General features: G+C 36.1%; 36 protein-coding genes, 1 long non-coding RNA gene, 2 other non-coding genes and 1 pseudogene across 48 annotated transcripts; 22 read left to right on the forward strand and 18 right to left on the reverse strand.

Annotated features, from left to right (window-relative positions):
• Positions 1-1,494: 1,494 nt before the first annotated feature.
• LOC103955169 (delta(14)-sterol reductase-like) lies at positions 1,495-6,572 on the reverse strand. Its single transcript, XM_009367045.3, has 13 exons — positions 6,431-6,572; positions 6,203-6,320; positions 6,013-6,083; positions 5,449-5,505; positions 4,826-4,917; positions 4,231-4,278; positions 3,721-3,841; positions 3,418-3,464; positions 2,914-2,995; positions 2,563-2,639; positions 2,345-2,464; positions 1,992-2,066; positions 1,495-1,909 (listed from the first exon to the last, which is right to left on the reverse strand). The coding sequence occupies exons 1-13, from the start codon at positions 6,476-6,478 to the stop codon at positions 1,756-1,758; spliced, it is 1,110 nt and encodes a 369-aa protein (XP_009365320.1). The 5' UTR covers positions 6,479-6,572; the 3' UTR covers positions 1,495-1,755.
• A 5,692-nt stretch (positions 6,573-12,264) lies between these two features.
• On the forward strand, positions 12,265-19,401 carry LOC125469891 (tocopherol O-methyltransferase, chloroplastic-like). The gene is made up of 4 exons (XM_048567954.1): positions 12,265-12,387; positions 12,555-12,725; positions 18,960-19,064; positions 19,366-19,401. Exons 1-4 carry the CDS (start codon positions 12,265-12,267, stop codon positions 19,399-19,401), a joined length of 435 nt encoding a protein of 144 aa, XP_048423911.1.
• On the forward strand, positions 18,955-20,455 carry LOC103955170 (probable tocopherol O-methyltransferase, chloroplastic). The gene is made up of 4 exons (XM_009367046.3): positions 18,955-19,064; positions 19,366-19,569; positions 19,761-19,863; positions 20,083-20,455. The coding sequence occupies exons 2-4, from the start codon at positions 19,414-19,416 to the stop codon at positions 20,184-20,186; spliced, it is 363 nt and encodes a 120-aa protein (XP_009365321.2). The 5' UTR covers positions 18,955-19,064; positions 19,366-19,413; the 3' UTR covers positions 20,187-20,455.
• A 4,937-nt stretch (positions 20,456-25,392) lies between these two features.
• LOC103955168 (protein CDI) lies at positions 25,393-27,532 on the forward strand. Its single transcript, XM_009367044.3, has 2 exons — positions 25,393-25,659; positions 26,430-27,532. Exon 2 carries the CDS (start codon positions 26,441-26,443, stop codon positions 27,209-27,211), a length of 771 nt encoding a protein of 256 aa, XP_009365319.1. The 5' UTR covers positions 25,393-25,659; positions 26,430-26,440; the 3' UTR covers positions 27,212-27,532.
• A 934-nt stretch (positions 27,533-28,466) lies between these two features.
• On the forward strand, positions 28,467-32,674 carry LOC103955226 (histone deacetylase HDT1). Its single transcript, XM_048567955.1, has 10 exons — positions 28,467-28,503; positions 30,280-30,347; positions 30,456-30,661; positions 30,789-30,802; positions 30,893-30,946; positions 31,045-31,157; positions 31,594-31,701; positions 31,829-31,916; positions 32,154-32,289; positions 32,385-32,674. Exons 1-10 carry the CDS (start codon positions 28,467-28,469, stop codon positions 32,446-32,448), a joined length of 888 nt encoding a protein of 295 aa, XP_048423912.1. The 3' UTR covers positions 32,449-32,674.
• Positions 32,675-34,537: 1,863 nt separating this feature from the next.
• LOC103955167 (splicing factor U2af small subunit B) lies at positions 34,538-37,579 on the reverse strand. The gene is made up of 5 exons (XM_048568154.1): positions 37,325-37,579; positions 37,125-37,211; positions 36,949-37,030; positions 35,445-35,571; positions 34,538-35,355 (listed from the first exon to the last, which is right to left on the reverse strand). Exons 1-5 carry the CDS (start codon positions 37,562-37,564, stop codon positions 34,914-34,916), a joined length of 978 nt encoding a protein of 325 aa, XP_048424111.1. The 5' UTR covers positions 37,565-37,579; the 3' UTR covers positions 34,538-34,913.
• Positions 37,580-37,721: 142 nt separating this feature from the next.
• On the forward strand, positions 37,722-37,804 carry TRNAL-UAA. The gene has a single exon. It is a non-coding gene; the product is annotated as a tRNA-Leu (tRNA).
• Positions 37,805-39,276: 1,472 nt separating this feature from the next.
• Positions 39,277-42,970, reverse strand: LOC103955166 (enolase). Its single transcript, XM_009367041.2, has 15 exons — positions 42,808-42,970; positions 42,413-42,476; positions 42,216-42,280; positions 42,058-42,105; positions 41,856-41,942; positions 41,675-41,755; positions 41,326-41,508; positions 40,992-41,066; positions 40,818-40,880; positions 40,647-40,724; positions 40,327-40,521; positions 40,148-40,198; positions 39,908-40,048; positions 39,758-39,814; positions 39,277-39,639 (listed from the first exon to the last, which is right to left on the reverse strand). Exons 1-15 carry the CDS (start codon positions 42,871-42,873, stop codon positions 39,559-39,561), a joined length of 1,335 nt encoding a protein of 444 aa, XP_009365316.2. The 5' UTR covers positions 42,874-42,970; the 3' UTR covers positions 39,277-39,558.
• Positions 42,971-44,646: 1,676 nt separating this feature from the next.
• LOC125469930 lies at positions 44,647-45,615 on the forward strand. 2 transcript variants are annotated; one of them, XR_007252265.1, is made up of 2 exons: positions 44,647-44,978; positions 45,061-45,615. It is a non-coding gene; the product is annotated as an uncharacterized LOC125469930 (long non-coding RNA). The 2 variants fall into 2 exon arrangements; XR_007252266.1 differs by having other exon boundaries at positions 44,647-44,941.
• Positions 45,616-48,284: 2,669 nt separating this feature from the next.
• On the forward strand, positions 48,285-49,262 carry LOC103955165 (peroxiredoxin-2E-2, chloroplastic). Its single transcript, XM_009367040.3, has one exon. The coding sequence runs from the start codon at positions 48,316-48,318 to the stop codon at positions 49,015-49,017; it is 702 nt and encodes a 233-aa protein (XP_009365315.1). The 5' UTR covers positions 48,285-48,315; the 3' UTR covers positions 49,018-49,262.
• A 267-nt stretch (positions 49,263-49,529) lies between these two features.
• LOC125469931 lies at positions 49,530-50,189 on the forward strand. The gene is made up of 2 exons (XM_048568175.1): positions 49,530-49,663; positions 49,742-50,189. The coding sequence occupies exons 1-2, from the start codon at positions 49,600-49,602 to the stop codon at positions 50,068-50,070; spliced, it is 393 nt and encodes a 130-aa protein (XP_048424132.1). The 5' UTR covers positions 49,530-49,599; the 3' UTR covers positions 50,071-50,189.
• On the reverse strand, positions 49,536-54,464 carry LOC103955163 (pentatricopeptide repeat-containing protein At5g12100, mitochondrial). The gene is given in 4 exon segments (XM_048568174.1): positions 49,536-50,188; positions 50,539-51,739; positions 51,742-53,489; positions 54,304-54,464. Coding segments are annotated over 2 exon segments (2,559 nt in total). The 5' UTR covers positions 53,429-53,489; positions 54,304-54,464; the 3' UTR covers positions 49,536-50,188; positions 50,539-50,867.
• A 3,716-nt stretch (positions 54,465-58,180) lies between these two features.
• LOC103955162 (glucomannan 4-beta-mannosyltransferase 9-like) lies at positions 58,181-64,033 on the reverse strand. 2 transcript variants are annotated; one of them, XM_009367038.3, is made up of 9 exons: positions 63,107-64,028; positions 62,887-62,985; positions 62,454-62,706; positions 60,603-60,713; positions 60,048-60,184; positions 59,472-59,585; positions 59,168-59,367; positions 58,865-59,062; positions 58,181-58,746 (listed from the first exon to the last, which is right to left on the reverse strand). In XM_009367038.3, exons 1-9 carry the CDS (start codon positions 63,434-63,436, stop codon positions 58,584-58,586), a joined length of 1,605 nt encoding a protein of 534 aa, XP_009365313.2. In that variant the 5' UTR covers positions 63,437-64,028; the 3' UTR covers positions 58,181-58,583. The 2 variants fall into 2 exon arrangements, with proteins under 2 accessions (XP_009365313.2, XP_018504918.2); XM_018649402.2 differs by having other exon boundaries at positions 58,865-59,367; positions 63,107-64,033.
• An 18,586-nt stretch (positions 64,034-82,619) lies between these two features.
• On the reverse strand, positions 82,620-83,568 carry LOC103955161. The gene has a single exon (XM_009367037.3). It carries the CDS (start codon positions 83,291-83,293, stop codon positions 82,829-82,831), a length of 465 nt encoding a protein of 154 aa, XP_009365312.2. The 5' UTR covers positions 83,294-83,568; the 3' UTR covers positions 82,620-82,828.
• A 3,835-nt stretch (positions 83,569-87,403) lies between these two features.
• On the forward strand, positions 87,404-91,817 carry LOC103955160. 3 transcript variants are annotated; one of them, XM_048568125.1, is made up of 3 exons: positions 87,404-87,684; positions 87,995-88,073; positions 89,094-91,817. In XM_048568125.1, exon 3 carries the CDS (start codon positions 89,207-89,209, stop codon positions 91,181-91,183), a length of 1,977 nt encoding a protein of 658 aa, XP_048424082.1. In that variant the 5' UTR covers positions 87,404-87,684; positions 87,995-88,073; positions 89,094-89,206; the 3' UTR covers positions 91,184-91,817. The 3 variants fall into 3 exon arrangements, with proteins under 3 accessions (XP_048424082.1, XP_048424081.1, XP_009365311.2); XM_048568124.1 differs by lacking the exon at positions 87,995-88,073 and adding an exon at positions 88,452-88,508; XM_009367036.3 differs by lacking the exon at positions 87,995-88,073 and having other exon boundaries at positions 87,407-87,684.
• A 1,824-nt stretch (positions 91,818-93,641) lies between these two features.
• LOC103955225 lies at positions 93,642-98,439 on the reverse strand. Its single transcript, XM_048567956.1, has 11 exons — positions 98,011-98,439; positions 97,463-97,505; positions 96,607-96,633; positions 96,395-96,484; positions 95,999-96,052; positions 95,193-95,474; positions 94,997-95,104; positions 94,581-94,700; positions 94,429-94,449; positions 94,067-94,125; positions 93,642-93,891 (listed from the first exon to the last, which is right to left on the reverse strand). The coding sequence occupies exons 1-11, from the start codon at positions 98,280-98,282 to the stop codon at positions 93,642-93,644; spliced, it is 1,326 nt and encodes a 441-aa protein (XP_048423913.1). The 5' UTR covers positions 98,283-98,439.
• A 3,361-nt stretch (positions 98,440-101,800) lies between these two features.
• Positions 101,801-104,804, reverse strand: LOC103955159 (protein PLANT CADMIUM RESISTANCE 10). Its single transcript, XM_009367035.3, has 4 exons — positions 104,647-104,804; positions 103,720-103,916; positions 102,829-103,055; positions 101,801-102,187 (listed from the first exon to the last, which is right to left on the reverse strand). Exons 2-4 carry the CDS (start codon positions 103,889-103,891, stop codon positions 102,020-102,022), a joined length of 567 nt encoding a protein of 188 aa, XP_009365310.2. The 5' UTR covers positions 103,892-103,916; positions 104,647-104,804; the 3' UTR covers positions 101,801-102,019.
• Positions 104,805-106,512: 1,708 nt separating this feature from the next.
• Positions 106,513-108,375, forward strand: LOC103955157 (chaperone protein dnaJ 72). Its single transcript, XM_018649400.2, has 3 exons — positions 106,513-106,948; positions 107,333-107,402; positions 107,964-108,375. The coding sequence occupies exons 1-3, from the start codon at positions 106,542-106,544 to the stop codon at positions 108,051-108,053; spliced, it is 567 nt and encodes a 188-aa protein (XP_018504916.2). The 5' UTR covers positions 106,513-106,541; the 3' UTR covers positions 108,054-108,375.
• Positions 108,376-109,099: 724 nt separating this feature from the next.
• On the reverse strand, positions 109,100-111,765 carry LOC103955158 (membrane steroid-binding protein 2). The gene is made up of 2 exons (XM_009367034.3): positions 111,274-111,765; positions 109,100-109,623 (listed from the first exon to the last, which is right to left on the reverse strand). The coding sequence occupies exons 1-2, from the start codon at positions 111,630-111,632 to the stop codon at positions 109,347-109,349; spliced, it is 636 nt and encodes a 211-aa protein (XP_009365309.2). The 5' UTR covers positions 111,633-111,765; the 3' UTR covers positions 109,100-109,346.
• Positions 111,766-112,920: 1,155 nt separating this feature from the next.
• Positions 112,921-116,660, forward strand: LOC103955156 (C-type lectin receptor-like tyrosine-protein kinase At1g52310). The gene is made up of 5 exons (XM_009367030.3): positions 112,921-113,249; positions 113,387-113,444; positions 114,141-114,563; positions 114,659-115,229; positions 115,901-116,660. Exons 1-5 carry the CDS (start codon positions 113,160-113,162, stop codon positions 116,424-116,426), a joined length of 1,668 nt encoding a protein of 555 aa, XP_009365305.2. The 5' UTR covers positions 112,921-113,159; the 3' UTR covers positions 116,427-116,660.
• A 1,568-nt stretch (positions 116,661-118,228) lies between these two features.
• On the forward strand, positions 118,229-123,701 carry LOC103955224 (phosphatidylinositol transfer protein 3-like). Its single transcript, XM_009367101.3, has 6 exons — positions 118,229-118,306; positions 119,750-119,878; positions 121,327-121,503; positions 121,807-121,905; positions 121,995-122,237; positions 122,969-123,701. The coding sequence occupies exons 2-6, from the start codon at positions 119,813-119,815 to the stop codon at positions 123,392-123,394; spliced, it is 1,011 nt and encodes a 336-aa protein (XP_009365376.2). The 5' UTR covers positions 118,229-118,306; positions 119,750-119,812; the 3' UTR covers positions 123,395-123,701.
• A 2,839-nt stretch (positions 123,702-126,540) lies between these two features.
• Positions 126,541-131,501, forward strand: LOC103955154. The gene is made up of 2 exons (XM_048567957.1): positions 126,541-126,867; positions 126,968-131,501. The coding sequence occupies exon 2, from the start codon at positions 127,020-127,022 to the stop codon at positions 131,499-131,501; it is 4,482 nt and encodes a 1,493-aa protein (XP_048423914.1). The 5' UTR covers positions 126,541-126,867; positions 126,968-127,019.
• Positions 131,502-133,208: 1,707 nt separating this feature from the next.
• On the forward strand, positions 133,209-145,133 carry LOC103955153 (regulation of nuclear pre-mRNA domain-containing protein 1B). The gene is made up of 8 exons (XM_009367024.3): positions 133,209-133,361; positions 134,124-134,233; positions 136,675-136,922; positions 137,370-137,525; positions 137,632-137,788; positions 141,143-141,282; positions 141,375-141,410; positions 144,267-145,133. The coding sequence occupies exons 2-8, from the start codon at positions 134,152-134,154 to the stop codon at positions 145,131-145,133; spliced, it is 1,686 nt and encodes a 561-aa protein (XP_009365299.2). The 5' UTR covers positions 133,209-133,361; positions 134,124-134,151.
• Positions 145,134-148,231: 3,098 nt separating this feature from the next.
• On the forward strand, positions 148,232-153,127 carry LOC103955152 (ELMO domain-containing protein A-like). Its single transcript, XM_009367022.3, has 10 exons — positions 148,232-148,546; positions 148,959-149,114; positions 149,225-149,327; positions 149,779-149,891; positions 150,419-150,487; positions 150,982-151,097; positions 151,218-151,272; positions 152,335-152,455; positions 152,629-152,771; positions 152,858-153,127. Exons 2-10 carry the CDS (start codon positions 148,980-148,982, stop codon positions 152,957-152,959), a joined length of 957 nt encoding a protein of 318 aa, XP_009365297.1. The 5' UTR covers positions 148,232-148,546; positions 148,959-148,979; the 3' UTR covers positions 152,960-153,127.
• Positions 153,128-153,319: 192 nt separating this feature from the next.
• On the reverse strand, positions 153,320-161,957 carry LOC103955151 (protein DETOXIFICATION 21-like). Of its 2 annotated transcripts, XM_048568182.1 has the most exons (9): positions 161,643-161,953; positions 156,375-156,688; positions 155,307-155,848; positions 155,044-155,130; positions 154,897-154,953; positions 154,470-154,708; positions 154,101-154,219; positions 153,763-153,849; positions 153,320-153,651 (listed from the first exon to the last, which is right to left on the reverse strand). In XM_048568182.1, exons 2-9 carry the CDS (start codon positions 156,654-156,656, stop codon positions 153,580-153,582), a joined length of 1,485 nt encoding a protein of 494 aa, XP_048424139.1. In that variant the 5' UTR covers positions 156,657-156,688; positions 161,643-161,953; the 3' UTR covers positions 153,320-153,579. The 2 variants fall into 2 exon arrangements, with proteins under 2 accessions (XP_048424139.1, XP_048424140.1); XM_048568183.1 differs by lacking the exon at positions 155,044-155,130 and having other exon boundaries at positions 161,643-161,957.
• A 5,401-nt stretch (positions 161,958-167,358) lies between these two features.
• Positions 167,359-170,793, reverse strand: LOC125469870 (annotated as a pseudogene).
• Positions 170,794-180,596: 9,803 nt separating this feature from the next.
• Positions 180,597-184,738, reverse strand: LOC125469925 (protein GrpE-like). Of its 2 annotated transcripts, XM_048568160.1 has the most exons (4): positions 184,382-184,738; positions 181,752-182,294; positions 181,277-181,416; positions 180,944-181,086 (listed from the first exon to the last, which is right to left on the reverse strand). In XM_048568160.1, exons 1-3 carry the CDS (start codon positions 184,649-184,651, stop codon positions 181,312-181,314), a joined length of 918 nt encoding a protein of 305 aa, XP_048424117.1. In that variant the 5' UTR covers positions 184,652-184,738; the 3' UTR covers positions 180,944-181,086; positions 181,277-181,311. The 2 variants fall into 2 exon arrangements, with proteins under 2 accessions (XP_048424116.1, XP_048424117.1); XM_048568159.1 differs by lacking the exon at positions 181,277-181,416 and having other exon boundaries at positions 180,597-181,086; positions 184,382-184,734.
• An 805-nt stretch (positions 184,739-185,543) lies between these two features.
• On the forward strand, positions 185,544-194,621 carry LOC125469917 (probable ADP-ribosylation factor GTPase-activating protein AGD14). Its single transcript, XM_048568102.1, is given in 14 exon segments — positions 185,544-185,880; positions 185,995-186,056; positions 188,794-188,881; positions 188,959-189,020; positions 189,104-189,143; positions 189,145-189,201; positions 189,855-190,301; positions 190,784-191,461; positions 191,778-191,906; positions 191,975-192,091; positions 192,194-192,280; positions 193,211-193,343; positions 193,541-193,586; positions 194,282-194,621. Coding segments are annotated over 14 exon segments (2,097 nt in total). The 5' UTR covers positions 185,544-185,784; the 3' UTR covers positions 194,337-194,621.
• Positions 194,622-195,342: 721 nt separating this feature from the next.
• On the forward strand, positions 195,343-198,724 carry LOC103939892 (F-box protein SKIP24). The gene is made up of 5 exons (XM_009349997.3): positions 195,343-195,720; positions 195,806-195,979; positions 196,720-196,882; positions 197,269-197,401; positions 198,257-198,724. Exons 1-5 carry the CDS (start codon positions 195,491-195,493, stop codon positions 198,280-198,282), a joined length of 726 nt encoding a protein of 241 aa, XP_009348272.1. The 5' UTR covers positions 195,343-195,490; the 3' UTR covers positions 198,283-198,724.
• A 1,109-nt stretch (positions 198,725-199,833) lies between these two features.
• On the forward strand, positions 199,834-201,762 carry LOC103939891 (transcription factor MYB60). 2 transcript variants are annotated; one of them, XM_048568155.1, is made up of 4 exons: positions 199,834-199,883; positions 200,040-200,214; positions 200,460-200,589; positions 200,777-201,762. In XM_048568155.1, exons 2-4 carry the CDS (start codon positions 200,082-200,084, stop codon positions 201,489-201,491), a joined length of 978 nt encoding a protein of 325 aa, XP_048424112.1. In that variant the 5' UTR covers positions 199,834-199,883; positions 200,040-200,081; the 3' UTR covers positions 201,492-201,762. The 2 variants fall into 2 exon arrangements, with proteins under 2 accessions (XP_048424112.1, XP_009348270.1); XM_009349995.3 differs by having other exon boundaries at positions 199,862-199,883; positions 200,027-200,214.
• A 5,305-nt stretch (positions 201,763-207,067) lies between these two features.
• On the reverse strand, positions 207,068-212,232 carry LOC103939888 (S-sulfo-L-cysteine synthase (O-acetyl-L-serine-dependent), chloroplastic). The gene is given in 11 exon segments (XM_009349993.3): positions 207,068-207,508; positions 208,212-208,292; positions 208,467-208,526; positions 208,964-209,013; positions 209,123-209,174; positions 209,712-209,849; positions 210,009-210,272; positions 210,470-210,527; positions 210,866-210,885; positions 210,887-210,976; positions 211,875-212,232. Coding segments are annotated over 11 exon segments (1,128 nt in total). The 5' UTR covers positions 212,100-212,232; the 3' UTR covers positions 207,068-207,418.
• Positions 212,233-213,540: 1,308 nt separating this feature from the next.
• Positions 213,541-217,964, forward strand: LOC103939890. The gene is given in 5 exon segments (XM_009349994.3): positions 213,541-214,786; positions 214,788-215,267; positions 216,054-216,419; positions 216,744-216,916; positions 217,038-217,964. Coding segments are annotated over 5 exon segments (2,772 nt in total). The 3' UTR covers positions 217,545-217,964.
• A 234-nt stretch (positions 217,965-218,198) lies between these two features.
• LOC103939887 lies at positions 218,199-221,963 on the forward strand. The gene is made up of 6 exons (XR_007252223.1): positions 218,199-218,929; positions 219,437-219,448; positions 219,707-219,758; positions 220,149-220,441; positions 220,654-220,801; positions 221,368-221,963. It is a non-coding gene; the product is annotated as a tetratricopeptide repeat domain-containing protein PYG7, chloroplastic (transcript).
• A 236-nt stretch (positions 221,964-222,199) lies between these two features.
• On the reverse strand, positions 222,200-224,674 carry LOC103939886. Its single transcript, XM_009349988.3, has 3 exons — positions 224,196-224,674; positions 223,777-223,927; positions 222,200-222,775 (listed from the first exon to the last, which is right to left on the reverse strand). Exons 1-3 carry the CDS (start codon positions 224,610-224,612, stop codon positions 222,543-222,545), a joined length of 801 nt encoding a protein of 266 aa, XP_009348263.1. The 5' UTR covers positions 224,613-224,674; the 3' UTR covers positions 222,200-222,542.
• Positions 224,675-226,190: 1,516 nt separating this feature from the next.
• LOC103939885 (probable arabinosyltransferase ARAD1) lies at positions 226,191-229,965 on the reverse strand. The gene is given in 3 exon segments (XM_009349987.3): positions 226,191-227,080; positions 228,265-229,065; positions 229,067-229,965. Coding segments are annotated over 3 exon segments (1,533 nt in total). The 5' UTR covers positions 229,244-229,965; the 3' UTR covers positions 226,191-226,525.
• A 1,471-nt stretch (positions 229,966-231,436) lies between these two features.
• LOC103939884 (NADH--cytochrome b5 reductase 1) lies at positions 231,437-235,268 on the reverse strand. The gene is made up of 9 exons (XM_009349986.3): positions 234,855-235,268; positions 233,746-233,887; positions 233,447-233,537; positions 233,240-233,317; positions 233,047-233,127; positions 232,867-232,956; positions 232,426-232,491; positions 231,892-231,978; positions 231,437-231,776 (listed from the first exon to the last, which is right to left on the reverse strand). The coding sequence occupies exons 1-9, from the start codon at positions 234,958-234,960 to the stop codon at positions 231,684-231,686; spliced, it is 834 nt and encodes a 277-aa protein (XP_009348261.1). The 5' UTR covers positions 234,961-235,268; the 3' UTR covers positions 231,437-231,683.
• A 586-nt stretch (positions 235,269-235,854) lies between these two features.
• LOC103939883 (uncharacterized protein C1450.15) lies at positions 235,855-240,623 on the forward strand. 3 transcript variants are annotated; one of them, XM_009349983.3, is made up of 9 exons: positions 235,855-236,010; positions 237,136-237,415; positions 237,543-237,608; positions 237,793-237,835; positions 238,195-238,249; positions 238,714-238,762; positions 239,159-239,226; positions 239,395-239,503; positions 240,278-240,623. In XM_009349983.3, exons 2-9 carry the CDS (start codon positions 237,233-237,235, stop codon positions 240,380-240,382), a joined length of 678 nt encoding a protein of 225 aa, XP_009348258.2. In that variant the 5' UTR covers positions 235,855-236,010; positions 237,136-237,232; the 3' UTR covers positions 240,383-240,623. The 3 variants fall into 3 exon arrangements, with proteins under 3 accessions (XP_009348258.2, XP_048424130.1, XP_009348259.2); XM_009349984.3 differs by having other exon boundaries at positions 235,925-236,010; positions 237,207-237,415; XM_048568173.1 differs by lacking the exon at positions 238,195-238,249 and having other exon boundaries at positions 239,122-239,226.
• Positions 240,624-242,701: 2,078 nt separating this feature from the next.
• LOC103939882 (probable lysophospholipase BODYGUARD 4) lies at positions 242,702-245,966 on the reverse strand. Its single transcript, XM_009349982.3, has 4 exons — positions 245,399-245,966; positions 243,848-244,200; positions 243,450-243,643; positions 242,702-243,213 (listed from the first exon to the last, which is right to left on the reverse strand). The coding sequence occupies exons 1-4, from the start codon at positions 245,892-245,894 to the stop codon at positions 242,868-242,870; spliced, it is 1,389 nt and encodes a 462-aa protein (XP_009348257.3). The 5' UTR covers positions 245,895-245,966; the 3' UTR covers positions 242,702-242,867.
• Positions 245,967-246,703: 737 nt separating this feature from the next.
• LOC103939881 (zinc finger protein VAR3, chloroplastic) lies at positions 246,704-250,673 on the reverse strand. Its single transcript, XM_009349981.3, has 5 exons — positions 250,186-250,673; positions 249,982-250,099; positions 248,729-249,012; positions 248,544-248,642; positions 246,704-248,447 (listed from the first exon to the last, which is right to left on the reverse strand). Exons 1-5 carry the CDS (start codon positions 250,656-250,658, stop codon positions 246,869-246,871), a joined length of 2,553 nt encoding a protein of 850 aa, XP_009348256.2. The 5' UTR covers positions 250,659-250,673; the 3' UTR covers positions 246,704-246,868.
• Positions 250,674-277,424: 26,751 nt separating this feature from the next.
• LOC103939879 (transcription factor MYB56) lies at positions 277,425-280,408 on the forward strand. The gene is made up of 3 exons (XM_009349980.3): positions 277,425-278,867; positions 279,024-279,488; positions 279,759-280,408. Exons 1-3 carry the CDS (start codon positions 278,408-278,410, stop codon positions 280,037-280,039), a joined length of 1,206 nt encoding a protein of 401 aa, XP_009348255.1. The 5' UTR covers positions 277,425-278,407; the 3' UTR covers positions 280,040-280,408.
• Positions 280,409-280,732: the final 324 nt, after the last annotated feature.

Raw genomic sequence — 280,732 nt, forward strand, 5'->3', positions numbered from 1 at the left:
AAATCACAGTTTGATATATATGTAGTTTTATATTATTTTTAATTTAATGAGTTTATGTATAAAAATTAAGTCGTCTAAGTTTGATTTCTATAACATTATGTTTGTAGTTATGAGATCAATAGGTGTACAAGTCATATTCTATAAGAATCAAATTCATGAGAATCATATATTATATAGGGGTGTGCTATCCACACACCCCTTTTTACTTATCTCACACCTCTTGTTAATTTCTGTCATTTGATCTTCTTTAATTCATTCAATCTGACGATCGAAAATTAAAAGAGTGTGAGAGAAGTAAAATGGGGTGTGTGAATATCACACCCTTATTATATAAAACAATTGAACTCGCCGTTACTAGATTTAAAATTTCTGACTTTCTGAGTGAATTCGATGTCAATTTATAAAAATCAAATCCAACATATATGGCCCAACATGAAAGGCTAACAAACCGTTGTTTACAGTTAAGAAAGAATGACTCATTACATATAAAAAGTCGAGTGTTGTTGTATTTTATTTGTTGTTGAGTGATAAGGATCAAGGAATAGATGTTAAAGGTGGAGATAAGGGAAACCAAAGGACGACAAAAGGGGAGCACCCACCACCACCATCACTGTAGATTTTTCAGTATACTAGAGACACGATTTGATACATTAAGTGACATAATACAAATAATTATATAAAAATTTTAACTATTTACATTATGATACTTAATGTATGACCGTTTTTTCGACACTTGAAAAATCTATCCACCACCACGCATCACCGCTCTTTAGTTATTCTCTGGCTGTGTGCGTTTGACTGTATGTGCAAAACAAAGCTTTCTCAACTACCAAGCAACCCTACATCCATTACAAAATGCCATCTCACAAGCTTTTAGTTTATGACTTTTAGGTGAGCATAATTTGGTTAGTAGCACACTTTTCCACTAGGGCATATAATATTATATCATTACTTCCCAAACGTAAAAAATAAGCATGTCTCAATTATGCATGGACTAAACATAGGGGTGTGTGAATACACTCCTTGATAATTTCTATCCGTTAATCTTCTTTAATTCATTTGATCTGACGACCGAAAATTAAAAAAGTGTGAGAAGTAAAATAGAATGTGTGGATATCATACCCTCTAAACATAACAACTATGCAGACATAAGTTAAGTCAATTTGTCATAATAATACACCCTCTTACGCCCAAATTTGAATTCTTTATGAAAATTATAAAAAAAATGCTATTCGCGCACCTATTTTTACCTACTACAGACTCTTGTTAATTTTTTTTCTCGTTGACCTTCTTCAATTTACCCAATCTAACAACCTAAAATTGATAGGAGCGGGTAAGAAGTAAAAATGAGCATGTTGATAACACTATCCAAATTATAATAATTTTGATTATCAATTTGCCAAAAAATAACACATAAAAACTATGAGCCGAACAGCCCAAGCCCAACCCACATTAGGATCTTGATGTTAACCAGTCTCTTATCGTACACATTACTTCAAAAGGAAAATGCTCACTTGATCCAACAAATGCAGGATCAAATCATGGATGGAATATCATCCGTTTTGTTTTTCTTCTTCAACTGACATTAACGACGAACATATCAGCTAGCTGTTAGTCTAGTGGTACTTGTTCGAATCCATGATAGTTAAAGGATGCACTACATTTTCTTTCTGAAATAACTCAACAGTCATGAATGAAGTAATGCATGAACTCCACACAGCTTAAACGTGATGATGTTGTGCAAGGTCCAGAAGCTTAGCAAACGTAAGGTAATATTCTCCACGGAACAAGCCGGCAGTATTCGGCCCAGATCTCTCTGTACTTCTCGGCACAACGAGCTTCATCTCTTCTTTCTCTCCATATGAGCAGAATAAGAAGATAAATTGGATAGAAGTATGGAACTGGGGAACTGCAAAACAAGTGACATTCAAAACGGATAATTACCTTGCAAGAAACATATATGAGCATTTGTAAAGAAATAGCGAAACTACCTTATCCCGCAAGGTAAGCTGAAAGACAGTGCTAGTAACAAGTCGCCGAGGTAATTACAGTGCCTCGCAATTCCCCTACACCAAAATAATCAGAACCGTGAGTAAATGTTTGTGACGAAACATTCGTTTTTTTTTTCTCCTTCAAAATAGTTCTGGAACTAAACACATATTGTTCTCATCTCTTGTTTGCTTATTACACCTTTACCTATAAAAATTTCCAAATTGCTTCAACATTGTCCAAATACTATATCTTCACATGGCGATGTACTTCCATTTACCATTTTGTTTACATTCATCAATTTTTATCCTGTAGAAATGAGAAGATGATAAGAAAGTGATAGATGGAACCTTACCAATAACCAGAAGCAAGCAACTTTCCCCCAATGACCCTCACGGGCTTACCCCATATGGGTGCTTTCGGATTCTTCTTAAAGACATGCTTTTGCTTGTTGGCTCCTCGGAATACTAGGTACCTGACCAGTATGGAAATTAAAAGTAATGTTGGCAAATGCACAAAGAGCAATAGGTTATAAAGCTTCAAATCCCAACTACAAGTTGATGGGAAGATTACCCAATCAGAAAAGTCAAGCAATTTGCTATGACAGCCGCTGTTCCTAACTCCATCTTGTTACTCAGAAGCCACCATCCCTTTAACAAAGGAAATAATCATGCAGATATTAACAACAATGAAGAATATAACAGCCAAGGGTTTCAATTTTGCATCTAAATCACGCCTGTTTCATAGAATCTATACCAAATATGCTTTATCTTTTACAGTTCTGGCAATAGACAAACTGAGTTCTCAACCAAAAGCGTATGGAAGCACAGAAATCAAGTATTTAGTGTGCACAAGAATGTTTTTGGGTGCAGAAGTAAAGAAAAAACCAGTTGAGCTATCTAAGCTCTAGTTCAGGCTACATGCCTGGATGCTGAAAGTAAACGGAATCCAGACTAGATCTCCAAATACCAGCATGAAGCCCAGTCTCTCTGCGATTATATCCCATCTGTAAAGGAAAACCAGGTAAAAATAAATCGAATATGCAAAGGCAAAACATATAATGACCTCAAATTGACAAGTTGCTCAATAAAAAAAAATATAGCGAAAGAGGAGCATGAAGAAATATAGCAGAACAAATTTAATGAATTCTTTCCTCACTATCCCAAAAAACAAAAAAAAAAAAATGAAAAGAACATACAACTCGAAGTACATAGAAACAACCAAAATAAATGGGCATAGCAAGTAATCCGGAAATGACAAAAGATACAATCAGACTTGTGTTTCAGGCGTATTTTCAGAGAGCGTGTACGAGTCAGATTCTGCCAGGGGAAGCATATTGTGAAAAGATATTTGGTAATGCAAAATAAAACAGTGACAGGATAAAACTAAATTGAATTATTCAGCTAGACGCCATGGTAATGTACTTACGTGGAGGTCATGTACTCCTCATGAACAAAGTAGTCCAAGATGTATAACTGGAAAAAATAAAAGAGAGAAAATGACAGAATTTTTAGCATACAAATACAAACATACATCTGTCCTTACATGCACGCGCACACATACACACACAGAGCAGGAAGGAGAAATGTGCAAGTGGGGGACAATGGTTGCATGCTTCATTTCCTATCATAGTATGGGCGATGATGCCCATGTGGCAATTTTGTATGCACCTCATATTAAGACGTGTAGAGAAACAAATTTATACACGTATAAAAGGAGGTCCCAGATTACCGCACAGAACAACTGATAGAGGATCATTGATTGACTAAAGGTACCATCTTGAACACTTCTGGCGAGAACCGAAAGGTTGATAAATAGCCAGCCCATCATTCCAGCTCTAACAAAGAAAAATCTACAAAAGAGATTATCATCTTTATAAGACTCATATATATATATTAATTATTAATAACAGACTAATTTTGTCCCAGTTATACAAGTAGGTATAAAATGTAATAGCAATCAGAGGAAATGGTAACATGATGAGGACTAAGGAAAAGAAGAGAAAAAGGGGAAGAAGAATAGAAAAGGAAAGGAGACAAACTCAGACCGCAGTAAGAGATACAGAACTGTTCTACAGAAGGGGAAAGGGAAATTTTCAGGTAAGGAAGAGTAATAAAGGTTTGAAATCAAAAGAAATTACTAAAACATTAACAAAAAGTGATTGTTAAGACCATAGTAGTATGCTAATTTTACGGGTGTGTGTTAGAACATGTCATCAATATTGAAGACTGAAGTACATACTTGAGGTCAATGCCCATAAACTGAGGATTAAGCTGTATTCCAAACCACCTATAAAGCAAAGTAAGAGTGTCCATATCAATTAACTGAAGGATGCATCTGACAAGGGTTTGACACAAATACAAAAAATGAACACTTCATTGCAATGTGATGAAGCAGTAAAGACAAAAATCATCGAGACTTAATTTATTTCTGTTTGTTCTAAACCACAACATACAGATTTCTTTTCATCGGTCAAAAGAATATTCAGCAAATCTGTACCATTTTAAATAATTAAAGATTAATCTTGCACATAAATGTCAGGACAGGGAGTTTTCAGGTTGTCTAATCATGCAGATGGCAGAGAGTCTAGGGTAGGAATGATAAGACAGGTTACACAGTATCAGCACTACAACCCCTCTATAACATCCTCTCCTACCATGAAAATGAAAATATTCCCATAAGGCAGGTAAGAAAAAATTTTACTAAAACCACTATATATATGTTTTGTTTATATTTATATAAACAATTTTTACAAGTTTCTATATCATATATGAATATAAACCATTTCGCCCAATGGAGATGACTTGGAATAAGTTAGACAATATGCTTAAGCTACCAGTCATCAAGAAGGTTCCCTGTGACATGAGGCTTTAGGGAAGAACCCTGGTTGGTCGACTTGCAGCCCGCAGCGTAAAGTACCAGTGTGACCTAACATAATAAGCAATTGAGAAAACAACTACATATCAATTAACATAAGCATTGATAAGAGAAGAAGGCTTAATAATGATGATCTACTACTCATCCACTAAAAATGGAAAGTATGATGGTTAAATATAAGTGAATTCAGACAAGTGATTTTCTTCTTTACCATGTGGGTCTCGTAAAAGGTAAATGAAGCATACATTACTATGAAAAATTTCTTGAGATTTTTTATCCATATATCTTTGCATGCCAGAATGGCCTAATTATTCTCCCAATCCAATTAATTTCATATCGAAGTTTTGGCTTATCTTTGGTATTTCAGAGTGAACACTGTCCCAGTTACTACGAGGTTGTGGCGGTGCCCATATGGAATCTCTTCCACACGAGAACAAACAGAAACATTGAAATGCTCAATTTTTAACTCATAATTGTCCATCTGAGTGATATTTATCTTAAACAATCATACCAAGGTTTATGCACACACTTTACCAACTGCAACGTAACTTGGAAAACTATTTCAATAGATTCCTAACTTACCAGAACACTAAACAGAAAAGTTGTTGATAACAGCTCTAGTCCTCTATCTGATATTGCCTGCAAACGGTCTTATGATGTTAATACACTGAGTCTCCAAAAATTCATTTGCACCACTCTAAAAGAGAGAGAAAGAGAGAGAGAGAGAGAGAGAGAGAGAGAGATGTAAAACTGAAAGCAGTTAAACTATGTATTATGATGGATTGATTTTGATAAGTTTAGGGAATGGATGAATTTAGATGCATGTGGAACAACTTTCTACTTTCCATATGCATCAATCCCATTTGGTTTACTTAATTTGTCTTAAATAACAGTTGATATCATTCAAATTTTAGCCAACATGTGGGTTGTTAAATCATCTTCAATTCCACAACATGATCAAATGCAGGTGTAACCTCGCAACGTATTTGAACACAAAATTGGAGGCAGGATGTAAATACGAACAGACCATTAAGTAAAACTCTCAAGAACAAAAATGAAATTGCCACACCATTAACACAAAAATAGTCAGTACATCGAAATTAACAATCCGAAAAAAACCACATTGACGTAGGAATGATCACATACATTAAGCGACACGATATCCATCTTAGCGCCAACACCAAGAAGCCCAACCAGCACCAGAAGTGATAGTAGACCTGACAAATAAAAAAAATTCAAACTATATCAAACTCTCTACACAAAATCAGACCTGCTCACACAAACCTTTACACAAACAGGTAATATGCATGAGTAAGAATGCATTCAAAAAGCACACCATTGCATCGATAATGAAGCCGAGAGCCGTCCGGTAAAGTGGCACCGGGGACAAGTTTTCCGGGCAGTATCGGTCCAGCAATGGCCAAGTAAGTGAAGAACAATGCCAGAATAGCAACCTGAATATTAAGGTTTAAGAGATTGACCAATTAATTAATTAATTAATTAATTAATTAGCGTAAGGGGGATTAAAGGAAATGTGGTGATGGATTAAGAGAGGGGTGCTTACAGAGTTCCATGAGGGAATTAGGAGATGGAGAAGATGACCCAGATCCATGACTCAAGAGAATAAGAGCTGCTCAACTACCTGAGCTCTGCTCCTTGCTGTCAATGCTTGTTAACCTGGGTTTTTATCTCAGTAAATTGTAATAATGGTCCCTTAACTTTAAATCAATTGTGGGCGATGGTCGTTCAACTAAAAATTCATTATCATTTGTCTTTCAACTTATTAAAACGTACAGTTATGGTCTCTCAACTAAAAATTCATTACCATTGGTCCCTCAACTTTAATCCAATTGGAGCAATGATCCTTTTAACCCAATTGTAGTAATGATCATTTCAACATAACTTATTTTAACAAAATTCTAACGAAGTTGACGAAAAGAACCATATGTACACCTTCTGATGAGTTGAGGGATCCCAACTATAGCAATGATCATTCCAACATAACTTATTTTGATAAAATTCTAATGAAGTTGACAAAAATAACCATAACTACACATTTTGATGAGTTGAGGGATCAATGGTAATGAATTTGTAGTTGATGGACCATTGCTCCAATTTGATTAAAGTTGAGAGATTATTACTACAATTTACTCATTATCTAATTTTAACAATTTTACAATATCTCGGATTTAGTGGTACGGAAAATGAACGCTCGGGATTAAGTTGAGAAAGTATGGTTTTTGCTTACTTTGCCAATCTAATAGATGAATATTGCTAGGGAGATCATCTATTTAAACCATATTACGTGCTTGTTGATAATTGGATTGGTACTTAAGTGATGATTAACGTGTTTATTTCTTATTGGTGACATATCACATAATTTGCAAAGAGTGCTACTAGACCCATCCGCAGTGTCCTATTTTCCCACCCACATGATAATCCACCCACCATAGAAAATTAAAAAAGTAAAATGTTATTTCCCCACCCACCATTATTCCCAAAATAACCATAATATATATTTTTTAAAATAACTCTGATATATCTTTAAATAATATTATAAATAAATAAAAATAGAAAAAATGAAAGAAAATGCAAGACCTAAGACCTAGACATTCACCATCTCCTTCACACCTAATGCCGCCTTGCAGAGACCCTGGATTTTCAAACCACTCTTCTTCCTCCTTTTTTTTGTCAAAACCGCAGATCTCACACCCAATTCTCTTTTTTCTCCATTGAAGTTTCTCGCCTTCATCTAGCACATGCACATTCCTTCCTCCAACCTTTCTATTGATTCTAATCCAAATCATTCCTAACCTCTTTTCACCAAAGATATCACACATCACCCACCATTATTTATTTATTATTTTAGTACTGAATTAAATAGGGGTTTAAGAGTCTTATTTTAAAATAATAAATATGCTATTAACATTTTCATTAAATAGTGGATGAGGAAATAAAACACTGGATGTAGAATATCACCACTCTTTGCAAATATGATCTAAAAATTTGTCTACGATAACATTTACGCTTAATAAATATAAAGTCAGACTGTTGAATACTCCAAATTATTAAAGACTTGCCTCATTTTATTGGACTTCTTATTTATTGAAACAAATGAGGTCAAGGAGGCCACATATTGGATTTTAAGAGCATTTCCACTCATTTGGTGGATTTGGGTCTTGGAGGGAACTTGTGACCGCTACTATCCTCTTAAATAGTAAATTGCTTTGACTTTTCTTTACAACTCCCCATCCAGGATAGTTACTATTCATCGAGTATTTAACGGATGAGATTAATTTAGAATATATTGCTATGATTATGCTACTCTCGATCAATTGTGACTAATAACTGCCATGAAATTAGGCTTTGGACTAGAGTTGACATGGCTGCTTCCAACTTCTAAATCTCCATTAGCCATGTCTAGAAGAAATGGATAGAGGTGAATGTCCGATTGGATTTGGGATCTAGCCATAGCTAAAAACCATGGGTGGACTTGCTCTAAAGGAGGAATTTTGATTTGACTTTCTAGATCCCATTAGGAAATGAACAATACAAGTCACTTTCTTTGATAAACGTTTTTGTTATAAGCGTTTCTGCTAGAAGAACAATATATCCTTTATTTCAAAAATTATCGTTTAAGTCATTCAGTACTATGGTATGGTAGTATTCATCTTCACTTGAAAGTGAGAGATCTTAGGTTCGAATCTCATGGATGGTGAATTCGATACCAAATTAAGTTGCCCATTAAATGATTTAGACGAACTCCCCCTCTCCTTAGTGTAAAATATCGATGTACTAAAAAAAAAGGTTGAAAATATATCCTCAATAATCATAAAACATTTATAAACAATGTTTTTTAATAATTTATTATCTATACAGTGAGGAAAAAAGGTTTTTTCACCTAATTATTTTTAATAATATTACATTTCGCAAAAAAATACTTGAAGCAAAGAGTTTTTATAACAAGAAAAAAAAAATTGAAATTGAAATCTCTCTCAACCACGAAAAAATAGATACTATCAACAAAAAAATGTTAGTTAACTGAAGAAACACAAGAGTTACAATTTCATTTAATAAGCCACAAGGGTGCATTTGCAACTTAAAATTCAATACAATTGTTACTTAGTACTACGTTCTAGTGATATTCCTCTTCATTGGTAAGTGAGAGGTCTTAGGTTCGATTCTACTACATTATTGTTAACTCATTGTGAGACTAAACTCACCTCCTCCTCCTAATGTAGATAATATCAATTGTTTTAAAAAAAAAAAATCAACACAATTGACTAGAAAAAGAAATATTATAAAAGAAAATCAATATTAAGGACTCGTTTGATAAACTACTTAACTTTTACATTATGTTTGGATGAAGAAAATAAACATGAAATTTTAGTAAAAATCAGAATTTATAAGCTAAAATACATTAATTCCTTTATTTGGATTCATAAACATAAAAAATTAGAATTTTCAAGTGAAAAAATAAACCTTGAAATTTGGGACGGACTAGGATTCTTTCCCCTCCTCTTTTCATCTCCTTCCATCCCCTCCTCTTACATTCTCTTATTTTGTCTTTCTCTTGTTATAAAAAAAATAATATAAGATAATGATGTGGCTTATCCGTGACCATTCAAATAGGAAGAAGAGAAGGAGAAGGAGAAGGAAAAAAAGAAAGAAAGAATCCTACTCCACTTGGGACATAGCTCACCATTTTTCGGGTCACAACATGCATGCTCTTGCTCGAACGTTCTCAAAAGATCAAGACGGGATAAATGGGAGCACACAGTGGCCGAGACAATTTGAGATGAGCCAAGAGAAATTGTGTTGAATGTGACCAGCCATATTCATGCACAAACCAAGGGCCGTAAGTGTGAGGTCAACTTAGGTGGCAGAATATGAAGCGTAACTTTATGGCAGGTGTAAGAATTCCACATTTTATTTGTTCTTGTGCTTTCTTTATGCTAAAGGGTGTTTCAATAGACCATTTTCTAACTCAAGACGAAATTGGAAGATCAAAACAAGAGAGATGAAGGTGAAGGAGAAGGATAAATACTCACAATTAATTCCATAACCAAGAGCCTCACAATGGGCTAAGACACACAATGGTTTAACAATAATGTTCACATTCGTTTTTGGCGAGAATCGAACCTAAGATATCTCACTTACAAGTGAAGAGGAATATCACTAGACCGTAATACTAAGTGGCACATTCACATCTTTACTTCAACACTTCATTCATCATTTCTTTCACATATTTTTCTTATATTTGTAAAAAATTAAAATTAAAAATCAAATAGTTACGTGATAATTTATTAGGATCATCATACACTCCATAAGGACTTCTGGGTTGGCTAAGCATGAGGTTATTTAAGGATGTGATGAAATGGTACCACGTTGTCATCAAAAGAGGAATAACTCATTACATGTAAGGAACGAACAATATGAGGAATAACTCATTACATGTAAGGAACGAACAATGTCATTAGTTTGATTATGTTAGAGTATCTCTAGCCAGCATATAACTAAATGTTTGGTCAATCTCAAGGCTAACACAACCAAATTGGTTGAGGAATAGGAAACTCCATGGGCCCGTGCAATATTTCCACGATATCGTTATAACCAATTTATGGGACTGGGTCAGAAAGTGTTCTTGCCTTATCATTAGCTCGGGTAGTCCCCATTTCCATTTTTTTTGCCGACTCTTTAGGGAGCTAACGGGGTTCATGCTCACGCCGTTGTGCAAGGGCAATACTCTTCTCCATCACTGTGGTAAAGAGCCACTTGCCCCATTTCCAATGTTTTAGTCACCTTTCAATGACTCCTTTAATTATGTCCAAGGAAATTCTCTTTGACATTTTTTTAGATGTATTGTGCAATTAGGTAAGGAAAATATTGTTTAAGGTACGCCAATTATGACTAAATGACACCAAAGGTTTTCTTCAAGGAGATGCCATAAGTTACATGACAACTAAGTTATTTGACTATTTTTAAGTCTTTTTTACAACAAATAAAAATGTAAAATGGAGTCAATTTCATTATTTAATGTGTGAGATGCCATAATCACCAATAAGATACAACTTTTAAACTATTTAAACTTTTTTCTCCTTTAAAACTGTATCACTGTGGCCCAATGTATAATAAACAATAATTTAACATATCTCTTAAATAAATAAATAAAATTTGACATCAACTTCAAAGGTCACATTCTTCTTAAATTAAATTTTTGACAATTCATATTTGACATCTCTATTAAGGCATTCTACAATAGAATGAAAACTGCATGTGATATCAATTATAGAAATCAATCTCATACAGGAGGCCAAAAATTTTGAGTGCTGTGAGAGTGAATTTTTTATTTTTTTTAATTTTTTATACCACTATAATTACAAGAGAGAAAATAGGTAGCCAATCATAAAATAGAGAAAAATAAAAAATGGATGGGTTCCACATTTAATATATAAACTCATTCATATCAAACTCACACCATTGTGACAAAGATAGTGTTATCCACACATCAATTTTTACTTATGACCCATCTCATGTTATTTTCTGTTATTTAATCTTCTTCATATCATTTGATCTAAATGTTGAAAATTGAGAGTGTGTGGAAAATAAAAAAGAGTATGTAAATAGCACTACTGCGTAACAAGAGTTTAATACAAATTAAATTCAAGTGCCTGGTTCTTATAGGTACCGTTTGGTACGTGGGACGGGACGGAACAGAGTGGGACAAGCCGTTCCGTTCCATGTTTGGTGCGCCTAAAACGGGTGGAACGAGCTGTTCCACGGGACGAGTTTTGGGTGAATTTTCGTTCCGCCTCACTCCCCTGGAACGACTCGTTCCACATCCGTGGAACACAAAATTATAACCTCTCCATCTCCTTCTTCTTTCTCCTTGTTTCCATCCAAGAGCATCTTTGCTCCTGCTCCGTTCTGTTCCGTCCCGTCCCGTCCCGTCTGCATACCAAACGATACCTATGTACATCACACACTCACTTAAACTACTATAAAATATCTAAAGGTGCTCTTAGAAACAACATGAAACCAACATGGGTTATTGGTTGTTAATGATCCCAACTTCTTCAAAAACCTTACGTATATTAAACCAAACCATTTGAACCGAATCGAAACCCACCAAATAATACATTTCGACGGTTTCGTTACGGGTGTCATATTACACTGTTATCCTAACACGAGTCATACGCATGCAGTATTGTTTTTCAGGAGCCACCAACTCTCCAAAGCACTCATACTCTCTCACTCAGTCACTCTCTCTCATCGAGCCTCTGCTGGTAGAGCAGTGCTGCCTTGCAGGTGCCACCATTGTACGAGTACAGTCGTGGCTGGAGCGAGCTCAGGAACAGACTGTTTAGGAGACTGAACGCGGTGGCGGAGACAGCGGCAATGGATGTAGTGGAGTTGAAGAAGGGGATTGCTGAGCTTTACGACGAGTCATCTGGCTTGTGGGAGAACATCTGGGGCGACCATATGCACCACGGCTACTACGACCCGAACGCCGACGTTTCAGTCTCCATTCCCTGACCATCGCGCCGCCCAGATTCGCATGATCGACTGAGGTCCTCCGATTCGCCGGCATTTCTGGTCTTTCTTTTTTTAATCTTTAATTAGGTGATTTCATAAATTAATTAACTTTGGGGTAATATTGTAATTTAAATTGAGATTTGTTTTTGCAGAGGAGCCCCCAATTAGAATTCCCAAGAATTTGGTGGATGTGGGATGTGGGATCGGAGGGAGCTCCAGATCTGGCCAGTAAATATGGCGCCAATGCAAAAGGCATCACCCTCAGCCCTGTGCAGGCAGAAAGGGCCAATGCTCTTGCTGCTGCTCAAGGGTTGGCCAACCAGGTATCCCCATCTTATCTCTAGGCTTAGCCGGAATCCGGTTAATTGGAATAAATGTTCGTCTGAGGCTGTTTTTGTAGGAAATCATTAAGCACTTTTGTTCATTGAGTATTAGAAGGACAATTCATTATGGAAAAGCACTTGGGAGTTGACACGCCCCAACTCCGACATCCCTAAATACTAGGGTAAGCACGTGCTGGCCGACACCCGAGGGTGAAGAAGCCATTAAAAACATGTATACCAATAAAATATTTAATTAGAAAGATATATACCGAAGCAGAATCGTATTCAAAGCATACAACCACTAAGAATAATATGGAATGAATTACTATGAAAAGTTGTGAACAAAGAAATGATACCTATACTGAGAAGACTTGAGAATATCTATGTTGTAGAGTCATGACGCGGGGATCTTGTGCCTCAATCCTAACTTCTAAAGAAGCGCAAAACCAGAAAAGGTGAGTAGACCAAAGTTTATAATAATAATACTAGTAATAGGAAAACCATTTTCTTTGTGAACATACTAACCCCCTGTTTTTTAAAACATATATAATACTACATAATAGGTTTTATAAAAATCCTAGCATGCCATGAAAAACATGTGTGAAACATCGTAAATCATATTCATGCTGTACTCAACTAGAGGTATTATAGTCACCCGAAGGCAGTACCTGTCCATTACCCGATGGTGAAGCTGTATAACATGTCCATCACCCAAAGGTGAAGCTGAATAACCTGTCCATCACCCGTAGGTGAAGCTGTATAAAATAGCATACATCCACACCGACACTAGCCGTGACTAGTGAAGCTATCCAACACCGCTTTCGGCGGTGAAGCTAGGGGTATAATATATATCATAACTCACATCCTCCATCATTTGTGTCCTATGGCCACATACATAATACCAGTGGTCATTACTAGGAAACAATTTATTAATGTTGCTATGATAATCGATAAAAACGTATATTACTGTCGGATATTAAGCAAAATCTGACAGAAAATGGATGCAGTGGTGGATATAATAAGCGGCATAATTGCCCGCATCAGGAAATGAATTTTCCGATAGAAAATACTCTAAAACCAACAGAACTTGTGTCGGATATAATTGACAGAATATATTAATAATGAATAGATAAGAGCATTCTCTATTGGATAAAACCAACAGAACTTGTGTCGGATATAACTGACAGAGAATTTATCAATAATGAATAAATAAGAGCATTCTATGTCGGATAAAACCGACAACAAATATATTAATAATAAAAAAATATAAAAAGGACAATTTAAATAAACATAAACAAAACTAATAATTGAATAAATAATACTAAAAATAAAACATATATATATATATATAAGTTCGTTAATTATGTTTATAATCTTTTACTAATTCCACAGCTTTGAGTTCTCCGTTGAGGCATTGCTCCTTGTTAATAACAAAAAAAAACATTGGTGATGCATATTTACAAAAACGAAACCTGCATGAAAGCTTTAAACAAAGACCAATTTTCAATTTATGCATAATATTTGATAAGGTATCTCAAGTCAAGATTCAAAATACAAACTCCATTTAATAACATAATCAAAATTTAAAACACAAATTGAACATAATACAAATAATTTAAAACGTACTGGGTTTTGGAATGTTGCTCCTCGAATTGTTCATCCATGGTGATTGAAGCGAGAAGGAGAAGGAAATAAGGAGAGGAGAAAAGTGGGGAAGGAAGGGGGAAGGGAGAAGGCACTGGTGCAAAGAAGAGATGGAAGGGTTTTATTTTGGAAATTTTTTTTTTACTGTCGGTTAAAACCAACAAAAACATTTTCATCGATATAAAATTTTCATTACTATCAGTTATAACAGACAGAAAAAAAAAATGGCGGCAAAAATCCCCCCAAAATTTTGTTACGAATTAAAAAAATAAAATAATAATTCTTTAGTTTAATAAATAAATAAATAATATGTATTTAAATTGAACACGTTTTAAAAAATTAAATAAATAATTGTTTGGTTTCATAGATAATGTAAAATATGCGATAAAGAAACAAAAAGATAATTGTACAATGAAAATGTCATCACACAAATTAAATATTGTCTAATCAATACTTGAAAAACATAAATAAAAATTTAGCACAAATTACTTTTCCCACTTTAAAATTTAGGCAGATTTAACAGAGATATGCATTCTACAAAACTAGTTTCAATGATCTAACTGTCAAATTTTTTTGGAGATACTACAAGATCGCATATGTAAAAAAAAAAAAAAAAAAAAAAAAACATTTAGAGATTAGGTAACGGAACAAAAGTTTTCGACGTTTATAAACCAAAAATCACAATTTAACGGTTATTGTAGCTTTGGTTTTGATGATTTTTTTTTATAGCTGCACTCCTCGACTCTATAAGAATGCAATGAATAATTTCGATCTTCAATTTAAAATATTTACACTAGTGGATACTACAAAATCTTATTTTATACTTAATGGAAGTATAATATTAACTCTTAAGTGTTTGTTTAATCTACCGTTTTGATGCGATACGCATTCTATGAAACGCTTTTCAACGATCCAACCGTCAAACTTATTTGTACACACTCCGACATTGCATATGTAAAAAATCGTAAAAAACAAACATTCAAAGATTACGAAGCAGAACAAAAGTTTTCAACGGTTATAAACGAAAAATCACAATTTAACAGTTATTTTAGCTCCGATTTTAATGATTTTTTACAGCTACATTCCTTAACCCTATAAGAATGCAATGAATAAATTTGATCATCAATTTAAAATATTTACACTAGTGGATTCCACAAAATCTTATTTTATACTTAATGGAAGTATAACATTAACTCTTAAGTGTTTACTTAATCTACCGTTTTGACGCGATACACATTCTACGAAACTTTTTTCAATGATCTAACCGTCAAACTTGTTTGTACACTCTTCGAGATCACATACATAAAAAATAACAAAAAAAAAACATTTAGAGATTAGGTAACAGAACAAAAGTTTTCGACGGTTATAAACGAAAAATCACAATTTAATGGTTAGTTTAGCTCCGATTTTGATAATTTTTTACAATGACACTCCTCGACCCTATAAGAATGCATTGAACGAATTTGATCTTCAATTTAAAATACTTACACTAGTGGATACCACAAAATCTTATTTTATACTTGATGGAGAAGTATAACATTAACTCAAAGTATTCGTTTAATCTACCGTTTTGATGCGATATGCAGTCTACGAAACATTTTTCAACGATTCAATCGTCAAACTTATTTGTACACACTCTGAGATCACATACGTAAAAATTTGAAAAAAACAAACATTCATAGATTAGGTAACGGAACAAAGTTTTCGACGGTTATAAACAAAAAATCTCAATTTAACGGTTATTTTAGCTCCGATTTTGATGAATTTTTACAGCTACACTCCTCGACCCTATAAGAATGCAATGAATGAATTCAATCTTCAATTTAAATTATTTACACTAGTGGATAAATCTTATTTTATACTTAATGGAAGTATAACATTAAATCTTAAGTGTTTGTTAAATCTATCAATTTGATAGGATATGCATTCTACGAAATTAGTTTTAATAATCCAACCGTTAAATATGTTTGTATATACTCCGAGATAGCATGTGTAAAAATTACAAAAAAAAAAACTTTCTCAGATTAGGTAACGGGATCCAAAATTTCGACAATTATAAACAATAAAATCACTATTTGTTTAATATAATATAATATTTTTAAGAAAATTTAATCAAAAGTAATGGTTTAAAAAAAATGAAAATAATATAATATTTTGACCTCTCAGTCATATGACATATATGGCACATCCTTATGGATTTGGATCCTCTCTTGAGCTAATGGAAAGGATCCTCCTGACCCATCATCGTGGGCCGTTGGATTTTTATCCAACTGCTACTTAAAGTTATAATAATTGTAACTATTGGATAAAAATCCAACAATACACTATGATGAGTTAGGAGGATCCTCTCCATTAGCTTCCAAATCCCATCCTCACTAGCTTTTATTGCGTATTAGGTTTCTTTCTTTAGCAGAATTATCACATGAGAGAGACACAGAGAAAGAGAGAGAGAGCTCACTTGCAGCTTCATCTCAAATAAACTCTCTCACTCAATAATATAATATTTTGACACAATTTGTGTCGGATATAACTGTCAAAATTAGTATAAAAAATTTGAAAAAATTTGTGTCGGTTATAACCGTCAGAGTTAGTATAAAAAATTCGAAAATAATTGACGGATTTGACACATTACTTACTCATGTCAAATATACCTGCCATAATTGGTTAAAATTATTTAAAAAATGTATCTAATGGAGTTAAGGGCCCACTTAATTATTCTTGTTGAATATAACCAACAATAATACTTTATTTTCCGACACTTTTTAAAATGTTGTCAGAAAATATTTTATCCGACAGTAACAGTATAAAACCGCCACCACTAACCGACATAATAAGCCAATTTTGTAGTAGTGGGTATGTGGATGTGCCGTATGATAACCCACTAGATAAGCACTAAAAATATATTTCAAAATCTTGTATCAAACATCAAATCTCAAAAGCTCAAACCTCATCTCATAAATTCATGGCAAATCACATTCATGAATCCATAATAAACATATACGTGAATCCATAGAATTTCATAACCAAAAATCCAATGATATAAGATTTAGTAATATATAAATCCGCTAAATTAATTATTACGTAAAAACAATTTAACTAAATCAAAAGTAGGAAAATCCGTAAAATATATTATAAATCATGTTTTGTTCATAAAATATGTAATGCATGCTAGGCTAATATTTTATAAAAATATATAAGTTATAAAGGGGTCCACTCACAAGCTTTCCATTGCCCGAAAGTTGCTCGAACTATCAAGAATGTGATCACTTCCCGCCAACGCGCCTACACACAATTAAGGACCTTTTAGTAAAACTCTACTAAAATGTTATAATTTGGGGAAAGGGATAGCTGATTCGAATTTGGCACGTCGAGAAACCTAAGGAAAGACCTCGGGTTTTTCCCCAACGATGGCAGCCCCGACCTGCCGAAAAATCCAAGATTTCCAAAAATTCCTAAATTTTATAGGAATGAAGATCTCAATGAGAGGAACAACTTTCATACATGGGCCAAAGTCCAATTCGGGCAGGAAGTGGCTTGAAAACGCCAAGAACCACCAAAATCCTTAGAAATAGGTGTTCTTAATTCGATTCCAAACAAGCTCCGACACCCCAACCAATGCATAGACTTTGTTCCCGAGGTTAAGGGGAGTCTATTGGTGGTGGTGGTGGTGGTTAGTTGAGTTTGCTTCAGGAATGGCGGATCGCCACCATGAGACCCGTCGCACCTATCGGTGCTATTCTCCAAGAATGAAACCAAATCTCGTCAGGTTTGGGGTGGAATTCATAGCAAGGATGTCGTGGTGATGTTTACAAGTGATGGTTGGCCGTGAAAAGCTAGGAAAACACCGTGAAAGGCATCGGAAAAGCTGCGGAACACCAGGTCGGAGATCGGGTCACGACATGGAAACGGGTCAGGGGTTCGATTAGCTTCCCCTTTAACTCTCTCCTTTCCCCTCCTTGCTCTCTCTTCCCATTGGTTACTCACTTCACTCTCTTCTCCCGATTGGTCTTTACTTCTCTCTTCTTTTTCCCCCTTATCTTCTCTCCCATCCGTCCATTTCTCATTTCCTTCAATTTAGGCCACACACATAGCTTTCCAGATTTTGCTCCAAAAATCTGGAGCCTTTTACAAAATATTTAAATGACTATTTTGTCCCTATTTTTACTCGCCCATAACTTCTTTGTTATAACTCCAAATCACGTTCCGTTTACACCTACGCATTCGTAGCGACGAGTATTATCCAAATACACCAAGAAAATGATTCTTATGTGACACGACAAGACGGTCAACAAAAGTCAACATCTTTGTCTCAAAGGGCATTTTTGTAAATTCATGTTAAAAAAAAAAATTCTAAAAACCTTAAATTTTGGGGCTGGGTCGTTACATGAGTGCTTTTTAAAAAAGTGCCTCAAAAAATGTTTCTGGATCGCAGAAACATTTTAAAGTTTTTTAGCCAAACATGTCACAAATACTTTTGGTTGTCAAAAAAACACTTTTAGCTCTTTCAAAAGTTACAACATCAAAAGCTTTTACCACCTACCGTTTGCGTGACTGAATTACATGAAGGGAACTTTTGTCCATCATTTGCAGGCCTCATTTCAAGTTGCAGATGCTCTGAACCAACCATTTCCTGATGGGGAATTTGATCTGGTATGGTCCATGGAGAGTGGAGAGCACATGCCTGACAAAGCCAAGGTATACCTCTTTCTCGACTAAACTGATTGATAGTAGAGCATGATTTGTATAAAAATTCTACATTGCGGTTAATTGCACTTTTTGAATGCGGACATGTTGTTGATATGTTGTCAAATATGATATCGATGTCTTTAATATTGTTGATAATGTGGATTTACAATTGTCGATGTGTTGTAAATATGACTGTTTGATATGTCGTATTTCGTAGCAAGTACAACTACAACGTTGAAATACACTATTAAAACTCTTTGTATAAATACTTGCCTTAATATTCTTTTTCGCTCTTCTTAAAACTGTGCAGTTTGTGAATGAGATGGTTCGAGTTGCTGCACCATGAGCAACAATAATAATGGTCACATGGTGCCATAGGGATCTTGGTGCTTCTGAAACAACCTTGAAGCCAGATGAGAAACGCCTCCTGGACAGGATATGTAGTTCTTTCTATCTGCCAGCCTGGTGTTCCGCTGTTGATTATCTCAAATTACTCGAGTCCCATTCGCTCGAGGTAAATTACTTGCTCAAATAGAGGAATGATTTTCGCAGATCAATATAAACAAGCGGGTGCAAGGGGAGAAAAAGGGTGTGCGGAAATCACTTCCCGCTCAAATATTGGCTGGACTAAGTCCAATCTTTTTGAGTTAACAACTTGGTGTCTTTACATCAACCTGCAATAACATCTGAAACCTTCCTTGGCAGGACATCAAGGTAGAAGATTGGTCCCCGTATGTTACCCCATTTTGGCCTGCAGTTATCCGCTCGGCATTGACATGGAAGGGTTTTACATCGCTGTTGCGCACCGGTATAAACTTAGCGTTTCTTCCAAACTTTTCAATGCCAAACTTTTCTTTAGTGGGAAAAGATGCACATTTCGTACTACATTGTTTGATTTCTACGTGTTTATGTCTCTAGTTGCAGAAACAGTCTCAGCTTTCATTTTTCAATCTATACAATTGTGTTCGTTGATTGTTTTTGGTCGAAAAACCCAGTGTAACTGTGTTTCTTGATTTGAATTGATCAGGAATAAAAACAATCAGAGGAGCATTGGTAATGCCACTAATGATCCAAGGATTCAAGAAGGATCTAATCAAGTATGCAGTGATTACGTGCCGAAAGCCGGAATAAACGCTGCCAAATGAAGGGGGTTTCGGCGCTGTGATGGCCAGAAACAGAATCAAAGGCTGCATCTAGTTCCTCCCCAATAAATTTAGCGATCATACTTTAAATATTTGTGCTCTTCTGGAAAGGCTTTAGACTTTGAAGCCTTTTGAAACAACCTTGTGAAGTGCTTGGAGTGTGTATAGCGTGTTTGGTGCGTGTGTGGAGTGTGGTTGTTGTGTGCAGGAAGAGGTTGCAGTATGGCTAGTTTGTGTTGGAATGAGTTAATTATGTGATTTGCTTTGTCAGAATTTGAATATTTTTAAGTCACATTTCATAAAAACAAATTGAGATCAACTAAATAAATTTTGAAAATTTGAGGAAAAAAAAAAAAAAACTGGTTTAAATATAGGGTGGTGCTACATCTCGTTTTATTTCTCACACATCTCTCTCAATTTTTGATCGTCAGATCGAATAAACTAAAAAAGATCTAAAGACATAAATTAACAAAGATAGTGTGTAAGGTAAAAATAAGTGTGTGTATAGCACCACCTAATTAATAGAGTGAACATTAATGGATTAAATAGTTAGTTGTTTTGAAAAAGAAGAATCGGTAGATATAGAATCTGCAGAAATGTATTAACATGGTTAATTTTTGCCACTGCAATGGTAACTAAGTCACTCAAGATTGTGGGCGGGCCAACATGGTATGGTAGGAAATGGGCAATGACACCATGGGCTACCTTCTTCTAGCAAATAGTTTCGTTTGTAACCATGTACGAAATCCATCAAAATACACCTTTTAGGAAAAAGGTTTACAGTTGCCAACTGTTATACGCGGTAACCCCCGCCCACCAAATAGCGGTGACCTTTAGAGCGAGGAGAACAACTTACATACATTTTTATCGCGACGTTTAATATCCATATTATGACAACTTAAATTTTCATATATCTTTGTATCATTATTAGGCCTGGCAAACGGGTCGTGTCTGTCGTGTTCGTGTCGTTTTCGTGTAACACCTGTTATCTTAACGGGTCGTGTCGTGTCACACCCGTTATCTTAACGGGTCCTTAACAGGTCGTGTCACTTTACCCAACGGGTAAAGTGACCCGACCCGTTATGACCCGTTATGACCCGTTAAGAAAAAAATATATTTTTTTACAATTTGCACATACCACACATTGCGACATAAATATTACTTGAAAACATTAAAACATTTCTCGTTCAAGTACTATATCTACACTCGAAAATGAAAGCCTAATAAAAAAAATAATACATACACTACTAATCTATTACAAATATTAAATGTGCAAGGATAAAGAGTTTTTGTTTTTAAGATTGTAAGTCTTTCTTAAAAGTTTACACCTCCATTTACAAAATCTTCAATTTACATCGAACATCATGAAATTATATTGGAACTTTGGCTTGATCTATTGCCTTCAAGAGTTATGTTGAAGATGTTTTCAGTAAGATTTTCCACGTCAGAACTCTCTTCTGCATAAAATTATTAAATTAATGTATATAATTATTAATATGATAGTTGATTCATACTTTTATTAAGTATATAAATTCCACTAGTATAAATATTTTAAATTGAAGATCGAATTCATTCATTGTATTCATATAGGGTCAAGGAGTGTAGTTAAAAAAAATCATCAAAATCGGAGTTAAAATAACCGTTAAATCTTGATTTTTCGTTTATAACCGTCGAAAAGCTTTGTCCCGTTACTTGATCTCTGAATGTTTTTTTTTTGTGATTTTTTACTGATGTGATCTCCAAGCATATACAAACAATTTTGACGGTTTTGATCGTTGAAATTAGTTTTGGAGAATTCGTAAAATGATTGATTGACTAACACTTAGAGTTTATTTATACTTTTATTAAGTATAACATAAGATTTTGTGGTATCCACTTGTGTAAATATTTTAAATTGAAGATCGAATTCATTCATTATATTCATATAGGGTCAAGGAGTATAGTTATAAAAAATCATCAAAATCGGAGTTAAAATAACCGTTAAATCGTGATTTTTCGTTTATAACCGTTGAAAAGCTTTGTCCTGTTACTTGATCTTTGAATGTTTTTTTTTTGTGATTTTTTGCTGATGTGATCTCCAAGCATATACAAACAATTTTGACGGTTTGGATCGTTGAAATTAGTTTTGGAGAATTCGTAAAACGATAGATTGACTAACACTTAGAGTTTATTTATACTTTTATTAAGTATAACATAAGATTTTGTGGCATCCACTTGTGTAAATATTTTAAATTGAAGATCGAATTCATTCATTATATTCATATAGGGTCAAGGAGTGTAGTTATAAAAAATCATCAAAATCGGAGTTAAAATAACCGTTAAATCGTGATTTTTCGTTTATAACCGTTGAAAAGCTTTGTCCCGTTACTTGATCTTTGAATGTTTTTTTTTTTGTGATTTTTTGCTGATGTGATCTCCAAGCATATACAAACAATTTTGACGGTTTGGATCGTTGAAATTAGTTTTGGAGAATTCGTAAAACGATAGATTGACTAACACTTAGAGTTTATTTATACTTTTATTAAGTATAACATAAGATTTGTTGTATCCACTTGTGTAAATATTTTAAATTGAAGATCGAATTCATTCATTGTATTCATATAGGGTCAAGGAGTGTAGTTATAAAAAATCATCAAAATCGGAGTTAAAATAACCGTTAAATCTTGATTTTTCGTTTATAACCGTCGAAAAGCTTTGTCCCGTTACTTGATCTCTGAATGTTTTTTTTTTGTGATTTTTTGCTGATGTGATCTCCAAGCATATACAAACAATTTTGACGGTTTTGATCGTTGAAATTAGTTTTGGAGAATTCGTAAAATGATAGATTGACTAACACTTAGAGTTTATTTATACTTTTATTAAGTATAACATAAGATTTTGTGGTATCCACTTGTGTAAATATTTTAAATTGAAGATCGAATTCATTCATTGTATTCATATAGGGTCAAGGAGTGTAGTTATAAAAAATCATCAAAATCGGAGTTAAAATAACCGTTAAATCTTGATTTTTCGTTTATAACCGTCGAAAAGCTTTGTCCCGTTACTTGATCTCTGAAAGTTTTTTTTTTGTGATTTTTTGCTGATGTGATCTCCAAGCATATACAAACAATTTTGATGGTTTTGATCGTTGAAATTAGTTTTGGAGAATTCGTAAAATGATAGATTGACTAACACTTAGAGTTTATTTATACTTTTATTAAGTATAATATAAGATTTTGTGGTATCCACTTGTGTAAATATTTTAAATTGAAGATCGAATTCATTCATTGTATTCATATAGGGTCAAGGAGTGTAGTTATAAAAAATCATCAAAATCGGAGTTAAAATAACCGTTAAATCGTGATTTTTCGTTTATAACCGTTGAAAAGCTTTGTCCCGTTACTTGATCTTTGAATGTTTTTTTTTGTGATTTTTTGCTGATGTGATCTCCAAGCATATACAAACAATTTTGACGGTTTGGATCGTTGAAATTAGTTTTGGAGAATTCGTAAAACGATAGATTGACTAACACTTAGAGTTTATTTATACTTTTATTAAGTATAACATAAGATTTTGTGGTATCCACTTGTGTAAATATTTTAAATTGAAGATCGAATTCATTCATTATATTCATATAGGGTCAAGGAGTATAGTTATAAAAAATCATCAAAATCGGAGTTAAAATAACCGTTAAATCGTGATTTTTCGTTTATAACCGTTGAAAAGCTTTGTCCCGTTACTTGATCTTTGAATGTTTTTTTTTGTGATTTTTTGCTGATGTGATCTCCAAGCATATACAAACAATTTTGACGGTTTGGATCGTTGAAATTAGTTTTGGAGAATTCGTAAAACGATAGATTGACTAACACTTAGAGTTTATTTATACTTTTATTAAGTATAACATAAGATTTTGTGGTATCCACTTGTGTAAATATTTTAAATTGAAGATCGAATTCATTCATTGTATTCATATAGGGTCAAGAAGTGTAGTTATAAAAAATTATCAAAATCGGAGTTAAAATAACCGTTAAATCGTGATTTTTCGTTTATAACCGTTGAAAAGCTTTGTCCCGTTACTTGATCTCTGAATGTTTTTTTTTTGTGATTTTTTGCTGATATGATCTCCAAGCATATACAAACAATTTTGACGGTTTGGATCGTTGAAATTAGTTTTGGAGAATTCGTATGCCATCAATCAAGTTCCGTGTGTGTGTGTGTGTGTGTGTGTATATATTTATTAAGTAGATTTAAATCTATTTATTTTGTACGTATAAATTATAATTGACTGGTACACGGAATAGTACATACATCACGTGTCACGTGTTCATTATAAAAATAGTGAGATATGTCATGACAGTCATGTGTGTGATAAAAAGTTAATAACTTAAAAAAAAAAAAAATTTCTCACCACTTCTATTAATTTTCATTTTTCCCTCTCTTTTTTGTTTCCTTTTCAACTTTTTCTTATCATTTTCACTTTTCCCTCCAACATCTTTCCCTAATTCCCTCACTTTTTTGTTTTATTTTCAACTTTTCTTAACATTTTCATTTTCCCTCCATTTTTTTTTCCAAAAAGGACGGCAAGTTGGCAAATGCATGATCATGCATATTAAATTATTAATTCATATGCATTATAATTTTTATAAAATTTAATATATATATATATATATATATAATATAATTAGTATAGATAGACTTAATATTTTGGGGGTATAATTATTATAGTATATATAATTATTATAATTATTATAAATTTTATAGTTAATTTAATATATATATATATATTTATTATAATTTTTAGGGGTATAAAATTGTAAAATTAATGTATATAATTATTACAATATTTTTTTAGGGGTTATAAAATTATAAAAATAATATTTTGCTTATCGTGTATCGTGTTTACCCACGTGTATACCCGACCCGACCCGTTATCTTAACAGGTGCTTATCGGGTTACCCGATAAGACCCGATTCGTTATCGTGTCGACCCAAACACCTGTTAATTTCGTGTCGTGTCGTGTCGGGTTATCGGGTCGTGTCAGAAATTGCCAGGCCTAATCATTATACAGAATGCGACAATAATGGTTCAGTGGTAATTTTATTAAATATTACAATATTATTATACTCGTAGCATGTAAATTATTTTCGAAGTCGATGTCAAATGGTCAACCTAATAAATGACGTGATGAAATTACCAATTTTGGAATGCCTGGCCTAGATCTCGTTATCTCTCTCTCTCTCTCTCTCTCATATGATGTAATCTCCCTCCCTATATATATGTGCACAAATCAGATTTCATCCACTCACTCCGCTGCCGCTGAATTGTCGCTTCTTCGCTCAATTCTCTCTTTCTCTGCCATTGAATTGAAAATATCTCATCCTCGCTTATACATTTTCCCGGAAAGTTCAAGAAAGGAAAAGAAAAGGAAAACCAAGCACCACCACCGCATTAACAGCAAGATCTGCGCCGATTACACTCTCTTGGTACTGCTCCTTCTCTCTCTAGTTCTGCAACTTTGTGTGTGTTTCTGGGTTTATGGTGATTACGATTTAGCTTCCGTGTTTATGTTTCTGCATTTTCTCCAAAACCCAAAAATTGGGGTTTTCTGAATTTCTTGTATGAATATCTTTGGTCGTGGATTTATGCTGATAAACTCACATTTGTTTTACATTTTTATATTACGTAGAACCCAGAATTTTGTATTTTTTTTTGTTTTTTTTGGTTTTTGGTTTAATTTAACTGAAAATGATGGCAAATTAAGGAATTAAATGCAGGATTTTTGCTAATTGAGACTCAGAAACTAGAATTGCATATTTTTGGAAATGAATAATTGACCCATTGCAGCAGAAAGTGTTAAGATCCACAATTTTCCTTCATTTTCTTGGTAACCAAACAGTGGTCTTACTAACACACTAGTGTTCTTGTTGTTTGTGATGTCTAAGATCTCGAACTAGTAAATAAGAACAACCCCTTTGTTATTGTCTTTGAATTTCAATTCAGATCTGTGAATTGTATGCCTTGGTGGCAGCTCATGTCAATTGGAATAATCTTTTCCTTGTTCAGCAATTAATCGACTAGTTAAAATTCGGTATTTGTATAAATCGGTCATTTCCCTGCTTGGATTTTAGAAAATTTGTCTTGTAAATTTGTAATCCATGGTTTATTCCTTGCCATGAAAATCCTATATCCGTCGGATAAAGGAACGATTTTCATTGTTTATTTGTAAACACATTGTCTGAATAATCCTTTGCAGTATCAGCTAAGATGGGTTCGAGTGATGGGAAGATTCATCAAGTGACTTCTAATGGCAACATTAAGGAAAATCCCCTTAAGATCTTTGTGGGTTATGATCCGCGTGAAGATCTCGCATACGAGGTCTGTCGCCATTCAATTTTGAAGCGGTCTTCAATCCCTGTTGAGATCATACCAATCAAACAATCAGAGCTGCGAAAGGAGGGCCTCTATTGGCGTGAACGAGGGCAATTTGAAAGCACCGAGTTCTCTTTTTCCCGGTTCTTGACTCCACATTTGGCGAGTTATGAAGGCTGGGCAATGTTTGTGGATTGTGATTTTCTTTACCTTGCTGACATTAAGGAGCTGCGAGACTTGATTGACGATAAGTATGCTATAATGTGTGTTCAACATGATTATACCCCAAAGGAGACAACAAAAATGGATGGAGCAGTGCAAACCGTGTATCCGAGGAAGAACTGGTCTTCCATGGTGTTGTATAACTGTGGGCATCCCAAAAACAAGGTCTTGACACCTGAGGTTGTGAATAAGGAAACGGGTGCTTTTCTTCATAGGTTTCAGTGGCTCGAGGACAATGAAATCGGGTCGATCCCATTTGTATGGAATTTTCTTGAGGGACATAACAAGGTTGTCGAAAATGATCCCCATACACAACCCAAGGCTGTACACTACACTCGTGGAGGACCGTGGTTTGAGGCTTGGAAGCATTGCGAGTTTGCAGACCTGTGGTTGAACGAGAAGGATGAGTTCGTGAAGGAATCAACGAAGAAAACAGCGACTTAGAAAGAATCGGTAGCTGTCGACTGGCGTACTCTATTTGAAGTTTGAGATTCGTTATTAAAGTTCATATTTATCCTGCTCCTCTAATTCTTTATGTGAAATGTGTTGAATGAATCCATGAAGAAGTTAAGATGATTTTACTATTTGTTGTAGCCATTAGAAATTCCTTCTACAAATTGACCTTTGTTCAAAGGATCACATTCTTGTATAATTTGCAATTTCCATTGTATTATTTTTAACCATTTTCTTCCAAAAGCTTGTACTTTATGTTTGTTTGCCTAGAAAATAAAGGTATTTACGAAATTAAAAGTTTGCTTACTTTGATGTTGAGGCATTTTTAGAATCTTTTTAGTATTGCTCACAATATTTGATAGTTGCAATTGGCCTCTAAGTCTCAAGAAACACTTACATGTGCGAAGCGTTTATATCCCTCTTTCCGTCTCACTCATCAACCAACCATGCTATGAGTGAGATAAGAGGGGATATACAGTATACACGATGTGGGGGAGTTTTTCTCCCAAGTCCTGATCGCTTGCTATTAGTCTCGCTCTTTCAAGCAAGCCACAAGGTAATTCGAACGCTCTATTGCATTCTGCATTGATCTCGTCCCCTAAATCCTTCTTATCAGAAAAGAAAAAAGTGATTTCCGCACATTTATTTTCTATATTTACACTTTTATTTATTTATTTGTGATCTCTAAATTTTAAAAAATAAATATACGATTAAGACATAAAGTAAAAATAAGAGCCAAAGCAATAAATTTGTGTGCGGAAATCATTTTTTTCGTAAATTTATTAGTGAGGCTGCCAAATATATCGGCTTGGGCTCTTGGGTTGCTTCCTGTTAGATTTTGGGCCTGATTTGTCAAATAAAAACTGGATGTCCAAAAGACACCTTCTGGGCTGCCCAACCGAGCGGGCGTGAGACTATTGACACGTGTCACTTCCTCACTGCGTCTTACTGTGGAGACTCCATATAAAATGATCCGCCTCGTTCCTCAAGATTAAAATTGTAACCAAAAAAGAAACCGAGAATTCGAAATTGAAATTCTGCAGAGCCTTCTAGAAAACCTAGCACTAGCAAGCAGTGGAGTTTTGGGGTATTCCTCTCTCTCTCTCTCTCTCTCTCTCTCTCTCTCTGTGTGTAATTTTGAAAACCCCTCTCGCTTCCTGATCGTTTGATATGTTGGGGTTTTGTTTTCTCGTTGCTGATTTTGCATTTTTATTTCTAACATTTTCGCCGTTTGGTTGCCGAGAAAATGAGGGTTCTAGTCTGGTTAAGTTTTGATGCTGTCGGTATAAGCTCGTCGGAAGTTTATTTTTTTTAAATTATATTTATTCTAGTATTTTTCTGGCTCCATATTCTTCATTTAGAAATTAATTTACTGTGCTGGTTTGCTGAGAAAATAACTGAAAATATTAGGGCCTGATATCCTATTTGAAAAAAAATTTCAAAACATTTCTTAAGAATATTTCTTAAAAACAATTTTCTTTAAGAGTTAAAAAATTAATTGGTTTGCGGTTTAAAAATTTTGAATTTTAGTATTTAAATTAGACAAAGAGATCTAAAAAGAGGAGGGGAGAAAGAGGGGAGACTAGGAAAGAGATTAAGAGATGATTGAAGAAAAGACGAAGATGAGTGAGAGAGAATGGAAAGAACGAAGAGAGCAGATTGAAGGAGAGAGAAAGGATAATAAAAAAAGAGAAGAGAGAGATTTGGAATGGGAAGGAAAGAGAGAGAAAAGAAATGAGTGTGTTTAAGTTTAAAAACTCTAAAAACTCATTTTTAGTGTTTTTAGATAATAGATTATATTTTTGAGTTAGTCTTGAGTTCAAGTTTTGAAAATAGTTCTACCAAACAGGTTTTTAAGGCATAAAACTTGAAAATTGTTTTTTACTTTAAAAAGGTGGATTCAAGTAGGGTACCAAACAAATCCTTATTTGTTTGATTGTTGATTTGTTAGGGTTTTTCTGTACGAAACATTTTTGCTGCTTGATTGCCGAGAAAACTAGGGAAAATGGAAGGACTAGTATGGTTAAATTTCCATAGGGCTTAGTCTGGTTAAATTTTCATTGTGCTTGACTTAGGCTTGGTTTGGAACTGAGATAATTCTGAAAAAAACTGGTATAAAAAAAAACTGGGAGCTGTTTTTGTGTTTGATAAACATTCAGCTTCAGTTTTTTTTCACAGTTGTGGATGAAAAAAAGCCAAAAACAAGAAGCTGCAAAACCCAGCTTTGAAAAACCGGTTTTTTTTCACATCTGTTTTACATAAAAATTTACCAAACACTATAATACTGCTTTTTTTTTTCAAAAGCACTTTTATAAAAAGGTTTACCAAACACTCTGCCGCTTATTCTCACAGCACAGCAGCTTATTCTCACAGCACAGCAGAAGTAATTTTTTTTCAAAGCACAGAAATACCAAACCAACCCTTAGGGTTTTGAGCTTTTTTTTCTTTTTAAAATGTTTTGGTAAGTATTTTTCTGGCTTCATGTTGCTTATTTAGAACTTACTTCACTCTGTTTGTTTGCTGAGAAAATAAATGGAAAATATGTTTAGTCTTGTAAATGCACGTTCGTGTTAATTCTTTGTACATGTAGATGTTATGGTAACAAAATTATAATCATTGTATTTCGTTTTGAACCAATGTAATGTGCTTGTGGTGAATACAATTGTATGTGATATATGTTAAAGATGCTTTGTTATCTGTTTAGGAATCTCGTCTGTGTTTTTTCCATAATTGTTTTTGCATTGGATTGATGTGATTCAGGAATCTTGTTTACGTTTTTTCCCTTCCATATTTAATTTTAATATATTATAAATGGGGTATTGAAAAGTACACAAGCTTGCATTTAAATGATTTTGATTTTTTCTTATTTTGGAAACTAGGCATCTTTTTCGTGTTCAGCATGCTTGTCACTAAATGATACGGTTTTCACTGTTTGAAACAGAACTTTGATGTCTTGTATTCATTCTGAAACTTGCCACATCAGTTTCCGGCCCTTTTTTATTTTCTGTGCTTTCAAATTTGCAGTTATTAATTACTACTTATTGTGACTCAATGTCCAGGTGCTGAGGTAAAAAGTGGTCAGTCTCTTGTTGTTGAACCTGGTAAAAAGCTCCTGCACCTTTCACAGGTACTCAGCGAGCCGTAAAATTTTGTGACCATTAATTTTTCATTTTTCTGTTTCTTTTGCCTTTAATATATTGCGAAAATTGGTGTAAAAATTATTTTCGTAATGCAGGGTTGTCTTGATGACCTTAAGAAAGCGAAGGGAAGCGATCCTATTTCACTCTTTGCGAAAATTGGCAATCAGAAGCTTGCCCTTGGATTTCTTTCTGCTGATAAATACCCGCAGTTAATGTTTGATATTGTGTTTGATGAGAAATTTGAGCTATCCCATAACTGGAAAAATGGGAGCGTCCACTTCACTGGATACAAGTCTTTGGGATATCCTTTTTGTTAATGTCATTTCATGTTTAAATGGTGTGTCTTACATTGTACTCAATTCTTATATTATTTTCTTGATCGTTAAATTATTTGTCATCTCCTTGACTGTATTATGTTTCCTTTTCACTAATGAGGAGTCCGGTGAGTCACTGTTATGATATTTGGTTCTATCATAGTTCTAACTTCCAAGCGCATTTGATTCTTAAGCAGTTGATATGTTTTTTTGTCTAGATTCTGAAGAGGAGGATGCACCACCTATTAGGGCACCTACTCTGGTTGATAAGGGTAAAGATTTGCTAATTCATTTTTTTATAACTGGGATTTGAGTTTTATTTTTCTTTTCAATAACTTTATATTGTGATTTGGAATGAGTTGTCTTACAGGAAAGGCAAAGGTGAATGGTACTGAGGTAGCCAAGAAACCTAGTATATCTGAGCAAAAGGAAGCTAGTAGCGATGATGATGATGAATCTGACGATGAAGAGTTTGGTGATCAGGTATTCACATCTTTCAATTCTGTTTGAATTTCCTTTTCAGCAACTGAAATATTTTACCATATGTGAATGTCTAAGGTACCTTACCTACCATGGTTAACTGATAAAAGCACATCTGAATCAAACATTTCTTTGCCCGTCATCTCTGTAGTTTAGGTATATTTAATAGTGGTGTTCCATAACAAATCTGAACAGAAAGCGCTTTATTTAGGTGTTACTTTTAGAAATATAGATCCTGGGGTTTGGAAATAATTACTTAGTTGTGACTACTAGTAGTTTGACATTTAAAACATTTAAAACATTGAATTGGCATTCATGCCATAATATTCTGTTTACAGCACTCTGGAATGATCAACTTCTTGCATTTGAAACTGATTACTGAATTATTATTCGGAGACTAGAGTACTGAATATATCTTCCTGCCTGAGTTGTTTTACAGCCCTTGGCTAAGGGAGATAGTGGTGAAGATTTTGACGAAAGTGATGATGATTCTGATAGTGACGATGAAACTGATGACAGTGATGAGGATGAAGAGACTCCGAAGAAGGTGATAGTACTCCTATTATCAACGCCTTTAGTTTTTGATGTTGGAGAGTGCTGATATCCCTTCTGTGTTGTTATCATTATCAAATTATTATTGCTAAGTAAATGTATTTGTCTTATTTGTTGTCAAGGCTGATGTTGGCAAGAAGCGACCTGCTGAGTCTACTAAAACACCTGCTAATGACAAGAAGCCAAAGTTCGTTACTCCTGAAAAGACTGGTCAGTTCTTTGTCTTCCGATGCAATTTTTTTATGCTGTTACCGTTTTAAACATTTTGATGTTTGCTGTGGAAGACACATATTACAAAGTTTTTCATAAATTTAAACGTGTAAACATGGATTTGTGGTGGAATATGCTGACGACATTTGTATCATTTCAATTGAATATGTTATATATTACCGGTTAGCGACAATTCTGAAATGGAGATGTTTAATTGACTGTTAATTGTCCGTGCAGGTAGCAAGAAAGGCAGCGTCCACACCGCAACTCCTCACCCTTCAAAGCAGACTGGGAAAAAACCAGCTACTTCCGATCAGTCAAAGCAACAGGCTCCTAAACCAAGCGGTGCCTTCCATTGCCAACCCTGCAACAGGTAATTTTGTTTTATTTTTTGAAAAAGTTCCATTCTTGATAGTTTCTGTCTCTGCGTAAACGGAATTGTAATTTCTTGTGCTGGGCTTCACGCAGGTCGTTTAACTCCGATGGTGCGTTGCAAAGCCATACGAAGGCAAAGCACAGTGCTGCAAAGTGAAGGGCAGATTAGTCTCCAGCCTCCACCATCTTGATGTTTTGGGATTCATGAGAAGAAAGAAGTAGGTTTGGTAAGATAACGGAGATATTAGCGTATTATTCGTTACTAACTTAACTGGTTCTGTTTGAACCGGCGTGGATGACAAACTTTTGCAGTTGATCTGGGAGGCATCTTGCTACAACTATTTTGAATTCTATGGTTTTCGAATTTGAGACGTTGTGAGGAACTGTTGCGCATTTTACGTAGCTGCTTGTCACTTTCGTTTCTTACCAAGAAATGGTTTTTTCGTTAGGAAGCTGTTAGGGGCCTTGGCCCATAAGCGGCTTTGCTTTTGTTAGCGCAAGTCCTCAGCTTGCTGTTATTGACGGTCCCCGGGGGTGTCGAGCTCCTCCCCGGGAAGTCAAACTTCCATTGCGGATTCACGTGTGTATGAGAAAGGACGGTTATAAATTGTCTAATTGTTGAAATGGCAGTTAATTGAAAGTTAGGAACAGTTTCAATGAAGAAGGCTACAGAAAGCAAATAGCCAAATACAAAGAAAATCGAAAAAAAGTACTCTATATGTTAAACCGTTATTCGACCGGTTTGGGATTAAATTTCCACTCAAAATGTAAACCTGGACTAAAATGCAATATGTTTGGTTTGGTTCGGTTTGATTCGGCTTATTCAGAAATCATGTTAAACCGAACTAGGTTTTTGACTTAAAATAAAATAAATTTCGAACTGCATAGAAAAATTGTTAGTTATTAATTTTTTCACTTGAAATTTTGTTGTTGGTTATCACCCCTTTACTATTATGTATCATCACATGTATTGATATCAACCTTTAACGTGATTAGATTGTTAGGATGTTAAATTTTAAGTTGATGGAATGTTGAATGTCTGTTAGAATGCTAAATAATTACAATGGCAAATGATCGCTTTTATGGAAAGCACTTCTACTCTTAAGCACTCTTACAAAAAGATATACTTACTGTACTATTTTTGAAAAGTGAGTGACACTTGGTACATTGTTTCTGAATGTAAGTGTCACTGTTAGCTTTTTCCTTCACATGTTGCTTTCGTTGTTTACCATACACTTAACTGTTTTTTCTTACAACTGCTTATTCTCACTTTTTTTTCAAAACACAGTAATACCAAACCAACACTTAATTTCGTGATACATTGTTAGAATTGTAATGGAATGTTTAGTGGATATTTTTTGCACATTTGTGTGCAATAAGGAAGATTCCGAGACTTGGAAGCCGTGGCGCACGCCTGCTGTACCAAAGGGAGTTTCTTGTTTTAGCAAGATCAAAATTGGGGGAGAGGATCCTCGCCGGACTCAAACCCACAGGATCCTCCAGATCTTCTTCTTTGAAGGCCAAGTCGGCGCCATCGGCCTTCCCGGAGTCAGCGTCGTGCTTCCTCGGAGTTGGCTGGTCTAATTTAAGCCCACAAATTGTATTATTTCTCTCTCTCTCTCTCTCTCTCTCTCTCTCTCTTCCATTGTTAAACATCTGAGAACACCAATCGAAAAAGAAAATAAAACATGGGAAGCTTGAGAAGAAGCTTGATCACGAAGCCAACTCCGGGGAAGCACGACGCCGACTCCGGGAAGGCCGACGACGCCTTCAAAGAAGGATCTAGAGGATCCGGTGGGTTTGGGTCCGGAGAGGATCCTTTCCCCAAAATTGGGAACGCCAGTCCGTACTGCCCTACACGGTCGAACACCAGTCGAACCTACAAGCGTCCGAGCTTCAAAGGATTGATGAAATCTCGAGTTTTAGGATCCGAACTTTTAACGATCGGAGTTTCATTCTCTCGGTCACAGGTTTCCAGTATCCAATCCGAAAATTCGAGTTTCCATCTTAAAATGTCGAGAATTGGAGAAAGGTTTACTCGGTACGGTTCATTAGCTAATTCGCTCCCGCCGGTGAAAAAGCTACGCAGTTTCGACAAAATTTTTACCGCGTACCGTTAAGCAAGGAGCCACATTCGCAATGACTTGGCTGGTGCTGGTAATCCTGTTTTCACAGGAACCCAGGAGTTGCTCCGGAAAACAAACTATCAGCACGCCTACCACCTACGAAAATATGAAGACAGGAACTTACGGAAATAATAGTATATTAGCACCACCCGAATTAGCAAAAGCAGCAACAAAAGATCACGCTAACGATTCTAACAACATAGGTGAAGAACTTAATAAGACATCTCAGAGAATATCTCAATTCCAGTAAACATTCATGTCTCTTACTTCCCGTACACTAGCATGTTTCCTATGATAAAAACTCACCATTGCAAGCGGCAGACTCCTAAACCAGGATCGAGAAATTACCTTACTGCCTGCAAAACGCTTCACACCGAATACTGGACATAGTTCTTGGACAACAGCCAACTTGTATACAAGTAACACGGTAAGCTGCTTGAGATAACTGAGTCTTGATCTTGGAAGCAAGTAGCTCGACTTTGTATCTATCATGCTACTACTTGTGTTGGTGCTGCTGAGGGTCGTTGAAGTATTGATCATTGTTCTCTGCAGAACCATCCCATTGATCATCATGATTGTTGCTGTTATTATTGTCATCATACTTATTTCCAGAATCCACCTGTTCCCTCTCCTTGTTCCATTGTTCGATCTTAGCCCTTCTTTCAGCACTACTTTCTCTGGCTGGAGGACTCCTCCTTCGCCCAGAGCCCACAGGGCTTCTACTTCTTCCTCTACGCCCAGGACTACGGCTTCTAGGCCTCCTGCTTTTATCATTGAAACGATGATCCCTCTCATCTTCTCCTCTTCTACCAAAACCACGACCTCCATGTGGGCGCTCCTGATAACCACCACGTTGATGCCTTTGAGGACTGCGGCTTCTGCTTCGACTGCGACTATGCCTTCGCTTGTTTCTCCCAAATAACCGCCTCCTCAACTCCCTAAAAATTGACAAAATTATGTGCTATAAACAAACAAGTCTTAATGAAAATCATGCAGTTTGCAAAACATGAGAAAAGCACCATCTCACCTGCTAATTTTCTTCAAGTGCATGAAGTTGCAGTAGCCACCTCGATTGCATACATTTTCTTCATACTGCCTACAGGTAGCTTCACGAAAATCCGTCACCGGGGAAAAGTCGACAATGATGGGACGCCCTAGAATGTTTAACATTCATCATATTACCAAAACGTTAGCAATTGCATGATAGCAGTAACCCTACTACTACCAATAGTACTATCATTGTAAAGAAAGAACAATAAAAAGATCAGGAATAATAGGAGTGGCCACCACCCCACACACCCGACCGACAAAAAATATTGAAACTCTCCTGATTCCAATATGTACAATTAAAAGTAACTCAAATTGACCGGAACCCTACCGATATAATTTTGAGGATAAAGCTTCATTACATTAACTTGCAAGTGGTTGTAATGATTAACAGTGTCACAAGTTACTGAGGAATTAAATATGTGTGCTCTCGTTTAATGGTCCAACAACTATAAGACAACCATGCGGTCATTTCTACGGATCAAGTTTTATAGTTGATGTATGAATCATCTACAAACCATTACGTAATAACAACATTCTTAACCTTTATTTCTTCTTTTTTAAAGTAAATTTTGTAATCTACTAATGGGTAAACCTTATGGCCAATGGACACTCCCCCTTTCGGCCTAGATATAAAGATGAATAAAGTATGTTTGAACCAGAAAAATAAACATAGAACTAGACACGGGTGCACATATAAGAACCAATCCGTCTCTGTAATAGATAAGCATCAATTCAAGATCAGTCCAATTAAAGGAAAAACAAGAGTACAGCCAAAATACACATATCGGTGGATAACTATGAATTACCTGAACAAAATGTAGTTCATCAAATCATAATCTAAGATGAGTAAAAGACGGACCAAAGTACAATGCTTGTAGCTCAGAAAACCTAATTCGGCCGTTCCAACCCACTTGGGCTAAATTGGACATGGTCTGAAACTTTGAATCTCAATACCTAAAGACCTGAAACCAGATTTATTAATTAATCGTATTTACGTAACTGTCATAGTTTACGATAATGCCAAGCCAGGAAATAATTATGCAACACCATTACAAATTGAAATTTGAGTAACTCACTCAAATGATTGCAAATCTATAAAATAAGTAGTCTTCTAACAACATACAAATAGAAATTTCTTATGTGAGATTGTGTGACTGCACAATTTACTTTCACCCGAAATCCAACAGTCTCAAGGCCAGCCCTGATAGACAGCATGTTTAAAATTGAAACAATCAAAAATTCGAAATAAACCCGGTCCGCTTTTATAGCTCGACTCTAAGTTGGAAGTTCAGATATAACGTGCAAACTATAAACACTGAACTGCAATGTAGCACTACATCTACCGATCATGAATCAATCAAAAGACAGGAAAGTGACTTCGGCGGAACATATTACAGCGGCAGATAAAGCCACTATACCATCACGACTATCGATCATGATATCCGTAACATATCAAGATAAGATAAAGGAGGGGAACTAACCTGCATAGAACCTCCCAGTGAGATTCTGAAGCGCAGCTTGAGCATGGTCTTCCTCCCTGAACTGAACGTACACATTACCAACCTACTCCCATAAACACATGAACACAACCAATCAGTCCAACACCAAAGATCAAAAATTCAAAAACAAAGAGACACAGAAACCCTAGATATTATACCATGTGATCAGCCAAATTGTCACAGATATTCAAGCTCTCGATCTGTCCGTACTTGCTCAGCTCCTCAAACAGATCCTCATAAAAATCCTGCATTCGAAACGAAAATCCAATTCCGATTCAAACCAAAACATATGTATAGATATTTTTTTTTTTTTTGGGGGGGGGGGGGGGGAAGAGAGAGAGAGAGAGAAATGAGTGACCTCGAAGTTGTCCTGGATCTTGCGGGGGTCGATGGCTTGGCCCTTGGGGTCGACGCCGGGGTTGGTGAGCATATCGGGGTGCTGGTACATGTTGGAGAGGAGGAGGGTGGGGCTGATGCTGGGCTTGGTGTGGAGGCGGGAGCAGCGGTCGCCATGCCGGCAAGCTCCGATCTTGAAGTAGAACGGGCAGTTGACGCGGTCCTTCTCGGTGCCGAAGATGGATGCTAAGTGCTCCGCCATGGCTGTGACCTCCCAATTGTGATTGTTTGATGCCTTTGACCTTGTTTTAGGGTTTTTAAGTTTTATGAAACGCGCAGCGGCAGCAATAACACCGCTATTGAATAATTGCCCCGTTCAAACTAATAAAGATAATATTTTGGTGAACGATTAACGTGGAGCAGGTTTGCCCGAGAGGTTAAGGGGGCAGACTTAAGATCTGCTGTACATAAGTACGCGTGGGTTCGAACCCCACAGCCTGCATTATTTTTTGTTTTATTTATTTTTTTTATTTTTTTTGAAATACCCAAATTTTGGTCTCGTCTTTATACGTTTTTGATGTGTTACTTGGTAGGATTGCTTCTTAACCAACAGGATCATCTTCGGATCCTTTTGGTGAGGATCCGTTTTTATTTAAAATTAAACACAAACAATACCTGACAAGTCTTTATACGTTTTTGATGTGTTACTTGGTAGGATTGCTTCTTAACCAACAGGATCCTCTTCGGATCCTTTTGGTGAGGATCCGTTTTTATTTAAAATTAAACACAAACAATACCTGACAAAAGATGATATGGCTAGGATCCGAATTCATTTCATAAGGGTAACTCTCGTGCTCCATGTTTTTTTTTTTTTTTAAATACCCAAATTTAGGTCTCGTCTTTATACGTTTTTGATGTGTTACTTGGTAGGACTGCTTCTTAACCAACAGGATCCTCTTCGGATCCTTTTGGTGAGGATCCGTTTTTATTTAAAATTAAACACAAACAATACTTGACAAAAGATGGTATGGCTAGGATCCGGATTCATTTCATAAGGGTAACTCTCGTGCTCCATGTTAATTTTTTTTTTTTTTAAAATACCCAAATTTAGGTCTCGTCTTTATACGTTTTTTATGTGTTACTTGGTAGGACTGCTTCTTAACCAACAGGATCCTCTTCGAATCCTTTTGGTGAGGATCCGTTTTTATTTAAAATTAAACACAAACAATACCTGACAAAAGATGATATGGCTAGGATCCGAATTCATTTCATAAGGGTAACTCTCGTGCTCCATGTTATTTTTTTTTTTTAAATACCCAAATTTAGGTCTCGTCTTTATACGTTTTTGATGTGTTACTTGGTAGGACTGCTTCTTAACCAACAGGATCCTCTTCGGATCCTTTTGGTGAGAATCCGTTTTTATTTAAAATTAAACACAAACAATACCTTACAAAAGATGATATGACTAGGATCCGGATTCATTTCTTAAGGGTAACTCTCGTGCTCCATGGGACTCTGTAAGACCAAGTAAGACCAACATACAAAAGAATCTCTGCGAGCGGTACCTTACTCGATGTCTATGACGTTTTTTCTCTATACACTGATATTCGACATTAAGGGGAGAGTGGCACTTGTGATAAGCCACACCATAGGTTAGTCATAGTACTTCAATGACTTGTCATTAATGTGAGTCGAACGTAAGACCTTTCATTTACAAAAGGAGACAATAATTATGATGTTTCTTATCAATCTCAGACCAAATCAAACTTGAAAAACATTGAAGCGTTCTTATCAATCACAATCCAAAACGAACTTTTGAAGCATATTGAACATGAACACGTTTCTCCGGATCAAAAGAAATCGAATGAAACGTTCCTTTTTCACTAAGATTGATAAAAACAATACCCAAAAGGGAGTAGAAGTAACTTTGACGTATCACTCGAAAATAGGAAACGATAATTGCACAGCGAACACTGAAGCAGAAGACGAAAACTTGTTCTTAAACACAGCACATTCACAAAACGATTACCAAAAATTAAGTAGCAGCAAACACTAGAAAAAAAACAACTCAAAACAGAGTACATAGTCGATCATGCTTACTCGAAAATTTCCAGTAGACCACTGTTTTCAAGCTCTCAGAACAAAACTTATCTGAAAATTATTGGAAAAGGGGTTTCAAGTTCCACATAACTATTCCCTATGTTGTGAAACTCCGATTTCTCACATCCCGCAAAAGCTTTGGAAGCACTTCATAATCTAATAGGGCTCAACAGGCACGCGGAACTTGGCTCCGGCATACACTGCCTCTGAACCGAGCTCCTCCTCAATTCGCAAGAGCTGCATATACAAAACAAGATATTTTCGGAAGCTAAATTAAAGAAGAATTGGACGAAGCAATGACCAAAGAAATTTAACAAAATCATACGAACACAAAGAAACTAGTGCTGGTACGAACCTGGTTGTACTTGGCAAGACGCTCCGACCTACAGGGAGCTCCTGTCTTGATTTGTCCCTGAGAAAATTTAAAAAAAAAAATCATGAGAAATCAAATGAGGGTGTTTGGAGAAAACTGAGGGATGACATAGATTTCAGATCAAATAATTACCGTGGCCAAACCCACGGAGAGATCAGCAATGAAGGTATCCTCGGTTTCTCCACTGCGGTGGCTGGCCATCACACCCCATCCAGCTTTCTTGGACATTCTAACAGCCTCAATGCTCTCAGTTACGGATCCAATTTGATTCACCTGTATTCCAAACAAGATTAAAAAGGGTTAAAATTTTCATGATGGTAAAAATACACAAGCTCTAGTATGATCGATTAAGGAGTGAGATCCCTGTCGTACCTTGAGAAGAAGAGCATTGCAAGATTTCTCCTTGATTGCCTTCTCAACCCTCTGAAAATATAAACAGGAAAAGTAGAGATGTCAATGAAGTTAGGACATCAGAAAGATACATTAAATTGATTCCCCTTTTCTCTCGGGGGAAAGAGACAAGGTAAACATCGCTTAAGAAATCAACCGACCTTGGGGTTGGTGACCAACAGATCATCTCCCACAATTTGTACTTTTTTTCCAACTTCAGCTGTCATTTTGGCATAGTGTTCCCAGTCATCTTGGTCAAATGGATCTTCAATTGAAACAATAGGGTACTCACTTGCAAATGACTTGTAGAGGTCCTTTAGAGCATTTCCTGAGATCTTTTGGGAACCATCATTTTTCTGTACAGACAGAAAAGAAGATAGAAAATTAAGTTAACAATTAATTAAGAATAAACATTTTTCGAGGTTGGATAAACAAAAAGCAGCAACACAGATTCAATGGAGGGGATTGTAAAAAGGCGAACCTCTTCCTTGAAGTTCAGATCATAGGTTTTATCTGATCCATAAAACTCAGATGCAGCAACATCCATTCCAATGACAACCTGAAGAAAACAAAATGAAATTCCGTTCATAACTGTTGCAGAGTCAAAAAAATTTCTTTGTAGTAGAACTTCGGTGATTAGAAATAAACTTACTTTGCCGGTGTATCCAGCCTTCTCAATGGCTGTCTTGAGCAATTCAAGACCTTCCTTGTTCTCCTGAATTCATGTAAAAATAATGATGATTTCAGTACACAAATGTGCAAGAAATAAAAAGGAACGAGTAAAAACTTCAATTGAATGATTAGGTTTCTTAAAACTATGGTTAACCTGGATGTTAGGAGCAAATCCACCTTCATCACCAACATTGGTTGCATCCTGACCGTACTTCTTTTTAATCACAGACTATAGAGAACACAAGACAGTGGTCAGTGAGAAATTAAGAAGCATAATTGAATCATGCAAGCATGCTCAACATATCAAGGGCGCGGATCCTGAAAATATTGGGGCAAAGTAACGGCGTGATTTAGCAGACAATTCAGGGAAGAGAAAAATTAAAATTCCCTCATCGCAATGACCCTATGATGATCTCATGAATATAGAATAAGAACAATACATTCCCAAAATACTCTAAACCCCTTCCCTCAAGGAAAGGGTAACCCACCTTAAGGTTGTGATATACTTCCACGCCCATCTTCATGGCTTCCTTGAATGAGGAAGCTCCAACAGGAAGAATCATGAACTCCTGCATTGCAAGCTTGTTTCCTGCATGCGATCCACCGTTGATGACATTGAAAGCAGGAACAGGCAAAACTAAGTTCTTGTTGCCAGCAAGATTGGCGATATGCTGCAATTTCAGAGATGGCAATATTAAAATCAGACATGTAATGAAAAAGATACAGATAAAAACGGAAAAAGCAATTCATCCAGTCCTTTAACACCTAACACTGAACAATAAATAGAAAAGAAGCGCAAAAGATATAATCTGATTCTGATCTACACGAAGCTATTACCTTGTACAGAGGAATTTTCTTGACGCTAGCGCCAGCCTTGGCGACTGCAAGAGACACGGCCAAAATGGCATTTGCACCAAGCTGAAAAACAAAAGTATATCCAAGTTAGTTTGACTGACAATTCCTACAACCAAAGATTTGCACATATAGGCCAAACGTAACAAGCACAAATATGTTATACCTTTTGTTTGCACCAACCCCACTCGTTAACAGTTCCATCGAGCTGTTGAACCATGAAGTTGTCAATAGCAGTCTGTTCACTTGGGTCCTATATAATGCAACAAGAAATCCAAGTAAAACGTTAGAACAGAAAATTTCAAGTAAAAACAATAAATCGATTAAAACGAAACATATTATGCAATAGCACGCGAAATTCAACCAACCTTGCCGATCAAAGCAGGGCCGATGATTGAGTTGACATTGTTCACAGCCTGCACACAACATAAAGGTTAGTAAACCAATCACAAATACATCAATACAATCTTCAATCTGGGTGGTATGCAAAAGCAAATTAACGGCAAAGCGATTGCCGATTGCTCACCTTCGATACACCCTTTCCGAGGTAGTCTTTACCTCCATCGCGCAACTCAAGGGCCTCGTAAACTCCTGCAAGTCAATGAAAGTCGATAAACCAGATGCATGCAAGCCAACAAACAAGAATTGCACCATACAAGTTCGAAAAATCGTAGCGTTTCGAAGAACACAAAAAACATACAGATGGATGAGAGAAATATATACCAGTGGATGCACCACTTGGAACAGCGGCTCTGGCCAAAGTGCCATCGGACAGTATGATATCGACCTGCAATGAACACACATCAATTTTTTTACTTTCCATCGCACAATTATCGATCTATTACAAAAATTAAATTCAACAAAATTACGGACTAAAAATTTGAAATTAAAAAAAAATTAAATTCGGAAAAATAAAGAACAAATGATGTTTTCTGTAATCAAACACCAATCAATCTACAGAATACTGGTAAATCTGCATGTCCTAATTAAGAACGAAACGCATCGTTTTAATCGAGTCGAATGGCAAAAGATAATTGCGATCAGTGATCGAACAAGTAGATCGGGGACCTAGAAACTATCGACGAGAGAGCAAGAGAGACAGAGAGAGAGATGCGAACCTCGACGGTGGGATTGCCACGGCTGTCGAAGATCTGCCTAGCCTTAATGCTCTGGATCGTCGCCATGGATGGATGCAGAGAGAGAGAGAAGTGAGAGAGTATGCGTCGAGAAAGTGAGATGAGAGAGAGTTGGTAAGAGCCTTGGTCGGGAGGCTGAGGAGACAGGCATATATGTAGAGCAATACAGCCGTCCGATTTAATCTTTTAGGTTTAGCTGACCGATTAAGCAACTTTTTAATTGGGGTTAGAAAATAAAAACATAAAAAGCGAGAAAATTAAATAAATATATAAATAAAAGAAAAAGGAAAAATGGGTAGGTCGTTTCTGACGTTCTAGTTGCACGTGGTATGGTACGTATGATTTTTACCTTTTATAAGTTAAAAATCACATTTTATTTTTTTTATGGTATAAAAAAAATTATAGTCATGAAATTTAATTCTCAGTTTCCTTTTTCTTGTAAATAAGGAGTTTTATTTGTTGTGCAATGCAAGACTTTTAATTATTAGGTAAGAATATAAATGTCGTCATTATTATTACTCTACTCACTTTATATATCATACATTATAAATGCAGATCATAATTTAAATTTTTAATGATTTGATACAATTGTTTACAATAAAAACTGGGACAACTAGTGGCAAATCACGATTATCCATCTTTTCCGCGGGCCGGAAAGACTCACAGAGACATTTCAGCCTCCTTTGGCCACAAGTCTAGAACGGATTTCGAACTCAAGACTTCCAGTTTTTAATTTGAAGGAAGCCTTGTAATCCACCAATTACCACTGAACCACCAACTCGTGATTGAATTAGCACTCGATTGATTATAAACATTTCCCGTACTTAGTAATTTTCAATTTGAAGAATCGTTTTATTCCTATAGATAGATGTCGTCTCGGCTTTTAACTGAGATCTTTTTAATATTATACTACATGAATCTTTCATGACTTATATTATATATCAATTGAGGACGTAAGTTTTTTTTTTCTTTTTTTTTTTCAAACATATATTTTTGGGCAAGCATGCATTTCTGTAATTAAGCAAGCTTTCGATGCGGATCTGCCAAGGCATATTCTCTCCTGCGGCATGTTACGGGTTGACAAAACTGTAACATCTCTGCACTTCAAACTCTTTTCAGTTTCTGCATCCCTCATCGAGTGATATGGACAGAGATCGTCTTCGAATTTGTGTCCTGAATCTAAAGCTTGGACAACTCAAATTGAATTTGACGATCTTTATTAATTCATTTGTTTGTCCACTTTACAAAAATTAAAGACTTCAATGTCTCTTTCATACAAACCAAGGGCCTGAATTCCCAAGCGTTTAAGCGCTAAACACTTCTAGAGGCGATTCAAATTCAAAACATATATATTGACCATAAATCTTTCTATGTGTTCGGAACGCCAGTCCATGCACCACGCTTCATAATATAAATAAGAAAAAATATATGTACAGTATTCGTTATGATACGTGATGTATGAACTTGTTTCCGAATATAATAAGTTAATTCCATCCAATAGAGTCCATTTCTAAGCTACTGGCCTTATTTATTTCAATTAATTAATAATATTGTATAATTCATCTTTGATTTGACTCCAGAAGTCTGAAGTGGTTGGTTCTCTCTAAATATTAGTGGTTTTACTCTTTCTTTTTTTAATGTATATTTCCATTCAAAAATTGGTGGCTGAATGCGCATGGGATTGCATGCTTGTATTTTGTTAAGACTTTTGTGGCATAAACTACGAACTTGAAAACTATGGACTGATAGTTACTTGGTAGATAAATTTTGTAATGAGAACCTTTGGCTCGTAGGAAAACAGAAGACTATGGATCATGAGTACACATATATATAGCAAGTAACTCTGTTTCACCCGGAAAACAGAAGACTATGGATCATGAGTACACATATATAAAGCTTTTCAAACCTTTGGCTCGTAGGAAAACAGAAGACTATGGATCCGGGTGAAAAGCTCGCGCAGGCGGTGTTGAGTGCCCACTCAGTTATTACGTCGATCAGTTTATGCGCATCAAGTTACTATCTAGTCGAATGAGAGGTTATCAGAGGCACTATTCAGTCACTTTTTTGGCCTCCATGGATCAACTAACAGAGGCGGAGCTATGAAAGGACTAGGATGGTCTAAGTCCATCTTAACATTACTTTCACGCATAAAAGTTTAGTGTTATGCTTATGATTTTCAAGATTTTCGTAGGCTCAGAGCCTCAACCTGACTTTTACTTTAATTCATTTTGTCAGATTTGATTTGAGGTTGGTGGCTCCTATGGAGTTTAGGGAATTTGTTACTTGTGAGTTTTGAGCAGGACTTTGGTTTGGGGATCAGTGAAGGGAGAGAGGAAGAAAGTCAAAGAGGCTTAGAGTTTAGGCTTAAGGAAGATGATGATTAAGATGACACCAAACTATACTTAAATGACGTTGGTCAGTTGCTCATTATATGACAGAGTAATTTTTGTAAGATTCGAGGAGGGTTTGGAATTGAGACATTTGGACCCCTCATAGGCTCAAATTATGGCTTTGCCACTAAACTAACCACTTTGAACTTTGAGGGATTCGCCATTGGCTTGAGTACTATCACCCAAGAATACGAAGCCAAAAATCATCATACTATTTAGGGTTTGTTTGAGATTGTCTATGTTTGAAGCATTTCTACTCATAAGCACTTATGTTAGAAGTGCTTTAATTAGAAACACATTGAAATTTCTATTGAGGGTCTAAGTGAAATAAAGTTCTACTTAATGAAGTGTATAACATGTAATTCTCTTGAACGTGATTATATGATTCAAAAACACTTTTAACTTTTAATGTTGATCGTGAGATAGTGCTTGTAATAATTTCACAAGCAATCTCAAACATGACTCTAAGGTAACATATTTGAATGATTAGAACCTCGAAATTGTTGTTTAGTGTTACATCATGTTGCTAGAAAGGGTCATACTTGAAGAGTTTTTTTTTTTTTTCCTCGAATGATATTATAATTGAATCTAGAGCAGGGGAGAGGGGTACAAACTTGAGTGTAGACGTAGTGGGAAAATTAAAATACTCTAACCAACTTGACCATGTGTATTTAATATTTAAGAAGTTCTAAATTTTGGATTCTCTGTTAATGTAAAAAAAAAAAGTGAGGTTAGTTTGGGATCTTATTAACACAGATCGATCATTGATTTGTTGGCCTACTATTATCTTGTGAGTTATGACTTGGACTCGAACGTTGTTTGAAGTACATCCAAGTTTCGTCTATAGACACCTGCTAATTTTATCTTATACAGCTATACTCATATACAAATTACCATAAAAGGGCTTAGTGATTTATTCATGAAAATAATTATTTTCTTTGCACACCTATAGGGTTTTAAAACAAGTAGCATGGTAACAAAGTGACTGAGGAACTCAGCAATTGTTGCATTTTACTTTACCTTGCTAATCTAAACTTCACAATGATGTCACCCTCTTCATAATTAATACAAGAAAAATAAGCGTCCAAAGAAAATGAAAAATAGGTATCCAAAAAAATTCATAAAAAGCAAAAGAGGAGTATTATTAAAAGTTTGGTAAATTATTTAAATGTGTGACAGTAATTTAAGTGTAAAAAAATAAAACATAAGTGTACACAAAACACGTAGATTAACTTTAAGTCATTCCACAAGCGGTTATTTATTATAGTGATAAAATTGTGTTAAATTTTTGCATAATAGTGTAAATTCGAACTCTAACGATGATTAATTTAATAAAAATTTATCGGTTGACATAAAAAAATAAAAAACTTTAAGTCGTTTCACTTGTAGCCCGTGGGCTTGACAAAGACATGCAACAATGCTTTCGCTTTTTTGTTCAGTAGATTGGCAACTTTTGCAGTATATCACAAGGTGTCAAGGAAAACACGTGCTGACGTAAACCTACCACGTGTGGCCTAACTTCAACTGTAGCATGACAGTACTTAAACACTACTACTACACGTGTACACCATCACTTCTTTTGGTTTGAAAGGAGAACGTAACTTTGAATGGGTTCGGATCATTTTGCGAGAATTTTAGGAATTTTTTAATTATTTTTATTTATCGTATATTGTATGATTAGAAATTATTAAAAATTATTATATTTAAAATTGAATATAAATAGTACTTAACGAAAATTAATCGTACAATATACGATAAACGAACGTAATTAAAGAATTTCTAAAATCCCTATAAAGAGATCCTAAGAGGATCCTCATTCCATAAGTTTGGACTTCCATATGGCCCTTCAAACCTGCGAGAGTGAGCCACTTGTAACACAACTATAGGCTGCTTGATAAGTATTTTCAGTTTTTTATTTTTAAAATATAAAATAAAAATTACTCTATTGAGGTTTCAATATTTAACATGAAAATTTAAAGTAAAATACCAAACAAGTTTTTCAGAAAAATAAAAAACTGTATAATGAATTGGAAACTAAAAACTATAATGAAATGGTTATCAAGAGCCAAAAACTACATAAGCCACACTTTGTCCTAAAAACATGTTCATTTTCAATAAATATCGTGTCAAAAAATGATCATTTGGATGCATCAAGGTTTAAGTTCTGCTGTCAACGATCATTGTTAGAACGCGATCTTCAAATTTTTACGTAAAATTATACCAATGACACTTGACAGTTAGGACGCCACAATTTATGCACTTACATTTGTATTTGGATATTTTCAAATTATGTGTCATTTTTTACAAAGAAAACAAGAACATTAATGCATTTGAATTATATTTTCTATTTTTCATCATAATTCTTAGCTAAAAGCATTAAAGGTTTTGCTTTTGTGTAAAAAAACTGACATATCATTCTTCAAATGAAAAGATCTAAATACAAAAGGTTCATGCAAATATTCCTAGCATTCCCCTAATACGTAATAGGACGATAATCAATCGAATTGAAATGAATTGTACTAAGGAGAACTAAAGTGCAAATTTTCACTATGAGTTTTTTTATATACTTTTAATACAACGATATTCTATTGATGAATTGTGAATTGTGTTTGTGGAGAGGACACATCCGAGTGAATATATCCAAGAACATGTCCTATATCTAGCAGGATCCTCGTCGGATCCTTTTTGTGAGAATCCTGAGAATCATCCAATCATATATGTTTATTGTAAATCGTACGGTCAGAAATTATTGTAAATTTTTTTATTTAAAATTGAATATAAACAGTACTTGACAAAAATTGACGATACGATGTACAATAAACGAATGTGATTGGAGGATTCCGGAATCCTCTTTCGTCCTATACGCGTTGATGTTTCTTATTGGGGCAGAGTTGGAGGTATATGAAAAACTCAGATGCCCACACAACAGAAGCTCCAATAAATCCCATCCATCCGACCCTTTTCACAGCCACCTCTCGGCCACCTCTCCTTATTCCCTCTGCCCAAAGCCCTAAAACCCAACAAACCCAAAGCTTACGCCTCTCTCTCTCTCTCTCTCTCTCTGACTCACTCTCTGACTCTAAAACTCAAACCACCAAACATGGCTGCCACCCTCACAATCTCAAGGCTCCTCACAGCCCCCAAATCCCTCGCTTTCTCCACCACCAGCGCCGCCGCGGCGCCCAAAACATCTCTCTTCTCATCCAAATCCTTCTCCTCCAAAATCTCCTATATCCCCCTGCACTTCAAGCACTCCCCCCGCCCAAAACCCCTCCTCCGCTTCTCCACCACCGCCTCCAAACCCATATCCGCCACCATCGCCGTCGGCGACAAGCTCCCCGAAGCCACCCTCTCCTATCTCGACGCCGCCGACGACGTCCAGACCGTGACTGTCTCCGACCTCACCAAATCCAAGAAGGCCGTCCTCTTCGCCGTCCCCGGCGCCTTCACCCCGACCTGCTCCCAGAAGCACGTCCCGGGATTCGTGGAGAAGTCGGGGGAGCTCAAGGCGAAGGGCATCGAGACCATCGCCTGCATTGCGGTCAACGACGTCTTCGTGCTCAAGGCGTGGAAGGAGAATCTCAACATCGGCGACGAGGTGCTGCTGCTGTCCGATGGGAACGGCGATTTCACGAGGGCGATCGGGGCGGAGCTCGATTTGAGCGATAAGCCGGTGGGGCTGGGCGTCAGGTCCAGAAGGTACTCGCTTTTGGCGGAGGACGGAGTTGTTAAGGTCTTGAATTTGGAGGAAGGCGGTGCCTTTACTTCCAGTGGAGCTGAGGACATTCTCAAAGTCCTCTGAATTTGCTTCTATCGGCGGCGGTGACGGCGGTGGTTAGCTATGTGAGGTTTTTCCTTCTTGGGTTTTGTTTTTAATTTATGAGTATAATACTGTGTTGCGGCCTTTGCGGGCTTGTAGATTAGTTGGTTAAGAGTAGCTTTGCAACCGAGGTCCTGAGTTCGATTTTCCGCTCCTTCAATTTCGCTTGTATAAAAATGAACTAAGAGATCTGGTCTCTGTTTAATAAATTCAGTTGGGTTTTCTGATTTGATGAATGTAGAAAGTTCTGGTTTTTGAATTTTCGTGATGAATTGTTTGTGTTTTGGCGTGGTAAAATTTGGTTTGATGGCCTGTTTGGAATTGCTTTTCCATAAAGAACTTATGCTAGAAGCGCTTCTGCGAGTCAAAAACACTTCCAAGTTTTTCTACGAAATGCAGTCAGAAGCGCTTTTGCTATGCAGAAGCAATGACAAACATGGCAGAAACGAAAGCAAACCATAAAAAAAATACCAACCAATTGTAGCTAGATGATTTTCAGCTAATGTTCAAATCAAGATTCTACCTTTCTTTGCAATTGAAGTTAGGATATTGTATGTTTTCGGAATGCTTATCGGAAAGTACACTTTGTTCCTTGCTTACATGGAAGAAGAAGAGGAGGATAAACAAGGTACGCAGCAACCATAATTCACCGTACGTACATAGAGTCCTCGAAACTTATGTCTTCAACGTATGTCTCCGTCTTCAGCCCGAGGTATCGATTTCCTTCCCGTCTTCAGCCCCAGAATCATCCTCATTAATGTTTCTCCGCATCTGAAGATGAGCATAGCTTTTTCCGAGAGCAGAAAAGTTGAAGAGAAAGGAAGGTTCATTGCCGGGTTACTGGTTCAGAATTACTTCTATACGGGTATCTATCTTGGCCAATTCTTGTGCCGTGGACTTCAAGAGCACCAAACATCTGATCCTTACACCTTTGCAACGGAAAACACATCGTCATTGGAGCTGCGAACATCCATTCCGCTGACCACCATTTCTGAGAAGACAATCCCGGGCTCTCGCAACCTCACCTCCTTTTGAAGAAAACCGTGCTCGAACATTTCCCTTCACCCCAAATATGCACCGGTGGAATCCTACAGATATCTTCTCTGGTCCTTGGAGGTTATGACCAGCAATCCAGCGCCCCTGCGAGAACGTACTGCAGGAACTGATACACAAGATTAACATGAAACAAACCTTCAAGTACGTCATCATTTGTACTAAAACTTTACCTATTAACCTATTAATTTTCACAATACACGAATCCATTTGACAAGTAACTTCACCGTGCTGAACTGCGTGCATAATCGACGATGGAAAACCAGCCGTAAGTTAGTGTGTGTGTGTGTGATGTTAGATGCATCAACGTTCTACAACATACATTCCATTTTCCAGCAAAAAGAACAGCTTTGAAACAGCTTTGAAGATTGTTACTTTTCACGCTAATCCAAAGGCTTATTCACATTGAAGACGAATAGGATAAACAAGATATACAGCACTAAAACTCACCATAAAGTTATAAAGATACCATACATTTTTTGGGGTTTTTTATGGAGATGATATGGGATGCTCGAAGCTTATTTCCACTGATAACTCTCTACCAAGTCCTCGAAACAACGAAAAGCTCCTTGCTCGCTTCCTCCAGCCAAAGTTTGCCGGATTACTTCTGAAATTATCTGACCAAGTGCTTTTTGGAGTTAACTGTGCTCCCCTTCAAGGATATGCCAGGCTGCCAGCAGAGGCGTACGCTAAGAATACTTGGTTACTGGTTGTGCAATATTCTTATATCCTGGCCAATTCTTGTGCTGAGAACTTCAAGAATGGCAAACATCTGTTCCCTATACATTGGCAACAGAAAACACATCCTCATTAGAACTGCAGTCATTCAATCCTTTGACGCTCATTTCTGAGCAGACAATCTCGGCCTCTCGCAACCTCCCCTCCTTTTGAAGGCCAGATGTAAGTTCATGGCACGTCGAGGCGTTTAGAAGAAAACCATTCTTAAACAGTTCCCTATACCAAAAATATGCACCACTGAAGTCCTTCAGTTCGCAGTGTCCCTTAACAAGTAAGTTATACGTATCAGCTTTAGGAGCCAGTCCTTGAGCCTTCATATCATTTACTAAGTCCTTTACCTCTGAAATTTTTCCTTGCTTGAAGTGCCCCAGAATCAAGCTATTATATGTCATCCTGTCAACATAAATCTTCTGGTTTACCATCTCAGAGTGCAAAGCAAGTGCCTTTTGAATGTCTCCGTGCTCTGCGTAACCGTGAATGAGTGCATTATATACAATCCGATCAGGAACCAAGCCCATCTGTAGCATTTCACTATACAGATTCTCTGCCAATGCCATATCTTCCCTGCTACATCCACTAATTAGAGGATGATATGTATACAAAGTAGGTTTCATGCCCAGACTCTTGATCGTTTCATATAATTCCAGACATTTCTGGGTGTTTCCTGCATCAGAATAACCTGAAATTAGGGAGTTGTATGTAATCACATCCGGGCTATAACAGCTACTTGTAATTTGAGAGACATAATCTTCAGCTTCCATCACCCGTCCTTTCTTGCAGAGTCCATGAATGAGTGCATTGTAGGTTACAAGTGTTGGACTTATCCCAGTTTTCGCCATCTCATCGAAGAATCTGAAAGCATCTTTCAGGTTCCCCACTGTACAGCTACCACCAATGAGCATATTATATATTGTGCATTTGGCAAAACCCCTCTGCTGACCATGTCCCTCAGTACTATCTCAGCTTCAAGAAGCCTCCCGTCTTTGCATAAACCATTTACAAGAGAACCATAGCTCACAATATTTGGCTTAATCCCCTTATTTTCCATCACTTCAAGAATCTGGAAACACTTATCAAATACGCACATCTGCCCGTAGCCATTAATAAGGATGTTATACGTCTCCAAATTTGGAATAACTCCCTTCTTTGCCATCTTCTTCACCCATTCCTCAGCCATATCCATATCCTTTGTCTCACAGAACTTGTCAATCAAAGAATTGAAGGTGATGCAATTCGGCTTCAACCCGCGAACTTCCATTTGTTCAATTGCAAAGATGGCTTTGTCTATCTCACCTCTTCGACAATAACCATTGACGATAGTATTATATACCACTACATCTGGAGTAAAACCAGTTTCCATTAGTTTCTTCAAAACGTCCTCTGCCTTCTCAATGTTTCCTTCCTTGCACAAGCCATTCAAAAAAATGCTACAAGTATAACTATTAATCCTCACACCTTTCCTGTTTGCTTCTTCAAATAAAGCCAGTGACCCCTCACCATCCCCACACCTGAAATGCCCATCAAAGAGTATACTATAAGTAAAACCATCAGGCACAAAGCCGTGAGCTTCCATCTCTTCCAAAATCCTTTTTGCGTCCTCCATTCTCTTCACCCGACAAAGTCCACTAAGCATTGTATTATATGTGACCATATTAGCTTCCACATTCTCATCCTTCATCCGCTCTCTCAATTCAAAGGCCTTCTCCAACTCACCAGCCTTACAATACCCATCAATCATCGTATTGTACGTAACCAAATTTGGGGCCACCTTTCCCTCAACCATCTCATCAAACACCTTCTGTGCGTCTCTCATTTTCTTCTCTTTACACAACCCACTGAGCAAAACATTATACACAAACACACCTGGACTCATCCGCTTTATCTTCATTGAATTCACTAGCTGACCTGCCCTTTCCAGGTCCCCTAACTTTACAGAAGCTTGTATTGCCTTCCCATACGTGAACTTATCAGGTCGAATGCCCTGACCCGACTCGAAAATCTCCGAAAACACTTCAAGGGTCTTGCCAAACTGTTTTGAAGTCACCAAACATTCAAGCATCACATTGAGAGAAGCTAAGCAAGGGCGCGTATCACTTTTCCTCATCAAACTGTACAATTCTACTGCTTCATTCGGCATCTTAGACTCTGAACAAGCTGCTAAAAGCATGTCACAGAATGTGGGTTTCATGGAGGGTGCAGAGAGAGAAAACAAGGTGTAGAGCTCAGTCGGGGAAGAGAAGGGTGAATCGGGGAGAATGAGAAACTTGATGAGCCTCCGTGCAGTTTCAGAGCGACCCTGCTGGAGGAGGACTCGGAGCTTTCGGACTTGCTCATGGCGTTGTTGCTCTTGGAGGTTGGTGGGGTTGTGGTTCTCTGTTGGGTCTTCAATCTGTCGTTTATGGGTTTGGTTGGCAAATGAGTCAGTGCAGAGATTGAAGGAGAGAGGGACTGAGATTGGATTTTGGGGTTTGTTGAGGGCATTCAATATGGATTTCCGATGAAGGTAGACATGCCTTGCCATTTTCAACTTTCGGAGTCTGTATTCTATCATGAACCCAGGGTTTAAAACTGCAGAGGGCTGAACGTCAAATCCAAATTTCATTAGCAGAAAGATTTTGTCAAACTTTCAAAAGAGTCCCCATTGTTTCTATGGCATTCCCCACCTGTTGATGACAACCAAAAAAAAGAACAAATATAGGAAAAAATTAGCACAACAACTTGTCATCGTAACTAAACGTCTGGCTAGCTCATCTTGCTAGCTCAAATTACTACTTTGGGAAATTAGAACAAATCCAACACAGTGTTAAACTACAGCATATCGTTAAAACAATTTGATCTCCTATAGATGCAAATGATATCTCAAAATATTACAAATAGATGTATGGTTAAAACTAGGACAAATACATGTATAAGCATGTGACAGTTATAATCCGTGTTATCTAACATTTTGCGATCCATCCCTTACAAACTTGGCATCAATCCCTTAGGACGTCGAAATCCCTCGACCACACATAGCCTATAGCCTACAACTATTGGTAATGAGGGGATAGAATCCAAATATACAAATCAGAAAGTCACGAATGAGAGCTACACACACCTAAATTTGACTCATCCAACACGCATTCTCGAGAAAAAGAACATACTTGGAAATTTCTTAACTTAAAACTCAATAGTCGTTCCTTCAAACCTCATAAATCCTAAACACCCACACTCACAAATTCAGTCAATCTCAATATAATTCATATTTAACTTTGTCAATTCTCCAACGCGGGATTGCGAGACAACTAAAACCCAACAAGCTTACCGTGACTGAAAGAGTGGCAGGCTTGAAGCAACTCGAGAGAGGAATGCTACTGAATTCAGTGATTCAGGTTCAAAACAATTAAAATCCCTAATTTCCCCAATTCTACAATCGCTAAACCCTAAAATTCAAGAACGAAAGACTAAAAAAAAAAAAAAAAAAAGAAACACACTTACATGAGGGAGTGAGCGCAGTCCAGTGTAGCCACCGCCTGGAGGTGGAGGAGAGGTGCAGACACAGCGGAGTGCAGAGGAGGAGGAGTTGGGACTTCGTTTGACCTTCAAATCCCTAAATCCCTAATTTTTTGATTGACCCTTCAAATTCCCTAAATCCCTAATTTTGTTTATTTATTAATTCTATCGTAAAAACCCTTCTAAAACCCTGATTAATCTTTTCTGAATAGCCCATGTGTAAAGTAGGTCGGACTCTTTCATGGGCTTTTTCATTGGCCCACTAATCGTTGTATGAGTTTCTTTTGAATTCACAAATCAAGTAAATTTGACCAAAGTCTTTTGAGTTAACGTGGTTACAGTTTTCGTCAAAATTAATCACGTAACACATACGTAAGTGCTTAATTTTAACAAAAATTCTTATAGATTTAAAGTAAAAAAATCAGTCAGTTTGTTCTTAAAAACCAGTCACAGACGATCAATACATATATGTCACTAAACCCTTTGGTTAAACCAAGCAGCATCAACAAAAAAAATGTGACATCCCACATCGCCCATGGGAGTGATCCTTATATGTATATTCTCATCCCTACCTAGCACGAGGCATTTTGGGAGCTCACTGGCTTCGGGTTCCGTAGGAACTCCGAAGTTAAGCGAGAAGGGGGCTAGAGCAATCCCATGATGGGTGACTCACTGGGAAGTTGCTCGTGAGTTCCCAAAAACAAAATCGTGAGGGAATGGTAAGCGCAAAGCGGACAATATCGTGCTACGGTAGTGAAGCGGGCTCGGGAAGTAAGCTGCCCCGGGCTGAGATGTGACATATGGTATCAAAGCCGAACCCTGGTCATGTGTGTGCCGATGAGGACGTCGGGCCCCTAAGGGGGGTGGATTGTGACATCCCACATCGCCCAGGGGAGTGATCCTTATATGTATATTCTCATCCCTACCTAGCACGAGGCCTTTTGGAAGCTCACTGGCTTCGGGTTCTATGGGAACTCCGAAGTTAAGCGAGTAGCGCACGAGAGCACTCCCAGGATGGGTGACCCATTAAGAAGTTCTCGTGTGAGTTCCTAGAAACAGAACCGTGAGGGCGTGGTCGGGGTCCAAAGCGGACAATATCGTGCTACGGTGCAGTCGGGCCTGGGAAGTGGTCCTACCCGGGCCGGGATGTGACAATATGGTATTAAGGCCAATTCCTGGCCGGAAATGTGTCGACGAGGACGTCGGGGCCTTAAGGGGGGTGGATTGTGACATCCCACATCGCCCATGGGAGTGATCCTTATATGTATATTCTCATCCCTACCTAGCACGAGGCTTTTTGAGAGCTCACTAGCTTCGGGTTCCGTAGAAACTCCCAAGTTAAGCGAGAAAGGGGCTAGAGCAATCCCATGATGGGTGACCTACTGGGAAGTTGCTCATGAGTTCCCAAAAACAAACTGTGAGGGAATGGTAAGCCCAAATAGGACAATATTGTGCTACGGTAATGGAGCGGGCCCGGGAAGTGATCCGCCGGGGGCTATGATGTGACAAAAAAGCCTTAATTTGCTGTAATATATTTCGTTTCAGCACCAAGTCTAACTCATTGCTCCTTATTTCAATTTTGTAAACACGTATTAAGGGTTGGTTTGAGATTGTGATGTTTAAAAATAAAAAAAAATTAAAAACAACAACAACAACAACTTATAAAAAAAGTCTGGAACATTGAATGTGCTTGGTAAACAAAAAAAAAGAAAAAACAAAAGTGCTTTTTGAAAAAACTTGTTGTCAATGAAACTAGAAAAACATAGAAAAATAGAAGCAAAGTCTACCATGCTTCTGAAAAAATGGTTTTTTTTTTTTTTTTTTTTCAAAGCATAGTAAGCAACGCTTATTTAATGAAATTTTCAAATGTCAAGTATTCCCCCACATGCTTTATAAAATTACAATATTTACCTCCACATTATTGTCTTTGACAATTGTTATATCACATTAAATGTCATATCATTTTTAGTCATTTAACATATTCAAAGCAATTTATTTAAAAGTTTACCAAATACTCAGATACTTTTATTTTTTATTTTTTATTTATTATTAAAAGCACTTTTACAAAACAAAAGTTTACCAAACACTTAACAATTTTATTTTACAGCTGTTTATTCTCACATCACAGTATAAGCAGTTTTTTTTTAAAAAAAAGCACAGCAATACCAAACTAGCCCTAAGGACTTGTTTGGAAGTGCCTTTAAAATGAATGAAAGTGTTTTTAATAAAAATGTTTTTGGGAGCAATCCTTAGTAAAAATACCGAGTAAATTCTGGAAAATCACTTGAAGTGCTTCATGAACTCAAAAATATTTTCAGTCAAACAAGGTCTAAGGTTAATGGAAGAAAATCAGTGACAGAGCCACATGAAGACCAGGGTAAGGCCAGGCCCATCCCGGAATTTCACAATATATACATGTTGTCTGCTGGTTTTCACCCATAAAAAGCATGTGGCTGTACAAGTTTGACAATTTTAGGGCGATTAAGGGTCCGACACTTACCGGAGCCATTAATTTTTTATTTTTTTTTAAAAGGAGGTTTAACAAAATATTCTCGATACTAGTGCACTTTAAATGAAAAATCATATTTATACATTTCACTGGTACTATTTATTATACCTTTAAAAATGACTTTTTTTTTTTTTTTATTAAAAGAGAAGTTTTTTTTTTTAGGGAAACCCAACCCACAGCCTTTTGTTTCTTAAAACCAACCCACAACCTTATAACTAAGCCTGGTTTACCATGTAAAAGTCATTTTCGTTTTGTGGTCAGTTCACATAAAACAAGATCTATACAATTTAGAAGAAGATTAAATTATGTTGAAAGAAAAATTTCATAGGAAAAGTTTTGAGTCTTGATCTTAATTTTTTGTTCGAGCCTTAATTATTTTTTATCAAAACTCGTAAACAAATCATTTCTTATAATATAATTTTCTTAATACCAGATTTTTCAAACAAATTTTAAAGATCCATCAAATTTGTTTGATTAACATTTTCATGTAAAAAAAAATTAGTTTTTCTCAAATTAATTACGTTGCTATATTTTGTCTAATTTCTTTCATATTGCTTAAAGGCCCATCCTGGAATCGATTTTTGACTCTGTAACTGGTGAAAATGGTACCATGGTACCCCAAATACTTGGTGTAAATGCTTGGTTTGGTTGGTTAGTATGTTACATCTGACAGCTTTTGTGGCTGGACCAACCAATTTTTTTGTAAATGTGAAGCCTCTCAGCTTGCATAAATCATAATTGAGAAAAAGACTTGTCTCTGTCATAAGTCTCTTAGGTGGATCTTCATAAATACAACCAAAAAAATCCTTTAGCTAAATTGTCCATACAACACAATAATTTGCATTATACTCCGAAGTATTTTATACTGATTTTTTTATCGTCAAAATCTTATATCCTTGTACCAAAAATAAAAAGTATACAATATATAATCTTTCGGAGCAAAAAAAAAAAATTTCACATTTTCCAATTCAATGTCCGATCCGTGGGACTATTTGTTATTTTCTCTGAAAGATTCGATTGCCATGATGATATATTGAAATGGAAGAATGGGTGTTGAACGTTTTGAAATTATCAATCTGCATTGTTTTCTGTACTGGACAAAGGATATTAAATCTTTTTTTATATCTGAATACAATGAAAAACTTTCGCATAAAGTATCTGATCACGTCATCTATAAAGCATTTGTGATAAAAGCAAAAAAACTTTGTAGTTTCAACTCTTTTGACCTCATGTTAGTCTCACCCATTGAGAGAGCTAACTTGATTAGGCAGCCCTACCCAGTAATGAAATTTTCTTGTACATATTTAGAGAGAGAGAGAGAGAGAGAGAGGGAGAGAGAGAGAGAGAGAGAGAGAGATCAAAATGGTGACATTCCATTTCGATGGAGTTCATTCATTTGAGCAAAATCCAACCAAAACATGGAAAACTAAAAGGATCAAAGAAAAATCTGAGAGTTACAAGCAATCTCCATACAAAAGATGTTCTCTGATTGGGGTCACAGAACTCTTTGAGTTATCTAAAAGCCATTTCTTCCTTCTGTGTTGCATTCCCATAACAACAATCTGTAAAATGTAATTTCCTTACTTTTCTTGACTATTCACAAGAGAACTAATTTTTTCGAGTCGCCTCGAAATCTTATGCTGTACCTAAAAAATGGGCCGTCATTTTTCTGCTTCTTGTTGGTCACTCTCTTTACTAGCGCGCTGGTATTCTTCGAAGAAGAGAATGATTTCGTAGTGTTTCTGCAGCAGCCGCGTTAAGAGTTGGGAACGAATGTCCCAACATACCCGAAACCAATGATAAAGAAGGCAGTTGCTTGGATGTAAAGGAACAGGTAGAAGTAGTTCTTCCCAAAGATGAAATCGTAACAGCCACAGAAGAAGAGGTACAATCCAACAGCTAGCTCTAACAAATGAAGCCTGTTAACATGTAAAAAAAAACACACACACAAATGGCAAAACCGCAATCACGTATTCTGATTTTAGTAAGTGATACATGACTAATTGAAAAGAGGAGTCCTATCGCGAGAATGCTTACCTTTCTCCGATCCTGAATCTAGGTTTTCGGGGTAATTTTGTGGCTACTTTCAAAGTCTTGAGCGCATCTCCAAGTTTCTCAGTGACGATCCATTCATTCACTCGACTAGCCTCTAGCAGACCAATAATCGTAGCCTTCGTACGGTGTAGTGACATGACGTTCTCAAATAGGATCCAGAACACCAACAAGTGGATTGACCTGCAAAATCGTAGAACATGAATTCCTAATTTAAAGGCCAACTGAATACAAGAGAAATACAAATCGAAATGGAAAAAAAACCGGAAGTTCAAAAGGAAATCAGACCTTGGAGTGCCAACTGCATTGAGAAGGGTAATCAAGGAAGGAATATAAATTCCTCCCCACTTTGGCACCACAACCTCAGGAACCAGGACAGTTGCGGGCAAGACAATGCAGTAAAATACAAACGCATTGATATGCGCTATGATCTTCCTGACGAAGAAGAAGCTGTAAATCACATGTACCTTCTTCCAGCATGTTACCTTCTGCAGTAAACATACGAAGGTACGTAGAGGGTTAGTTATTTACTCATTTACACTTCATCTCCTCCCGTTGGTTAAACTTGATACCAATTACGAAAAACGCTCACCTTGTTCCTTATAATTTCCATGACCATTTTCCTGAAAAGATTAGCTGGACCGCAAGACCACCTGTGCTGTTGGTAGCGGTAGGCTTTGAAAGTGCTTGGCAATTCATTCTTCACCTATGGAGCAAACAAATAAGGATAAGATATTTCACTCAAAATTTGTCACGTATCTTAAGTTTACGGTACATTTGAAGTCCAAATCTACCAATTTGGGAACAAAGTGCAGGCATACTCAAAAGTTGATGATGAAATGGAACTTCAAAATGCATTAAAACAATCGGTTTACACACTTTCGAAGGTCAGATAAGACTTGTATCTTATGTAATACAATGCTATATAGAATTGAAAGACAACTAAATCATCAACACTAGTACACAAGGAAATGCTAAAAGATCTCTCTCTCTAAGTTTGGTTTCACGTCCAAATGTCTTTGTCAAAAGAACTTACTTTTTCCGGCTTTCCTAAACCCTAAACCCTAAACCTTACCACAGAGCAAAACACAACATTTGGATCGATCGTTTAAACACTCAAAAATACGTTAATGCAGAAAAAGATACAAGCATAGGACAGCAATGGTACCTGTATACTACCAAGATATACAAATTTCCAGCCCTTGAGACTTGCTCGAACAGCCAGATCCATATCTTCCACTGTCGTCCGGTCCTTCCATCCTCCGGCTTCATTGATCGCAGCAATTCTCCATACACCAGCAGTCCCTATATCATCGTACCAACAAAACTCAGCAAATACATACTAAAAATATTACCTCAACCCATTTTAGCTTATAGTAAATACCATTTTCTTCCATTTTTTAACCAAATTACTGTTAAAAATACATATATTAAGACGAGTAAGGGTAATTAGACGCACTCTCTAATATAAATAGGTCTTGCATACATGAATGTTAAAAGTACTTATAGTTTGAAGAACATGCGACTTAGACGGACAAAAATGACACATTTGTTGACATAATCTTGTCTAATATAGGTGGGTCACGCATACAAAGGTAATATAGCATGATCATTTTTATCAGACAATATGTCAGTTTTATATGCCTAAGTAAAATTATTATCTTTCAAAACAGAATTAGATCTCGATCCAAGCACTTGACTGCTCAAAATTTGCTGAAATTACCATTGAATCCAAAGAAGGCATGAGTGGAGGAGCCCACTTCTTGTTCAACAGTAAAATGATAATCCAGTGACATTTCTTGCATTCTTGTCATCAAGCACTCGTTTGAATTCACTGCAAAACAAGTAAAATTAAAATTAAAATAAAAACAAAAAACAAAAAAAACAAAAAGAGAAGGTCAGAAAACACAGCTGCTGCAAATTCTGCATGAGTTTTCAATAATAATGAGATAGCAGAGAATTAGGTCAAGCGTATATAAAAGTACAGAGAGTAGAGTGTGACTAGGATTTATAGGGACTTGAGGTCTACCATTAACGATGACCACATGCTACTGCTTGCTTATCGAGAGATTTTTCAGTGCATTCGATTACACTTTAACAAAGAAAGTGTAGTCATTATATTTGGCAAAGTAAGTTAACTGAAAATGTATTTGACTATATTTGGCAGAGAAAGTTAAAAGTACTCATAGGTCATAAAAACATGCTATGAAGAAGTACCTACCAAATCATTTTCAAGAAGCACTTTCAAGTGTTTTTTCAAAAAACAATAAGATTTTAGGTAAACCTTTCAACGTGTTTATAGTAAAAACACTTTTAGCCAAAATGATTTATGAGCAAAAATACTTCTAACGTAAGCAATTCTACACAAGCTTTAAAATTAGTAAAATCCCAAATGCTTTCTAAAGAAGCATTAAAACGTTTGTCAAATCCAGAAGCACTTTTAGTTATTACTTTCAACCCATCAACATCTAATTAATTTGCATCTAAATGTGTCAAATAATTTGATAAAAATTAAAAGCTTCGGGATTGTGCATCAAGCCAGCTAGAGCTTTGCCATTTCTCCATCTGTGACTACTGACGCCCACAATCCACCAATAAAGATAAATAAATTATTAATAGCACTAGAAAATGTATGAGACAGATTAAAACAGACAAAGTGCTGAAAATAACATCTAGGGTTTCTGGTCCTCAAAATTGCATCCATTGATGGAAATAGCACCAATTTCATGTGCTTTGCTTTGGACTCTGGGTCCCAAGGAAAAAATTTGGACAATTATTTACATGTTAGTTTTTACTTCTTTATATTTGTCTCAATTTTTTGCTATTAGATCGAATAAATTAAATAAGATTAATAAACAAAAATTAACAAGTGTGTGTGGGAAGTAGAAATAGATATGTGAATAACACTATCCTTAGCTAAAATGATTCACTTTTGGATGTTTAATTGTTGAGATAATCAAAATCAAATATCGATGACATATCATGTAAGTGAAACAACCATGATATAACAATAAAATGCAAAAAAGGGATTATTTTAGCACCCAATTGTCAACAGAAACACCCTGCTATGTGTGTTGTTTTCTCACTACTATAGCATGTGTGGACGACTAGAATTAAACGTCTCTTTTAGTTATTAAAAATGAATAAAATGTACGTGTTATAATTTGAGTAAAATAATTTAATCATCAGTTGAACTCAAAGCAAAGAGGAGAGAGAAAAAGGTGAGTCACGTGGCAAGCACAACCAGGCAACCCAAGGAGGGGCCCACGTACTTCCTAGAAATCTTCTCAAACAAGCACAGACTCACCGACAGAATTTAAGTAAAGGCAGTCCTGTTTTTAGAAGTTTGACCAAAAAACTTAAAACTGCTAAAGGTTGTAAAAGTGCTGTTCGGAAAAGCACTTCCAAATATTTTTCCTCAACACACTTGAAATTTATAAATTTCAACGCGTCTCCATATAAACAATTACAATAAAAACGCTTATGAGCAAAAATGTTTTGTATGGAAAGCAGTTCCAAACAGTCACTAAAACTAATCAAAGAAGTGAGATTAATGGGGGATTAAGCAACTAACCGAACTTCCAGCGAGTCTGGACGAGTGCGAGCTCAGGGCTGTGGAGGAGGAAGGGGATCGTCCGCCACAGAAAGTCGGGCTCCGGCTGGAAATCCGCGTCAAAAATGGCCACAAAATCGCAGCTTTTGACGTAACTGCGCTTCATGCCTTCTTTGAGAGCCCCAGCTTTGTAGCCATTTCTGTTGTCTCTTATTTCGTACTTAATGTTTATCCCCTTGCTTGCCCACCTTTGGCACTCCAACTCCACCATGTCCTGCATTTCCATTTAACAATTAGCCCAAAACATACCAAAATTTAATATGGTAATAAAATTGAGTTTTTATAGACGTGAATTAAGCTAGTTAGTTAGGCGGCAAAATAAACCGAGCTCGAATTTTCTTTCTAAATATTTATGTAGTTTAGACGCATTAAAGAAAAGATTTTTGCTAGTGACCTTGATGGTTGGGTCGGTTGAATCATCAAGGACTTGGATGATGATCCTATCGGATGGCCATGAAAGCCCGCATGCAGCTCCAATTGAAAGCTGATAAACCTGCAACGACAATGAAATCACCAAAACACAAAATCAATGGTGTTAATTTAACAAATTAAGAAACAAATAAATTAAAACCGTTTCGTTTAAAAAATAATTAAGGGGTATTAAGGATGAGGACCTCTCTTTCATTGTACATTGGGATTTGGACCAGAACCATTGGATAAGCCGAGTTTCCGAGCTCCACGTCATCTTTCATGGGCTCCCATTTGTACCTTTTCTCCGGCTTCCGCCCGAAGAGCTTGATCAGAACAATGACGATCGCCATGTACAGCCGCTCGACGAAGAGCATCACCGACATGATCAGACACAGAACGACGGCGAGCCGCAGCAAAGGAACGATCAGTGGGGCTTTGATCTGGCTCCAAATCAACCCCATTTGCATGGAAATGTCGTCTCTGCCGCCAAAAAATGAATCCGGGAGCTTCGCCGCCGTCGACAGCCGCTCCATTTGGGACTTTTTTCTGTGATTTTTCGTCGCAGAAAACAGAGGAGGAGCAAACGGGAGAAGAAAAAAGTGTAAAGATTGAAACTTATTGGATTCTGAGAGAAACCCAGATGATAAAAGTGGGGTTTATTTTCTGAAAAAATAAGAAAAAAATCGGAAAAAAGTATGGAAATGGAGGAGGAGCTGAAGTTTCAGTGGCTCAACCTCCACCACATTTGAGATTTCAAGCTCAGATTCACAGAAAAACACAGAAACAATTGACCGCCTGAATATTTATTTGCATGGAAAAAAAAAAGGCTCCCTTTTTTTTTTTCTAGAAATATACAGACCTTTCTGCTTCAGAAAACAAAGAAAAAACAGAGGAAGAACAGCGCATATATATGTGTATATATACACACACACAATGTGGAAACGGAAAAAACCAGAAACAGAAAGATGTATAAGTTGAGAGAAATCTCGCAAAGCAAAGAGAGAAACTCCAAACTGCTAGCTGTAAAATGCAACGGAAACAGAAGCTCTCTAATTTCTTTGAGTTTTTACCCTCTCTCTCTCTTTCTCTCTCTCTCTCTCTTATATAAGCTTCCAGTCCCAACTGTCCACCAAGTGCTGTGTTGTTGCGGGTTTTTGGTAATAAAACTAACAACCATAAAAGGTTTAAGTGATAAATGTCTTCTTAAAAAAGAAGAGGAGAATTGCAAATGTGTCGGCGGTGGGTTTTACCGGCGGCTGATGTCGCATCACGGCAATAACCTTTTACCAATTTTGTCACCTACCACTAATAATCATTCCATTTTTGGGAGAAACTCCTATCAAAACGACTAAAAAGTTTAATTAATTTCTTCTGAAGCCTGAGGTAACCTACACATCAAAGGTAAGTATTAATCTCTGAGGTATCTTACACTCAATTTACACACATCCTCTCAACAATTTGCCGACTCCGTGCTTCAAACCCAAACTGACTTGAAATTTACTACATTTTAATTGAACCACTTGTCGTGGCTAGTAAAAAAATTTTATTTTGAGTACTATGTTAACATAGGGTCATTCGAGACCCATTAAGAGCACTATCGCAACAATGAAGAAGATGATCGCTATCCAAGTACCACCATTTATCTTGGATTTTCTACTGACAAGAAGGAACGAGCACATAATCTAAAGTACTTTCCGACCACTCAAGGTAGTTGGCAAGTCTGGCAACTTTTTGGCACGGAGTTCCAAGGACAGGTCTTCCCAGACATCAACTCCAGGTCACACGTTGGCCATCAACGAGAATCTATGAAGAAACGTAAATATTGGCAGGCCTAACACTCAACTGAAGTATTTTCCAATCACTTATGAACAAGTGTAGTGCTCGGCATTTGTCGACCTAATAAACCATGTAAATACCATGTCCATATGTCAAATGGATATTGGAGAAAGGAACTGGATCCCCTCATGAGCTTACGAGGCTGAGCCTCCTGAGCAAAGGATCCGGGCCGTTGAAATTTGATCCAACGACTACAAACAAGGGGCCCCTCTAAAAGTTATAATAATTGTAACTGTTGAATCAAATTTCAACAGCTCGTGTGATTTGCTTAGGAGGCTTAGCCTCCTAAGCTCAGGAGGGGATCCGGTTCCTTGAAGAAATAGCTTATAGGTCATTTTTACGTGTTCGGTCCACTAAATAATAAGTTGGTGAGATAATTAAGGGCATATGACTTTGTTGGGGGGAGAGGGGTGCACTGAGCAACTATATAAACAGCCTGAATACCCTTTATAAACGGTCAAATCCACGAGAAAAATATTACATTACATTTCTTAAAGCTCTCTTGTAGTCCATGTCAAGTATTTACTATATCATTACAGTGGACGTGACCCATTTTCAGGGTGAACCACTTAAATCCTTTTGTTCACAATCCAGCTTTATATTACGAGTCCATCAGGGGTTGAATATACTTAGTTTTGTTGACCTCTCAATTTTAAAGCTCTCTATAATCCACATTTAATATATATCAGATCATTGCAGTTAGCGTAACCCATTTTTAGGGTTGAACTATTCAAATCCTTTTGTTCAATATTTAACTTTCTATTCCGAATCCACAAAGGATTAACCATATTGATTTTTGATGATCTTCCAAATTTTAAGCGTTAACATAATCAATTTTAAGGTGGGATGTTTCCAACTATATTTCCATATTTCCAAATTAAGATCGATGGGTCTTTTTTTGTTTTGAGATAAACATATGGCTAAACACAATTTAATTAATGTAATTGAATTTTAAGTTTTTTGGACAACTAGGGAAAGCCGTACCCGCAATGTTGTTACGTAATATACAGAGCAATTTCAGGGTTCGGTAGATCTTGCTCTTTGCTCGGGTGCTCTATTTTTGGGAAAGAGCTAAATAAGCCGATTACGAGTTCCCAAAATTGCATCATGTCCTCCCTAATGTGCGTGCAAGTATACAGGGCGGTGGTTGTCTTACTCCCATTCATTTAGTTACACTTATTTTCTTTTTTGCCGAGGTATTTGGTATTTCACACTCCGAAAAATAGGACTAATCTCTAGTAGAGTTCGAAAATACAAAAAACATTTCAACCTACTTTTGGACACAATCAAATGACACATGTTCTTTGAAAATTTTTAACCAAAAAATCATTTGTGCTAGCTTCGTTCGAACCCAAGAACAAAGAGCATACCTGTCTTGAAGTTTTATCACCAATTTTACTGGACCACTTGTGTTTGTCGCACTCATTTTTCTAAATTTTATGTTTTGAGAGATAAATAAGTAAATCATAATAATAAGTAAAACACTGTAAATAAATAAAACGAAAATGTGAAATCAGTGAATATACAAAACTCAAAAGAGAGACAAGTGTAATTCTCTTTATACTATTTGTTCCCTTTTTATCATTTTCCTTCTTAAATAGTATCGAGGCATTTACAAAAAGGCAAATAAAAAGTAAAAAGAAGAAAAAAAAGGGAAGAAATGTAGTCGGTCCAAAAATCATGTAAAAGCATTGGTGTCGGTGTAGTCCATGTCGATGGAACAGCTCAGATGGCTGAAGGTTCTCGTGTGGGGGAAGATATTCCTTATGGATCTCTTGAAATTTAATTCAACGGTTACAATTATTATAATTTTTAAAGAGATTATCTGTTTGTAACTGTTAAATTAAGATCCGGATTCGGATCCTTAGGATTTGGTAGGAATGATCCGAAGATGATCTCTTTCCCTCGTGTGTCACTACTGTATGATGTAAAATCAACTATGTCTAAGAGTACGTACGGTCTTTCATTTGTTTACTGATGTCAAAACCTTACTTCTAAGCTTAAATGTTGTGTGTAAAGTATTATATTATTGGATGTGTGCGTATCATGTGTAATTTGAGATAACTATGTTAAAACTCAAAATTAAGAGGTTAGCCCCAGATGGGTGCGGGTTGATGCTTATCAATAATAAGGTTTGGAGGACACAATTAGGATTATTGGTATAATTAATAAACACAAAGATGTAAAGTGGTTCACCCGTAAACGGGGCTACATCCATTGTAGTCTTTATATATATATATTGATTCGGAGCAATCTATTCTATTTTTTCTCTATTTTTCCGACCCGTTCTAAGAGGCACTCATCTTTCTTATATAAGTCCTTAGCGAGCCCCAAGTCTTATGAGCTCAAGTTTTCCAGGCACCGATTTTGCATCTAATGCGCTGAATACGTAGACATGACCTGCTAGTTGTCCCTTCGTTCTTCAGTCGACAAGTGATGGCAAAATAACATCCGATCAGGTCCACTTCCTTGACTAACATAGAGTAAAATTAACAAGTTGGTCAGTAGCCTTCACTCGCCTGCAACATGGATCCCCCATTGACACCACTCGTTATAGTATAATGAATAGAAAGCTTGAAGACAAGCTTGCTTGACTAACATAGAGTATAAGCCTGCCTAATCGTGAGACCTACTGGTCGAATAGAGATGAAAGTCCGCCAGAAAAAAAAAATGCCGCTTAAAGGAGAAATGCTGCCGAAAGAAGAGGAAATAAGACTCGAGGGTGTAGTGTTCAGTTTCAGAATAGCAATTTTAACGTTTATACATCTAGAAACTTGAACATAATTAATCATATGGTTCAAACTAACATTAATTTATAAAATAGAACAAATCTAATTTCATATTGCATGCTCAAACATAAAAGTTACAAAATATTATTGCAAGTAGCATCATTCCTTTGGTATCATGTCTCACGTGTACCAAAAAAAAAAAAAAAAAATCATTTTCCAGAATGTGTCACCAGCTAGTATGGGCCCAGCTGCCATTGTTGTGTTGAATCATTATATACTAGTTACAATTTCTACCTTTTTTGGGTTATATGCCATACTTGGAGGGGCATTCGAAAAAAAAAAAAGTTCTCTACTTTTATAATGATATATAATGTACTGTCTCGTATTTCAATTACATTGAAAAATTTCTCAATTTTTTAAACATATGTTCTTTTTCTTCATTAGGGCCGGGTAGCAATATTAGCACACCGAATGAAAAAATTAACCCTGCTGAAACATAATTTTTGTCTCAGATTATCCTTTATCATCAAAGTAAGTTACCAAATTCGTTAAAATTGTCTACTTGGCACAAATAAGACTTAATATTGATGAAACGTGTGTCACACGTTCCCAAAACGTTGTAGTTAGAGTTTTCCTTTTCTTTTTGGAAAATAAAATTTGTTTTAAATATCTTATTTTATTAATATTCAGCCATATGACGTTTATGTGACACACATTTGAGCAACAATTGGTCATATTTTTTGTCACATAAACAATTTTGACAAATTTATAATGAATTTTGAAAGTCCAAGCAATGTGATAAACAAGTTGAGTTTCAAAGAGTTAAGTCGCTAAATTGAATTTTAAGAAGTTAAGCAAGATTAATTGAGTTTTTAAGCGTGTAAATGTTGTTAGAACTAAAATACAAAAGCATCGATCTCAACTAAAATCATGAAATCTTTATATTTACATAATGTTACAAATTGATGTATAATTTTGTGAAAGTCGTTGCCGTCCGATCCTCACCAATGACAGTATGTATCACACTGAGCTTCAGTTTTAGTCGGCAGGGGCCTTTACTTCTTTTATTTCACAACTAAACGCTCATTAATTTACAAATATTACAAAATCATCTATTTGTTTGTTTCTTTTAAAAGAAAGTCACAATTAATAGTCACATGTCTCTCTTTTTCATCACCTAAAAATATATGTTATTAAAAGCATATCTATTCTGCAATCAATGCCTTTAGCATCTTAGTAGAACCATTGGACTTAACTTTCAATTTTGAAATGATCTCCTTTCACATTACAACCAAAGTATAATATATTAGACTTTAGGGTACGTTTGTTGGGCTGATATGAATATGACTTGCAGTACTAGACTAGATTGGATGGGACTTCATTGGATTCATGTCCGTTGTTCGCTACTCACTAGGCCGGCTTTGGTTGTTCTTTAATAATTAAACTTTTAAAAAAAATTGGACAAGAAATCACCGGAATTTTCTTAGAAGAAGGGAGAAAACTACGTAATTTGAAGAGTTTCAAGTTTTTGAGATAGAGAGAGACAAGTTGGACTTTGTGATTGGCCTTTTCATAGGTCGGATGTTGAGAAGAAGCAGCAGCAACTTGCTTCAACAGAGAAGAAGCTCGCTGAGTCAGTGGGATTCACAACCCCGTTTGTCGAGTCGGGATTCAAATCCAATTGGATTCTGGACTCTTGTCCAAGATGGGTAACCAATTCGAGAAACACTTGCATTAACCAAACAAACGTTGTCATTCCTATCCATTTTAGTTGTTCATATCCTATTCCCAACTGGCCAACCAAACGGAGTGTATATGGTCACATTCTGGGCTCAACTTCATCGTAGCATGATATTGTCCATTTTGGGACCCGACCACGCCCTCACGGTTTTGTTTCTGGGAACTCTCGAACAACTTCCCAATGGGTCACCCATCCTGGGATTTCTCCAGCCCAATCTCACTTAACTTCAGAGTTCGTAGTGAGCTCCCAAAAGGTCTCGTGCTAGGTAGAGATGAGAATATACATATAAGGTGTATAGGATCCTCACCCCTAGGCAATATGGATCCAACATATATTGTATATGTGCTAAAGAATAAATTTAACGTGGTTATTTTCATATATCTAAATAATAATATTATTTTTAATTTGGAGGAGATGATGCTAAAAATTAGTCAAGGTTTCTTTTAGTAATTGTTCTTAAAGTGAAACCAATCAAGTGAAGTATTCGATTTTGGAATTTTTATACATATTGTGGTTAGTGCACTTTAAATCTTTTCTTTTCAAAGAGATATTCTCCATTTTGTGGGTTTCACATTATTTAGGCATGTTTTATTTATTTATTCAATTTATTTATATTTTCTCTTTTTCGGTCTGAAAATATTTATTTATTTTAAAAAAAAGTTGGTGGCCTGGAAGCCCATAGAAAATATTATAGAAGTGATATCCCATCTACCATATCTAGCAAGCTTGTTATAAAATTCTCTTTGATGTTGTTCGCTCTATGTTATTATCCAATGTGAAATGTGTCTTTGTTGAACTAGACATTATACCATACTCCACTCATCTCACACACTTTTTGAATTTGACTACTAAGTATGTCCATAATCCCCTTTCAATATATTGTGTATATTAGAAAGAAGAGAGAAAGAATGAATGAAAGGCAGAAAACAAATTCAGCGTTCGGACATTCAAAAATTATATTTTAACCTAAAACGAAATTTAAAAATTTAGCCTTGGAGTAGCCTACGTGTTAGGAAAGGACTAAGTTAGATTAATAATTCAATTTCTATTTTTCACCTTAATCACAACGGGGCTAGTGTTCCACAGCTAAATTTTATTCTTTTTCGTGACTAATTACTTATTCGGTATGAAACTAATGAAATTGTTGAACTTTGAAATTAAGCAACCAAAATGTGTACATTTTACAAGCAAAATTCCCTTTTTTATTATGAGCAATATTCTACATTAAGGAAAGGGGAAAAGTTTGAATTTTGTATTCTTCTGTGGACAAAACTTGTTATTTACGTTGCATTTTGAATTTTTTCAATAAGAAATAATTTCAGTACACTTTTTTTTATATTACTTTTATCTTCTTATTTTAGTTTGATTAATTCAATTTAAACGTCAAAAATAAATATGGTTAACCATAAAAAATTGGTCATAGAAAATAGTGGCTTAAATATCAAATTACTGCTTAACCTTTTGAGTTGATTAAATTTGAGACCTGCATTTTGGATCCCCTTAATAATTTTTTATGGCTAATCATTTCAAATATCATGTCTAAGCCAGCTGAGATTCCATTGACGAATGGAAAGCATGCTAATCATTTCCGCCATAATAGGAGATTTAGGGACATAGATCCACTTAAGTAATAAATCATTTTTATAGTTCGACAAATTATGTTATTACATGAGGAGGAATCCGTGACAACATTATTTTTACACCATTTTTATCACATGTTGAAATGGGACCATTTATATTTTAGCGATGTGAACTGTATATGTTTTAGGTATTCTTCAAAGATTATGCTTATGAAAAATCACTCCTATGTGAAACATATGATTGTTGGATTAAAGGTTTAGGGTTTCTTTGTAAAGCTGTATTCGTCTATTTTTTTCATTACAAATGAATATCTTAATAATTTTAAATTTGTCTAATTTTTTGCAATAATGTTTCTATGAATGATGTTTTAAAATATAAACGGATCGGATTGTTAAAATACATTAGTGAATTCCGTAAAAACGTGTATAAAAAATTGTGTAAAAAAGTAGTGTCATAAATTTGTCCCCATTTTATAATATTATATTTAAATTGATAGTTTGACCATATACATATTGTTTAATAAATAACAATACTTTATGGTACGATTAAAAATTATATTGATGACTCTTACATAACCCTAAGTAGTACGACATTAGACGAATACAAACATATAATTAACACATCTAACCTAGTTTAGTCTGTCAATTGTCATTAAAAGAGATAATTGGACAACGGTCCATTAACTTTAGTTTAATTGGAGCTTTGGTCCCTTAACTAAAAATTCACGAGTATTAATTCCTAAACTTATAATAATGTGGAGCAATGATCATTTTGGCAAACTCTATTAAAACTTCAATCTATCTTTTGCCCCTTTAAACTCTTCATTTAGGATGGAAATCCTAACGGAGTAATGAAAAAGTCATTGTTCCGCATTATAACAAGTTCAACAGCCAATACTCCCAAATTTTTAATTTAAAAACCAAAACTGCAATTAAGCCAAAATTCAAACACTATTACTCCAATTTTCTCGCATTTAAAAGGTTGGAACTCCCCTTTTGCTAGCAGAATAAGCTTCATATATGCAGAGCATAATTCTTTTTATCAAAGGCATGATTCGTTTCCGCAACCAGCCATCAAATCTTTCTTTCTTTAACCAAAGTTTGTGCTGTCATCCATTTTGTTCTTGTGTGGAACTAAACCTTGCATCTGGCTTTCCTAATCTTCAATAATAAGTTCAAATGATTGTACATTTTTGGCGAGACATCCACAACTGTCTCGAACACGTGTCAGTCAACGAGCAATTGAAATATCATTATGCTACTTGAATCATTTTAAACTTTTTTAGAAGATCGAAAATTCAAGTGAATAACAATGTAAAGTACGTTACTAAAAATTTGCCGAAGAATGCTAGAAAAGTCAACAAGTGAATTCGAACAACATAAAAGGCAATGCATACTATGCATCACTTTTTAACAATTTGTTTGGATAAAAAAATTTAAGATTACTAAGGAATTTTAAAATGACGTAAATTGAAATGACGGGATTTTAGTTTCATAATTTGTGAATTTTTTTGTTTGGTTAACCTATAAAAACAATGGAATTGAATACATAATTTGTTATTTTCAACTCTCTATAATAGAAATTGGGAAATGACACATATTTACATAGAATTTAAACTTGGGAATTGGAAATCCCAAATTTCAAGTTTTTTTTTTTTTTTTTCTCACGCGGAAACTCTAAATTTCTATGTTTATGAATCCAAACAAGGGTATTCGTGCATGTCAATTCATAAATTCTGTTTTTTATCCAAACTCAAGTTTATTTCTCTCATCCAAACATAGTGTAACTTTCATGTTGGACAAGTTAATGCTACGCCACCAATGAACTCTTTATGAACTTTCTACCAGCACATGTTTTTGGTATAATATTTAATAATATTGACATATGAATGGAGGTCAAAATGTGAGATGGAAGTAGGTCTATGAAGAGTCATACTCTTGAAAGTCTTCTTAGCATTTATCTTAAGAATGTTAGGCTAATCCAACGTGCATGGGAGTGATGCGATGAGTTGGGTTACCATTTGGGGTAGGTAGTTAATTTAATCAATTAATAACTAAACCTAATTAATTAGAGTTTTCATGTTTTGCTAGTTAATCTGCTTCATGTCATCATGTGTCATAAGGTTTAAGGCCTCGGCTATTGACCATGACCTCTGTCAATCGCCAATTTGGGCTCAACATTGGATTTGTAGGAGTTTAATAATGCTGATAGACTTGGGTTGGGCTAAAATTGGACTCTTATTCTGAGTTCATATTCATAGGGTAGGGACGGTTTGATCTGATGCGGTTTCGGTTGAAGCCAAAACTGAAATCACTTTTTTTTTCAGTGCAGGTCAGTAGGGTTTTCAAGCTTGAACTAAAATGGAACCAAACTATTTGGTTGCGGATTGGTTCGGTTTTCAATCGGTTTTGGTTTCAATTTCAAACCATTTGCAAACTAAATGCTTTATGTCTTTAATACAACTCAATTGAAATAAGAATTCATCATCACCATACTAAATTCAACTTGAAATAAAGTTGAACAGTCAAAATACCTTATAACATTACTTTAATACAACCCAATTAAAATAGTTACGTTTACCATATTAAAACTGAAGTTCAAACAAACTTCAACATCAAAGGTTTGGACATGCTATTCAACAAAAAGGTTTTTCGCTTCGGTCTTCAAGTTACTTACTACTTTGCATCATTTAACACTTTGTCCTTCCTTTTCCTTTTGGACATTACTCTTCGAAGGTTTAGGTGGCCTTTGAGCTTGTAGATGAGCTTGAGAAGACGATACTTGGCAAGACTTTAGATCTTGTGAAAGTGAAGCCGATGGATGAGAAGCTGTTGAATCTTGTAAATTAGAAGCTTGAGGTTGATTTGGAGCTTCTTGTCATGATTATGAATTAAGGGTAGAGAAGCAATACTTGAATTCAAATTGAACAATTTTACACATTACAAATACACAAATAATATAATTACACTTGTTATTATAAACTTTTAAAAACCTACAAAAAGTAACAAAACAAACTTACGAGCAAATCCAGGGGTCGGTAGATCATCTTGCTCTTTGCTCGGGTGCTCTATTTTTTGGAAAGAGCTAAATTAGCCGCTTACGAGTTCTCAAAATTGCATCATGTCCTCCCTAAAGTGCGTGCAAGTATATATGGTGGTGGTTGTCATACTTCCATTCATCTAGTTACACTTACCTTCATTTTTAGCCGAGGTACATGGTATTTCACACTCCAAAATTAGGAGGTCAACTCCAGATGGGGGCGGGTTTCACATTTAATGCGTTAAATACGTAAATATGATTTGGTAGTTGTCTCTCTCTTCTTTAGTCAACACATGATGGCAAAATGACATCCATTCAGGTTCACTTGCTTGACTAACATAGGGTAAAATTAACGAGTTGGAAAGTAACATTTATAAAAAGAACAAATCTAATTTTATATTGCATGCTCAAACATAAAAGTTACAAAAGATTATTGTAAGTAGCCTCATTCCTTTGGTATCATGTCTCACATGTTTGGAGAGAAAAAAAAAAAAAAAAAAAATTTCCAGAATGTGTCACCAACTAGTATGGGCCTAGCTGCCATTGTTGTGTTGAATCATTATATACTAATTTAAATTTCTGTCTTATCTTATTGTTCGTCTATTTTGATATTGCTTTTTAGTGTACTCAGAACAGGAGTATATATGTTATATATTATATAATTTCAGGAACATTTGAAAAAAAATTTCTCCACTTATATAATTACATATAGCATACCACATTGTATTTCGGTCACATTGAAAAACCTCTTCACTTTTTAAATACATGTTCTTTTTCTTCATTAGGGTCAGGTAGCAATTTTAGCACACCGAATGAAAAAAATTAACCCTACTGAAGCACAATTTTTGTCTCACTTTATCGTTTATCATCAAAGTATATTAACAAATTCGTTAAAATTATCTACGTGGCACAAATAAGACTTACTATTGATGAAATGTGTCACACGTTTCCAAAAAAAATTTGTTAGAGTTTTATTTTTCTTATTTGGAAAATAAATTTTGTTTTGAATATCATATTTTATTAATTTTAAGCCATATGACACTTATGTGGCACACATTTGAGCAACAATTGGTCATATTTTTTGTCACGTAAACAATTGATGGATTTACCAATGAATTTTGAAAACAGGAGCAATGTGATAAATGAGTTGAGTTTCAAAGAATTAAGTTACTAAGTTTGAATTTTAAGAAGTTAAGTGAATCTCGAGTTGAGTTTTTAAGTGTGTAAATATGGTTTGTTAGGACTAAAATTTATAAAAATTAAACTAAAATACAAAAGCATCGATCTTAACTAAAATCATGGAATCTTTCCAAAGAAAAAACCTAAATCATGGATTAAATAATGTTATAAATTGATTTATAATTTTGTGAAAGTCGTTGCCGTCCGATTGATAGGAGCATATTCATGCGACTTAAATGGCTTGTTCTCGTGCATTTACGTTATGTTTCTTTAGTTATTTTAGTACTTTAAGCTATTTTCGTATGTTTGTAGGTCCAAAGGGCTACAGGAGCAAAAAGATGCATTTTGGAGACTTTTGGAGCACTTTTGGGCTAAGGATGGATAGCTTATGCTTGGAGCCAAAGTGTTGGACGAAATTGAAGACCTAATTGAAGACCAAAGTGTTGGAACCTTGTTCCCTTTAGTTTTAGGACATTTAAACCTTTCCTATATCCTTAGCCGTGCATAACATTCCAACATTCCACTCCTTCATTTCAGCCACACTCTCACATATCATTACTTATCATCACCACTTATCACTTATCATAATCACATATCAAACACTTATCATCACCACTTATCACTTTATCATCACCACTTATCACCTAACACAAAACCTTGCAGCCACATCCATTCCACTTCATTGCACATGCATCTTCATAAACCATCAGCACATGCCCTCACCATTGCCGTGCATACCCTCACTCTTTAATCATTTCCAACCCACATGCACCCATAATCATTCACATAAATCAGCCACATGCATTCACTCTTCATAATTCAACCACTATGCCATGCATCCCCTCACTCTCTAATTATTTCAGCACATGCATTCACCCTTTAATCCATGGCAGCCACCAACCAACCTAGCTGTCATGTTTCCCCTTTCATCATTCCCTCACATTCTTTAATTCAGCCAACACATGCTTACACATGCATTTTCAGCACCAAAGAATCATTGCCGTGCACATTCACATTCATTTCCAGGTTGTCCCCTTGCATTGCAGCCACATATTCATTGCACATGCATTTCCAACCCACATGCATCCTTTAATCATTCAAACATGCAGCCACATTCCCTCCTAGCTGTCATGTTCCCCCCCATTTCGCCTATAAATAAGCATCCATTACACCTAAATTCACATTCATTCTTCCATACACATTTCAGTCACAAACACCAACCATTCCCTTGTGCCGTGCTCTCTCCCTAATAATCCAAACACCACACCAGAAATCATCCCATTGCCGTGGCCTCCTCCTTCCATTTTCACCACTCCCCAAACCATTCACACCATCAAACTATCCTTAGACCTTGTGCTACAACGAAGAGGAAGATAAGAGGGCCTAAACGTTCATACAATTCAAGTTTGAGTTGTTGGAATGTTTAGGTGTTTCTTTGATTTCAATATTTAATTTCAATACTCTTTGTTTTGTACGAATGAGGAATGGAAGAGAAGATGACCTAAACGTTCATACAATTCAAGTTTGAGTTGTTGAAATGTTTAGGTGTTTCTTTGATTCTCTTTGTTTTGTATCATGAGGAACTAAACCCCCCCTTGGCTAGAGGGGATTCGAAATATATGTTTATGCTTACAATATGATTTGATTACTTCTAATTACGTTTCATAAGTTGTGAATTCAATTTGTTTAACTGTTTGATTGATAACTTATTTATGTATGTTTATTGAGAGTGCACGCTTAATTTTCATGCATAAATATGACGCTAGAATATAAGTGAGTTTCACCTAATAGTTATGAACTTATATTCACAAGTAGTGGAGGTTGCTTATAAACAATCGCGTTAAATGAATTCTTGGCAAGAGTATCATGCATTCATAGTTACAATTGCCTCGTCAACACTTATAATTTTCATAGAACATAATGATCTCTCATTGTATCTCTTCTATGCATTCATGTTGAGAACCATCGGAGAATGATTTGAATTGTCGCATGCATCATCCAATTCAATAACATAAGGAAAATTTGAGAGTTAATTAGTGCATCACGGTTAACTTGGGGTGTTGAGCATCATGGTTTATTGAAAAGCAATTGAGATTCGTTTTATATGCAAGTGTAACATGTGTGGAGATGAACCCCTTAGCTAGCAATCCATCACATTCATACTTACAATCTGTTTTAATTAGAATTTGTGCAATTAGTTTAATTTCGTCCAAAACTCAATCCCCCCTTACTTTAATGTCCAAATTAGTTAGAAAGTGTTTTAGTTTGTATTTATAAGTGTTTTGATTCAATTTGTTATACAAATTCGTCCAAATTCACCAAAGTGCTCAAAACTGCCCAGAAAGTGTTTTTAAGGCAGTTTTGAGTGTTTTGGGTGATGTTTGAGTCTTTTGGTTTGTTTTAGTGTTTTATGCGTTTAGTTTCGCATTCTTTGAGTTTAGTTTAGTGTTTTAAACTTTATTTTACGTTTTTAAGTCAGTTTCCAAGAGATTTGCAATCCCTCCTAATCCCCGGTTAAGAACGATCCCTACTTATATCTATACTACAATTGTCAAAAAGAGGGTTTAATTTGTGTGCGTATAATTTTCGCATCACCGATTCTGACCAATGACAGTATGTATCGCACAGAGCTTCAGTTTGAGTCGGCTGGGGCCCTTAGTTCTTTTATTTCATAACTAAACGCTCATTAATTTACAAATATTACAAAATCATCCATTTGTTTATATCACTTTGAAAAGAAAGTCACAATTAATAGTCACATGTCTCTCTTTTTCATCACCTAAAACTATATGTTATTAAAAGCATATCTATTCTGCAATCAATGCCTTTAGCATCTTAGTAGAACCATTGGACTTAACCTTCAATTTTGAAATGACCTCCTTTCACATTACAATCAAAGTATTATATATTAGAGTTTATGGTACGTTTGATGGGCTGCTATGAATATGACTAGTAGTATTGGACTAGATTGGATGGGACTTGACTAGATTCATATCCGTTGTTTTGTACTCACTCTGCCAGCAGTGCTGGATTGAATGTGGTTTTTTTTTTTTTTTTTTTTTTTAATAATTTAACTTTAAAAAAAAATTGGACAAGAGACCGTCGGAATTTTCTTAGAAAAGGTGAGAAAATGCCGTAATTTGAAGAGTTCCAAATTTTTTAGAGAGAGACGAGTTGGTCTTTGTGATTGGCCTTTTCATAGGTCAGATGTTAAGAAGAAGAAGCAGCAGCAGCTTGCTTCAACAAATAAGAAGCTCGCCGAGTTGGTGGGATTCATAACCCGTTTGTTATGTCGGGATTCAAATCCCATTGGATTCTGGACTCATGTCCAAGATGGGTAACCAATTCGAAATACACTTTACACTAACCAAACAAAGGTTGGGATTCATATCCATTTTAATTGTCCATATCCTATTCCTAGCCGGACCACCAACCGGGGCCTATACGTGCTAAAGAATAAATTATCAACGTGATTATTATCGTATGTCTAAATAATATTATTGTTTTACCATTGAAAATCATAAATTTTCTTAATTTGGAGGACATGGTACTAAAAAATAGTCAGGGTTTCTTTTAGGAATTGTTCTTAAAGCAAAACCAATCAAGTGAAGTATTCGATTTTGGAATATTTTATACATATTGTGGTTAGTACACTTAAATCTTTTCTTTTTCAAAGAGATATATTCTCTATTTTGTGGGTTTCATACTATTTAGGCACCCTTTATTTATATTTTCTCTTTTTGGGTCTGAATTTTGTTTTTTTAGAGAGGTTGGTAGGGTTGGAAGTCCATAGGAAATATAATAGAAACTGATATCCCATCTACAATGTCCTAGCAAACTTGTTATAAAATTCTCTTTGATGTTGTTCACTCTATGTTATTATCCAATGTGAAATGTGTCTTTGTTGAACTAGACACCATACCATATTCCACTCATCTCACACCCTTTTTGAATTTGAGTACTAATTAGTATGTCCATGATTCCCTTTCAATATATTCTGCATATTAGAAGGAAGAGAGAAAGAATGAACCAATGGCGGGAAAAAAAAAAATCAGCATTATTATGATATTTAAAAACTATATGTTGGCCTAAAATGAAATTAAAATTTTTTGCCTTGGAGTTACCTACGTGTTGAGAAAGGATAGGTTTAGGTCAATCCTAATTTTTCACCTTAAATCACAACAGACTCATTGAAAAACTTGAAGCTAGTGTTCACGAAATGTAGCAATCTCAACAAGCTAATTTTTATTCTTTTTCGTGGCTAATTACTTGTTCGGTATAAGGCTAATAAAGTTGATGAACTTTGAAATTAAGCAATCAAAATGTGTACATTTTACAAGCAAAATTCCTTTTTTTTTTTATTACAAGTAATATTCTAGACTAAGGAGAGGAGGACAGTTTGAACCTGGTAAGCAATAGGTTGAAGAGGAAGACCTTAACCACCATGACAATCTATCACTTGTAGCAAACATCGTATTCTTCTTTGCACAAAACTTGTTATTTAAGTTGCATTTTGAATTTTCGTTTCATTAAGAAGTAATTTCAGCCGGCATTTTTTATATATTATTAATTATTTTTATCTTTTGATTTTAGTTAGATTAATTCAATTCAAGTATCAAAAATAAATAATAATAGACAAGAAGAGAATTTAAGTGCAGAAATCACTTCTCATTTATATTCTAAATGGTGAGCTTCATTCTAGATGGTTAACCATAAGAAATTGGCCGAAGAAGTTCGTGGCTTTTTCTTTCTCTCTCTCCCTTTTTTTTTTTTTTTTTTTAGATAATGAAGATCGTGGCTTAAATATTAAATCAGTGCATAACTTGATTAAATTTGAGATCTGCACTGTGGATCCCTTAAGCAGCTTATTTTTTCCTTTTTTTTATGTCTAATCATTTCAAATATCATTTCCAGGCCAGCTGAGATTCCATTGACGAATGGAAGCATGCTAATCATTTCTGTCCATAACAGGAGATTAAGGGACATAGAGACTAAATTTCTAAGTAAATTTTGTAACTAAATGATATAATTGTTGTTATTGATGATTGGATTATTACTTAAATGTTAATTAACGTGCTTATTTTTTATCGGTGACACATTATTTAGTTTGTTAACTTAGTTTAAAAATTTAGTTTCCCTATCATTACCCAAGTAATAAATCATATTTCTAGTTCGACAAATTATATTTTATGTAAGGAGCGAATCCGTGACACTATTTTTTTCACACAATTTTTAGCACATGTTTTAATGGAGCTCATTCTGTAATGTATTAACGATCTGAACAGTCTATATTTGAAAACATCATTCATGGATTATCCTTGCAAAAAATTAGAAAAATCCAAAATCATTGAGACCTTCATTTATCGTGAAGAAAATAGACAAATACGGTTCTACAAAGAAACTCTAAACTCTTAATCCAATGGTCATATGATTATATATTTGAGTGATTTTTGGTAAACATGATATTTGATGAAAAACCTATAAGATAGACGGTTCAGATAATTAAATTAATTACAAAGTGAGCCTCACAAAAACATATATAAAAAAAAATGATACCACAAATCTGTCTCCATTGTATAATATTATATTTAAATTGCTAGTTTGACAACCTATCATATTGTTTAATAAACAACAATACTTTGTCGTATGATTAAAAATTATGTTGGCGACTCGACATGCATGAACCCAAGTAGTACGACATTAGACGAATACAAACACATAATTAACACATCTAACCTAATCGTTAGTTTGTCAATTATCTTTAAAAATGTAAGCACCATGTGGTACGGTGGTTGGGGAATAATTTTAGACCCATATTCAGCAAGGTATAACGTTAGTGAAGTACACGATGATGATCAAAGAGAAACTAAAATGTCTCTATGAAAATTTTCGATTCCCAAAAAAAAAAATGACGTGTCTAAATCATCGAGGGTTGCCCTTTAAAAAAAAACAATTATCATTAAAAAGGTTGGAACTCCCTTTTGCTAGCAGAATAAGCTTCATATATGCAGAGAATAAATCGTTTAACCCAATACATATTCGTTTGAGCAACCAGCCATCAAATCATTCTCTCTTCAAACTTGATTCCTGTGCTGTCATCCATTTTGTTCTTGTGTGGAACAAAACCTAGCATCTGTCTTTCTTAATCTTCAATAATTGTTCAAATGATTGTACACTTTTTGGTGAGACAGCCATAACGTCTCTAACACGTGTTAGTTCACAAGTGGTCGAAAAATCATTATACTACTTCAATCATTTTAAATTTTTCTAGAATATTGAAAATTCGTGACAACAACTACCTACCATACATTGTTGAATGTTTGCGGAAGAATTTTAGAAAATTCAGTGAGAGAATTCGAGCATCACAAAAGGTAATGCATGCTATACATTGATTTCTTGTAGGATCCTGTATTTGTGTAGCAAAGTTGGTTTGCTAGTGTTTAATTGAGATAATAAAAAATAAAATAAAAAACTATTTCCGGATTACAAAAGTACTTTCAAATTAATGTGCAGGAAATTTGGCTTTTCAATGAGATCTGGTGTTTGAAGGTCAATGACTATTCACTAAGTTTGGCATTAACCAATTTAGTCTCCATTTTACTGAAGGATTATGAGTTCAAATATCACAAAAACAAAATGCCGAGACGATGATGTGTGAAAACACTTAATCCATAAGTTTAGTAGATGGAAAATAATGTATAAAAAGATTATAGTAGTGTGACATCACTCCTTAACTTTCATGTTGAACAAGTTAATGTTACACCAACAACCTACTAAATTAATCCAGTAGATGGTCACAAGTTAATTCCTGAGTTAATGTTGGACAAGAACGTTGGAATTATCCAACGTTCATGGGAGTGAATCGGAATGGCAGTTTCTTGCATAATTTGTTAACCTGACACGAAAATAACAGATTTCGAGTCAACCTGTTAACGAGTTAGGTTGTTATCAGGTTAATGGATCATTATCGGATCACTCATTAAAAACCTGATACAATATCATTTGCTATCTCTAAAACAAACCAATTAACTTGACACGAAATGGCACTATAGGTTAACGAATTAGGTCTCGAATCACTTGTTAAAAATCTATTAAGATAACAAGTTTGACACAACACGACACAACCTGTTAAGATAACAAGTATAACACGAAAACGATACAAACATGACAAACACGACCAAATTCCTAGGCCTTGGAATGACGTGATGATTTATGTCACCATTTGGGTAGGTAGTTAATATAATCAATTAATAAGTTACACTAATTAATTGGAGTATTCAAATTTTGCTAGTTAGTTTGCTTCATGTGATTGTTGGTGCGCTTGGCTTATAATAATATTCCTCATCAAACTTTAGCTTGATATATTACTTGTAAGAAATTAGTTTGCTTCATATCATGTTGCATGACTGATTAGGATTAAGGCCTCAGCTATTTTAAATGATCTATGTTAATCACCAATTTGTGCTCAACAATAGGATTCGTACGAGTTTAATTATGATATTAGACTTGGGTTGGGCTCAAATTGAACTGTTCCTCCTACTTGCCCAAAAAAATCGCTTTTGTCATGTTCGTGTTTTTTTATATTTAATTCTGTGAAATTTTTCGTCAAAATTAAGACACATATAATGTAGACGTATGGTTGAAAGGATTAAGACACATACAATGTAGACGCATGGTTGAAAGGGTTGAAGAGCAGCTAGACAAGTCTCAACGTTACGTTACAAAGCCACAACCAAATAATTACACACAAGTCACAACATTTTAATTTTAGTAAGCTGTCTAGTACGTACAACGTTAGGTTACAAATTAAGATCAACAACTTAAGTTTTGAGGTGACGAGGATTAACCACCTCAACTCTACTAACCCCCTCCTTGTCCTCCGCCGCCTTCGCCACCTCCACCTCCCCCACAACCAGCCCCGCCACGTCAACATCTTCCCCCTTCACGATCCTCTCCTCCGTCTCCTCATCCACGTAGTTCGGATCCCCCTCGTCGATCGCCACCGGGACCGGGTCCGTCACATCATCCACCACGCCACCAGGCCCCTCCCACGTGTACTTGCCACCATGGCCCGACTTGGGCGGAGGCTTCCCGATTCTAGTCCCGTCTTTCGGGTGGCGGTCCAGTCGCTGCACGCCTTTGTCTATGAGCTTCTTCTCGACGTACTTGACGGTGTCGATGTTGTGGGTGTGGAGCTCCATCTTCTCCACCCTCTTCCGGCCCTCCTCGTCGTGGCTCACCGCCCGGATCGTCACCGTGTCTTTCTTGCCGTCGATGGGCTTCATTTTTTTATGCACTCTCCCGAGTCTCTTTGTCTCGACCCTTGGGTGTATATAAGAGAGAGAGAGAGAGAGAGAGAGAGAGAGAGGGAACTAGAAGGTGCTGGGAAGAAGGTAGCATTGTACAAGCTGTTGCTGCAACCTTCTGCCGTGTAGTGGCCGAACAGATTCCCACGTTTTGTTGTATGAATGTTTATCCTTTTTCTGGTAACTCTGAGAAGCTTCTGCACAGAATTTAAGGGAATAAATTTTGGACCAGAGTGCATGAATTCTATCTTTACAAGCCCCCGTTATTCGAAATGTTTGTATTAATGAGCCTTTCTCCCTGCGGACAAAATAAGCGGACGAAGATCCAACGGTTGTGATCAGCCGAGTCTATCAGTTTCTAAAAATTTGTATGATCCATGTACATTTTGAAGTGATTTCCGCACGCTTAATTTCTCCTCTTGCACAGTATATTTTTTGGACACAATAAACTGTTGTGTTTTGATATCAGCTTCCTTGACATGTGTGATATTTGAAGGAATTGGATCCCCTTCGAGGCAAACCTTTGGGATTCTTCTGACTCATTAATACGGACCGTTGGATTTTGATCTAAAGGCTACAAACAGGAGGTCTATCTAAAGTTATAATAATTGTAGCTGTTTGATCAAAATCTAACGGCTCGTGTTATTGGGTCAGGAGGATCCTGAAGGTTTGCCTTGGATAGGATCCAATTCCATATTTGAACTTTTGTTACTTGCTTAACGTAAAAGCTGTTTTTCATTTTTCTTGTACTGTGGAAAATAGATCCAAAGGGAGAGCATTTCAACTTCTGCTTTTTGTTTGCAGCATTTGAACATGTTGTATTGTGCTTCTTTCTCTGTGTTTGTGTTTGGGCCCAAAATAATATGGTCAGGCTGAGTGTTTGTTTGTGCTCGGCCCAAAGCCGTGTCAAAAGTATTATGGGCTGTCTGGTGATTCCGGGCCATTAAGCAGGGATGGTTGAGTCCTATCACAAGAAGGAGTTGTTCAGATGAGAAAAGGGGTCGAGGAAGTCATAGTGTAATTAGGATTCTCGACCAACAATGAACAAAGCCCTAAAAAGGGGTGCGTTCAAAGTCCTAGTGGGAGTAGGGTTGTTCGAAGCAAAGTTGGAACAAAACAAGGAATCCCAGTCCAGATAAGAGTTGAATTCAATCTCAAGAAAAAGTTGGTGCTATAAATACAAGACGTCATGCAACAATTAAAAGCACCCCCCCTGAATTCAACACATAATTGCCCTGTGCAAAACCTCTCAAACAACTTGAGATTTTTATTTTCTTTTTCTCACCAACACACCTTCAGTTTGGATAAACAGCACTGTGGAGGCAACCGGCGAACACCTTCAGTTTGGATAAACAGCACTGTCACCGTAGAATCAGCCGACCGAGGAGCACCTTCAGTTTGGATAAACAGCACTACGTCGAGGCCGACTGGTTACCTATCCAAATCTCGGCTGAGAAGGGTTTTCGAATCCTTGTTGGTAGAGGTCATCTTATTAGCCTTCTCGGCGAAGTAAGGTGTTACAAGTTACGACATTCGGCGTACTAGATGTCGAGTGATTTTATGATTGGATACTCACAAGTGAGTTTCAGAGTTCGGTATTCTGACGGCCGAACCACATTCACCATCAAGACATACATCACCTTTGAATATGTGTGTCCGTATAGTCTGGTGTCGATTCGACGTGCTTATACTCTTACGAATACAATCACGGTGATTGAATCGGGCGCTGACGATTTATGAACTTCGCAGAACTAGCAGCCTTGTCTTCAGGCTCTAGAACCCGAAGACCAAGAGTGTTCCTTCCTCGGTCGCAGTCGCAAGATAAAGAAGTCAGCAACGCGCTCAACGCAACATCAACAAATTTTACTCCTCGGCCGAGCTCGGCCGACAAGTTAGCACGCCTCGCATTCAACCGAATGACGTAGTTAGCTTATTAGTTACTCGGCCTGCGCGCCACGTAGGTTTGTGTAATTTTTAGAGTCAACCGTTTGTCTAGCTGTTACTCTTATTGCAACACTTTCAATTCGATAGTTCAAAGCTTCGATGGAACATATCTTTGACAAGTTTGTTCATTTTATTTCTAATTCAGCAATGTATGTCGTATATATTATTTGGTTTTCAACAAAATTGATATTTGTTTTTCATTGTTGATTTTAGAATAATGAGACAGAGAAACAATAATTTAAGTAAGGTGTGAATTCTCTCTTTTAAAATTTATTAAAAAAGAAAGTTGTTATTAGCATTAAAAAACCTTTCACATTACAAATTTTAGATATTTAAAAAAAATAAAATACATTTATAAGAACTGCACAATAAAATTTCTTAGAATGTCTATAATAATTCTCAAAAAATTTGAGAGATTACAATGAAGTTTTTTAACATAATGACCTGTTAATATAGAAGCGTCGTCCACAAATTAGCTTTCCTGAAAATGTGCCTGAAGAATATATTCAATAATTGGCGAGCAACTTCTTGAATGAATAGCCTTTCTACCTGCAGTGGAAGAGCTTCTATCCCAGCTAGAAGAGGCAACGGGCTGGGCCGACTAAATAATAGAATTTTAAAAGGATGTTTTAACAAAAAACTTATGGGTACTGTTTCCTTTAACAAAAAATCATATTTTTACACTCAATTCTGATACTATTCACTTTGCCTTTTATTTTGTCTTTATCATTAAAATTCAAAATTTGCAAGCCATTTTCATTAGTTTTCCTATTTTAAAATGGAAATTTTAACGAAAAGCTTTCGGTACCGTTCACTGTAACGAAAAATCATATTTTTACACTAAAATATCAATTGTGGTACTATTCACTCTACCTTTTATTTTGTCATTATCATTAAAACTCAAAATTTTCAAGCCATTTTCATTAGTTTTTTTTTTTTTTTAAATTAGTTTATTCTTGATAAAAGAAAGCTGGAGTTTCATTGTAAATTTAATTAATATATAAAAAGGGTTTTTATTCCGATTGGTGCTTGACTTGACATTGGATATTTCAATTAAAATGATCATTATAATAGAAAATTGCTCGATTTTGGTTCATTAAAATGAGTCTCGCAAGTCAACTTGGTTTTTTCGTTAGCTTCCTATTAAATTTTATGTTAGTATCATGATGTGAACACACTCATTCAATCATATAGCATCACATGAATCAGTCTTAAAACTATTTCTTTAAGATTTCGAAATTAAAATTGACAAACTAAATCAATAAAAAAACTAAAACAAAAAAGAATAATTGCAAAAGTTAGGAAATGAAAGAGGGAGAGAGAGACGAAATTAGGCAATAGCGTCGACAGCGATGGACGATGGGCTGGCGACGGCTGCTGTGGATGGGGATGCTCTCGAGATTTGAGATCTGGGCGATGATGGTTGTCGATCGCCTTCGGACGCGTCCACCGTTGCTATGATGGTGATTGACGAGGATTTTTTTTTTCCCGTTTTATTTGTTTATTTTTTCAATTTTAGTTTTTTAATTCTTAAAAAGCTTTTTCTAATTCACATAGTGCTATAGATTGCATAAGTGACATCGACTCGTGTGCCACATTAGCACACTAACATAAAATTTAACAGAATAATTAAATTGATTTATGAGACTCATTTTCGAAGACCAAGTCGAGGGTTTAGGACCATTTTGATTAGAATGTCCAATTTCAGGAACCAACCATGATAAAAATCTTATAAATAATAGTCCAACATTTTGAAAGAAAGTTGATAATATACAAAGTAGCCAAATTACTTATTAACATCAAGTGACCCTTTATTAGAATAAAAAATAAGTGTTAAACTATTGCATAACGGCTCGGGTTCAAATTTCGTCAATGACTAATCTAACATATAAAAAAAATTACTCATAAGCATATATAAGGTCGTGTAACTTTTTCGTGTTAAATATTCTCACCGGATTTTTGTTTCAAACCCGGCCGTAGTAGGCGGATATGAAAATAAAATCGAAAAATATAAAAATATTCTTCTCCAACCCATTAAAACGGCAAAATTTTAAAAATAAAATAAAAATAAAAAACAGTAAAAACAAAAAATAAAATAAAATAAAATACTTGTATATGTTGCGGGCCCGGAGGGTTCGAATAATCGGAGACTCGGCCGGCGAAAAGAAGACATTCTCCAAACAAAAAAAAAAAAGGATCCCAAAAAGCAAATCCCTTGGTATTCGGATGCCCGATAAATAAAAACAAAACCAAAAAATAAAGAAAAGAAAAGAGAAAATTACCAGCAGCGTGCGATTGATCGGCGGAGGAGTAGGAGGAGGAGGTGGAGGCGCAGACATGGTTAATCAATGAGCTGTTGCTTTGGACTGGACTGCGTTGGACGGGATTGCGTTGGATTGGACTCTTAGCCCTAACCGCAATGGAAGGTCAGCCTTTCATCTCCCCCACTTTCTCTGTACTCGTCAAATTTGACTGTTTCGTTTCCTCTTTGTCAACTCTAGGTTTTCTGTGTTAGATTTTCTTATAAATTCAGTGTTTTTTGTGCTCAATTTGAATTTTGATTAAATTCAAGAGCTTAATTTTGTATTTTTAAAGTGAATTCAAGAGCTTGTTCCCCTAAAGGAAGTAAAATTAATGTGCCCAGCTGAGTGTTTGGTGGATAAGTTATGGGTTTCATTGCACAATGACCCTAATTCTGTGACTGTAAAATTTATGATATAAATTGAATGTCTAAAGGCATTGGGTGATTGGTTCACATTGTCATTGTTGCAACTGCACTGCTCCAGAAGTTGGTGGAATTACGACGGCGCTGCCGGTAGGGACTAGTATGATTTCCATTTCAAGATTGTATTTTTCTAAAATTTTCCTTATCTCTAATTTTTTTGTGGAGTATATTGGATGGGTGAAGGGGCACAATGGGTGATGAGAATTTTTTTCATGTGAAATGTTTAGATTAATGAATTCGCACGTTTGATCATTTGATTGGTGTCTTCTAATCTGACTTAGTGGTGATCATGTTTATGATTCTCTTGTTTAAACAATTGGTTCCTATTGTATCTAATTTGTTATGGAAAAAAATGATCCAAATGAATACGTGGATGGGATGTACTTGGCACATTATTGTCACCGCAATTGTTTGCAAAAGAGCCAATAGCTTAGATGCATAATAGAGAGACAATTATTTGTTGGGCAGATTTGGAACCATGCAAGTCTGATGTTGGAGGAGGAGGACATGGCTAAATGAGGAAAGGTATTGCTTTTGGTGGAACTTGGGGATAGAATAGTGGAAGAAGATTAAATGTAAAACTAGTTGGAAAATGAAATACAGCATACTCGATAAAGTCAGCAAGGATAAAAATTAGGAGAGTGGTGTGAGAGTAGGGCCCAAGGAGTCACAACCATGAGGGAATGCATTACGTGTATCATATAAGGATGACCAAGAATGAAAAACAGAAACAAAGAATAATGTATATAAGGTACAGCATTTGACCAGAAAAAGCTATGAAGTGCAAACACGGATTTTAACAGGATGCAAAAACTCTTATTAGTTTTTGATTTGTTGGATTTATGATCAATTTTATTTCTATTGTTCTCCGCTCATCATTAATAAAGCTTTTGTGATTCTTATAAAAGTGATAGAAAAAGGTAGAGAACCACTGATGGTTAAATTTTGATAACTGCACAGCTTTTCTATCATTTTTAAAGTCGATCAGTAACAATTGTGTGGATGCACTCGTGAAGAAATAGTACACAAACACACACATGTAGATTCATGTGCATATTCTTGTTTGGAATCCCATTTAGCTGATCAACATCATTATACTTTATTTGGCAGGTGTGTCCCCAGACCAGGAATCAGTTGGGTCTGGAACAAAGAGGTCTAGTGCATCATCTGGCAGTAGGTCTCGTAACTGCAAGGAGTTTCTTCATAGATTTGTAGACAGTGGCATGCTTACTGCACAACTGGAAGACTGGTTTGAATCTATATCCAGTGAATCAGAACCAAAGAAACCGGCCTTTGATGTGCCTTTTGAGATGATAGAACTTCAAAAGTTTGACTATGCATTGGAAGGGATTTTGTTTCAGCAGGTGATTAGGATGCCCAATTCCGTTCACACTTCAACATCTGATGCTGTTGAAGCAACTGCTTATCTTGCCCTTGAAGATTTTTTACATGCTGGTGCTAAGGGATTGTGGGAAGCATTCTGGAATCAGGATGGACCCATGCCTTTTTCTGTTGCTTGTCTATACAATGAAAACTTAAAATTCTACCAGGCTGAGAAGGCAGTTGCGGATGGTAAGCTTGGAGGTCTTTGTGCTACTGGTTTATTGCTTACAAACCCTAGACATCCCCGTGGGAGGTGGGATCATATTCTTGAACTGTCTCTTTTAAGGCCTGATATCAGAAACTTTTCCATGGATAGTGACAGGCAGCTTTCTCTATCTGTTTTAGGCGAGGCCCTTTTCTATGCTATCCGTGTACTATTATCAAGAAGCTTGAGCAGAATGAACTACTCTCAGAGTTCAAACTCTGTGTTTATTCTTCTTGTTGATTCTCAGTATGGTGGGGTAGTAAAGCTTGAAGGAGATGTAAATAAGATGGTGTTTGATGCCAATAATGTTTACGAATGTGCTGCTGAATGGATTACAAATCATTCTAGGATTGCAGTCTCGTCGATTGATAGGATCTGGAACAAGGTTGGAAATGCTAACTGGGGAGACGTTGGTGCCTTACAGGTACTTTTTGCTACCTTCCATTGTATCGTGCAATTTGCTGGATTTCCCAAGCACTCAATAGAGGATTTAGCTGCTGATCATGGTCCGCGCCTCCAAGCAAGAAGGACTGAGAGGCAGTTGGGGAATTCCGGGGCGAATGGAAATGGTCTATATCGGTTCCAGCAGCGCAGTGTATCCCCTGAAATCGTTGAAGTTCACGATGATTCTGCTAAAATTGAGACCGAACAGTTAATGAAGCTAGAAGTAGGATCTGTATTATGGTTGGAGGATTCTAACTGGCAAAAGGGTTACCATATCAGTCAACTCTTGTATAATAATGAACATCCATATTACATTGCATCTCCCGTTGAAGAACCTCAGAGAAGTTTCTTTCTATATGTTGGTTCTCATCCTTCCCAGCTGGAGCCCGCGTGGGAGGATATGAATCTGTGGTATCAAGTTCAGAGGCAGATGAAAATATTGACTATTATGAAACAGAAAGGTCTATCTAGCAAGTATCTACCTCAGTTAAGTGCTTCTGGCAGGATTATTCACCCTGGTCAGTGTCAGAAACCCAGCTCGGGTGGAAACTGTGATCACCCCTGGTGTGGCACTCCGATTCTTGTGACCAGCCCAGTTGGTGAAACAGTGGCTCATATGATAAGCGAGGCCAGATTTGGTATGGAGGACGCGATCAGGTGTTGCCATGATTGCTTATCTGCACTTTCAACTGCCGCTTCTGCAGGAATTCGCCATGGAGACATCAGGCCTGAGAATGTGATTTGTGTCAGGTCTGCCGAGAAGCAACCTTATTTTGTTCTTATTGGCTGGGGACGTGCCATTCTTGACGATAGGGACCGCCCTGCAATGAACCTTCATTTCTCTTCAACTTATGCTCTCCAGGAGGGAAAGCTATGCTCAGCTTCAGATGCAGAGAGCCTTGTTTACATGCTTTATATTTCCTGTGGTGGGGTTTTACCTGATCTTGATTCGGTTGAGGGGGCACTGCAGTGGAGAGAGACTTCTTGGTCCAGGAGATTAATTCAGCAGAAGTTAGGTGAGGCCTCAACTGTGTTGAAAGCATTTGCCGATTATGTTGATAGTCTATGTGGGACACCATATCCCATGGACCATGATATATGGCTAAGAAGGTTGAGGAGAAACATTAATGAGGATGATTCTGGGAAGGAAATTGATACATTGGGGTAAGACGTTTTTTCAAGGGCCACTGCATTAGGAGTGATACCTTGTTATCTGGATCATAAACCGTTCCTGGCTGCAATGACATGAAATTTTGTAAGAAGTTTTTTTATACATGATGTTGATTGTCCAATGTGATGATCATTTGGAGTCTATTGCTTGGAAGTTGGAACAGAATATTCGTGTAAAAGGATGGAGGTATACGTTGGAACAGAATGTGATGTTTACGCTGTTCCTTGCTCTGGAAACTATTTTGGGACTGCTTCATGGATTCTGCGCAGATGAGCATCGTTTTCACGAAATTTCTGAGCTTTTAGGGTTAGTGTGTTCGTGGCGGACCTCAGGATTTAAAAATTGTATGGATATGTTTGCATACAGCTCCCTAGTAACAGTAGGGGATCGAAAAAATCATTGATTTCTCGACTCCTGAAGAATTTTTGTTAAAGAATATTTGCTGTATTTATTACCATTCCTTTGTAAAGAGATAGATTCAAAGTTGCCTGGAATATTTTCGAATGCTAAGGTTCCAGTGGACTGAAGTATTCCATTGTGTCCAGGGCATCACCCTTTTGTGTAAATGTACTAGTCTTTTAAGTGTGTATTGAAAAGTCATTTTAATGCAATTATCTGGTCTTTTGGTCTTCCTCTAGTTTCCACTATTGGCGTTGGTCGAGGGCATCAAAATTATTGGTGGTACTTCTTTTTTCAATGTTGGAAGATGTCTCAAGTTCGAATTGACCCATCCGCTGATAAAAAAAAGGGTGGATGGGTGGAGATTCAAGGGAGCTTGTGATCCCAAACACGAGATGAGGGTAAAGAGAGGCCAAAGCGTCGGGTGTGAAGTTTGTTTCTCAATAAATATGCTTGAAGGAGATCTCTGTTGAAAAGTCTGATGTCTGATGGCAATGAATGCCCACAAAGCAAAAGTCTTCAGCATGGGCAAAGTTTTCAATGCCATGCAAAGTGAAAGTGATTGTATAGTCAGACGAAATTTCATAAATTTCAAGATGCATTAACTGCATCAGTTTGGAGTTGCTCTATAAATAGAGCACTCCGCATGTTTTCATAAAAACATAATATATAAGAAGAAGAAAACAAGAGAGAAATATCAGTAACATCATCTATTCCTTTGCCTTTTATTTGTTATCCTCTTGTGCTATAAGTTGTAGTGTGGCATTTTACATCTACCTTGCACCTACTACTGAAAAGGTTATTCTCTCAAACTTTAACCCTTTTATAACAATCTCAGAGTAGTTTAATCAAATGGTTGATGTTTCAAATAATTGTGCGGGTTCACTTGGGTAGTTGAAAACATGCCGGAAGTAATAAAGGGTATTCGACAACATGTTGCTGAAATTTACACCAGGCGTTAAAACCCTGATGTTCGGGCCAAGTTGACTAAGACAATGTCCCTCTCCTCTGCACTTAATAAACGTTAAATCCTGATTTACAAAGTACGAAAATTTTGTAGTTTATTTTTTATTTTTAAGAAAAAAAGATGTTCTTTGTTGTCAATTCCCGGTAAGGAAGAACTGGAAAATCGAAAAATAACACTTTCAACAGCTATAGCTGGGATCAAAGTAACGATAAGTTGCAACAAAAATAAGACCGAATGAAACAGCTGAAAATTGCAGACACCGATCTCGTCTGCTAATGTAAGGATGCAGAATCGACGAAAATGGACGGGATTAGATCGGATTGGATGAAATCCCGAAAAGGCAGCGACGAAGATTCATTTACGTACATGGCTCCCTGGAAAATTATGAATCCTGATTCAGAGAAAGTGAAGTAAATTAGATTATAGCATTAGCATCTGGACAGCAATGAGATGAATATCGAAAGAGTAAAATGTGCACTTAGAGAAAAACCGATCATTTGCGGAATTAGGAAAACGCTTTCTTCTTACTTTCGTTTCTATCCAATGTTCTTTCCACGATATATGTTCATGGTTCAAAGTTTCTAAGTTGCATGGTTACAACATTTTGAGAAATTATGACACACGGTTCTGTTTCTGCGAACTGCAGAGGTTTCGCTGTCCCAAGATTATATGAATGTCAGGTTCAAATCTGTCTGCTCCTACAAGAACTAGGTCGCACAACAGAATGATTTGTAGAACGTCTAAGTTGACAGCTAATGACCAATGTTTCAAGAGGAAAATTACATCTTCATGTTAGGGTTTTTACCATTCTCTACACCTCACGAACCCAACAAAGTTTAAGCGAAATGATGCAACTTGAAACTGATAATACCATATGCCACAACAGAACATCTTAAAGCCAACAAGCCATACCAATATGACGAAAGAGAGAGCGAGAGAGATACATACCTTGAAGTTTTTTATGTGATTCCTTCGTTCACTAGGCTGCATTGGAGTGTCTATCCTTACCCCCTACATTTCGGCGTCTCCAGTATTGGAAGAATTGAAGTAGTATCTAAACTACATTAAGGTACAAGAATTTCAGATTGTTCAAGATATTGCTTGTTCTGCAAGAAAAAAGCTCAACGTTCGAAGGAAACTACAATAACAAATCTTTCCAGTATGTGAATGCACTTTACTATTTAACAAGTACCAAAGTGTGCTATGCTCGAAGAAACATATGAAATAGTGACGATATAAAAGGGATACAAAAATATCCAGAAGCATGCATCCTCCAGCATCCACCAGCCACGCAAGATTAGGACTGATTTTCGACCACTCCATGCTGTTCACCAAAATGCTACACAACAAAGAACCACGACCATTAGTAAAACAGACTAAATTAACACTCGAAACATCCCACGTTGTGGTAAGAAAATACACCATTTAGTTTCAAACTTACGCTAAGGTAAATGGCTGTAAATCAAAAGGCCAAACAGTAGTAAAAGAACCATAAAAGTTTAAGCAATATTCACCTTGCGACGTAAGCTGCATTTCCAACAACAGCAAAGATGAACATAAAAGGATTAAGCCCCTGCATATTGTACAGAAAAATTATCTCTCTCATTGATACTCATTTCAATAATAAGGGAATATTTGGTATTACATATATATTTGTCGACAAAGAGGATCGTCTTACTAGAGTATGATTAGACCTTAAAGTATATTAGTTTTACAAAATTCACATAACGAATTAACCCACAAAGTCCTAATTCTGATAAAAACTAAAACAAAATACAAATAACCCCTAAACTTGAGCTTATGCCTAACATAAACACAGATTAACTTTCTTTTTCCATCCATTATTAACTACAACAATGAAGGCGAAAATGCTTACGTCAACATTCCCCTTGCGGATCTGCAAAAAAATTGATCAAGAACCAGAAGTTAACATTGCTCAGACCACTGAGACGAAGGCGAATGCCCATATTCTATAATAAAGGGTACTACTCACGAAAGAAATTGACTACTTCTAAGGGTACTACTCACATTTAAGTAAATTTGGGGAAACCGTCCACCAATGTAAATAACTGCCATTCCCCAACCAAGGAAAGTTCCTATCCCACTGCTATGTTTAGTACCCATTTCTCGCAACAGCCTACTATTTACCTGAAATTCAAATAGCGTTTCACCAGAAAAGAACAAACTCAAAAGTTGAGAACAATAATGATGACGATAATTGGATAATGATGATAAAAGATATTCCAACTCTTTTACCCAGCATTCCAACTAATAGGCCACTTATCCAATAGCTTAAAAGTTAAGAGGCAACTGAAAGCGAAAACTGGTTAACAGTAAACACTAGTGGTCTGCGCAACAAAAATACTGCTGCCCAACCAGTTTTATATATAGAATCTTAAAAGTAGTAAAAGTGAAGTAAACTAATACTTTGGAATGTCAACTACCTGCAACAGCCTTCTTCCTACTTGCATCACTACTCCTCGATTTGGATTATCAACACTTAAATCAACTGATCGTTGATTAAAAGTGCAAAAGAGGGTCATTAGCGAGACCTAAAGTAGAAGAGACAAAAGTTTACATCGTAAGATCAAGTGCTAGAACAACAGAATATAATTATACAATCAGCAATGTAGAGCTCACCACACACAGCGTAGTTTTGACATTATTAGATGGTGCAGATTGTGTAGATGCAAGTGCACCAAGCAAGGGCTCTTCATTTGGATTTCGATTACGATTAAATGGAAGAGTTGTTCTTTGTGCTGCATGAAATCCTTCTGAAGGGGTGTGACTCCTTGATAAAGATCTTGCCGATCTGATGAATTTCCAAGAAAACAGATATCCAATTACATGATCACGATTGTCAACAACGAAAATTAGATAGATCACTGCACTGTGCAGATTTAAAATTCTGTCAGAAACCATCTGATTATAGTTTCAGACGTTCTGTAAAAATGTTACCAACTATTTCAGCTAGCAACATTTTGTTTCATGATTTCAAGCTTATATAGGTAGCAAGGGTGAGCAACTGATCAAAAGCTCTATTAGAAAAATCAGAGAGGAATGAATATCTCCAAGTCTCGAGCACAAGCAGTCAAAAGGCATACACGAGTTATTGAATGACGCAAATTAAAATAGATCTGCAACTATCCAGAACAGTAATTTTTCTGTCAACGGCTGGTATCTGCATTTTTAGGCAGAACCAGGTTTTGGCTGAAATTTAACAAAGGACACACACTTGAGAAAATGCATATAGAACTTTGGTGATCCAATCGAATTCTTCATCAGTTAAATTATAAAAAGCAAGACTGTAAGAGAATAATTGATAATAATTTGTCAATGAAAACGGAAAAATCAATTACATGTAGTATGATTCTCGTCTGGGAGAAAGATTGGGACAAAGAATGGGTGAACTCCATTCATTTCCTGCAGATGGGGGTGTCAATCACATTAACCCTGCCACTAGCTTTTCCTGGAACCTCAGCCGGATTAGTCTTGGAACCCTAAATTACAGATAAGTGCATTAGAGGTATTCACTTGCTTTTGATACAAGCATTATGCATACTCTATGTATGACTGTAAAAAGGATAAAAGAAACCTAAAGCAGAAAGTAGTTCAATAAGCAAATGTAACGGTTATAAGTAAATTACGTGCTCCAGTTATATGATACTGTTTTATACTTCAGGGACTACGAGATATTCAAGTCTCTCTGAGACGAACTTGAATATCTCTCTAATTCCTAAGTTATAAACTTGAAATTGAACTTGAAATAAAACATGCATGAGTGTCAAAAGAGTAATGACTATGCACATTATATAAGAGGAGACGAGGACATAGAATCTAACCTTTTTCTGTCTCAAATTATTAAGACGAGGATATATGTAACCATAGTATATGGTCTGTACAGAAAGAACTAATGTGGTTGTTAAATACAACTGCATACCAAGAAAACAGAGAAAGATCGCATCAACTTATTTGTTAATGACACGAAGTAAATTTAAATAAAAAAACCTATGTTGTTTAGATATCAAAGTGCAGCTTGAGTCAACATTCTTACAATTGCTGTGTAGTACTGTGTTGGAAGCTGCATAAGCAAGTATACAAAGGCAGTTAGTCACCAATAATTTTTCCTCGTGAAAGAAATGTTTATCTAAAAATGGCGTATCTTAAACTGAGATTATGACCATAACATCTTGGGGAAGCAATAAAACAAAATAAAAAATCCTAATAAGCATCATGGTCAAAATTTGTGAGCAACTCTACTCCTACTTGTACATAAAAACAGAATTTATATATGGAACATGGATCAAGATAAAGAGCACATTCCCAAAACTCCTCCGGGCACAAAATCTATTAGGGTCGGATGCATCCAGTCCACCTCCTCTCCGAGCACATTCTAAAAAGCCCTCCTCTTCATTTCCACCCATATAACCCAAAGAATTTCCATCATAGAACATTTCCAGAGCTAGAACCTTTTTCTTTTCCCCCCAAATTATAAACTTCTCAACTAAGTGCTCATTACTCAACGCCACAAGTGATCTATACTATAAGCATACTTCCTACACATACAACAACAATGGGAAGGAAAACAAAATGTTGTCTTCTTTAAAGCCATGTCACAAGTATAGGTCTTCCCATTAGCAATTAACGAAACTAACACTCTTACATTAGGGGTTAACTTAGCCTTCTATATTACGATGATTTGAACTGACAGAGACTAAAGGAGACATGTCTGCCGCAATGTACTAACAAATACTGGAGACATGTCTCCTCTGCAAATGCGCTTTGGTCATAAAGTTGACACAAAATCATCACGAATCATACAGTTTACACGCAAACAATAAATAAAAGCTAAAAACCTTAAACAAAGTTTCGAAAGCTATGAAAACAATGAAACAGTAAACGACACTCACAGTAGCTGGTTCTAGCAGGCAGCCGAAAAGGTTAAACAGGTCCCTGCAAAAGAATTTGATATAAAATTAGTTACAGGTCCAAATAAAAGATTGAAATTCCAGTTTGAAATCGAAAAGAATGATCCAACACGTTTCAAAAATTCAAAAAAGTACACAAATCGTCAAGAACAAATGTATTTGTGAGAGTGAGATACTCTTTGGACTTTTCCAAAGCAATTAATCTTACATCAGTATCAAAAGTGCAAGGACGTCCGAAGGCTGAAAATCGTAGAAAAACACAGAGCATGTATGTCATTTGGCCAAAGAAATAAACTTCAAGAACTTCAAGATTGCACTGGATTATAGTTTGGCAAAAGCGCTTATAACTCAAGTGGTCAAAAATATTTATGCATGCAACCGAGGTTTCATGTTTGAAATATATGAAATGACATTGATGTAACTATTAAACAGATGTACGTTAGGCTAGTTGGTTAGGGCACTGTACTCCGACTCTTAAATCCTACACCCTAAACCCATTTTCCGTAAATTAGAGTAGATTAGAATATTACCCGACAATCCAAGTGATCAAGAAAGCAAGAGAGAGGCCGTGACTGCATTTGGCCTTGTAGTTGGTGATGATTTGGGGAACCTCAGCGACACCCCAACTGAGTACGCTGATTACACCCAGCGCCAACGACATGCCGTCCTTCACGCTGCAGACTTCGAACTCCAAGTACTTCCTCCCCCATTCCCAGCAATGCTCGCCCACTACTCCTCCCATTCCCACTCCCAATGGGATTGTTGAGCTCCCCAGCAATCCCAATCCCATTCCCATTCCCATTCCCTCTCTCTCTCCTCTTCGCTTCTCTCTCTCACTTCCCTACGTGTGTATGAGTTGTTCTATAGAGTGGGAGAGGGAGAGAGAGTTTATATATAAGAAGGAGAGAGATTATACATTAGAAGTTAAAATTTTAATTTGGAAAAAAAAAAAAAAAAAAAAAAGAGTAAACAATGGTCCCTAAACATTGATCTTATTCCACTCAACTCTCGAAATTTTAAATTTGGTTTTGGTTTTGGTTTTGATTCCCAATAATTTTTTTTAAGAGTCATTTTGGTTTCGATCCCTAATTAGCCTAATTGTTAGACTGAAACTTTGTTTGTTTAAATATTTTGATTGAGGTCCTTAACATTATTTAAAAGATTTAACTCATGCATTTATGCATTTAATTTCCCACAAATTATGAAATTTAAACAAATTCAAATAATATTTTTAAAATATAATAAATACTTAAAAATAAATATTAGAGCAATATTATTCTTCACAAACTTATAGGAAGAAAATAATGTACCCACATAATTATTAACATATTTTAAAAAATAACTACTTATATAGTTTAAAACATAAAATAAATACATATAATTAGCATGGGTATATTTAAAAAAATTAAAAATGGGTACAAATACAAAAAAAAACTTTAAAAAATATGGGCACAAAAAGAAATTAATATATGGGTAGAAATTAAAACTGAAAAGAAAATTGGTACAAATTAAAAAAGGGTTGCAAATTAAAAATGGGTACAAACTAAAATAAAAATATATGATAAAAAATTTAGTCATAAATATGAATATACCAAATGTAACATTTCTAACACTAAATGACTATATTTAGAAATAAAAAATATTTTGTTATTGAAATAAAACCTAAGGACCTTGATTAAAATTGATTAAAATTTGAAAAGAAATATGGTTTTAATCAATTGAGTAGCAAAAAGAGGGATGAGAACCTAACCGTAAATATGTAACAACCAATTTTAAGGGCCTTATACGTCAACGAAATACTCTATTAACAAAGAAAATTAGTAAACATTTCGAGTTTTGATACTTGATTTACAAGAAAAGGGCACATTTGAACCAAACTCAAAGACTCGTACTGTACAATATTGACAAAAATAACCCTAAATTTGATGGCAGATAACTTCACACGAAACATCGGGAGAACATTGACAAGGATTAAGAGTTTAAAGAGAATAAAACTAAATTAAAAGTTTAGAGGTGACATTGAAATGTGTATAATTTGGTGCCATTCATAAAGTTTACTTTTCGAATTCTAAGGATATTCTTGAATAATCACACACAAAAAAACGTTGTTATTAATTGGCAGACAAAAACCGGAATCGAAAGTTTATGGCAATCTTTATTTGCCTTTTTCTTTATTTAAAATGAGATTATTTGTGGGGCTCATTATACGTCGAACTTTAATGATCTAAATTGTCTACTTTTTAAGTCTTTATTTGTAGATTATCCTTGTAAAAAATCAATTCAATCCGAAATCATTTACTTATTTGATTGTCATAATGAAATTTCAATGTTTCTTTGAACATACGGCTCGTCAACTTCTTTAAACTCAATTACATATGTCAAGTATTTATGATTTGGCTAATATTTTGCAATAATAATCTATAAAGTACAATTTGAAACATAGATGATTCAGATTGTTGAAGCTCGAAGTTGAGTGAACTCTATTTTTTATCAAAAACTAGAGATCCCATTGAATAAAGAGCTTGTATATAATATACCTTTCTCTTTCAAATAATTGTGTCAGGTTTGCCACTTATGGAAATAATTACAAGTCTAATCACTCGAAAATAAAGGGAAGAATCAAGTGGCTCTATGCGGGTCATATTCTTGTCCCGCTTAACTATTAAAATTGATTTGTTTATATTTGAATATATAAATGATTTTCGAATCCATTGATTATTTGTATGAATGATTATCAGATAAAGATTAAGTAATTACATGATTTCGATTATAAATTTTAAATGGTTAATATAAATTATTCGCAAAAACTGAGATATATAATATCGGTATCGATAGAATTATCGATATGCACATTTATGGAAATATCGATAAATTGATCTTGATTTTCTTTGATGAAAATGATGGAAATTTATTCATATGGATATTTAAACTGATAAGTTGAAAATATCGACAAAATCTATCAATTCTTTCCAAGATGGAGTTTAGACTTCATCTCCTTTCCATATATTTTTTTTAATTTTTCCGATTTTTCAAACACCGGACATATGTGCATTTTTTGGTAAATGCAAATATTAATTTTGTAGGAATTATTATTTATTTTCCTTTTTGGATTTTAGTGTTTGTTTGACAAGAGAAGCTCAAGGCCGTTTAACCCAGAAAATGTGGAACAAATTTGATGAACTTTTTTTTCACCATGTAAAAGTTTTTTTTTTTTTTTTTTTTTTTTTTTCAATAAGCGATAGTTTTTTATCATTAAGAACAATCAAGTACAAGAGGTGCCAGATGGATAAATTATATCCAATGATCAATTTTTTTGATCTGAAGATAATTTAAACATAACGTAAATAATTCTAGAACCCTTATACGGTCACACACAAAACCACAAGAACCAAGAGTCTTGAGACAAATTTATCACAAAGACGGCAATGCCTCACATAAAGTCATCGCAAACAAGAAGGCCACACAAATTGCTATTGCGACACAAACAAATTGCCTAAGCAACACATAAAATCTACTACATACCTAAGAAAACGAAACTAAACCGATGACGTGTCCACAAAGGAGATGTTTTACATAGCTGTGGGTAGCAGGGCATAAGAGTAAAGTGCCCTTGCTAAAGCCGCGAATCACACCACGTGAAAAGTTGCTAAAAGCATAGCAGATAGTGTTATGGGCAGAAAGTGGATCCTCCTGGCAAAATTAGTCCGGTCCAAGAAGGTAATGAAGGCAGCACCAGTGCAAAGCAAAACGAAAGAACACATCCAATCAGACTGATGCATGGGACAAGAATATTGAAAGCAAAAAGGCAATGATAGGAGGCTGGGAATGGGATGGCAGGATTGAAACGACACAAAGTTGATCCCAAATTTGAAACCCTATTCCGAATCCGAACACGAAGCCAACCGAAACTTCCGACCTGAGGAAAGTGCAGTAAACCGCAAACGCGGCAAAATACGAGCCATCGGTTGTTGCTCGTAATCTCTCCATCTGAAGCTAAGTTGAGGAAGGAAACCTCAAACACGGGAATCCTCGGAGAATAACGAAGAGGTATGAAGGCAGCAGACAAAGACGGTATAAGTTGTAACCTGGCAGTACTGGTTATAAGTTTAGCTTTGTCCCAATCCACAGCGACACTCGAGCAAAGAATTAGACAACGAAAAACGAATGGAGATATAGCACTTTACAGGATCGATATAAAGAAGTAAAACCTGTAGCAACCGCATCAACGAGAGAACCCGCAGTCATCACTTCAAACTTGGAAGCAAATAACATTTCTGGAGTCAACCAACAGAATGATGCAAATGCTATCATGCTCATAAATGAGGTAGAAGAGGGTCATTTTCACATATAGAAGAAGGAATGAGAAGAGTACATCGTGCGGATAACATAATAAAACCAACCCTGGTAGAGACCAAAGAACTCAAGTGAAAATAAAAACAAATGGTGGAAGGCTTCGATAATATTATCCATGTAAGGGCAGGAAGAAGGTTGTATAACCTAAACCAAATGCTGATCCTACAGGAGTACTAAAACAGTGGTTTACATTTGGAGACCTGGTTCCATTGTCTGGACTGATGGGGCTGTAACTACAGCCAGACTCAGGTCAGGAGGGACGGAATCAGACTTTTCACGGATCTCCCGGTACTCTTGACAAATGGCACACAGATGGCAGAAAAAATGAGTGACAAAGTCTCCACACGGCGCTTCCTACAAAATTCATAGACAAGCATTATTCCTCCACAGCATGGCATTCCAACTATTCTGACAGAAACCCTAGACTATATGATAAGCCCTAGTGGAGTAATAAAATAAACTTAAGCAGTTGTCACACAAAAAGTTTTGAGTAGTTCATGACCTCCCCCAAACATATTATATCAAAGTAATCAAAATTATGTTCTGCCATTGAGCCCTATATAAAGTCACATTCCCTTACCACACAAATGGTAATTACATCTTTCCTTTGATGATAATATAATCCCGCATCAGCAACTCGAAGCCTTGCATGACAAATGAAGAACCATTTATTTTATTTTTTATCCTGTAGTGGTAAGCCTTACATATTGTGCTGCATAGGCATGAATTGCCACTTGTTTTTGCGTTGGATACTCGAATTTTAACATGGTATCAAAGTACTTAACCAATATGTCAGGCCCAATGGCTACAATAATCAACCATATTTTTAGTAACCATTTCTATTTCTCAAACCGTCAAAAGCATATTGAAACTCAGATAAAAAGTAAAACAAAAATCAAGAAGGAACTGAGAGAATAAAAACACAAAATTAAAACTTTTCTACTCTTAACAGTTAACAGACTTTAAGACTGTAAAATTGATAATCAATGTTATACCTGAAGATTATACTTTGTTCTTAGGGCACTGCGGTAGCCACAAGCATAACATGCAACAAAGCATCCCGGTATGCCCAAAAACAGACCCTCCGTCAATAAGCAGCAGACAGTATTAACCAGTGCCCACAAAATAAAATGAGTCATGCATGATCCTAATAATGTCCCAGAACCCAGAAATTCTGCATTCTTTCCGAACAGAAAGCAAGGACAAAACAGACCTACACAACCTGTTAAAAAAAAAAAAAATCAGCAATTAGATGGTGGTTATTGTTTTGAAAGTCATAATCCGGAGACATGATGGATGAAACTCCTACTGTTACGAACATAAATAGCAATCGTTGGTACCTATCCTCTGCCCATGTACCTCCTCTAACGTCTTAAGAACATTATCATCTATTTATTCACCACTAACAACACAGAGTATATACCAGCAGCCCCTGCTTTACCTCACACCAGACTAGATATCACGTCTTTAAAATGAGATTTAAAGTACTTCGTAATATATCAATCTTTATCCAAATTTTGTTCAAGGGGGTATTCTATTAATGTACACTTCATAACTTGAGTCATTCTAATCCTATAATGACTCCTACAGTTCTCGTCAAGTTTTATCGGATAATATATTATTGTTTGATCTTAAAAAATATCTGGGCACACTTACCTGCCAAAAATTCAGATATTGCATACCAGTCACGAATTCAGACTAAAAAGAGGTCCTCCACAGAACGAAGAGGTACTCGAGTACATTAATGCATAAAAACTAAGAGCTGAGCATATGGTATTGTATGGGGTTAGTTGAGAACGAGCTACTTTTCGTTTTCCCTACTCAAGATGCACCTTCTTAATTTTTCCTCCAGATAAATCAAGGTCACAAGGCAAAAAATAGCGTACAGCTCTGCATATCGTCACAGCATGCGCAGATTCCAGAAGACCATTGTTTGGGCCCATCACCGCTGCTTTGCTGCATGGGAGTGTCTTCACTGTGCAATACAATCGCTGATTCAGAATCCGACATTCCCAACGGAATGTAAGCAGGTGGAGCATAGCTGCTTTGGCCCTTCATCTTTTTCTCCAGTGACACAAATGATCTGTACCCAGTACCCCAAAGTATTAGAAACCAAAAAATAGATTATCTGAGTCAAGGAATGTGCTAAACAGACCACATTTGCAATCCCATATACATGTCAACAAGTCACAAAAACTCTTCTATTAAGAAGTATCCAACAAACACGAAACTGAAACAAACACAATGTGAGGGAGATAAATGTTCTTGCCGGGCAACGCTGCTCACAATATTTACGAGGTAAGTGATTTCCGCACACCCCTTTCCTCCGTGCACGCAGAATCAAGTTCATTTCTGTCCTTTGTATGGAGTAAAATGGGCGACGCCAAGCCAACAAGGCTCCCTTCTTTGGGAGGGTCAGGGGAGGGGAGACGTACGCAGCCTTTCCTTGCTTTGCAAAGAGGCTGTTTCCATGATTTGAACCCGTTACATTTCGGTCACAAAGGAACAACATTTCCATTGCGCCAAATCTCGTGAAAATCATTTCCATTCGTACAATTAGCAACTACTTTTCAAATGCTAAAATTGAAACTAAGAGTAACAAATTCGACACATAAATCAATCATCACAGAGAATAATCGGATTTCGAGCACAAAATTTGAGATTCAGGCATCGGTTTCAGAGAAGAAATCAACAAAAATAACACAAACAAAAACTAAAGAAGTAAGATTTTACCGTAAAAATCTAGTAAATGAAAATCGAAAGCGAGACAATTTATGAAAAAATAAACACAAATCGGAAAACAAGATTCATACCGCGTACGCCGGTTCGCCGGTGGTGGAGGTGATGAACAATCCGACTATTCGGTTCCGTTCCGTCGTTGGGAAAGTGAAAAATGACGAGAGCTAACCGCGTCCGAGTCGATTGGGGGAGAAGAGGGACCTGCACTTTGCGTTGCTTAGATTACCTTTTGACCTTTTGATCAAAAGAAAGATTACCTTTTGACCTTTGAATAAATTTTAATTACAGTTTGCAACCTCGTAGTTTGAGGCTTGTAACTCTTTGGCCCCTATGTTTTAAAATTTGGGAAAAGTCACTTTCGTGGTTACAACTTGGTACATTGGTCCCTTTGTTTGTCAGTAAATCTTGAATGTTAAGTTTCGCTTTTAGATAAAATTATAACAACTGTCTTTCAGTTAGAGAAAGTTCCTCAACTAAAAATTCGTGATTATTAATCTTTTAATTATGACTATTAGTTTCTTAATTCATCAAAACGTGCAATTATTGTTCCTTTTGTCAACTCTGTCAGAACTTCTGTCAAAGTGAACCACGGTGAAATGACCATTGTTACAATTGAGTTAAAATTGAGGGACTATTGCTCTAATTGAGTTAAAGTTGAAAGACTACTTCTCCAATTAAATTGAAGTTGAAGGATTATTGCTACAATTTTCTTATTTGATTTTCCATATTTTCCCATTATCTAGCCTCACGTATGTGATAAGTGATTCGTTTTGACAAAATTGACGAAAAAGATCAAAGTTGTACGTTTTGATATGTTAAGGAATCAATGATCATAAATTTTTAGTTGAGAAATCATTACTCTAATTGGATTAAAGTTAAGAAGTCATTACTACAATTTCCTCTTGCTTTTAATATAAAAATTTCACAATACATTATTATTATGAATTCGATAACTTGTTAAGCATAAGCTGAAATTCATGTGATAAAAAGTAAACTCGATAAATTTTAAAGCAGTTATAATCATTTGACGAATGCAGAGAAATATGGTATTAACAATTTGTAACTATTTTTAAAAAAAATTCCCCATATTTTGAAAGATATGGATTAATGTGTTACAACACCAATCCATGGGAGTGCAAAGCATAATTAATCACTTTCTTCACCAAATCATGTTTTAAAATTTTAACGACTTGGTGTATTTAATTGATATTGCAACTTAATATAGACAAGGAAATGTGAAATCTGAATACAATAACCACGAGCTGATAGTCCAGTGGTAAATGACGGATTGCGAGTTTTATTTCAAATTAAAAACTAGAGGTCTTGGATTCAAATAAAAAACTAGAGATCTTAGGTTTGAAACTCATTGTTCCCGACCTCTGAAAGGGATAGATAATCGTGGCTTGACACATGTTGTCCCCTCTTTAATTAAGAAAAACTAATGAAATGACTTGAAAACTTTTAACGATAAGAACAAAATAAAAAGTAAAATAAATAGTAATAGGATTGACTTTGTAGTATAAAAATATGATTTTCGTTTCCCCTTTAATTAAACCTTTATCTAAGTTCGGCAGGGTATAATGGGGAAAGTGGTATTTTCACCTGAAAAATCAAAGGAAAACTAATGAAAAGGATTTGAAAACTTTGAATTTTAATAATAAGGGTAAAATAAAAGGTAAAGTGAATATTTTTAATGTAAAAATATGATTTTTCGTTAGAATGAAGATTACGTAGAGTTTTCCTTAAAACTTCCAAAATTCAATTGCGAACTGCATGAAGAAAAGGATGCGGCTTTGGCGATGCCACGACGTTGAATAACCCAACCCTTCATTCTCCAAGACTAAACGCATTGATAAACCCTAACTCCTCAATGCCTAATTCCCAATTCCCAATTCCAATCAACAAATTGAAACCCTAATTACGAAAGGGACGATCGTTCGGTCGAGATAATCTATCAAATAACGAAATTATGGATCACTACAAGGTATTGGGGCTGACGAGGAACGCGAGCAAAGCCGAAATCAAGGAAGCGTTCAGGAAGCTAGCGGTGAAGCTGCACCCAGACAAGCATTCCGCTTCCCCCAAGGCGGAGAGAGACAGCGCCACCGTCCGATTCAAGCAGGTCTCCGAGGCCTATCAGGTCCTCACCGACGATCGCAAGCGCGCCGACTACAATTTCCAGAGCTCTCGCCGCCCCCACAACAATTACAATACCTACACTCGCAGTTACGGTTATGGATACAGTAGAAGTAATACTTACAGTTACAGAAGAGGAGGTGGCGGTTCTGGAGCCGCCAACAGAGCTTCCTCCGCCTTTGAGAATTTACTCCGATATGTCACGACCCGCGCTTTCCTTCTCAATGTCTCTGTAGCAGGGTGGGATAAACTTTCTCTCATTTCACTTGTCTGTAAATTTCGTTGGTTGATTTTTACATTCATTTGGATTTGGGTTTGCTTTCCAGTTACTGTTAATTGCTTAATTGCTGAACATGTGGCAATCACCTGACTTGTTATGGAAGTTAGGGTTAGCTGCATTTTTTCGATTTGGTTCATGTTCACGGGTTAAGCTCAATGTTAGATGTTGGCTTACTTGGCCTGCTGTTTTCGATTCTAGTTAATTCGATGCTGTAAAAAACATACATTTTACCTGATGATGGAATTACATTTAGCGTGCCCCTTTCGGAATTTGGATAATCAATGTAGGATGTTGGGTAAATTCTCTCTTTGGAAATGATTCATTGGTATATGAATTTTATGCAGGGCTTTCTTAGGTGGCATGGCAGTTGTTAATTTGGGCTGGGATGCCTTCTGGAAGATGCATAATAATGAGGTACGTTGCTCTTTAGTTTCCTTCTTCACCCTGGACTTTTGTATCTCAGTTCACGCTTTCACTAATTTTTGCTTATATAATCCTGTGGGTGGATCAGTCATTTGTATGTTTATAGAAATTGAGCCTAAAATTATCTTAAGGCTGTAAATATTTGAATTACTATATGATTTCTTCGGGCAAAGCTACGTGATTCCTTCCTAGAAACTGAAGAAAGTTTGATTATTGTCATTTAGAGTGCTTTTTATGTACTGTTGTGTAATGTAAAATACAAATGCCAAAAGTAAAACTAGAGATACGCACGAATATAATTTTCTAACATAAGCTCCAGCCCAGCATCGAATGACTCCTTTTTTAGTGACATGTTTGAGCTACTTTAGGCTGATTTGATTTTAGACCCCATCTTGTTGAGACCAGAGATGTATGGGGGAAGGTTTTTTATCTTTTCTATCCTGAATTCTAAATCCCATTTTTCTTCATTGAGGAATGTCCTGTGATGGTCGTATAACTTCGAATGAATCTTTCCAACATTGTGTCACTGACATGCTTTTCCTTTTCATTCAGAAATCATTTGAAGAAGCCATGAGATCCGTTCGAAAAGCCAAAGCACATACAGAGAAGCAGTCGGAGCCAGCCACCAAAGTCCCTAGCTAACCTTTTGCTAATTGTACTTACATGTCCTCTGCTCAAATCACCACAGTTACGTGCAAATAAAATCAGAGTTCTTACCAGTTTTTGAGGACAAAGTATGTCTCATTCAAAGTATTTGTATAATCTATCTATGCTTGATTCATTATTGTTTGTTCCTCTCAACTACTAAGTACTTTGTTCGTGTAGATAGATTACAATTATTGGAACGCTTCAATGGCGGTTCTGTATCATATATAGAAATCTTTTACTGATGTATCATTGTATGCATAAACCAAAGTGCTTTTCTACTAGTACAGATAAAACCAAAGTTCTTGTTAGTTTCTGATGATCAAGTGTGTAACTTTTAAGGTGGTTGTGTGATCTATCTATATGCTTGATATATTGTCTCCTATTTTCATTTTTACTCTTTGCTGTTGAATTTCTTTCCGTTTATCTTTAGCTCGTACCCATTTTTATTTGGTTGTAGCTTGTTAAATTATTACAATTGTGTGAGGATTGGTGGATCAGTGATATAGATAGAGAGGGGAAATTCTGTATGCTTGGGAATTTTAGCCGAAGTTGAAAGATGGCGGAGGTGGATGATAATTGTGGTTTATTGAGTGAAGGCGGAAAACTGTCAAATGCGGAGACAAATTAAATTGATAGAGCATATGACCAACGGTTGAAGTGATTCTTAGTTTAGGTAAATTCTATTTGTGATAGTTCTGGTTTGCAGGAATTGTGGAGTTTACATGGACAAGCCAACAGGGCCCAGGAAATTGCCATTAGATTCTTCTACAGCCTTCGTTCAGCAGTTGATGCTTGAACAATTCTGGAAGTGAAGTTAGTCAGCGGAATGAGCCAAAGTTTGACGGACATAACCAGTAATATTTTGACGTCTATATTGGCGATGGGTGCTATCAGGTACATGTCTTTTACCTTACGTTTATTCGTTTGGCTTGATTAACATGAAAGTTCCGTGTCTTGTGTTTGTAAAAGAAAGTGTCCATTATGTTGTTTTTTAAACTCCATCTTTCATAAATTAAACCCTAACCTGATTGCCGGAAACATCATGGCAAATATAACCCGTTAACACGAATTTCCACTGTAAAGGTCTACTACAATCATTTCTTGATGACATTTTGCTGCATTGTATAACTAACAAGTGATACATATACTATGCACGTACAGGATTAGGAATATATTTGTGCTCATATCAGATAGAAGGAAACCCTAGCAATCCATCATCCCAATGTTAGGGATTCAACGGGACATAATCGAACAAGTATCATCAACGACCACTGCATAAGGTTGGTTCTACTGTGCCTGTCCATTTGCCTCCGATTGAGCTTCATCTCCACCGCCCTCAGTTTGCTCATCAGAATTCGCCCTCGGCTCTGCTACAAGCTGCCCGACCTTGTCATATTTTTCGATGAATTTCTCTTCCCAATCCTGTAATATGCCAAGTTCATCAGGGCCGAGACCTTCGAGGTTGCCGTTTATGTCTTGGGGTTTAAAAGACAGAAGAGCCAGCGCTCTGCTAACTTCCCTTCCAGCAAACATGGCGTACGGTCCACCTGGTCCGTAAAAGTTCCTGCATTGCACGTTGTATTGTAAGATGCATCAAATTATGATTTTAATTTGCACCGAAATTTGAGCAACCAATTTGGCCGCTAAATTTTGAACAAATTGTGGTTTAGAAACTCAAATTTGAAGTCCATAAAATTTGTCCGAGTTTGACAAAGTAAAGTGATTTTCATGCTTCATTTTATCCTCGTGCACTCCTTCCCTTTCTGACGTCTTAGAATTCGAGTCAATCAATGCAGAATCAACATAAACAAAATGAGGAGTGCAGATGACGTCAAGCGAGTGTACAAATTGAGAAATTCTTCTGTGTGTCGAGAATATAGTCCAGTACAACAAGTGTTATAAAACAATTAATTGAAATTTTATTTTAAGTTTTTAATCAATTGTATTATTATATTTACTTTTTTTCTCACATACCGTGTCAATTTTCAATCGTCAAATTGAACGAGTTGAAGAACATTAGAACATCTTCAAAGGAGATGTCAACAGATAAATAATAAATATTAATGTGATTGTTGACGTGATAATGTCAGATTTTCTTTTTTTTCTAACCAATATGTTTTTTTAATTTAAATAATATTTGTACGATCCATTTTAAAAAGAAATCAATTAAAATAAAGTTTCAAAATCTATAATTGATGCATTCATGTTACTCATATAATAAAATAATTAAAAATTATTTGACATCACTTTTTTCTCATATATCAATCGGTTGGAGGTTGCTCTTACCTTCAAATTTGATTACATAATATTCTGATGGACAAAAATTAACAAAAAAAAATATAAAAAGTAAAAAGAGATTTGAATAGCAATATTTTTTTAGATAAATTAGAATTAGATGTCTCATTTTAGATTTTTCTAAATTAAATATCTGTTACTTTTCAACTTTTGATTAAAGTGCTTTCACTTTTAATTAAACTTTATATTCCGGATATATTCTTAATTTAAGTATTTTATAAATTCTTTTAAATTCATTTATGAGTGAAAAAACATGCACTCAATAATATTCATTAATTTATTGCTATTTTTATGAAATCTCATCCCTTCCTTAATTTAAGGATTTAATTATATCTATTGGGATCCAAGATTCATTGGATGAAATATAATTTTTCCAATTTCCAACTCAACATTTTATATAGATTATAAAAAAACAAGAGTCGTTTATAATTAAAATTGAGATGTAGTTTTTTGGGTTACACAACTTACACATAACATACCATAAGTTTTGTACGTACAAAAATAATGATAATACAACGTACTTATAACTTGATATATACTAAATAAAGAATTGCATAATGTACCAAAAGTAATATTTTATAACATACCAAAATACTAATACGTACTTAGATTAAATTTATATAACGTATCAATAATGTACCAAATGATTGGTACATTATGTTTAATATATGTGCATGTTTTAGAATTTAAAACAACAAATTATTTGAATAAGAAAAATTCATTTTGAATGAATTATGATAAGATAAAATAGGATGTTTGTGGTGATTTTAAAATATTTGTGATATTATTTTCTGAATTAATTGGTTAATTAAATATAATAAAAATCATAATTTTTAATTAAAAATTAGTACAAAAATGTTGAATCAAAAGTTTAAAAGTATGTGAAAATCAAAGAAGGGAAGAGAAGCAGGAAAAGTACCTGGAGGAAGAGACGTCGTAGATCCGAGCTCTGATGGCAACAAGCAGCGGCTTATTGGGGTTAGACCCGCCGTACTTTCTTAGCTGCTCCTCCGTCATATCTCCCATTTGTACCGACGAGCCCTTCGCCGCCCCAGTGGAATTTAAGTATTTATTCACAAAATTGGATTTGGAATAAGAATCGACGGTGTTGATGATGGCCGCCACCGGAGGCTTGTTGAAGTCTTCGGGATCCACAAACATGCCGGTGACTATTCTGTAAACCACGATCATCATCCCGGCGATTGTGAAGAAGGCCGCCGGTGACAACCCCGTGTACCGCCATATCTCCTCCATCACTGCTCTGTATATTCCTTCCATTTCTCTCTCCCTACTCTCTCTCTCTCCTTCTCCTTTCTACTTGTAATTTGTGAGTCATTCCTGTTCCAACTTTTCTTTTGGGGTCAATTTACTACAACTTCACCAACCAATTTCAGTCTCACCTACCTACTCCTGTATTTTTTTTTCTTTAGTTTAATTTTTTTAGGAATTCTGCTTTTTTTTTTTGTGAGATTATGGATTTATGAATCGTGTTCGTTTATTGTTTGATTATAAATTATTTAAAATTTTTTATTTAAATAAAAAACAAACCTTACAAAATTTGATCACACAATAAACGATCATATTTCACAAATTCCTAGAACACTCACAACAAAAATTTCGAAGAAAATGTTAAATTTTTTAGTATGGTGAACCTTATTTCAACGAAAATTTTGCTTTTTTATAATAAAAAAAAAAAATCATGATTCGAGAGTCGTAAAACAACGGCTTTGTAATTCTCTCATAAAAAAACAAACGGCGGCTTTGTAAAGGAAAACTAAGCCTGCTTGCAATCTTCCAAATTGGAAAGGGATCGTGTTCGGATTTTTTCTATCAAATTCATCCAATTAATCAATTCGGATTTTTGTTGATAAAAAAACAATTAATTTAGATTTTTAAAATTTGATCTAACGATTACAAATAAAATGCTTCTTTAAAAGTTAAAATAACTTTAATTGTTTAATTAAATTTCAAAATCAAGATTAAATAATTAGGTGAATTTGATAAAAGCAATTCGGAAGTTTCCATCAAATTGACTAAAAAATTCCATCAAATTGACTACAAAACTCCAAATTTCCATCAAATTGACTTAAAAATTCCATCAAATTGACTAAAAAATGATTTTTCTAAAAGAAAAGTTAAAAGCGAAAAATGACAAGTCAAAGTACAACTGCGGGGTGTTTAGCCTGTTTACTCTAACTGGAATAAAATGAAGTAATAAAATTACAAAGATAACTTTCTTTATTTTCTTTTTTCTTTTTCTTTTCTCTGTCGTGAGCTTTGTGGCTTCTCTCTCCTTCCTCTCTTCTTCCTTCTTTATTTTCTCTCCTTTCAGCCGTAAAGCTTTGTGTTTTTGTGTATGGAAGAATGAGATAGCAAGTGGATTAGTGGACAAACATGTAGAGTTGTAGTGGATTGATCATCCACACATTGAATGGCTTATAAGATTACAATAGATTTTTAATTAAAAGGATAAAAAGATATTGTAAGTGAATAGTATTAAATATGATTTTTTTTTGAGTAAAATTGTTTTTTTGTTAAACTAAACGGTACTTAAATGTTTAGTTAAATCTTCCTAAATTTAACTGCGGCTAAAAAAATTCTTAATTTTAACCATGCAGCCCTTAGTTTTCCCAACAAAAATACATTGCCTACAAGTGACTTGTCTATAACTTCCTAGCTGCTGCGTTGGGGCGACGATCTGAAGTGAAAGGCCTCAAATTTACAGAGCTTGGTGGTATGAAAGGAAGCTGTGATATGTAACAGTTAAAATTTCACCTGCTTACCATTTTTTCTAGGGTTTATGAAATGGGTTTGATGGAAGGGAATCCGATTGCTCTGCAATTGGTTGCGCCTCTGATTGTTTGCTTTCTGCTGGGTGCATGCGATTCACATAGGGTAAGTAAGAAAGTATGATGCTCAATGTACTTCAATTTTCTTTCAATTTTGTAAATTTTTTTTTTCTATTTAATTTGATCTGTTAAGATGTTTTGAATTGTGGATTCACTTATTGAAGCTGCACTCTCATTGTTTAGGTGTACAAGGAGTCGATTCGCAGGCATTTGGTTGCTTCTGGAACTGAAGAAAGTAAAGGTGTGAGTAACCCCTTTCAGCTCAAGTTCTAGATTTTACTTTTGAAATCCTAATTGTTTGTAGAAATTTCAGTTTTTCGCTTTGCGGAAATGGGTATTTTGAGTAGATTGTAGACAAGAGTTGACCAAAAAGCCTTCCTTTGTGTATATTGTGGTACCTTTCGAAGGATGGCATGAAGTGTTTTATCACCGTTAAAAGTAAAAAAGCTTCGCTCGAACCTCTGACGATGCATTTAGGTGATGGAGTTTAAGAGTTCTAACAAGGCATTCAATTTTTCGTTACGCATGTAGAACAATTGGAACTGTGACTGCTGAGGTCTGAGATGCATAAAATATGCTATTCTTGATTGATTGGTTACATATGATGTAAAAAAATGAACTGAGCTATGCAAGGCACAAGAAGATGCATGTAATTTGTCTCTAGAAACAAATAATCTCAATGCTTCTAAAACCATCAGTGTACTGTTATACCACGGAAATTAAAGGTGTTGAATATGTTGTTCGCTTATAAGCTGCATTAGTGGGCATTCTATTCGACAGTATGCTGGTAAAGAGCATGTTGATAATGTTCTGTTGTGTCAAATGCGGAAAGGTGTTCTTGTTAAATTTGATTGCAGTATAGTCTATATCGCTTTATAATCTGTATTGCTTTATAAGCAAACTATTATGTTCAATAGTTTTAATCTTTTGGAAACAGAACCATGCCCTACTGGTTGGATTCTTGGACCTAATAGGAGGAAGTGCTTTGGTTATATGAGAAGCCCCCAACCATGGAACGAATCAGAAACCCATTGTAAAAGTTATAATGGCGACTTAGCAGCATTCAAAACATCTCAAGAACTTACGTTTGCTCAAAATCTGTGTGCTGAAACCAGTGGCTGCTGGGTTGGAGGAAGTGGTGTCAACTCTACCATTGGTCTTGGTTGGAAATGGTTTGATAATACTTCGTATTGGAATGGGTCTTTCTTTCCTGGTGAACCTCTTCAATCCATTTGCAGTAACATCTCTTGCCACACCAATAGTTCTGTCGACGTATGCATATTGGTGACTAATAGATCCACATCTCTCTCGGCTGAAAGATGCAATACGTCTCATGCTTTTATATGCATGGTTGATTTAGGTATATATTGTAATTTTTGACACATACAAGTCATTACGAACTCCAGTCTTGCATTTTCTGTCCAGCTAATTTAATTTTGCTCTTGTTTCTTTCAGGGAACAGATGTTACCACATGCATTGCCACAGAGAATATCTTATTATCCTTGGAGTAGTAAGTGGGTTGATTCTCTTCACAACATTAGCTGTAGTGATTTGGCTTCTTGCATACAAGCGGAGCAAGAAGCGCAGACGTTCCCGCAAACTATCTAATCCAGCAGAAACTGCATTAGTCCCTCCGTCATGGAAAGTCTTCATAAAAGAGGAACTAAGGTCAATTACAAAGAACTTTAGTGAAGGAAACCGTCTTCTGGGAGATGCCAAGACAGGGGGCACGTATAGTGGACTTCTTCCTGATGGCTCAAGGGTCGCTGTTAAGAGGTTGAAGAGATCTAGTTTTCAAAGGAAAAAGGAGTTCTACTCTGAAATTGGAAGGGTTGCAAGGCTTCACCACCCAAATTTGGTGGCTGTGAAAGGCTGCTGTTATGATCATGGTGATCGCTACATAGTTTATGAGTTCATAGTTAATGGACCTTTGGATAAATGGCTGCACCACATACCTAGGGGTGGTCGGAGCTTAGGTTGGGCCATGAGAATGAAAATTGCCACAACTCTTGCTCAAGGAATTGCGTAAGTTAAACATCACTTTTCCTCTTAGTCTTAGGTCAAACAAAGATCTAAAATCTGAGACTGGTTGTTCACTTAGATCTTTTCTCAGTTTGCATCTATTTCACGGCATTCTTATGATCATGATAGTTCTCATTTCTCCGAGATCTCACTATCATTGTTCACATAAATTAGAAATCATAATTTTGTAGATTTAAATCAAATGGGAAATTCTCAAATTACCTCCTGAACTTTTGATCGAGTTGCAATTTTTCACCTAGAAAGAAAAAGGTTTGTTAAAAATATATAAAAATTGGCATAGGTTATTGTTTATTAAGGATTTTTCATGGTTAGATTAGAATATATCTCGACTCTCTGCATTGACTTTTTTTCCGAAACATTTTGTTTCTGATATGGCTTTCCCATGACTGCTATCAGTATCATACATTAGTCTTAGCTTAGATGTTTTCCATGCATTTATTTCTGATATGGCTTTGCCTTGCTTGCTTAATTGTTGGCCTTTAGTGTTGGTGGTCATGCCATCATTGTCAATCTTCATTTTTGTTTCTTGTTTTGGTGAGAAGAGTATCAACCCTTATTTCATCTTTCTACCTTCGACTGCAATGGGAAGGATTTGAATTTTGCAGAATGAATCATGTTTAATTGGTGGTTCACCTGTTCATATGTCAAAACAGGTTCTTACATGACAAGGTGAAGCCACATGTCGTGCATCGTGACATCCGTGCCAGTAATGTACTGCTTGATGAAGATTTCGGAGCACACCTAATGGGGGTTGGTCTGTCAAAGTTTGTCCCATGTGAAGTGATCCATGAGAGGACCGTGATGGCTGGTGGCACATATGGATACCTTGCTCCAGAATTTGTCTACAGAAATGAACTTACGACAAAGAGTGATGTTTATAGTTTTGGTGTGCTGCTACTTGAAATTGTGAGTGGACGTAGACCTGCACAGGCCGTTGATTCTGTGGGTTGGCAGAGCATTTTTGAGTGGGCAACACCTCTGGTTCAGGCTCATCGCTACCCGGATCTCCTGGATCCTCATATAACCGCTTCTTCTTCTGGGATTCCGGAGGCTGGTGTGATTCAAAAGGTGGTGGACCTCGTATATGCTTGTACACAGCATGTCCCATCAATGCGCCCGAGGATGTCACACATTGTTCATCAGCTTCAACAGTTAGCCCAGACTCCCGTTCCAAAATAGTTTAATTTCGCTCCGGGTTAGTATCTATCTGTACAAGTAATGAGAATTTGTAATTTATTTGCTTGGTTGATAAGAAGCAACATGATCAACTAGAGTTTAGCACCTAGCCTGGATGCAGGGTTTAGGGTTTCAGGTTTAGGGTTTAGGGTTTAGCACTACTAATTGACGTACTTCTTTGTAATCAGTATTTAATCGATCATATCCGTCTCTTGCAACAAAACAAGAATTGGCTTATTCTGGCTTCATGTGTTGTAGTAGCAAAATACCCCTAAACTGCCTCTACCCACCCACCAGACAACCGTCCAACACCATCACCATCAACACTGACTGAGGTCAGCTCACGGTGGAGACCCACCTTTCGCCAGCCACAGGAGAGTACTTGTATGGCACGGGATGTTAGTGTATTGGTGTATCCATGCCATAGAAGTTGCTCTCTAGCCATAGCTCGCATCCTATTATGTGAATTCACTTGGCATTTTCAGTTGTGTTGGATAATTTTTAAACCCTACATCGGAAACTTGATAGATCAAAATAAATATATAAATGAATGATCCAGTATTAATAACACCGAGACTTTTAGCATAAAATTCACATGTATTGGGCCATACAAGCAATTCAGTTGGGAACAATGTCGTTGTTGGACCATTAGTAGTTGGCTGCTGGATAGTCTACGTGAATTGACTGTATTTCAAGTTTGACATTCATTTTGACATTTCATTCCAGTTGCATATAAGTTCTTTATGTAAATATGAGGTCGATGCTAACGTTAGCTCACGGCAGAGACCCACCTTTCGCCAGCCATATCAGAGGACTTGTACACAGGATGTCATTGTGTTGGTATATCCATGCCATACAAGTTGCTCTCTTGCCCAGCCCACATCCTATTATGTGAATTCACTTACCATTTTCAGTTTTGTCGGAGAATTTTTAAACCCCTTCCGCGAAACTTGATAGATCAAAATAAATATATAAATGAATGATCTACTGCTAATAACTCCAAGGCTTTTAGCGTAAAATTCACACCTATCGGGCTATACAAACAATATTGGGTTTGGACCAAGTAGTTGTTGGCCGATGAATAACCTAGGTGAATATGACTGTATTTCAAATGTATCTCGTCACATGTTAAACTTATCCACGTAACATTACAAAAATGACATTCAATTTGCAATTTCATTCCAGTTGCATATAAGTTATTTCCGTAATTATGGGGTCATTCACAGAGTCTTGGGTTATCAAAATGTGGCCACTTGTTCCCGTAAAAAGCTCCAAAGCTTGGCTTGACGGTTCTAAACCTGCTCTCCTTTCACCACCATCAATCCCAAACGGTCGCCTCCAATTCGTCCACGTACTCGCCTCTCCTCTCACCTGCCGGTCAATTTATTATAATTCAGGCCAAAATAAGTCCTTAGAAATATAAACAGAAAAAAAATTTGATAAAAAAAAAAAAAAAGGAAAGTAAGGAATGCCAATTCAACGCCACAACACGAAACGATTTTTTTAATGTGACAGATACACGATTCAATTCGGTACAGAAGTTTTACAATATAATTAGTTGGAAACTTGAAAAAAAAATATTTACAATTAATTGTATTATGAAATTTAAAATACAGAACCATATTTCCAGCATACTAATAAATTTCTTGCACAACCGTTGCCAATGTTATTACCTTTTTATTGGTTTTTCTTTCCTTATTTATCGAATCCAAACTCCGTTACTTTCCCATAATTCTATAAATAAAAATATTATTATTATTATTTTAAACAAGAAAAAAAAAGGGTGATAGGAATTTTCAGATGGGGAAATTTTGAATGGATATTGGTTTCGATATTTGTAATGAGCTCCGAAGCTCTGGCTCTGCATTTGCATGGAAAAACAGGTATTAATTTTTTATTTCTGTTTCAATTTTTATATAGATTTACTTGCAATATTGTAGATTGATTTATCCTCCTCATTGCTTTTCTTTTCCTTAAAATTTTATATAATTTTTCTTATTTTCTTTTGAATTTTGCAGTTGATTTTTGGTGATCGATTGTGTTAAAAAAAATTAGTTTCATTGAAATTTTTGAAAAGATGTCATTCAAAAAGCGGGAAAGCACAGCAGATAAAGCATTGTCCCATGAAAAGCAGCTGACCAAGGTATGGATGAAGTTAAAAGATTTTGTTTCGTAAGAAGTGATTTTCGTACTGTCATGTTTATGTATGATATTTTTACTGAAACGAGAATTAAAGGAATATCAAGAGGTGGAAATAAACAAGAGTGTGCAAAAAGAAAAGATTGTGCGGAAATCATTTTCTTTTTGTTTAGTTGTATCGGTGTAGGGTTTAGGACGAGCTTGGCTATACAAACAATATTGGGTTTGGACCAACTAGTAGTTGGCCGATGGATAACCTAGGTGAATATGACTGTATTTCAAATGTATCTCGTCACATGTTTAAACTTATCCATGTACCATTACAAAAATGACATTCAATTTGAAATTTCATTCTAGTTGCATATAAGTTATTTCCGTAATTATGGGGTCATTCAAAGAGTCATGGGTTATCAAAATGTGGCCACTTGTTCCCGTAAAAAGCTCCAAAGCTTGGCCTGACGGTTCTAAACCTGCTCTCCTTTCACCACCATCAATCCCAAACGGTCGCCTCCAATTCGTCCACGTACTCGCCTCTTCTCTCACCTGCCGGTCAATTTATAATAATTCAGGCCAAAATAAGACCTTAAATATAAACAGAAAAAAAAATTGATAAAAAAAAAATAAAGGAAAGTAAGGAATGCCAATTCAAAGCCACAACACGAAACGATTTTTTAATGTGACAGATACACGATTTAATTCGGTACATAAGTTTTACAATATAATTAGTTTGAAACTTGAAAAAAAAAATATTTACAATTAATTGTATTATGAAATTTAAAATACAGAATCATGTTTCCAACACACTAATAAATTTCTTCCACAACCGTTGCCAATGCTATTACCTTTTTATTGGTTTTTCTTTCCTTATTTATCGAATCCAAACTCCGTTACTTTCCCATAATTCTATAAATAAAAATATTATTATTATTATTTTAAACAAGAAAAAAAAAGGGTGATAGGAATTTTCAGATGGGGAAATTTTGAATGGATATTGGTTTCGATATTTGAAATGAGCTCCGAAGCTCTGGCTCTGCATTTGCATGGAAAAACAGGTATTAATTTTTTATTTCTGTTTCAATTTTTATATAGATTTACTTGCAATATTGTAGATTGATTTATCCTCCTCATTGCTTTTCTTTTCCTTAAAATTTTATATAATTTTTCTTATTTTCTTTTGAATTTTGCAGTTGATTTTTGGTGACCGATTGTGTTAAAAAAAAAAAATTAGTTTCATTGAAATTTTTGAAAAGATGTCATTCAAAAAGCGGGAAAGCACAGCAGATAAAGCATTGTCCCATGAAGAGCAGTTGACCAAGGTATGGATGAAGTTAAAAGATTTTGTTTCGAAAGAAGTGATTTTCGTACTGTCATGTTTATGTATGATATTTTTACTGAAACGAGAATTAAAGGAATATCAAGGGGTGGAAATAAACAAGGCTGTGCAAAAAAAAAAGATTGTGCGGAAATCATTTTCTTTTTGTTTAGTTGTATCGGTGTGGGGTTTAGGACGAGCCTTGGCACAACAAAAATGTTGCTCATTTATGACCCAAAGGTCACATATTTGAGTCGTGGAAACATCTTTGCAAAGTAAAGGTAAAGCTGCATACGAAAAACATTCCTTTTACCCTCACCAAGCGAGGAGTCATGTTGGTTTGAGTCGTCCTTTTTTTTTAGGTGAGGAATGGGATTACAACCGAACGAGAACTACAAAACAAGAGCAAAACGAGTCCAAGGGACTCTAGCAGCATCATCAATGAGAGCCGATCTAATCCAAACGGGAGGCTCATCAAATAAAAGAACACCAATATCCATATTATAACTCTAGTTAGCTAACTGACCAGCCACAATATTCTTCTATCTGTAAATGCGATTCAATTCACACCACCTCAATTGTCTCATCATTAATCTGCAGCTATGCATAATTGTCTCCAAATGATGGAAATTATCAACTTGGGTTTGCTTCAACAACATAACAATAGCCTTGAATCCATCTCAATATGAAGATCAGTAGCACCCTTATCAATAGCAAGCTGTAAACCAAAGTATGATCTCTTTGTACGCCACCAGCCCCAATTCGACTAGGATTTGTCCTTCTAGATCCATCCACGTTTAACTTACACCAACCTACATCAGGATGATCCCAAGAGAGTGAAATTTGCCTCTTGACAGGTTTAACGGAAGACTTCACACAAGCCTTCAACCATTCAGCCACATCTCTCACAATGATGGCTTTTGGATCCATAGGCATGACAAATTGACATAAAAAGGCTGCTTGTTTCTCCATTTCCACATATACCAGCAAATAAAAAGGAAAAGAGTACACCAAGCACCCTCATTGGTCCCCTTTGAACTTACTTTCAGATTTGCCAGCAACCAAGCCTTAAACTCAAGATTCTGGGCGTTCCTCAGTTGCCTTGGAACTCCCATACTTTCCCAAATACACACAGCCCTGGAACAATCTTTAAAAATATGAGCAATGGATTCCATTGGTGCACAACAAGTCATACAAGAAGAGTCAGAAGTTATTTGTCATCTAACTCGCTGCTTATTAGAAAGCAATCTCCCTTCCTCATCAACCAAAGAAAAACTTTTAACTTAGATGGAACATTAATTTTCCTAATAAAATCCCAGCAAGAATCAGGCAAATCCTCTCCATCAAAGAAAAGATTATAAGCCGACTTTGAGTCGTCCTTTCGTTGTATATTTTCTTGTTTATTTTGGAATCTTTTTTCATAGGAAATAATTTGGCCCTTGTGCTCTTCAGATTTATGAGGTGACGAAGATGATGGGTCCTATTGCGGATAGGCTGCCAGCTATTTGTTCAGAAGATTCAATATCAAGGTACCTAAGAGCGCGCAACTGGAATACGAAGAAGGCAGGCAAGATGCTGAAAGAAACTATAAAATGGAGGTCGGAGTTCAAGCCCGAGAAGATCCAATGGGTAAGAAATGCGCCTGTATGTTTCAAAGATCTAAACCGTCTATGTTTTAAAGCTTTGACGCATAAACCATTCTTGCCAACAACAAAAAATATCCAAATTAATAGACGAATGTAGTTTCCTTTAGAAAATAGACCGTTCGGATCTTAGAAAAATTCTGGTCCCCTCTCCTTAAGCTGCATGTTATTTGTAGTTCAAAGAGCTAAACCGTCTACTTTTCAAAGCTTCATGATCCGATCGAGTTATGAAGTAGTTTATGCTTCTGGAATAATCCCATTTGAAAGTGGTTTCTTTTATCTTATATAGGAAGACATTGCTCAAGAAGCGGAGACAGGAAAAACTTACAGAGCCAATTACTATGACAAGTTTGGAAGGACAGTTCTTATCCTGAGGCCTGGTTTTCAGGTAGTTAAATCGCACGAAAAGTGTCAACGTTAATGTTAGAAGTTGTTACCATTTTTCTGCTTGATTCTGAAATTCTTTCATCGTGTCAGAACACGAATGCAGTAAACAAGCAGATCATGTATTTGGTATACTGCATGGAGAATGCCATTCTGAATATGAGTTCAGATCAGGAACAGATGGTGTGGCTAATCGATTTTCAACGGTGGAACACATCGAGTATATCGTTGAAGGCAACTAGGGAAACAGCAAAGATCCTGCAAAATCATTACCCTGAGAGATTGGGAATTGGCATCCTCTATAATCCACCAAAAGTATTTGAGTCCTTTTGGACGGTATGTTATTACGCATCTATCTGCATTTGTTCTTGTTTTCTTGTCTAAACCTAATTATTCTTCAATTTTTATGTTATTACTCTTTGCATTTGATATTAGGGTTAGTGTATTGAGCTATGTTGGAAACTTGGAATGTAGGCAAGAGCTTCACGATTAACGTTTTGTTGATCTCAATGTGGGAATGGTCGAAACCAGAATGTAGTGATTAAGTGAATCAATGAAGCAAAGAAATATGGTATGAAGACAATAATAGGTCAGGGTTTCGTTATCGATTTTCTGGGACTAGGGAGTAGATACCGGGGGTCATAAGATGACGAAGAACAAGAACGGAAAGATAGAAAACAATGTAGAAAAACCAGGGCGATGATAATCTGGCCACGGAACTAGTTTCTGTAACCAGATTTACCTGCCGGCAGACTCTAAAGTTTTCAAGGTTTTGTATGTGAAAAACTCTAAATTAAACGTATAAATCTTCTACAAAAATAAACAACTCAAACAAGGTTTTTAAAAACGAAAATCTTGCTAACTGTTTTATGGCATGTAAGGCTTCTCTTGGCTTCACAGAAGCTACCATTGATTTGTTAGAATTATCTGTCGTTGGTCACCAGTTTTGCGGTTTAAGCAGTTCACGTCGATTCTAAATACTCGTATACTTCCCCTTGTGTTGTTCGCGTAAAAACTGACCTCAATGCTCGTCTGAAAAATCTGGTGAAACTTTCTTTGAATTGCAGATGGTAAAACCATTTCTTGAGCCGAAAACACACAAGAAGGTGAAGTTTGTGTACTCGGACAACCCGCAGAGCAAGAAGGTAATGGAAGATCTTTTCAACATGGACAAGTTGGAATCTGCATTTGGTGGAAGAAGTTCAGGTGGTTTTGACTGTGAAGCTTACGGACAAAGAATGCGAGAAGATGACAAGAAAATGTCTAGTTTCGTTGACTCTGGCTGTTCTTCAGCTTACTCGCCATCAATCATGTCTGAGTTGCAGCGGTCGGAGTTGTCTTCTGACCAATGTTCCGAGGTCTCTGATGAAGGCGGTTGCTCGTCGTGCGACAAAGCAGCTTCGTCGAACATGGAGGTTGCCGATGAGAAGGTACAAGGACAACTGCACGACAGCAAAGATGTCGCAAATGGCAACACAAAAGTAGCTTTATGATGAGCAGTAGATTTTAGGATTTGGTTTTATGATATTTTACCTTATGTAATGAAATATTTAACAGTTTTACAGCTCCTCTTCTACCCTCTTGGTTAAAAAGTGAATATAGCCTTCAACGAAGCACCATTTAAAGATCAATACTTGCACTGAGATTGGAATTTGGGGAATGTGATGCCTTGAAACCCACATCAGCAATGTACTAGAAGATCTTGATAAGATATTTATACAAGTACTGACTTGAGCGTCAGAGTACCTTTCATGAGTTCTCTCATTTTACTAATCTTTGGGGAAGTGATGTTTGGAGCTTTGCAACAACCTATGTTTTGTTATCAAACAATGTCATGAGATTTGCACCACTTATTTTTTGTAATTTTTGGTTCACATGACAATGCATTATTAGACTAGGACGTCATGAAGGAATTGATTCCATGCAAGTCCTTATCGACATGGAAAATCGAATCAAATGTGGACTGAGTGCATCACCTTATTAGGGAATTTGTGTTCAGTTCCACTATAAGTCAATATTTAAATTACGAAGGAGAGAATTTGAATTAAGTACAATAATCAATCAGAATAATTTAGAATCAAATTCATCAAAAATTGAATTCGCATCCTCTCATTGACGCATAAAGATAAATATCACATCGGCAGTTGAGAAGCGAGTGCCACTAGCCACCCGGGTTGTATGTAGAACTTCTCGAGAAGTGAGAGGACAGAGAATCGGAGGAGAGGAGAGAGGACCAGGTCATAAGAGGAGACAGAAAGAGCATAGAATCAGATGAGTTGTTTGAATGGCAAGTCAAATCCATTTGCCGGTCTAAGATTTCCCAGCACCAATTTAATGTTTGTTTCAGCGTTAATATTTTTTGCTTTTCATTTTCTGAGTAATTGTATTTCCTATTTTAGGCTCAGTCTTTTTTAGACGTAGATCAAGTGGTCGAGTGGATTGAAAAGAAAATGGACCAATGGAAGATAAAGGAACGCAGTTTGAATTTGTAGATTTGATTTTGGCCCATAATACCTTTTTGAAAAGCGAACGACGTTACAGTTCAAACTCATCGTTTTGCTGTGACATACGAGGGATGCAGGCACCCTTTGTCAATTAGATTCCGGATTGTGCTTGTTAGCGATATTGATTAACAAAACTACCACGAATTGTCCCAGTAAAATCATCCCCCACCTCTGTGTACAAAGTCCATGAAAAAGATTATGCTGGGAAGAGTCCCATGCCATTGGTCACCACTAGTGACATGGTCTCCCATCCTTGTATTTGATAAGGCATTCTAATATATTTATATTTAGTTACAGAGGAGCATTTCCCTCGTTTGAGAACGGCCATTCCTGCACTATTCTTCCTACTAAAAAGAGAATTGATAATCTCGATAATCGAAACAAAAAATGTAGAAGTGAGCAGTTGAGGTTAAAATAATAAAAACACATTTATTTATGTGAATGGTCAATCACGCATTGTTTGATGACTTGATGACTTAGAAAACATTTTTTATGCTAAAAAAAAAGAAGAATTCTTTTATACAATCACCAATAAACCTGAATTGTAAGCCCTAAACTTAATGCTTATTATGTTTTAAGCAAATTTACAATTACAGATCTAATATCGTGTGATTTTACACTTTTATTTTAGCATAAATTATTAGTCAGAAGTGTATTTTTGCTCGCTACTCTCATGTTATAAATCAATAAACCGAAAGAATATCATTGTAATAGCAAGTTGTCATGTTGGAAAATTCGAGAACATGTAATTATTTTATGTAAGCTTGCAAGAAAAGGAAAGTGGATATTAAAGTCCTCTGCACGAGGTTGTAATGATCATCCACACACACGCATTACCATCGATCATTCTTACTTTTAATAATTGGTAGAGATTATGAGCTCCACCCACCGGACGCGACGCGAATATCATAAAGAGATGAACGGTCAAGATGTATGCCTATGTAGCTACAGTGGGACTGTGGGTATATAAACATAACTTATAAAACTGAAGCACCACGTATGAGAATATAATAATGGGAGAATTATTTCTTGTTATTGGAGGAATGTTCTAATTTAATTTAGAATAGTACATGACTATTTAAATAGGAGATGTGATATCCACACATCTTATTTTACTTCTCATACTTTTTTAATTTTTGACCGTCTAATCGGATGTATAGAAGAAGATCAAATGACAAAAATTATCAAGGGATATGTGAGAAGTATAATGAGGTGTGTGGATAGCATGTCCCTTTAAATAATGGACAAAAGTTCTTATTCAAAATTGTTCGTTATTGATTTATAAAACTTCATGTTCATGATCAGAACATGTCATATTATAAATTACTATTTAAAGATCGTCTCTGCAAAATAGCTCAATTAAAACTAAGGTCGTTTAATCATTTAATTGTTTAAAAACAGATCACATAATTAATAAAAGAATTACGAACAGTTTATGGATGTGGTACAATAGATTGACTAAACGATCTTAGTTTTAATCCATTTTCGCAAAAATGATCTTCACAAAGTGATTCATAATATGAACAGTTCTGATTATAAGGACGAGACCCTGTAATTCGACTACAAAGAGTTTTGAATACGAGTTCCTATTCATCATTGAGTAGCCAATCATTATTCTATAATCTAAACTATAGATGAAAAAAAATTAGTGCATAGAAGAAAATTTGTGTATAGTAGTTTGATCAGCTTCAAAGAAAGGGTTTTGAGAAGGAATCGCTTGATTCATTCTTTCCTTCATCAGGTGATTGTTTAGGAATCATAATTTACAATCTAGATAGACTGGGAAAAATTTAAGAATGTTAGCCTAACTAACGAACTAGTTAGATCCACCCTCACAATAAATTAGATATGTGCATTGGGAGTTATACCTACGTGAGGTTAAATGTTACTTTACCTAAAGTGAGATCCATTTCTTTGTGGGAGGGACGAATGGTACAACAACAAAAACGGGATATATTCATTTGTGGGACTGCGGGGCATGCCTGGCTATGTAACTAGTCAAAATTCAATACAAAATTTTTCTTAATAACTAAGAAAAATTTATTTAATGACACGAATATACCGACACAGTAACGATTTCTTGAACAAAGAAGTGGGTGTCGTGACTTTTTGACTGAGTAGCTTCTTTTTTTTCTCTTCTTTCTGTGCCGCCCCATTTTCCTGTCTGTCAAATCAAATCAAATATATACCAAAAAACACTGACATACATTCATGGAGATATAGAATTATAGATAGATACATACATACAGCTTTCCTTCGCTGTTTTTCCCTAAAAAGAAAAAGCTGAGGGATTCCCACTGCCCTTTACTTTCCATGGTTTTTCATCTGTCCTCTCAGTCTCCATTTTTCTTTTCCTTCCAAAAAATCTCAACTTTTTCCATTTTTTCTCATCAATTTCTGCTTTCAGGTTTTTGATTGATCTTCATCTGATCGCTTTGGACTCCCATCTGGTTTTCACTAAGGTGGGTTTTTCTTTTCTCTGATTGTTTCCTACTTGTTTTTCATGCTTTTAGCTTCTGCTTTTAGCATGTTGATTGATTGGTTAATTTTCTGTTCATACAGATTGGAACTGCAATTAGTATTTATATCCATAATCCACTGAGAAGTTGAAAAAATGGGGTTGGTGTTAGAAGTTGGAGTTAAACTCCGGAAAATTGTGTTGATTTCATACAGATCAGTTTGCAATCATCCATTTCTTGCTGGGATGCTGCTTTTTCTGCTATTTCTGTACAGATCGTTTCCTTTTTTGTTTACCCTTTTGGTTTCGACGTCCCCGGTTTTAGTCTGCACTGCTGTTCTTCTAGGAACCCTTCTGAGTTTTGGCCAAACCAACATACCCGAAATCGAAAGGGAAGAGAAGGTTACCTGTGATGACGTTGCTTCTCTTAGAACTAGGGGTTTAGGGGATGACACTGTTGTGCTTGAGAGAGGTGGGAGCTTTTCCGCGGAGAGGTTTGTGGGAGAGACTAGGGATTTGGTTGATGCATCCATAGAGAAAGCGAGTAGTGAGGTTGTGGATCGTGATGGTTTGGGTGTTTATGTGCCACTTATTAGTGAGGATTTGCAAAACACTGATAGTGAGAAGAGAGTGAATGAGGATTGCGATGGTTCGGTTATTTATGTGCCACTTATTGATCAGGGTTTGCAAAACATTGGTGGTGAGAAGAGAGAGATTGAGGATGCGGAGAGAGAATTAGACAGTTCGGAGTTGGGAGAGCGGAGAAAGATTGATAATGATCACTTGGGGATTGAAGGCATTGACTGGGATGTGGCAGCTGTTGATCAGCAGTACACTTTTTTTCAAAAGGTTCAAGATGAGATTCGTCGAGTGGAAAACGATGATACATCTCCTCGTGGGTCAGGTTATGCTCATGAGGGTGATCACTTGTATTCTGCACTGCTTGGGAATGGTGGTGGTGATGATGAGGCTGTTGAGCAGCAGTATACTTCTTTTCAAAAGGTGCGAAATGAGATTTGTCGAGTGGAAGACGATGATATATCTCCTCGAGGGTCAGGCTATGCTCACGATGATCACTTGTATTCTTCACTGCTTCGCAGTGGGGGTGATGACAAGGCTGGTGAAGATGTGGATGATGAGGCTTCAGATTCTGAGTCAGATCGAGCGGAGAGTTCCTCGCCAGATGCTTCAATGGCTGACATTCTTCCGATGCTTGATGAGCTGTACCCTCTTTTAGACTCAGAAGCTCCACAGCCAGCTCATGTGTCCCATGGTCATGAGTCCGATGCTGCTTCAGACCAGTCTAACAGGAGCAATGCTGGCAGTGTTGAGTCTGATGTGGAAACTGAAAACCACAGTGAAGAAGTAGGAGAGGATGGGAATGATTATAATGACGGTGACAAGGAAGAAGCACCAGATGGGAAGGATGATGAAAGCAAATCTGCGATCAAGTGGACCGAGGATGACCAAAAGAATCTCATGGATTTGGGGAATCTGGAGCTCGAAAGGAACCGACGGTTGGAGAACCTTATTGCAAGGAGAAGAGCAAGGAAAAGCTTCAAAATAACGGCAGAGAAGAATCTAATTGATTTTGATAGTGTTGATCTTCCGTTTAATGTTGCACCAATTTCAACAGCAAGACACAACCCATTTGATCTGTCATATGATTCCTTTGACAACTTGGGGTTACCACCCATTCCTGGGTCTGCTCCGTCTGTAATGTTGCCAAGGCGAAACCCCTTTGATCTTCCTTACGAATCAAATGAAGAAAAACCTGATCTAAAGGGAGACCCTTTTGAGCAAGAGTTTATGCCGAATCACGCCAAGGATGCAATCTTCCGAAGGCATGAAAGCTTCAGTTTTGGACCATCAACCTTAGGGCAGCCAAGGCAAGAGAGGCAAGATTTTAAGTGGAGACCTGTTTTTGTACCAGAAAGGTTGGCTTCAGAAGGAACAAGCAGTTCCTTATTTCAAAGACAATTAAGCATAGTTAGCGAATCAAAGTTGAGTTCTGTTCCCGATACCGAATCAGTGAGTTCTGCTGCAGATCTGGATGAAAGGAATTTCAGTGAGCAAGACTTTACTAAAGAAGCAGAAGTGATATCCAACATTTACCATGCTACTGATGATCTTGTTGAGCACGGAAGTCAATCCTCTGAAGACGTAGATTCTCTGGAAATGGAACAGGCCGGAAAAAGAGATGTTCAACATAATGAGCTTGAAATAAAATTGGTTGAATCGCAAGACCTGGAACCGAGCTTGGCTGGTGCAACTGGTTTGGCTACTCATGTGGAACATGTTCACGAAGATCATTTCAAACCAGAACCGATTGAAGAGGACAACAGCAGTACGTCAAGCTTGTCATCATTGACAGAAGTGGATGAAAAGATTGCAGATGTAGTGGAAGGTGGATCAACCAGTTTGGAGGCAAGCGGTGATATCACCAAGGAGTTTGTAATTTCGCCACAACCTTCACTGAAGGAGTCAGAAGTCCAGTTTATGAGCAGGACACTGAATGAAGATGAACACGATGAGCCAGTCTATGACTCAACCCCCCTACCAACTGAAAAGATCCTTTCCTTTAACTCTATTTCTTCTGATATACAAGCAGATGTATCCGAAATGGTTACACCTCCAGCATTAGCTGAAGTGCAAGTTCCGTTTGTAGACTGGCGTTGTGAAGTGTATGGTCAGAGCACAGACAAAGATACTTCAGGTTTTGTAGAGACAAGCGGTGCCACCTCAAAAGTACATGCATCAGATGAAATTGAAAGAAGCTTGGGGACAGGCAACCAAGTCGGCTTAGTGGTTTCACATTCAGAGGACGATATCTCTCTCCCTAAGATTTTTGACATGAAGACAGCTGATTGTAGTTATCAATCTGTTCTCTCTGAAGAACAGCCGTCATCAGAGCTGGATAAAGTCCTTTCCTGGTCAGATAAATCCATGGTTGAACCATATCTTGATGATCATGTGGAAGCACTTATTATTAAAGAAGAAGTAGATGACATAAAGGAGATTGATGCAGGGTTACTGTCGGAATTGGATGCAGTTGGGGACTTCAGTACGAATGAAGTTGGTGAGGCACTCCATACAGAGGAGCTGATTCCAGAGGAAGCAAATGTTTTAAGCACTGAATTTGGTGATTTAAACCTGTCAGAATTGAACCAGGAGCTACCAGTTGTTGAAGCAAGATCAATTGAAAATATTGACACAGATTTTAAGCAAATGCATAAGGGACTAGCTGTTGAGGAAGTCATTCTTCCCAGTGTGGTTGACGATCAGCTAGTGGTGGAAGCATCCAAAAATACTGTCCAGACCAGTTCAGAGTTGCCAATTGTTGAAGCAAGATACTTGGAAGATTCAGAATTGCCTACTGTTGAAGAGAGGTACTTGGAAGCATCTGAAAATACTGTCCAAACCAGTTCAGAGTTGCCAATTGTTGAAGCAAGCTACTTGGAAGATAATGTCACCGATTTAAAGCAAGATTCAGAAGGTAATGTTAATAAGCTGACGCAAGTTAATGTTGGTGAGCTTTCAAATGGGTCGGAAGAAGTAGGAACCACCGGTGTGGATTCTACGGAGGTGGTTGCATCAAGCAATACAGCATCAAGTGTTCAAGAAGATATCAATGCAGATACTGCTTTGGAGCAAGTCTTAGAAAGTCATGTTGATGAGTTGCCAAAGGCGACGTCAATTTCGAATGATGGGTCTGAAGAAGTACGATGTAATGCCATGGGTTCTTTGGATGAGATGGCATCAAGCAACATAATATCGGGCTGTCAACAAGAAAATATCACTATTCCGAAGCAAGTCTCAGACAGTCATGTTAATGATGGATCGGAAGTAGGAACTGGTGCAATAGTTTCTACGGAAGATATTGCTTCAAGCAATACAGTATCAAGTGTTCAAGTAGATACCAATGCAGATACTGCTTTGGAGCATGAGTTGGCAGAAGCAACCTCAATTTCAGATGATGCATCGGAAGAAGTAGGAATTGGTGCAATAAGTTCTATGGAGGAGGTTGCATCAAGCAATAGTGTTCAAGAAGATATCAATGCAGATACTGCTTTAGAGAAAGTCTCAGAAAGTCATGTTACTGAGTTGCCAAAAGTGATATCAATTTCAAATGATGGGTTTGAAGGAGGAACTGGTGCAGCGGATCCTGCGGAGGAGATTGTATCAAGCAATATGCTATCGAGTGTTCATGAAGATATCACTACTCCGAAGCACATCTCAGAAAGTCATGTTAATGATGGAGCAGAAGAAACAGGAACTAATTCAATGGGTTCTACGGAGGAGATTGCATCAAGTGATATGCTACCAAGTATTCAAGAGAATAGTACTCTGGAGCAGGTCTCGGAAAGTCATGTCGATGAGCTTTTAAAACCAACATCACATTTGAAGGAGCGATTGTCAGGACTAGGAGTTAATGCAATGGCGTCGACTGAGGAGATTGCATCAAGCACCACAGAACATGGTGTTCAAGAAACTATAACTAGTCCTATTGCTTTCGAGCAAGTCTCGGGAAGTAATGTTGATGGTGAGCCGCCAAAACCATCTACACAGAACATATTGGCAGAGGTAGTACCTCATGCAACGGATCTTCCAGTTGAGAATATAAAACACGAAAACTGAAGAACATATTTGGTGGTTTGCAACTTCAAGCTCTTTGTTTTCTCCGGTGTGGTGTGGTTATAATCATATTTTGGTAAGTGGTAGTTTCGTTCGCTGATCTTTTGGTTGATTGGTTAATTCAAGAAAGAGGTTTTGGTTTGATTTCTTGACTGTGTGAAATTTTCGTGTTTTATCCTACATTTTGTAAGTAGCCGACCTCATTTCGTGAGAAAAAGCTTTGATGTCGTTGTTGTAGTATCCTAAATTTTGTAAGAATCGGGTGAAAGATTGTCTTTGATCATCAGTATTGTACTATGTTTTGGATGTAAAAGTTTTGAGGTCGTTATATTGTAGCTATGAATCCGAGTAGTTTCTTCTTTCTCCTTTTCTTTATATTTCTTATCAGATCCCGCCGTTGATTCTTTAATTTTCAACTTAGTTGGCTGCCTCAAGCATTCTGCAAGTATCTAAAAGGGAGCCGTTTTGACATTTGATACTCCAAAAAATCATCATGTACTTCTTTCCGGCGAAAGAAAACAAGAGGTTAGAAGTGTGAAGACTATTTGTAACACATGAACAATTGTCAATTGTAAATGTGTGTGCGGGACTCACACACATCAACAGTTTTAATGGTTGGTATTCTTGTGCACGAACGATTATCAATTGTAGATGTATGTGAGAATTACACGCATCAACACAATCCATTTAATGGTTTACAAATGAATCTGAAAATAAAATAAAATCTTTTACGCAAATCCATGACTCTCACTTAACATTGTGTGTGTGTGAATTATTATTAGCACTTCAAAAATCTCATTTGACACTCCAAACTTTCTATAATCAGAAAAAAAATACGCTTGTGAAGTAAAATGAGATTTTTGAAGTGTTAATAACAGTTCATATATACATACATACATACATACATACATACATATATATATATATATCTATCTATAAATCCGTATTACAAAATATCTAGTAAATGTACTGCAATTCCTAGCCAAAAAAATCTACTTCTTTCGATATCCCAAACATGCGGGGATGCTTTAATATGTATTACAAAAATCTACTTCTTACGCAAATCCATATTTTTGCCCTCGCGTGTTTTGAGGACAATAGTTTTTTTGTTTAATTGAATGAGATGCTTTATTAAATATCACTAAATAATACATAATGATAGAAAATTTATTCAAAACTTAAACGTGAATGTCAAAAATTAAATTTGTGTCTCAACTAAAAGACATGATGCCTGATTAATAAACCCAGTTCCTCTTCGGATTTAATAATTCTGAGTCTAAGGATCAAATGATCCGAGCTGTTGAAGTTTGATCCAATTATTATAACTTTAGAGAGATTCCTGTTTGTAGCTGTTGAATCATATTTCAACGATCCGAATCATTTGATCTTTAAGCTCAGGATTTTTAGATCCGGGGATGACCTGTGATTAATAACTTCACGGGACTTAAAACAAAATGTTGTAAAAGTACGAGAACAAAACAATTATAAACTAAGAAAACAAAATTAAGTCACTTAGTATTATGATATATTGATATTCCTCTTCAGTTGTAAATAAGAGATCTTATGTTCAATTATCGTCAAATGCGAATTTGAATTATATTATTACTATCCTGTGTGAGATTAAGTCCACTTCATCTCTGTAAATAATATCGTTTGTTAAAAAAAAAAAATCTAAAAGAGAACAAAACAAAGTTAAAGCAGAAAATAAAATTTGCAAAACAAAAAAGAGTACAGCAAATATCTACAGCCCGGCGTCGTTTCAGACCGCAGAGGAAGGAGGAAGGAGAGGGACCGAGCGCACTTGGGCCTCAGTTGCCGGAAGAAGAGAGAGAAAGAGAGCGACGTCCACCCGCTGCTGCTCCGGTAAGTCTCCGAACCATGTCGTTCCTCCTTCTTCTTCATTTCCGTCCTTCTCCCTGGTTCGATTCCTCAACGGCGTTTCCGTTCGAAAACTGTGCGTGACGACGCATGTCTGTGTAAACCCTAGAATTTGGTTTTGTCAATTTTCGTTTTTGTGTGGAAAATTAAAGCTTCTTTTTTCATCGGGAATTAATGAGTAGTGGAGAAGTATGTGTTCCAATACAATTATAGATAAAGAATAAGAGTCGAATTGATTGATGAAATGGAAGTACAGTCGTATGAGGTTGGTGGGTTTTGAGAGTAATGAAGGCCATGAAGTGCCTATTTAGCTAATTTCAAATTTTAAATTAGGAAACGGTTTAATTTTTTTAGCTGTGATTGCACTGAAATATGTAGCAGGATTAGTGTAAAGAATTGTTTATTCTGTTGATTGAATCCCGCACTTGAATGGGTCGAAGAAAGTTATAAACTTTACAAATTGTACTTACATTTTTCACTTTATTTAGTTAATTTCAAATTTTAGTTCAGGAACTGGGGGCATTTTTATAATTTACGTGTTTATTTCACTTTGCTTGCATGTAAATATGTAGCAAGACGGAACGGTATTGAGTACCAGGATTAGTGTAAAGAATTGTTTATTCTGTTGATGCAATCTTGTACTTGAATGGGTGAAACAAAAGTTAAAAACTTTACAAGTTCTAAATATATTTTTCGCATTATTTTTTAATTTTTTTTGGCATAACAATACAGTTTTTATGGCAGCAGGGGATGTAAAAAACTGAGCAACAGCATAATGAGTAACGTTGAAGCTTTTGATGGACAGATATTGGCTGACAAGCTTTCAAAACTCAACAGTTCACAACAATGCATTGAATGTATCCTCTTAAGAAATCCCCTGTGTACAGTACTTCATGGTTAGCTAATTTATGTTTTGGTAATGATGTTTACAAGGAGGGAATCACATTTGTTTCTGTGTAGCTGTATTACGCATCTACTCATTAACATACTCTTTTATAAGAATTTTTGGTAAGAATAAAACACTAATATATGTTTTATATTACTAGGATCTTGCTGAATCTAATTCAATACAAATTTATACTTTTCCCTAATTTTAGATTTGTGAAGAAACTTGTAATGTTAAAGTTTGTATCTTTTCTGTATGCTCTTGTTTTTGGCAGCGTTAAAATTGCATTAGTTGGTGAAGTTTCAACTGTATCTATGTTTTCTCTTTGTGCTATAGTTTACAAGCAACTATCACACATATATTGCATGTTAGAATGACTGTTACTGTAGGAGGAGAAAGAGAGAGTGATGATAGTTATTGTAGAGGAAGAGAGAGTGCTAAAAAGATTGTGTAGAGATTTGTGTATTTTATTTTATTGAAATGAATTTTAGTTACTAGTTATCCAAATTATATATTTTATTTTCTTTTATTGAGGATAGAATGCACGTTGGAGGTTCTTTTTATATTGTAAGTGCCTATATATATATATATATTTTTTTTTTTTTTTTTGCAAATGTTGGTCCTTTTTATATCTATACTTCCCTTAATAATAGCATAGATTATGTAAATAACTTTTGCCATTCACTTCTCGATAGATACTATTTTGATGTCATAGAATGTGATTTTTATTAAGTTTATTGACTGTACTACGATGTATGTTCTAGGGTGGATATCTTGTCCACTTTGTTTGCATTTTGTTGAGTAGCAGTAACATTTCTTTCTTATAAAAGAAAATGTAACTATTCAAATTATAGGGAGGATCATTCTTGTGCATTTATATGCCTCCCACTCTTTCCTCCCCTTAACGATATATTGTTTCTCGTTCTAATTCTGTAATATTTTGTTTATAAAACTTAAGTGATGCATTGATGATGGCAATATCTGCTATCTTGAAGTTATATCCATTGTGAAGTTATGTTTTAAATTTTTTTTTCCCATCATGACTTCTTTGAGCCAAAAAACTGAACGCTCCTAAATGACTTCCTTCTTTCTTTACCTTTTCCCGCCTACTGGTAATTAAGGCTCACAGACCTGGGGCATAAACTTAACATGAGCTCTTGGAGGCAAGTGGCTGTACCACTTAAGTTCTCTGTAGAGATTGCTGCTAAATGCCTTAGCAGCTGTGCTGCTTTATTAGATAAATAGTGAACAGTGATTTAAATTTGTCATGGGAACTTATCTCTTGCATCTTGTACATCATGTTACTTTATTTTAGATGACATCAATATTAAGAGTTCTAGGCCCCAGTTGTTATGCTTGACTAACTTGGACTAGATTAGCGTCAAGGACTAAGTTGGATTGGCTTGGCTTGGACTAAGCAGTATAAGAATAGCAAAGTTTGGTGCAGTGCCGAACTAAGCTACATACTAAAATATTAGACCCAAAGTTTTATTTTGCCATATTCTAATTCTCTTTTATACTTATAAAAACAAAAAAGCTATTATTTTATTACTTTTTCACCCAACTATTTTTCTGCCCTTACTATTTATAAGAGAACCGTTTTTTTTTTTATGTGTCAATGTCTCTCTCCCTCTTCACTTCCTCTCAGAACTTCATAATCGACTGCAAATCTTCAAAATCAAACCACAAAGCAAGAAAGAGATTGAAAATTTAGGAATTGGGCTTAGTGCAGAAGTTACGGTACAGCAGGTATATAAGATGGAGAGAGAGATTAAATTGAAGCAAAAAGGGGGCCCCGCGGGGGGGGGGGGGGGGCGCGGGGTGGGGTTGGGTTAACAGTGCAGGATGGTTGGGCGAAGGGTGCATGTGATTGGCTCGAAGCTGGGAGATGGGGAAGGGTCTGCGATCAGGGAGTCTGGACTGGGTTTTATGTTTTCTGGGTTTGATTTGGGCTTGCATGCCCTTTTCTTTCTAGTCCGGCTTAATACCTAGCTATTACTCAGGATTGGTTAGCGTGATTTAGTGAGGCGTGGAGTCTAGGCGAGTCCGGTTTAGTCTCATGTAAGTTAGTCCTTGGTCATACCAAGCATGGGATTAGTTACCCTAGCTAGTCCGCTCCCACCTAAGAAGGTGAAATAAACGGGGCCCTATAATTTGCAACTGTACAACAATTTCGTCCAGAGCTGCAACCCTATATGGTCTTTTATACTGTATCCTTTAGAAATGATATTTCTTCGGTAAATTTTCTGGTAAACATATTTGATAATGTAGGCACATATATTGATTTCTGGATGTATTGATAATACCTTAGTTCTTATTTTATGAGATTTGTACATAGATGTAATGTACTACCTGATCACTTAGCTCCAACTTTGATGTTTATATTATGTGCTTCCTTAATCATTTAAATAGCTTTATCTCGTTGGTGTATTCCTCACCGAAAGAAAGCAAGGCAGATTGTTGAAATGTGGGATAAATGTTTTAATTCTGCCCAGAAAGATCAGCGCGTGGCTTGTCTATATTTGGCTAATGACATATTGCAAAACAGTAGGCGAAAGGGCAGTGAATTTGTGAATGAATTCTGGAAGTTCCTTCCTGCAGCTCTTAAGCATGTTTATGAAAATGGTGATCAACAGGGAAAGAAAGCTGCCACAAGACTGGTGAGCATTTATGAATGTTCTCTTTTGTTTTACAAATAACAGTATTGAATAGCTGTATGATTATGCTACCATCAATAGATATTTGGATGTGTGCATGCATGCATGCATTTACTTGACCTGAGACTACAATGTTAAGTGACTTAAATCTATAGTAATGGGCTGGAGAAACTTTGACGATTCTGTAGTGTTTGTATTTTCGTCAAAGTGGAAACAGAACCTAAGTCCTTTTTAGATACTCCAGAGGATTTCACTACCTAGCCAACTGAGTTTGCAGATATTAACCCAAAAAAATTGGTAGATTGCTCCCACTCTCCGGAAGACAAGCATGTAATGGACTAGAGTGAACCAGTTTAGTGTCCACTCTTATTTACGTTTCCTTTTGATCATTTGTGCCTAGCAATCTAGTCTCATTACTTCCTCTGTAAGTAAGCTACGTCATTTGTCCAGGTTGACATTTGGGAAGAAAGAAAAGTTTTTGGGTCTCGAGGGCATAGTCTTAAAGATGATATGATGGGAAGGAATCCTCCTGCTCCACCTGCAAGCAATGGAAAAAGTTCAAATCCTATCAAGATAGTGAAGAGGGATGCACACTCAGTTAGACTTGTAAGCACTTTGGGCAGTCTTTAATGTTGGTTTATATTCAATGCCTATAATTGTACTCTTATTTATTGTGAGCTTGTACATGCCTTATTATTCTTCTAAACCTCAGAAATTGGCCGTTGGAGGTCTGCCAGAAAAAATACTTACTGCATTTCAACCTGTTCTTGATGAACATCTGACGGAAGAAGCTGCTTTAGACAAGTGTAATGCTGCTGTACTTTATGTGGGTAAAATTGATGAAGATGTTGAAAACACCTTGATTCATGGTAAGAGTTAGGACATGTGGTTAAGTTCATAAATGTTGATTATATGTTACTTTGTTCGATGATAGTCATAGAACTAGATGACAAAACATAACTTTTATGGGGTGAAAACTAGGTCCTGTTAATTCTGACTTTAATTGTTGTATGTTTATAATGCTAATTCTACAAATCAATTGATTACCAAAAACATATTTATTGCATTTGAATGGTGGGGAGTGGAAGTTATCTTCAATGCCCTAGGAAATATGTCTCTCAGGGCTATTTCTATTCTCCTAGTTCAAAACTTCTTGTTTGTAATGGAACTAGAATCCAATTCTGGAAGATACTAGGGTAGGTGATTCATCCCTTCAATTTTCATTCCTTGATGTTTATAGATATTGTTTGATCATAATCCGGTTGTATCCTCCTTAGATCCATATTATCCTCTGTAGCCTTGTCTTGGAACTTAAATCATTCCAAGAATCCCAAATGACACGGTGTTTGTGGATGTCTCAAATTTGTTGTCTCATACCAGTAATATCTCTTTGAGTCAAGCTTAGTCTGATAGAAGGCATTGTTCTATTTATGTGTCTGGGGACTTGTGCTATGCTTTAAAAAGATCCTGTGTCTGATTATCTCATTGCTGTCTCCGGTTTATATTAGCTGGTGAATCAACTGAGCACATCTTTTTACATTGTTCCTGCAGTTCACAAATCTGGTGTAACTTGTTGCTTGATTTTTCTAAGAAATAGCTATGCCCTGTTGACAGAGGTCTTTCTGAGCCAATAAGAGAGCCTTTAAACTCTGGCCAATAGGAGAGCCTTTAAACTCTGCCCACTAAGAGAGCTTTTAAACCCTGGCTAATAGGAGGGCCTATCTACATGGTTGTAAAGGAAGAGAAGAATTATTTAAGATAGAGAGGAGTTGACTTTAATGCTGGACAAATTAAATTTCTTGCTTCCTCTTTGTTGCATTTTATGGATGCTGGATTTAACGTAATCCAGCATCTGGATTGGTTGCATTTATAGTTGGTGTGGTCTAGGTGGAATGTTTTGTGTGTGGTTTTGCGTGTTTCTTGTCAGATAGAAAAAAATTAGTATATTTTTAATAAAGGGGTGGCTGTTGTTGGTCCACAAGTAGCAATAGGGCAAACCATTTATTCTTGGACAAGCAGTGGTTACAAAATAATTAAGACCTGGAGAGAATTATCTTGTAATGTTAACATTCAATGGCCTTTGAATAGTGGTGGATTTGTGATTTCTGGTTGATGGCACTCTTGAAGGAGAGCCATGTGTTTTGGGGATTTTCTTGTAACAATTGTATGCACGGAAATTTGATTGACAACTCATTTCTTCTTTCAACCCATCTTCTATGGTTTTGAAGGCTATGGTACCACTTAAGGTACTAGTAATAGCTTCAAGTGCTTAATGGGAATGACTCTTTGATTCTGTTTGTCTTTCTTCCTGTCATCGTATCATGTGTAGAGTAGAAGCTGAAAGTGCATGACATGATTCTTTGTTTCCCAATTGCTTTATATTATGGTTAAGTTTGTTTAAGGAAAATATTGAGTTGGGCAATTCCAACATCTTGTCCTAGTTTATTTTGTCAAGGGCGTGAGTTTTTTGGCTGAGGACATATGAGAGAAGTTTTGGGAGAAGTAGAGTGACGGCTGTGTTTTGGGTGGTTGGGTTCGGAAGAAACTGGAGGACCTTTGACAAATTTAGGGGAGAGGGGGTGGAGATTTTGTGACATAAAGTTCTCTACTGGGATATTATGGGGGATTGGACCTTTGGTTTCTTCAGAATTTCGAGGAACACCTGTTTATACTGTTATTGTAGATCAGAGTACTCCTCTTACTTGACAGAAAAATTCTATTTTATACAATTTTATGCTAGGATAATTAAAATACAGGTTATTTGTATGGTGGATATCGTGTCCTCTGATTTGCACATTTTCAATTTAAGTTGGAATATTTGTTTGTGTCAAAACAGAAAAAGGTTAGGATGGACTTGTTTGGAGACAATATGATCATTTTGAATGAACTCTCATGTAGCTTTATTAAGATGGTCATTTTATTTTGATAATTTGAGAGTGAAATATTTCTGGTACTGTTTTCTTTTGATAGTTTAGGAAAAAGATGTTTTGACCCTTTTCCTCTTTGTATAGCTGTATTATGTGGTGCTTGTGAGGGAAAGGAATGCTAGAAGTTTAGAACCTTTGAGGATACTTTGCAGCAGTTTTTGGCCATTTTTGTTTCGTCTGTTTTTCAAATGGATGTCAGTACATACTTTAGAGTTGTACAGTATAAGTGCATAGACTCGTGTATAGATTTTAGATCTTACTTTGCCCCCTCTTCACCTTCTCCCTTCTTCCTTCTTAATGCTCACCTCTTTCCTACACCTTTCTTTCTCTGACCTGTTCGTCCATTCAGCCAATGACTAGATAAATTAAAAGTAGCAACTTATCTTGTTTCCTAGTCTTAAAGAGGTTTAATTAATCTCTGCCAAGTGATTGAAAAAGTCTCACATCAGAATGACAAGCTCTCCTCTCTTTTTTTTTGGTCACACTATTGGTTCATTGTCCAAGTTATTTTGTGTGCATTACTGCATTTTCATTTTTTTTTTCATGAGTTGTATTTCCAAAAGGCTCTGTGACTCTGTCTATTCTTTTACTCGGATGTAAATTCTGCAGCATCGATAGACTGCTAGGGGCAAATTGAATTGGTTTATTTGATTAATCAAGCTAGTACACTGGCTGCTATTACTATTAATAGGTTGGCCTGGAATAATCTCATCCTAGTCTTTTACCATGTCCGTCTCGAGCGTCGTTCTAGGAGTAACAATTGCAAGTTTCAAACTTTAGAAATAAAAAAATCCTAAAACAAGTATCATTTAAAATGAGTATCCCTTTCTGTGTATTACTATTTAGGAATGACCGTGTAAGTAGAATAGCAAGTTGCTAGGCATTGAATCCACATCTATCCTTGTGTATGTTTTGTTTCCCTATGCTGATTTAAGTTATTTGAGGAACTCTAAAACAGTTAGTTGCTATATGATATTATTTATGATTGCGATATCTAAAAGGTATTATTTGAAAAAATTAAATTGCTGAATTTTGAAAATAATATGATGGATTTGAAAATATAAGTATTCCATCGAGAACCTTAAGATCAAAGAAATCCCTTTATTTGATATGTATGCTGATATTTACACTGTTTAGATTTTCATGCATGTAATGTAATGTAGATGGTTGAACTCTTTGATGCTTTCAGTAAACATGATACTGGTCTTGTGTTAAATTTGTTGAACATCTCCTGATGTATTTTAGTGCCATGTAGAATAGTTTTATTGATTTTCCCGTTCTAAACTGTGTAATCAGGAACTCAGCAGGGATCCACACTGTTGGATGATTTGAAAGAGCAAGAAGATGCACTTAATCAATCTGTTGGGCAACTTGAGAGCTTGGAGGCAACAAGATCTGCCTTGGTTTTGCAACTCAAAGAAGCTCTTCAGGATCAAGTACAATTTTTTTTTCTATTCCACTCATGTTATCACTTGTGTGGCTTTGTTTAAGATTTCAGATATTGATGACTAAATGCTAATATTTACAGGAAGCAAAGCTGGAAGTGGTTCGCACTCAATTGCAGGTAAAAGTAGCTAACTAAACTTCAATTGCCCCTCTTAAAATTAAGAAGTCTTTCTTTCTCTTGGAAATGGTGGGCATATACCTAGTCTTTATAATTTGATTTACAAGGGGTTTTATCACTGAATGTTATCAAGATCAACTAGTTGTCAACGTCAGTTCCTCATAATCTTTATAGCTAATAGAAATTGTGGTATCATCAACTCAATGCCTTGATTCTGTTGATAATGAAGTCTTGAGTTTGATTCCTGCATTCCTCAAATGTTGAGATCTATTGATTGAAACGGCTAGATGATGTTTGTCGTTAGAATAAGAATTAATTTGGTGGTGTTTTGTAGGAAAATGTTTGCTTGACAGTAAACTAAACCGTAGGAAAACTGAATCTTGATGTTACTCCTATATGCATGTATATTGTAGCAGAACCTTAGGTCTTAATTAACATATGCATTTAAATGTGCACATATCCTACACAATTAACTATGATGGCTGTCAAGAGTGTAGGCGGTTAGTGATACTAGCTTGTATTTTGATGCATATGCTCTTTCTCTTGTTTCTTTTGTTTGCTTCAACTCTTTCCCATGTCAATTCTAATCTTAACCCAAGTCAGTTCAGTTCAAATCTGTCCTGTATCAGTTCTAGGTCTCTATGCGAGGCAACTAATATTTTAAGCGGCTTTGTTTTAGCTTGTGTATTATCTTTGGTCCTTTTGCATAAACAAGTTCTAGTTATCATAATCTTGAGAAGAGTTGAGAAACAAACTTGTATAGAAGCATATTAAATTCCCAGAACAGAAGTAATACTGAATTGACAGAAAATTTTAATTTTGACTAAAAAGTACAACGACTTTAAATTTCTGCAGAAAATTTCAACAGAATTTGTATCTGTCATAATGTCATCAATATGCATCATTTTTTGGCTTACTCTCAGATGACTTTTTAAAAGAAAATAAATAAGTAAAATGTAGGCTTTAGAAAGTATAAATTTCTAAGATCTTTGATTAATAATCTTTTCCCGTCCAACTGTATGTTCATTTTTTAGGACTTTAAATAGAAATATTATTTCGTTGAGTTTGTAGGTTGATAAAATAAAATGATCTTTAAACTCGTTTTTTAAATGTACATAAAATATGGCCAATACCATTCCTCATAATTTAGAATTTTTTTCTTTTCTTGTGGCCTTTATATCAGGCTTTGGCAATGATAAAGATCAGAGAGTTTTCCACTCGAAGTTGGGAGAGATTTTTCAGTGTACCCGGAATTCAAGGTGGCACACCACGTGTCATAATATAAGTGAAGGGACATGAGAAATATACCCTAAAAGTGGGACATATCAACCATGTCGTTCACTTATATTATGACATGTGGTGTACCGCTATGTGTTCTGGGTACACAAAAATTTATCCTAAGTTGGGACTTAGCTAGGGTTGGGCGGAGGTTATTTTGCTGGAGTTATTGAATGTATTTGTTTTTGGTTGGGAGGGGAGGGGAGGGGGTAAGTTTCCCTTGGCTCCTTTTTCTGCATATCTCTGAGAAGCAAATTCAATCTTTTAATTTTATTTTTTGGAAACAACCACCCATGGATATAGACATTCTGCACAAATTACGTTAAATAGTGTGAAGAAATAGTCAGTGTAGGTTGTAAACACCCTAGTGTTTACTGTTTAGGGATGATTGAGTTAATTTTACTGATTTCTGGAAATGTTTTGGCATCACGCTGGCCTTCAGCCTCGCACCGAAGGTGCCTTGGTGTCACTCCAAGGTTGTTGTGGCTCACAAACAAGCAGGAAACCCTAAATTTCTTTCCATTAACGCTTATTTTTTTAAAGATTAGGGCAACTCCAGTGCAAAGATGTAAAACCGAGGATGTAAATAGGCCTTTTACATCTCCGGTGTCATCTTCATGAGAATATTCCAAGATGCAAAACTATTTTGCTCCAGTGGTAAAATGTTAAATTTGGGATGTTAAATTTGCATTTTCATCTTGGAACTTATATTCTCCCACTGGACAGGCAGATAGTTAAAAATGCATCCAGTTTTATTTAAACAATTTAGAAAAAATACATTTTTTAATTTATTAAACCACAATTTCAAAGTATGATTTTGTTATTTGAATTATAGCAGTACAAATATTTTCTAGCAATTGCCTGCCAATTTCCAATTATTCATTGCCGTTGATTGAACACTGTTTAAATTTAATTTGATCTCTTATCTAACTGTTGATTAAAGAGAAATATATCTCCCAGGGATTGATGATCATAGAGGAGTTGACAATTAGTGACGTGCCAAGATCACAGTTTTGTATTTTTTGAATTACTTTTAAGGAAAACTAATGAAAAAGGCTTGAAAACTTTGAGTTTTAACTATAAGGACAAAATAAAGGGTAAAGTGAATAGTACCATGATTGACTTTTTAGTGTAAAAATGTGGTTTTTCGTTAAAGTGAACAGTACCGGGAGCTTTTCGTTAAAGTTCTCCTACTTTTATGCATCAAGTACTTGGCTTGGAAGAGCTTAAATGTTGGCGCGTAAATGCGAAATTGCGTGTATATGGCGTGTTGCCTTGAATGCTGGCTGTCCAAACTCCAGCAGCTTATTCTATGTTTGTGATGTATATATAGGAACTATTTTTTTTTAAATTTTTTTTCAGGTGGGTTGGATAATTTACATGCCAAATTTGCAGTCCACTGAACTTCAAAATTAGTTTAGAGTTGTAAATTGGCCATTTCAAGATTAGGAGACGCAAACTAATTTTCTGTGTATAAAGTTGGTTTGGAGTAGAGCATATCAAACCACATCTTATAATGCAATTCCCTTTGTACTAGCTACTCTTTGCGATTAACAGGATTGTTTTGTTTCCATGCAGGTTGCTCGACATCAGATTGAGAGAGTAAGTAATATTAAAAGGAGACTGAGTTTGCCCCTGGTTCTGAACCCCGAAAGCAATATTGTTAACACGACACCTGAATCTACCAGGGGGTTGGAACCAAATTTACCATTAGTCCAACAAACTGGCCTCCCACCTCAGCCTCCAATGCAGCCTATGGTTTCTTTTGCCCCTGTAAAAACTACCGATGAAGAGAACAAGAAAGCAGCAGCAGCTGCTGTGGCTGCTAAGCTTGCTGCATCTACCTCTTCTGCACAGATGTTAACGTCTGTTCTTTCATCTCTTGTTGCTGAAGAAGCTGCCTCTATGACTGGTAGCCTGAAATCAGCTGGTTTTACATCAGGATTATCCATGTTTCCTCCAGAAAAACGGCCCAAGCTTGAGAAACAAATGTCTGATGGTAACAATCCTGATGGTGGCAATGCAGCCTTTTTTACGCCTCTCCAACAGCAGGCAATGACCAGTGTTCCAATCGCGTCATCAGCAACCATGCAGCCTATGTCCCACAGTAACCAGATGCAAAGTCCTTTTAGTCCGCTGCCACCACCTCCGGCACCATCACCATCTACTGCAACTACACCATCGAATCAATATGTCCAATCTTCTGGTCTTATGGTGGGTGGAATTCCTTACGGATATGGATCAAATGCCTTACCGCCTCCACCGCCTATACCTCCACATATTTCAATGAGTATGTCAAGGCCCAGTCCGCCGCAACAGCAGCCGCAGCCTCAGCAGCAGCAGCAGTTGCAGCCGGCTGCTGGGGGTTATTATCGGCCACTGGGTATGGGGTTCTACGGGCAAAGTAATCAGTCAAATACGCAGCCAGTAGTACCTCGACAGTAAGTTCTGTTTATTTTACCTAGTCAGAATCTCCTATCCTGGATCGTGGGCAAAACCATCGAAGGTACCCACAACTTTTGGTGACAAGATCCTCTTGGAAATCTATGGAGCCGGTGTAATTTCTCAGAGGCATTGTGTTGTTATGTAAATTAGTAGAGAATAGCGTCTGTCCTCACAACACCTAGGTCCATCTCCCCCTTGCCAATTTATGCACGGAGTCCTTTGATGCGTCGTGGAACGTAAATTTGGTGGTAGCTATGTTTCGGTTTGACATGAAGTGCCTAACTTGAATGTACCTGTGCAAACTTACTTGGCGTTGTAAACAGCGTTTGGGGCATATTACTAAATGTGTACTTTAAATATTGGATGTGCTTTCCCTTGTTAGTGTTTCTTGAGCTGCCTCGAGAGGCCGCTTCCTGGTCGACGTTAAGACGGGGAGTATTCTCGGATGCAGAGCTGTTGGGACATTGTTTCGTCGACTCGCCTCACTAGTGGGATGATGCTTTGTTGGTTAGAATTGTGCTTTATATAGTAGTTACAAATTATAGTGATAGTTAAGCGACATTATTATATGCGTTAATCAATTTAATCTCGAGTAAAACTTGTTTTATTTTTATCTTAAAATCCATGGATCGGTTTTGCGCCATGTTTTTCATGAGCTGCAAGTGCTCTGTATCTTTTTTTTGAAGTCTCTTTTTTGAGTCTTTCTAGGTTTTTTTCTACTTCTTTTGCCGTGAGCCTCCATATCATAGTCTCATCTTCTAATTGGAGCATTTATAGGTCTTTGGTTTATGTGTCCAAACCATCTTAATTAATTTTCACATCTTATCTTCAATTGTGGGCACTCTTACTTTACCTCGGATATCCTCGTTCTTATCATTTCTCGTGTGCTCACACATCCAACGAAGTATTTTTTATTTTCTCGGTAATATATTTTGGAAAATGAGAGAATTCGTGAGGAGCAAACAAAGAAAAGTTGGGAGATTTGTTTATTATTACAATACAAGGAAGGTTTAGCATCTACTTTTTTATTGGAGCAAGCAAACCATTGTTGAAGGTATAGCGTATCTTGCAAATAAAAGTAAAGAGACAAATATAATTGGTTAGGAAGTTGCAGCTGTTGAGTAAGCTGTCTTTTTTAAATTCTAAATTACAATTAAAACAAAAAAGCAACGCGTTATTGACATTCTAAACAAGTTGTTATGTACTATTTTAAATGTATAAATAAACTTATTTTTCCTCTCTTGCAACCCATTTTGTTGGGGAGGTCAGTGAACTTGATCGTTGTGTAAATAAAACCAAATGAAGAAAATGTGAAGTTTCGACCTAACACATCTCAACCCGGATTGTTCATTAGGACTCCGAATCGAGTTGTTCTGGCCGATACCTAGAAGATGACAAAGTCATAAAGTGTAGTGAGGTGGAAAATGTGAATGAATTTAAACCTAAAAGTGCCTAAATACAAGAGTGCGCTGTGAGCGGAAGTGAACCCATTTCACATGTGATGTCAAAGCATAAGTAAAGTACAGTAGAGTGGATTGAGAATCATACCATTGAAGGTAATCTCCAATACCAAGATTTACCACGAATCATCGTTGATAAGAAAGCTCAGCTATTAAAACCTGGAGGGGCGAAAAACAAGGGTGAGTGAGCCTGAAAATAAAGTTTTAATAAAAACCTTTTGAAAACGTTATAACCCCTTGCTGTAAAGCCTGTATAGTTTCTAGAAAATCATACTACGTATAAGTATGAAATCAAATGTAAATCAACAGTAAATCCAGAAATATTCCAAATCATTACATATCAGTAGCAGCATAATAAAATCAGGTGCTCATCAATCTTGCTGTACGACAGTGTCATAGTTGCCTATTATTGCAACAAGTACGACAGTGTCGAAGCAACATGTACAACAGTGTCGGAGTTGCTTATGATTGCAACCTGTACGATAGTGTGTGGTGTGAGTGTGCCGACGAGGGCGTCGGGCCCCTAAGGGGGGTGAATTGTAACATCCCACATCGACCAACAGAGAGGGTGATGTGCTTTTATATGTACATGCCCACCTCCATATAACACGAGCCCTTTTGGAAACTCACTGGCTTCAGGTTCCGTCAGAACTCCAAAGTTAAGCGAGTTTGGGTGAGAGCGATCCCAGGATGGGTGACCTACTGGGAAGTTCTCGTGTGAGTTCCCAGAAACAAAACTGTGAGGGTGTGATTGGGGCCCAAAGAGGACAATATCGTGCTACATCTGAGACGAGTTTGGGATGTGACACTACCTCAGTCGAGTTAACGATTTTCTTGAACAACTTAAAAGAACGGAGTAACATGGGAGACTAATGACAACACACCGAACAAAATCAGACAATTGCGAATTATGGAGAGAAAATGAGTTTTCACCCTATTTGAGAAATTTTATATGAACTGAGAACACTAAACACATGGTGTACTAATCCATGTGCTATGGTATATTTAGGCGACAGAGTTATATACGCCCCACTTCTAGTTACACGCATGTTATAATACAAGTAAAATAATAACACTAATTTCACTTCGTGTATAGCGGAAAATTGTCATAGTGCATGGGCATGTAAACAAGGATAAAATTTAAAATTGGTCTATAACTTTCCCATAACTTTCACCTAGCTTTAACGAAAAATAAATAACAAGTCTATAACACATGTGTGATTGTAAATCATTAGGCTATCTCCAATGGAGAGAGTTAAAGGTTCAAAAACCAAAAAATTGATATGATTTGCCCAAATACTCATCTCCAATCGATGACTGAACTATAATTTTATAGAGACTGTCACACCATTATTTGGCTAAAGGAGCATCAAACTGTCCAAACGTAACCCCTTCTTATCCCATTATTTGGCTAAGGTAATTTAATTAAACTAACCAATAAATTTAAAGTATAAACTTACTAATAAATTATTGAGGCAGCTATTTTTAATTCATTCGATTGGAGATAATATACGAATATGACCTGATTTTATTTATTTAAAAATATTTTTTTTGTAGAACTATATTTCAAAACGGAGCTAAATTTACCATTTTGGTTGGACATGGCCATAAGCTTAATTGGGTTAATAGTTTTAAGACAGAAAAAGGAAACAAGGCGCAAGCTTTAAAACGTTATAGGCACGTCACGTCGGCGGTGCACGCATTGAATTGGCGTTGAACTCCGGATTCAGAAAGTCGTCTTCACGAATACAAATACTCTGAATAAACACATACACATGCATACACAGAATCGATAGATATACAATTTTTTGATTTTTTCAGAGTTCTGGCTAAAGAATAGTCACATACAGAAGAGCATGCTATTCGTTTTGATTTTCAGCACAGAAATCACAGAAGAGCGAAAGTCTATTCAGTTTTGTTGGGATCGTCTGCGGAAGCCATTGGTAACGTAAGGTGAGGCGTCAACATATCTCTGTCTTCTCCTTCTTCAATTTTTGATTTGTTGATATTTCTTCGTTTTTGCTATTGTAAACTTGGTTTTTGGCTTTGAATTGGAAGATGGTACAAACCCATTTGATATTCCGAACTGAATCCGAGTTTTGTCATTGTTAGGGTTTATGAATTTGAAATTTGTGGGTGTATCTCAGTACCTTTGGGACTGTATGCAGTAGTGGATTAGTGTGAAATTGCACTTGTTTAATGGTTGAATGTTAAGTAAAGTGCTTGGTCTTCGATTTCATGGAAAGTTGTTGCTTTAAAGGAAATTTGGAGAGATTCTGGTTTTGGGTTGTTAGCCATTGTGTGACAGATTCGGCGGTTGGCTCGTAACAATGCGATTGATGGGATGGTTTGTTTGGAAATGCAGTCTGATTATATAGGAAGCGCCATGACATCACGAACTTTGAGGAAAAGGCTTCATCATGGGGATGTTGATGGGAAAAAGATAGAACATTTGGAGACGTCGGAGGCAGATGATCTTAATGCGCCTCTATTGGGGAATTATTCAGATAGGCATGCAGAGGTGAGGCTTTTATTTGTTCATTTACATGGAGGGTGGGATTTTTTTTTTTTTACCGGTAATAGTTATTTTTGGCCTTTTTGTGATTGATATCTTTCTGAGATGCGCCATAGGAAACGACACTTGAAGAGATCTGGGATGATGAGCGGAGAAAGGAACACCTCCATTGGACCCTTCTGTTTTCTCAGTTGATTGCACAGTGGGCACAGTGGTTAGGTATTCATTATTTTTGTTGTCAATAAGACCTTACCTTTTTACTGGAAAATCATTCCTCAACTTTGCTCGTAAGGGATGGGGCATTATACGGCCAAATTTTTAGAACATGATGTAACCAAATAAACAGCAACCTTGAAGTTTCTGCCATTCTTGACCTTACTATGGAATTATTCTTAGAAAGTTAACCACTTAATAAGCAACCTATAATTAAGGGAAATATCCTAAAGAGTGGCAATATATTCGTTGGACGAGTTAAAAGTACCCTGAGGATCATTCAACACTCTATTGAGGAGTTATATATAGTTAAAATTAATATGACATAGCTCATTCCTCATACTTCGGATCCTGATCATTTTACTGTTTATACCATGTGAATTTTGCTCTGTAATATAGACAGTGGGAATATACTTTTAGTTTTGGAACTTAATTCTTTATGGTTTTCTCTTTGTAGCAAGTATTGTTCTTGGATCTGGATCGCTTATTGGACGGCTTTTGACCTTCTTTACAAGTACACAAAATGGAGCAAGCGCTAAGTTGTTTGCTTCTCCCCTTAGTCCTCTGCAAGTATGTGATCTGATCTTGATATCCTTCTGAGAATGAAATGTCTATATCTTTATGATATATATTTTTGCTCTTGGGGTATACCCAAGGGGTCTGGGCTCATTTATAAGCTCTCTATCTTCTTACACTTTCAGGAGTGTGGGCTGGTTTAAAATTTAAATATATGAATTTGAAACTTAGATGATTTTGGCTTGCTAACTGTTGGGGATCAAAATGAACTATTGAATACTTCATCACTTTCGGGTTGATATGTGATGAAAATATGATCTGTTATTGGAAGCTGGTAGTTTCTCATTTTTCTTTTGGCTTTGGGCTTTGAGGATGGTGTAATTCCTTATAGTAGATCTCTTTGTTGCTCTTGACCCTCAATTTGATTTTTAGTTGTTAGGAGAACATGTCTTCTATATTGATCTTTGGAACAATGGGATGACTACTATTATACTGTTTATGCATCATTGATCTGTATGGATTGTATAATATAACTTTTTTTTAATATGGTGTTCACTTGCATGGGTATTTGTCTCCTCTAGGAAGCAAGACTCAGATATCTACGACAAAGGCTTCAAGTACCCTTTGATGGTTCTCGCATGGAGCATCAAGTAGGTCTTTTTCCCATTTGACAGCATTTTGATCATTTTTCTGTTGGTGTTACAAGTACTACTGTATACTCTGGTTTGTTATTATCATTATTTTCTTTGATTTTGGCTGGCCTTTCATGCCCAAAATGTCTAAACTTATGCTCTTTGTTCAGAGAAATTTAAGTATTTACAGTTAGATTGTTTGTTTAACTTTAGTCCAAGATGTGCACCCCTGGTATTCTTCTCATACGAATTCTGGATGCAGTCTCCATGAAGAAATTGGGAAAACATTGAACATTGTTTTTGTAAATAAAGAAGAATACCTTTTATATATATGTGTGAGTGAGTGTGTACATATACGTACGTACGTACATACATACATATATATATTGTAATCAATGTCCGAATAGTTTTTAAAAATACAAGGGTTGTCTGTACTATTACTGGACATTGAAGTAATTAATTTAATTTTTTTTATTTCAATATTAAACACAAATTGAGTTCGTTGATTGCAGGATGCGCTCTTAGAGTTATGGAGGTTGGCTTATCTGGATAAGGAGCTCCCACCTCTTCAATCAGACCTTTGGAAACAGATGGGCTGGCAAGGTTCAGACCCTTCAACAGATTTTAGGTACGTGGTTTAAACAAGATAAAAGTATCGTGAAGTGAGTCGCATGTATTTTTGTTTTTTCATATGTTCTTTGTGAAAAAAAAAAAAATGATAACGATAAATTTCCAACCTTATTTGTAGAGGTGGGGGATTTATATCATTGGAGAATCTTATCTTTTTTGCCCGACAGTATCCGGTTTGTCTCCTTCTAACTTATTATTATTTTTTTTCAATTATATATTTTCCTGTTACTTCAAGATTTATCCTAGTGTTTTCTTTTGTAACCTTTAATTCATTAATTTGACAAAAAAAAACCTTTAATTCATTAAGCTTGAAATTCTTTGGCCCTTTAACTGTTCTGATAATTAATGTGATTTTATTTTTCTAGTCAAAGATTTGTCTTATGACTTGCAAATGAACACTGATTGCTACATAACTAAACTTTTCATTCCAAGGCTGAGTGGAGAATCGTCTCAGCATATGAAATTTTGGGTTTCACTGATATTAATGATTCTGAAGTTGGAAATTTTCCTCAGTTGCCTTCAATTTTAGAGTAGTCTCTGTGGGAAGGATGAAAATATCGGCCTTGTCTGGGATATCAGTAGATTGAGTGCTCAGAGTTACAGAAATGTCAACGAATATTGTGGCAGGGGTAGATTTTTAGCATCCTACTTTTTTAGCGGTGGTATCAAGGCTCTGTTTTGGATGCCATCGCTGTGGTAAACTCGAAGTCTCGCCCTTTTTTATGATTTGGTGAATTAATAGTCCCCATTATTATCTTCACGTCTAAGAAAAGAAGGGTTTGAGTTCATTGTATTACATGGGAGAAATGCTTTTGGCTTTGGATGCTGGGACTGTTTTCTATTGGGTTAAGTGCTGGAAGGAGATGCTGATTTTTCTTTTCGTTCTAACTAGAATAATACAACTTCCTTCAGATTGACTCTTTCTTATTATGGCTGTTTATCTTCTGTGTTTCCCAGCATCTGTCTTACAGTTCTCTTGTATATTCAAACCTTCTAGCTTATTGCATACATTACATGACAAGAAGCGCTGGCGTTAATTTTGTTAGGCTTTGATGCATGTGCATATGCATACAAAGAGTTCCTTTCAATGCTTCAATGCGTATGGGTGTCAAAATATTGCTTTCTTTTGGAAATGGCGTGCAAGATTTTGTATTGTAATTAAGTATTCATTTTGTTCTGTGTTTCCGCAGAAGTCATGAAAGGGTTAATGAATTTCTGATTTGATCCTCTTACAGGAATCATTCCAGAGATTGTTGCACAAGCAAGATGGAACTAGAGCTGAGTGGGAATATCCCTTTGCTGTAGCTGGCATCAATATTTCTTTTGTCTTGGCAAAAATGTTGGATCTTCAATCAGGTACCGATAAATTTTCAAGTGAGAGGATGGACGATCCTGTAGTGTTAGATAACTATTCGATGAGAAAGCTTCATCTTAGCATGTTTATCTGAAAAGTTCTTTTATTCCTCCACCAAATTCTGAATGCTGATGCTGTGTTTATAAAGAAATAATCAGATATATTTCTCTTGCAGCAAAGCCAACTACTTTGGCTGGAATCCGTTTTCTGGAACTGCTTAAAGAAGATGAGATGGCATTTGATAACCTTTATTGTGTAGCCTTCCAGATGATGGATGCTCAATGGCTTGTAAAGCGTGCTTCTTATATGGACTTCAACGTAAATGATTTTGTCGCTCCACCTGCAAATTTAAGATACAAAGCACTGCATTCTTCTGATTCTGATTCTGTTTTAATTTTTTCCAGGATGTCATGAAGTCTACGACAAGTCAGTTAGAACGCGAGCTAGCACTCGAAGATGTCTCCAGTGTAAAAGATTTACCAGCATACAATCTGTTGAGAAGATGATCCTTTCTCTGTTGTAAAGCAATTCTTTACTTTAGTGTTCTCACCATCTGTAATATCATAGATGAAATTCTATCTGGAAAATCCAGTAAGGTTACCAATGTAAAATACTTTCCTTATCATTCACGAAGATCTCGGATAGTTTGGGTTCCCCCTCCCTTTTTGGTTCAAGTCTTATCTCGTGATGGTCTACCCTGTCCTCCATGCAACTAGATCGGAGGTCGGGCGATTTTCTCTTCCCCCTCCTGCTTTTGTTAGCCACTTCTGGCTATGGAGGAGCTTCGAGCTATCAGGGACGATTACCCCCCCCCCCCTTTTGCTTCTGTCGAAGTTTCACTTGTTTTCTTTTTAGTGAAAGTTTGATAAAAAAAACAAATGCCAATAGACATTTCATTTATTTCCAACCTAGACTACTCAGAACATGGTAACGCACTTCAAATTTCATAAATGATACGCATTTCAAATTTCATAAATGATGGTTGTTGAATTGAAGAAAATTGATAGGACAATGCAATGTAATGTAAACTCTCCAAAACATCCTCCGTGTGTTGGCTATACCTCTTCTATGCGTCTTTTCTTGTGGCAGGAACATAACAACTGAAGAACGATAAAAATCAGATATTTCACGTGTCGGTGTTGGATTCTCTATTATTTGTTCGATCCCACCTGTTAACGCGGTCGCGAGCTATTTCTACCTGTCGATGTTGATAGAAGTTTTAGTTTCTTGGATGTGAAGAAAGGTTCTTCTGTATGTCATGTTAATTTTAGCGAAGGATGCGAAGAAAACAATCAAATATTCATTCTACCTGTTTATCCCAATCAGTCTTGTAGGTGAGTATGATTAGCACAATAGTTTGGACCAATGTTCCAAACAACATTCCAATCCAAACACCCTGCAGAAGAGGATTCATAAAATAAGCTAATCCAAAAAGCAAATCGAGGAGAAAACACGACGATTATTGAAGTAATTTAGTAGGGCCGTTTGATAACTATTTTGTTTTCAGTATTCATTCACTTTTTATGAAAACTGAAAACGATTGTTTTACTAACCAATTTCAGTATCAAAATCCGGTATTGAGGACCCCTCAAACGGACCCTAACAAAAATTAGATTAAGTGAGAAGAAGATAGACAGAGGAGCTTACTTCGACTTGCATTTTTAGAGGATAACCAAGCACAACTCCAACAGGAATCCCTACGATGTAATAGCAGGCTAGGTTCACATATGCTACATATTTCTGCCATCCAGCTCCCAGAGCAACTCCTGTAGGTGAAAGATTAACTACGTTATAAACTCTTCAAGATTTATAATACGTTCCTTTGGAAGCAGAAATGTTTTTGATAACTGCAATGTACTTATTTAACTAGTCGAGATTTCTTTCATGTCTTCCTTTCGTGCCGTCAAATGCTGGTAATGGTTACCTCAACCGATACTTGAAGACACAAAGGAAACTGCTTTCTTTGAGGTATCTATTTAGCTATGCCTGCGTATTTCAGGGAAATGGCGATTTTACCAGAGAGCACGGGTTGAACGCTATTCAACAGTATGGAGAAGGCCAACAAAGGAGACAACTCAGCCACCATTTTAGCTACAGCCTCATCGTCGGTGAAAATGTATGCAAGTTGTTCCCTCAAGAACAAGAAAAGCACGAAAAGCACCAATCCAATGCCTACCGAGATCGACACAATAACTACAATCGAGAACTTTGCCGCCCTTGAGCTACCCCTTCCAAGCTCATTCGACACCCGTACACTAGTGAAAGATTTCAAGCACACTTCAGTACAACATTACATTACATGCAAACATATGAAGTTCTAGGAATATGTCGAAGAAACAAAGCGTAGATTCAAAAGTGAGGCATTGCTACGGTGAAGATCTTAAATGATTATTATCATGGTTGCAGAGAACAATTTTCTGAAGAACAAGAAAAATAATAGTACCTTGCTGCAGCGAGGAAACCAAGAGATATCATCATTTCCCACCCGACGATGTTAAGGCTGCCGTTAATGCCGGAAACATTTAGCATTGGAAACAGTTGGATGATCAGAGATTAGGATCACAAGGAAGAGGAAGGCTCTAAAACATACCAAATAGATAGGGCATCGATAGAAACTTCAGCATTTTCCATGTTTCCAGTTAAAAGGACCAAGATTGTGTTGTACCAAAGCTCGAGACTAAATGAAAAATCCGTTAGAAGCACCTATATGTGATTTGTGTGTATGTGAAAGCTCTCTATGCAGATATTCTCAATGACCAACTTCAGTAAAATTATATTAACTTATACGCGCGTACTTAAAGAACCTAAGGTATAAGGTACAAAATAAAAGCCGAAACAAGTAGAAATTCTTACCAAAGCATAACGCCAGATGACAGAGAAAGCTTGAGGACATCCCAGAGATCAGTCAAAGCTAACATAGAGAAGCCTGTCCATGTTTCGGGGCATCCTCCACATAGAACAAACAAAAGCTGACCCACGTTCGGTAACCAATATGCTATAAGCGTTGACACCATTACACCGGGAACCCCAAACTTAAATTTCACACTCAAAAGCCAGCAAAGAAAGATGTGGATTCCAATTGAAATCGCTGACACATATGCAACGATCATATTTTTGCTTTGCGCTTGTAAGTACATTTGGCAGGTAAATGATACCACAAATGCAAAAAGCACAGGGATTACCCATAGGGAAATATATCCTGCAATTTCTGAAATGTTTTCTGCTTGGCCTAAAGCCTCAAAAATTGGGGTTGTAAAGACGCAAAGAGGAATAAGTAAGCATGTGCTTACAAACAGTACTATCCATGACCTCTGAAGATGTATCCCAAGCATGTTGTACTGTTTTGCACCATATGATTGACCGCAGAGAGTTTCCAGCGCACTTGCCATGCCAAGCTGTAGAGTAATAGATTCAGAAACATTGATCAGTCAGATCACACGGATAAGCCTAGATGTTTGGGTTAAGTTTTCGTCGAGCAGATAACTTCGTGAACTAATTGGTATGGTAGCCACTAGAAGATAATGCTTATCTCACATTGCATCTACAATTCGGAAAAAAAATGATAAACCAAAGTGTGGTTGGGGTTAAAACATTTTTCGGTTACAAGTTGGGATACATAGATCACATGACAAGTTGTAAAGTAAAGAAAACTTGACGAATAAGCAATGGCTGGTCTTCGAAGAACTAGTATTTGATACATACACAAAACACTAAAACTTTAACTGCTTATAAACTGAAGATTTTAGCACTAAACAAAGCTCTATCTGCTTTAAATGCAACTTCTTTCAAACTAATTCACCGTGAAGTTCAAAAACTGCGAAAGGAAATCGAGAGTAGCATGAGGATTGCAACTGTCCCCAAGAACATGTGCAAAACAAGATCAAATAATAGAAATAGTAAAGGGAGCCAAAATAAACATACCAAGATGCCATTTGCGAACCTGACAAGTACGGTGAACACGAGTGAAAAAGCCGCTAGCTGCGCAGAACCAATGTGACCGATAAACGCTTGACTGATGACATTTGTTCCGAAAGTCGCAACTCTGGTGAATATAGCAGGGCCAGCCACCACCCACATCTTCTTGGTTTCAATCCATACCCTTCTTTTCAGTGACAATTCTTCATCGCCATCAATAATTCTAGTCTCCTCTTCTCCAACACCAGTCTCTTTTACCAAGAGACTCCTTTTAATCTCATCTCCCATTTGACGTGGCCAAGATAGTCTAGTTAATTGATCTGCAAGGCAAGTGCCAAATACAAATACAATTGCCATTAGAAAAAAAAAAAAAAAAAAAAAAGGGAAATTATTCTCATGGAAATTCAAAAATGTTATTCTTACCATCTATTTATATGATTTTTCTAATAGAGATAGACTCACGTGTGTTGGTGGGCCTTACCTCTACTAGAGGGATGATACAAAATACATGATAAATGTAGCGCAACTCATGGAAATGATTTTTAATTAGAAAATTTTGGAGACTTGATTTCTAGTGTCTGAAATCAGGTCCCCGAATTTGGAGGCTCACAGCCGATCAATAATGGTGAAAATGTCAATCCAACATTGGAAAATTACAAAAGTTTAAGGGTCATATAAGGAGTTGGTTTACTCCCTCATTGCTTACTAGTTTTAGGGTGAAATCTCAATTTTCTTATGAAAGGATGTTAACTATGTGTTGTGCTTAACGATCCTACTTGCTTTTGCGTCATTTTATTTTTCTATAAAATCAATAAATAATGAGTGCTACTAAGCCCATCCCAATGTCTTATCACTTCACCCACTTTAAAATAATAATTTTATTGACAAATTTGTCCTTGTATAAAATGACCTTCAAAGACTTAAAAACCAACCAATCATATCTTACCACAAGCCTCTTCACCTCCACGATTAGGATAAATCATTAGCTAATTAGTTTTACCACATCAGCACATAACTTCCACTCAAAATTTAACACATACAATTATTATACAGCTGGACTTAAACTTATTTAACGTAAAAATGAAATTAAAAAAAAAAAAAAAAAAAAGCTTGAAGAACCCCATAACCACCACCCTCCCCGACCTCAGCCTCCATAACTTCACCCCATTTTAATTTCCTACCTTAGTGCTTCAACCCCAAACACTATTGCTTCTTCTTCCTTCCCTCTCTCTTATGCATTGGCTTTCTCACCGATTGTCTCGCTTGCCATGGCTGAGACCTTCGCCAAACTCGTCAAGGATGTGCTCGGCTTGGACGACAAGCCCATCTCGTCCACTGATCTCCTCTGCGATCCTTCAACGACTCGATCAAATAGGGACTCGAGAACCATCTCCCGATTCCAAAAACACGCCGTTGAGGGCGATCAAGGATTTTGGGCGAGGAGGGGTGCTAGGTGTGTTTTTTTTTGGGGGGGGGGGAGGTGGTTGGGCTGAGGTTTGGTTGTGTTGATAGTGACGGTTCTGGGAATTTTTTGGGGACTACTGTGATATTTGGAGTTGGAGTTGTTGGGTATATTTGTTTAATGATAATTTTCTTTTTTGTTAAATTATAATAAATTTTTTAAAGCAAGGAAAATTGGGAGAAAAAATATATAGGGTTATTTTGGGAATAATGGTGGGTGGGGAAAGAGTTTATGTGTGTTTTGTCTTTTTATGATGGGTGTGAACATAAGGTGGGTGAGGAAATAAGACATTGTGGTGAGTATAACACCACTCTAAATAATTACACTGATTCATCTCAATTATGGAGAGAGAGATTTAAGCTTTGGGTGTAGAAAGAGAAGCACACTACTTTAATTAAATGGACTAAACTCGAATTTGGGCTCCCACAATTTACAGAATAAAAAAATTATAACAATTATAAAAATTGTTGTAGTCATATTTAGAATAGGAATGTGATTGTGTAAATTCTAAGAGATATGAGAAAGTATCTTATATTCCTATTAGGACTAGATTACCTATTAAATGTTGTAATCCTATAGGGAAAGGTTTTTACCTATCCTACTACTATAAATAAAGGCACAATGGGTGAATCAAACACATCTCACAATTAAATTAATCTCTCTTCTCTCTTATTATGGCCTGCTCCCCTCTCTCTCTCTAAACCGTAGATCGTTCAATTAAATAGGCCTACAACAAAAATAATATTCTTATTTTCTTATAAATGAGAGGACTTAAATTCTTTTAGAAATATTCGATACAAATTAATCACACATCATAGTTACAATGCAACTTAATTAAAATAGATCAAAGCATTGCTTTGATAGACGAGAAGCCATCAATATGCATATTTAATATAGGAACCATACTTATTGTGGTGCCTACATCAACATGTGAAATGAAGACCTAACGCTTTGATTAGAATATGCGATGACGAGATAGAGGCTTATGACCAAAGGGGTAGAGGAAGACCTAGATAGACTTGGAAAAAGACTCTAAGAAAAGATTTGGAGTACTTGAACATAACTAAAGACTTGGTACAAAAACCGAGCGTAGTGACATTCTAAGATACATACAGCCGACTTACTTAGTGGATAAGACTTTATTGTTATTGTAGCAATATTTTATATAGCACATGATGTTACATGTGATAGTTGGATTATTTCTTTAAATCATTAAAAATAAGTCTAACCATCAATCGCCACATTATGTGATTTACAAATATGATCTAAAAAGATGGTCTCCTAGTATTTTCCATCTTGCAATTATAGTTACCCTTCTCAAATAAAATTAGGAAAATGTTAGAATATTGTAGACCCTATTTTGTAGACCACATAATGCGGTGGGTGATGGTTAGATCCCTTTTTAATAATGTGGTTCATATTTTGACATTTTGACACTTAGTACTACGGTCTAATGGTATTTCTCTTCACATATAAGTGAGAGACGTTAGGTTCGATTCTCGTTAAAGAAGAATTTGAATCAATTATTGCTAACCCATTGTGAGGCTAAGCCCGCTTCCTCTCCCTTAGTATAAATAATATCGGTTGTTCAAAAAAAAAAAAAAAATTCAGCCATCAACCATCACATTATGTAGCCTACAAAATATGATATGTCTAGCATCACTCGTAAAACTAATTTATCTTTAGAGACGAAAAATTAAAATAACTTGGTGACACAAAAGAAACTATATGTATACATACATATCGTTTTAGGGTTTTAAGTTTTGGTTTAGAAAAATGACATATGTTTACTAGAAAATGCTAGCGAGACAATATTTGGTCAAGTGTATGTGAAGTCACATTTTAATAGAAATAAGGTCTAGTGATACAAGTGGATTCCACCTCTATTGTAGAGGTGATTCACATGTTGTCTGCAAATGTAAGTTTCAAAATATGATCTCCTTAGCGTGCGTTTTACTTACGGCAAGCACTAATGATTAGGGTTTAGAGAGCGAGGTTAGAAAGATCAATTTGCATCTGTTTAATACAGGGACCAAAATGCAAATTATCTTACGTGAAGCTAAATATGCCACGTAACTACTCGTTGACAGTAACGACAGCCGTACATGAGTTGTGAAGTTTGAACCCACCCAACTAGTTCATTGACACTTTGACAGCAATGTTCCTCGAGCTAGTTAACTTAGTTATCAGTTACGTACCCTTCTCAAATAGTAAAAACTAACTTAAATCACCATACAAACCAGTTGCTAAAGTAAGCTGGCCACCCAGAATCTGGGCATTACCTTAAGCTCTGATAAACTCTTAACAAATCATATTGACTGAAACCGTTTATATATGTACATTTATACATACCGAAAGCTTGTTGGAGACAATTCAGAAATAAACAAAAAATAACAGAAATAAACAGAATTTGAAATTATAATATTTTATTAACCAAAAATATTTGATGTGCAGAATGAAATTATACAATAAATACAGAAACTAATATAAGAATATCAATGATACTAACTTGATCACAGAAGGTAGAGGCTAGCGTAAAAGTTATGTCCTTCGAACAATATTTTCATCTTACTCTTGTGCTTATGGTTCTATAACGTCTGCTTGACCAGAATTCAACTACCTAATTCTACAACCCACACTGGATTCTAGAATTCTAGCGAATTTGCTTTGTGTGCTTACTTTTTGGAAATTTCGTACGGAAGAAAAAAAGAGGAAGAAAAGATGATCTCACTTGGCACTGTGATTGCAAATATATAGGCTGTTTCACACCCCTTCAAATATCTGTTCAGTGTATTTGAAAGTATACAACTCTTTCTAATAGCTGTGTCTTTTAATCAAAACATTTTTAATTAATAAATTAATTAAAAACTTAATCCAAAAATTACGAATCTGATTAATTAATATTAATTGTATTTAGGCTATATTATATTCAAGCCTAATCCAGACAACCATAAGTCCCAAGCCTTCAATCCATTTCCAAAGGGTCCAAGTTCTAATTAATAAGAAGAAGGAATAAGCTTATATAAAGGTTAGTGAAAAAATACTGTTACCCAATGTGGGACAAGAGGATCTCAAACTCCTACAAAGCTGACTTAAAGCGCTAACTATTAATAAAATAATATGACGTTATATTACTCGTCAGTTCACAGCTACATATCATTTTATATATCCCTCGTATTATCCAACCAACCAATTACATTTAGAAAATCATACCTAGTGGCGGAGGTTGAATCTTACCTCATGAGAGGTCTTTCACAAATATAAAACTTTATTTTTTAACGCCTAAGGTACAATATAGATTGATTGTATTTCTATTTATTTATCTCAACTCAGATAGAGAAACATCTTAGGTTAATATGCAAGATAGAGGTAGATTATGATTTTCATACTGCATCAACCATATAGTCACTTAATCCAAGTAATATTTAAGAGCAGACAAATTAGAAGTTCAAGCCAACTAGCTTAAAAACAGTAAGTGATAAATCCTAACAATTAGATTCAGCTATCGCGCTCAAAAACTTCGTCCCAGATTAATCTCCTCCGCCCAAAGATGAACGTGAAGTCATTAACAAGTAGAAGAAGCTACATCATTATAACTAGAATAAGAGAATCCCAAATCTATGAACTTCAATATTGCAACTAAACTTACGAGGTTATGCTATATCTTATACGTAAAAAAAGGAAAAGAAATTGCTGGATAGGCCCATGACTATCCTTGTCCTTTAGTGGCTCTGCGACGGATCATATCCAAAAACGTTTAGAAATAAAAAAAAATCCTTTGCAGAGAGAGAGAGAGAGAGAGAGAGACTCACATGCTGGAGTTATACGCTGCAAATTAACCCAATGACACTGCCCTGGCGACGGATGAATTGGAAGAGTAACACTGATCAGAGATAGAACTAGAAGAGAGGGGTAGAAAGAGAGAGAGAGAGAGGAGGGAGCTGGAGAGTGTGGACGAGATGTTTACAGAGGAGACTGAAGTTGACGAATAATTAAATTATTGGCTGTCATTAATATGGTTTTTTTTTTTTTTTTTTGGGAAGTCGATAAATAAAAGGAAAAAATGAGCATAAAAAGAAGGGGAAAAATGAAAAAGATTGAATGGCGTCGTCGATGGGTGGGTGCGAGTACTGATTTACATACACACATCCTGCCAAAAACTTCATGGGCATTCACTGTTCCATTATGTATATAAAATATATGTAAGATATATAAAGCAATTATGCTTTTCAACGAACACGAATTTTGGACAGTTTGGAGTTTGAATGGTTGTTAGCAACGAGTGATTATTTCAGTGTGTTTGCAATATAACGTATGTCATTATATAAATTATGAAATATTAAAAAATATAATTTTTTTCTACTTAGATAATGACATGTGAAGTATCACCTTATATTCAAGTACACTATTATTATCAACATGTTATTTGTTTGGTCAGAAGAGGCCTAACAGTATAATGACAAAGTTTTAGGTAAGAGTCTTGAGGTCCACTATAATTAATTAGAAAACTTCATTATAATTTTTTTTTTTGTTAAATGATATATTTTGTTAGATTATGTATTAGATTAACCACCGATGGGGTTTGAACTTATGCCGTCATGCAAGGACTCAACATCTTTCGACCACTGTGGTAAAATGCCACTTGCACTTGATTATAATTCTTTGAAAAGATTACTTTTAGATTAATAACTTAAATAAGATTAAAAATTAAATTCAATTCCTTAGCCTCACGTCTATGACAGTGTGTATTAAATAAGATTAAAAGTTAAATTCAATTCCTTAACCTCATGTCTATGACAGTGTGTATACACCTCATATTTTATTTGATTTTATAAGGTATGTCGTACGTATTGATTTCTTTGTTTTGATTTTATAATGGTTACAAAAGTGAAAAGTTAAATATAGCTACAAATTACTATAAAACTGGAATAAAAAAATCTCCATATAAATATAAAAACGAAATTTCTTTTAATGATGTGCTATTCAATTAGGATTCATGAAAGGAGAAAACGGTGAAGCCACATATCCATGTTTCTCCATATATTCACGCCAACCTCCGTATCCGATATCTTATATCTTCCTAATTTTTTTTTTTTTTTTTTAAGTTTTAACATCGTAAAATCAGGTTTGTTTATCTATATATGTGTTTGGATTCGATTTTACATCATCGGCTTGAGCAATCGTAGCTGTTGGATGAGTAGAGTTTTAGACCGTTGGATGATAAAGTGGTTGAGATGATTTTCAATTATTATTGAGGGATAATATTGTGGTTTTAATCATAATATTATCTCTTAATATATATTAGATTATCTAAACCTAATATTAGCTATATCCCAGCTGGTTGTTTAAAGATAAGTGATGAGGCAAATCATATTTCCAACTTGGAGGTACAGTTCAAACAGGTTTAGGATGTTTGTACGACTCATGCGGCAATACAAATTACGAATGAATTAATTTCATTTAAAATCAATGCTTGCATTGAATAAAGGTGAAATAATGCAGTAGGTGGATGATGGTGATTAAGATCACATCGTGACATTTGATTTGCAAATGGTTTGCATGGATGAGACGGCATGAAAAAAGGACGTGGAAGTTTAATGAAGATTATCTGGAATGGTAATTCCAAATGCATGCACTTGGACGTGAATATGGGTCTAAACATTGCACGGTTATTTAAAATGCTATGGAAGAGTTCCATGTGCTTGTAAATTGATCTGATTGCATGCTTATCATAGGTGGACGACAGTTATCAAAGTGTGTTGCTCCTTTGGAATAATATTCATAGGAATATTATTTATTCCGATTGGATACTCCTAAGTCACGGCAACAAATTCACAGCGTATTCATCAAGGCACGTCCCTATAAATACAAAGCGGCAGAGGACATTCGAGAGACCTCCAATTCAACACACAACTGCCCTGCGCAAAACCTCTCAAACATCTTGAGATTTTTTTACTTTCTTTTTTCTGCCGACACATCTTTAGTTTGGATAAATAGCACTATGAAGGCAACCGGCGAACACCTTCAGTTTGGATAAACAGCACTGTTGCTGTATAATCAGCCGACCGAGAAGCACCTTCAGTTTGAATAAACAGCATTGCGTCGAGGCCGACTGGTTACCTATCCAACTCTCGGTCAAGAAGGGTTTCCGAATCCTTATTGGCAAAGGTCATCTTATTAGCCTTCTCGGCGAAGTAAAGTGTTACGAGTTACGAAATTCGGCACATTGAACGCCGAGTGATTTTATTATTGGGTACTCACAAGTGAGTTTCAGAGTTCGGCATTCTGACGGTCGAACCACATTTACCATTAAGACATACATCACCTTTGAATACTTGTGTCCGTACAGTCTAGTGTCGATTCGACGTGCTTATACTCTCACGAATATAATCACTGTGACCGAATCCGGCGCTAACGATTTGTGAACTTCGCAGAACTAGCAGCCTTGTCTTCACGCTCGAGAATCCAAAGGCCGAGATTTGTTCCTTCCTCGACCGCAGTCGCAAGATAAAAAAGTCAGCAACGCGCTCAACGTAACATCAACAAATTTCACTCCTCGGCCGAGCTCGGTCGACGAGTTGGCACGCCCGCATTCAATCGAATGACGTAGTTAGCTTATTAGTTACTCGGCATGCGCGCCACGTAGGCTTTGTAATTTTTAGGGTCAACAATATGTTTACGTATGAATTATATTTCTTTATGTTTGACTTTTTGTTTATGTATCGATAATATTGTACCCATGCTTTTGTATCGATACGGGTACTTTTGTACCTCTGCTTCCATATCGATACTTTTGTACATATGCTTTCATATCAATACTTCCTACTTATTGCCATCATACCAATACTTCTGTATAGAAAGTTGCATACCTATGCTTCCATTCAATATAAACTATAATTGATTTGGCCAGGTTTCTTATGTCAAATTTTGCAATCTTCTTCTTCAACATATTATATAGTCAATTTTGACATTTGGTTGCAGAATTGGTCATTTTTTTAATAACGACAACATATTGATCATTTATGTAACTAAATGTCAAAAAATAATCATTCTTGCTAATTGTCAAAAAAAAAAAAAAATCACATAATTCAATATGCGAAAACCAATTAAGCAGGCCTGTACAATATGTAGGCAATACAAGAAGTGAGGAGTCACGAGTGTAAGGTAGGATAGTTGGTAGCAATGTGGTGAAGTGTAAAACGATTTAGCTAAGGATAATGATACGAAGATTAAATTTCTAAACCAAAATTAAAAAAAAAAATGAGAATCTTACTTTTTTTTTGGTTATTTATTTATTTATTTATTTCTATTGTGAGGGAATGATTTGGTTTTTTTTCTTTCAATTATTGTTTTTTCAAGCCCACCACCACCCTCGTATGATGTATTTTTTCCTGCTCATTTGTCCTTTCTCTGCAGTGAGAGAATGAATCCTGTCGTTCCCTGGGGCCAGTGTCCCTAAAAATTTTTAGTTACGATGAAAATATAAGTGATATACCACATATTTTAATGAAAGTGGTGAGAAGTTTTATTTTTTAAGTTATTAACATTTTAGCATACATATCTCACTATTTTGTATAATGACACGTGGTATACCACTTCGTGTACCGGTCACATTTCTCGAAGAAAATTTTCAAGGAGCCGGGAACTCCACATAAGCATTGATAGCTGGTGTACCCGAGCAATAAGAAATAGACACATGGCTTTTAAAACTTTTTCTTTAAATACATATGAACACGTAATCCAAAACCAAAAAAACTTCCGTCAACGTTAAGCATTCACCACCTCTTTCCTTTCCACCGTCGATTGGTATCAGCAGACCCACTCTAAATCCCGACGACATCACCGGAATATAAAGCCTCGCCGGCTTCCTCCTCTTCAGCTGCGTCACCGGACACCCTGGACCCGAACGCGACAACCCGCTCGGCAGCTCCGGGATCTGAATCAGAGGCTAAACTGCCGCCAACAATGAATACCTGTCCTTCCTCGGTTTCATCCTTGCTCCGTTGGCCTTCCACTGCCCTTTTATGGAGACACCAATCAGTTGATAAATTAAAGGAAAAAAAAATTGCATTTTCTTAAAAAATCACTGCAATCTGCCGCCATGTATTCCTCTTAAAGCCCAAAACATTCATACTAGGCATGAATTCATGAATTTTTTAAATTGTGAAAAACCCAAAAAAGAGAAGAAAAAAAAAAAAATTAGAATTACTCAAAAGCAATTAAAAATTTCGAGCAAAAAGCTAAAGGGAATTGAGAAGATCTATGCAAAGGCCATGACGGCCGTTATCTTCTCAATTATTGAGCCCGGTGTTTTGGAAGTCACTGAAATTGTTTTAATTGAAAAAGAAAGCAGGCCACGTGCCTGTCTTTAATTGGCTCGGTACTCCAGGTCAGGTTGGGTACCCGGTATCCTGAAAAATTTCGCGGTCACAATAGACGTTTAGCTGGAGCAATTTTTCGGTGTACCCAGCACACCAAATTTTTTTGGTGTACCCTCACTCATAATGGTGAGGGTACACCAAAAAAATTTGGTGCACCCTCACTTTTTGTACACCAAAAAAATTCTAATGAGTGAGGGTACACCAAAAAAATTTGGTGTACCCGGTACACCTAAAAATTTTCCGTTTAGCTGTCTATTATCAATTCAACGGTCAATGTTTTAACTTCCTTTTAAGACCACGAAATGTTGAAATATCCCCATGGATCAGAAATAAAGAAAAATAAGAGTTTAAATATCCTAAACTCATTTCAAGTTTAAATATACTAACCTCACTTTAAGTCGGAGTTTTCAACTAACACTGAGATATTTTGTGATAAAACTCTCACACATGTCGGATTATGCAGGTGATAATTAATAAGTCGGGGACAATATTGATGCTGTTAAAAATAGGTCTTTGACCCGTCTCTCCTAATTTGATAGAAAATTCATGTAACATATTTTGTTAATCATTCTGGAAAGTTTGTGTGAGTCGAGTGACACATCACTATGGGAAAAGAAACAAGCTCCATCAAGGTCTTTGTAGACCGCCTCATTACAACTCTATTAGGATGTGCTTGTTGCACCAGACTCATTTCGGGAACTAAGCTAGACTAACTTAGAATATACTAAAAAGCAGGATAATTAACAAACTCAAATATCATTTTATTTCATTCATATTTATTAATAATTTATTATTAGTTTATCTTTTTATTTTTTTCTAGAATCATCTTTCTCTCAACCTATGTCTCTTTTCTTCCGCTCACTCTCTGTGATAACCCGTTTCAAATTTTACGTTTTTATTAATTTGAAAAGCGTGAATTTATGAAAATACCCTAGAGGCAAGGACTTTGACTTCCGTTGACCATCGGTTTGGGAGATGTGAGACTTATTCTTTTAGCATATCCTCGTAGTACTCATTGGTACGAGCGCATAGCCGAAAGCTGTTTGCGAGTCCGGATTATAACGGTATAGTTACAGACGTTTGAAATTGGTTATTTAAGGTTTAATTTTAATTAAATTAAATCCCCACTTTGTGGGGTGAAGCCCAATCAGAAATGAGGAAAGAAGAAGAGAAAAAAAAAAAGAAAAAAAAGAAAAGGGGAAGTAGCCTTCCCATCAACCCACACCCACCGCGAGCTCCCATTTTCCAAGGCCAATTCCGGTAGAGTTTTTCAACGCCACCACCACCATCTTGAAGCTCTCATTCCCCTCTACAAAATCACCCAAGAACCACCTTGATTAACCATGTTATGTGGTGGTTGGAGGCCACGAAAGTCGACGAAAATCAACAGTGCTCTGGCCACTCTTTTCGATTTTCTGGCAAATCGGCAAAGCGATGGCCGATGCCATCACTTGGGCTTTGTAGCTCATCATCCCAGGAGCAAAACCCAACGGATCACTGTAGAAGAAGAATCGACACCGGAAAATAATGCGGGATGGGTATACTTCTACGTGTCTTTCTCGTGGAGGAAACATAACAACTGAAGAACGACAAAAACCAGATCTTTCATGTGTTAGCGTTTGATTCTCTGTTATTTGTTCGATCCCACCTGCTAACGCGGTTACGAGATATTTCTACCTGTAGATGTGGATACAAGTTTTAGTTTCATGGGTGTGAAGAAGGTTCTTCAGTATGTGTCATGTTAGTTTTAGATGCAAAGAAAACAATCAAATATTAATTCTACCTGTTTATCCCAATCAGTCTTGCAAGTGAGTATGATTAGCACAACAGTTTGGACTAATGTTCCAAGCAACATCCAATCCAAACACCCTGCGGAAGAGGACTAATGAAATGAGTTATTTCAAAAAGCAAATTGAAGAAAAAACGCAACTATTGAAGTGATATAGTAGGGAGTTTGTTCGATAACCATTTTGTTTTCAGTTTTCATTCACTTTCTCTGAAAACTAAAAACGAATTTTGGTAACCAATTTCAGTTTTCATTTGTTTTGCTCTCCTTTCTCTTCAATCATTTTAACATCACAAAATATGCATCGCACTCCAGTCTCAGAATCCAACATCGAGAACCCCTCCAACGAACCCTAACAAAAAATAGATTGAGTGAGAAGGAAGATAGAGTAACTTACTTTGACTTGCATTTTTAGAGGATAACCAAGCACAACTCCAACAGGAATCCCTATGATGTAATAGCAGCCCAGGTTCACATATGCTACATATTTCTGCCATCCAGCTCACAGAGCAACTCCTGTCGATGAAAGATTCGTTACGTTATAAACTCTTCAAGATGTATAATACGTTCCTTCGGAAGCAAGAAATGTCCTTGATCCGGTACTTGAAGGCACAAAAGGAAATTGTTTTCTTCGAGGTATCTGTTTAGCTTTGACTGCGTATTCAGAGAAATGGCGACATTACCAGAGAGCACGGGTTGAACGCTGTTCAACAGTATGGAGAGGGCCAACAAAGGAGACAACTCAGCAACCATTTTAGCCACAGCCTCATCGTTGGTGAAAATGTATGCAAGTTGTTCCCTCAAGAATAAGAAAAGCACGAAAAGCGCCAATCCAATGACGAATGATATCGACACAATAACTACAATCGAGAACTTTGCCGCCTTTGAGCTACCTCTTCCAAGCTCATTTGACACTCGTACACTAGGGAAAGATTTCAAGCACACTTCTGTACAACGTTACATTACAAACAAACATATGAAGTTCTAAGAATCTGTTGAAGAAACAAAGCGTAGATTCAAAAGTGAGGCATTGCTACGATGATGAGATCTTAAATGATTCTCATCGCGCTTGCCGAGAACAGTTTTCTGAAGAACGAGAATAATAATTAGTACCTTGCAGAAGCCATGAAACCGAGAGATATCATCATTTCCCACCCGGCGATGTTGAGGCTGCCATTATGTCAGAAACATTTAGCACTGGAAACAGTTGGATGATCAGAGATTAAGATCACAAGGAAGAGGAAGACTCTAAAACTTACCAAATAGATAGGGCATCGATAGAAACTTCAGCGTTTTCCATGTTCCCCGTTAAAAGGACCAGGATAGTGTTGTACCAAAGCTCGAGACTAAATGAAAATCAGTTAGAAGCACCTATATGTGATTTGTGTCTATGTGAAAGCTCCTAGTTCACAATGTCTCCATGCAGATATTCTCAATGACCGAAATCAGTAAATTTATAACAACTTATATGCGCGCACTTAATGAAACCTAAGGAATAAGGGACAAAATAAAGCCGAAACAAAAAGAAATTCTTACCAACACATAACGCCGGATGACAGAGAAAGCTTGAGGACATCCCAGAGATCAGTAAAAGCTAACATCGAGAAGCCTGTCCATGTTTCGGGGCATCGTCCACATAGAATAAACAAAAGCTGACCCAGGTTGGGTAACCAATATGATATAAGCGTTGATACCATTACGCCGGGAACCCCAAGCTTAAATTTCACACTCAAAAGCCAGCAAAGAAGTATATGGATTCCAATTGAAATCGCCGACACATATGCAACGATTATATTTTTGCTTTGCGTTTGTAAGTACATTTGGCAGGTAAATGAGACCACAAATGCAAAAAGCACAGGGATTACCCATAGAGAAATATATCCTGCAAATTTTGAAATATTTTCTTCTTGGCCTAAAGCCTCAAAAATGGGGATTGTAAAAACGCAAAGAGGAATGAGGAATAATGCGCCTACAAACACTACTATCCATGACCTTTGAAGATGTATCCCGAGCATGTGGTACTGTTTTGCACCATACGATTGACCGCAGAGAGTTCCCAGCGCACTTGCCATGCCAAGCTGCAGAGTAACGGATTCAGAAACATCGATCAGTCAGATCACAAGGATAAGTCTAGAAGTTATGGTTAAATTTCCGTAGAGCAGATAACTTCGTGAACTAAATGGTACAGTAGCCATTAGAAAATAATGCTTATCTCACATTGCATCTACAATTCGGAAAACAAATGATAAACCATAATGTGGTTGGGGTAATACGTTTTTCATTTACAAGTTGGGATACATAGATCACACGACAATTCATAAAGTAAAGAAAACTTGACGAATAAGCAACGGCTGATCTTCGAAGAACTAGTATCCGATACAAAAACTGCTTATAAACTGAAGGTTTTAGCAGTAAACAAAACTTTCTGCTTTAAACGCAACTTCTTTCGAACTAATTTATCGTGGAGTTCAAAAACTGCGAAAAGAAATAGTAAGGGAGCCAAAATAAACATACCAAGATGCCGTTTGCGAACCTGACAAGTACGGTGAACACGAGTGAATAAGCCGCCAACTGCGTAGGGCCAATGTGGCCGATAAACGCTTGACTGATGACATTTGTCCCGAAAGTCGCAACTCTGGTGAATGTTGCAGGGCCAGCCACCACCCATATCTTCTTGGTTTCAATCCATACCCTTCTTTTCAATGACAATTCCTCATTGCCATCAATAATTCTAGTCTCTTCTTCTTCAACACTAGTCTCTTTTGCCAAGAGACTCTTTTTAATCTCTTCTCCCATGTGATGTGGCCAAGTGAGTCTAGTTACTTGATCTGCAAGGTAAGTGCCAAATATAAATACAATTGCCTATAGAGTGAAGTCTCAACTTTCTTATCAAAGGATGTTAACTTACGTGTCCACGTTTTTTTTTTTTTTTTTGACAAACAATAATTTCATTTTAATTACGGAGAAAGGTTCAAACTTTGGGTGCAGAGAATGAGCACACTACTTTAGTTACATGGACTTACTACCTCAAATCTGCGCTCCCACAATAGATGAAACAGAAGACTATCTGCACTCCCACATTTTATGAAATAGTAGACTATATCAATCATAAAAATAATATTCCTTTTCTCTTGTAAACAAGAGATTTTAAAATTCTTTTTGAGAACATTTGATCCGATATAATTAAAACGAAAAGATATCAATCAAGGAAATAATATCGGAACTCTTTTGAAAAGAAGACTTTGAAAAGTTGTAAATCTAAATATGCCACATTCCCAAGCAAGAACGACCGTTCATTGCAGAAAATGAGTTGTGTTAAAATGACTATTGCTCCAATTAGGTTAAAGTTGAGGGACTATTACTTTAATTGGGTTAAAGTTGAGGGACTATTTTTCAGTTGGATTAAAGTTGGGGAACCATTGATACATTTTTTTTTTATTTGATTTTCCATATTTGCCACTTGATTCAACCTCACATGACTCATTTTGACGAAAGTTCTAACGGAGTTGAGAAAAGACCATAGCTGCATGTTTTGATGAGTTGAGGGACCAATGGTAATGGATTTTTGGTTAAGGGAGCATTGCTACAATTTACTCTTTTTTAGTTGAGGACAAACTTGCTAGAGAGATAGTTTAGATCATATTTTATAGGTCCTATGATGTAGCGGATGATAATTAGATTATTCTTTAAATTATTAAAAAGAAGTACAAATATTAAGCGGCACCATGTGGTTTAAAAAATATGATCTAAAAAGATGGTATTCCTAGCATTTTCTTACTTGCAATTATAGTTACCCTTCTCAAATAAAATCAGGAAAATGCTAGGAAGAGTATTTTTAGATCATCTTTTGTCGACCACATAATGTGACAATTGATGGTTTTTTTTTTTTTTTTTTTTTTAATTTAAAGGAGTCTAACCATTAACCGCCACGTTACGTGGTCTACTAAAAATGGTCTCTCTAGCATCAATAAAATTGATACCTTTAGGAAAAAAAAGTAAAGATAACTTAAGTGATAAAACATAAACTATATGTATATATACATATCGATTAAGGGTTTAGGTTTAGAAAATCGATATATGTTTACTAGAAAATGGTAGTGAAAGAATATTTGGTAGACTATACATGAATCAACACTTTAATAGAAATAGGATGCATTAATACAAGTAGATCTCACCTCTATTATAGAGGTTATTCACATGTCATCTACAAATATAATCTTCAAAATGTGGTCTCCATAGCATTTGTAGCATGATATACAAAACAAGACACAGATGTAGAGAGAGGGTAGAAAGATCCATTTACGCCTGTTTAATACAGGGACCAAAATGCAAATTATCGTGAAGCTAGATATGCCACGTAACTACTATTACACAGCAATGACAGCCGTACATTGCTTATTGACAGCAATGTTCCTCAAGTTAGTTAACTTAGTTATTAGTTACCCTTCTCAAGTGGTAAAAACTAACTTAAATCACCATACAAACCAGTTGCTAAAGTAAGCTGGCCACCCTGAATTTGGGCATTACCCTCAAGCTCTGATAGACTCTTAACAAAATCCATATTGACAGAAAACCAATTATATATCCATATATATTTATATATAAAATAGGCTTAAACGCTAACTAATTAATAACATAATACGACACTATATCACTCGTCAGTTCAGAGCTATAAATCATTTAGAAAATCATACCCAAAAATGCTTAGAAATAATAATAAACTTTGCAGCATGCTATGAGAGAGAGACTCACATGCCGGAGTTAGACGTTGCAAATTAATCCCAGTGACACTTCTTTGGCGACGGATGAGTTGGAAGAGTAACAAAGAGAGAGGAGTAGAGAGAGACAGCTAGCTGGAGAGTGTGGAAGAGATCGTCTACATAGAAGTCTGAAGCTGACGAATGAATAAATTATTGGCTCTCAATTGAATTTATGTTGGAAATTATTGGCTATGTAACTTTTTTTGGGAAGTTGAAATTAGAAGGAAAAAAAAGTATAAAAACAAGGAAAAAAAGATTGAGTGATGTCGTCGACGATGAGTAGGAGTAAAACGGTTGGGAGGTGAATTATCTTCCTTCCTAATTTTTTTTTTTTTTTTATCTATTTGAATGGTTACGATTAAATCATATTAATATTTTATATTAATTTTTAATAAGATAATAAGATAAAAAATATAATATAAGAAAAATAAAATAAAATAAAAAAGAAGAAAAAAAAGAATCCTATTTCGAACAGTAGAAGGTGTTTGCATGGCCTGAAAGTGAAAACTTTCCAACTGATTAAAACCAGTTGCTGTCAAAACTGGCCAGAGAAAAAGAAACCTCACTGCTTTTCCAGCCAATTAAAGCCGATTAAAAGTAGTCGCTGTGAAAACTGGCCAAAGAAAAAAGAAAAAGAAACCTCACTGCCTTTCCAGCCGATTAAAAGTAAAGAAAGCTAATAAAAAAGATTTGAAAATTTTGAGTTTTAATAATAAGGGCAAAATAAAAGGTAAAGTGAATAGTATCATGATTAATTTTTTAGTGTAAAAATATGATTTTTCTTTAAATTAAACTTTTTCGTTTGCTTTTCACACATCCTGCAAAAAAACCTTAGGGCATACACTTTTCCAAATATATATGTAGATTTATAAAGCAATTATACTTTTCAACGACACGATAGTTTGGACAGTTTGGAGTTTGAATACGGGTTCACAAATGTTGTAAGAATGGTTGTTAACAACGGGAGATTTTTTAGTGCCTAAAATATAGGCTAATATGACACATCTTGATCCAGAATGTTCATTAGGATCTCGAATCGAGCCGTGTTAGTCGACACTTGGAAGGTGACGAACTCATAAAGTGTGATAATGTATAAAATGTGAATAAATTAAAATCTAAAACTGCTTAAGTACACGAGTGCACGGTGAGCGGATCCGGACCTATTTCACCCGTGATACAGAGCATAGGTATACAGTAAGGTAAGATAATAATTATACCATCATAAGAAAACATATGTACTAAAAAATGCCATGAATTCTCGTCGATACGGAACTCTACTGCTAGAACCTTAGGGGTGCGCTACAACTCCCAAGCACGAATATCGAGACGTCACAAATGATCATCACCTACCACAAAGTCCAAAAGTGGACGGAAGATGGTCAATTTTGCCCACAAAGCCGGTGGGTGCTTAAAGCTTCCAGGCGTTGATTCGTCGTCTACAGTGGTCCAACAGGGTCAAGGTTGGTTGGGATTTTCTCCTGAGATGATGGGCTACAAAGCCCAAGTGGTGGTATCGGCCATTGCTTTGCCGATTCGCCGGAAAATTGAAAAGAGTGGCCGGACATGGTTTTGACGCGTCGGATTTCGTGGCTTCGCCCCGCCACATGTGGTGGTTTATAAAGGTGGTTCTTGGTTGGGTTTCGTAAAAGGGAATGAGAGCTTCAAGATGGTGGTGGTGACGTCGAAAAACTCCATCGGAGTTGCCAGGAATCGGCCTTAGAAAATGGAAGGTCGCGAAGGTGGTTTTGGGTTGTGCACGGGAAGGAGAAGCTGGGAGCTTCTCTCCCTTTCTCTGATTGGCTGCTGCCCTCTTTTTTTTTTCCTCCCATTCTGATTGGTCACTCACTCCTTTATCTAATTGGTCATTTTTACTAACACAAATCTGATTGGGCTACTTTCCCACAAGGTGGGAATTCAAATAATTTATAACTAAATTTTAAATAATCATTTTCAAACGTCCATAACTATACCGTTATAATCCAGACTAGCAAATGGTTTTCGCCTATGAGTTCGTACCAACGAGTACTACGAGGATACGCTAAAAAAATAAGTCTCACATCTCTCAAACTGCTGGTCAACGGAAGTCAAAGTTTTTGCCTCTAGGGTATTTTCATAAATTCACACTTTTAAAATTAATAAAAACGTAAAATTAAGGACGAGTTGTCACATAATACGCTACATATTATATTATAGTGACACTTAAAAAAAAATTATTCACTTATATAATAACATGTAAAAGACCACCTTGTATTTTGAGCAAGTTAAAAATTTCTCATTAACAAAATCTTAAATGTTTTGGCCAGGAGAGGCCTACCAACATAATGACAAAGTTTTGTGAGCTCTTTAGTGTTGAGGTCCACTATAATTAATTAGAAAACTTCATTATAATTCTTGAAAAATATTACTTTTGTTTTTTTTAACAAACGATATTTCTACACTAAGAAGAGGAAATGAGTGATCTTAGCATCACAATGGATTGGCAATAATGTGGTTCAAACTCATATTTAGTGAGAATCGAACCTTAAACCTCCCACTTACTTTTAGATTAATAACTTAATAGTAATCAACTTAATACTACGGTCTAATGGTATTCCACTTCTTTTGTAAGTAAGAGGTCTTAGGTTCGATTTTCGCCAAAGGCGAATTTGAACCGCATAAATGCTAGCTCATTGTGAGATTTAGCCACTTCCCCATCCCCTAATATAGATAATATCGTTTAGTATTAAAAAAAAAAAAAAACGTAATAGCAATGATAGGTAGACTTAATTTGCAAAATAAATAATGTGTCATCTATAAAAAATAAGTACGTTAATCAACACTTAAAAATAATTCAATTGTCAGCTTTCATGTTTTTTAGTTTACAAAATTTAGTCTTCCGTAGCATTACTCATAACTTAAATAAGATTAAAAATTAAATTTAATCCCTTAACCTCATGTTTTATTTGTTTTTATGAGGAATATCATCACTCAGTACTACGGTTTGGTGGTATTTCTCTTCGCTTGTAAGTGAGAGGTCTTAGGTTTGAATCTCGTGGATGACGAATTCGATACCAAATTAAGTTGTCAATTGCATGGCTTAGCCGAACTTCTCATCTCCTTAATGTAAAAATATCGATGTACTGAAAAAAAAGTAAGGTCTATCGTATGCATTGACTTCTTTGTTTTGATTTCATAAGGGTTACAAAACTGAAAAGTTAAACATCAAAACGAAATTTTCTGTCAATGACATGCTTTGCAATTAGGAGTCATGAAAGGAGAAAACGGTGAAGCCATATCCATGTTTCTCCATATGTTCATGGCAATCTCCGTATGCACTATGCGATATCTTTTCTCCTCCTAGTTGTCTCTTAATTTTTAACATCGTAGAGTAAGCTTTGTGTATCTATATATAATAGTATGATTGCGTCTGAAATATGTTTCTTTATGTTTCGACTTTTTGTTTATGTATTGATGTATCTATACTTTTGTACCTATGCTTTTATATCCATACTTCTTACCTATGCTCTCATACCGATATTTTTGTATGGGTATAGTTGCATACCTATGCTTCCATTAGGATACTTCCATGTAGATACTTGCATACATATGCTTCCATTATGATACTTCCGTACTTATACCTTCATATCGATACTTCTGTACCTATGCTTCATATAGGTACTTCCGTACTTATGCCTCTATATCGATACTTTCGTGTAAATACTTGGAAGAAAGTTGAGATTCTAGCATAAAACCAATTGGCAATATGGGGAGTAACCCAACTTCTTATAAGTCCATGCAAGGCCCCTCCTTCTATCAATGTGGTATTCATTGTGGTGAATTTTCAAGCCTAACACGTAGACAACACAACAGGGTGACATGGAACTCGTTTGCCGTTTGGCTTCACACTTGAGACAACCTGCTCTGATATCATAAAGAAAGTTGAGGTTCTATCATAAAACCAATTAGGGATGGGTTCACAAAACTAAAAACCGAACCGAACTGAAGCCGAAAAAAACCGAACAAAAAAAAGTTGAATCGAAACTACCAAACCGAACCGAATATAGCCAATTCGGTTTCAGTTTTTGAGGTCCGGAAACCGAACCAGACCAAAAAAAAAAATCATATATAAATACTCAAAAACATGTTGGCACCAGGGTTTGAACCCTTAACCTTCAGGTTAGGGATGGTTGCTTCAAGCCAACTTAATTGTAGGCTTTCTATTACTATAATTGTACCAGTAATTATTTATAGGTTTCTAATATTTAATGCTTTATAAAATTTCTTAAGTTTACAAACCCTAGCCATCACTCACTCCCATTTCAGTTTTCACCTTTTCTCAAACACACTCTCTCCCCTCTGCATTTGCTTCCTCAGTCTCTCTCTCTCTCTATCTTCTTCCTCTTTTCCTCCAAATCACTCTCTCTGTGAATTTCGCGGTAGCAAAGAGGAGAGCCAAACCACAATGGCAGTGGGGCAATCCAGGGGCACAATATGGGACTAATGGGCAGTTGACAGCGGACGAGGTTAGTCTTAGTTGGCAATGCCATTGACAATGCACGCCATAGAAAATAAATCACCTTGGGCACTGTCTACATCTTCGAGAGGTTTGGGACTAAAAACAAACCCCTAAGGTAAAAATCTCTCCTGGCTGCTATTTAGTTCTATTGGGATTATTTTCATGGAAAAATCAAAGAACTAACACATGCATGCGTTTTCTCTGCGAGAGCTATTAGATCCATAACAAGAAAGATGCACCGACACCCAATAATGTCAGATCCATGGTCGATCGTCCCAGTTCGTATTTATTTGATGCAGAAGTTTCTACATCTTTAGTACTCAATCGATGCAAATTTATTCCATATTTAAAAAAAAAAAAATTGATGAAAAAAACTGAAAAAAAACCCAAAAAAAAAAAAGGAGCTGAATCGAAATTTAGGTTTGGTTTCAGTTTTGGCAAAAACCAAACCGTTTCGAACCGAAACCAACCCTAAAACCAATTGGGAATATGAGGAGTAACACTAACTTTTTATAAGCTCATGCAAGGTCCCTCCTCCGATCAATGTGAGATTCATTCTCAACAACTTGCGTACCTATGCTTCTATGATGAAACTTATTCACTTTGACTTTTTTCTATGTGCTTTGAATGATGATTTCGAGTTTATGTCTTTACATTTTTTTTTTTTTTAATTTGTAACTAATATTTTTTGGTATGTTTTATCATTCAAGTACATTTATTAGACGGCTAAATAGCCAAAATGGTCCCTGAGATATACATAACACATCACTTTGGTCCCTGAGATTGAAAATCAATAGAGATGGTCCCTAAGATTGTCCACCATCCATCATTTTGGTCATTCCATTAAAAACTCTTTGGGAAATTTTCAATACTTCGTAACTCAATCGTTTCTTAACCAAGTTCGACCTATAATATATCAAAATGAAGACAGGAAAGTGTAGAACAAGATTATACCTATTTGGAAGCCCAATGGTTGCCGGAGATAACTAGAAAATAGCCTCAAAGTTGATTGGTCCGCGGAAAAACTGGAAAACTCGCTGGAAACTAGGTAAACTTTAAACGTTCACAACTTCTTCAATACTCAACGAAATTGAGTGATTCAAAAACAAAAATCATACTTATTGACGAGACAAAGAGAATGGTACCTTTTTTGATAGATAAATCGCCTTAGTTTGGCTGAAAAATGGCTAACTTGAAAATGGTTAGCCATTTTCAAGCCATTTTTCGGCCAAGCTACGGTGAATTAGCCATCATGAAATGTACCATTCTCTTTACCTCGTCAAGAAGTATGATTTTTATTTTTGAATCACTCGATTTTGTTGAGTATTGAAGAAGTTATGAATGTTTAAAATTTACCCAGTTTTTGGCGAGTTTTCTAGTTGTTCCACAGACCAGTCAACTTTGAGGCTATTTTTCGGCCATATTCGGCAACTATTGGGCTTACAAATGTATAATCTTGTTCTACACTTTCTTATCTTCATTTTGATATATTATGGATCGAATTTGGTTAAGAAACGATTGATTTACGAATATTTGAAAATTGCCCAAAGAGTTTTTAACGGAATGACCAAACTGATGGATGGTGGACAATCTCAGGGATCATTTCTATTGATTTTCAATTTCAGGGACCAAAGTGATGTATTATGCATATCTTAGGGACCATTTTGGCTATTTAGCCTTTATTAGACCTATCCCAACTCCTTGAGTAAAACTCAAATTTTAGGTTTTAAATCTACCAAAACTTGCGCCAACCCTAAAGCTAAATATGAGTTTTAATCAAAAACTCATTTTTGAGGCAAATTTAAGTCAGAATTCCCCCATGGGTTAGTGGGTTGGCCCACCATATATGTGTATTTTGTATTAGTTTTATATTTATGAATTCATTGAATCCAATGATTAAGATCTAATATGATCAAATCTAATGGTAAAAAAAAAAAAAAAAAATCTAACAGTCAAAATTTAAATCCAACAGCTAAACTAATTAAAAAAAAATCTTTCATGTGTTTCATGGTATCGGTTTAGTGATTTTTCAATCTTTATCGAAATCTAAGTATTTTTAGGTTAAAATGTTCATAAAATTATTATTCTTGGATAGCTTGTTCTGGGCTTCTTTATAGGTTAAATTAGGATAGTCTACATAATTTTTTTTTTAAAGTTATTCTAAGAAAAAAAAGTTGGAGCAAGAAAACTGTTTTTGAGTTACAAATTTTAGATTTTAACCTAAGTGTTGGAGATGATCTTAAAGGATAATGTCAAACATAAATTAACGGCTAAATTTGTGGAGCATTTAAGGGCATAAAGGGTCACTCCGCTCTGCATAGTTCATCAACTCACTACTTATCAACATTAATATTGTCTCAAACTTAATCACTTGTGCACTTCATGTGAGATTTTCTACTAAAAAAATCTTGACGCAATTAGTAGTATAACCATTCAATATAAACTACATTTGATTTGGCCAGGTTTTTTATTTGAAATTTTACATTCTCCGACATATTATGGGTAATTAGCAGGAATGATTACTTTTTGATATGTCATCGTTACTGAAAAATGATCATTCCTGCTATTATATATGTTATTAGTGATCAATTCCGATGTTTTCGAGGACGATAGTGGGTTCAGTCTAATACGGTTCGATTTTTAGCTAAAACCAAAAACCAAACCAATGTTACCATTCAATTTGGTTTGGTACATTTTTTACAATTTTAAATGGTAAGCTGAAGTGATTCAGTTTGGTTTGGTTTATGAATGTATGCCCATAATGTTCTTTTGTGAAATTTTGTTACTAAGTTTGAAACTAAGCTTAGGGCTTTTTCAAGGATCATACTTGGTTCAATTAGGGAGGAAGTTCCTTTGGTTATAGAAGAAAGTTCGGAAGGTTTTGGAACTTGGAAGAGCTCTCTCTACTGGTTTGCTTTTAGAATGAATACAGTGATCATTTTTCTTTGCAATTGAGGTTGTTGATAGAATATAATTAGTTTATATGATCTCGTATATGTACAACTACCTTCTTACTTTCCCCATTTTCCTATTATTAGTCTACCAATGCAAGCTTTTTCTAAATTCCATATTAAAAGAAGATCAAGTTCTATAAAATTAAAAAAAAAAAATGAACTGAAAAAAAAAACAAACCGAAAATAAACCAAACCGAAAATACCAAAAGATATCGGTTTAGTTTGAGATTTGCAAAAAAAACCGAACCGAATAAACCCGAACCCACCTATGTCGGTGTGTCGAAGTGTTGGACACTCCGACACTTTAGGGTTTTGGAGTGTCCGTGCAACTTAGCATAAACCAACTGGTCAGGAAAAGCTCCAACAGTATGAACTTAAAACAAAAAAAGAAACAGAACTCCAAATGATACTTTGATAATCTGGTAGGAACTTAACATTCAAGGACGTCCAAATCAGTACACAAAAGTTATACTGCGCTCGCATTCAAAACACACAAATATATGATATCGGTATGTGATGGTTCGCTCAGTACAAAAGAAAATCGACAGTAATATGCCACCAGAAACCGCCACGCCCACCAAAAATCACTACCCTACTGATTGGAGTACAAATGAAGTCACTATTTCTGTTGCAAAACTGAACTAGACTCAATACGTGGTCTTTAAGCTGACTTGGTTCCCTTCTCGGCGGTTTCACTTGCATCCTGTTCCTCAGATGGAGGTAGTTCCTGCTCTACCTTGGCAGGCCCTGGACCAGCCGATACCTTTACCATTGACGGACGCAAAAGCCTGTCACCAAGCTTAAACCCCTTGCGAAATTCATCGATTATAACACCTTCTTCGTATTCTGAAGAGTCCTCACGCATAATTGCTTCATGCAACTGTTCAAGAAATTGAAAGTTTAAGGTTAGAAATTGCATAAATTATTTATGTCTTAATAAATTTAAAGATTGCATACTGAGTGTGATGTCAAACAATCACAAGATGTAACCCTTCAGTAACTTTAACATTGCGTGTTCATCCTACTAATGCAAAATAGGTCACATGTAGTTTTCACTCTCATGAACTCACCAAATTGGCTCGATTCAATCAAGATTTGGTCAGACTTAAAACCGTACCCAGGTCTTCACCAAACCTGAACAAAATCGACTAACTACTTGATAATAATCATCAAGTAACTGATTGAATTTCGAGCCAACTTGGTGTCTTACCTGCATAAAGCCAACCATAACACACAAGTCATATTGTTAACCAACAAAACGGGACAATTCCACTCATGAACTTATTGATCGCCAAGATATAGTGTTTGTCAGGAAGAATTATATGCCTTACTGTAATTGGTGCATCCCTCCCGTCAAAGGATAAAAAGTGGGTTTATGGTTATTGAGAATCCAATTCAATTGTTTTTCTCTTGTACAATTACTTTTAACTAAAGTGGATTCTTTATTATAGACTGAGCAAACAAAGAAAAATGTTCAACGCTGAATGTCAGAAAATGCTAATAAGTGTTTCACCTATGCATACCATAAAAGGTTGAATGACATACCAATGGATCAAAGGGCTTCCCCACCGTCTCAACAGGAACAACACCAAGAGAGTTTAAAATCTCTCCGAACTGTTTATAAATGCTCTGATAGCTATTGTTGATCTTCTCCTCTCCCTCTGTCTCCACCTTAATCTGGGTTTTAGCCCTCTCAAAATTATCCACTACAGGCAACAAACTCTCCACAACTTCCCCCTGAGCATTTGTTACGAGAGAAATGCGTTCCCTTTCTGTCCTTTTCCGGAAATTGTCAAAATCTGCACTTATTCTCAGAATACGAACCCTCTCTGCTGACAGTTCTTCGGACAAAGAAGCCACTTTCATTTCAAGTCCTATTTTCTCATCTTCAAAAGATTTTAGGAAAGATTCTATTTCAGCAACTTTTGATTCATCATTACTGGCTAAAGCTTCTTTGTATTGTTGGAGTGACGCTGTGATGGCTGAAACAGATTTTTCCTCAGCATCACTTTCACCATCATCACTCGTACCACTTTCTTCACCGTCACTGGTACTATCTTCCACAGGAATTGCACCATCCAAAGAGTCCTGTTCCATAAATCTATTAGAAAAAGAAAGAAAAGTAGGGAACTGAAAACAAATATGTCTTGAGATTTTTGGTGTGGATCATAAAGAAGTCATAATTATACAAGAATTGCAGTACTTGATCCACATATAATCTTTCGTCTTTTACACTCTGTAAGTAATCTGCCAGGAACCTCAGGATGAATACTTCTTCTTTTAAAAGAAAAACATTATACATATATACATACATATACCTCAGGATGAATGCTTCTTCTTTTAAAAGAAATACATTATACATATATACATACATACATACATACATATATATATATATATATAGAGAGAGAGAGAGAGAGAGAGAGAGAGAGAGAGAGAGAGAGAGAGAGTAGCCACTCACCACTCAACAAGTTAAATGTTTTTTGAGATGTCAATCAAAATGAGATGGCAGCAGAATCTTCGTGCTAACACGACTCACTAACCATAGAGAATCACAGCCCTCATCATAATCCTAGGATCATGTGGATGACGAGCTATGATGCCCAAGAATACATGGAAAAATTACGTGAAAAAAAGAAAGTAAATTCCTTTTAGTCTTCAAAGTTCATGAGTATAAGGCCTCGTTTGGTACACATGATTGGATTGGATTGGAATGGAATAGATAAGACACCATTTTAAAGGTATGTTGAAAGAAGAAATGAAAAAAGTGACCAACTTAGAGGTAGAAGAAGGATTGCTCAATAAGAAAAGTTATCCATTCCAATCCTCCCCAAAATGAGAGGATTAGATGGGAGAAGTTTTCTTCATGTCTAATCCTCTCTAATCCCCTCACACTGAAAAATCATTCTCTTCTATGGTCAATATGCCTTGAATTTAGAGGGTTATCCCTTCCAATCCAATCCTTCTACCAAACGAGAAGAGTCCAAGTTGACTGTGAAATCTTACAAACTGATTTGAAACATGAAAAACATCACTGAAAAGAGTCTCCATGTGAATTACGAATTGAAGTAAGGACAGCATCACCCAATAGGCCCTGAAAAATTGAGTATGAACTGTTCTAGGATTGACTCTATGCTTGAATGCTAACTAATACTTTTCCCACTAGACAAAAAAAGTGACAATTTTCCAACTAGTTCTATATACTTCTATACGTTTCTTATCAAAAAAATCCAGGTCCCAAAATAGCCTTGTCACACATGGAATGCCTTGCGCTATGTGTTTGTTGTTACAAACATTGATTCTATTTTACGTTAATATTAAAACACTTATCAAACTACTCACTAAACAAAGAGAAGCACTGTTTTGGTGCTGCCCGGCAAACTATAATAAAAAGCACCATAATTTCCAGCTAAAATAACACGATAAGAAGACATGATCAACACTCTCCCCAAACTATTACACAAATACACAAATGTGGACACAAAAGGGATCCTGGCCTCCGCTTTGGAGTAAATCAAGTTAAGAGGTAAGTGAGGTGGGTTAGCATTAGTTACATCAATGGCTCGATTCCATTCCGTTACAAACATCAGAAATCCTAGTGTAATTTGTTCAATTAATTTAGGATAGTGGTATTCGTACACTTATTTTTACCTCTCACACATCCTTGTTACTTTTGGCAATTGATCTTCTTCAGTTCACCTGATCCGACGGCCAACAATTAAGAGATGTGTGAGAAGTAAAAATGGGTGTGTGGAAAACACTACCCTTAATTTATCATGAAATAAGCCAAGCCTTCTCCTTTCATCACTTGTTCATAAAACATGAGAATTGATTTCTGCACACCGTCTTCCTCCTTCCCTTCATTCTCTTTTGATTTATTCAATCCAATGGTGTGCGAAATCACTTCCTAAAACATTATCCAATTGGTCCATAAATAAATATAATAACCAATCCTTATCTCACTAGGTGGCGGTCGGCTGTATGAATTTTAAAACGTTATTGAGCTCGGTTTTGCTCCATAAATAAATGAAATCTAATGTTAGTTTGCTTTTTTCTTTTTCGACTTTGCTAATAAACCAATTTCTCAATCCATAAGTCAAAACGATTCTGAAATTTAGCAAAAAGAAATATTCTAAAAGTTTCAGGAACAAATAAATAAAATAAGTAAACAATACCTCGACTTCTTCGGCCTCCTGAACCTCCTCCTCCACCGTCCCAGCCGTCTCGGCCTCACCTTGTGAAGCCAAAGGCGCGAACTTGACGAGCCGGAGGGACGGCAAATGAGAGAACCGGAGGGAGCTTATAGTGAGATAAGGCGTGCTACTGCTGCTGGTTTGGCTTCGCCGAAACGAAACGTACAACGGTTTTCTAGAGTTTGGCGATGCGGCGGAGGGCGGCGGTGCAATTGGCGCCGAGAAAGGGGAAGTTCGGAGGACATTGGCCATTGGAGAGGTTGCGAGAGGGGGAGAGGGATAAGGGGTGGCGATATTGAAAGGGGGAGTGGAATTAAGGATGCTTGAGTGAGAGTGGGTGAAGGGTAATGAAAAAGTTCGAATTCGATTTCTAACCGTCCGATGGGTTTTTGGTTGGCTAATCCTACGCTTTGTATCTTTGGTATTTTGTTGGTAGATGAAGCACCTGGACTCTCCTGGATTCGGTTTCTATTCTCTTTTCTTCTTTTTCTTAACAATCATTTCTCTAGTTTCTCTCGTACTTTTTTACTTTCAAATGGTAATTTATAAGGTGTTTTAAAGAAATATTTTCGGTATTATTTATTTTTAACTAAAAATTATATTTTTACTTTTTTTTGGTATTATTTAGTGTATCTTTATTTATCTTTTTTTTTTATTATTAAAATTAAAGTTTTTTTGAATTTCTTGTTAGTTTTCTTTAATTTTAAATACTTACGTATATACTTAATATTACGATACATTGATATTTTTATTGGTAAGTAAGAGGTTTTATGTTTGATTTTTATTAAATACAAATTTGAACCATATTACTATTAGCTTATTGGGAGTCTAAGCTTATCCCCTCACCCTTACTAAAAGTAATATCGTTTGTTAAAAAAAAACTTACTTGTATAAGAATTTATATAAAGACTTCATGCTTAAAAATTGCACTGAATGATTTTCAATTTTATGGACTATTTATGATAAAAATAACTTCTGAAATTCATTTATGCGTCACATTAGTATATAACGTAATTTTGACAAAACTTATTTTCAAATTGTATATTGATCGATTTTTAATTTTCAAGACCACCTTAATATGTCGGCCAAATTCAGGAAATAAAATCCAAAAAATATGACTTAATAAAGGAAAGGCAGAGAGCGCTTTTGCTGTCCAATTGTCGTCGAAGCAGTTGATTCAGATTCGGGAGTGTCGTTCCCCTCTCTCCCAAATTCAAAACCCCAACTGAATCAACCCTAAAGCCTCCTCCTTCCTTCTAGAGAGAGAAAGAAGAGAGGGAGGAGAGAGAGAGAGAGGAGGGAGGAGGGTAGTGCATTTCCACATCCACCCTCCGATTCCGTTCTTCCTTTTCTTCTGGTTCTAGGGTTTTGATTTTGTTTCAGAAATGGGAAGCAGAAAAGAGGAAGAGCGAAACGAGAAGATCATTCGGGGCCTCATGAAGCTCCCTCCTAATCGGCGATGTATCAACTGTAATGGCCTGGTACTCTCCTTTCTCTGTCTCTCTCTTTCTCTAGTTTTCTCGGAAATTTTCGTTTCCGTTTCGATTCTCGCAGCTGGAGGATTTTGTTTAATGCAATTTGGTTTGTATATGCAGGGTCCTCAGTACGTCTGCACGAATTTTTGGACTTTCGTTTGCATGACTTGCAGTGGCATACAGTGAGTTTCTTCATAATCATTTGATCCAGTTTCTTGTTTGTAGTGCATAATGTTTGCCTCCTAGTAAACGTATTCATCCTTCAAATTTTGCGGTCTTGAGATTGCATGCCGGAGTTAGTTTCTGCGTGGAAATAGAAAACCGAAAAGTTTCTCAATTTGCTATGTTTGCCTGAGGCCCTTTTGGTTATAGTATCTAAAATTTGCAACTACTTTACTGAGCTCAAATTATTAGTTAGAAATTTGAGTGGATATCAAAGAACTTCTCTGCTTGCTGCCATCTGTGCAACAATCCCACTAAAATGGATATTGAAGATTGAGGAAAAATATGGGATATTTATTGATTGTATATGTGTACAAGTTTAGTCGACTACAAAAGTTTCAATTTTTAGACCCATAGACAGAGAGTGGAAGGGAAATTATTGCAAGATAGGATTTTCGGTGTTTATAAATCATAATGATCTGGTCAACTGTGTAATGTTTGCAACCCGTTCTGGTTAGTGTGCTTCTTGTTGCAAATCGATGTATAAACTTCATTATCAGCCTCTGCAATTATACATTTCATTTATTTCCTTTTTAAGTGTGTAGAACAAGTTTTACAGTTTTGTAAATGAGAAGTTCTGATGAAAAAACAAGGAAAGTTTTAGGCTACTTATTGAGAAAGAAAGCAATGACCTCTTGAAAGTTTAGCTTATCCTACAAGTAAAAAGAAATTCAACTCTGGGAGATGATTTACAGTGTTTAAATAAGGAAGACATCCGTAAGACCAACTTAGCACTCTAATTATAGAACATCTTATACCAACTTAATACTTGTCCATTTAAATATTGTTCTCATCAAGATCACTTTAGGAAACTTTTTGGCATCAAGTTCCATGCCTAATATGACATCCATAAACTAAACCCGATGTCATTTAAACAGCTATCTCTCTTTCTTGCTCTCCATCCTCTTTTATTGCTGAACATACACAAGACTGTTCTCTTTGGAATGTATTGAAAATAACCGAATGACTGAAGGTCTATGCTCGCAACAAAAATACAATTAATTGTTTATAAAGTGGGCCAAGTTCTTTTTTTGGGGGTTACCTTAACTATAGGAGATGCATGGTACTCATGCAAGTGCCAAAGTTGTCCGTCTGCCTCCATTATAATCACTTTGGGCTTGGGAATGTGCTGGATTGTTGAGTTCCCTCTTAGGCCATTCACTAAGTGCTTTTGGGCTGTCTAAATGTTCTATAATAAGGATGCTGGCCCAACTAAACAAGTGTCAAGGATTTTGTACTTAGGTTTAAATCATGCTTTCAGTGGATTTGGTGTGAAAACTGTACCATTACCCACACGAAATTTAGTTTTTTTTTAAGCTCTTACCTAGCCAAAACATAGCAAACTTCAAAGCCCTTTTAGTATTTAAGAGTAAACTAGGTTTCTTAGGTTGAATTCTTTTGGTTAGTTGCATAGAATATGTGATAGGTTCTAAACCGTCCGATATCATAACCGAGCAGGGATTTTTTAATTTTTCTTTTATCAGTGTCTTTCAGCTATGCATGTTGGGTGAAGATTGCCTCTTCATTTCACTTTTTCTGTTGTAAACTTCTTTTGAAGATAAATGTATTGAAAGTCCTTTTAGAGATGGATCAACTATAAATTACCTAAGGTGGCATTGTGCACAGGCCAGCTGTGTGCTTCATTATGAAATCATGATTGTTAAATTGCCGTACTTTTAATTCAGAATTATTGCTCTTTAGATCAAGCTTTTGAATGGAAATATATTTATGTATGCCCGGATGATTAATTCTTAGAGTTTGACAGTTATCACTACCCTTTTTCCAACCTTCAGTACCGTTCATGGTAAAGTGAGTCTTTGAACCTTGAGCACATTGATGCCTAAAGTTCTGTTTGGATGCAGGATTTAGGCTAAATGATGCAGGCCAAGGACCAAAGGTGTTTTGTAGGTATAATGCATGTGTCTAGCTTTAAATTTGTAGCTTATGGAATTCCTAGGTTAATGACATTTTATGAAACCATTTAGTTTTTTAGGAGTTATATTGTAAGCCTTTATTTTTTTATGTCTTTTCATATTATTCACTTTAAGTTGTAAGCCTATAAATACTTGTATATGTAAACAAGAAGGGAAAAGGTTGTTTGAATTATCGTATTGATATTTGAGTTGTTAAGTCGTTTTTATGTGCCTTTCTCTTGTTTAAGAGTTTTCAGATTTGTTCTTTCTTGTGTCTACGTCGTAGGCTGGTACTAGAACCAAAGTTTTTAGGGTTTTTAGGTCTCTCCTCGCACTACGAGATAGTGGACCCTACCTATCCGTTGTATCTTTTATTTTATTTCGTTTCTATCCGCTGCGCCCTGCATCACTAAATTAGTTAGAAATGCACTACAAAACATTAGATAAAGGGATTGAAAATGCAATACATGAGCATTACAAAGCCACTATACAAAGGATTTTCAAATTACTCCTTTGAAGTAGTCATTTATAAATCCCTCTCAGTGCAGTGCATCTAGCCATTTCAAATCCATCTATCTAAGGTTTTGTAGCGCATTTCTTATTTATGTAGCCTAAATGCATCATCCATACACAACATAAATGTAGTTTCCTTCAAGTAAGCACCGTGTGTCCACTTGTATTTTAATGATGCGGGACTTTCCCTGTTTGGCATGTTGTACTTATGCTCTGTCCACTTTTCATTTCTTTTCCCAAATCGAATCATACATATTATTTTGTGATATAGTCGGGAATTTACTCATCGTGTGAAGTCAGTATCCATGTCCAAATTTACTTCACAAGAAGTTGAAGCCCTCCAAAATGGTGGTAACCAGGTACATGCTGAATTCTCATTTTCTTTGGAAGAAAATGTTTGCTTGTTTTTATTCTAATGGGCATTCACTCTTATCAGCGTGCAAGGGAAATTTATTTGAAGGATTGGGACCTTCAAAGGCAACGATTGCCAGACAGCAAGTAATAGTTATATGATTTATTGCTACAGTGTTCAGCATGTGCATTTGTGGGGTGTACACTTATGTTATGTTTTCTTCTTGCAGTAAGGCTGATAAAATCCGTGAGTTCATAAGAAGTGTATACTGTAGATAAGAAATATACTGGAGGAAGGACCTCTGAAAAGCCTCCAAGAGACATGCAGGTAATAGTATGGATTAAAATAGTGATATGGGCAGATATATTGATAGTTTGGATTTGCACAAATATCAGTGGTAACATTGATATTTCTGAAAATGAAAAAGTCAGATGTTTTTGGGAACTATTATTGGCACTCCAATAATCTAATTGTGCACTCCTCACAAGAGTATTTTTCTTTGTAAGTATAGAAAGTTTGGAGTGCACAATTAGATGTTTGGAGTGCTAATAACAATTTCCACATAAGAGTATTCATTGTGTATCCGTGCTAAATTGAGGTACATAATTGAGAGAGTGAAAATGCATTGGGAGGGCCCATGATATTATTTACTTATGCTTCTATTTCACTGAACTAAGAAAATATTTATTTGTAATACTGCAGAAAAATTGACTATAACCAAAAAGCATTTTCGTAATTGTCCAGTTAATTTGCTTCTTGGGGCATAACAGCGGCCTCCTCCTGTTCTTATTTGGTTCCATTGAAGAAATTACAAAACAACTAATTAGTTTTTCTCTTTAAGATTCAGATACATCATGCACATCATCAAAAGAACAGAATGAATTGGCTGTAACTGTATACACCAATAATCTCCTATTGTTACACTTTGACTTATTTTGTTCTGCAAAGATTATGGGCCTAATTTGTGCTATTCCTTGCAGACCCATAGAATCCGTGAAGATGAGATGAGACGTGCTAGTTCTTATCATTCCTATTCTCAAAGTCCACCTTATGACTATCAGTATGAAGATAGACGGTATGGAAAACAAGCTGCTGCACTTACCAGGAAGCCTGGTTCTGATCGAGGTCGATATGAAGGAAAGATGTCGAGTTTTGTTTACAGTGCCGGTCGTTTAAGTGAGCAAATGTATGAAGACAGGTTTGCAAATGAGGGCTCTGGTTCAAGAGCTTCAGATTTCTCTGTGTCAAGTGGAGGTGATGTGTCTAGATCTGGAGTACAGTCTCCTAATTTTCAGAAGGACACTGGATCCAGCAGCCCCACTTTTGTGCCTTCATGGGATAATCTAACTGAAGTAAGACACCAAGCAAAAGATACACATCCAGAGGCAATTGTCAAGAGAGATGCAGCAGGGATATCCTGTCCGCAGGTCGTTTTCTTGTAGACTTGGTTATACCATTAAAAAAGATTAGCCGTATCCAAGGTTCTTATTAAAACTACAGCTGTGTACCTTTTAATATTCTCATAGGACGGACACACTACCCTATTTGTTTGTGTTTGTATATATATATATATATATATATTAATGTTATATATATTTCTGTAGCATTGAATTTAACTGGTTTTGGGACGTACAGGGGAAACTTTAAGATTGGATCGTAAGTTCATGTAATCAATGATTTGGGTCATGTTTTCTTTGGATAGGCATTTGTCACTCAATTAGTTAAGTGGAGTCATTTCCCCATTTTATTAGTGCTATGTTAATTGGTGTGCGTACCTTCATTTTCTGCTTTTGTCCGTATGTATATGTGCATTATCCTATCTAATTAACTTCATTTCTATTTGATAATCATATTATGCTGCCCCTAGTTTTTTCATCACCTGACATCAGTTGCTTGTTTGCTTGTTCAGAGAACTGCATCCTTAGGAAATTTTGTCTCAGCGGATAGCTATTCCATGTCTCCCAAGTCATTTAATTCAGGCAGTTTAACAAATGCTGTCGAACCTGAACAAGCTACTGGAATCCTCCCGGATAAATCCACCTCTTTAACGGGATCATCTCATCTTGGCAGTAGTGATAGCTTGGATCTTTTCAAGGCCCCAGTTAAACCAGAAGTCTCTTCTGCAGCCTTTTCCATTGATTTGTTCCAGTTACCAGCAGCATCTTCGTCTCCATCCGTAGATTTGTTTCAACCGTCTTTATCATCTTCCAACTCATGTATGAATATGGACCAGCCTCAAGTTTTCCGACCTTCCTTGGAGTTATTTGCTGACTTTCCTCAGCAGCAGTCAACTCCAACCTTGGATAAACAAGTAGCTGAGGCTGCCCCTAAAAATGAAGGATGGGCAACGTTTGATACGCCTCAGCCCTCAGCTTCCTTTCCATCCTCCGAAAATATGACCCTTGAAAATATAGCTTCCAATGGTGGAGGTTCTATTGGAAATTTTGAAGCATTCTCGTCATCAAACACAAGCATGCAATGGCCATCATTTGAGTACTCTAGTAGTCATAGACCGTTTTCAGATGTTTCTAGTCCATGGAGTGATAGTTTGCACAATGTCACAGATCCCAATACTGGAAGCGCACAGGTAAGCATCTTATGATCAAACTACCCCTGCACCAATTCATTATTTGGCTTTTCAGAAGGATGGTTTTTAATGGGTGGTTGGTTTCATAACTTCTAAGGCTGAGCTCCATGGAGAATGTCGACCTGATTTCTTTCAAAGTTATTTTCTTTCTTTTGGTGGATAAACTTGTCTAAAAGATCATGATGGCATTCTATGTGCTTAACACCCCCTTGAATTTTTTAATTTTTTTATTATAATGAATATAAAGTTTCCTTAACATAGTGGCATGCCTTAATATGAAGGAATGTAATCAGGTTGATATGTTATTTTTGAGTAGTCATGGAATGCTTTTGAAGATTCTATTGGACACCTTCCATCGGAGGTGGCTGAAAAGGGCAGTGAGCCAGGAGCAACTGACAAGCTTTCGTCAGCTGGTGACCGTGATTTTGGGTTAAGAATCTCCGAGGTTTCTGCGTCAACCTTATATTTCTCTCAAATTATTTATTTTCTTCCACTGATGGAATTCGCTTGCAGGAATCTAGTAAAGATGGGATTCAGGGAGCTGTTTCTCAAGGTGAACCCCACGATCCAAGTCTGCCACTACATGCTGTGTTGGGGCAATCATATACTCCACAAGTGCTTCCTCAAATGGTTTTTACTCTTCTATTTCCTTCAGCATCTTTCCTGTGATTTGTTTAATGGAATCTGCTTAGTTGTATCCTAATCTCTTTTGTCCCACTCCTAAAATTACAGGGAGAAATTAAGTCACATGCCACCGACCACAAATCAAATAACCCATTTGATCTTCCTTATGATACAGATCTGGATCAGAACAGTATGGTATGTTTTTGTTAGTTATTGCATCAGGATTGCCATTTTTCCTTTGTTCTTATAGTGAAATTGTGTTTCTATTATAGTGCATTGTTCCCTATTTCTATTTTTCTATTAGCTTTATGTGAGTGTTTGTGTGTTTGCATGAGAATTTTGAATGTGGAAGCTGATTAAGGGCATGCGTGGAGTGATGCTATTATTTGTTTACCATATCTGTCAACTGTCAGAGAAAACCGAGTCAAGGATAACCATAGCATGATGCTTGGTTGCTAGCGGAAATGAAGTGTACTTCCTGTAAAAGTTGTGAATTGATAACTAAAGTCAATATTTGACATCAAAACTGTATTTTCTGTGAAAGAAGAGTTCTATTAGTGTAATAAATGCTGCAGACTACATATGCCTCTTAAGATCCAGTCTCTGAAAATTAAATATGATACCATTCTAGTTAGTTGACCGCGTTCAGTTTTATTTAGACTAATTCATGGCTTAAAAGTGTGGCGGGATAAGACACTTGTTGCATGTTTTATTCTCCCAGTAATGTAATGTAATTTAAATCTTATGGGCAAGTCACACTGGAAGTGGTGTGATTGATAGACTGGAATAAGTTGGTACCAATCAGCCATTTAGTACTACGGTCTAGTGGTATTCCTTCTCACATGTAAGTTAGTTCTTAGGTTTGATTCTCGCCAAAGGCAATTTGAACCACATTATTGCTAGCCCATTGAGAGGCTAAGCCCACCCCCCTCCCTCTTATTGTAGATACTATCGTTTGTTCAAAAAAAAAAAAAAAAAGGTTGGTACTAATCAGTGTCTACCATATTATTCTTAGACTGTATCATGTTTCAATTAAATTAAAGAAGGATTTGGAATGGAGTTTTCTATCAGACGTATACAATTCTTAGATTTCTCGGTTCTAATTTTGTCTTGTGTCTCTTTCAGTTTTTGGACATGAACTCCTTACAAGCCTCTCTCCCAAATGATCATTTGCAATCCTCTTTCTTTGATGAATCTCAGGCATGGTTTCCGCAAAATCCAGTGTCTGGGATGCCGTATATTCCAGCTGCAGCAGAAGGTAAGCTTTTCAGTGCCAGCAAAGCTACATTCCTTTCTCCTTTGTTTTGTTCCTGCAACTATTGCCAACCAGGGTTGCATATTTTTTAATCCAACGGCTGTTGGATGCATCATATTGGTTGCCACAGAAAACTGCAGGACCATTGAAATATTAACAATCTTATCTTTTTCATTCGTTTCAATTTTGATTTGATGTAGGTGGCTTGACGTATGCGCCAGGGCAGGCACATAGTTCTCAGATTCCGTAAGTTTATGTTCTACTCTCTATTTTTTAGCCTCTCCATTATCTTTGAGACAGGTTTTGCAGACCCATGATATTCTCATTTTTGTATGGTTATAAACTTCATATGGTTAGAGGATCACCAAACTATCACCAAAGCCGGATAATAATAAGGTTGACATCGTGTAATAACTAGGTGAGGAAGGACGAATGATGTTGATGGAAGTGGGCCTCTAACACGCGAGAAACTTAGGTAGGGCTGCCTACTACTACTAGGGCAGCTCACAGTGTGCTTTTGTGAGAGGTCCATTACGGGCTATGGATGATGTGGTCAGAGTGTTCCTACAGAATTTTTCTCCTCGTACAGAGGTATCTGATTGAGTCGCGAGGGAATGTGCAAACGAAAATCATTTCTGATTCATCTTTACATATAACCAGTTCCGACAGGTTTAAGGAACATGTTCGAACGAGGTTGTGAGTTAATTAAAACACCATTCTTTGAAATGTATTGGATGAAAACCCGATGTAAGCGTGTCAGGTGATGTATCTACTTCGAGTCACTACTTAGAGATTGCCTTAGCGGATAGGTTGAATGTCCAGACTACAGTACGACGATACTAGATAGAGTTTAGAAACTCAAATTGGCCGGCGTTGAGGAAGTGCTTGATGCTTGACATTGTCGCCGTCTTGGATTAATGTGAAGTTGCTTGTTTTTGCAGGAACGGCCCTACACAGGAACCTGTCGCGTCTATCGGAGGAAATCCTTTTGCATAGGATCATAGAGGCCAGAATAGTCTCTGGAATCATTCAGTTGGTAGTGTAACTTCGTCATTGAATCCGTACGCCGTCGTTTTATTCAGTAGGACGGACAATTCTCATGGTATTTATTTGTTGAAATAAAAGTTTGCCATGAATAAATATTTTTCGGCCTGTTTGATATAACCGTTTCGAATTCCAGTATGTGTTTGTATTGACAGGTACAATGTGCTTATATTTCTCTCTGTATTTCTTTTACGTGTTCTTTATTTTTCTTTTCAGTACAATTCGTTTACGTGGTCATGTGCGTTGTTTCTGTTTAATTTATTCTCATGCAAGAATCATGTGTATTTCTACGGCCGAACGAAAACCAAATGACTGCATAAATTAAACATTACTCCAAAAATCAAGAAGTGTTAAAGTGTAATAGAAGAAAGAAATCAAAATTCAAATGGATTAATCATTCCATGAATTAATATGTAAATGAAAGATAAGACTACTTTTAAAATGACTGAAAGCGTTTTAAAATGACTGAAAATGCTTTTGATGAAAATATTATTGAAACTAATATTTAATAAAAATGTAAGTAAATCATGGAAAAAAAACTTGATGTGCACCACATAATTAGTGTTTTTTGTAGTAAACATTTCAAGTACTTTTGGAATCTAAAAAATATATGTTTTCTAAAATTTCTTTCAGTCATTTTGAAAACTCTCAAATGGTAGTGCTTTTAAAACGAGTGAAAGCACTTTTGGAGATATTTTTTTGAACCAACCCTTGGTAGAAACGCAAGTGAAATCTCGAAAAGTACTTGGTTTTTGGAACTCAAAAATATTTTCTCTAAAATATTATATGCTGCTTCTAAAAAGTATTTAAATGCTTCTGAAACCCAAAATTATTTTTTCTGAAAGCGCTTATGGTTATTTTAAAAATACTTCTAAACGATTAAAGTGAAAAGATTCCTACTTAATTAAATAAAACATTCCCTTTTTCTATATTTTCCAACCGTGTGTCAACGGTGTAGGAGGACCGATTGACAAAATAGTTAAATAAATCATGATCAAGTGAGTCGGTTGGGGAGGTTTGATAACAGTCGGCGGGGGACTGAAAATAAACACCACCGTGGACGACGGCTTGTTCAGCTACGCAACCACCAGAGACCGTTAAGTTCAATGTCAGCTCTCCCGGATGAGTTGTGGAGGCGAATTCTAGAAATCGGCGTTCAAGGCGGCAGTTTCAGCTACAAGGACCTCTGCCGTATATCAATCTCCTCTGCGCGCCTCCGCCGCTTATCCGACGAAGACTCCCTATGGTCCCACCTCCTCTCCTCCGATTTACCTACTTCTTCTTCCTCGATTACCTCCCCAAATCCATCAACCTCTAAATCCCTCTACAAAATCAGGTAAAGATTTAATTTGTTGTTTTTTAAATTCAGCTACTTGAAAATGTAAATTTGAAAATTGTGTGTTTTGGTTTTCATTTTTTAGGTTTGAGAGAGAGAGGGATAAGAAAATGGCGGCGCATCGGAGGGCGGTTTTGAGGAAGGAGAGTCAGGTTGTAGAACGGTCTATGAAGCTCCGAGAGATGGAGGCTCGATTGGCCGAAGAGACTCAGAAAATGCAAGCAGCACTTACTGAGCTCTCAAATTTGAGCAGGATTAGGTAATTAGTTTACTGTTTTTTCTTTTTCTTTTGATAATCTGTGAATTAATTTGAGTTTGATAGAGAATTAGAAATACATGTATGTGTACAGAAACTTTGAAATCTGTTTGGTTTTTCGGAAACTTTCATATGGTTAATTTGTTTTCATGATTTGTATTATCCCAAAAATTGATGCATAAGAAGTTAATTGTAATCTGATATGATTAGATCTGCATACTACATTTTGAAAACTAGTACTTAGCAAGAGTTGTAGCTATTATACCAATTCAGAGAGCATGGAACACGTCGATTATCGTTTACATATTCAGAGCCTGTGCACATTAGGAGAACAAAGGAGTACCCGTACCATCACCATGAGACCATTGATTTCAATTCTTGCCCTCCCCTAGCGGAGAACAAAGGAGTACCGTGATACGGTTAGGGAGCTTGGTCAATAACAACTTGAGGTGAGAGCTTGTAGCTCTAGTGATAGAGTATTGGAATTCAATTCTTGCGCTCCCCTACTCAAGCCTCCAGCCTCTGTTATACCGAAAAGAATAAAAAGGAACAGCACAAGAGGCTGAGAGTCATATCATGCTCCCGAACCTTTGTCCATGGAAGTACACCATTACTTTTTTTTTTTTTTTTTTAATGCAGTTTTATAATTTTTTTCTGGAACTTTAATTTTCTTTTCCCTTTTTTATCATTTTTTACGAGTATGTTTATGTCAGTATGTTTTATTGCCCGATTGCTTGTTTCAGGCAAGCTTCAGTTGCATTGAATGTGTGGCAGCCAGAGATCATCCGGGGTAGACAAAAACAAATAGTGGAGCAATGTGTAGTACCTGTTGAGTCTCGGTTCCATTCCCTTGAAATGGAGCTCAAGCTCTGCAAGCAGCACATTTTAGGGTTAGAAAAAGCCCATGTAAGTCCGATAATGTTGCTTCACCTTGAAACTATGGTAATAAATTGTTGTATTCAATTACAATCTCATGAGGCAAAATGTTAGATCGTGGGAAATTTTTAGAGTATTCGTAAGTGTTTCACATATTGACACACTCATAAAACTGTTACTTTCATAGTCAATCCGTTCGAATAAATTATCTCATTCAAACCTTAAGAACTAACTAATGAAATCATTGATACCTCAATAACTTAGCTATTTTATCAGGCTCTTATACAAAGTATGTGGAATGTAAATGTGTAAAATTTAATAAGGTGCCGTCTTATAATCATGCCATATTGCTTCTTGTGTTTTTTTCAAGGATTATAGAAGTATGTTTTTTATGCTTTTGAATTTTCTCGCTTCAGAAAGATGAGAAACGAAGGCTTGCTTTGGTGGAAGAAGAGCTGCAGTCAATGAGATATCACCCTTTAAGAAATCACGAGCAAATCAATTGCAGGGACATTGAATATAACATCAAGAGAAAAAAGTTAAAAAGATGTAAGGGTCAAAGTTTTGCTTTTGGCTGCTTCAAATCTCTTTGCTTGCCGTCAGGCTTTTAAGCTTCTTTTTAGTTCTTGAAACATATGATTCTTCATATCTTGGCCTTTTAAGCTTCTTTTTGATAAAGGCATGATTGACTACAAACTAAGCATATCGTAGAGGGTCTTTACTCCCAAGGTGCATTGGCCGTCAAATTTATTTTTTAGGACTTTGGATGTTTTTACCAGGCATTTGTGATGTTATCTTTTGCTTTCATACATATCCACTTGGCTAGATTTCCACAATATAGTAAATTTATTCTTTATGTTGCCCATTTCATTCATTTCGATCTAATGTTTATGGTTTTCTGCTTCTGTTATTGATGATAACCAGTATCAGAGGATTAGGATTTATCTTAGGAGTATATGAAATCAAATGTTCTGAGTACTTGTGGAGATGTGCCAATGGCCTTCAGGATTAAAATTTGTAATTTTCCTTGGTCACGGCATTACCAAAATAATATAACTGCATATAAAACGATCGAGTGCACAGTGCTTGTAGGGTACTAGAATTTGCGACAAAAACAATGTCTGAATTGTTGCATTCTTTCTTGTTCCTGGGTGGTAATTTTGTTGTCTGCATAGAACTTTTGCTTTGAAATGCTATGGAAGTCAGATACCCTTGTTTAGGTCGATTAATTGTCTTGTATGTGTAGTATTATCTAAATCTTTGTCGTCGTGTTTAAGTACTTAGTTTCCAAATCAGACCTTCTCAAGGACGTCTGAACCTATATTGCACACTTTCCAACATAAGCTGTGTCATTGTGTGCACGTTCTGATGGAAAGCAAAATACTAACACCCGACGTTGTTCAGGTCATGGTCAGGGGAGAAAACCTTAGATGCGGGGAGGGTTCTTTCTTCAACAACACCACAGCATGTCAACTGGCATCAGGGGCGCCAGGTTTCTTTCGATGATTCCGTAGCATGCTGCTTGGCAGGCGACTGAACCAGTTGGCAGTTGGCAATAATATTGCAATTGGTTCATGGCTAAGTCATCTTGATTCGTATTCAAACAAGTTACCTGTGATCACTGTTCTAAAAAGGAGCCTGGGCGGTGCTCAGGCGCTAGGCGGAGGTTGGGCGTCCCAATCAGGTCTTGGGCGTTTTGATGAAGCCTCTAGGCGGTTAAGGATTTGATGATAATTTTTTTGTAAAATAATTTTGGACCTTCTTATAAAATAACTTTGAATACATATTTCATTTTTTGTACTTAATCAACTGTAGCCACTTATTTATATGTTTTTATTGTTATATGATATATTTAGAGAACTGTTATCGGTATTTTAAAATCTTATTTTACACTCCTCACAGTATGTATTTTTCTTTCTAATTATAGAAAGTTTAGAGTGCGAAATTAGATTAATGCCAATAATAATTCGCTAAATTTAAATATAACTAAAAACCCTCTTAAGATCCTAGGCGCTAGACACCTGCCCACCGTCCGACTAGCGTCTAACATTTTTTAGAACCTTGCATATGATTCTACGACCCCTTTATGTGTAATCAGATGACCAACACCAGAAAATTCATGCTAAAACTTAGAGCATGTTTAGAAGTGTTTGTTTTTTTAATAGTTAAAAGTGCTTTCAAATCACCAAAAATGTTTCTAATCATATTTGACATAAAAAGTTAGAGGTGTGCTCCAAAGAGCATTTGAAGTGCCTTTTCAGAAAGCACTTGCATTTTTATTTAAAAGTTTCATAGTGTTTCTAATAGAAGAGATGTTACTAGAAACATTTAAGATCATAAGTAATTTTAAAGAAGCATTTCCAACCGGGCTTAAGCTACTTTATGGTGATAATCATGCTAATAATGTTATCATTCCTAACATACCAAGCGTTTCTAACCCACAAGAAATGAAAATGTGAGTGAGTCTCACGTTGAAATTAGTTTAGGATTTAGGGTTGAGATGTATTAAGAAATCATTCTTAAGGACTTCATTTAATAGTCTCGTGTGTTTTTTCATATATAGAGCAAAAGAAAATCAGCCACCGAATTATATGTTAACCAAAAGTAGGACCATAGGAGGTTCACGAGGAGAGAAACAAAGGGTAGGAGGAGAGTGTGAAGTTGCCATTTCTGGTGATCTGCATGTGCATGGCACGTGACGATGTATAAGAGAGAGAAAATACAAAGTTCGGACAAAGATCATCTCCAAATCTCATTCGTCCAATCATCAGGCAATCTGAACCACTTAATTGAATATGATGGTCTCTATCAACTCATTACGTTGACCCACCTCACATAAACTAAGAACTTTGAGCTCTCTTTCACACAAATCAAGAGCTCAATTTTTTTGTCCTTAGACTCCGAACAGTAAGGTCCGCAGAGAATCGAAATGCCTATATAGATATTTGATCGACTTCCTGGTTTCTACAGATTTGACTATATTAAAGTTAGTTAATGAAAAGGGCAGATGACTCGGCGAGGTAGATGAACAGTAAGTGTGCAAATACTTCCTTCCTTTTTAAGTGAGCTATACACATACACATGCATACATGCATACATGCATACATACATACATACATACATATATATATATGTATATATGCTCAACATAAGAGCACTGTATGAAATATTCAGGTTTATACTTTAGGTCCTTGGGAGAGAAGGCAGAGAGCGAGAGAGAGAGAGAGAGATGGGAAGACCTCCTTGCTGTGAGAAGGTAGGAATCAAGAAAGGTCCATGGACTCCTGAGGAGGACATCGTCCTCGTTTCTTACATCCAAGAACATGGTCCTGGTAATTGGAGATCAGTTCCAACCAACACTGGTAATTTGACAGTAAAATTCAGCATTTATTTTTGAACTCGAGATCCCAAATCCGATTTCTCCCTTCCCTAATTTATCTTGCGTCCAAAAAAAAAAAAAAAAAAAAAAAAAGTTTAAGCAATTATTAATTACCATGCGAATTAGTTAGTGAATATTATGTGTTATGATTTTGTCTTATTTAATCTCTTTGTGGATTGATGTTTTGTACATATTATTCAATTCTTCTTGATTTTTGGCTGCAAAAAGGGCTTTTGAGGTGCAGCAAAAGTTGCAGACTCAGATGGACTAACTACCTCAGACCGGGAATCAAGCGCGGTAACTTCACACCTCATGAAGAAGGGATGATCATTCACTTGCAAGCTTTATTGGGTAACAAGTAATTCATCTTCAAACTTCTTCATTCATTACCATTTTCTATCAACGATTGTGAATACAACGCTAATTGTTATTAGCGAGAGCCAGATGTTGTTGGAAAAAGTTGTGTGTGTGTGTGTGTGTGTGTTTATTCTTATAGGTATGTATTTTAATACATGAAAATAATTAATATTGGTTTGATCGAGCAGATGGGCAGCAATAGCTTCCTACCTGCCACAGAGAACCGATAACGACATAAAGAACTACTGGAACACCCACTTGAAGAAGAAGCTGAAGCAATTTCCATCAGCTCTTGATCCTCATACGACGTCAGATGATCCATTTAATGTAAATGTATCAAGGAGGAGCTTGAGTGAAGGGAGCTTAGATAATATGACAAGCCATGCCTCCTCAATTATTCTAAGGAACAACCAATCCTCCTCCTCCACATATGCCTCAAGCACTGAGAACATTTCACGGCTCCTAGAAGGTTGGATGAGATCCTCCCCAACTCCGAAGACCTCTAGCCTCAAATATAATGCTGCATCTGATGATGATCAAGAAAAACCTAGCGGTATTAGCACAGGAAACCTAGTATCTAACGAGGAGTTTGAATCGATTTTGTCCTATGAGAATTTGAACAATGTTGCTTCTTGGGACAGGTCTACTTGTGATTCATCTACTTATTCTAACAAGGTGTCACGACTCAGTATTGAAGTTCCAAATGGGGCGGAAATAATTCATGATCATCATCTTCTGCGCGACGAGGATCAGAAGAATAAGCAAATTATTCGATGCGAAAGCAGTAGTACTAATTGTAACAATCCTCCATTGACATATCTTGAGAAGTGGCTGTTAGATGAAAGTGCTGGACATGTAGAAGCCGATCAGATGGTGGAATTGTCTCCAATGTCCTTGGTTTGAGCTTAATTAGCTAGCTAGCTATGCTAAAAAGGTTAAGCCAGCTTGCTTAAATATAACCCTAATAGGAAAAAGCAACAACAAATTATGAAGGGTTTTAATTTGTTTATCTCTTTTCTAATGAGGTTTCAAAAGTCGGAATCTCCTTGTTGATTGTAACTTATTTATTTCTTTTCTTTGTTTTTTCTGTTTTTGTTTTATTTATTTTCTTTTCTTTATGAACGGATGGAAAATTTCAAGAAAGATGATCATCATTTCTCTTTGGTGTGTTAAAGTCTTATCATTCAAATGACAAGGGTCATTTCAAAATTCTGAGTTCGATTGCAATCAAAGTTCTTAGTTCGATTGTCCTCACCTCAATGATTTCCGGCAAACCAATTATCAACTGAAGTAATAGGATGTGGTGTGGTTGAACGCAGTCCAACAGTAACAAAATTGAGTTTTAAACCCTACATTAAAATGGGAAAATAAATTGACTTAAAATATTTCATTTATTGGGTGACCCTTGATGCTAGCTGGTGGCAAGAGCTAATTGGCCTAAGTACAATATATGTATATATGTAATCAATATTGAGTAAAAATATTGAAATGTAGGTAGGCATATTGACATGTTATTCAAGTTTACAAGTAATTGCTCCATGGTAGTTAACCACTCCTACACTTTGAGAAATATTTCAGTGTGCTGGGAACATGATCTAGTACATCAAGTGTCATAACAATTGATTGAATTTTTTTTTTCATATTTCCAACCAATTGTATTATAACATTTAGTATACTGTTTATATTTTCGACACACTAAAATTTTCTTCTATACTTCAAATAAATAGAGAGAGAAAAGTTCAAGTTTTTAATCATTCATTTTTCATATATGTGTATATTTAATTATGTACTTGGAAAAAGGATGAAAAAGTTAGCCAAAAGCAGGGAAAGGAAGGAAAGGAATAAAGGCTAAAAATGAGAGAGTGGGATTTGCGTGACGAAAGTCTCATGCATGCAAAAGAGGTAATTTGCTGCCTCAAAAGTCCCTCTTTTTAGGGAAAATGATCAGAGCTAATTACATGTGAGCCTATTCACCTTTCGGTGTGACAAGCAAGCAAAAGCTGTGATGTCTTATCTCTCTCTCTCATCGCAGCTTCCGAGAACAATTTATACGTGATGAGTATACTGTCATTATAGCCTCTTGAATTAATAACATAATGTCATATATAGAGGTAAATTTAGGATTCGATTATTAGGAGGTTCTAATGTAGTTAAGTTTAAAGATGTAGTATAAGGTTTAAAGTTTTTAATAGAAAAGAGCGTGAAATGCGTTTGGTGGACTTATTGTCGTCAGTAGAATCATATATGTCAACAGAAATCGACATATACTAAAGCAATCTGATGAGTACTTTTCAGAGAATTTATCAAGTGCTCTCGACCTAATATATCGAGTGCTACCAAGATATACCTAACGTACTTTATGGACACAAAAGAGACCAATACCAAACATTTGAATGATTTCCAAAAATCTTAAGATGTATATTTTCCAAACTCTGAATGATCCTAAGATCACCTTGATCCCGATGTATCTCTCTCAGTTGTCATATAGAGACAAACTTAAATAATCATTACACTGTTATATAATTTAGAGTTAATGTCACAGTTGTAATGTAGTTGTGCCATCATGCGAATATAAGTCCTCTTCCATACCTCCTATGTACGTGATTACGTATACCATGCAAATTAGACAAAAGCTATAAAGCTTTCACAGGACTTATGAAATAAAAGGTTTTGACTCTCAAATGTCTGTACATGCCTTTACAGACACCAACAACCACAAAACGCCATCTTCATGTTGTGGTCCATAATTCATCAGTTTCACAACAATAGTGATTGACAATAAGTACATTAATTAGTAACTCAGCAAATGAAAATAAATGTTTTTAATCAAATATGTGTACAGGACACACGAATTTGAACTGACAAAAGAAAAAACCTCTCAAGCTAAAGAGATGGATTGTCTGTCCTCTCATTTTCATACTTTTTTTATGCTCTTTTGTTTGTGTGGTCACGATTAAGTCACGTCAACATTTTATATTCCTATTACGTTTTGTTTTATTATTTCTATAAAAAATTAATATAAAATGTTGACGTGGCTTAATCGTGACCACACATAACCGGAGGGTATGGAGAGAGTATGAAAATTGGGGGGGGGGGGGGGGGCAGACAATCCACCTCCCAAGCTAAACGGGAAGGGATTCTCTGCGGATTCTTTTCATCAAATCCACCAAATCTACAAATTCGGGTTCTTAAAATTCGATCCAACAGTTAAAAACAGGAGTCTCTTTTAAAAGTTATAATAATTTTAGCCGTTAGATCAAATTTCATAAGCCCGGATTCATGGATTTGATGGAATTGGTGGAAGGAATATGGAGAGGATCCCTTTCCGAGCTAAACTAAAGCTCACAAAATTCACACAAACTATAAATCCAAGCAATAGTTTGGCATAATCAGTATACATTGGTTATGCAACCTGTTGATGTACAAAATCGAGTAGGCTCTGAAACAACATAAAGTGTTAAGGTAAGATCTTTGCAAGATTGCTCCAGTCACCAAGTGTGGGTAATATGTAAAGAGAGAGATAGGAAAGCAAATACAAGATGTACGTGATTCATTCTAAGTTGGACTATGTCCACGAGAATAGAGAAGTTCTCATTAATAATGTGGAGTTTACATAATACAAAGGTTAAAGCATAACCATTATTAGTGAGTTCTAATAATAAGTTAAGTAGAACAATAGCATTGAGGATTAATGGTAGGAGAATTGTCTCCTTTTATAGTTCAGGAGAGTCGCATGCTTTCGTCCGCGCAATCAATGTAGAGCTTTATTCTGATATTGACATGTGTAGCGTTTTGATTGGCCTCCTGTTTGAAGAGAAACTCTTGTACTTCGGTATGGATGCCTCAATACGAATCCTTCAATCGGTGTTCTTGAAGGTATGAAGTTGACTGATGTTCGGTAGTTTCAAAATTGGTGAAATATGGTACAAACATAGCGCAAACCAATTAAACTCTACATTTAACCATAAGCCTAAATCATGACTACCGTCATGAATTGTTGCTACCGTCATGAATTGAGGCCACACTGCCGCATTGCATCATGGGCAAATATGAGGAATTAGTCTCCAACAATACAATTACAAATTCTCTCCGGCTCTAAAAAAAAGGGAGTTTAAGGATCAAATAATCCGGGCCATTGAAATTTAATCCAAAGACTACAAACAGAAGACCCCTCTAAAAGTTATAATAATTGTAGCTGTTGGATCAAATTTCAACGTCCTGGATCATTTGATCCTTGGGCTCCCTTTTTTTAGATCCGGAGAGGATCTGTACTCCAACAATACAATTGCGTATCACAGCAGATAAGAGACACATAAGAGTCATGATTTGGCAAAGCACATGGACAAATGCCAACGAAGTCTTTCATATCAACAGTGTTGAGTATGAATTTCACATTAATGAGAGAAAAGACATTGCATGAGCTTATAGTAAGTTAAGCTACTTCCCATATTGCTAATTAGTTTTATGGTAGATCCCCAACATTTTTCATGGTATCAGAGCATGTTGCCCCATGTGTGAAGCTAAATGGCCACTCACACACACGCCATTCTGTTATGTGTCCACATGTCAGCTTGAAAATTCGTCACACATGAGAGCATGTTGAGAATGAATCTTACATTGTTGGAAGGAATGACCTTGCATGGACTTATAAGTAAGTTGAGCTATTCTTCATATTGCCAATTAATTTTACGGTAAAATCCCAACTCTCCTCAAATGGTAAACCTAAAGTTAGAGAAAAATAGAAAAATTTAGAAAAATATTGAAGGAACAATTAAAATGAGGAATGAGTATAAAAATAGGTGATTAGTTACTAAATTGGATGTGGTTTTGATAATTTTTTTACGTTATATTTGGGTGATAGGTTCTCAAGTCCCGATTGATGCCAAGTTAGCGAAGAATGCACGACAAAATATTAAAGGAGAAAATGCAATTCATGAGCATTGCAAAAACATGTATGAACGAGTGATAAATGACTCCTTTAAATAGTTATTTGTTAATCCCTTGCAAATATACTTTCGTGATGCTCACGAAGTACATTCATATGTAATTCCCATTTTGTAATCTACTTTTATCAAATTCTCTCAAATCTCTTGACACTAAGAAATTCATCGCCCAAACATAAACATAAATAACTTAAGTTTCTTCTTTGCTAGGCTACAATAACGACAACAACCAACCTTAATCCATTAAATAGGATTGGTTGTATAAATTCTAGAACATCACTATGCTTGATTTCCTCTTTAGTAAGCTAATCAATTTTATTTATTTCCATAAAAATAAAATAAATATAGCCTCCTAATTGTAAAAGTGGTCCCCAAAACCAAACATGAGGTGAACCATTAATTATGGACTCCGAATAAAAGAAATTGTGACAAGTCTTTATTATTACATCCAATTGGATTATAGGACCAATTATTTCCCTCATGCTAAATAATTCCTCTTTGTGAGGATCCGGGGGTCCTCAAATCGTGTCCGTTTATCATACATTGTATGGCCAGAAACCATTTTAAATACTTTTATTTTAAATTAAATATGAATAGTAACTGACGAAAACTGACTGCACGATATACGATGAATGAACATGATTTGAGAATCCTCAAGATCCTCATAAAGAGGATCTGGAAAAGATCCTCCTGGTAAATAACCCACTTACCCTAAACGTTGTCTTAAAACCTTGGATTACTTAAGGCCTTTAATCTTTCAATAATTTCACATACTTAGCTTGGGATTAGGGATAAGAGGTTGTTTAGCTACTTTTCAGAGGTCGATTTTTGATACAACGATATTTTACACTAAAAAAGTAAGGATGACAGAGAGGGGAGGGAGGTGGACTTCAGCTAAAACACACAATGAGTCAGTTATAGTTTGGTAGCAAACTCAACACAAATGTCATCATACATCTGAGTTGAACAAGAGACCCTCTTACTTACAAATGGAGATAAAATACCGCTAAACTGTAGTGCATACTGAAAATTAAATTTGATACTTAAAAAGTATATAGGATTGAGGTTACCATCGAATACCATGACCCAAAGAGGAAAAAAGAAATCATGTAGAACTCTACCTTGAAGGACAAGAACTTTATAGACAAAATTCCCAAATCTTCCCTAAACGGGTGCATATCCGCGCGAAACCGATTTTACCAGTAAGATTGCCATCCATGGATATTACAACTGAGGCAAATACAGTTTATCTTTCAATTACTATGATGAATATGAATTCATGAGCTTCAAGTTTTAATTGAAAAGAAACGAAAGTGACATTGAAGTGGTTCTTGTGGATTCAAGCACGAAAGTGACAGAGTTGTGGACTCGACAGATGCAACAATCATACTAGTAACGTGGGACTCAGGATTACGATGAGTTGGTCAGTGCAACAAGGCATTTCATCTCGTTGTCTCAGTACCTACTTATGTTCATAGATGATCAATTGGGCGTAACATCCCTAGGTTTTTTCTCTAAACTTGGTTTCGATCGATGTATGTTAACAGATATACTTGTATTACATCTGAATCAAAATATGTATCCTACATGTGAATCAAAACATGCATTAAAACTGCCTCTGCAAGAAGTAAATGGACAAGGCGAGGCAAAATATCCTATCTAAAAACGAACCTCAATTTTTTCAAATTTTCATTGATCAACTACTCTCTGCATTCCTTTAAAACCTAACCTGGATTAGTCTGCCATCAGTGAATCACAAAAGCATTCATATGACACAGATGTAACAGGTCAAATCTATTACCTTCTCGGAAACATTTGGTTCTGTTTGATTGATTTGTAAGGTAGTCAATCTTTACGATGACATATTTATGTCATCCAATAATATGATTACTTTCCCTGCATCTTCTGAACCTCTTCGTAAATTGATTGGAAAAGTACAGTGGGAATATACCTCTCACCAAAGCTTGGAAATATAACCTATAATATGAAACACAAATAAAATAAATCAACACAAAACTATTTAGAACGGCATAAAATGTAATCAACTGTAATTGTCACTAACTGGTAAAGAATTGTTTAGCTCATCTCGTGTTTAAGATAGCACACTCGGTTTCAATATATTTTTTAATGAATTACATTTTCAGTCAGAGTAATAATTCAGTCTCGCTCTGTCTCAATTGTATAATGAATGAAGTATTGTTTTCAGTCAGAGTAATAGTTCATTCTCGCTTCATTATTCTGCAGTAAAAAAGAATTCTACGAGGAAGCACTGATTGCTTCCTCATAAGATCGGACTAAGACATCTAATCTTAATCTGCCCCACGATTGTGTAAAAGAAGAAGCGTTACATGCTTCAGCTAAGTTTTGTTAAGCCTCAAATGCATTTCAGAATGAAATTAGCTTGATCAAAATGCATCATAGCCTTTCAAGACAATTTTTAACTATTCAACTTATGCATCAGTTTCGTACTCTACAAGTTACTTATAATTTAAGCAACACTTTGAACCGTCCAAAGCCAGGTACAATGCTTTAGGAATGAACCTTTCTGCAGCTTTTACTACAACTTGCTCGTGTCGCAAACTAATGACATTAATAGTACCCAGTACAGCTAGTCCAATTGTATAAGTAACAAGAAAAGGGGAGAATAAGAAAACAATATAACCAAAATAGAAAACCTCACCACAATAAGTTTTCCAGTGTTCTCAGGTCTTCTTGCTAAACTTATTGCAGCAGCCGCAGCAGCACCTGATGAGATACCAACCTAGGGACAAGTATTGCATATCAGAATTATCAAAATCACCTTAAATTAGGATAGAATTACAGAAAAATGGGGTGGCCTTCTAAGTTAACAAATGATAACATTGATAAGTTGCATGCAGAAGTTGGAATTTGTCGCTTATAAAATGCTCCATGTCAAAGAGTAGTTGCAAATTACCAGTAAGCCTTCCTCCAATGCTAGCCTCCTTGCCATTTCAACAGCTTCATCGTTGGTAACCTACATTTGCATAAAAAATGATTAAAGAAATTTATCACATGTATCTCCAACTGACAAGTGAGAAGCAAGATTACCCCGAGAAAAAAAAATTCAAAAAAAAAAAAAAAAAAAAACAGGTTATCGACAAGCTGATAAATTGCAGGATAGAATGCCTACAGGCTGATCCACATAGCAAAATCAATACCAAAGTGACCCAAAATACTTATCCCAGTAGACTGGCTTTATGATGCACTCAGTGCCAGTTGAGAGGAAAGAGAGAAGAAAAAAAAAATGAGCAGAATAGACAAGATCGAGGGAGGAAGAGTGGAGAAAGAAAGAAAAGGGGCGAGGAAGAGAAACAAAAGGGAGACTAGAGTTTTATTCAATATATCTAAAGGCAAAAAACAATAACAACAATATTACTACTAATAACTAAGAGACAACACAAATCAATTTACCTTGATGACCTCATCAAGTAAATTAACGTCCAAAATGCTTGGTACATAACCTGCATGAATTACTCACATAATTATTCAGTCAAGCATACCATATTATTGAATAAGAAACTGCAACAGAAAATTGATGTAATTAAAACCGAAGAGCAACAGTGCTTTCACCTGGATTTTCTCCAGATATTACACTCCTCTCTGCAGGTTCCACACCTACTACCTGGATAATCAAAATTACAAAAGCATGTAATCCAGAATTAAAAACACATTAACCATAAAGCTGCAGTCCCACTAATTTCCACTGATCAAAGCCAAATAAGAGCAAGCAGGCACTCATTCATAATCTAGAGGTGCTAAGTTGTTCCACCTTCAATGTCTGCTAATACTTGGGTTTATCTCTTTCCTCTCAAATCCAGTGTCAATGATAGTATAGTATAAAATACGACTAATAGTATCCAGAATGTGCATTTAAGATTGATTTTTTCCTATAACTCAAATGACTATGTTCCATAACTTATAAAATCAATTGTTGCTATGAATTCAGATCCTCTCCGGATCTCTGTGTCTGGAGCCAACGTACCAGAGAATCTGGGCCGTTCAAGGGCTGGTTTTGTGTAAGGCTAGTGGGATGGGCTAATGAGGGTCCATGATTTAAATTGAGTGGTCCGGATTCTCTAGTCCTGTCGGCTCCGGACACAGAGATCTGAGAGGATCTATTTGATAATGAAACAAATTATACATTATGAACTAGCCTCACCTTTATCTCCTTGTTCATCATTTTCAGGTAACGGCCAGTGCCTGTAACAGTACCACCAGTTCCAATAGCAGCAACAAATATGTCAACATTACCAATGGTATCCTCCCATATTTCTGGCCCAGTAGTATCGAAATGGATCTGTAGTTCATGCATGTGAATGCTGATTAGAATATTATACATTACGATATACATGTGTATATTCATATATATATATATATATATATATATATATATATAGATTCAGTTTAGGATGACCAATAGCATTATTGAAGTGCCTCCAGAGAAAACAGAAATTACCTCTGCATTCGCAGCATTATCAAACTGTTGAAGCATATATGAATTTGGTGTGCTGAGAACAATTTCCCCAGCTTTATCTAACGCTCCTTTCAAACCCTTTTCTGGATCCGTCAAAACAACCTCTGCCCCAAATGCCCGTAAAAGAATCCTCCTTTCAATATTTATGGATGCCGGCATGGTGACTATAAGTTTATACCCTTTAGTTGCAGCAACAAAAGCAATACCAAGTCCTGTATTTCCACTAGTTGGTTCAACTAATACAGTCTGCATAGTAACACAAAAGAAGTATGATTCTTATGTATAACAGAAAGAAACACGAAAAAAAAACCACCCAAAAGAAATATGGCTTTTCACAAAAGCTAAAACATCTTCCTCCACGTAACTTGCACAGTCATCTCAGATGACAAAGTAATACATTGATCTATCAGTAAATTTTTTTGTATAAAAACTTATCAGCTCACCTTCCCAGGAGATATTAACCCACTTTTCTCAGCATTAGATATCATGCTACAGCCAATTCTGAAATGTTAATCAGCATAGATAACATAAGTTCATCTGGAATGTATCTCCATTCAGCAAGCAAATATTAATGATGTGGAAACTGTAGTTACACGGCAATTATAATTGACCCGCTAAGATACTTGTTTAAAAAAAAATTGATTACTACTACTAGTCTACCAAATGGGGCAGTTACATACTAAAGTTTCATCAACAGGATGGTTCAATATACCTTAAACCGTATCAATCTTCTACAATCAGGATGGCAAACAAGATTAAAAAAAAAACAATCTGGCAAATAACGGTAGAAGTATATAGTAAGATTTCAGAGCAAAATGACAACTTATTCAGCAGGTTACCTATCCTTGACACTTCGGCACTGGTTCCATAGATTCAAGCTTTGCTGCAATATTTGCCACACAACCTTCGCTAACTTTGTTGAGGTATACCATGGGTGTGCTCCCGATCAACTATAATAATTTATCAGCATAATTCAAGTCAACAAAAATGATGAGAATGTAAACCATAATGTACATAAAATTCACTGATTATGACAATGTCGTATATTGTTGTGAAATGTGAAAACTGAAACGGGTCAGCAACTACAACGAGAAATCTATTGCCAAAACACTTGACAACATCACCTAATAAAGTAATAAATTCCATATTGTACAAGCGGGGATTTTGAACATTGAATCCAACTAACAGTGCACAGTTATATTTCCATAATCTAACTTGCTATAGTCCAGAGTGTGAAAATTGTTATCACTTGATTTTGAGTACTTTACGTAGCAATTAATCAACAGGAACCAACAGTTTAAAGAAAAACACTTCAAGTCCAATACTGTATAAAAACACCATTCTTACTTTGCAATGGGAGAAGGTCACTAAAAGAATTTCACAACTATAAACGAATTAATAATGACAAGTAGATAGTTAAAGTGTTTTCTTTCTCCAAGTGAGTTCTTGAAGTGTTTTTTTTTTTTTTTTATAAAACATAAAAGTTTTCAGGGTGTTTTGTCTAATTCACTAAATTTCTCGTCCAGTTTTCCGAGAAGGGTAATGCTAGAGACACCATCTATTTAAACCACATGACGAGTTACTGATGATTGAATTATCAAAGTGTTAATCAACGTGCTTATTTTTCATTGGCGACATCACATAGTTTGCAAATTTGGTCTAAAAAGTTGGTCTACCTAGCGTTACTCTTCCGGAAATCCAACCAAATACCAATACAGTGCCCAAAATTGCAGAAATACCCAGTTAAATTCTTAGCATTTAGAGAGATTATTCTGATAAGAAATTAAAAATTGAGCAAAAGCGAGTTAAAAAAAATGCTAAAAAGAAAGAACAAAATGAGAGCAGAACCTGCGTGACGTCCTCGGCGATATTGACAGTGTCGAGCTCTTCTCTGATGGCGTAGACAGAGGAGGCGGCTTTGGCAAACACGAGACGGTGCCGTTTTGCGAGCTGTACTCCGAGAAGAGCTCCATCGGTGGAATTGCCGGCGAGCTTGAAGGACGCAAAACGGTGGGGTTTGGGGGGAGATGAGAGGGGAAGGGGAAGAAGCAGAGCAGGTGATAATATAGCCATTCGTTCAGAAAAAGGTTTTTGAGGGGTTTTATATTGGGGATTTCGTGGGTGCACTTACGGAGTTGGCTCCTCTCCTGAGCACAAGCTCACTAGTTTGCTGACCAGCCATGTGAATCGTTTAATTTTGATCTAACAATTATAATTATTATAATTTTAAAAGAATTCTTTATTTGTAATTTTTGGATCAAAATTCAACTACCCGCATGATGCTAGTCAGGAGGCCATGAGCACAAGCTCAGGAGATGATCCAATTCCTCCACTTACAACATATGGTGGGGTGAGTTTGACGATTTTGGCGCCACCTGATATCATCAAGTGGTGTTCTTCATCTTAGGATAGTGTTTATTGTTTTGCAAAAATTCTTTCATGCTTTAGGGTTGCGGGTGTTTTAACTGTTAATTTTTTATTTTTATAATTTTTAATAAATATTTAACCGTTTGAAACATTTAAAATACCCAATAAAATTTCAGAATTTCTTTGTGTGTACGTAGTCTCACTTTACGTGTGTGTTTTTCATATAGAGTTTGATTTCTTAAGTGCGTTCTTATTTACATATGTCATGTTACGCTGATGCTGCTAGAAGAGGAAATGGATTATAAGTATGTTCTAGAAAAAGCAAAAAAAAGGTGGGGCATGCATATGTAACGTTACACACTCAACAAATTTCTTAACTGTTAGACGAACGACTTTTCAAATTTTTACGGCTAAGTAGTACTAAATAGTTAAAATTCAAAATTAAAATTAGCATGCAAAATAAGACATAGTATAATTAAATGCACCTAAATTCAAATTCGCTCTTAATTTTTTTTAAAGAGAAAGAGTAACAAGTAAGCACCCAATCAAAAAAAAAAAAAAACATTACAACATACTTATTTACAAAAAGTATGAATTGAAATAATTATAATTCTTGAGTTTTTGCATGTACTAAAATATCGAAATAAAAATTATATCATTTCTTAACTTTTTCCTTTGTATTTTTTTCTTAAAATATATAATCAAATACCAAAAAATAAAGAAAAGGAAAACTAATGGAAAAAAAAAAGTTGAAAACTTCGAATTTTAATAATAAGGATAAAATAAAAGTAAAATAAATACTACCATAATTAATTTTTTAATATAAAAATATGATTTTTCGTTAAAATAAATAGTACCGAAATCTTTTTATTAAAGTAACGGTAACAGAAACTTTTCGTCAGAGTTATCAGTACCGAAATCCGATTCTCTTCATTCATGCCGGTTTGGACTTTATCTTGTTCCTGTACATGTATGAGAGCGGTTTGGACTTTATCTTGTTCCTGTACATGTATGAGAGCCGAGGTACACATACTGGGCAGGGCAGGCAACAAAGTTTTCTCCTTTCTTAGGGATTTTGAGAAAACCAAAAAACCCTCCTGGTACGACGGCGTCCACCACGACGGAGCTGCGGAGAAGCATGACAATAATGGAAGAGATAGCTTCGAAGTTGAAGCTATCGGAGACGAAGCAGCGGAGCGTTGGCAAAGCCCACGAGATCCTGCGCGCCCAGGCGGATTCCATACTCGCATTCACCCTCAACTGGAAGGACCTCGACGACCACTTCGACTCCGTCAGGAACTCACTCTATGCCGCATTCGTAGGGCTCCTGGAGCGGGAGAAGGAGATTGGGTCCCGTTTCGCGGACTTGGAAGTGAAAGAGAAGGAATTTGACTCGGCGATGGCGGTGAAAGGTAGGGAATTGCAGGGCATTGTGCGGGAGGTTGAAGAAGGTAAGTCGCAGTTGCAATCTATTAAGTTATCTTTCGAAAAGTATTCGGTTGAAGAAGGTAGATTAGGAAAAGTACAGAAATTGGTTAAGGGGAAGGAGATGGAGTATTATAATATGCAGCAACGGATGAAAGAATTGTCGAAAGAGATCGAGGCGAAGGAGAGGCAGTTGAATGCGGTTAGGGGTAAGGTTGTGGAGCAATGGAAAGAGTTTGATTTGAAAGACGACGAAATTAGAGCTCAGCAAACATTGATTGAGGAATACGACAGAGAGGTGAAGTCGAAAGAGCAGAAACTCAGTTTGATTGAGAAGGATTTGTGTGAGCTTGAGAAGTCAGTGGGGGAGTGGGACTGTAAAGTTGAATTGAAACAGTTGGAACTTAAAAGAAGTGTTCAGAAGGCCGAAAAACAATTTGAATCAAAATCTGAGGAGCTTAATTTGATTGGGAGGAGGGTCAATGATTGCCTCAATGATGTCCAGTTGAAAGAAAAGAAGTTGGATTCCCGTGAAAAGCATTTGGATTCGCTCGACAAGTCGATACAGGAATGTGGGAGGCGGCTTGAACAAAAAGCCAAAGAGCTTGAATTAAAGCAACAAGAATTTGAGTCAAAAGCTAAGGAACTTGATTTGATTGATATGAGGACCAATGATTGCCTCAAGGATGTTCAGTTGAAAGAAAAGAATTTGGATTCCCGGGAAAAGCATTTGGATTCACTCGACAACTCGATACAGGAATGTGGGAGGCGGCTTGAACAAAAGGCCAAAGAGCTTGAACTGAAGCAACAAGAATTTGAAAAGTCTAAAGAAGAACATATCCGAACAAATAACTCAAAGGAGAAGACTGATATACTTCATACTCAAGTGAAGACTGAACAATCAGGACGTTTCCCTGATAACATTTCCGTCCCTCCTCTTTGTGCAACCAATCATGTCAAGAATCATTAGGGATGGTAGGAGCTTGCAGTTTTTCATGAATGAGTATTTTAGAAGAACAGATTCAGTCTCTGTTGAAGTTTCAGCCTGTCTTCAATTGTCATCAGACCCAGCAAAATTAGTTCTTGATGCAATGCAAGGGTTTTACCCTTCAAGTTCGACTGTGGAAAACAGGGAATTTGATTTTGATTTGAGTGTAATTAGAAGGAGCTGTATTCATTTGTTAAAGGAGGTAAAGAGAGTCTCGCCAAAAATTAGTGATCAGGTGAGAGCAGAAGCGAAGAAGTTGGCGGGTGAATGGAGAGCTAGGATGACTGTGGCACCCGAGAATTGGTTGGAGGTTTTGGGTTTTTTGTGGCTTGTTACTGCATATGACTTGACCTCTATTTCTGATAGGGAGGAGCTTCAATCTCTTCTCAGTATAGCTGCTAATCACGAAAAACAGTCGGATGAATTGTATGGGATCCTTGACATGGAAGATAAGACACCTGGTAATCACTTTTCCTGGTTTATTAATGTTTCTAACTTATTCATATATCTATCTGATTGTCTTTTCTCGTATGATACTCTCTCTGTATATTGGATGCCTTGTAAAAATAAAAATTTAAAGTTTTATTCTGATTGAATTCTCTACGCTTGAAGATTCATAAGGTTTTTTTCTATTATATTCCTATCCTTGTTAAGTTAATAAGTAAAAATCTATATCAGCAACAATTGATGCAATTCTGGGACAGGATAGGGTCGTAGGCCTGTAAATCATTGTGATATTATAAGATTGATGACCCATAGATGTCATAAAGGAACATTCTGAACCGGTGATGCAGTGCCTTGCGGAAATAGATAAAATAGAAAACTTCTAGTTCTTGCATTGTGGAGTAGCGTTGGTCGCACTCCATTTTGGACGTGCTTCATTTTCATTCTAGAGCAGCTTTCTAAAGTAGTCATGTACTTTAAGATGTCATTGCAAGCAATGATAAAAATATTTAAATTGTTGAAAGTTTCTCTTTTTATGCTCTCTATTTTTAAGTAGACATACCTTAATAAGTAGTTAGAAGCAATGATGGGCCTTGTTGTATATTTATATTACAAACAGTTTTTTCTTCATAGTTTTAAGAAGTGAATACTTTCTTCTTGTTGCTGGGCTGAAAGTAGTGAACAGTTTCGTTCGACCCTTTTTTATAACAACTGCCCATAAGGCTATATTTTGATATGTTAAATTCAGAATTATTCACTCCCTAACCTGTAATTCATTGTCCTTGTCTTTTACAATTGAATAGCATGCAGCAACCTTTGTTCCTCTATCAATACTGAGAAACCAGAATCTTCACTGGGAAAGAATGCCGCAACTTCTTCTTCTCCAAATCTTCAACTAACTGCCACCTCAGATGCTAGGAATTTGCAGGGGTTTCCAATTTGTTCTTCTCCAAATATTCAACTAGCCACGACAGATGCTAGGAATTTACAGCAGTTATCAAATGAGCAGCTTAGTGGGAATCACTCAATACAGAATGAATTTTTACAGATTGCTAAGTTGTTTTCTCCGTTAGATGGAGATGTGTTAGTAAAATCTCTCGGGTTGATTTCTCAGAATAAACAGGCCCTAGAATATATTCGGAGTTCTGGTTTTGGAGATAAGATCCCTGGTAAGTTTCTTGAAAATTAGCATCGCATAGTGGCTAGTGTTGTTACCATTGCTCTTACTTATTTTCTGAGTTTTGGTTTTGGGATGCTTTTCTTAGAAAAAGGTATTAAGCTCTTATTCATGTTCTTGCCGCGCTGGTAAAATGTATTTTCCTTTCGTAATTGTTATGTTCTAGCTAGTTTCTTCTATTATATGCTTTCTTTTGTTGATGCATTTACTAACATTACATTATATTTGAGTTTGGGTAGGATTCTAGCAATTCTCCTTTTGAAGCTTATCTGGAGCAGCTTGATGAAATCTTTCAATTTTTCTTTGCGTGTTGCAGATGCTATACCGACTCTTATTGAAAGGAGGCAACGGATTGAGGCCGTTAGAGCAATTTGCACCTTCAACTTAATTGACAAGTTTCCCCCAGTACCCCTCTTAAAAGAACACGTGGATACTGGGATGAACTCTTTCCAGTCACTTTCCTCGAAAACGAAGCTAGTTGGTGAAAAGGTAATTTAGCTCTTCTCTGGACATACAATATCTGCTTTGTAAATAGATAAATGTGGCTGGGACCATCATCTTAATGTAAATATGCATCCATCGATCATGGCTAAATAACTCTTAATCGCAGATTAAGATTGCAGGCGACTCTATGGCTGATCTAAGAGCTGTGATTCAATGCATTAAAGATTACAACCTAGAGTCGGCATACCCGCCCTCAGTCATTGAAACAAAACTAGCTAAGCTGCAGAACTTGAAGGATAAGTTGAAACACACGGAGAACTGGGGAAGTTTGGCGCCATGTCACAAGGTTGAACAAAAGCAGAAAGGAGGGAGGAAACGCTCTGCCAAGTTTCAAGCACAACAGCTTAAATTTAAACGTCAGCGGGCAGCAGTATCAGCTCCTGCACCACATCCAATACCAAATCCCACCCCTGGATATGCACCGCCAAATCTGTCATATGTGATGTCTGAAAATGGTGGACACCCATGGCAATTCGGTATGGCTGGCAGCAACGTAGACATTTCGAAAGGCATTTGTTACCATTGCAACGGGTTAGGGCATTGGAAACGCAATTGTCCCAAGTATTTATGCGAAAAGAAGAACGGAGATGTGATCAAATCACAGATGCATTAAGTCCCTTGTGAATAAAGGTTAGTTATTTTGGTTAAGGGCTCGCTTGAAAGTACTTTTAAAATGACTATAAGTATTTTTGGTGAAAATGTTTTTGAAACCAATTCCTGGTAAAGATCCAAGTAAAGCACTTTAAGTACTTATTGCAAGAAGTACTTATTTGGTGCTTCTTCCAAAAAGCTCTTAAACTACTTTTGGAACCTAAAATCAATTCCACCAAAACGCTTTTAGTCACTTTAAAACACTTCCAAACGAGCCTTCATATTGGAGCAACCAATCAGTAACATTTTGTAATTTTTTAGATGCTAAGTGATTGGGAGATCTGCTCCACAATTTGTACATGTAGTGTGTATCCTTTTAGTAGAATGCTTGATAAATATTTGGCATTTCTGTTGAGTTTTCAAATGAAACTTCTATTTGCAGAATGTTCCTATTATTTGTTCTGGGGATATTTCTAGTATGACTCGTGGTATCTTCTATACAAGGGTTTTCGGCTGTTAGATTCTTGGTCAAATATCCAATGACCATGATCTTTAGGCCCAAACGCATAGTGTATATGATACTCCGGAGCAGACTATGATTTTCGTAGTTGTGGATGCAAGCTAATACTTCATACGGTGGTAGTTCTCAGGTTCAACTACGCATTCAATGCCTAATTATGGATAATTCGTTGTCTGGTTTAGCACAACTCCCTACCTTCCAATAAATGTCGGCCGCAAATAGGTTTATACCATCCGATTATCAAATAAGGTTGAGTGAGTTATTACTAAGTTGGCATTTTGAATTATCTATTGCGTGTCATAAATTGTTACTTCCAAGAGAATGATGATGACGATAAATTGTTTTATGTAAGTTACTCTTTTCCCGTAGGATATGATTTGAGTACAGTTAGAGCAGTGGTTTGGTCAGGGCTGTCGTGCCCCAGAATCTTGCCGGTATCCTAACCGACAGATCAGACCACAAAAAGGAACCCAGATCCAACGGCCCAAAAACACCCCGTTATTTATGGAAAAAAAATCTGTCAGTTTTCATTATCCACAACAATTAGCCACTCTCAGTACTATCATTAATTCCACTCCCGTTTTCAATATCGCCACTCTTATCTCTCCCAGCTCTGAGCTCCTCCAATGGCCACCGTCCTCCGAAATCCACCTTTACGAGCACCGTTAGCACCGCTTCCCGCCACCGTTTCGCCGAACCCTCCGAAAACTTCATACGTTTCGTGCAGACAAGGCTCGATCAGCACGCCGCCGTTTCTCACTCTCAGCTCTCTACGGTCATCTCACTCGCCGTCCGTACGGTTCCTCAAGTTCGCGCCTTTAGCTTCCCTCCATGAGACCCTAAGTGCCGAGACGGCGGAGGAGCTTCGAGAGCTCAATGAGGTCGAGGTACTATTTACTTTTTTCTTAACAATTTTCAGAATTTGTTTTTTGTTTACCTAAATTGAAGTTCATTAGGTCTGCTTGTTTGATTGTTGATGAGGAATTGATTTCGCAACAATATTTCGAACGAAAAATGTGATCGATTTTGTTGCAAAAGCTGATGTATTTATCACTTTTGATCAAAATTTGGGAGGATTAACGGGAATTGATCACTCAAAAACTTGAAAAATCTAGTTTTAGTTGTGGCGAAATTCAAACATTGTGATTGATTGTTGACCTTAAATGATGCCTAAAACTACTTTTAGTTGTGGTGGTGAAATTTAAAAAAAAAATTTAAAAAATTAAAAAAATAAAAAGGGAAAAGGGAAGGCACGAAATCATTGACATCGGAGGCAGTTCTGAATTATGGACCAAGATTTTTATAGCTTTGAATTGATTCATGTTACTATAAGGGAACCATGGTCGTCGGATAAAACTTTGAAGCATTGATGCTGCCCCTTCACATGAAAACAGATGTATGCAGAGGTCAGATTTTTATCTGTTACGAAGCATTATTCACTAATATGACTATCATATTGCGTTTCAATCGTATGTCTTCTCCTTTGTGTTGTGATTCTTCTAAAAAAATCTAAAGAGATGATAGTCTAGACATTTTTTTATGACAGTGGCTCTTTACAACGCCTGATTAGAAAACATCTATAAGATAGTTTTATGGCTTTCTTAGTCAAAGTTTCGTTAACAGTTGTTTTTACTAATATGTTGTTCAATCGTGGATGAAGGCAGATACTCGGTGGAGAACTAGCAGTGGAAACTCCTGCCTCAACAGTTTTGGAGAGTAATTTCCTATTCACCACAAATATTGATCTTCACATAGACATGATACAAGTTGATAAATTTTATGGACCGCTCGAATTTCTTCAACATGATATCATTATATACCCTAAATGTTTCATTGTGTGGATCACGAGCGTTGAGTAAAACTATAAATAATTAGTGACTGCCAGTCACTGCCTATCTGTTTTCATTGTTATGGTAGTTTACATTACACAACACATGTATAATTGTGTCTTTATGGGTTATATGAAATTTAGAATTCAAGTTCTGTGCACAATACACAATTTTTAATTTTTTTTTTTTCCTTTCTCCGGTTTTATTTTATTTTTTATTAAATACTTTTTACTTGGTCGTTGGGAATGATCTTTGTGATATCATCATTTTATTGCAGAAATTTGTGGGATCCTTTTGGTTACCAAGGATATTAAATTCATGAAGAGGCCATTTGCATGGGTATCTGCATTCTTAGTTGGACAAAGCTTATGGCTGATTTCTACTCCAATGGCACAATCACGTGATATTATCAAACCAAACGCAATTTATGAGACAGCGGAGTTATTTGAATTAGGAATCCAGCTATCATACTTGCTACTATTGCTAGGTTTTCTTGGGGTTGGAACTTTCTTTGTGATTCGTCAAGTGCTTGTACGTAGAGAACTTGATCTTTCTGCCAAAGAATTGCAGGTATGAGCCTGCATTTTTCATTATACACTGTTGATTAACAGTCGTACCTAACACTTTGCTCCAACCTAGACACTTAGTACACATCCTACCTGAATTACAAGGACTACATAAAGACATTAATTCTTTAATGTTTGCCTGCTGTAATAGACATTTGACAGAGGCTGTCTACAACTGGTTACTCACACTATAATTTTTTTCTATCTAAATACCAGGAGCAAGTAAGAAGCTGGCGATGCTGATGCGACTGAGCTTTTTGAACTTGGAGCAGTAATGCTAAGGAGGAAAATTTATCCAGCTGCTATTAAGTACTTGGTTCAGGCAATTGAGAAATGGGATGGGGACGACCAAGATCTTGCTCAGGTATGATGAATTCTCAGGATATATTTGCACTTCTATTGTCTAAAGCACATCATACTGAATCCAACAAATAGATGGCTTTAGAATGGTGTTATAAAAATACTTGTGACTATTTGATAGTTATATTCCAATTTAAACATTTTTGGCATTGGAATCCTTGTTACTTGGTTCCATTGTACATGCTTAATCCCTTTGAAATACCAGTAACTTGTAGTTGTGGATCATGTGTACTCAGAATTGCATGCCTTGAAGGGGCACTAATTGGCATTCTGAATCATGCATTTTCAGTGTTGTTGTATGTGTTGGTGAATGTTAAGGGTGTTGCCACATCCCGATTACACATGATTTTGTAGTCTATGTAGCCTTGACATAGTTTTGAAATTTAATCTGTATCCACCCTGTCTAAAAGGTAACCACATATAAATACCTGGGGAAACGAGAATGAAAATTAAGACCATTTGAATTGTATAATATATATATATATATATTTTTTTTTTTTTGGCATCATCTTTTCGTGCTTGGCTTATGAATTTCTGATGTGGCTTTTGACATGTTATATATTTGAATAGGTTTACAATGCCCTTGGTGTCAGTTACGTTCGTGAGGGTAAACTTGCTAAGGGAATTACGCAGTTTGAAACTGCTGTGAAGCTTCAGCCAGGCTACGTCACAGCTTGGAACAACCTAGGTGATGCGTATGAAAAGAGGAAAGACTTTAAGGCTGCATTGAAGGCATTTGAAGAAGTTCTTCTGTTTGATCCAAATAACAAGGTAGCAATACCGCGGCGGGAAACTTTGATGGAACAAGTGAAAATGTACAGAGATGTTCCGGTAAAAACGAAGGAGAAGTCATCTGACAGTATGCGTTGACGGGATTTTATCAGCAACAGCTTATGTAAGTTTTGCTTGGCTTTCTCAAAACAGTCGATGGTTGTTGAGGTATCATTTGGTTTTTCCATGGTCCAAGATTTAGGCCTGACTTCTGTAGTCACATTTTGTATTGCCTAGCATCGAAGTCTGTAATTTTATTCCGGAAACTTGATTCGTATGTAGGCGAGTAACGTTCTTTGTATTGTAAGTGTTACAAATATATTTTACAGACGGTTGTGCAGTTCATAAAATCGTGTTTACTGATTAGCTAAATAAATCTGATGAGGATTACGGAATGTTCAAGTCCTAAAGCTACCTATCTCGATGTTGCATTTTTCTGTTTGAGACTCGAAGTATTTGCATTTCGTTAGCAAAATATTGAGGCAATTTCCATTTATGTTTGGAGATAAAAGATTCACAACCTTTGAAAATTGAACAAAAACCCTTATTTCTATGCAAATAAAATTTAGAAATTTAAACCCTCTATTTTTCTCACACTTTTTGCATCATTCTCAAGTGACCAAGGAACAACAAATGGAATGGTAGTCTCAAAACAAAGACATGGCTTGTTTGGAATTGTTATTTAAATGACTGAAAGTATTTTTAGAGAAAATATTTTTTAAGTTCCAAAAACACTTGAAGTTCATTTTCAGAATTTACTTAGCATTTTTACAAATGATTGGTTCTAAAAGCATTTTCACCAAAAGCACTTTCAGTCATTTTAAAAGCACTTCCAAGCAAACTCTCAAGTTTTTTAATTACAAGTGATATTATTACACTAAACTACGCTAAAGAAAGGAAAGCGTTTGAACGCAAAACGCAAGTTAGCTAAAGAAGACAACGTTATCAACCAGAGTGATCCACCACTTGAAGAATCAGTTGTATTCACAGGCCAAGAGATGTTGTGTGGTTGCATTAAGGGTAGGAAGCTTGACCTTTAGTGGCTCACTCCCATAAGAGGTGTGAGGGGAGAAGACAATATTGTACATAAATTGATTAGAATTAGGGTCCCTTTGGAGGGTATATAGTAGCTGACCTGCACCATACCGGCCTAGAAGTTGGTATGATCTCTCTGATTGATCCATTGTAACACAAACTTCATCCGTACCTAACCAGATCAAAATAAGAACCAAATCAAAATAAGTAAAAGTTATGTAAAAATACTTTTCGTAAAGATGATCTTCAAATGATAAGTAAAATCTTTACGTTGATTGTTGAATTGTTGATCTGGTTGATATGTATGAATGACTTAAATGTTCTTCAAGTTGGTTGATTTTTGCAAAGATGATCATTAAATGAAGATTGAGATTTGGGTAGTACTATTCACACATTCCATTTTAGCTCTCACACACCCTTGTTAAATTTTTGTCCATTGATTTTTTCAATTTATTTGATTCGACAGCCGGAAATTGAGAAAGATGTGTGAGAGGGAAAAATGGGTATATAGATAGCACCACCCTTGAGATTTTCATGTTGATTAATGAACTATTCATCTATTTGATACATACAAATGAAACAATCAATTTGGTTGTGTTTTTTTTTTTTTTTCAAAGATAATTAGTAAATTATAGGTAAAGAAATAAATAGTTCCGATTATGACATTATACGATGACAATAGGTTAATCACAACTAGGTGGACTGGGCGGTGCATGGACCAAAATAATCATTTTTTTTCTTAATTTACCAGGTGGGTTTGGGGTTGCTTATTTATTTATTTATTTTTAAATAGCTTTTTGAAAAAAAGGTTGGGCTTAAAATTGTGTTTGGTAAGTGAGAAATTATTATTATTATATTTTTATTTTTTCAAAATCATGGGCGTAAAACATTGCAGCTCTAAGAATGCTTATCAAAAAAGTGGTTTTTTTTTTTAATCAACTAATGAAACTTTCATATTGACAATCTTTTTTTTTTTTTTTTGGCTAAAAACACTTTTCACACCACAGTTTACAGAACATTTACTTGCTTCTTTCCACATGTTTATTTTCACAGAATAACAAAAACAATTTTGAAAAGAAAAAAGACACAGCACTTCCAAACTAGCTCACCATGGTAAATTAAATAAATTAAATTGGATTTGATATGAATAATTGGGATAAGAAAGCAACTCACAGGCAGCTAACTCTATCTGCGTTTGGTAAATAAAATCCAGGGCTGCAGAGATTTCTTGCTCAAACTCATGAAATGGTGATCCTCTTTTAAAATTCATCTTTCTTAACTTACAAAGTCCTTCTCCCAACTCCATCATCGCTCCTTTATGGTTCTATTTCATCACAACAAAACCCAAGTGTAACTAATCAATTTGTAAGCATATATAGACATACATACATACATACATATATATATATAGGATATGATATAATAACTCTCTAAATTCAACGCATATTGAAAAAAGAAATGGAAGTTATAAATTTTGTAATATGTAGAATGAACCTGAACAAAAAGTTAGCGCAATATTAACTTATTAACTGTTTAGCGGTATATAAATACACAACAGTAGGCTCACTCAATCAGTTGTAAGAATTATCAACCTGATTGAATAGGTGATGGAATCCCACTGCGCATTGTAGAATGCCATGAATAAGAGTTCTGGACGGTTCTTCAGCATTGTTCCAAAGCGATTCGAGAAAGTCATGGCACTTGTAGTATTCCCTTGTGTTGAACAGCACAACGGCTTCATCAAAGCTACACTCCTCCTCTTCGTCGTCCTCCTCCTCACCTTCACCGGCACCGGAAAATCTATATGAAACCCGAAAACAACAGTAGTACCGGCTGCTGGTGGGTACTAGGATTGACCTTGTGTTGCTGCATGGGGAGGGAGAAGAGAAGCTGCAGGTAATAGTTATTGGATTGGTTTGAGAAGGGAAGAGATGAGAGTGTCGAATCGGACGGCTTGAGATTGACGAGGGAGATAAAACAGTGGGAGTGGCAGCAGATGGAAACGCCATGGATGGATTATAACTTCTGGAGAAGGTTTTTCAGACTTCTAAGACTTTACAACCATATTTTTTGGCCACATTTGTGTGGTGGAGGCTCGGAGTAAACTACCCAAATAGAGGACAAAACTGTCACTCCCTTCTTTTTTTGGGGTGATTCTGAATTAGATTTAACTTTTAAAATATTCCAATAATCGAGGTCATTGGTATTAATTAATCACTTTATCAACATTAAGTGATAATATTTATAGCGTTAAATGATGACATGAACAAATACTAAAGTTGGTATTTACTAATCATTGTTTTTGGAGCTCTAATTCCTCAAATTAATTTGTTTTAGTCTAATCAAGCCATAAATTTGTTTAGTTAAACTGCGTTGATTTGGAGATTCAAAGCGCCATAGATGATTTAAGAGTAAAAACTTGCTTTCACAGTTGTCCACATCATCATTTAATATGAGTAAAACAACAACAAAGTCTTATCCCATAAAGTAGAGTTGACTATATGAATTCTAAAATGTCACTACGCTTGGTTTTATGGCATGTCTTCCGTTTGATCCAAGTAGTCCAAGTCTTTTCTTAGAGTCTCTTTCCAAGTCTTCCTAGGTTATCCTCTACTCCTTTGGCCTTGAGCCTCTGTTTCGTAATCATATCTTCTGATAGGAGCGTTTGTAGGTCTTTGTTTCACATGTCAAAATCATCTTAACCGATTTTCTCTCATCTTATCTTAAATTTTGGCTACTTTTAATTTACCTCGGATATCCTTGTTCCTAATCTAGTCCTTTCTCTTGTGCAACACATCAAACGAAGCATTCTCATCTCCGCTACAGTCACTTTGTGTACGTGTTGATGTTTCACCGCCCAACATTCCGTGCCATAAAGCATTGCTAGCCTTATTGATGTCCTATACAATTTTCCCTTGAGCTTTTAGTGACATACAACAATCGCACAACACACCTGATGCATTCTTCACTTCATCCATCCAGTTTGCATTCTATGATTAAGGTCTCCATCCAATTATCCGTCATCTAACACTAGTAAACCTAACATATTTTGGACCAAATGAATTTCGAAAATTTTTAAATATATTTCAATTTCGTTCTAATTCTTTTTAAGTTTTGGGCATTGGATTTGATTCAGGTGTTACAAAGTCGAAAAATATTGGATTGGAAAGTCAAAATCAAAATTTCCAATTCAAGTTGGACCATAGACGATTTTTTTTTAGTGCTTTCAAAATGAAAAATAGCATATGGTGCTCCAATTTGACGGTAATGTGAGATTCAAACCATTAATGCGTGTAAATTTGACCACCAACTTTTATTTCTTAACACACTTTCGTCTTTTCATGCAAATTGGAAAAACAGACCACAGTTCCTCTCTTAGTTTGGCCAAACAGAACAGAGAGTCCCCTGTAAGGCAAAAAAATTAAAAAAAAATAAAAAATAAAAAAAAAACCCAGAAAAATCATACAAATTGGCAAGAAATGCAAACCCTTTCACCGGTACGATCAGCTAAACGATCATTTTGCCAGTCGTTGCTACGAAACGACATAACGGGAGTACGACATGTGTATTATATTGTGGAATTCAAGTGAGCAGATGAATAGATGATGAGTTTACAGATGACCATTTCTGTTCGAACCAATTATTCGACGAGAAAGGTTTCAGCTTACAACGTTTTCTTTAGAAACGAAACATGACTACAACTGAATTCTATCCTGAGTACAACAAGCGAAGAACATATTGATTTCGGAGGGGTAGAACTAAATTTATCCAATTTAATTTCCTAGTATTAGAACAAATGAAGATATTTTGACAATGATTTTTCGTGTAGTTTATCCAATTTAAAATATTTTGATAATTCTAGTCCTGTGTGGTGTTAAGAGTCAGAAATGCTGCAGAGCCACAAAGTGTTAATTCCGCTTTCTTACCAGAAGTTACTTGGTGATGGTATCCTGCTTACCCCCTTCCCCTCGCGAGAAATTGAATGGGAGAATCGTCTAGACTTGTGTAACTTCATTCTGATAGCCGGAACCCTGCGAGCAACTGCTTGCCATATCATCTGGACAGCATCGCCCTCCTTTGACGGGAACTGAAACTCATAAAATTTCTGAACCTCCTGCAACCTCTTCCACATTCGCGTCCACTCGTCCCTCCCAATGTTCCTGGTGAGGTTTACGAGAAAATTCTTCTTAAGAGCATCCCTTGTTCGAACAAATATGCAGAACTCAGAGTAGTCAAGCACATCCTCGTATGGGAGTTCGATCTCATCACTGATGATGACAGGGACGCAGTGGCTAGCAATAGCGTCAAAGAGACGATTTGATGATGGGGTGTCACCGGCTATGTTGAGGCAGAATTTGGAGGTGTGCATACCCTGGGAAGCCTTGTTAACTCCATCTTTTTTAACACTCCCAAATGTAAAATGTACATCTTTTTCTCCTTGTAGAAGATAGAATAACTCTTGCCGAACAAAGCCACCCTGAAAATGTAGAACCAGAAAGTCAAGAGCCATGAATTAGGGATGAACAAACAGCCTAGACAACAGAAAATCAAAGACAGAGAAGGAAACAAGGCAAAAGCTGACAACATAAACAGAATGAACGAACCAAATAAAGGTAGAGGTGAAAGATCATGTTTTGATTGGCTAACACTCAGAAGAAAGAACATATCAGATTCGCAAACTAATTTTTCGGTATTTCTTTACCCTCTAACCAATAAGGGTACATGTTCTTTCTTCTGTGCACATGTGTGTCCCATAGCAAACCTTAACCGATAGAAATTAGGGATCCACCGAGGAACACCCAGCCTAACAGTACGGAAAAAAAAAACAGAAAAGGAAGAAAACAGCAGAACCAAATTGTGAGCTGAAATTAACAATAGAAGATGAATATCGGCAAATCTTTACCAAGTATTGTTTCAAATTTCATAACGAAATGAAAATCAAACTGAGAAAGAATACTAACCGACACAAGGGGCATAGTTTCATCTATAATTCTCCCATTACATTAATTTGGAAGTGATGCAGAACATAGATATCTGTATTTCTCTAAGATAACAAAATTTCAAACATTTTAAACAAACAAAACCACAAAGAACACTCCTTTTCACGACTCAACATCTGAAAATACGATGAAGTTAAGAACTTTGAAAAATCAAACACATTTTCATGTGCCGAATAAAAGACAAACATAGTTGTCACGAATTTTATAGAGAAACTTCCCAAGAAAGGAAGCTTAAAAGAATAAGCAAACTATTTAAAATAAGGATGAAAACGTTCAAACGTTTTATGTTGCATTCTGCATATTATGCCATATCTAGCAAACCATACAAGCAAGTTAACATGTAAATCTCAAATCTTGAATCACCTCCGCTGTGTATTATGCCATATCTAGCGCCCAAGTACAAAGTAAAAATGCAGAATTTATACGTAAATCTATCAACTAAGATTGGTTTCTTGACCACTGCAACACAAGCAGATATAGAACTAGATATTATTGATTTTACATCGAAAAAGCATGTATGTAAAAGGAAATTCCTTTAGAAAGTATCTAGATTTAACCTTGATCCGTTCAGATTTGATAGTCAGCATTAACACAATTGTGAGGCACAGAAAAGGAAATAAAGAAGAAAAAAAACATTAGCTAAAGGAGAGAGAATACGTACATCTTTTCGATATATTGCACCTTGGAAGTACAGCAAGGTTGGCCGACTATCGAAGGTAGAGGAGTCGTTCACATAGGATTTGATTACATGCTTGTAGGGGGCAATGACATCTTTCTCCACATTTGCTAAGTTTGTAGGATACCTCCCAAAGTCCGAAAGTATGAATGTTGCAGGCCATAGCTTCATCCTCGCGTCTAAAAGGCTATTCGGATGGTGAGCCACAATTAAGTGGTCTCTTCCCCCTGATCTCTTCCATTCCTTTTGAGCCGTCACATACTTAACCAAGTTATCTTGCAGCACCTTATTTTTGCTCTTCTTCTCGTGCGGGTTTATCTTGGAGAATCGGTTATAGCTCAAGGAAGAAAAGAAGGGTATAAAAATAATATCAGCTTCGCTAGCATTGCGCACTCTTATTGCAGTACGAGCATTTGGGGGGTTGGGAAGTTCTGAAGCAAGGAGATCCAATGTCAGCCAGTATTCTATACTGTGTTGCAGATTCAACGCGCCGGGATAAGCAGGTATTTTAGTTTGAAGATCAGGCCAAACGCTACTACTTTCGGGTTTCCAATTCAAGAGTCCGAAATGAAATTCAGGGGGTAAATCATACATGAACACCTTGAGAAGAACTACGTTCTCATTGGTGTTACATTTTACTCCATTGTTAGCTTGGGACGCTTCTTTTTCTTGGGACGAAGATGATGGCGTTTCTTCTTCCTCATTATCCACAAGGATTGCTCGATTCCCAATTGAGGGTTCAACATCCTTTTGATTCTCACTTCCAGAACTCCGGCTGCCAATCACAGGCATTAAGTTTGGAATTGGGTAACAGTTTATGGTCAATGAAGCGAGGCATGCCCGTCGAACGCAACACAAAGAACCAAGAAAATATGAAGAGTGTCGATGTAACTATAAATAAGACGAACAAAGATTTCCGAGCAATGACAGCGAGGGAAGAAACATTCCTTTCGGCCATTGTCATTCCAATCCCAAAGGATTCAATGAATCAAGATATTCAATGCCCGAAAAATCGAAAACCATGAAAACTAGAGAGAATTACAACGAAAACGCGGCATTAAGCCGAAAGAATCCAACACTGATCGGAACAGGATTTCCATCAGTCATTTCACACCACCATCACAAAAATGCAGAAACTTTCGACACCCAGAAGAGAGAAAAAACTCTAAGATTGGTAATCAAAGAAAAATACAGATTGAAGATAGTGAAACTAACCCATGAAAACAGATCTCATTACGCTCTCATACCATTGTTTTCTCTCTCCATTCGCTACATTGACTACCATGAAAGAACAAGAACAATATAGAGAGAGAATCAGCTCGGAAAAAAGAAAACCCAGATGAGAGAATAGAGAAAACCCAAATGAAATCCAATCAAATCTGACCAAACCCACCAAAAGAAAGCAACCCAAAACCCAGCTGAAGCGGAAGAACAGAAAACAGAGAGAAATTCAACGGGGGTGTGTTGATTTGGTGAGGAAGAAAATGGTGAGGATTTCGTGCCGTGGAGGAAAACCAATTGCCGCGGTTGGTGTGTTTGTTGACAAATTTGCGAGCTGAGAAATGGAGATTTTCTCTCAGAAGCAAAGGAGTAGGAGGAAGGAAGCGTTGGAATAGGGTCTATCTGTTGAAGCGGGCTCGTCTGTGGCCGGAATTTCAATGGACTTTCCACAATTTCTTTTTTTATTTTTTATTTTTGTATTTTATTTTATAAAACTATTGTTATTGCTACTTAAGTTTAACTCAACCATGATTATACTAATTATGGTAAACAAACAAATAATCTATTTATCAAGGCACGTTACTTTGGTTCTCTTTTCGACTCTTCTATGTTTGATATTTTAGTTTGGAAAAGACTTTATTTTTAGCATAATTTTTATTTTCGATACAATATATAGATAAACAAAACAAACTTATTGATGTGACTCAAAATAATAGTAGTGTCACATTAGGAATGATTATACCGTCAAAATTAAGCTTAATGGAGGATAAGTTTTGTTTAAAAGTTGAAAATAAAAGAAAAACGAAAAGAAAGTAGTATACCAAAATTGGGATGTTGCTTTGTTGTTTTAAAAAAAAAAAAAGGCCATTTTGTTTGTTAAAATCAGAAACTCGAATTAGACGATAAAGTGATTAATGTAAATTCTCTAACATTTTTCTACTTTTTTTTTCTTGTTACCAATGGTAATTGCTAATGGAATGTGTGTACTAAATGCTCCGTTGGCTTGTTAAAAGTAGTATTCAATGTGACCAATCACCAATGTAATCTCTCTTTCTATCGGCTTGTTAAAAATAGTGAAGTATACTTAATATTTGATCCAAATATTATTGAAAAATTAAATAAAATAAACTAATATATTATTTTAGAAATACAGCCATGTCAAGTGCCAAACCATCAACCACCACACTCCTTTCCTTATCTTTTTGTTTTGATATAAACCAAAATTAAAATTTATGGTTACTAGTTTTTTGTGATGATTTTTATTTTTATTTTGTCTACGCATGGAGAGACTTTGTCAAGTGATAATGTTGCCTCTCACCTTCCTTGCCACAAATAACATGATGATAAAACTTGCTTTGCTTGGCCTTGAGCCTAGGAGAGGTGCACAAGATTAAACATCTTAATCAACGAGAAAACATCATTATTAACAATTTAATAGTACTCTTCTTTATGTATAGCATTATAAGCAACGGGTCTCTGATTCAACTCACATGAATGACGAGTTCGAAACTTAATTATGAATGACTTATTGTGTAATTTAGCCACTGACGTTGTACCATAGCATTGCATCATGAGCTCAAGGTGTAAATTGATTAGCATAGTATCTTGGGTAGAAGGTCAAACTTCATTGGAACTAGGTTTAAAACTTGGGAGGCCAAATGTAAACAATTCTTACTTGTAGTTTACTCAAAATTGTTAATGGTTTTCATCAATTCGTATAACTAGGCGTTCTAAGGCTTCTTAATCTTGCGTTCTTCCAACTTAATAAGATTGGAAGCAAAATAATTGTACAAATCTTGCACGTGAAGCTCGCGTCGACACCAAGTTGTACAAACTGATGAAGATTGAACATTATAGGTAGTTGTTATAGGTGTATTCAATCGAGATTTTTAAGGATTTTAAAAAGATTAAAGCGGGTGCTTAGAGTTGTTTATAATTTGTAGTAAAGTGAATTTATTCCCAGGATTAATCCAAAATTCTGATCCCAAACCATCAGAAACAAGATCCAACATCCGTTCTTGAACCTAAGAAATCCACTTAACAAGTGCAATTGTCATCTAACAAGTTTCATTCGACTTTAAAGCAAAGAATGTGCTAAATTCACTTGTTCCAACGAATGGAACTCCTTTGCTCAACCCGCGAAACCTCTGATTACAGCGTTTGTAGAAGACCGTACGGAAAGATCAGAACTGGAACTGCATCTCCGGTGCATATCCAAGTGCTTCAAGGTGAGCAGCCATGGCCTTGTTCATCGGGGGTGGACCACATCTCAGAATCTGCATATTTCGAGAACAAAGTCAGCACTTCGCTTACAACAGTATGCTAGCGGCTTTTCATATCTAACAACGCGGCAATGGAAACGCGTGTTTGCAAGCTTTTGAATTCACTTGCCTGAATATCATGCGCTGGGGCAGGCAAGTGCTCTTGAATCATTTCCTTTGAGACAAAGCCAACACCACCATCCCATACTTCCGGAGGCTGAAAAGTAACAGTTTTCAGAGGCAGTAAAAAAAATAATGGTCGTCAGTCATGGCATATAACATAAGGATTAGGAGCCCACGCAAACAGAAAAAGACGGAATATCATTCACATTAATGAAACAATCGTGCAGAAGCAGAAGATGGTAACTTCATGCTCCATGAGGAGACCTTTGTAGTAGTATTTGCATGGATTATCTATTTCTATTATTATAAATCTCAAACCAGTAAAAGTTGGAATATTGTTCACATTAATGCTGAAGACCATCCTTCTCAAAACACACATAACAGTAAAAATCAAAACGGAATTCATATCATTTTAATTTACTTTGGCTTGATAAAGCGCTCTGGTAGCAAACTAAAAGATAATAAGTTTTTCAAAAACACCAGGAGAAAGCAAGGGGAAGAAAAATAGTTCGAAAATATATTGCATGAGAAAGGCACTAACCTGATTCAAGACGTAGTAAATCTTGAAGCGATCAGGGTAGTTACTAGCAAGGCCATCCAACTCTTCCTGCAAACAAATAGAAGGAATTTGATCCAATTACATAACTGCAATTCGCAAATACTACAATTCCAACTTCTCAGTTCAATGTCAGGGCCAGAAACAAATAACATCTTTCTAGACTATATACAGACCGAGGATGTAATTCACTACTTATTCAACAAGGGCAGGTTATCTAAGTGGGAATTGCATAGTCAGCTAAGAAATATCAAATTAAAGTGCATTAGTAGACCCATCCTGCTAGCATTTAATAAAGACCCAATATGTTGGTTCCTTAGTCAAAGAATGGGCCAAACCAGTGGTAGTATAAGTTATCAAATAAACATAACAAGTAGACAATGCAAAGATGATATGAAACATGATACAACGGGGAACACAGGATACCTTTAAAAGAATGTCCTCATATGTCACATTGGCGTAGATCAAGTGCACCTTCGTTTTGTCTTTTGGGTTTTCTAATATTGCCCTTGCAACCTACAGTGGATACAGAGAAGGTGAGAATATTCTCCAAAACGAGAGCAATGAAAGAACATATTGTACTCTTTTGTGGTAATAAATACATACCTGGAACATTGGAGTGATTCCAGACCCTCCAGCAAGCATCCCAAATGCTCTAACTTGGCCAGGTTGATACTTGAAACGCCCCTGGTAACAATAAAATTCCAGGGATCAACTTGGAAAAAAAATAATAATAGTGCATATAGGATTTATATGATTTAAGTGCCAAAAACATTTGAATAGCCAAAAAAATGTGTACCTTCGGTCCCTTGACAGCAAGATGATCTCCAACGCGCATCTCTCGGAAATGATGTGACATTCTTCCTTGAGGATACATCTGATGCAAAGAAATGTCCAATACATGATACCTTTTTAAAATAACTTCATGTATAATTTTCTCTATTTCCATGTTTCAATAAAGTCAAGGTACAAGTGAATCTCCCCACAACTGTTGATAGATAAATACCTTTATAACCAATTCAAAATATCCAACATCAGAATCCAAGGTAGTTGGGGTATATGGTTTGATAATCTCTTCTCCTTGCCCATCCTTGCCCCTATTCGACAAAGTATATCACATAAGAAGCTACAACGATACAATCAAGACAAAAATCATCCAAACTTCCTCTTTATCTATCAGAATTTCCAACAAACATTTAGTGAATCAACCATCATTTATCAAATTATCAACAGCTAAAAGACTCAGAAAAGAATGACCATTTAGTAAACAAAGTAAACCAAAAAGCCAATCCGAATCAATCGTACCTGCAACTTATGTGCTGTCCAATTGGAAGGCCTAAAACTGCAGTAGGTGTTGGAAGTTCAAATTTAAACTTTGCCACATTGTGGCTCAGCTGCGTGCGCTTGACAAGTTTGAAGTCCTTGAAATTCTCCGGATCTAAGCAAACTATAAAGATACACCACGATGTGAGGCATTTTTACACATTCTATTGGGTCAATTTTTAGCATAAACCACACAGACAATGAGTCCACCCAGTTTTGTATACCTCACATTGTTAACACACAACGTACCGAAGGATTTGAATAGCTGACCGAAAAGGATAAAAAGCAAGAACAAAACAATTCAAAAACCGAACCCAAATCTGTCTCGAATCAATATCTAAAGCTGACCTAGAAGGACTAGAAGCAAAATGGTCAAATCCAGGATTTCTTCAAACAAAACAAAACAGAAATTAAAGATAAAACATTTTCAAACTCGTCAAACAGATATTTTCGATGTTTGATTTGTATATGAACAAAAGGATGAAGAAAGGGAAAAAGAAGAATTTGAAGATTAACGCTTTGGTCCACCATTGTCTTCCAGAAAAAGTGATCCTCTTACCTTATAAACTATGCTACTGGATAACATAAATCTCTGCTCTCCAAGTATGTTACCATACAAGGAACAGAGAACCCTTTTCCTTAAAACCAAGCATCAAACTTTTTTCGATACAACAATATTCTACTGTAGGCGGAAATTTTGGCTAAGCCACACAGAATGAGCATGCAATAATAATTAGGTATCGAACTTGTCATCTATGTGAGTCAAACTTTAAACCACCACTTAAACGGGTACCACTAAATTGTAGTACCAGTGACAGCGGCAAAGTCAATCATCAATCTTAATCGAAATATGGTTACCCAATTGATCATTGCAACTAAAACAAATATCACAAAAGAGGACATCAAAAAACAACAAACTTTTTCTACTCCCCCAAAAACCAATCCAGATAAAAATCACAGAAAAAGCATACATATTCATAACCCAACATCAACACTCGAATGATCAACCACAACTACGATAAAACTACGTAACTAATCACAAAAAAAATTGAAAGAAAACAAAAAAAGGGCAATTAAAAAAAAGTTCAAACCTTTGGGCTTCTTGGAGGAGAAGAGATAAGCAGCAGCCGCAATAACAACAACAGCCACAGCTGCACCCACAAGGATCTGGGGATCCAGTGACTCTAAGAAATCCATATTCTTCGTGGGTTCTGGGCAAAAAAAAGAGATCTTGCTTCTTGGTTTTATTAAAAGATATCGATCCAGAAATGGGATTCGTGGGAAAATGGGTAGCAGAGAGTCTGGGTAGGTGGACGATTAGCCTATCTATATAAATTGGAGTGGGTGTCTGTCGCTGACTAGCTGATATATATACGACAGACCATAGAGTGTAAGAAGAGTAGTGAGAGAGTGGGAGGTGATAGCTAGGTAGGTGAAATCGTTGATGGTGGGCTGATGGATCTCTTCTTGTAATTGTATACCCAACGATGCTGACCCCCAGACGCCGGGCGCCCATAGAAACCATTCTTAAAACCTACATTTCTTAATAAACAAAGAATGTCCTACAAGCTACACATCTGATAGTATTCTTCTTCACTGGTAAGTAAGAGGGGTTAGATTTAAATTTCTTGATGACGAATTCGATACCAAATTAGGTTGCCCATTGTGTGAATAAGTCTTAGATTTGATTCTAATCAAAGACAAATTTTACGGCTTAGTGATATTCTCTTTATTTATAAATGAGAGGTCTTAAATTCGATTCTCGCCAAAGATGAATTTGAACGACATTATTGCTAGCTCATCGTGTAGCTAAGTCCACCCCTATTCGTAATGTAAATAATATCGTTTGTTAAAAATAAAAAAAAAATATTATTCCTCAAATTAACATTTCTCGTTGTCTTTTCCTAGGTGAAATTTTGCCTTGTATTTTATACGTAGCATTACGCGTAATGGTATTTTTCTTCGTTATGTTTGAAAAGTCTTTAGAATTATTATTAGCATTCCAAAAATCTCATACTACATTTCAAACATTCTATAATATATGAAAGGAAAAAACACTTTGTTAGGAGTGTATACCCGCTCCAATATCATACCCGGATTCAAACCCGCTCCAAGCCCATACTCGGATTCGGCGCACCCGCAAAGCCATATGGGTACTCTTCTTCTCGTTGCAACTGCAGAAGCATTCGCTCCAGTTCCGATTTCATTCACTCTGTCACCCTCTCACCTCTCACTAAACCAGGCGAGGTTAGCTTCTCTCTCCATCTCTCCTCTCTCTCTCTCCTCTCTCTCTCTCTCTCTCTCTCTCTCTCTCTCATTCATGTGGTTCTTCGTCGTTAGCTGATTGAGCTGTTTATCTTTCCCCCAATTATTATCTTGTTTGGTTTATAATGAAGTCGTAATTTTTGTCTGAATTGTGCCTTCAATAGTCTTGATTTAGGTTTATCAAGAAAATTATTCCCAATTTAGAATTTAATTGATTGTGGTACCGTTAGATTTTTTTTTTTTCTAGTTTATTGAGCTGGGTTAATTTTAGATTGCCAGGTTAATCGGTGCATTCAATTCAACATTGTTATCATGGAAATTTTGGTATTGAAGTTTGTAGTTTTGTTGTCATTTTCTGCTTTTCCAAGCCTTATTGTTAGTTTTTGTCCAGAATTGATATTATGTTGTAGAATGAGAATAATATTACCAACCCAAATTTATTGGAGAAATAGTTAAATTGAGCACTTGAATTGGGAAACGTCCGGAAAGATTATTGTTTGAAAGAGGGCTGCTTTGAGGTTGGTGAACTCGCCGGTGACTGGTGGTGGTTGTGCCGGCATAGCTATAATAAAGGTTGAAGAAGCTATGCCAGCATAACCACCACCAGTCGCTGGCGAGTTCATCAACCTTAAAATGGCGCTCCTTGAATTTAGCGGTCATCATCCTTGCCACTGGTAGTGGCTGTGCAGCGACATTTTTCATAATCTTTCATCTCTCTCTCTTGCTGAAACACCATGGCTGGCCCCCATATACCAAATCAAAGGTAACCTGTAGGTAGATTAGGGGCTGATCCCCAGAGGGACTGGGGTGATCCTGGGACCACCCGAGGTCTGGAAAAAACACCTATGGAGGTCCTTTGAGAATCGTTCTTTGCCTGGGGCTGTATAGGCTACAAATTGAGAAGGGTGGTGCAAAGAAACAAGGTGTCCAGAGACGATTATAAACGTAACTTTCCGTGTGCAAAAAGAAAGAATAGCCCAATAATAATAACAGTCCGTGACAGATACACCAAAACCAATGGGCTCAATTCGACCAAAAAATAAAAAAAAAATGGGATCCTGAGACAACCTTGTCCTGACCACCACTCTCCCTCTTCTTCTGCATCAGATCTCTCATATTCTCCAACCACAGCACACAATTGAATCAACCCAACAATTAAAGCAGATTGGTTTTGGCAGAAGCAGCTAGTTTCAAAAAGCAGCAAATGAAGCAGAAGAAGAACAAAGAGATGGCCGCTAAACCCTCCTCGAAAGCAATATCCAAGGCCGAGGCACTGGCGGTTCACTTGATTTCTGGCTTCGGATTGGCGGTAGCTTTCTGGGTGGCCCACAATGTCCACTCCATCACCCTCACCTCCCATCCCTCTCATACTCTCCGTTTGATCTGGGTGGATACTCTTATCACTTTTTGATTTAATCTCCAAAATTTTGAATTTTTAGTTTTTGTTTGTCAAATCTTTATGGTTATATTGTTCTTTTATTTATTTGTTCTGGGTTTTTCTTTTTCTCTTGAAGGTTTTCGAATGCCCAGCTGTGATTCTTCTTTACAGCCGGTATAGGAAGGACCATGAACAGTGCTCTGTAAGTTATGCTTTTGTTATTCAGATTGGTAGCTGAGAAACGGATGTAAAATGTGGGGAAATGTGGGAAAATGAGATGTCTTTTGTTTTCTCAGCAACCCAACAAGCCTTCCATGAATTTACTCTTTCCTTTTGACTTTTGGTTCGTTGTAGTTTATTTTATAGTCTTTGATATGATTTTACAGTACTTCAAAGCTGTAGGGCGTGGCCTGCTAGGACTTCCTGCTGGTTAGTCCATAATCCAACTTTTCACTTGTGCTCTGTTGTATATTTTTTGCTGATTCTGAACTGTTCTAAAATCATCGTCGTATACTTGTATATAACATTTAAAACACTAGCTATTTGGTTCAAAAGGATTCAGATTAAATTCTGACAAAGGGAGAGCAAGTTCGTTGCTGTGACTAATGATCTGTAGTCCTGCTCCAGTCACCCCAGAATCTCCATTTCAGAAATTTTAATTTTATTCGTAAAAATGGTCACCACTCTGTTTTAATTAGTATAGGGTTTAGTTTTAAACTGTTTAACTAATTTGTGATACTATTCATCAATAAACTATAACAACTAATTATGTCTTGCCCTTTCTGTAGGGGCTCTGATAAATGCTTTAGGAGCAATAGTGTTGGGCGCGCCTGCTGGCATCCAGTATGTGAACTAAGTGCTCAATAGGCAATGTCATTAATAAGCGTAATTCTGAAACTAGAAGTCACAGTTGAGGTTGGAAGGGGATAGATTTGCACCCTTTCTTCCCATGAACAAAACTAGAATTCTGTTACTTCATCATTGTTCAAGGTACAATATCCACTTTCCATTTTGGAACTCAATCACTTCTTTGCATGTGCTCTTTTTCTTTTTTTTTTTTTTTTTTTTTTTTTTTTTGTTTGTTTGTTGTTGAGAAAAGAATGTCAAACTAGTCGTGGTGGATAGGTTTATGTTTGACTTCTCGAGGATTTGACGTGACTATTCAACCTCAACTGTGGATTCATGTTTTTCAGAATTACCGAAATAGATGTGTTATTAAATGTTCCAATGGTCTGATTATCACCATTTAAGAGATTAAGTTATAGTACAATCAGTAGTAATTTTTTCCTGTTTCCTTTTTTGACAAGGTATCTACCAAAGACCATTAACTGGTCTCTCGTTATGTCATTGTTCACTGTAAGTTTCCTCTACATTGCATTTCTAAGTTTAAGAAAATTTTGCTTCTACTTCCAAATTATCTTGGATGCAATTCTTCAACTTTCTTTAAGCTTCATTCCAGTACTCTATATTACTTGTTAATATCTGACACTCATTCTCGAAAGTAACCTATAATGACACTTCATTTTTATAAAATGCAGTTCTTATTTGTCAATGAATTAAATAGTTTAATCCTCTTTCTTATATCCCTGTATTTACAGGAATGACTCTGATTTGTGTTTTGTTCAGTATTCTTATTTCTTTTCTTTCTTATAATAAAATAATCATTACTGTACCATGAATTCTACCTTCTTATCGGTTACTCTCTGATTTCATAGATTCTTTTATGAAACCCGGTTTGTGTGTTTTACACAGATTGTGCCTGCAGCTTCTGTTTTTGGTTCATCATGGACAGATTGGCAACGTATATTTGCGTTTACAAAGCAAGTTTCCTATCCTCAATTGCTTCTTTCCTCTCATTTTTAACCATGTTCATGTCAGTGGAGATCATTAATTGGGTAGAGTATATATATATACTGAAAATTAATTCCATCAGGGAATGCTGGTGTTCTAAACTTATACTAGCTATGGGTTGTATCATGTACTTGCAGGCCTATTGAACCTGTGGATTATATGATTTGTCTACCAGCACATGGAGCTGTTATTGGTGCTTGGTTTGGGGCTTTTCCAATGCCGCTTGACTGGGAACGTCCATGGCAGGTAATATCTTTTCTCCTTTTTCTCTTTTCCACTATATTACTGCATTTATTTCTTTTGCAAGATTGGTTTTCTTTATTCACTTCTTGTGGAATCTTTATGTGTAATTAATTATCTTCTTCTGTGCTTTCTATCAATTTGCACTTATTTGAAGTTGAACTGTTGAATATCAATATGTACTTTTCTATTCTGTCAGAAGACATTTTAATTCAACTTAGGTTAGTTGGTGATGTAATGTATGCCTTTAGCTATTATTGCAAAATTTGGCAGTCTTCTGAGAACTGTGCGAATTGTCCGAGCATGAGAGCCAAGAATGTTGGGCTGACAGTGTGTCAATCAGTTTTCTTTTCTTGACGAGTGTTCTTCGCGTTTTAGAGTCACATATAACTCATGATAGCTGATGAATGAAGAATGCCATGCACAAACAATGGGTTGGAATCAATAGAACGGGTTTTATGTGTGTATAACCATGTCCTCATATCGTCAGCAGTGTTTGAATGTTGTTTAAACTTCTATAAAGTTGTTCATCTTGGAATCCTTCTGTTTCTCAGAAAATTGAAAGATTGCCATCTATTTAGTTCGATCTGTTCCGGGGAGTACTCAAAAGTAGCACCTTTGCAATATTTAATTCTCTCTAGTTTATCTCCATAAAATTGAAGATGATTTGTTGTGCTTGTTGAATGTCCGAGTAACCTGTACGATCATTCGGATTATCCACTTTATTGGCCTGTTCTTCTTTTCTGTTGAGGTCTGAAGATTTGGTATTCTCTTCTGCAGGAATGGCCTATTTGTGTGAGTTATGGAGCCATTGTTGGGTACCTGGTTGGCATCGTTGCATCATTGGGCTTTATACTTGTGCGGCAGCATGTCAAAGGAGACTAAACAAGTGAAATGTCCAAATATTCTTCTGGGCAATTAAATTTTTCACGGTTTCGTTTTCTTTTGGTTTTTTTTATAAATTTTTTGTAGAAACGAAACCAAGTGCAGTGACATTATAGGAGTCATATAGCCGAATTCACTTAGTGGGATAAGATTTTGTTGTTGTTGTAGTATAAACAACTTTTTATTTTCCTCAGTTGAGCAGAATTGATATTACAGAAATGGAATGAAAGGGTTTGAACCATTGCTTTTTTTGAAATACTATACAAGCTTTTTGAGTTTAGAATTGGACAATCTAGTTAGTATGACTCGAGCGTCTGATAGATCTATCTCTTAGTTTAGTGATATGTTCGTTTTAGAATAAAATTTAGTTTTTGTCTCTGAACTTTCACCTTAGTTTAGGTTTGATTCCTAAACTAAAAATCCGTTAATTTGTCGTAGAATTTTACAAAACGTACATTATTGGTCCTTGTTATAATCCCACGTCGCAAGCATTACAAAAACGAAAAGAAATCGAACAATAATAAAGGAATGAAAAGAAAATCCTAGGAAAGTTGAAACCCTTCCTACAAGAATGAAGAACCATGAAAGTGCATACAAAATGCTAAATGGACACGAACAATACAACATGAAGTAGCAGAGTACAAGCTGTGGCAGAAAGAACCCCATGACCATTGTTTTATAGATCAGCACTGACATTATAAACGATTGACCTCGTCCCCCTAAGGCCATAGGACACATGCCACAATTGGGCAGACGTAGGATAAAGATTGCGGGACAGTAGGTAGGTTTTAATTATTAAGTGTGAGTTCATTAATAAATTTTAGTTTTATTGTTAATTTATATAACAGGGTAAAAAGGATAATTCACATTTAAAGTTTAAGTTGGGTGTAAAGTATTGTTAATTGGGTTCAAATTAAATTGGCATTTAGCCAAAATAGTCCTTGAGATTGACATAACTTCTCACTTTAGTCTCAGATTTGAAATCAATAGAAGTTGTTCCTGAGTTTTTCCATTATCAATCATTTTGGTCATTGTGTGAAGAATTTTTGTTAAATAAGAGAGGTTTTTGACGGAATGATCAAAATATGAAGCTAGCGCCCGTCACAAACTGACCATGAACGAAACTAGAATTTTCTTTACACATGAAAACGCCTCATTACCTTTGAGATAACGTCACAATTTCATTATCAAGTGCGTGTAAATCCTCTCTTGAGGCTTTAGCATGATCTCACTCGGGTGCATGCAAGTCTCTCTTTACTTTTTGGAGGACCTTGAGCCTATCTCCATCTAAAAATACAAAGTTCAAAGTCATTAGATTATGCTTGATTTTGGCACTAAGTATGACAATTTCCTGATTTTTCTCTTTACTTGTAAATGAAAGGTCTTAGATTTAACTTTGTGCACGACGAGTTCAATATCAAGTTATTATGCCAAGTTGCCAACCTCATCGGCTAACGCCTGTCACAAACTGACCATGAAGGAAACACATAGTTAACATTTTTCAGTTTATTTGATGAAGTTCGGTATAAGTTAAATACATTAACAAATTTAGTTACTCATGTTGGAACCAAGAAGTTCGGTATAAACCAAAAAGTATCAAGCACAAACTGACAGCACAAATGTTGGAACACATGCTTCTCAGTTTTTCTTGTGATTTCAATTCATTCAAATCACAATGAGTTGTGATTGTTCAAATTTATATTGAAATGAGTCCAATGACGCAATTTTTGTCTTTTTAATCTAAAGAGATTTAAACTTTTTACTTCTTACACACCTCTCTTAATTTTCGGCCGTCGAATGAAATAAATTGAAGAAGATTAATGACAAAAAATTAATAAGTGTGTGCGAGGTAAAAATGAATGTGTGAATAACACTATCCTTGATTTATTAGTTAATGAATTAAAGTCACTTACGCTATAGAGACGTGAATTAAAAACTTCATAACGGAGAGAGTTCAATACAATCGTGACTCGCTAAAACTTCACGCTTTGAGGGGTTACTATTATAAAAAAAATATGGTCATTGTATCTTAAAAGAAAAACACTTATAGATCATGAGAACCCTAATGGGTCTTAAATTGTATTGAACAAAATGTCTACAATTTGCCTTGATTAGTTCCAAGTTTTTCTAACCAATGTTTCATGTTCAATTTATCATTGCTCATGCTTGTGATGCATTAGATTATGAATTTGATTTGCATAAATTATTTGTGAATATTCTAAGTGATAAATATAGCAATTAAATCCTGATTTTTTTAACGTGTAAACACACCGTGAAAGTAAGAAGCACGCGCGGACAATCTTTCAAAGAACGAAGCGACACAGTTCACATGATCTTTCTAGAAGAAATACCTCTCCCTTCTAAACTAAGAAAAAGAAAGAAAGCTACATAAGAAAGCTACATTTTCAAACTTCAGTTCACTTTAAATTTTTATGTAGTTTATTCTTTTTTGCAAATTCAAAAGAACCTAATTCATGCTTCATACTTAAGAGCATTTATCATACATTCGACGTCCTGAGTTCGATTCCCAAATATGTTCTACATGCCGAGTAAAATCCCGCTTTCTACCGAAGATCACAGAATTGTGATTAGTATTTTTGACAATGTTAACCTCTGCGTCAGGAGCCGCCATCTGAATGTTATTGCTGCACTCCATGGGAACAACTTTGTCTCTATCACCATGGATAACACAAACTTTAACCCCAGCTTTGCTCAAAACTTGCAAGTAACCTTCCATTAACTTTGCTCCCCCACATATCACATTGTGCATGGTGTGCCAAGCTGAATGGTGGGTGTGCCTAGTGAAGTCCACAGTCATAAAATGAAGATCCCTGTCAAGGAAATGTCACGGGTTAGGAGGTCAACGACAATTAGTAGTGGAAGCACTTAACATGAATTGCATTTAATTTTATCATGTTTCCAATGTCGGGATTTACATTCTTCAGTGAGAAACATAACACAAGCTTACTATGACATGTTTTTTCAAATGAAGAAGGAACTAAGAAAATCGTGTGTTTTGCTGTATTTTTTTCTAGGGTTTAGGGTTCAAGGTTGAGGGTTTAGTTACCTTCTCCGGGTAAGTAGCTTTGCGATCGTCTCCCAAGTCCTGTGGTGTCGGCATACAAGAAAACAGACGCATCGACCCAGGTGTTCATACCATGACATTAATGACATTCCAAACACGAACGGTGGCCATAGTTTCCTTGCAGCAATTTTTTCAAGTACTCTTAAGCTGTCTCCATCTTTGGAAGGGAAGTAAGGCTACAGACCATAAATCCACATAACAATTCAATCAAACATGCATGTCTAAAAGTCTGTCTGGGACTGCTTCCAGAAAGGCTAAAAAAGCTTCTGGCATTAGCCCTTACGAGAAGAAGTGCTTCTCGAAAGCAATTCCAAACAAGCCTTAAAGATGACAAAGAAAATAGACGAAATGTATGCATACTAAAGGATTCATGAACTTACAGGTGCTACAAGAGTGACCGATTTTACTAATTCGGGGTGCTTAGCAGCTAAAGCAATTGCTATTAAACAACCCATGGAGTGTGCAACCAAATGGAAGGAGTTCAACTGGAATGGACAAATCACAGATTTCTCAATCATTTCCAAATGATCCTTCAAAGTATAGAAACAGTCCCTTGGCTTTGGGCTTCTTCCAAATCCCAACAGGTCTACGGCGAACAATCTGTAATTACGTTTCCCATGTTCTGAAAGATTCGGGAAGACGGTTTCTGTCCAAAACGAGGAAGAACAAAGAAACCCGTGCAGGAATATCACATTCTCCGGTGGCTTTCCTCTGCAATCCTCATCAGTGAGGGCTGTCAAATATCAAATGGCAACAATATGAGCAATTATCTTATGCCATAATTCTGTTTCTCGACTTTTCCGTGATTTATTCAATCTAAAGGCCGAAAAAAGGACGGAGTTCAGACAGAGAAAGCGGATCATTCAATATCAAAACTAGTTTTGAAACTCGAGTTTATCAATCTAAACGGCCTTATAGTAGTGATTGAACATTCATCCTAATAATTTGTCACTAACTTGATCTGAAAATGTTGTCCTTTAGGATTAATCTCAACATGCAGACAACCAACTTATTACCCTAAATTATAAAATGTAAACTTTCTGGTGCTAAGAAAATGAAATTCCATTAGAGCAAGATTCTCTCCCCTCTCCTCCCATCTTCTCTCACCTACCTCCTTCTCTCTCTCTCTCTCTCTCTTTCTCTCTCTATATAAAAAGTCAACTCAAGATGTTAACGAGACTTATTTTCACCTTTCAAATAGGAGAGGACTGGGAGGGGGGGGGGTGCGGGTTGGTGGATGGGGTACTTGGAGGGATTACTACCAAAACTGACATAAAAACAAAGCATAAATATTTCTTAATTTTCCTTCATCCGTGTGCAAGCTATAAAATTAGCAACTCTTTAGACCAACTCCAATGGTGGGTTAAAAGCCAAATTACCCTTCAAAATTTCCCCTCAAACCCACTCCAACCCAAGGGGAAATTTTGAGCTAAATGCTAAATGCTAAATCAATGCCAAATTCCCCTCGAAATTTAGCCCAGAAATCGGGGTGTACTTTACCCAATATTTATCGGAATTTAAATTTTTTTAGATTAAAATGTTCATAAAATTAATTTACGATAGTCTACATATTTATTTATTTTTTTAAATTTAATTTAACAAAAAAAAAAAGTCTAAGTTCATTCTTTAATAATCCCGAGCTAAAATTTTAGGGTAAAACGGTTGGAGTAGAAAAACTGTTTTTGGATTAAAAAATTTGACTTTTAGCCCAACCATTAGAGATGGTCTTAGAAAGTCACAAAGTTCTGAAATTAAAAAAAAAAAAAAAAAAAAAAGATTTCCACCCTCGACTTTGCACAACCTTGTTTATTTCTAGCATTTGGATTAAACAAGTAAAAAAAAAAAATAAAGATGGAAGTAGTTAGAAAAAAAAAATGTGCGGGAAATCATTTCCTGTGACTAAGATGTAGCTGAAAAAAAAATGAAAATACCTTGTGAAGAAGTCTCAGGCTCCCCAATGACAAAGTGAAGCTTCTGGGCAGCATCATTGGTCCATGAAACACAAGACTGACATCCACAGTCCGACCACCTATTTTTCAGGTTTTTTACCTTTCCTGGATTTTCACTTTTACTTTTCCTCCATTTTTTCGCAAATCCAAGAAACCCCATTTTCCTAAAAACGTTTTTCCTCTCGTACAAGGTCTCTGAAAGCGAAAGCTCCTCACCTTCTTCTCCATCGCCATTCCTCCTCGCCTGCTGTTCTTCTTTGTCTGTGCAGTAACAGCTGGAGGCCTGCCCTTCGAACAACTCGTCAATGTATCTGCAAACGACGCAGAGAAAGGTGTCGAGAAAGTCAAAGACGAGGAAGACGATGAAGTTCAAGGCAGATACGAGGGTTATCGTCGGATTTCTCATTTTGCTGAGAAAATTTGAGGCGGCATGTGGAGAAGAAATGGGGAGCTGAGTTGGATGTGGAAGAAAAGACATGGTTGTTGTTAAAGTACATGTTCCAAATTTAACATGCAAGTAATGTTCCACTTCAAGTATGGTAAATGATTGGCCACGTCTTTTTTGATTAAAAAGGCAATTAGATTCGTAGTTCGGGTAAGGCCGGCCGAAAAGCCATAAGGATAATACAAATGGGAGATATTTTTGCCCATCATTTTTTATTTTTGTAGGCCTTTGCTTTGTTTTTAGTTATTGGATGGACAAATCAAAAGAGAATTAAAAGTCATAGCTAAAAAATGTGTGAAGAAGTAAAAAAGTGTGTGCATAGATTACTCCCTTACAAATACAAGAAGAGTTAGATGACGAGAAATTTCCGTCATTTGACCGTTTTACAATATTTTTTTTGTTTTTCTCTTGTCTCATAACCAGAGAAATGGTACGGTTATGCTCAATGTTTTGCCTTGTTGGAGGCTAAACAGACTTACAAATGATCTCACACTTCTTTTTTAGCCCCACATATTATAAAAGAAATTGTTATCAGTACTTTAAAAGTTAATAAACAGGCTTGCAAATGGCTTTCAATTTTTTTTTTTTTTTGGAATATAATCACCTGAACTTTCTTTTTGCCACTAAATTTACAACCCTGTCATTTTATTTTCGTTTATAAGTCACATGTCTCATTTTCGACTGAATTATAAAATAGATACCTTGTTGGTTCATTATGTAATTTAGCTTCCCTTAAGTTGTAAAAAAAAATCCACATAAACTTTTAAAACCTAACCAACCATCCAATTTTACCAAATTGCCCTCACCTCGCGTTAGTCCCATGACTCAACATGAAAAATGTATTTACCTCCAACCCAGGCAACTGCATAACCAGAAGAAATGTATATCTTTATACAATGTTTGGAAGGCAAGCCAAAAAATACAGTTATCAAAAATTAATATGAGAAAAAAAAAACAATAATCTCATCTTCCATAAACAACGAAGTGTTAAGTCTTTTTTGTGATACTCAGTCACTGTCTCTTTCCTCTGCTGGATCAGAGCTTACAATAGGAAGATTTTTTCTGTATTGTGGAGATGTCAACCTCCTCTCCAACGGCGTTTTCCGCTTGCTGACAACAAACCTATTCACCCCTTTACGCATTGGCATTATTGACGGGAAATCTTCATCGGGAATCTGACTCAGCTCTGAGATGTCTTTTATCTGCGCAACGCGCTTGAACCATCTCTCTGCTTTCGCCTCCTCTGACATGTCTAAAGGATCTGGTTCCTTCACTGCTGACCCCTCCAAGCTTTTCCCACTCCAGCCCTGTCTAATGTTCTGATCATTGGACTGCTGTGGTGAATTTCCTGTTGAACTTGCTGTCTGGTTAGACTTCTCTTTCCCGGAAGATCCAATGTTCAATCTATCCGTGCCGTATGAGCTAGAACTAGCAAAATTTGGGGCAGAATCCCTGAACTGGTTTTGTCCCGAAGTTTCTGAATTCCAGCTTGGCACATTGCTTTGCTGATTTTTCACCTGTTGCACGTGGGGTCTAGCATCAAGCAAACTGTCTGAAGAGTTATCTGGCATCGTAGTTGAAGTTGTTTCATCAGCAATCTTGTTAGTCAAATCTGTCTGCTGGTTCTTCTTTTTAGCAAAGTAGTCGGGTGGGAATGGGACGAAGGGAACATAATTGCCATTGTTAGCTTGTTCAGTAGCTGTACGTCTCTTGTATGCCGGAGTAGTCAAAGACCGATCTTTCTTTTTGCTGACAACAAATCGATTCTCTCCTTTACGCATCGGCATAATTTCAGGAAAGTCCTCATCTGAAATTGCACTTGCAAGATCAGTAACATCGTGCAACTCTGCAACCCTCTTAAACCATCTCTCAGATTTTTCAGCTTGGTCTCTTTCTTCATCCTTGCTCCCAGCCTGTTCCGTAGGCTTCTCAGACAGCTGCATACTCTCCTCCACACTCGAATTCTCAGGTTTCTTGGCAAACGTATCAGCGGGTAATGGCACAAGTTGGGAATAATTGGAATTTCCCCCTCCCCTTCTAGGTTGTCCATATTCCGAGGAAACTGAGCTTGATATAGAAGAGGGAGTATCAGTTCCAACATTTTGTCTGGGATTCATACTTGTATTAACATGGCCGAGAATTTCATCTAAAGTCCTGTTGGGTGTACGACCAAGTGACGTATTCACACTCCCAGGTTGAAGATCCTTGCCTTGGTAATTACCCTCATTATCCACGTTTCTTTGGTATTGAGCATTGGCCAGCCTCCTCTCTAATGGAGTCTTTCTTGTGCTCACAACAAATCTGTTTACTCCTTTTCTCAATGGCATTATTTCAGGAAAATCTTCATCAGATACAGCGCTACTCATGTCTGAAGTACTGTCTAGCTGAGAAATCTTACTAAACCACCGCTGTGCCTTCTCTTCATTAGCGGCCAGCCTGCTATCGATATCAGCTGTATTTTTATCACCCATATTTACATATCCCATATCTAAACCATCATTAGTGGAACCACGTGAAACCTCTCCAGGGCGCTTGCAATCACACCTCAAACATACCATGTTTCTCCCATAGTTAAAAAAATCACATCTGAGAAAGAAGTTATTTCATCATCAATTAATCAGTAAATGTAAAAAAAATTATCAGAAAACCCAAAAAGAGAAGAAATGAAAATGCAAAACTCACTGAGGACACTCCCACTCCTTGCCAGTCAGCTCCCTCTTTGGCCGTGCCTCCTCGCACTCAAGGCATTTCATGTTTCTTGCAAAGTTCATGAAATTACACCTGCTCATGAATAGAACGCCATACAAACATGAAACAAAAGAAAAGAAGACAGATGGAAATTGACGAATAAGCCAATAGGACTCTACCTCTGGCAAATCCAATCACCTCTTTTCATTTCAATAGTTTTTTCAAAAGGCCTAGCAGATTCTCCAAAGTTATCAGAGGATCGACTCTGCATTGATCCAATAGAGTTCGAATCTGGAGCACTATAACAGAGCTTGGCCATTTCACTCAACAGAGTACGGACAGAAGATTCAACAATTTCTCTATTATAGAGATTGTTTCTCTCTGAAGAAAAAACAGGATTGCTAGCATAACTCAATATAAATCTCATCAAATCAATCGTTTGTGCTTTATCAATGTCCAAGGCCTATTATGCGAAATAAAAATCAATTGGTTAGTAGAACGTAACTTAAATGTACTTAAGAAAGTGTATCTTATATAAAACCGATGAATTAGAAGATATCTAAATCATGCAGAAGTCATCAACAACAACAAAGCCTTTTCCCACTAAGTGGGGTTGGCTATATGAATCCTATAACGCCATTGCAAAAGTCATAAAAACAAAAATTGAGATAAACCCATAAAGGTCTTAGTATATTTACATCAAAATTAACATAAATGTTAAAATCAATTGGGCTTCCAAATGGAAAGTTTTCAAGATCACCAATATAACCTTTCTTTTTTCTCTTTCTTTCAGTCCACTGAAAATTTTCAGCTCAGCAGTATATTAGCGTATACGTATAGCACAGATACTCTTCAAAGAACAAAATAAAAAAGATTTTTCCCAAAGAACATTAGCTTTTGTACTTTTGCAGAACACATTCCTATTTCCAGTGGTTTTGGCATAGTGCTTGACTCAGGGAAATCTATATATGCTGAGGAATCCAATTGACACAGTATTGAATTTTTGCTTGAAAAAGTTACAGAAAACTCTAATTTAAGTTTGATTTCTGTAGGAGTAATGTTTGTTTGACTACATTGGACTACAGATTTTGTATGTTGCATATCTGATTAAAGGCCTGTTTGGGATTGCTATTGGAGGGGATAAATTTGTTTCCCAACATCCAAAAGCACTTCTAACAATGTTTCACAGAAAAACTTAAAAAGCGCTTCTAGGTCATAGAAGTGCCTTCTAGAGAAGCACCTGCTCGGTGCTGCTTCAAGCACTTGGATTATTAAATTTTGACATGTTTATAACAAAAGAACTTCTAGCATAATTGCTTATGAGCAGAAATTCTTTCAAGAGAAGCAATCTCAAACGAGACCGAAAACAGTGAACAAACCATTTCACTTAAACAAAAATTAAAGACCATTCACAAAGTTAAAGAAAGCTCACATTGGTACTGCCTTGGCCGAGAAACAATCTCATTCGCCTCGCCGAATCATCGCCATTCTGGAACAGAAATGGCGTCCCATTCTCCACCACAACCTCTAAATCTCGCCTCGAAAGCAACCTGCATCAAAAACCACACGCAATTCACCCACTGGTAAAACATTTCAAGACTTTTACTGATTGAAAGAGAAGCATATAAAACATTACCTCAAAAGGCCAGCTCTTTGCCTAGCAAACGCCAGGCAAACACTGGCAGCACGCATAAAGTCCTCGGGCAAATCCCGGACCGCAGCTGTGAACTCATCGTGGCCGTTGGCTCCGTTGTATCCGGCGGCGGAGAGAGAGTTAAGGAGGTGGGACCACTCGGGCCAGGGGTGCGAGGCTCGGAAACCGGCGGAGTCGGCGGAAGAAGAAGGGTAGGCGGAGGAAACGGGGGAGTGGGAATGGAAATGGTGAGAGGAACTGGGAGGGAAAGATGAGGCGGAGGAGGAGGGGCGGGAAGGGAGGGAGTGACGGTGGGAAAGGGAAGAGAGGGAGGCGGGGAAGAGTGGGGGTTTGTATTGGCGGGAGAGGCGGAGGAGAGAAGGGAAGCGGTGGAAAGGGTGGCTGGTGGTGGTGGTGGTGGAGAGGATGGTGAAGAAACGATTGCTGGCGCCACCCATTTGGACGTGGAGGAGCATGGGAGTTTCGCGGTGGAGCGGGTGATGATAAACCCTACTTGCTCGGGGTCGGCCCGGTTGGGGATGGAAATGTGGTTGTTGCACAAATAAAATGGCTTTTCTGAGGTTTCTGATTTTTTTCATAATACGGCCAAAGGCCCAAATAAACAACAAAAATAAGCCCAAGATAATTCTCCAAAAAATAGGGGTGTAACTTGGGTATGATCAACTCGAACTCAATCAAAACTTAACTGATTAGATACATTAGAATTAGGTAAAAACTTGCTTGAATTCACGACCTCAAATCCAATATTTTTTTGGTTCTTTGGAGTTGAGTTCTTCTCCGTCATATTCCAACAAGATTTCTAACTCGAATGCTTATTACGCACGTGTTCAGTAAGTGTAAGGGGTACGATAACACTACATTATCGGTAAAGTTGGTGAGTAGAAGGTATGATGACACAACATTAATTAGTTATGTAACTCGTCATTTGCATATTTTAGACCTAAGACATTCCAAAAACCTAATTTCACTCAACCCTAGTGCTATTGAATATTAATACCAGTAGTTAATAACACAAACGAAAAATTAAAAGACAACTGAGCCAAGATCCAGCACAAGCCCATAATTTGCATGAAGACTAATAATTGGGCCTTGGTGTCCTTCAAACCCATTTCAAAAGGAGCCCAAAATACACAATTTTTGACGTGTACAGGTGATCCAATCCAGCTCGTTTGAAATGAAAATTAGCAGCCAAACAAAAGATGCAAAACAAATTGAAGTTGATTTTTTTTTTTTTTTGACAAACGATATTATCTACATTAAAAAATGGGATAGGTTTAGTTTCACAATAGGCTAGCAATAATATGGTTCCAAATTCACCTTTAGTAAGAATCAAACATAAAATTTTTTACTTACAATTACAGAAGAATATCACTAGACTGTAATACTAAGCAGAAATTAAAGTTGAAATCTTAACATATTCCTTACACTGTTGACTGATTTCTTTTCAAGAAAAATCTTCACACACAAGTACTTTGTTAGGTAAACTTGTCGGCAAATATATCATTCACGTGCCAACATATAGGCGACTAAGTCACGTTGAATTTGAATAATATTAGAGCGTCATACTGTCGGTGCCAGATGACTGAAAGTCTATGGTCATACAATATTGAACTTGACATCAAATGTTGGAGATTAAAAACAAACACTCATCCATTAATTCTTCATTGCCAATATCAAATTCACGAGGAGTCATTATGCATTCTTTGATCATCTTGTCATCAAGAATATGTTTTGGATGAATATTGGTATGGTAAGGAAGTTTTTTTTTTCTTTTTTTTTTTTCTTTTTAAGGAATCATTGGTAGTGAAGTCACGATAGTTCACTCTTTTGAAGATCACAAAGATTCACAGAGTCATTTCAACTTCTACTTTGTCATCATTATGTGATTCACCAGCGCTAAAAATTGAATCCAAAACCAATTGAGTGAAGTATGAATCCTGAAATTCGCCTCAATAACTAAAACACTCTATGGTGGTTGTTATGGTATGGAAGTTGAGTCCATAGTCGTTTTGGGGGTTTGTCACACATTTTTTGTGTGTGTTAATTCCTTTGCAAAAGGGGCAATAGTAAAAAAAAAAAAAAAAAAAAAAAAAAAAAAAAAAAAAAAAAAAACAGTATTGTAGTAAATGGAGATGCCCCAAAGCCTTTCTTTTTGTTCAACAAAGGTTGCGCTTTGTGCCCCATTTGGCCACAAAAGTGGCAAACCCCTAACTAAAACACTCTATGGTGGTTGTTATGGTATGGAAGTTGAGTCCATAGTCGTTTTGGGGGTTTGTCACACATTTTTTGTGTGTGTTAATTCCTTTGCAAAAGGGGCAATAGTAAAAAAAAAAAAAAAAAAAAAAAATAAATAAATAAAAAAAAACAGTATTGTAGTAAATGGAGATGCCCCAAAGCCTTTCTTTTTGTTCAACAAAGGTTGCGCTTTGTGCCCCATTTGGCTACAAAAGTGGCAAACCCCCAACTAATCTCAAAAGGCGTCACTAAAATACACAAATACCACTGTCTTGTCTTGTAAGTTGTGACTCTCCCTAGTCCCAAATGGGTGCATGGTGCTGCCCAAGACGTTAGGTCATCTGGTTTTCTGAGTTGGGTTGATTTATTGGAGTTTTTTTAGAATGCTGGTATGATGTGTAATCGAAATTCTTAACCGTTAATTTAGTGCCTTATATTCAGCTAATGATTAAAAAAATCGAGTTTTAGACTATAATTTTGTATAAGATTAAAATCCAATTTTAGTCGATAGTACATTTAATCATTTCATTTATTAGTTATATTTGGGTGTTTTATTTATCTTTTTATTCTTATTTTAATGTATTAATTACATTGAAATTTAATTTTCATTTCATTTATCATAATATATTTTAATGTCTACATTTATGCAACTAATTTTTTTTTATAATATATAGTCCGATTACAATTTTGTATGTTCTTCATTTAGGTACATTAATACATTTAAATATTTCGGTATATTCATCGATATAAACATATACATGCATTTCGGTACGTACATATTGGTACACACATTTGAGTTTTATTTTCATTTTTTTAGTACAACGATATATTTTACACTAAGGCGACGAGGGTTCGGTTAAGCTACACAATGGACAACATAATTTGGTATCGAATTCGCCATCCATGAGATTCGAACTTAATACCTCTCATTTGAGTATTGACTTTTAGGTACATTAATTCAGTATACTATATTTTGGTACGTACATTTTGGTACATTCATTTCGGTATTGACATTTAAGTACATTAATTCAATATAATACATTTCGGTACATACATTTGGGTTCATTATAATATATTTCGGTACAATCATGTAGGTACAATTAAGTTAATTTTTTATACTTCGGCACAATCATTTTTGTACACTTATGTATTTATATATTTTTGTATCACAAAGTTCTTTTAATATTTTCTCATTTATGTTCATTTATAATTAAAGAACTAAATATGTGCATATTAATAAAATTAAAATTTAATGTGGAGAGATTAAATAAAAATACACATTAAATAACAAAAATTGAATATAAATTTTGATAAAAGTACACTTCAAGGAATTAAATTGATTATGTAATCTAGCACCATGTTTTTTTTTTAAATTTTAATCTTTTGCAAGGACTAATGTTCAAAAGCCCTTCTTTTAATGAATGTCATGTGTGGGAGTATGGTACAATTTTCGTGATTTATTATCGTACTCTATAATAGTAAAGACAACTTTTACATAAATAAATAATATTGCAATTTTTATTTATTAAAAGTGATATTTTCTATTAACCTACATTAAAGGTAGGGGGAGAATTTAAATTTAAAACACATTGAATTGAAGAGGAAGATCCTGACCACCAGACTAATTCACAACTGCAACAAATATTGCACCTTTAAACCTCTATGAACACCCAAAATTAAAATTATCAATTCAATTTAAAAGAAGCGGTCTGTGGATATGTAGTGACTTGTTTGCTAACAAACTTATGAGGACAATGTAGCCTTAATTAAGATCATGACTATTGACATTTCAAAAGTATTGTTAAAACATTTCTACCACATTCATGCTCTAAAAAGAATTTTGACTTTAATGTTCTATATTGTCGCCTATTAAATTTAAATGTATGATCTCATTTGTATTTTATTAAAAAATTGGTACACCTAGCATTGATCTTTTAAATATTTGATGACAAATGAAAAGGATTATGAAATTTATAAGAAAGAAATGGGAATGTTTGTTGATTGATTGATGATACCACCTCGACACCTCAGAAGGTCATCATATTTTATTTAGTTATCGTTTTAGCTAGGCAACTATCTATCAATTAACAACCACGAAAACAACTGCAGTTTCGGTATATATAACGTACAAACACATTTTATATATGAAATGGAATAAAATTATACTACATTATTGAGACAAGAGTGATTATAAAATTATAGTTTGAAGTAAATGACAAAGGTATAATTAGTTTTGTAACTATAAACTTTTGAATAATAATATAAAACAAAACACTTAGTTTAGTTCTATAGGTATCTACGCACACCTCGTGGTAAGAGAAGTGTCATGGCTTGGTGGCAAGTGTACAAACATTTGAGCACTTCCTTGTCAACGTCTTCAACCTAAATTTGGAATTTCATGTGCATATATATATATATATATATATATATATATATATATATATATATTTATGAACATTGTTTATTTTTTATTAATTCAAAGGCTACTGATTCTTGGAAATACAATTGGGGGTATGATGTAAAGAAATAGTCAAGAAGTTGACATATTGGTCTTTAGCTTGGCCCATACTTTACATTTATATAAGATCTGAGATAATATAACTCTAATTAAACTAAAAATGTTCTTATAAAAAAATTGATGATGATTTAACTAATCCTAGCCTTCATGCATGCACTCACGCACGTGCAGAAGATATTTTTTGAATCACTGCTTGCTATGCGTGACTTACACGTTTTAAATATATTTATATGCGTGAATTGACAAAAGAAAAGTCAAATATTTGAAAGTAAATGAATAATCTTAGATCATGCTAGAAAAAGCCTCTCACAAACCGATCAAGGTAGATGAATTCATATAATAAAATTGGTATTTCAATTTCCATTTACATTCTATTGAATTTACATTAAGAATAGATAAAATAATATTTAATAAACAACTGATTGAATCACATTATTACTAACTCATTGTGAGGCTAAGCCCATCCCCTCTCCCTTAGTGTAGATGATATTGTTTGTTCAAAAAAAAAAACAATCATTTGACAACTAATTTAATCACATTATTATGCACGTGTGAAAGAGCTTTTTTATAACTGGGACGTCTTTAAAAATAGAGAAAATAATATTTAATGAACAACTGATTGAATCACATTATTGCTAGCCTATTGCAAGATACTAAATAAAATAAAAAAACTGTACAAAAAGAATTAATTATTAAAAAAAAACATTGTTAAAATGATAAAAAAAATACCCCTGCATTATTTGGTGCATTGTTTTGGGTTGCTTTTGAAATTTTTTGTTTTGGGGGCATTTTTTTTCCAAAACTTTTTGTTGAAGTTTGTGATCCCAAAAGGGGTTGTTGGCTTTATACATGCTAGCCTATTGTGAGGTATTAAATTTTTTTTTTTTAAAGGTACAAAAAGAATTAATGATTAAAAACACTATTAAAATGAAGAAAATGCCCTTGCATTATTTGGTGCATTATTTTGGGTTGCTTTTGAAATTTTTTGTTATGAGGGTATTTTTATCTAAATCATTTTGGTGAAGCTTATGACCCTAATAGGGGTTGTTGACTTTATATATAAAGATATACAGTTTTGCGGACAAAACATAAAGCTAACATGCAAGGTTTTATTTCTCACTCAGCACAACAATTTAAGTGATTTTAAGTTGAATTTTTTAAATGACTAGTAAATACCAAATCATTGTGGCTGAGCTCTTATGTGACTTCCCGTATTTCTTGCTTTATCATTGTGAAGAACCATGCATAGTTTTATCTTTTATATATGCAGACAACAATTTCGTTAGAAATGGGATCGATTCAAGGACATCCGAAAGGTTGGGAATATCGAACTTATGCATATTTTATCAAGAAGGTGTACGCTCTTGTTAATTAACCACCTAGATCTGTTAACCTGTAGACATCTTAATGAGTATATTGAATCCAAGTTTTTATCTTGTTTTATCGGCGAGTATCAAACACTAGTGACAATGTCAAGAAAAATAGGAAAATCACATATTTGTACTGTTAGAGTATGAGAATGATTTCACATGGGACAATATATGATGCACATTACCTACATCCAACAGGATAAACTCATTAATTGATATAACGTATACACATCACTTGTCGCATCATGTGGTATACACATGATAAAAAAATGTATTCTCACTACCATTTTTATAGAAGATACAGATGTATTTGTCTAATATATTAATTCTATTCGAATTATTGGAAATACAATGAAGGATAGGGAATCAGGGATGTGAAGAGAACAATTAAGAGCCAAGAAATTGACCTTTCCATGGTGCTTGATTAGCCCATATGTATGTAATATATACATATATACATACATATATATATATATATATATGCTATCACTCAAAAAAATATTTGCTGTATATATACACTGATGCTTTAAGTGCATGGTTTTGTTTTCTGGAATGGATCCAGTTGAGGACATATTTCATGTGTCCTGTTATGAACGCTTGAGACTATATATCGATATTTGCTATGCATAATATTTGTTCGCATGGACACTCTTTAACTGCTTTGTTACATGTTGGTCATACGTTCTTGTTAAGTAACCACCTTGATCTGTTAACCTCTCTAGACATCTTAGTCTATTGAATTCAAGTTTTTATTCGGTTGTATCGGCAGGTATCACACTGGTGATGACAATTTCAAGAAACATGGCCGACAATTGGATGCCCAATCCTAAATATATCAAACAGCATTATTAAATAAGAATTTACAAAGCAATGGGTACATTACATGCATGCGTTGATCATCACATATATGAAGGTGATGCACCTTGTTAAATATTTAGAGCAAGAGGCCAAAGACAAAATATATACTTCTATGGTAGGCTTTAAATTATAACCTTCACAAAGTCAAAAAAGAAATTTGACTTTAATGTTCTCGTCTCAATAAATTGTCGTCTATTAAGTTTAAATGCATGATCTTATCCGATGAAGTGAAAACTGAATGTCATTGTAATAATTATTTGTCAACCTTTTAAGCAACCATGCAAATTAAGCCTTATGTATGCTTAGGCCATCTTCAACAAAAGGTCCAGAGGGCTAGAGGGTCGAAAATAGCCCAAAAATCGTCTTCAATCGAGAGCTAGGCCAGAGGGCCTGTGGGCCCCACGAAGTCTGAAATGGCCAAAGGGCCAACCGGCTAGCCAATCCAACTAACTAGCCAGCCTCGGGCCGAGCTGGATTTTGCATTATTCATGTCGGTTATATCTAACCGGATTGTTTTGTTTAGTGTCAGTTATATCCGACAAGAATGGTAGGAAAACTTTGAATCCAACGACTAGCTAATGTCAGCTAGCCGTTGGATTCAATTTTTTTTTTTTTGGGGCCATTTTTTTATGAATTTAATTTTAATTTTTTTTTCTATAAATACCTAAGCCATTCCTACACCATTTCTCACATAATTTTCACAATTCCATACTATCTCACTTCATTCTATTTCAATTCTTCACATTATATTTTCTTACCTCTTCCAATAATCTTTCCTTCAATTTTTTTCAATAATTTTCAAATGGCCTCATCTACAATGAAAGGTAGGGTTTGAACCTGAAAAAAAGATGAAGCTCCTTGCAGGACTTAGAAGAGAGAAATGTATTGATTAATGATACCACCTCGACACCTCAGGAGGTCATCGAATTTCATTTAGTTATCGTTTTAGCTAGTGCAACTATCTAGCTATCAAGTAACAACCATGAAAACGACTGCAGTTTTTTTTTTTTTTGGTCATATGGTAAAATTCATTACCAAAGAAAACAAGTACAATAGGTATATAATATATGGAATATAATTATCCCACAAAGGTATTAGTTTTGTAACTATAAACTTTTGAATAATAAAAATATAAAACAAAACAGAGTTTAATTCTACATAGGTATCTACAGAGACCTCGTGCCAAAGGTCGTTGTGCCCTGACTTGTGGCAACTGTACAAATATTTAAGCAATTTCTTGACGACATCTTCTACCCAAATTTGGAATTTCTTGTGCATATATTGTTTTTTATGAATAATTTTATTATTTATTATTATTTCAAAGGCTATATAATAATGTTTTTAGATTCTTGGAAGTATAATTAGGGGTATGATGTGAAGAACAAGAGCCAAAATAAGCTGACATTTTGGTCGTTAGCTTGGCCCATAGTTTACATTAAGATCTGAGATAATAATTCTAATTAAACTAACAATGGGAAGAAATTTGAGGTTCTACCATAAAACAAATAGCTCAACACCATATAAATCCTTGTTTGGTTTGGTTTCTCGTCAATGTGAAACTTTATCCTCATATTCTCACACAATGTTCTTACAAAAATATGATGACAATTTAACTAATATATAGTTTTGCAGGTAAAACAAAAAGCTAACATGCATGGTTTCATTTCTCGCTTAGCACAACAGTTTAAGTGATTTTAAGTTTGATTTTTTGAATGACAAGTTAAACACTAAATCATTTTGACTGATCTCTTATATAAATTGCCTGAATTTCTTACTCCTTTAATGTAACTATATCATTGTGAAGAACCATGCTTAGTTTTATCTTTTATATATGCAGCCGACAATTCGTTAGAAAACGGATCGATTGAAGGAATCTGAAAGGTTGAGAATATCGAAGATATGCATATTTTATCAAGAAAGGTGTAGGCTTTTGTTATGTAACCACCTAAATCTGTTAACCTGTCAACATCTTAGTGAGTATGTTGAATCCAAGTTTTTATCGGCGAGTATCAAACACTAGTGACAATGTCAAGAAAAATAAAATGAGGGATAGGGATGTGAAGAGAACAATTAAGAGTCAAGAAATTGACTTTTTCATGGTGCTTGAATTACCCCATGTGTGTGTGTATCTAGTTAAGATTATATCTCTAAAAAATATATTTTTTAGTACAGGTTGATGTTTTAACTGCATGGTATTGTTTTTTGGAATGGATCCACCTTAGGACACATTTCATGTGTCCTGTTATGAACGCTTGAGACTATCGATATTTGCTATGCATAATATTTGTTCGCATGGACGCTCTAATTGCTTAGTTACATGCTGGTACGTTCTTGTTAAGTGACCACCTTGATCTGCTAACCTCTCTAGTCATCCTAGTCTATTGAACCCTGGTTGTATCGGCACGTATCACGCTAGCTAGTGACGACAATTTCAAGAAACATGGCCTACAATTGGAAGCCCGTTCCTAAATACATATGAAACGGCATTATTAAATAGGAAGCTACAAAACAATGTGCACATGCATGCATTGATCATCACATATACGAAGTTTGATGCACCTTGTGAAATATTTAGAGCAAGATCCCAAAGTACTTTTAGGTAGGCTTTAAATTATAATATTCATGAAGTGTGGAATGATTCTGAGCTAAATACATACAACATATATCTAGTAACGTCAAAATACATGTAACCGTTAAATTTAACATGTGATAATTTGTTATAATATTATGATAAAATAAGATAATTTAAATTTTCTGTTTTTTTTTTCTTTTCTTTTTGTTGCTAAAAAGGAAATGCATTAAAGCGTGAAACCTCGCGAACAACCATATCCGTTACAATCAAATAAAAGTGCCATAGAGGCCTTATCAGAAAGCTTTCAATCCCAGATAAACATATTCGAAAGAGTAAGACCTAAAGTAGTTACAGCATTAGCAACAAAATTTGCCTCTCGATAGACATGCTTCTAAGTTAAGCAGTGGAAAGAAGAAACCAACCATTCAATATCCGCAGTTGTATCACGAATTCTCAATGTACATTGCATCAATAACCAGTTTTGCGTCTTTCACTACGATTTTGTGAAGCCTTTCTGCTGTGCAAATCTTAGAGAGCGAACGCTTCAGCTACTGTAATGGTACACATGCCTAAAGAACGAGCACCAACCACTAATGGGCAACCATTTTCATCCCGAACTTTAAAACCAGCCACTGAATTCTTCCTAGCCACACAGCCATCAAAATTAATCTTTGCAAAGCCTGGATCGGGCGGATGCCATTTGTTTATCTCCGTCACAACCTTCCTGGGATTCCCTCCTATCTTCGAACTAACCTTAAAAAGTCCATCCCAACTGCAACAGCTAGTCAAGGAACCTTAGTAGGATGAGGCTTCGTCTTCCTAAAGATTACATTATTCTTATCATTCCATATTTGCCAGCATATCAATAAGACTTTACTTAACAAAGAAAGATTCTTAGATTCGTCATATGGCAACGAATCAAGCCAACTTGATAAATTGAAACTATTTGTGTGGAGATTTGCCATGTCAACATTAGGGATTGGTTTCCAAACGTTAGTAGCAAAATTGCACTTAGCAAAAACATGATCTTGATTCTCATTATCATTTCCACACAGGACATAAGATCTGTCAATATTAGTTATGAATCTACTCAGCCTGCTCCTTGTTTGGAGCTTGTTTTGAATTTGCAATTAGCTAAACAACTTAACTTTTAGCAGAATAATTAACCTCCATATTTATGTAAGGATTTTCTGCCTATGTATCTAAGATGGTATTACATAAAAATATTTGTTGTTTATGTTGATGTTTTAACTGCATGGTTTTGTTTTTTGGAATGGATCTACTTGAGGACATATTTCATATGTGTCCTGCTATGAACGCTTGAGAATATCGATATTTGCTATGCAAACCATTTGTTCGCATGGACACTCTAACTGCTTAGTTACATGTCGGTCGTACGTTCTTGTTAAGTAACCACCTTGATCTCTTAACCTCTCTAGACATCTTAGTTTATTGAATCCAAGTTTTTATTTGGTTGTATCGGCAAGTACCATGCACACACTGGTGATGACAATTTCAAGAAACATGGCCTACAATTGGAAGCCCGTTCCTAAATATATGAAACGGCATAGTAAATAAGAATTTACAAAGTAATCTGCTATAATATTCTAATAAAATAAGATAATTGAAAATAAGATTAATAAGCAATGGACGGAGAATTTCATGATATTATGTAAATTACCACATTGGGTTCCAAGTTCAAACACCATTCTCTTAGTATAGATTAGTACATAATATCACAGTAAAATCAGAAACGTGTGAAAGTTAATTACTTTCTTGAAAAAGGTTTCCACGCAAGAAAACAAAGCTTAATTATATATTGTGAGACCTATATGATTATAACTACACACATATAGAACATATATGGAGCAGCCATTCTCGAGAGCTCTGGTTACTTGAACCACAAGGAAAACTTCTACCCACTATAGCCCTAATGCACTCAACTCAATGGGGGAGTTTGTAAGCTTTAATGCGTATACTATATGTGCAGGGATCCCTTGGATTTATAGTGCTCGAATCATAGAGTTCCATCTCACCTAATAGCCAATTACTTTATCCTTACGTCAACATAGAGTCATAGACTCTTTGAACTTCCCCTTAGCCTCTGAGGGGGCGTTTGTTTGCCCTCACTAAGTTGGACTAGACTGGACTGGACTAGTTATTAGTCCAATACTGTGTTTGTTCCATGCTGGGACTAACATTAATGAGACTAAAGGGGACTAGCATGGACAAAACCCTTCACTAAGAGGTCTTAGCGAGACCCCCCAATAACCATGGGACTACCTAAGACTATCCTCTCTTTCTCGTCCTCGTCATACTCAACGACCACTCCCGACAGACTCCTCGTCATCTTCGATCACCTAGATCAATCATTAACTTTCCGACTCTCTTTCAGATCCATTTCACAACCAACTTTCATATAAAATATACCAAATTGAAGCTGGGAGTGACAAGATTACAATTTTACCTAAATCGAGGCTAAAATGTGGTCGAATGTGGCCGGAAAATGGCCTAGAAGTCTCGGCCTGTTTGGGCTTCTTCAAATCCATGACAGATTCGAGCATTCAAAGCTAAGATCTCGGTCCAGGGATGGTGATGAATTTTTTGGCGGTGCTAACTTCATCCAATTTAACGAGGGTTAGCCAGAAAACACATCAGGAAACCTGCAACTCGTCGGGAAAATTGAAGCCGTGAGGTTTCGTTCAAACAACGCATAGGTAGAGAGGGAGGGAGGACAGAGAAATAGAGACTGGAATCAATAAGGAGTTTGACCAGGAATGAGAAAGAGACATGAATTGAGAGGTCTAAGAGGAAAAAAAGAGGGAGAGGGTAGGACGATGAGAGAAGAGGAAAAGAGTGGGATGGAAATAGTAGGAAAAGATGGAGAAAAAGATAAGATCATAATAAAATATTAATAATTTATATATTAAATAATATAGTATTAGAATTTGTTATTATCCAGCTTCTTAGTCCAATACTGCACCAAACGCTTCACTAAGTTAGTCCAATTCAGTCTAGTCTAAGCCAGTCCACCTTAGTCCTTGAAGCTAATCCAGTCCGAGATAGTCCGGCGCAACAAACGCCCCCTGAATATACTATCCAAAACAACTTGTGAGACTACCAATGTTAGTCTAATCAAATCCCTAAATACTAGTTAAATATTGTCACAATAACTACGAGACCAAACCCTAGATGGAAACATGTATCGAGATAACCTCTAATGCTACTAGCTCCCACATGATTAGCAGAAGTACGTAGCGGATGTATTTTGGTCGCGTGGTAACTGGGTAGGGTTTCCATTAATTTCGTCGGCAGGAGGGGACACCCTAACCCTAATACTATAAAAGCATGCATGACGACTGAGAGATTGAGAATAACGACCTATCTTTGTGATGAAGACCCAATAGATATACTACACACATATATTTATAATCACAGGATGACATGTGTAAATGTAACAGCAAAGAAGAAGAATTGTATTCTTGCAGAAGAAGAAAGAGTATTCGAAGAGAGAGAGAAGAAAGAAAGTTTAGACAGAGAAGTGGTTTTTCATTAATAGTTTTTCTTAACAGATTACAATGGCAGTTATCAAAAGTATATATCTAACAAGGTTGCTTACTCCTTAAGTTATTATAAGGATCACAAGATGCTTACACCTGTCACAATTACAATCTTAGGATCACAAGCTGTTAAGCTTGATATACTGTTATCATCCCCCCTTAATCGTAGGATGAGGTTTGCTCAACTTGAGATTGGAACAGTGTCTCTGGAACAAAGGAGTAGACAAACCCTTGGTAAGTATATCAGCAAATTGTTCATTAGAAGAAACAAAATGCACTTGAAGTAACTTCTTGGCAACTCTCTCTCGAACAAAGTGAATATCAACTTCAATGTGCTTTGTCCTTTGGTGCATGACTGGATTGTAAGCTAGTGCTATGGCAGAAAGGTTGTCATAAAATAGAGTAGTTGGACATGACACATCACCTTTGAGAAATTGTAAAAGTTGCTTAATCCAATCAATCTCTGCAGCTGTGGAGGAGAGAGCTCGATATTCAATTTCAGTTGAAGATTTAGAGAGTGTGATTTGTTTCTTAGAAGACCAAGAGATGGGACTAGAACCCAAGTAGGCCACCAAACCTATAGTAGACCTTCTGTCATTTGGATCCCCAGCCCAGTCAGTATCACTGAATGCATGCAAATCTAAATCTCCTTTATTGAATTGAATACCATAGTCCACTGTTTTTTCAAATATATGAGAATTTTCTTTATAGCTATAAAATGAGATTCCATTGGACAATGCATAAACCTGATATACTGAGAAAGCAATATCAGGTCTTGTAAAAGTAAGATATTGCAAAGCACCCAACACACTTTTATACAATACTGGATTATGAAAAGGTTTGCCATCATCCTTAAGTAACCTGTTATAAGGTAGACAAGGTGTGTGACATGATTTGGAGAGAGCCATATTAGTCTTGTTTAGCAAATGTGTTGCATACTTGGACTATGAGAGAAATAAACCAGTGCCACTATGAGTGATTTGGATCCCTAAAAAATAATGTAAGGGCCCCAAATCTTTAATATCAAATTCATAAGCTGAAGACTGGATGACATCTTGAATAGCTGCAGTAGCATTGTCTGTGATGATTATATCATCTACATACAACAAGAGAATCACCACAGAATTCCCAACATGCTTCATAAATAATGATGAATCATAATAAGTAGTGAGAAATCCCAGAGAAAGCAAGAAATTGGTAAACCTCTCATTCTAAGCCCTTAGGGCTTGTTTTAAACCATATAGAGATTTAGGCAACTTGCAGACATGAGAAGGCTATTGAGAGTTTATAAACCTTGGGGGTTGAGACATGTAGACCTCTCCCTATAAAATGTCGTGAAGGAAGGCATTCTTCACTTCAAGTTACCTTAAAGACCAACCAAACTATGTAGAGCTAAGATTAATCTAACAGTTGTAAGTTTAACAACTGGACTAAAGGTCTCCCCATAGTCAATCCATTCTTCTTGATTGAAGCCCTTAGCAACAAGTTTGACTTTTTACCTTAATATAGTACCATTTGCATTTCTTTTAATTTTGAAGACACTTGCACCCTACCAAGTTCTTATTTGCAGGAGGAGGAACCAAGACCAAGTGCCCTGAGAATGCAAGGCTAAGAGTTCTTCTTCCATAATTGCACACCAAACTGAGGATTTAAGAGCTGACTTGTAAATGGATGGTTCCACTTAAGTTAAATCAACTAATTTCTCATCTGCAACTATTGAGAGAAATACTTTGGGCTTAAAGATACCACTTTGGATCTTGTTTGCATAGCATATGTATTCACAGGTAGTATAGAGAGAATAACTTGTAAGCTCTCAAGTTGAAACTCAGTGGATATCCTAGTGTTGTCATGAGAGTTGGATCCAAAGGACAAATCTGTAGCCACAGGAAAAGTAGGAGGAACAGATTGTGTTGAAGTTGTTGTAATGGATTCAACAACTGGGTTTATAGGTCCAAGTGGAGATGATGATATAGTAGGTGACATAAGGACATGCATAATAGATGCAGTTGATATGGGAGCAACATGATTGTCATGTGTAACAGATGGCATGAGAGCATAAAAATACATATTGGAAGAAATAAAATAGGACTGAGATATGTGTTTGGAAGACAACATGGCATAGAGAAATTCACTCTCATAAAAAATGACATGCCTAGAGATATAAACCTTCTATTGATTCACCTTAAAGCATACATAGCCTTTGTATCTAGAAGCATAGCCTAAAAAGACACATTTTGTGGTTTTAGGTTATAACTTTGTACTATTATAGGGTTTCAACAGTGGGAAACAAGAACAACCAAAGATCCTAAGATGATTGATGTTTGGAATGTGTTTAACTAACAATTCAAATGGTGATTTGTTATTTAGTGTTGGAGTTGGCATTCTGTTTATGAGGTAGACATCAACTGGACAAGCAAAATACCAGAATTTGGGGGGCAATGAGGCAGTTTGTAAGAGCGTTATAGTTGTTTCAGCAATGTGTTTATGCTTCCTCTTAGCTAAGCCATTTTGTTCAACGGTATATGGGCATGAAAGTTGGTGTTTAATACCCTTATTCAAAAGAAACAGTTGAAATGTCATGCTAATATATTCACCTCCTCCATCACTTTGTAATGTTTTAACAACAATGGCAAAGTGATTCAACCCGAAGTTGTAAAAGGTAATGAAAGTTGAACAAACATCACTTTTATTGATTATAGGAAAAATTCAACAATATCTAGTACATTCATTAATGAATATCACATAGTATTTAAAACCCTCTACAGAATTACATGGAGAATGACCCCAGACATCATTGTGAACAATATCAAAATGATGTAAGGACTTAGAGGTAGAAGGAACAAATGGCAATTTACAAAACTTTCCCTCTAGATATGTATGCCACATCACAGACTTGTCATCAGGTATAACAGAGACATTGCACTTTCTTAACATTGTAGAAACTATAGAATTGGATGGATGGCCTAATTTATTATTCCATAAATTAGAAGATACTTGTTGTCCAAGAAAAGCAACTTGTACTTTGGGTTGTGAAGAATGGTGTGAGGCTGGGAGAGGAATATGATATAATCCATTACTGCAAAGTCCCTTGAATAGAATCATCCATGTGGCTTGTCCTGGATCCAAAGACAGAAAGCATCATATATTAACTAGCAATTATTATCCAAGCACAATCTATGCATAGATAAAAGATTCTGAGTTCATTTAGGGACATATAGAACTGAATTAAGGCGCAGTGGTTTAAGAGGTGTATGGAGCATGGAAGAACCAATGTGTGAGATTGATAAACCTGCACCACCAACAACTGTTTAGATTATTTCATTGGAAGGAAATTGAGAAGCTAGTGACAAGTTACTGAGATCCACAGTCATATGAGATGTTGCCCAAAATCAGTAAGCCACATTTGTTAAGAGGGAGCACTTGGAATAGTTGATAGAGCAACAACATGCATAGATGACACTTGCTAAGATTGAATGTTTGCATTTATGAAGTGACAAAATGGGGCACTGTGATTCCTCTTCCCACATATTTGACATCCTTCTGTAACAAGATTGTCAGTATTTCTGAATCTGCAAGTAACAGCTAGATGTCCATATTTACCAAATATTTGACATGGAGTCTAGGAAAACCTTTATGATCTTGGTGGAGAAGTACCAAGAATACCATAAGCATTGTTATTGAAGTCACCAGACTTTGCACTACCAAATCGAGATTGAGAATTATAGTAATGCTTGCCTTTACCCTTGTTTCTATTGTAATTTCACTTATAGCCAGAACCATTAGATTGATAAAAACCTCTTTGAGAACCATATAAACCTCCATTTGAGGAATTACCATTTTTAAAGGAACTCTCATAATGCTGATTATCTTCAAAGTTAAAAGACTTAGATGAACTAGAGAGATTATTAGCCACCATTGCATAAAGGAAATAAGTGACAGGAACATTAGCAATCATTGCTTCTTCAGCAAGTAACTGTGAGTGAAGATCCTTCATAAAAATAACATTCTCCCTACCCCTAATAATAGTTCTCAGTGTATTATATTCAGAAGACAGACCATTAAGAGTCAAGATCACAATGTCACCATCATCAAATAAACTCTAGTAGCAACCAAGTAATCACGGGCTTTTTTAATACGTTGAAGATACAAAGAAATGGAATATATACCTTTCTTGATGTTCTGCAACCTAGATTTCATTTGAAAGATTGTAGCACGGGTGACAATGGAGAACTGTTCCTTAAGACGAACCCATAAATCTCGAGCACTGGTACTACCTATAGCACAAGAAATTGCAGAAGGAAACAATGTGGCTGTAATGAGTTGCATGAGAGCCCGATCATGCATCTTCCAAATCTTGTAATCATCACTGTCAATTCTCAAAGTAGAATCACTAGAAGACACAGTGGAATCACTTGAAAGCTGAGTATCAAATCTTAGAGGTCAAGGGTTTGTACCATCCACAAAACCCATAATACCATGGCCTTCCAAAAGAAGCTCTATCTGAAAATGCCATATGATGTAGTTGGATTCATCAAGTTTCACAGAGACACAGGACAAAACTGATGAAATTAAAGAAGTAATCGGGGATTGAAGAATCTGCAATTGCGTTACAGTCACCATGATCGAATACCAAGCAAGATTCTAAAGAAAAATTCTTTAAGGTGTAAGATCAAACACCTTGTGTGGAAGATTACGAGGACCGAGAAACAAAGAAGAAGAGGGTAATTAGAAACCCTAAATTGAGTAGCAGAGCGGAAGCAGAAGAACCAATATCAATAAACCGTCGAGCACGAAGCTCTTCCGACGAATGATACCATGTAAATGTAACAGCAAAGAAGAAGAATTGTATTCTTGCAGAAGAAGAAAGAGTATTCAAAGAGAGAGAGAAAGAGAAAGTTTAGACAAAGAAGTGGTTTTTCATTAACAGTTTTTCTTAACAGATTACAATGGCAGTTATCAAAGGTATATATCTAACAAGGTTGCTTACTCCTTAAGCTATTACAAAAATTATAAGCTGCTTACACCTGTCACAATTACAACCACAGGATTACAAACTGTTAAGCTTGGTATACTGTTATCCACATGCACTGTAGCCACACCTAACATTTTTAAATTTAGTAATTTATTTTAATAATATGTAACATTGAATGATATGAAAAATGTATGATTAAAACTGAAAATAGACAATTATTAGTGAATATAAAATTTAACGATAAAGAGAGAATTCCTCAAAGTTGATTGTGGTGGGTTGGTCACTTGGTTAACCTCCCGATTCCATCAATTATTATTCCAAGTGAAACAAAAAGGCTTTTGTAGCTCGTGGTCTTTTGGGGTCAAAAAGTACGATAGGATTCATGCATGCAACAAATTAAGGGTCATCAATCAGCAAGAAAAAGGCGAAAGAAAACAGACAAAAGAACATTGGGTGGGACATTCTATATATGCAATATGATTGTGACTAACGAAAAACTTGGCTAACGGCATGATATATGTGATATGTGTATACAACAAACAAATTAACAAGAACAGTATTATATAAATAACTAATCATTTGCTTTAATCTGATTAGTTTCTCATAATTATTCCCTTTGTTTTCCTCGACTGCTATAAGCATTAGGCATTATTGTTAAGGAAAAAATAACTCATCGCACAGTATTTTAATCATTATACACCTATTTGTTTATATATGTTCATCAGAATTACAAAAAAAAAAAAAAAAAAAAAAAAAACGACTCTAAGTCAACAAAGATTTTTGCTTGCAAGTCTCAAGAGAAATGTTTGTCGTACACAGGCTTACATTTCCTTTGCAACTAGACTGTTTCTCTTACTCGAACTCGTGACCAACATTTCTGTTGGGCCAAGTCTCGCTCTCAATAGAAATAAATAAAAACACGAATAAATCAAATAAAAATCCATGACATTTCAGTCACAAAAGATCATCAGACTGACTATATCAAATAAAAAATGAATAAAATTAAGTAGGTATTATGCAAGTAGAGAATTAGAATATGTGATTATCATTTGTTATTGTTATACAAGATGTAATCAATTAATACGTATATTTCATGTTGACGCATCCAAATTACTCTTTACTAAGATCTAACCAACATGGTGCATCACGAAGTTGTTAACGAGATGTCGATATCTTATATTAATTAAGACGTAAACGATTGAAAATGTCAGATTCCTTAATTACTGATTATGGTTAATCACGTGCATGGTAATTACCACCAATACACATTGACACAACCGTTTGTTTTTGGAAATAATACAATATAAAGTATAATAGTTTTATGATTCTTTCTGTGGTACGTACTTTTTAAATATAGTACTACATAACGTGAAAACCCTCCTAGTAAATTATGTTTCTAATTATCTTTCTTAACCATCATGGGAAGGTCCAGTGTGTGAGGCAAAGTCCAGACTCGTATTTTAGACAATTCATTATGCGTCTAATTTCTGGTGTTGGTTAATCACACTATAACCAGAGAAGGCTAAAATATCTCTGTGAATCTTTCTCACCAATTAAAAAGTGACATGCCGTAACTTGGCAATCAGCTGGCCCCTTTTTTTCTTCTTTTAGGGAAAAAAAAAAAATCTTTCTTAATCTTCATTTTGTTCGATGTTTGTTTAATATATATATCAAAGTTTCTTTGTTATATGTCACCACAGAGAAAAGTTTTTGTTGTTGTTAGGAAAAGTCTATGGGCCAATCACTTTATTAAAAGGGGTCGGTCAAATGAAGTTGTAATTGCTCCTACGAGCTAATCTTGTGATTCTTTTTCAACAAAGGCCGCTCTTTATGTTCTTTTTGTCTATAAAGGAAACAAACTTAACTAATAATTCCACATATTTATATCATTGCTATGCATACTAAAACGACTTTATCAAAACTACATAATTAGTTCTAAACTAATTCAAGTCACATTTCCTAAGTCATTGCTTGAAGAAATGACTTTAACTCCATGAACTATATAGGCTTTGTTGCAGTGCACTTGGAAAATTAATAGATAAGAGTTACCTAGTTTTCCACAAGTGAACACATTTCAAAAACAATTATATGAGATGCCAATTGCAATATGTATATTTGTGATCATTACGATGTTGTAACTGGGATGCTGAAAATGTTGATCTCATACTAATTGTCCAACCCTGTGAAAGTAGGTCACGTAAGTGGCCACTAGATCCAAGTTATACATAATAAATTAGAATGAATGTCATTTTCTAAATCTTGTTTACGTTACTAATTAATACTACGGTTTAATGGTATTCCTTTTCACTTATAAGTGAGAGGTCTTAGAGTCGATTCTCACCAAATGCGAATTTGAACCACTTTATTGCTAGCCCATTGTAAGGCTAAACTCATCCCCTATACTTAGTGTAGATAATATCGTTTGTTTAAAAAATAGAAATCTTGTTTACGCTAACGGAACTAGATGAACCGTTATAAGGTTTATATCCAATCTGAGGTTCTTACTTAAAAATGCCTTGAATTCATGTCTTCTACTTTTAATTTTTATCAAATTTGGAAGCCAATTTCCATTTCTTCTTAAAAATTATTGGACTCGATAACTTTTTTGCAGCACAGAAGATATTTTTATTTTTATGAATTAAGAAGATAATCTTCTACCTCTTTCGTAGAAGCATCATCTTTCACCTGTTTAATGAAAAAGTAATCTTTTAAGTCTATTGATATTCTTTTACTTTCTCTAAATGAAAGGAGATGAAAATATAAGTTAGGGTTTAAGGTAGACAAATGTCTCCCACACCCAACTTTTTTTTTTTTTTTTTTGTAATTAAGCAAACGAAGATAATTAATATCCTTATCAGTCTTTTTGCAAATAGACAAATTTGTAATTAAAAAATTCATTAAAAGGTAGGTGGGAAGATAAGATATTGGGATGGAAATAACATCACTCTTTTATTTTTATGACTTAAGAAGATAACATTATCCTGATGTTTTTTTGGGATTCCTACAACAAAGAGGCAAATGCGCATGATATATATTTACCATCTCTTTTCTTGTGCTCGCAAGCTCTATATGGGTTCTCTATAATTTATTTATTTGAGTTACGAGAGTGTTCTTTTAATTTAATTTATCGTTAATTTTTTATTTATTATTAAAAAAATAAATTCAAAAGTTAATACTGTTAAGTATGACTTCAATAAACGGTCAAATGAGGTTATACGGTCTGATGACATTCTTCTCCACTTAAAAGTGAGAGGTTTTAGGTATAAATCTTGTAGATGACGAATTCGATACTAAATTAAGCTGCTCATTGTGTGGTTTAATCAAACTCTTTCTTTCCTTAGTATAAAAATATCGATACACTCAGAAAAAAAAAAAAAAAACAAAAAAAAAAAAGGGTCAAATGTCAACACTCCAGAAGGGCATATGACCTTAAGAAACTCCCCCCTCACCTTCTCCACCCAATCACGCATGCGCCGTGGGGGCACTTTCGTCCATCCGCACTCCCCAAACACTTTCTCAACAACTCTTCCAAGTGCGGGACCCACACCCAATATCCTCATAGATTTCGTTACCCCAGATTGTCAGGTCCCGATAACACCGTTCACGTGTACGACAACGATTCACCCGCACGTGTAACCCGAAGCCCCAAACAAAAATGCAAAACGGTTTCGGGAAACTGACAAAACGGCAGTGCATGGGAGAAGCAGTGGAGAAAGCATGAACCGAAAAAGTAAAAATAACAATAATGCTGATGCCAATACTGTAAATAAAAATAATTAATCAACGGCCCACTATACTATTTTTTAAATTATTAAAATATTGGGTTTACGTTACCGCGAAACCGATGGAAACCGTTGCCTGTCGCAGCAGCGTCTTTATACTCTTTCTCTCCCTTAGTTCACACGTGCGCGTATCAGAAAACTCAGACGTAACGTACTACTGAAACGATTCTTTTGCTTCTTTTTTTTTTCTTTTTTTTTTTCTTTTTCAGGGTTTCTGGTTTGCATGGTGGGTTGTTTTTTGAAAAATATTTTTACTCACCAACCTTATGAGGTGTGGTGTTCATTATTTTATTGGTTATCGTTGTTTGTGTCATACTTTATTAATTTTAAACTATTAAATATCAGTTAACTCTATTACTTCAAGAATCTCACTGAAGTGTTCATGCTAAGGCATTCTATCAAACCACACGAATTCATCTTCAGTCAAGAGACCAATCATGACATGACATGTGTCAACATAAAAAATGGAGACTCTCCTCAATTATTAGAAAAAAAAAAAAAAAACCATTTTCCTACAGTTATTTCTCAATGTCATTATAATACTCAAACTCATCAATAGAATTCACTACATGATGCTTGAACCTATGTATTATGTAAACTCTTCACTATTAATGAGAACTCATCTACCCTTATGGACATAGCCTAACTTAGGATGAACGACGCACATATTGTGTTTGCTTTCTTATCTCTATCTCTCTACATATTCACCTACACTTAGTAACTAGAGCAATCTTGTAAGGGCCAAAAATTTAACTTTATTTAATATTTTACGTTGTTTGAAAATCTCACTCATTTTGTATATCAACACTCATTACTAATTTTAAGTTTCAAAATTTGTGTAATAAACTGATGAGCAATATCGTCACTTAACCGTAGTGTACAAAACTACAGTCCTAGTGCTTTTCTTACTTAACTCACTTTCATCTCTCTGTTGCGCAGATTCGGGGCAACAACAACGAGATCTTTCATTCACTCTCTTTTTTGATGTGATATTTTCTTTGTGAGATGGGATTAACTTTATCTTTCTTTTCTTTTTGCTACCAATTCTTTTGGTTTTTCAATGCCAAATGGAATGATGAGTGTTGTTGGGGTAAATAAAATGTAATGATGGGTATGGCTACGTTCGTTGTGCAAAGTTTAAAGCGAAGTACTTGCATGCATTGCATTGTCAAACAAGTTTCCTTGTTTTACTTTAGGGGAAAAAGAAAAGAAAAGAAAAGGAGTTTTCACCCATTTTTTATTTTTTATTATTTTTGTTATTCAAAAGGTGAAATTTTTAGTATAACTAGATCCAATACAATCAAATAGAGCATTTTACTTGTTTTCGGTGTAAATAATGTTATTTTTTATAATAGACATGTAAAATTGATCATCTTTTTAATACTAACAAGTTCCACATTTAATGGTGAAGTTCTCTTCTATATGAAAATGATTAGCAATGTGATTATTTTTATGTGTTTTAATAGCATTTTTTTGCCAAAATACAAAATAGAGCCAAAACCTTTAATCGAATAAATATAATATTTATGTGTTGGAAATTATTGTAATCTTGGAATAAGCGGTTCAATGACACACTCACTTTTTTTCTTTTGGTCTGAAAAGATAATTTAATTAATATGATAGAAGGTTACGAGTCAACACAAAGGAAGGTAAAATAATCCAAATACATTGAGGGGAAACCAATTCAGAAGGCATGAGTTCGGCTGCTCAACACTTGAATCAAAGGACAGGCTTGTGGCCTAGGTGTTCGTATCTGAAGTCTTTGTGCTTTATAGGGATTCTTACTAGCCCTCTAACCTTTCGCATTTATGGATGTAAATTCCATTTAGGGTTGGATTGATGAAATCGCACCTACAAAACAAATAACACTGTTAACCTAATTGGTAAATAACCGAGAAAAGGGGGAGAGTGTCCGTCAATGAGCCTCCGATTCCTAAGTCAGAAGTAGCTTGAGATAAACTAGAATATAGAGAATTCTAAGTAGCAAGTGATGATTACCGATCTCCTTGTTCAACTTGGATATTTATAGAAGAGACTCCTCACAGGCAGTTGGAAAGTGAGGCCGCAACCCATGCAGCTAGGGGATCCGGGAGTCTCTGGTGGTAAACCTATGGAAGATAGATGCGCTAGAGCGCAAATCACTCAAAGGAGACTCTGAAAGGCCGATCCCTGTCTCCTTAAGTCAGGGCACGGTGGTAGGATTGGCATATCATGGGCTTGAAGGACGCCTTGACATGTATATGAGCTCGAAAACCCAAGACCTGTTGGCCAGGGAGATGCTCAGCCACTCAAGGTCCGGTGTGGTTTGCTCACGAGTCAAGGTTAAATGCATCATATTGAACTAAAAGTCTATGTGTCTTTTTTGTATTTGTTGTTAATTTATGTCTTCACAACATTGGCTCTTTTGGCTATCTTCCAACTCTTTCTAAGCTAGTTGTGGCATGGTCTGTCAAATACCTTATGTGGGTAACATAAATTGCACGGACCTAACATTCATGAACAAATTTTTCCTCCAACAAAAGACCTTCTCAAAACCTGACAGGCTAAGTTCGGGCTCCTCAGGCTCAGAGCTCTTGTAACTCGTCTGAAAGACCTTAAACAAGCATGGCACGGCCAAGAGCCACCTCAGCTAGCTCCGTGCCTAGACTTGAGCCACAAGGAAGAAATTTGGCTCAGAATTTCCTGCGTATCTGGATATCCTATTAACTTCATGTTTGATGCCTGATTTTATTTAGTTTTGGATTCCAGTGCAAGCATGTGGTTCTAGATAAGATTACAATCTTTTTAAATATTCCCTAGAAATTAAGATACACCTACAATTTAGGTTCACAATTCTTAATCAAAGGGTAAACCTGCACACTTATAAGTAAAGATGTGGTTCAAATTCGTTTTTGATAAGAATCGAATCTAAGACCTCTTACTTATAAGTAAAGATGAATACCACTAGACCGTGGTACTAAGTGGCAAAATAATGCTCGTCTTAAACCCGAATGGTAACTGAGAAAAGAACATAAGGACTCCAAACATAGTTGTGATGTGAGCCAAAGAGACTCCGATGCCTAAATTATTGCTTTCACATTTAATTATATAGATTTGTTTGGTAATTACGATGGTTTTCAACTCTAGACCATCGAAATAAATTTACATGATTTGGCAAGCCATTTTCCCATTTATATGTTCTCCATGGATTTTGAATAAGTTGAAGACATTAACATAGTCTATGACAAAATAACCAACCTTTGAGTATTATCCCCTAAGCATAATTCCACTTGAAGTTTAGTTTTGGTTTCATTTCATTGCGAGCACAGAACCGTTGCAAGTTTATCTTTCGAAAACTTTGTCGACTAGCCAATTCTAGTTGGTCCGCGATACTTATAAGAGAGGAAAACAATTCATATATTTAAGAGATGTACTAATTAGAGAAGGCTTAGATGGGCAACCAATTGCAATTGAATGTAACCTTAAAGAGAGGGGATGAGCTTAACCCTCACAATGAGTTAGCAATAATGTGGTGGAAGTGCTTTTAAAATCAGAGGAAATGTTTTTAGATAATGTATTTGAGTTCACTCCAAGATTTACTTGCATTTTTACTAAGAATAAGTTCTAAAAACACTTTTACCAAAAGTATTTTCAATCATTTTAAAATTCTTACAAACGAGCTTAGGTACTATGGGTGGCTGAATATATGAAAACATGTTTATGTGACGAAAATTCTTCTAGGGATATTTGCATAGCGATCGTTATGAGTTTAGAAATTATATGTCCGAAGTTATGTTAGGAATCGTTGAATAAATACAATTGTCCCGCATGGAAGAAGTGGTTGTTTGTAGAAATGTACATTAAAGTGATAGCTCTTGTTAAATTGCACCAAGGTTATTTTGAGATAGAACTCGACATCTAAAGGCCTATAAGGTCCAAGACATGAGATCCGACAAAATTGTGATTTTTCTCTTTTTATTGCATCTCATTATTAGAAAAGTATCGTTTTATGTTTATAATTAGATAAGAAGGATGAATAATTCTTTTTCGATGAGAAAAAGAAAATTCCAGAATTCTTTTATTTGCATCTAACCTGTCATTTTTTTTCTAGGTCATATACATTTAATCTGCCGTTGTTGCCAGAAAAACTTTTGAGACAACTCTGATTCTAAAAGTTCACAAAAATTTGAAATTTTTGAATTGAAATTTTGATTCAAAATTTTTGGAATGGAAATTGACAAATTTGTTTCCAATCCGATTCATTCGGAATTCACCTTTAATTTCAATGTTGATTTTTGTAAAAGAGTAATGTTAGGTAGACTAATTTTTTAAACCAAATTTGCAAACATGTGATATGTCACCAATAAGAAATAAATACGTTAATTAACATTTAAGTAATAATCTTAACATCAACAACCATATCATATAATTTACAAAATTTAATCTAAATAGTTAATTTTTTTAGCATTACCTTTTATAAAATAATCATCTCTACTAATTTATCCTTTTGTTTTCACAAATCATGGACATCTAAAACCTGCCATAGCTACTCAACTCTTAATTTGGTCAAATGAAAAACGTTTGCTTGCAGAAGAACACGAAAAGGCACTTTGCTTAGGCTGGTACATTTTGCCAAGCTGGATCCTGCAACAAGGACGCATGCACTTAAAAAAATGGAACAATACAAAGAAAAGAAAGCAGAACAAGAAAGAAATCTGTTCAATATATTCCCTTAAGTTAAAAGGTTTAAATGGAAGCAGAAGTAAAATAATAAAAGGAAATAAAATTTAGAGAAATAGCATGTACTTAAATATTATTGGATAAGTACATTTAGAAGTTTTGGTGTTAGTTTGAAAATCAATCCTGAGTTTTTAATTTTTTCAACTTACACTACGTTATTTTAAAATTCTTTCAATTTACATCTTTCTTTAAATTATAGTCCTATTGTCAAAAGAGACACAACAAAATGTGTAAATTTTGCGAAGAATTGTACTAAATTTTGTTATGGAAATTTAGTTGGTCTCAGATTCTCAAGTCCATAATAAAGACTACAATGTGACGGTTAATGTAAATTGAACGAATTTCAAAATATTAGTGTAATATGAAAATTTTAAAACTTCGTATTTCGTTTTAAAATTGACATCAATCTTCGTTGTGAAATGTATTTAGTCTGAATATTATATACGGAAAAAAAAAATGAATTTCGTCGGATTCTTTTCATGAGGATCTTAGGGATCTAATGATCGTGACCGTTTATCGTACGTTGTGCGATCAGTTTTTGTTAGGTATTATCTATATTTGACTTTAAATTTTAAATTTTAAAATAATTTCTGATCGTACAATATATGATGAACTGTCATAATCACAAAATTTCCAAAATTCCTAGGAAAAGAATTCAACGGAAAAAAAATATATAATTAGGATAGTATTTTCAATTATGGGAAATGAGAGAGCACAGAAGGGGCAATGACCGGTGGTTGGGATGAAGCTCAAGTCTACGGTCCTTGAAAATTTCCGTTATTTAAAAAAAAAAAATGGCAAAGGAAATGTTTCGGAAACAGACAAACAGATTCTGGTTTCCCCAAAAACCAATGCCAACACACAAGAAAAAAAATATAAAAAAAGGAGGATGAGACAAAACCGAAGCAATGCAGCACTACGACTACAAGTAGGAGTACTTCTACGACTACATAGATACCCCCCCTACCCAACCCTCTCACGAATATCTCAAACTCAAAAGCATCAGTCTTTAGAGAGAGAGAGAGAGAGAGGGAGAGAGAGAGGCTTTGATCCCCACCACCAATACGGGCATCGCCCACACGAGCGGTTCTCGAAGTGCATGCACAACAGCAGCACAGACTTTCCTGCTTTCCAAACAATCCCACCGCCCCATTTTTCTATTTGAGAGAGAGAGGAGAGAGATGATGATATCAGTCTCAAAATAAGGACCCTGGCTCTCTGAGAGGAGGAGAGAATCACAGTTCAACCGTGTGGTTTTTTGTTTATTTCTCTCCCAAACAAAACCCATCTCTTTGTTTCCTGTTCCCATTTCTTGTTTAATCGATTTTCTTCTGATTTCTGCTTTTTCTCTTGCATTTTCTCTCTCTCTTTCTTTCCTGCCAAACAGACCCTTGTTTAAGTGAGTGATCTCACAGATAGAGTGTGATCTAACAGAAGAAAACCCAGGTCCTGGTTTCTGCTGTCCTGCCTTGTGGCATTGCACCTTTTCTGTTTGATTAAAAAACCACCCCAAGTTTTCTGCTTTTTTTCTGCTTCCATTTTCATTGATTCTGCATCTTGGGTTTTTACCCTTCTGATTTTCTTTTTGGTGGGTTAGTTCTCCAACTGAGAGGTACTGATGGCGTTTCGACATCTGATGAGTGATTGTGATGGTTTTACCAGATACCAAGATTTGAACTTTTTGCCACCACCTCCTGTTTCTAATCAACTTTCTCTCTCAAACATCTTTGGTGGTTCTACTTCTGCAATGGGGGTTGTGCCTTTCAGTCCCTCATCATCCCAACAAACCAACAAACCATGGAGTTTTCAGGCTTTGGAAAATGGGGGACCAAAAAATATAAGTGATCTTGGTGTGCTTTCTGGGGTTGATCAGAAAAGGCCCACGCCTTTGAATTTGAATCTTGTTGGAGAGGAAGATGATGATGAGGGTAGGAGTCCTGCTGGTGGGAGAGCTAGTGCTAAGAGTTGTGTCAGAGGCCATTGGAGACCAGCTGAAGATTCAAAGCTCAAAGAACTTGTGGGACAATATGGTCCTCAAAACTGGAACGTTATAGCTGAGCATCTTGATGGTAGATCAGGTAAATTTGATATCCGCCTCTTTGGATTTTGGTACTTTGTAAGTTAAATGATTTCCGCACAACTGTTTTCTCCTGTTCTCACCCATATATATTTCTGTCCCTCGGATGTAAACTATTTAATCTAACATTGTTCATCATCTGATTTTTTATTTGTAGGGAAGAGTTGCAGATTGAGGTGGTTCAACCAGCTAGATCCAAGGATCAACAGAGGGGCATTCAGTGAGGAGGAAGAAGAGAGGCTGTTGGCAGCCCACAGACTCTATGGCAACAAATGGGCAATGATTGCAAGGCTTTTCCCTGGAAGGACTGACAATGCTGTGAAGAACCATTGGCATGTGATCATGGCCAGAAGCCGCAGAGAGCAATCCCATGTTTTCAAGAGGAGAAAGCCCTCTTCTCCTCCACCTCCTTCCCCTCTTCCTCATGTGGTTGCTAATTTCCCGAAGAATCCTTCCACCAGTACTGAATCAACCGTCTCAATAAGCACCATCAATGATGACAGCACGCAGTCTGCCTCAACATGCACTAATCTCTCCCTCACTCCCTCAAACAAACCACCTCCCACCTTTTTCTCCAAGTTCCATCCTTTTCATCGCCCCCAAATCATTGGATCACCTATAGGTATGTGACTGTTCCTTATGTTACCTCTTTTTCAATTTATAAATGAATCATAAAAAATGCATGACCAAATTGTTCAATGGTCGGATGCGATATCATACCAAACTCACATTCACCGGATCTCATCAGAACTCTAAAGTTAAATGAGTTTGAACGAGAGAGTACGGGATGGAACTTGGATCACCTTATTGTTTCTGATGTGGTTAATAGTTTATTTAAGAATTTTAATCTATATATATATATATATTTTTTTTTTCCTTTTTGTTGTTGCAGGCTCATCATCATCAAGTGATGGGGGATTTAACAAGATGATTGGTAGCAATGGTAATGGTTTCTGCGAGAGCACTGGGCCAGTGAGAGGAGTTGGAGCAGCAGCTGCAGCTATGAAGGGTGTGGATAATTCTGGTCATCAATCAGATTCAGAAATTTCTGGGGACGAGTCAGTCACCACCACTAGGACCAATTGGTCATTATCTAGGGAAGATCAAGATCTGCATCATGAGAAGACCACCACCATCCATTTCATTGATTTCCTTGGAGTAGGCACTGCTTAAAAAACCGATGGTGGTTTTGAGCTAGCAGAAGCGGATTTTCTAGTATGCTTCGGGATATTCAGAAAAAAGCCTCAAACTTTAGTAAAAGTACAAGAGCTTAAACTCAGCGATGTGGCAAAAGTAGGTCTGCAGATTAGAGGGGGGCATCATCTCTAGTCTTTGTGTACAGTAAGTTCTATATAAGGCAAAAGGGGAACTACAGTGAAACTAGGTAAAAATTCGGGGAGAGGGTTAAAAATATTTGAGAGTGGGTTAAAAGTGAAAGTCTTTGGATGTGTGTGTTCTGTGGCATTTTGTACACAAAGTTGCTTCCTGCAGGCTTACTACTTGCTGACTCAAATCAATGGATTGACCTGCCCATATTGTCCATGACTAGTGTTTTGAATGTCAATTTTGTCCATGTCATATGTGAGTTCTGGTGTTACTTGTTTGACCACGTTTTCGTCGCCCTTGCATTTACTACCCTCCACCTTTTGTGCCTATGGTTTTTGCTTTTGCTTGTCCAATTGCCCTGCACCTGTATGAACCTAACGTGCAGGCAATAATGCAGTTCCTACATGATGTTTAAAACTGAGATTTCAGAGGGGCTAATTGGATAAATCACGGGACGAAACGCCAGATAGTACTTATACAATAGTACGACTTCAAGAAAACGAGAAATTTGAAAAAATAATCAAAATTTAGAGTTTATAT

The sequence above is a fragment of a genome, unplaced genomic scaffold (assembly GCF_019419815.1).
Source record: "Pyrus x bretschneideri cultivar Hongxiangsu unplaced genomic scaffold, Pyrus_bretschneideri_v1 Contig47, whole genome shotgun sequence".
NCBI classification, from domain to species: domain Eukaryota; kingdom Viridiplantae; phylum Streptophyta; class Magnoliopsida; order Rosales; family Rosaceae; genus Pyrus; species Pyrus x bretschneideri.

Coding starts and splice junctions, on each gene's coding strand:
- LOC103955225 (XM_048567956.1), bottom strand. CDS start 98,282: ATGGGAATGGGAATGGGATTGGGATTGCTGGGGAGCTCAACAATCCCA. Junction 94,450..94,580: donor TTCCCCAAATTTACTTAAAT/GTGAGTAGTACC, acceptor ATTTTTTTGCAG/ATCCGCAAGGGGAATGTTGA. Junction 93,892..94,066: donor AATGCAGCTTACGTCGCAAG/GTGAATATTGCT, acceptor TTTGTTGTGTAG/CATTTTGGTGAACAGCATGG.
- LOC103939879 (XM_009349980.3), top strand. CDS start 278,408: ATGGCGTTTCGACATCTGATGAGTGATTGTGATGGTTTTACCAGATAC. Junction 278,868..279,023: donor GCATCTTGATGGTAGATCAG/GTAAATTTGATA, acceptor TTTTATTTGTAG/GGAAGAGTTGCAGATTGAGG. Junction 279,489..279,758: donor AATCATTGGATCACCTATAG/GTATGTGACTGT, acceptor TTGTTGTTGCAG/GCTCATCATCATCAAGTGAT.
- LOC103955224 (XM_009367101.3), top strand. CDS start 119,813: ATGTCATTCAAAAAGCGGGAAAGCACAGCAGATAAAGCATTGTCCCAT. Junction 119,879..121,326: donor ATGAAGAGCAGTTGACCAAG/GTATGGATGAAG, acceptor TGTGCTCTTCAG/ATTTATGAGGTGACGAAGAT. Junction 121,504..121,806: donor AGCCCGAGAAGATCCAATGG/GTAAGAAATGCG, acceptor TATCTTATATAG/GAAGACATTGCTCAAGAAGC.
- LOC103939892 (XM_009349997.3), top strand. CDS start 195,491: ATGTCAGCTCTCCCGGATGAGTTGTGGAGGCGAATTCTAGAAATCGGC. Junction 195,980..196,719: donor TCAAATTTGAGCAGGATTAG/GTAATTAGTTTA, acceptor TGCTTGTTTCAG/GCAAGCTTCAGTTGCATTGA. Junction 196,883..197,268: donor TAGGGTTAGAAAAAGCCCAT/GTAAGTCCGATA, acceptor TTCTCGCTTCAG/AAAGATGAGAAACGAAGGCT.
- LOC103955165 (XM_009367040.3), top strand. CDS start 48,316: ATGGCTGCCACCCTCACAATCTCAAGGCTCCTCACAGCCCCCAAATCC.
- LOC103955168 (XM_009367044.3), top strand. CDS start 26,441: ATGGGTTCGAGTGATGGGAAGATTCATCAAGTGACTTCTAATGGCAAC.
- LOC103955152 (XM_009367022.3), top strand. CDS start 148,980: ATGACATCACGAACTTTGAGGAAAAGGCTTCATCATGGGGATGTTGAT. Junction 149,115..149,224: donor ATTCAGATAGGCATGCAGAG/GTGAGGCTTTTA, acceptor GATGCGCCATAG/GAAACGACACTTGAAGAGAT. Junction 150,488..150,981: donor GTTCTCGCATGGAGCATCAA/GTAGGTCTTTTT, acceptor CGTTGATTGCAG/GATGCGCTCTTAGAGTTATG.
- LOC103955154 (XM_048567957.1), top strand. CDS start 127,020: ATGGGGTTGGTGTTAGAAGTTGGAGTTAAACTCCGGAAAATTGTGTTG.
- LOC103955167 (XM_048568154.1), bottom strand. CDS start 37,564: ATGGCGGAGCACTTAGCATCCATCTTCGGCACCGAGAAGGACCGCGTC. Junction 37,212..37,324: donor AGATCCAGGACAACTTCGAG/GTCACTCATTTC, acceptor TTTCGAATGCAG/GATTTTTATGAGGATCTGTT. Junction 35,572..36,948: donor CACTGGGAGGTTCTATGCAG/GTTAGTTCCCCT, acceptor TAAACATTCTAG/GGCGTCCCATCATTGTCGAC.
- LOC103955153 (XM_009367024.3), top strand. CDS start 134,152: ATGAGTAACGTTGAAGCTTTTGATGGACAGATATTGGCTGACAAGCTT. Junction 136,923..137,369: donor AGAAAGCTGCCACAAGACTG/GTGAGCATTTAT, acceptor TCATTTGTCCAG/GTTGACATTTGGGAAGAAAG. Junction 137,789..141,142: donor TGAAAACACCTTGATTCATG/GTAAGAGTTAGG, acceptor CTGTGTAATCAG/GAACTCAGCAGGGATCCACA.
- LOC103955169 (XM_009367045.3), bottom strand. CDS start 6,478: ATGGATCTGGGTCATCTTCTCCATCTCCTAATTCCCTCATGGAACTCT. Junction 6,084..6,202: donor GCTTCATTATCGATGCAATG/GTGTGCTTTTTG, acceptor TTTATTTGTCAG/GTCTACTATCACTTCTGGTG. Junction 3,465..3,720: donor TCTATCAGTTGTTCTGTGCG/GTAATCTGGGAC, acceptor TATTTTTTCCAG/TTATACATCTTGGACTACTT.
- LOC103955170 (XM_009367046.3), top strand. CDS start 19,414: ATGGTCACATGGTGCCATAGGGATCTTGGTGCTTCTGAAACAACCTTG. Junction 19,570..19,760: donor TCGAGTCCCATTCGCTCGAG/GTAAATTACTTG, acceptor CTTCCTTGGCAG/GACATCAAGGTAGAAGATTG. Junction 19,864..20,082: donor TACATCGCTGTTGCGCACCG/GTATAAACTTAG, acceptor TGAATTGATCAG/GAATAAAAACAATCAGAGGA.
- LOC103939884 (XM_009349986.3), bottom strand. CDS start 234,960: ATGGATTTCTTAGAGTCACTGGATCCCCAGATCCTTGTGGGTGCAGCT. Junction 233,888..234,854: donor CTCCTCCAAGAAGCCCAAAG/GTTTGAACTTTT, acceptor GTATCTTTATAG/TTTGCTTAGATCCGGAGAAT. Junction 233,538..233,745: donor GGACAGCACATAAGTTGCAG/GTACGATTGATT, acceptor TTTGTCGAATAG/GGGCAAGGATGGGCAAGGAG.
- LOC103955161 (XM_009367037.3), bottom strand. CDS start 83,293: ATGAAGCCCATCGACGGCAAGAAAGACACGGTGACGATCCGGGCGGTG.
- LOC103939882 (XM_009349982.3), bottom strand. CDS start 245,894: ATGTCTTTTCTTCCACATCCAACTCAGCTCCCCATTTCTTCTCCACAT. Junction 244,201..245,398: donor GCCTGAGACTTCTTCACAAG/GTATTTTCATTT, acceptor GATATTTGACAG/CCCTCACTGATGAGGATTGC. Junction 243,644..243,847: donor CGGTCACTCTTGTAGCACCT/GTAAGTTCATGA, acceptor TATGGTCTGTAG/CCTTACTTCCCTTCCAAAGA.
- LOC125469931 (XM_048568175.1), top strand. CDS start 49,600: ATGCTTATCGGAAAGTACACTTTGTTCCTTGCTTACATGGAAGAAGAA. Junction 49,664..49,741: donor AGAAGAGGAGGATAAACAAG/GTACGCAGCAAC, acceptor CTCCGTCTTCAG/CCCGAGGTATCGATTTCCTT.
- LOC103955158 (XM_009367034.3), bottom strand. CDS start 111,632: ATGGAAGGAATATACAGAGCAGTGATGGAGGAGATATGGCGGTACACG. Junction 109,624..111,273: donor TACGACGTCTCTTCCTCCAG/GTACTTTTCCTG, acceptor CGTGCAATGCAG/GAACTTTTACGGACCAGGTG.
- LOC103955226 (XM_048567955.1), top strand. CDS start 28,467: ATGAGGGTTCTAGTCTGGTTAAGTTTTGATGCTGTCG. Junction 30,348..30,455: donor AGCTCCTGCACCTTTCACAG/GTACTCAGCGAG, acceptor TTCGTAATGCAG/GGTTGTCTTGATGACCTTAA. Junction 32,290..32,384: donor CATTGCCAACCCTGCAACAG/GTAATTTTGTTT, acceptor GGCTTCACGCAG/GTCGTTTAACTCCGATGGTG.
- LOC103955156 (XM_009367030.3), top strand. CDS start 113,160: ATGGGTTTGATGGAAGGGAATCCGATTGCTCTGCAATTGGTTGCGCCT. Junction 113,250..113,386: donor GTGCATGCGATTCACATAGG/GTAAGTAAGAAA, acceptor CTCATTGTTTAG/GTGTACAAGGAGTCGATTCG. Junction 114,564..114,658: donor TATATGCATGGTTGATTTAG/GTATATATTGTA, acceptor TGTTTCTTTCAG/GGAACAGATGTTACCACATG.
- LOC103939886 (XM_009349988.3), bottom strand. CDS start 224,612: ATGGCGTTTCCATCTGCTGCCACTCCCACTGTTTTATCTCCCTCGTCA. Junction 223,928..224,195: donor TCCATCACCTATTCAATCAG/GTTGATAATTCT, acceptor GTGATGAAATAG/AACCATAAAGGAGCGATGAT. Junction 222,776..223,776: donor GCAGATAGAGTTAGCTGCCT/GTGAGTTGCTTT, acceptor TGATCTGGTTAG/GTACGGATGAAGTTTGTGTT.
- LOC125469925 (XM_048568159.1), bottom strand. CDS start 184,651: ATGGCCAATGTCCTCCGAACTTCCCCTTTCTCGGCGCCAATTGCACCG. Junction 182,295..184,381: donor AGGAGGCCGAAGAAGTCGAG/GTATTGTTTACT, acceptor TTTATGGAACAG/GACTCTTTGGATGGTGCAAT. Junction 181,087..181,751: donor GGAAGCCCTTTGATCCATTG/GTATGTCATTCA, acceptor TTTCTTGAACAG/TTGCATGAAGCAATTATGCG.
- LOC103939883 (XM_009349983.3), top strand. CDS start 237,233: ATGAAGCAGAAGAAGAACAAAGAGATGGCCGCTAAACCCTCCTCGAAA. Junction 237,609..237,792: donor AGGACCATGAACAGTGCTCT/GTAAGTTATGCT, acceptor ATGATTTTACAG/TACTTCAAAGCTGTAGGGCG. Junction 237,836..238,194: donor CCTGCTAGGACTTCCTGCTG/GTTAGTCCATAA, acceptor CCCTTTCTGTAG/GGGCTCTGATAAATGCTTTA.
- LOC103955157 (XM_018649400.2), top strand. CDS start 106,542: ATGGATCACTACAAGGTATTGGGGCTGACGAGGAACGCGAGCAAAGCC. Junction 106,949..107,332: donor CTCAATGTCTCTGTAGCAGG/GTGGGATAAACT, acceptor AATTTTATGCAG/GGCTTTCTTAGGTGGCATGG. Junction 107,403..107,963: donor GGAAGATGCATAATAATGAG/GTACGTTGCTCT, acceptor CTTTTCATTCAG/AAATCATTTGAAGAAGCCAT.
- LOC103955151 (XM_048568182.1), bottom strand. CDS start 156,656: ATGGGAGATGAGATTAAAAGGAGTCTCTTGGTAAAAGAGACTGGTGTT. Junction 154,220..154,469: donor CGTTCAACCCGTGCTCTCTG/GTAAAATCGCCA, acceptor TTTCACCTACAG/GAGTTGCTCTGGGAGCTGGA. Junction 153,850..154,100: donor CTCTAAAAATGCAAGTCGAA/GTAAGCTCCTCT, acceptor CCTCTTCTGCAG/GGTGTTTGGATTGGAATGTT.
- LOC103955166 (XM_009367041.2), bottom strand. CDS start 42,873: ATGGCGACGATCCAGAGCATTAAGGCTAGGCAGATCTTCGACAGCCGT. Junction 41,943..42,057: donor GCCCTGCTTTGATCGGCAAG/GTTGGTTGAATT, acceptor TGCATTATATAG/GACCCAAGTGAACAGACTGC. Junction 40,522..40,646: donor ATCTGAACTTCAAGGAAGAG/GTTCGCCTTTTT, acceptor CTGTCTGTACAG/AAAAATGATGGTTCCCAAAA.
- LOC103955162 (XM_018649402.2), bottom strand. CDS start 63,436: ATGGAGCGGCTGTCGACGGCGGCGAAGCTCCCGGATTCATTTTTTGGC. Junction 60,714..62,453: donor CCAGACTCGCTGGAAGTTCG/GTTAGTTGCTTA, acceptor CTTGTTTTGCAG/TGAATTCAAACGAGTGCTTG. Junction 58,747..58,864: donor AGATTCAGGATCGGAGAAAG/GTAAGCATTCTC, acceptor ACATGTTAACAG/GCTTCATTTGTTAGAGCTAG.
- LOC103939891 (XM_048568155.1), top strand. CDS start 200,082: ATGGGAAGACCTCCTTGCTGTGAGAAGGTAGGAATCAAGAAAGGTCCA. Junction 200,215..200,459: donor ATCAGTTCCAACCAACACTG/GTAATTTGACAG, acceptor GGCTGCAAAAAG/GGCTTTTGAGGTGCAGCAAA. Junction 200,590..200,776: donor CAAGCTTTATTGGGTAACAA/GTAATTCATCTT, acceptor TTGATCGAGCAG/ATGGGCAGCAATAGCTTCCT.
- LOC103939881 (XM_009349981.3), bottom strand. CDS start 250,658: ATGCTCCTCCACGTCCAAATGGGTGGCGCCAGCAATCGTTTCTTCACC. Junction 250,100..250,185: donor CAAAGAGCTGGCCTTTTGAG/GTAATGTTTTAT, acceptor TTTTTGATGCAG/GTTGCTTTCGAGGCGAGATT. Junction 248,643..248,728: donor GGTGATTGGATTTGCCAGAG/GTAGAGTCCTAT, acceptor ATTCATGAGCAG/GTGTAATTTCATGAACTTTG.
- LOC103955159 (XM_009367035.3), bottom strand. CDS start 103,891: ATGAAGGGCCAAAGCAGCTATGCTCCACCTGCTTACATTCCGTTGGGA. Junction 103,056..103,719: donor CTGTGACGATATGCAGAGCT/GTACGCTATTTT, acceptor TTTTTTTAACAG/GTTGTGTAGGTCTGTTTTGT. Junction 102,188..102,828: donor GAACAAAGTATAATCTTCAG/GTATAACATTGA, acceptor TGAATTTTGTAG/GAAGCGCCGTGTGGAGACTT.
- LOC125469891 (XM_048567954.1), top strand. CDS start 12,265: ATGGATGTAGTGGAGTTGAAGAAGGGGATTGCTGAGCTTTACGACGAG. Junction 12,388..12,554: donor ACCCGAACGCCGACGTTTCA/GTCTCCATTCCC, acceptor TTGTTTTTGCAG/AGGAGCCCCCAATTAGAATT. Junction 12,726..18,959: donor CTCAAGGGTTGGCCAACCAG/GTATCCCCATCT, acceptor CATCATTTGCAG/GCCTCATTTCAAGTTGCAGA.